General features: G+C 40.4%; 8 protein-coding genes across 26 annotated transcripts; 6 read left to right on the plus strand and 2 right to left on the minus strand.

The window, feature by feature from the left end:
- Nucleotides 1-24,635: 24,635 nt before the first annotated feature.
- On the plus strand, nt 24,636-149,781 carry gramd1bb (GRAM domain containing 1Bb). 18 transcript variants are annotated; one of them, XM_051957864.1, is made up of 24 exons: nt 24,636-25,023; nt 66,850-68,134; nt 78,380-78,469; nt 81,608-81,634; nt 122,220-122,430; nt 125,346-125,366; nt 126,858-126,881; nt 129,967-129,987; nt 130,640-130,663; nt 137,529-137,613; nt 138,195-138,298; nt 138,419-138,514; nt 138,906-138,986; nt 139,170-139,285; nt 140,154-140,316; nt 140,854-141,043; nt 141,170-141,313; nt 141,426-141,544; nt 141,641-141,783; nt 141,972-142,075; nt 143,094-143,397; nt 143,872-143,979; nt 144,368-144,488; nt 145,604-149,781. In XM_051957864.1, exons 2-24 carry the CDS (start codon nt 67,725-67,727, stop codon nt 145,691-145,693), a joined length of 2,796 nt encoding a protein of 931 aa, XP_051813824.1. In that variant the 5' UTR covers nt 24,636-25,023; nt 66,850-67,724; the 3' UTR covers nt 145,694-149,781. The 18 variants fall into 18 exon arrangements, with proteins under 18 accessions (XP_051813824.1, XP_051813823.1, XP_051813826.1 ...); XM_051957863.1 differs by having other exon boundaries at nt 66,939-68,134; XM_051957866.1 differs by lacking the exon at nt 130,640-130,663 and having other exon boundaries at nt 66,939-68,134.
- Nucleotides 149,782-149,906: 125 nt separating this feature from the next.
- LOC110948693 (dapper homolog 3) lies at nt 149,907-162,406 on the plus strand. Of its 2 annotated transcripts, none has more exons than XM_022190363.2 (4): nt 149,907-151,731; nt 157,563-157,695; nt 158,077-158,187; nt 159,551-162,406. In XM_022190363.2, exons 1-4 carry the CDS (start codon nt 151,501-151,503, stop codon nt 161,050-161,052), a joined length of 1,977 nt encoding a protein of 658 aa, XP_022046055.1. In that variant the 5' UTR covers nt 149,907-151,500; the 3' UTR covers nt 161,053-162,406. The 2 variants fall into 2 exon arrangements, with proteins under 2 accessions (XP_022046055.1, XP_051813844.1); XM_051957884.1 differs by lacking the exon at nt 149,907-151,731 and adding an exon at nt 154,244-157,254.
- A 122-nt stretch (nt 162,407-162,528) lies between these two features.
- c5ar1 (complement C5a receptor 1) lies at nt 162,529-166,024 on the minus strand. The gene is made up of 2 exons (XM_022190364.2): nt 165,994-166,024; nt 162,529-164,318 (listed from the first exon to the last, which is right to left on the minus strand). Exon 2 carries the CDS (start codon nt 164,305-164,307, stop codon nt 163,270-163,272), a length of 1,038 nt encoding a protein of 345 aa, XP_022046056.2. The 5' UTR covers nt 164,308-164,318; nt 165,994-166,024; the 3' UTR covers nt 162,529-163,269.
- Nucleotides 166,025-168,858: 2,834 nt separating this feature from the next.
- Nucleotides 168,859-178,329, minus strand: lbhl (LBH regulator of WNT signaling pathway, like). The gene is made up of 4 exons (XM_051958240.1): nt 177,883-178,329; nt 174,021-174,093; nt 173,403-173,703; nt 168,859-169,969 (listed from the first exon to the last, which is right to left on the minus strand). The coding sequence occupies exons 2-4, from the start codon at nt 174,087-174,089 to the stop codon at nt 169,899-169,901; spliced, it is 441 nt and encodes a 146-aa protein (XP_051814200.1). The 5' UTR covers nt 174,090-174,093; nt 177,883-178,329; the 3' UTR covers nt 168,859-169,898.
- A 12,525-nt stretch (nt 178,330-190,854) lies between these two features.
- Nucleotides 190,855-195,821, plus strand: polr2i (RNA polymerase II subunit I). Its single transcript, XM_022190366.2, has 6 exons — nt 190,855-191,030; nt 191,183-191,237; nt 193,554-193,627; nt 194,546-194,620; nt 194,796-194,847; nt 195,470-195,821. The coding sequence occupies exons 1-6, from the start codon at nt 190,969-190,971 to the stop codon at nt 195,530-195,532; spliced, it is 381 nt and encodes a 126-aa protein (XP_022046058.1). The 5' UTR covers nt 190,855-190,968; the 3' UTR covers nt 195,533-195,821.
- Nucleotides 195,822-195,937: 116 nt separating this feature from the next.
- Nucleotides 195,938-200,279, plus strand: pglyrp5 (peptidoglycan recognition protein 5). Its single transcript, XM_051958116.1, has 4 exons — nt 195,938-198,502; nt 198,598-198,793; nt 198,940-199,058; nt 199,650-200,279. The coding sequence occupies exons 1-4, from the start codon at nt 198,490-198,492 to the stop codon at nt 199,820-199,822; spliced, it is 501 nt and encodes a 166-aa protein (XP_051814076.1). The 5' UTR covers nt 195,938-198,489; the 3' UTR covers nt 199,823-200,279.
- A 3,545-nt stretch (nt 200,280-203,824) lies between these two features.
- Nucleotides 203,825-205,739, plus strand: foxg1c (forkhead box G1c). Its single transcript, XM_022190333.2, has one exon. The coding sequence runs from the start codon at nt 203,873-203,875 to the stop codon at nt 205,088-205,090; it is 1,218 nt and encodes a 405-aa protein (XP_022046025.2). The 5' UTR covers nt 203,825-203,872; the 3' UTR covers nt 205,091-205,739.
- Nucleotides 205,740-211,448: 5,709 nt separating this feature from the next.
- Nucleotides 211,449-214,759, plus strand: snrpd2 (small nuclear ribonucleoprotein D2 polypeptide). The gene is made up of 3 exons (XM_022190332.2): nt 211,449-211,583; nt 213,423-213,602; nt 214,312-214,759. Coding segments are annotated over exons 1-3 (357 nt in total). The 5' UTR covers nt 211,449-211,581; the 3' UTR covers nt 214,487-214,759.
- The last annotated feature ends 3,041 nt before the right edge of the window (nt 214,760-217,800 follow it).

The following is a 217,800-nucleotide window of genomic DNA, read 5'->3' on the forward strand; positions in this document are numbered from 1 at the left end:
TTGTTCCACATGATTAGCCATGTGTGATGACAATGTCATAAACCCATCTCACTGGCATGTCTATACACACACACACTTATCAATGTACAATATGCTATGTGGACATCATTTGGTTACACAGTGATTTCTATTAAATGTAAGTGGAAAGAAAAAGAATCCTTTGGTATTGTTTATGTATAAATTTGTCTTTAAAATTACGTCAGGTAATTAATCTAATCATGAACAAAACAATCTATTTAAAGTCATAAATCATTATAAGGCGTTTTTCAAACTGAATACATCATTCAAACATCCAGAGTGTAGATTGGAAAAAATAAGCAAACCCCAAGGCTAATGACATCAACAAAACTACCTGGAGTCAGCAGTCAGCAAGCCCGGAGTCTAATCGATGAAACAACATTGGAGGTATGAACCAGAGAAGTGTTTTTTAAAGTGGGGGTTGAGACCCTGAAGCAAGTCTGTGAGATCATTTCCAATAAATCAATGAATAAATACAGGACGTGGAGGATTATCTCTAAGTGGCCGTCTCCAAACTTAACCCCAGAAGGGACTCTCGAAGCATAATGTCCACACTTCTCATTAGGTGAGTTGAATGTAGGAATTCAAGTAATGAGTAAAAGCTCTAAAAATGTAAGTTTGCATCTGACAGTTGCAATATACCAGTCTGATGCCTATATTTTTTCTTATCAGGCCACTATTCTGCTACTTGCCTATAATTACTAGAAAAATATTATAATTGTTGTGAGGCAATCATGTCCTTTGGGCTGCAGTTGAGCTCATGTTCGGGTACCCTTATGGGTGCACGTGAACGGCAACATTGGTATGCTTCAACCACCTCCAGGGATAGAGGGGGTTATAAGTCTCTGGCAATTTATTCTTGGGGTCAGAGGCTGAAAAGTTTTGGAACCCTTGGGTCAGAGCTGACGTGAAACATGGGATGGATGGATGGATGGATGGATGGATGGATGGATGGATGGATGGATGGATGGATGGATGGATATATGGATGGATGGATGGATGGATGGATGGATGGGTCACAGTTATGAACTAACAGAGACAATCACACTAAATAGCTCAATTAGAAAAGTGATCAAGTTTGTCATCACACATAAAACATCTTTTGTCTTTGTAAGCATCAATATCAATTCGTATTTTGCTCTTTGTCTCTCTCCACAATCTGCAAAGTAAATAATTATTACACTTATTGGTGCATGTGCTTGCCAACATTGGTATGCTTCAGCCACCTCCAGGGATCGTGGAGGTTATGAGCATCTGGCACTTTTATGCTGGGGGTCAGAGGTCGAAAAGTGTGGAGCCCTTGGGTCCAAGCCTTATGACCTTGAAAAACAATATTTTCAAAAAGCATCGGCTGATTTGAAACATGGTTCACGAACGCGGATCAAGTTTATATGGATAGATAGATGGATAGATGGATGGATGGATGGATGGATGGATAGATAGATGTGACATCACACATAACACATCTTTTGGCTCTGCAAGCGTCGATACCAATTCATATTTTGCTCTTTGTTTCTCTCCATAATCTGCAAAGTAAATAATTGCAGACTGCCACACAAGTCCTTCACAATGGAAGTCAGTTATATAATTGCACCCCCTGGTGTTGATTGGGGAGAGCTCCATTGTAATCTGTGATGCTGATAGGCTCTTAATGAGATGAGTGAAATCCTAAATCGCACATCATGCATCATCAGTTGAGATTAGTTAGTCAGAAATCCAATGTGAAACCGATATAAACCAAAAGGGATGCTGTGGGCAACTTCTGGAATATGGCAATGACTAAATTTCAGAACTAGACATTTCATGACTGTGAGGACTGGATATGTTGTTCTTTCCTGTGCAGTGACCTTTTCCCACAGACACACACTGACACACACCACAGTTATATGTAATTTACTTCAACCATTAAGATTATTTGTAAAAAAAAAAAAAAAGAAAAAGAAAAAAAAAGAAAAAAATATGAAAGCAAAAAGTTCTCAATCTATGTAGCTAACAATGTACAATTGGCGGATACTTCTCAGTGAAAAAGCACAGGAGTAACACTGTTACTTGGTATTGCAGGATAAAGGTATTGTACAATCTTTGCTTAAAGCTCCCTCTGGTGGAACTAGATATCTGCACCAGGAGCAACACACCCTCATACAGCAATAAATAGAAGTGCAGAAGAAGTGCAGATTGTTGCCTGGCATTGTTTTGATGCATGCAACGTAGTATGCTATACTATCAATAAATATCCTCAACCATCCCAGAATGGACACACATTTAACTTCTATTCATCCAACAGCTAATCATTTATTATAAAGTTTAAACAGCTCAATGCAAAAACACACCGTCATAGGCCACAAAATGGGCTATAAATGGGCTTCACTTTTATCAGTCTCTAATTCTGTGGACTTGCAGCACTGCTTTGTGAGTCTTTGCACCAACTCTGGGTAATGAACGTCGCCCTGCGCCCCACATCTAAAGTATATTTCACTCTGACAACTACACTATTTATAGTACAGCTATAAATTCAGACAGATAGGTTAACAGCATACTATTTTTGACATTCATTCTATTTCGAAAAACCTGAGTTGACTTTGCATGTAGATCAACTCTGGAGAAGTCATCCCTATGTTGGCTGGAGCTGAACCGCACACTACTGGCAGCCCAGCTAACATTAATTATGACATCCCAAATAAATGCAAGTATCATCTTACATTGTGAGTCTCACTTCTGTATATGAGCAAAAACCAATTCAGATGCGTTGCAGATAGAGCTTTTAGCCAACCCTGTGCAGAATGTGTCATCTTTTATAGTGTTATGCCAAGAAAAAAAAGACTGTGCACTCACCTAGCTATTATCATTCAGCAATTAAAATATTGAATTGTTTTTGCGTGCAACGAAATGCAGTGAGCATGGATATCAATTTAGTAAACCAGAATCTTAATTCTGAAAGCTATTAGTCCATCTAATTGAAAAATGAAGCAATTAATGATACAGTATCTTTTAATGGAGCGCGGAAGTAAAATGAATCGTAGGCTAAATTAGATTAGAGATCCATAATTCTATACCCTGAAGAGGAGAATTGCTCAGCTGTGGATTTCACCAGCAGACTCTAATCTGTGGTATGAGACACAGTTTTCTGTTGAGTTACAGGGTGTTCGTGTAAAATGTTAATGCAGATACGCTGTACATTAAGCACATTACGACAGCTTTTATTGTTTCAGAATCCATTTTACGTCTCAGCTGCACCGCGGACACAGTGCACAGCAGCAGAGGTTCACTAGTTTGTGACTAAACACTGAGAGTTAATAACAAAACTCAGAAGGGTTCTCTGATGACCACGTTGGCTGTAAAAATTAAAGGTTGCAGCCTAATGTTGTGCAAACAGCAGGTACAGGCAAAGTTAAGGAGTAGCTTGATCTAGCTTTTAATTATGCAATCCACAGAAAGCACTGTTCTACAGCTGGTCATGACAGTTGGTTTAGTTTAATATAATAATCACACCCAGTGTTACAACAAAAAAACTGATTAGGTAAAATTAATTTTTAATGCAAATTTCTTAGAAGGAAACTTTAAAGATCCACCAGTGACAATAAAGTTTTACTTTGTTAATATCTATATGTATTATATGCTAGAAATCTATTATAAGTAAAATGAGCAGTCAGTGTCATGATCTGCCCTTGAATGCAGGAAGAGATCATTTTCAAAAAAACTTAAATATGTAACGTCGCTACAAAGGGATGAGTGCTTACAAGTTTAATCAGTAACCGAAGAGGTTCTTTAGCACATTTGTTGGGATAAACCTTGAAATGAATGGATGATCAAGGGACACTAACAACAATATCTAATATAACACTACCTGTAGCTATTTTTGCAAAAACATCCATCAATAAAAACATCAAATAATAACCCTTTCTGAAAAACCTTATTATTTTTTTTGATTTCCTGATGTGTTACAGGAAGTTTATTCTTTTTCAGTGACTCTCCTGAAGTTGTTTCTATGCGTTAAAAGTGGGTGAACTTTAAATCAATTTTGCCCCTCTGTAGACCTATAGTTTTTCTTTAAAAAGAAACTCAAGTCTTTGATAAAAGTAAGTCAGTTTTTGACATGAGTCAAAAACAACTCTCACCTGCCTGGGAACCCTCTTAAGACTGCACTTTGAAGCAGAACATGAAGTCAATTCATCTCACCGTGCAGCTTGCTATAACTTCAGGTTAATACTTTCGTCTACAGTAAGAGCAAGCAGCAACCTCCGGGGCTGAAAAATGAAGCCAACGCGTGAGTGCACAAATGGCCACTTGAGGCGGGTTCCAAAAGCCACTCAGTCCCAGTAGAACTCCATGTTAAAATGCCAAACTTTACAGCAGAAACAAACATGTTTCCTGCCTGCTACAAGAAGCAGTTTTGGTCTCTCCAGCTAATTTTCCTCTTCGTGGCACCTGTACACTAGCTGAACTATTATATAACTCACCCATTTAAATGACATTAAGGACTAAACTTATGTAAATTTAGGACTCCTGCTTTGAGTGAAAAGTGGGTACCATCACAGGATGTCCATGGCCTAGAGACTTTTGAATGATTCACCTCACTTCCACTTAGACTCCACCTCTGTGCTCATTTTTGAGTTAGCTGGAAGTTAAGAGGAATCAGGCACTGCCAAGATAAGGACTGCCAGAGTCACCATTGAGCTTCAAAACTGCTGTTAGGAAAAGAATAGGAGGAGTCACAGAGGATTCCTCTATCTTTATATACAACTGGGTAGGACAAACCTAACTAAGCTTTATAGACACCGATAATAGAATCACATTGTGCTTGAAAAATGTATGAATGTATCCACGTGTAATTTATATGATGCCTAGAGACCTTCTGAGCTTCTGAAAATACTCACTGAGATCAAAAAAACTAAATAAATGTTTAAAATGCCATTGATTAATGGATTAATGGATGAAGTCATTTTCGCTGAAGAAAATGTTTTAGGAGTGTAATTTAGGCCTGCTGATTCTGTGTGTTGGAAAAAATGGCAAAAAAAAAGAAAAAAGATTCCAGCATATAAATGATCATTATCTGCATCTTTTGCCTGGTGTTAATTGGTTGATGGCTCAGTAGAATTCCTCACAATGAAAGGAACAAAAGAATTTAGAAGCCAAACACAAAACTAATAATAAAAAAATGTGGTTTGTGTTTTGTTTTGTTTTTATTCCAAGAAAATCTACAGTATTCGTGTCGACATCGGTAGATATTCGCTCGCAGTGTACTGGACTATTGGAAGACTGTCTTTTTTTTTCTCCACAGTGAGTCCTGTATCATCAGTGCGATTCTACATCCAAGTGATTGAAAGTTACATGAATCCTGAGCTTTAGTTAAAGTTTAATAAACTTAGCTATTTCAAGCCGTTACAACACGATGGTGGTATGACATATTGCTGTGAAACCACTGACGTCCCTGCCTGTTGCTACGGGAGCTGTCACCTGGGATAATTAGGATCTAATTGGGGCTTTGTCTAATATGAAAACTGGCTGCTGGCTGCCACAGTGGTGCGGTGATTAGACATCCATCTCTTCCTCTGTTGAACAGTTATCAGCCTCTCCAATGTCACCAATCTATCTAGTGATTCTCTGGGTAGAAGTGATGTGTGCCAACTGTGTCAGAGCCAGATTACACAGCTCAGTGATAGTGTTGGAGCACTAAGGGCATCTGTCTAATGATGTGGCATCTAAAGAAAGCTTCTGAAAAAAAAAACTTTGTTCTTCACATGATGCGATGAGATTAAACCAAAAGTGTGAACTATGCCAAATTTCTAGTGACATACCCTCAGTGTGGGCTGGAATTCACAGGGGCGCTTTCTGGCCTAAGGAGCTGCTTTAGTGTTGTTGCTTTATTCGCATATGATCCATGTCACAGGGGAAAGAAAGTTAGTGTTTTATTTTGTGTGTGTCTCTTTTCAACCATCTGTTCTGGTGAAAACAATCACTGATCATCATCCAAAGTGCCCCATTAACCATCAGACTGCCGAACATAAAACAAAATGTTGCATTTGCTGGCAATTTCTACACATGGTGTGTTACAGATAGCATATAAATCTATAAATGGGTGTCAGTATCATGAAGTTTAACCTCCTCTTCTGGGAAAGAATGGGTGACAACAGTTAGCTGTGAAATTATGGGCTGAAGGACACTGTGAGCTCAGCTGAAAGGTGCACACTTTTCACTTGTCAGGTGCCCAAGCTCGTCTCAGGAGGATGTAATTTGAGGTTTTATATAATTGTGGTGCCAGCCCCTCTGGCTGTCTCTGTAGCAATATAACACTATAAAAATGTCACTGCTCTGCAGACGGTTACAGCTACACTGCTGCTGCAGTTTCTTGCTATGAGCAAGTTATAAATCTGTGACGTTCATCACTGAATCATTTTTTTTCCTTGCACTGCCTGCAAATAAGTTTGCCACCGTTGACCTAATGATGGGTTTCACATTCACTGTAACAAAACTCATGTCACAGAAGTTTGTGTGAATGCAACTTCTTTCTTGGATGATATTCAGAAAAGCTCGGTACTTCTGCTTTGTTCTTTTGGTGCATACTGTATAGCTTCGATCAGCGGAAATTTTACTGCCAGTTGATTAAATTGCTCTTAGGGAAGCACTAATAAAGAATTCATCTTGTCCGGCTCATAACACTTCTCCTAGACTGGCGCCACCTCAAAAGGATGCGCATGGGTGATTTCTTTACTTCACCTATTCTCAGCAGAATTAATAGCCACTGCAGCCAGACTTGATGTCATAGTGTGCCTGTTACATGTTATAAAATCTAAAACTCCTAAAAAGGGTTTTAGTCTGGAGTAATTGTAGTAATTGGAGGAATGTGAATCTGTCAGTATAAACCACCTACCAACCACAACACTGAAACCATTGACAGGTAAAGTGTATACTATCGATTATATTGTTACAGTGGCACCTGTCAAGGGAAGGGATACATTAGGCAGCAAGTGAACAGGCAGTTCTTGAAGTTAATGTGCTGAAAGTAAGGACTTGACCCTGACATGGGCCAAATTGTGATTGCTAGACGACTGGGTCAGAGCGTCTCTAAGATGACAGTTATTGTGGGATGTTCTCAGTACACAATGGTTAGCACCTACCAAAAGTTGACAGGGTCATGTGGGTGCTCAAGGCTCAGCGATGGATGTGGCTAGTGAAGGCTGGCCTGTCCATGTAGCTAAATCTTACTGCAAAGCTTCTGTAGCACAAATGCCTGAAAAGCTTACTGCTGGCTGTGATAGAAAGGTGCCAGAACACATAGTGTGTCTCAGTTTGATAAGCACGGGACTTTGTAGCCAAAGACTAGTCATAATGAGCATTGTGACCACTGTCCTTTGTCAGAAGCATCTACAATGGCCGCATGAGCATCAGAACTGGTGAGAGCGGGTCTGATGAGTCATGTATTTTAACATGATGTGGATGTGCGTCATTTACCTAAGGAAAAAATGACAGCAGGGTGGGAAGAAGACGAACCTGCGGAGGCAGTGTGATGCTCTGGGCGATGTTCTGCTCAGATACCTGGGGTCCTGACATTCGTGTGGATGTTACTTTGACACATACCACCCACCTAGATACCATGGCAGAGCACATACACCACTGAGGTTGAGAAATTTAGGGAAAACATCAAATTTTCCAGACAGATATTGCCATAGAGTTTGGATTTGCAATATAACTTTTTGAAAGTCAAGCTTCAGTTTAATGTTCACTTTGCAATAGTTTCAAAACAGGTGAAAGAGCAATAACTCATGAAAAGCACAGCTGTCACACGTGGATGAGAGCATGAATTTGGAAAACCATTTGCAGAACAGTTTAAATCCTGGATCAGACGTATTTTATAACATACTGCATATCCTAAATGGCAACTTTTGGAATTTGCAAACTGCATTGTTTCAAATAATGATTTTGATTTAAAAAATAATTTGTCAGTCCTAACATATGTGCCTTCAAGGAAGCAGTACTCAGGGTGATACACCTTGCCACTGTGAAATAAACAGTTCAGGAACAGTTTAAGGACCAGTTCAAGGTGTTGAATCTGCCTCCAATCACGCCTGCCTCCAAATTCCTTTAGAATTTTGGAGGCAGAATTTCCAGTTGAGCATCTGTAGGAAGTGTTGTAAAGACAAGTGAGATCCATGGAGACCCCTCTCTGCTGCTAACGTCTCGGTACCTGACACAGCACACCTTCAGAGGCCTTGTGGAGCTCATTTTTCAAAGAATCAGAGATGTTGCGGTCGTCAAGAGGGACCTAAACAAAATCAGGTGGGTGATTTCAGAGTTGTGGCTCATGGGTGCAAGTTTGCGTTGGATTCACATCCTAATCTGTCAATCAAAGCCGTGAAGCTTGTTAATCATGTTTCATTCATCCCATCTCAGCTTTCATTACCGTGATTAGAACCTTCGCTGTTGTCAGTAATGTCAGAACCCCAGCGACTGAGCTCATTACGTCACATTCAGAGCTTGCAGTGCTTTTGTTACTGGAAAATACAGTCAGTTCACAGGTAATTCATGGGCCACGCTCATGGCAGTGGAGCTGTCTGATGTGAGGTGTTGCATAGGCTGCATCAGACAGGGTCAGCGGCATCCCACAGTGTCAGCAGCCTAATGCCTCCATACTATAATGAGTGTGTTCAGTCTAGTGAGGCAAAAACAGCTGAAGATCCGCTGAGTCCCGGCGCAGCACCAGATGCTTTTGGTTATGGTAGGTGGGGAGCAGTGGCAGTGTCCACAGAAACACACAAACACAGTGAATGACTGCCGAAAAGCATGCAGTACAGATATGTAGTTCATGTGTTAAAGGAATTTTAAAACTTATATTTCTTCCTAGACTATATGTGACTGAGTGATTTAAATTATTGAACTGTGTGAGCTTGAGTTCTGCAGTTGATTCCTCTTTCTTCTCTGTCACAGTGCCCTACATGGATGCTGGTGTGTGTATAAGAGTACTAATGAGGACTCAGTCAAAGCTGTGACTGGTAAATGAGGCAGAGCCGAGCTTTGGTCCAGGAATTGATCTTTTCTTTTATCCCTGTGAAATCTTATGCAGCAGCTCCGTCTGATAATCCATAAACACAGCAAAGATCAAAGCCCCAAAATAGTGCATTTTAAATCTGGGTTTAAGAAAAAGGCTTCTCAGTCCCAGTCTTTTCTGGCAAGCAAAACTATTAAATGGGTGATTGTTGACAATACCACTGTTGGATTGCTCATATTCTCATTAAAGTGGTTTACTTGAGTGAAAATATGGAGGGAAGCAGAGTTTTTCCATCCACAAGAGTGCAGTTATTTTTACAGCATTTGGGCAAAACATGTGTATAATACAAACGTTCTGTGGTATTTTCTTTAACTAGTAATCATTTGCATGCTAGAGTGTTGTGTTAGACTTCAAGTCTTCTTTTACAGTGCCCTGAGATCTGAGACCCACATGGAAGATGAGAAAAGTACACAAATGTCAAGCATCACTTGCTGTGAGAAGGTAAGAGACTTTTTTCTTTTTAATCAATATTTCAGATCTGAATCCTGCATCACAAAGACTCTTCAAATGCTGCTCCATCTGATGACACATATGGATACAGATTTTGAGTCTCAGTAGTTGTGCTTGCTCATTTCAGACTCCCTCCTAATGGTGTGAACAGCCAATCTGTTCCATTATATTGGATTTCCTGAGCATTAAAAATATTAATGGTAGTAATAAATTGTATTGTATAGTAATTACTGTGAAGCGTGACTTTGCAGTTGTATTTTTTATAGAAACTGATGGAGACTGTTTTGATATGATTTAAAGTTTTTCACCCTGTGAACCCCAAAACCCAACAGAGGGTTTGAAAGTTATGCTATCATTTAAAAATCACCAAAATTACACTATTTGCCAGAGACAGAAACTGCAAAAACAGAAGAAATCTTAGGATCTTGGCATTCCTTGATCTGTGATGTGCCTTTCTGTTGGGAACTTTAATCACATGTAAGCTTAAGATCATGGTATGTTAACAAAAACACTTAAAATGTCTCGTGTAAAATTTCACCAAAAATAAACCACTTGCACTGACCAGATTCTGCAAAAAAAAAAAAAAAAAAAATCAAACTAAGAATTCTATTTACATCTGTAAAACCATGAAGCCATGAGTAACTCTGCTGCAGCTGTTACATAACAAAAAATAAATACATTTTAAAAAATCAGACTTTGTTTTAACTTAAATGGGTTGAACTGCAGGCGTTGCACATGCCAGATAGAAGAAGAAAATGGAATTAGCAAAATATCTATACTTCGTAGTACTGGTACCATATGTGACCATGTTGATTAGTTTATCGATTTTTCTGAAATGTATGATCAGAAAAACTCTTTCTGATTTTTGGCATTGTAACTTAGCTATACTGCATAAAATATATTTCCTAGTTCTCTTTCCTGCCATGGTTGTGTCATTTCCATAGAGTTACAGGGGTTCATATTGCAGTGAAAACTCACTCTAATTTGCATAAAAAATGTGACAGGAGCCAAAAAAAAAAACCACCCAGAAACTGCTTGGGGCTCAGAGGGTTAAGTATGCAGTGAATTCAGTATTGAACATGTAAAATAAGGGAGAGAAAGAGGGGCTGAGGAGGAGCATTAAACAGTGTCAATGCCAGAGCAGCATGTGTGTGTTCAGTGATAATCATTCTAGGCCCACAGCATAAATGAATTAAGCAGCAGGAGACATGTCTGCTAAAAATTAATCGTTCTCAGTCAGCTCAGTAAAGACTTGGTTTATCCTTGTTCCAGCAGGTGTATTATAGCCTTGCTGTTTTTGTATCCACAAAATTCCTCCATATGTTGTAACATTACCATGAGTTTTCCTTGAATGTCAGAGCATTAACCATTTAATGACATCAGATGTGAGCACGTCAGCAATCTTCTATCCTCTTCTGTGCTTTTATTTTCAGCTGCTGACCTTTTAACCTTTGCCTCTCAGCTCTCTGGATCTGTTTGCAGCTTTCATTGCCCTCAGATCACTACCTGTATACTCAGGTACCTAGTAAAAAACCTTTAACTGTCCTGAATGTGCCGCTTTCCACTGTGATTCTACACACATAAAAGCACAGACAAGTATTTTACACCAGATTGGTTTGAGAGATGTGGCTGTTTAATTCAAAATTTGACACGATAAATTAGTTTTCCTCATTCTGTTTCCTCACAAAAGGTAGTTACTGTAGCTTCTCAGCAGCAAGCCCTAACTCGTCCGTGGACTTCATTATTTATTAAAATAATAAATTTCCAGCTTGTCTGCCTGTTCCATAAATTATCTATTTCCTCAGCATTCAGTGGTAGCAAAGCAATCAGGCCAATGGGCTGCAGAGTCAGTTAATCTCCTCTGCAAGGTAATTAGATTCAGATAATCCACACAACAAAAGCCGTAATCCTGCTCAAATTCACTGCATTCTGTTGATGTTGAACTGGCAGACCTGTTAACAAACTGCAGCCAGAGAGATTATAAAACTGAGCTGTTTATTGGATCACAAGGCGCAAGTTTACCCACATTAATGTTATGCCATATGCCATGTTGAGAAGTTGATGAAAAAGCCTTGCTGTTACGGGGATATACTGTGGTTTTACATAGCGGCCTCAGTGGAACCCTGCAGTCCCACCAAATTTAGAAAAGACCAGATGGGCAAATGATCCCTTTTTTATGCAAGCTACTTTGCCAGTTTTGCGAAGTTAAAATAATTAGCATTTTTTGATGGTGGGTTAGTTTCCACATTTAGCCAAATAACTGTTATTTTGTCGCATCTCTGGGGAGATAATTAGGTGAAAATGTAAAGATCATGGCTGTAATCAATACTATACTAAACCTGCAGGTGCAGTTGTTGTGTTTGGTGCAGCCAGCAGTTAGTGGGTTTGAAGGAAGGCTCAGTGTTAAACAATCTTTCATGTTTTTCACACTTTTTCTCAAGGGATTGAGATTGTTACAAGTCAGCCAGCAGCTCATTGTGTTAGGACACTTATCCAATCTAGCTAATGTACCAGTAGATCTTTTTAAATTGTATTGTGAAATGCAAAAAAGGGCCAGTGATTAAAAAAAAAGACTTTAAAACCATATTCGTTCATTTTGTCTATTGCATTCCACTCTTGATGACAAATACTTACTACATAGATGACTAATAATAAGTACATAGACAGATAAAGAAAGGAAAACCGCTAATTGTTGTGTTTTTAGATTATGTATTCTGCACAGTTTTGTGCATCACCACGACTGTTGTATCAGCATCAGGTTTTGATGCATTTCCAGCCTCCAGCTTCATGGCTCCTGCAAGTGCCATGGCTCTGTTCCTCCAAGGGCATCACCATGGAGAGGGTCTCACCCAAGGGCCCCGGCTAATGAGACAATGCAGCGAAATTGATTTAGTCTCCACCTTCCTATCTCCATCCTGTGCAGGCCAAAGATAAAACAGGGTGAGTCCCCAGGGTCATGGCTCAGTAAAGTCCTCCAAAGTCATTTCCTTCTCTCTGACTGAAGAGCTGGATTCATTATAGACCAGTCGAAGCTATGATTAGGTCCAATTAGTGGGCATATTGAATCGATGCCATGCTGCGCTGTTAGCATGTAATTAAATAGCTGTAAAGATGCACCTGTGTTGTAAAGATATTCCATGCATTTTCTTTGAGCTAATGTAACTGGATTCTCATGTGTATATAATGAATTGAAAAAACAGCATCTCAATATGCAAGGTAGTTTTTCTGAGGGCATGCGCTGTAAGATCCAATACGGTCATGTGTTAATGCCATGATGCTAATTTTCACTGCCAGCTTCTTAGTCCTCTGAGAAATATTAGGGTGCCAACAATAACAGTATTAATGACACATTAATGCACAAAACACTATACAAAAGAACCAGATGTGTTTCAGGTTCCTGAAACTAAATTTAATATCTCAAAACTTTTGACGCAGCTGTGCATGATTTTCTCGTGTTCTACTCATGTTTAAGTTAAGCCTGTTATCTTTCTGGAACATGGATGTCTCCCAGCAATGAGTGACTCCTCACTATCACCCCCCCCCCCTTTAGCACAAAGAACTTCTTGTTTGCATAATTGCCCAGCAGTCAGTGAGATTTTGACCAATCTTTTATGTAAGATTTCTTCCACTGCGAGAGGCTTGAGGGTCCTCTCACAGTACAACCCATTTCAAATCCCTCCCAAACGATTTCAATGGGCTTCAAATCTCTGCTTTTTTTTCTTAACTGTAGGCCATTCCATCCCCATCCATTTCTTCTTTTCAAGACATTCCTCGGTGGAATTGCTGATGGTCATCATCCAGTTAAAAAGGTCTGTTTCCAGTTAAGCTTCAACTTTCAAAGATGACCTCACGTTGTCTTCAAGCACTCTTTGATATGAGGCAGAATTCATATTTGAATCAATGACTGCAAGCTGCCAAGTCCCTGAGATGGTGAACCAGATAACAAAAGCCCTTCTAGGATGCTGTAAATTAGAATTTCACTGTAAGCATTATGCTACTGTACTTGCATCTGAAGGCTGTTTTGAGTACATCTTCGCATCCCAATCAAAAAATCCACAAACAGATGGCCTCAAACGATAACATTTCTACCACCATACGTTAAATTTTTTACTAGTTGTTTGTGCTCACTCATTGGTCAGTTCACATGGTTCATACATATGTGATGTAGTTCAACTTACATGAGCCCAGTGGCATTACATCTAATAGCCACTTCAAATGCTTATTGGCAAACTGTAGTTGTTGTTCTTTTCGTTTTTTGTTCTATTTTCTTCCTTACATGCCTGCCATGCAAACTTGTGCAGTCTCTTTGATTTTAGACACGTACACTTCGGCACCAACAGATCCTGAAATGAACTTATGGGATTCTTGGAAAGTTCCTATTTGACCTTAAACGGTCTGCTCTTGGGCTGATTTTTTTTTTTAAATGATTTATTCAAAATCATTTAGAGATCTTTTTAAACCCCTTTGCTAGACGTAGAGACAGCCAAGACTTTCTTGCTGAAGGCCTTAGAGAACTCTTTAGATCTTGTCAAGATGACACTACATGCTTCAAAAGCACAGAGAACACCAGACCTGAGGTTTTAATAAGACAAGTTCCACCTGTAACTCCCAAAGGAGCTTCAGACACCTAATTTAAAACTCCTGAATCAAATTATATGGATTGGAAAGTCTGATAGATATAGCAGCATGCTCATGAATTCATTTTTTAATGAATGTCAACTTTAAAAATCACACTCACTGATAGGTACAGTTTCAGAGGGTCAAATATTTCCAAGGAGGTAAAAAGCAAACAGCTTCCATGGAATGTTTTTTTTACCACGACTGCATAGTAGACCCAAAAATACGGTGTATCTCTTAGGTAGAAGGCTACGACAGTAGAATAAAATCAAATGATTGATTCACATCAGGCTGCTCAGTGGTTAGCACTTTTGCTATGCAGCAAGAAGATCTCAGGTTTGAATCCCGGGGTGGGCCTGGGATCTAGCTGCATGGAGTTTGCATGTTCTCCCTGAGTACCCGGTTTTCTCCGGGTACTCCGGCTTCCTCCCACAGTCCAAAAATATGCTGAGGTTAATTGAGTACTCTAAATTTTCCGTAGGTATGAATGTGAGTGTGATTGTTTGTCTGTATATGTAGCCCTGCGACAGACTGGCGACCTGTCCAGGGTGTCCCCTGCCTTCGCCCGAGTCAGCTGAGATAGGCTCCAGCACCCCCGCAACCCCAGTGAGGATAAAGCGGTGTATAGAGGATGGATGGATAAAGAGTTGAAGTGAAGAGATTCATGGAAAATGTCAGACTGGATGTTCCTGAGCTTGACTATTCGACCTGGATAATGGATTTTTTGCATTCCTTGTGAACATAACACAGGAACTAAACATCCTGAAAGCTGCAGGGCCCTGGGCAGCTCATCACAACAGCTTATGAGAGTGTGAAAGCCTTCCCCACAAAACTGTACGGAAGAGTATTAGGGCCACCCGTGAGAAAAAAAATGAAAGGGGGTAGAATTTTTTTTTCAGCATGAATTTTGAGAGAAAAGTCGAAATGTCGAGAATAAAGTCAAAATATAATGTCGAGAATAAAGTTGAAATATATTGTCGAGAATAAAGTTGAAATGTCGAGAATAAAGTTGAAATATAATGTCGAGAATAAAGTTGAAATAGGATGTTGAGAATAAAGTGGAAATATAATGTCGAGAATAAAGTTGAAATAGGATGTCGAGAATAAAGTCAAAATGTCGAGAATAAAGTCAAAATATAATGTCGAGAATAAAGTTGAATTAGGATGTCGAGAATAAAGTCAACCTTTTGGAGGTCTGCAGCCAACTGCTCTCGCCTTTTGAGACTAACAACCAGCGCACTGCTTCTACAAAATGCCGTTCAGTCAGTTAGATGAACTAGTGAAATTATACTTCAGACTCGGCTTTAGTAATAAAGAAATACTTTCTCTTTTAGCCCACAGACATACTGTGGTGATAAGTGTTAGAACTTTTCCGAAAACTGCGACTGTTCCGAAGGATAAACCACACACGGTTGGAAGAGGTGGCCTCATTCGTGCAAGCTGAAATAGCGGGTAATGGACAAATGCAAGGCTACCGATGGCTGCATCTGCGCGCAGTTCAGAGGGGATATGTTGTATCACAAGATACAATAAGACAGCTAATCAAGTTTTTTGATCCTGAAGGTGTGGAGCTCAGGCGGGCGTGCCGTTTGATAGATAGATAGATAGATACTTTATTAATCTCCAAAGAGAAATTCACAAAATGTTACAACTGGGTTTCAAACCCGCACCACCCACACCACAAGTAACAGCTCAATGCACTGAGCGATGAGAGACACAGGCATTATTGCAACAAAGGCCCCAACGTGCTGTGGAACATGGACTCGTATGATAAATTGAAGCCATATGGAATTGCCATTAATGGCTGTATTGACGGTTTTAGTCGCTATGTCGTATGGATGGAGGCATACAGAACAAACAATGACCCCAAAGTGATAGCCAATTACTTCATCACATCAATTTCTTCAAAGTTCTAACACTTATCACTACAGTATGTCTGTGGGCTAAAAGAGAAAGTATTTCTTTATTACTAAAGCCGAGTCTGAAGTATAATTTCACTAGTTCATCTAACTGACTGAACGGCATTTTGTAGAAGCAGTGCGCTGGTTGTTAGTCTCAAAAGGCGAGAGCAGTTGGCTGCAGACCTCCAAAAGGTTGACTTTATTCTCGACATCCTATTTCAACTTTATTCTCGACATTATATTTCCACTTTATTCTCGACATTTCAACTTTATTCTCGACATTATATTTCAACTTTATTCTCGACATTATATTTTGACTTTATTCTCGACATTTTGACTTTTTCTCAAAATTCATGCTGAAAAAAAACATTCTACCCCCTCTCATTTTTTTTACTCTTCCGTAAAACTGAGATTGTGGAAATCTCAACTGTCTGCAGAAAACCTTTGTCATGTCGCAGCATGTAGATCTTTGGTGGAAGAGGGCACATCATTCAGTGGTGATGAATATGTCATTGCTATTGAAAACCTGCAGCAAGAGTTTGATTAACGATTTGCTGACTTTAAGGTAAGGACACCTTCCAGCTGTTTGCAGACCCCTTATAAGCTGATGTGGAGAGTGTCCCCATCTAGTTGCAAAATGAACTTATTGACCTGCAGTGCAACAGTGAACTGAAAGCTAAATTCACATCAAGTAGATTAAATAAATTAAACATATTTTTACTCTAAGAATATACCCTTAAAGCATTTTTTACAAGCTTCACAAATGGCTTGTAAAATTAATTTGCACTCATACATGCAAATTAATAAAATACTCACATTTCTCTTTCTTAAAGCAGTCGTATTCTATCTGTGCTATCATTGTTAGTCTCCTTATCACTACATGTGGTGTACATTATTGTCCACATGGTGGCACTATAGCATTACTCTTCCTTGCTAAGAAATACTGACAAATTATTTATGGAAAGCAGCATTAAAAGCTAAAAAAGCACATTTTTAAGTAAATGAGAAGATTTAAGTTATCCGGTCCCAGAACTAGGCCTTCGGGATCCCCTCTAAATGAATTCTGTCAGGACTGCCAAGACTGTCAGACAAGTTAAATGATGTTGCAGCTGCAGGCCAAAGAGTAATGCTCTTCCTCCTGTGTGAACCCAAACAAATCTCTGACATCTCTGATAGTGCATCACTGGAGCACGACCACAGTGATACATACACACACACACACACACACACACACACACACACACACACACACACACTATTTCATGGACCGCCTCCCAAGGTTAAGTAGAGTGTGTGAAATGAGCAAGAAAGTTGCCTTTTAACATCGCTCACAGGGGACAGACATACCAGGGACTGTAAGTGGAGAGACGTCCTCAGTCTGCTGCCTCGTTGTTATGGATAATTAATAAAATCAAGGACAGGATTTGAAACATTTAAAAGAACTGAGTCCCATTCAGTGACCTGACCAAAATTGCATTTGTAGACTTCAGCCTGTTTTTAGAGGCTATACACGCTCGGAGCAGACAGCGCCAAGCAATCTTGGCACTTAATGAGGCCATAGTCTCAGCAAAGGCTTAGGAAAATGCAGCTCCCATGCAGCCTCAAGTCATCTTCACATTGCAATCCAACTGAATCAACCGTGATAACAACACATCCCAGAAGCGTATGAAATATTGATGTACATGCTTTGTTCTCCTCGCAGCTGCATGTGTGGCTATTATAATACAAAAGCAACACTCAAAATACTGCTGCAGTTGCCAACTAATCTTGCAGCTCAAAATGTGTCTGCACATCCGCTCTTGGTGAGGTAAAAATATGCTGCTGGGCATTAAAATAATAAATGCAGGCCTGTTTATCACACAGCGGCTTCAATACAGTACAAGATGACTAAGCAATGCTGTCATTTCAGTGTATTTACTGCTTTGTTGTCCAGGCCTGCTGTGCTCCTCTGTTTCCTGTCTTTGTGCTAAGCTAAACTGTTGGCATATTTAAAGATTAAAGTGTGGTATTGATCATCTGAAAGAAGTCATTGTAGTTCTTGGTCTGATCTCGAGGTAGTTAAATGCAGGTCAGGTCCATTTATGTTGCGGGTGCAGTTTTGTCAGATGATTGATTGACAATTAAATGGCAGGGTGGCACAGAATCATAACAACAGTACATCATCATGAAGAACAGAAGCTATTTTAAAAAGGCCACGATGACCTACTCAGTATTCAGTACATGTGTAGCAAGGAAACGCATGCAAACAGGTCTTTTCTCTCTGTGCATCCTCCTCAACCTTCTCTCCAACATCACCTAGCATTTAACTCGCGTACTTAAACCGCCTAATGGCTCCTCTATAATCAACCCCATTCTTCCAGCACAAGAGTAGTTATCCTCCTTCTGTTGCTGATTATACCTGCATTGACACCGTATACCAGGTTGTGTCGTATAACCTCCACACAGCTGCCTCATCAAAATCAAGCATATAATTTTATCCTCAGTGCACAAGCAGGGTGCAGCGAAACCAATTTCACTAATCCTCCTCAAACGTATAATACTGTCTTTTTTTCATTTTACTGACAAAGAGTAGAAGAGAGAGTAGAATAAAGTGTCACTTTGCAACAACATCTTCCCCTGTGCCGTGACTCTTATCGTTCCCCGCTCTCTTCTGTAATTATGTTCTTACTATTGCTGCCATCTTTCATTGCTTTGGAAAATGAGCTTGTGTTGAGCGCTCTCTGCGGTGCTTGAGCCTTTCAATTATGGTGTTGTGGAAATGAGGGGATTCAAAGTAGAGACGGGTCACTCTCTTCTAAATTAGGGAAGATAAATATCGGCACGTTAACGTGAACTGCAAGGGGTACATCCTAACAAGACATTTGATGTAGTACCAGTCTTTGTTAGTACTGGTGACCCTTTGTACATTGCAAGTTCAAACCAAAGTGAACATTATCTAAAGTAATAAGTTCATTAATTACAGCTGCTTTAAAGATCCAAACTTTCACCAAACACAGGAGGGCATCATTAATAAAGACCAATGCACTAATCAGGTATCAGTAGGATATCTCCAATTTTAGATCAGCAAGAGAGAATCAGAATAACAAATGAGATGTCTATTGATTTATTCAGTCAGTTTACTGGATGGATGGCGTTACATACAGTACGGTGCATACGGGTAAGAAGGAGACAGCTCTACATACAAAGTTTGTTTTCTTGCACTATATAACCATATGAGGCACTAAAGAAAAGCAGAAAAGAAGCAATGACAAAGAGGAGCAGCAACAACACTGCCTGAAGGACACTTAGCAGGAAAAAAAATACTAAGGGTCAAATAACATAAGCTGTCGGGCTAAAATACACCATAGAGATGAATCACTTCTACTGTATGTAACATCAGGTTGGACATCTGGGACTAAATGCAACTTAAACCCAAAGGAAAGGGTGGCTCCTATCAGTTTAGAGTTTCTGAAAGAGATGGTACTTGGTGGTTCAAAATCTCAAGCACCAGTTCCTGATTATTATTTGACCAGGTGTTTGTTCTCAAAGTATGCAAAAAAAGTTACTACTATACTGCAATGACCAATATGTGTTTTTTGCCAATTGATTTAACAAAAGTTGTACTGCGCATCTTAAACTTAAACAACCCATATTATGGTTTCTTACAAAGCCACACTAAAAGGAATTTTTTCCTACCGCAGAAAATACTGTCACTTTCCCGCCTCAAAACACCTCATTTGAAGTCTCGGCTTCCCCTTGTTCACTTATCTACATCACTGTGTCCTACATTTGCATGACACCTGCCTCGTGACTAGTTTGGTGCATCTTCAAACAAAGAATGAGCAGCTTCCTCGCAATCCGCCATTATTTTCTCTGCCTCTCGACTCAGATCTGGGGTTGCATTACATAACCAGCGCTGCCTCATTTTCGTCAGGCCGGGTAACCAATCAGAGCAGACTGGGAATTTTCTGAAGATGAGCCAGAAATTAAAACAGAGCGTTTCAGACAGTGTGTGAGAAGAGGTGCAGCAGCAATGTACAGTGTGGGAAATGTTTTTTGAAATTCATAGCATGTAAGCATGTTCTGGCAGACCCATGAAAAATGAATGAGCCTGTAAATGCGCAGAATATGTGCGCCTTAACACATCATCCTTCTCCGTATCATATTTCCCTCTCATAGTTATGTTTAAGAAGTAGGTAGCCTGCATGTGCTGTTTACATTTTACAATACATTTTACACCTTCGTGTGGAGCCTCTTGTCTGCCTGGGCTGGGGTGGTCCTTGTGTCGGCGCCCCTGCAGTCATGGTCCATGACTCCACTCGGTGTGTGTGGCCCCCAAAGGTAGCTTCATCCTCACTTCGGATTTCGGTGCCCAGCCATATCTCTTTTATATCTCCTTACCGACAGATGGTGTATGTGGGTGTGTGTTTGTTAGTATGTTTGTGTGTGTGGGTATGTATGTCTGTTCGTATGTCTACGTCTGTGTGTGAATGTATATGTGATTGTGTATCTGTGTGCATATTTGTGGGGGGTGTAAGGTTTCGGGTTTTTCACAGTGTTTTGTATTGTGTTGTTTTTGTTTTTATCCTCTGTGAGGCACTTTGTGTTACTCTACTGTATGAAAAGTGCCATATAAATAAAGTTGATTTGATTTGATTTGAATAGTAAGTATGAAGTTGGCATTCCTGCTGACTGCATTGACAGCTGATGGGATTAATCCAAAAAGGTAGGAATACACCATTAACCCTCCTGTTGTCCTCATTTCCGGGCACCAAAAAACATTGTTTCCTTGTCTGATAAAAATATGCAAAAATTCAGCAAAAAATTCCCAAATTTCTGAAAATTTGCAAAACTTCCAGGAAGAAAATTTCAATAATTTCTTAAAAATTTCTCCTCAAAAGTTTTATTTTTTAAAAAAAAATTCCCCAAATTTGGCAAGAAAATTGTTGTAAATATTTTCAAAAAATGAGTAAAAATCTTCCAAAAAAAATCCTAAAAATATCTAAAGTGATTACACATATATCAGTAAAACTTCTAATAATTCTTTAAGAACATTCACAAAAAAAAAAAAATCCAGTGAAATTCACTGGATTTTGGTTGATTTTTTTGTGAATGTTCTTAAGTAACATTTTTAACATTTCTTTTTTCAACCAAAAATGTTCAAAGATTTCCCAAACATGTTGAAAATGTGGAGATCAGAAGCTTCATTGTGAATTATTTTTTTAATCCACATTTTCAAACTTTCAAATGGGTCAATTTTGACCTGCAGGATGACATGAAGGTTAAGCAAGCCAGCAATGCTCAAGTCATTGTAAACAATAATGCATGTTTCAAAACATTCACATATAGAGGAGGTTGGGTATAACAGATGGTGGAAGATCTGAAGTTGGAAGCGATCTATTGTAATCATACCCATGAGTCAGAGCAGCAATTATAAAAAAAACCTAGAGACAAACAAGAAGATGATGTGTGTCTCCATCATAAACTGTACCTCCATCATTCTGCCAGGCAAATGCATGGGTCAAACTGACATTTGTTCCTTGATCTAGTTGGTGTGGTACTTTTGAACAAAAGCCAGAGCCCAGAAGAAAGCTATTAAAGGGTCACCTGCTGGAAAAACTGAGAGAAAAAGTGGGCTCATTATTGAAGGTACACAGTGGGCAGTATCATCTTGTACTCTTGTAACTTGTGCTACAGCATGAGGAAAAGATTTGTACGTACCTGTCAGCCTGACCTTACAGCCAGCTGTTGCAAGATAATTTTTCATATGAATCCAAATTTGCATCAGCATCTTCGAACATCGCAACAAAAATCTAACTTGGAGCACATAGGTATTCAACAAGTATGGCCCCCAGAAATGGTAAGAAACTTCCATTTTGCTATGTGCACACTCTTATTACCAAGCAGGGGAATCATAAGGATTTGTGCTGTCAAATGGTGACTCTGAATGAGCCCATGGCATTAGAAATACAGCAGCAGAATGTCCACTTGATCTACGTATGAGCCACCGAGTGTTCCGATTTGAAAGTGTGAAGTAAAAAAGCAGCCTTGAGCATCATTTATGCACTACAATATCCACACTCACAAGACAGTTCTAATGTTAAAGGTCACATTAATACCTTCAAGTCAAATCACTCCTATTAATTTTAATGATATACAGTGTGTACAGTGCAGTGCAGCGAGCTTTTTTTTCCTCAGTAAGCCTTAGTTAACAGGCCCTCATCCCCTGACATTATTTCTCATTAGCTGTCTGGGTGAATCTGCCCTCACTTTAATAACATGAACTCACTTGTTAACACTCAAGACGTGAGAAAAACACATATTCAGTGAGACTCTATAGCAACTAAGTTATTACTGCCATGCTTGGTCTTTGCATTTCACACAGTGCAGCGTTTGCACATCTAATGACCACGCTATGCTGTGTGACTTACTGACTTTGCTGCAAAGTCTCTGGCAAGTAATATCACAAAAGCATTGTTATAATAACTCCACCAGTGAAACCTTAAAATAAAGAAACAAATGCTGCTGGTTAGAAAGTGTGTTGTACTTTTACCAACAAAATGAGCTTCCATTAAATAATTCAATATTTAATATCAACCAGTGAGATGTGGATTGATTTTGTTTTTGAGTTCCATTGTTCAGCTACTGCACCACATCACAAAACCATCTGAAAACTGGTATTCAAAGTATCCCTCAAAGTGAGAGAATGTCATGTGTGGGTTTTGATCTTCATTGGTCTCCAGTTCCCCGCTGCTAGTAGCACTGGTACTTCCGTCTTTGTGCACATTTTTTAAACCTTAAGCTACAGATTAAAGCTGCCATGCTTTACTTTTTAATCACAATGAATTCTTTGTGCCTTTTCAACTCCTGCGGAAAGCTTGAGGTTTATTTGACTGCAGCTTCATTGGGCTGGTTTTACACACAATGGAAATTTGTCATTCCATGCTTGCTTATTATATTTCATCATTTTTCCTATAAATGTATATATAGAAAGTGCATTGCTTAAATTTGACTTTTCCCTTGTTTGAATCTTCATAACACACAGCGTCAGGTCAACTGGACAAGGACAAGGATATTTCTGTATTTATTGATGTGCAGATTGTGTTTGCATGCAAATGTGGCAACAAATGCAAATTGTGTGAGCGTGTATATGTGTGTTTCTTTGTAGATAACACATGTGCCCTTCACATTCCCTTAATTACATTCATGGAGGAAGACAGGTGGTGAAATATGAATATGTTCAGGTCAAGAGTCATGCTCAGTGCAGGTCTTTTCTTATCTACCAACACATAGTCTGGGATCAAGCTTTAGTAAAAAACTATCAAATTCCATCAGAGAAACATCTACAGACCTAATTCGAAATAAAGTTTTTAAGTAAGATGTAAAAATGTCTTCTTACATCCACACGGCCTGTAGGTCCTCTTATCCTACTTGAACTTGTTTTATGGCACTCATCCAGGTTGTTTTCTCCTGACCAGGTCCTTGTTTGTGTTTTATCGACTCTCAGATGTATGCCCCTTTGGATAAAAGCTAAATGAAACTGTAGAATTGTAGAGTTTAGGTTTTCTCCAGAGTTTCAGAGCTGCCATAATAGCCCTTTGGCATCTGTCATACTTCTACACTTGGGAACTGTGCAAAAACACTTCCAATTCATTCACTGGATGGTATTTTTAAGCGCATATGCTAAAATATATCGCCGATTATTCCTGTCTTCAAGCCCGCTGGTGTCATACCTGTCATTATGTTAGCTGCTGGACCTCTCTCCAACAAGCGCTAATGGATTAGGGCCACTATTGCACTATTTATATCTCTTAGGCAACTATGTCCCTCCTTCCCTCCCGCTATCCCTGTTATCCCTTAAACCATGGAGATTTTCAGCATGGAGGGAGGAAGATGGGGACGTGATGGCGGTGGTGGCGGTGGGGGGAGGGTTGGTTTTAGGGGAGATTCTCATAATAGCGCCTTGCTGTCCTCTTTCTTCTGTTGTGCCTTACGACTGTGGGCTCAAAATAGAACATCGCTAGAGCGCACGCTGACACACCCACGTACAGTGAAGCACATTGATCATGGGGAAGTGGGGTTTCCAAATGAAATTTTACAGTACAATGACACATTCAGAAATTTTTTTTCATTCATCATGTCATTTTTTTTTATATCACAGCAGAGGCACCATCAGTTCTGAGCAGACTCCCTCACACACACACACACACACACACACACACACACACTGCTTCTAGTTACATATGTGAGTATTTTTCTGTGATCCACAAAGCAATGACTGAATATAATCCAGTCTATTTATAGCAGCAACCGCAACAAACTCTCATTGCCCAAAGCGCTTACATTTGTTAACTTCATACTGTGATATGTTTGAGAACATGTCAACAGCACAAATAGAACACTGGAGCATGTCTCCTTGCAAAACAGCTGGAAATAAGCACTCAGATTCTAGAGAAATATTAGTGTGAAGAGGCTACAGGAGGGTTTTTTTGTGAATGTGTTTGTTTGTCCATGTGATTTGCATATGTTTGTGTGAACACAGTACAGTGTGTGTGTGTGTGTGTGTGTGTGTGTCCGTGGGTGCCGGAGCTACAGTGGATAAGAAGGCACGCCAGAGTGAGTGAGCGAGCGAGTGCACAAGTGGAGCAGGATCAGGAGAGAAGGAGAGCAGAGAAGGAGACAGAAAGAAACACACAGAGAGAGGGGTTTTTTGTGCAGTGCAGGAGCAAGTCGCTATTTCCCAAGAAAAGGGAGGCGCAATCTTCCATCTTCTCATGGGGGATTTAAACTGCTCCAGATTGGCTTCAGTGTGACAGAGGATTCCCCGGCTTGTGGAGTACGGCTCTCTTCTCTAATGTAACACGGGACTTTGTTGTGAAGCGAGAGAGGCGCACAGGAAGGAGGGAGAGGGACACTTGCTCCTACTTCCTTTGTACCCAACCTGCTTGACAGATGGCACTGGCAGAATGATCTTTGACTCTCACCCAGGGACCAGTGCTCGCTTGACTCACTGAGGTAACGTATGTCAGCTCCTCTCTACAGCTCTTAGAGAAAAAGCTGCATGCTCTTACATGCATTCTGCAGCACTGTTTGCTTTGAATGTGCCTGAGTGAATGTGGGAAATGAATTAGACAGCTCAATGTGCATGCAAGTATGTCTGAAATGTTAGTTCACAGGCAGTGCCAAGGACTACACTTTGGCTCAATCACCACCACATCAGCACCCAGTCAGAGTGAAGTTGCTTAACTGTCTAGTTGGTGGAACTGTTTATTAGTTGTGTTTATCAGTGGTGTGTTTTTGCCTTATTTGCTGTATGTGAGGGCAACCTGAGGTCCACAATGAGGGTGGCCGTGGCAGAAGGGCAGCATCCTGCTGCCAGCACTTTTTCTCCCGAGTCTGCAACCACCTGCACTTTTATTTTTAACCAGTCACCCTTCGTAGATAAACCTGATGTTGCTGTTCTCTGTGCCTTACAAATTATGGTGGCACAGCAGCAGGTGTTGTGTTGGAAATAAAAGGCAGGGTAATATGTGAGGGATGAAGTGCCACGTGAACAGTTTGGAGCTTGGAGAGTTTGAGATCTCCGTATTTGTGATTATTGAATACAGTGAACATGGTGTCTTCCTTTAAATTGCAAAATATCTGAAATATGACCTGATAATTGTGTTGTAAAACTCTGAAATGACTTTCAACATTAATATTGTAAGAACTGAAAAAACAGACAATATTGAGATAAGAGATACAGCAACTGCACTGATTGCAGTTTTAGAAATTAGATCATAAAAATATAATTTCATACACTGTTACACATAAAAGAACAATCGTCACTTTACTGAAAATGACCAGGATGACTAAAAAAACATCCTCAAAGTACTTAAAAACGGAGGCATTTTGTTCTTATTCACATTTTTTGTTGGTTAATTGGAAGTCTCTGTAAGTCTGGATTAACATCAGACTGACTTACTTGTTGGCTGTTTGCCAGCCTTTCTTTTAAAACCAATAGTCTCAACACAATGTGCTAGCTTCTCCCAGGCAGCCGACACCGTTGGGGACGTATTGTTTAATTTCCTAAGAAAAATAGATGACAGTCTCTGTAATATCTAGTGAAACTCTGAGATTTTTGAATGTGGGGAAGTTTGCATCAGAAACAATAGTTGAGCAACAGAGCTTTGTAATAATTCACTCACATTCACTCTCAGCTGGCCTCGCTAACACACTGTCTTTTTCTCTCTCACACTCTCACAGTCTGTCTTCTGCCTTCACACGCCTGAAATCAGCGTGACGCTGATGTTCAGAAGAATCCTTCGAGCAGAACACTGTTTAATTGTACCAAATTGGTGAAATAGAATAAAATCCTGCCTGCACCTACCTGGACACTCACAGTAACGTCTGGGCTGTCAATTAAAAGTTTAAAGTGAAGATGCAAATTCCAAATTGGATCTATGACTGCAAACAGGTTTGTCTCAAGAGACGGAGGACTTAGAGGTAGCTAAAGGAGAATTTCAAACAAGGTGATACATACTGGCTTGATCCTACAGACAGCATCAAGGGCTAGAACAAAAACCCAACATGTCCTGTTTGATCTGTGCAATTAGATTAATCTTGCAAAAGGAAAATCAGGACAAAATCATTTGCATCTGTCAACAAAATCACAAAAGCATTTGAAACATCATGGTACTAAAATCAATGTCTGTATTTCATGTGCTAAAAATGCAGAACAGCATTGGTATCAAGGCGAATTCTACCAGCAGTCGCAGCGTGTACAATATATACGATCTATAATAAACAGAGGGAAGTCATGAAATGCTGCAGTCGAGGCTGTGCTTCATTATATTGAGGTTGGGTTCACTGATAGACACCAGATAATAATAGAGTCATCTGAGTCATACACCACTGGTATGCACGTGTACTCGAAATACTATACTTTCAGCTAATTAAATATTTAGTACACATGGCAACCCAGATGTCAGACCCTTTTCAGCTGTAAGGCTGCTCGGTGGGTAATGTTGTGTACTGTATATATAGTACAACTCTGTGTTTACAGGAGTCTCTATGGAGAAACACAAGTATTTTACCAGTTTATTAGTATTTTGCATATTCTGTTCTTCATTATTTTTTAGCATGTCACACTGTAAAGCAGTGGGGCAGGAAAATCTTTTCTTAGTTTTAACATCATTCCTGTTTGTGATGAGGTGTTTGCAGGTGCATAGTTCAAAGTGTAGTGTTGTATCCCTGTCAGTTTAATGTGCTTATTTTTAGCAGTCATTGACCCACTCAGAATGAAGATTGATGTCCCTCCCACTGCATTCCCAGGGTCACCCAGTCTCCAGTGGTCGCACTGAAACTCACACCATTAGCTATAGATTAAAGACACTGAGGCTTCCTGTCTCCCGGACAATGTCACAGAGCAGGTGATTTGCAGTCATGGATGGATGCAGACATTGCAGAGGGAAATCAGAGGTTTGAAGTCACACTTTATAGCTGACCTTTTGCTCTAGATTGAGGATCATTTGTCACACAAACTGGAGCCCCACTGAGCCCATTAGGAAATGACGCATGAATCCCTGTTCCTGTGGAGCAACAATGGCGGTTTTGTATTTTTTAAAATGAATATTACATTTTATTTTAAATATCAAAGCTCTTCCCTTCCTCTTGAAATGTCAATGCTAAATAAGACAAGAAAATATGTAGACAAGTGCAATACATTTCTATTCTAAACAAAAATCTAAGTGAGTAAATTATTAGATGAACATTTGCGTAAATCATCGGTGAAGTCTTAAGCCAAGTGCAGTTCATTGTGTGTGTTGCACTTTATCACAGCTCTGCTATTATACAGCAGTCGGCCACCAGCTTTGCCTCGGTGAACTTCTCTTGCATTCTGCTGTATTTCATCTCACAGAGGTTATTTGATCTTGAACTGAGATTGCCACATTTTTTATTCTGGACGCTAAATTATTGTTATCTCTTTTTGCCCTTCTCTGCTCACCGTCTTGCTGTGAGCAGCTACATAGTATTATCCTGTGCACCATCTGGATGGCATGCATTTTCTACCTTTTTATGTGCCATTTTCCTGAACAAATGTTTGCCTAAACTTTAAATGCAACGCTCCTGTCGGGTCAGCCCTTGCGGTCACATACTATAGGTGCTTAGCTCCAAAGCCTTTTCCCTCACAAGTCCCACAGTATACGCTTAATAAAATCCAACACTCAAGTGGTCTCTGTTGAAACTGTATCCCCATGTAAGCCCCGTGCTAATAAACACTCTTTATTAGCATTCCCTGACTAATCACCTGCTCATTCCCCAATAAAAATCAAACACTCAGAGGATTAGCATAGTTGGCATGTTTTACTGGTATTATCATAAGCCAGATTGACTTTAGTCATAGGGAGACACGCTGAGTTTTATATAGTCCACGATTTAATTAGTACCAGCTCTTTCAACAGCACGAACTGCCTATTAAATTCCTTGAATCCTGATTTATTTCACCCTTGCTTTACCTGTTTCAGGTTTCATGAATCATTTCATACAGTTTCATTTTCATACACCTAATTGATCATAATTTACATGAATAATTCCATTTCTATGGAAACCTTTTGATTATTCTGTGGGTAAAACTTGGTGTAGAAGTTGCTTTAATGTATCACAGACACATCTGAGCATCAGGCATATGTAAGAACTGTTTCGACTGTATCGACACTAAAAGAAACAAAAGCTCAAAGTCGTCTTTATTGTCTGAGTTGAGGCATCTGAAACAGGCTTCTGTGTCCTGTTTTTCTGTATTCTCTGTATCGTTTTGTAGACAGCGCTTTTTCTTGTGGTTGTACAATGACGTCGAATGAGTTCAGTGGAAAGCAGCCAAAATTGTTGTGGGTGAAGATAGATTGTTCCTTACCACCAGCGAAAGAGACAATTATATTTCACATTTCAGAGCAACTGCGATTGAAGAATTGGAACGATAGATTTTTATACATCACACGAAAACGAAAATGCATGAAATGCCAAGTAATTGTTTTTCCTTCATTTGTCTTCCATCATCCTGCTTGTTTAGTTTTATTATCACTATAGTGGGATATTATGCAGTGTAATAGTTGAGTGCTTTCTTCTTAGTGTTTTTCGTTTACTGGAGCAGAAATTATAACATTGAATGATAATTTAGCTAATGCAAGGAAATCATTTACTTTACCTCAGGGAAATTAACAAGCAACTAGCAAGCAAAACTAACTTCCCACATATCACACCAGAGAGAAGATGAGACAAAAACAAAAACCAGGGGGTGGGCACAGCGCATCCTATAATTAGCAGCTGTCATCATGATGGTTGTATGGAAGAGGGAAATCTTTATATTTTTGCATACTGCAAGCAGCAGTCGTTCCCAAGAGCTGCGATGGAGCCCATTTAACAACTGTAATTTGAAAGTATTCTGTGCATTCAGATTGCACATGTGGCCAAATTGCATTTCACAAATAACTGCCTCTCTCTCCTTTTGTGTAATTGTGTGCATTGGATGTTTATCATAATTCAGAATTAAACCCTTTTTCTACTTTGCAGTTAACCTTTGGACACTTGTTGTCTCATGGCAATGTTAGTACACAGTAAATCGGAAGCCGTAACCACAGCATGTCTGGGATAATGGAGCAGGTATTTGGTTTTCAATTTTAGATGCCCAGGAAGATTTATCTTCTTTACAGTCCCTAAAGTAAAATCATCATAATTACTGACAGGCTTGGTGTTACACAACATCTGTGTGATGTGCCAAATTTCAATGCCAGAAGAATAAGAATGGTGATGTGGAGGTGGAGGAAGAGAAGGCGGAAGATGAGGTCCAGGGACGCAATAAAAGGGCTGCAGATATTGTCCAGCTACAGACGGCATTTCAAGGATTCTTTGTACAGACATTACTACTCCTCAGAGAACTGTGACTTCAGTGGCACCCTGATGTTACTTCTGTTGCCACCTTGAGATTAGCATTTCTGGTCTTGAGCGAAATAACGGTTTTCATGAAAACATTTAAGTCCTGAAAAGTGCAGTTTACTCTAATAAGCTGCCAACAAGACAAAATGACGTGAGTGTGCAAAAAGGAAACTGAGAGAAAGCAAAGAGAACTTTAACTAAAAAATCAAAATCAGTTAAAAAATAAAAGAGTAGAAAGGTGGTTTTCACTCTTGATGCACTTGTACTATGTGTTTCCTTGACAATCACTAAGTTTTTGTCTTCTGTGAAGCGAAAAGCCTCATGTCTTCTCTGTGGTGCATTCTGATAGCCCTCCAAGGTTGATGTTCAACATTTTCATACTGTTTTTTGATGGCTGACCTTTAAAGCCATTGCTGTTATTGGCGGCTCACTAAAATATTATCTTGTCTTTGTTCACTTGCGCTTACAAAGAGATAATTAGAATATAATGAGAAACAAGGTGAAGTTGCCTAGTAATCTTGAATCAGGTGCTGTTTATGGACCTCACTGTCTGCTTTGCAGCCTAAAACAATCAGAAATACCTACTGAGCTTTGTTTATTTTCTGTCAGCTTACCCCGCTCCTCTTTTCTGCTTTTTTTTTTTGTTAGATGTTACTGGAAAAATCCATCAATCTCATCTTCCTCTCTGGCAATCTTTGATGACCCTGAGTGCTGGTTTCTGTGTTTGGTATATCCTGCTGGTTCTCTGATATTTACTTCAGGGTTGAGCTCGCCAGACTTGCCAGAAAAAGCAAGCTTATGTTCAGTCTTCTTTTGAAAAAAATCTGTTGAACTTGTTTGGGTGTTTCAGTGGACCGCAGGTAAAAAAATGAGCCTGCGGTCTATTAATTTCTTTTACCATGTAGTCACTCACTGACAACCACATCATGAATATGAGCAAAACAAAACAGGAAGAGGCTGATGACTATCAACAGACTATAGTAGTAATCTTCCATGATGTACATTTTTAACTTGGCATTAAAAAATGTTCAAAAAGCGAGCTCAGCTGAGTCATCAGACTTAAGGAAGTAATTAGAGAGGTGCAAAAAAAAAGCTGAATGTGAAATACTCTGGGATGTGGCAAACAGCAGATGTCAGATGCAGGTGAGAGGATGTGTGTGCTGGATGTTTGAGAGCACAGAAGAACACACAACATGTTCTGTATGCAGCAAACAGACAGAGTCAGGTGGAACATATGAGAGATTTCACTCAGCGCATCCCTGCAGAGCTCTATTAGCTGAATCAAACAGGACATGCAGTCAGATGCAAGAATTAAGAATCACATAACTTAATAGAACAAACTTTCATTTCTTCAGTTTTATAGTTAGTTTGATGCAAGTTAACAGAATCACTCGCATGTAGCCATCAACTGAAGATGACGTGTTTGCAGGTGTCTATTTTTTTGCATTCACTTCGCTGTCATATATAATTGCAGTTCTCCAAGCTTACACCAGACATGTTGACAATGTTGGCATCACGGGCTCAATTATCATGATAATAGTGCATTCTATGGTTTCCTCAGTCTGGGGTTGTGCACAATTACTGGAAAGCTGAAAACCATGCAGTATCACTCCTGAGACTTGTGTAGATCTGCATTCTTACAAGCAATAATAAAATGCTCAGTAACTGGAAAGCAAAGGGACCACAGTTTTGCATATTTTCTCAGCTTATATTTTTGCATATTAATGAATTTGATGTAAAAAAAAAAAAAAAAACGCATACTGTAAATTCTAAGTGTACCTGCAGGTTTCATTCCAGGCTGCTTACAAAGCAGTCGATGTCAGTGTGCAAGCGACACCGGATGGTAACTGTTAAATAAAGCAAAAGCAAACTCAACACAATCCATGTCTTTCAGTACTACACAGCATGTAATGCATCTTCTACGGCCTGTGCCCTTTAATTAAGTGATAGTATTTCACAAGAAAGCTATAAAAATAGTAAAAAAAAAAAAAAAAGGCATGTTGCTGTTGGCACTAATTTTGGTTCGCTACGGTTCAGATATGTTCGTATGTGTGATCAAAGCGAAGCAGTCATTTCTCATTTTGTTTCTGTCTCAAGGGGCATTTGTTTTGATGATTGCTGTGGATGGACAAATGAAGTTCATGCAGCAGGATGGAAGTTTCTAGCAGAAGGCTTTTGTATGGAAACTGTCAGACTAATTGAGCTGATAGACTTCTCCATTTTCTTCTTACTGGGAAGCAACGCAAATTAGATATTTTTTCCTTTTGATTTAGGGAGACACCCTCTCTTTGAAATTTGCAGTTGTGACCTCTTTAAAAAACGGATACTCCTCTCAATCATACTTGTCACAGAGAATGAAACTGAGCCATCTGTAGCCTTTCATTCTAACTCCCATTTAGTCATTTATCATTTTCTGTCAGCACGACAGGTCAAAAGAGTGACACACAATCTGAAATCAGTAGGTTTGATATTTTCATATTTTGGACAGAAAGGGTATTTTTTTATGCAATACAGAGGACGTGTCGAGTGCTCTGCCATTGTGTTTGGGGATTAGGGCGCAGGAATGAATTCTTTGGACATTGTGCTGATAAGCTTTGCACGATTTGTAAGTCTTGGCTCTACATGAAGGAGCACACAATTAGACTGACAGATTTGTACTGAAAACATGGATTTTTTGGAGACTTCAAAAACACAAAATCAAATTATACACGTTAATTAGTGTGTGTTGTATTTCCAGCAATTTACAGCAGTCTTTACTAGACCCTTGATTCTCATTCAGTATTCCTTGTTTTAAGACAGAGTGACCACAGGGCAGATTTATGTAGACGGAAAACTTGTTAAATGGGACTAATCTGAAGTGAAGTTGAAAATTGTCTTCTCATTGTCAGTCAGTTGATCATCTGGACATTGCACTGACACCAGGTCCCTTCTCCATCTGTCGAGCTGTCATCGATCGTTGCACTCTGTGATTCAGAATACTTTTTTGGATAATACATGATTATCTTAAAGCAGTATACACTTGCTGTATAAATATAAATTTAGGGTCTTTTCTTTGAAGGTTTCTACAAAAAGTTAGCCTAGCCGCGCTAGACCCATGTTCAGAAGGCACAAGGGTCTAGGGCCGCTCGACAGGGAGGGAGGCGGGCTAAAAGGTTGTCTTTCAAATCACTCTGCAGCAATTTTCTTCTCAATGAAACACTTCAGTGCTGTCCTTTGTTTATCTTTCAAGTTGAATTTTAGCTTCAAATCTTTAAGGGCTGTGGCCAAAGCCGAGTCGAAAGATAACTGTTTATTGTGTGCCAGTTGTTTCTGTCAGAATCGTCGCGCCTCTGTCGTCACTCAGTTACGCCCGCCTTCTGACTCTACACTTCATGGTAATTCGTCCGGCCAGTCTTAGGAGCATCCAGCCTCGAGCCTTATGGAGGGTAACTAGACCCACCCTGGCAGAGAATTAAATTCGTTGCCGTGGGTTGTCTAGCGCGGCAAGGCTAACAAAAAGTACCTTTATAGTTCAAATGAAAAAGATTATAAAGGGTATTTTAAATGCAATGTGGACCAACAGCGAGACACAAAATCCCCTGTTATCCCTGATACAAGGTGACATTTTGAACCATTTCTAAGATCATCATTATTCCTCTTACATCTCTGCCTGGTCTTTTCTGATATCTTCTAACAGCATTTGCGGTAGGTTGCCATTATCATTGTCATGACCAACATTGTTGCAATTTCATACTCAAAAGATTACAGTAGGTCCCAGTGGACACCCAGCAAGTAATTATGACAAAGCTGATTTCATATGATTGGGTTCTGGCTTGTAGATAATACACAGTGAGTGTATATGTGTGACATAAAGTGAGATCTGCTGAAGTGTTTTTATGACAAAGAAACTGCATGATTTCACAGTTTTTTGGTGTCTGGGTTATGACATTTGTTGCCTTATAATAAAATATATTCTTATATTGAATCCCAAGATACTAGACCTGCACAGCGCGAGTGTAATGCAAAGACTTTATTTTCTTTGTGTTGTTGTCTCATAAATCAAAATCTCATTAGAGTCTATATACTGTATGCGGTAAGTGTAGTTTGAGAGGTTTTTCATTTATCACATTAGGGTTGCATTGAGTGTGTTGATTCAAGACAAATTGGCCGAGATCCATTACTGTCAAAAGTTACAGCCTTCCATTTACTACCATCGATGCTTTGTTTCTTGGTGACACTGAATACACAGCTTGTGATTCAGCTGCAGCTGGAAAGGGTCCTATTTTTTTCAACACTAATTACCTGCTTGTAGCCGTTACCAGATGGCTCTTCACTCCTGATGGTGGCTGCTTAATCACACGTCACCTATTTTCCTTCACACGGAAACATCAAGGTAGATGGCACAAGATTGCTTATAAATAACAGCCTCTCGATGGATGTCAAACCTCAGATTAACTCCTGCATTCTCAAGTATCATTCAGAAAACGCATCATAGCATACAGAAAAACAGAGATTTTTTTGCTTTAGAAAGTGATTAGTGCGTCCATAGTGAGTTTAATTTAATTTCAAGTTTCTCAATGTAATATAAAGATCCACCAAGGAAATAACCTTAATTTGGTGGAAGTGAATTCTGCTGAAATTACACATCACATAATTAAATGATGCAAATTTTCCTTTGGAGCAGTCCCCAATTAAGAAGCAGGTTATATAAGATATAGATAATTGCATACGTTTATATTAAGAGTGAGCCAAGAGGCAGTGTCCCTGATGGTGTGTCAGACTGGCAATTTCCTCCCACTTGTAAGGCCTTCTATAAGAAGACTTGACCAATTTGTCAGTGGCCCTGAGATACTATCAAGTCATTATCACGCTCAACCTGCCCCATACTATACATCACACTGGTCACCTGTAGGCTATGCAGTACCAACCTTTATGTAGTTTGCACAGCCTGCCCAAGACCAAATCAGCAAACAGGAAACTGCCCCAGATGTCTGGAAAGTAGCTTAATTAAATTAGTTTGGTAATGCTGTCTCCCTCTCTAATGTACATCAAACTGAAATGATTCAACCTAAAGACAACATGTGCATTATGACTTAATACAAAGGCCTTCATTCGTGTAGTTTATAATGTGCCTCTATTGTGTATTTTTCTGTAAATTAGTTCACAATACACAGCTTGCATTACTTAACATAAGTCATTGTTTTCATACTTTGACATTTATTTTTGGAAAATAGTTTAGACACTTATGCCTGAATGATCATTTATGCCATTTTTTGTATAGTTTTGTAATAAGCCTCATTCTTTAACAACAAATCTAATTTGCAGATCCAGCTAAATGAATCACAAGTGATGAAGTCATGTGAAGTCATACCCACCCACCCAGTATCTATACACCGCTTAATGCTCATTAGGGTCGCGGGGGTGCTGGAGTCTATCCCAGCTGACTCGGGCGAAGGCAGGGGACACCCTGTACAGGTCGCCAGTCTGTCACAGGGCTACATATACAGACAAACAATCACACTCACATTCACACCTACGGTCAGTTTAGAGTAATCAATTAACCTCAGCATATTTTTTGGACTGTGGGAGGAAGCCGGAGTGCCCGAAGAAAGCCCACGCATGCACAGGGAGAACATGCAAACTCCATGCAGGAAGATCCTGGGAAAGCATTTTCCATAACTTAAATACATTTTGTAGCCCTACTCTTACATGAAATCATGTCATTTTAAAAAAAAATTTAAGGTTCTTGTACATTAGATGTAATATCATGTAAATCATTTTATTGATGCTTTTACATATTTTAAAAATCCTAAAAATATATATAATATAAAAAGGAGAAAATCTGCACATTGTAGTGAAGCATACTGTGTGTAATGAGTTTACAGTGTTTAATGTTAAACAAGGCTCGTTTGTGACTAGCCACTCTCAAAGTTTATGCCATCCATCATTTCAAGGAAAAAGTTCCAGAAGCCAGACGTAATTTTTTAAATTCCAGGCTGTAGTATCACTGCTGGTCGCCACATTGCACAGACACCGAGTCAGTCTCTAGTCCCCAACAATTACAAAATCTCTTTTATTGATGACACAAACAGTCCCCATCTCAGACTGCCAGGTCAGAGCCCTTCCTGTGATTCTATCCGTCCATAATAGTTTAGGTTGATGGATTTCTCAGAGTGACTGTGTTCAGATCTGTGGTGAAACTGAAATTACAGACCATTGATTTATTCTTGCTACCTGCTCTTCAATCAAATCCACATCTTCAATACCTTCGCTGCCAAAGAAAATGGTCTTGATCACAGTTATATACCAAGAATAAACCGAGTCATTTTTAATCAGAATCTACATATAAGCTCAGGGAACTTTCAGGAAATGTAAGAGCACAAAATGTACATAGAAACTGCCACAGTGACATTTTGAGCAGTTTCACATATGGGTGCGAGAATTTCACTTCCAGAGCATTGTGACAATAACAGCTCAGCTGCACATTCAGTTACAAAACTTTCGACATATTCAGTCCCTGAAAGCGATTGGAGTCTTGTTGCCAAAAGCTTTTTCAACAGAGACTGAAGAGATGAACTTCTCAAAAAGCCAAACAGTAAGCAATTGTCTGTCAGCTCCACTCAACAATACGCAGCCACACTCCCTGAGGTGCTTCACTCCACTGCTATAACCCAACACACTGAGAAGCATGCCGTATGGATATAAAGACCCTCCATGCTAACATCCCCTGTTTCACAGACCTGTCACTGAGCTGCGGTGGTCTGCAGTCAAGCCTCATCTGGGAATTACACTCAGTGACAGCATGAGGACACATTGACTTTGTCACTGAACAGAAAAAAAGCAGTACTGTGTCATTTATTTTTGTTATCCAGTGAGTCATAGCTTGCTCATCTATAACTGTGGCAGGCCATAGCATCCCAGTGTCATTTTGCTATAATCTTGTGGATTTATGTTCTGCATTGTGCTGCGTAAGAGAATGAAGGTGTGGATAGAGATGAGGATCAGCCTTTCTGGCAATACATAGCTCATTCTTTTAATCCAGCTTTATTGATTGTGACACCAACACAACAGGGTGGTATAAATTCAGTTTGTCCTTGCTTTGTTTGGATGCTCAATTGAGTTTGGTTTAGAGCCTTATTAAGTCAAGCAATTTGCATTAGTACTATTATACGTGCACTCTCACATCATGAAAATATGTTGATTAAGTGCTGATTTAAAACAGTCCGTTAAAGAAAAACAAACACCAGGCGTAAATTCCATATGTTTCATTCAGCATATAAGTACGTTACTTATAATGAATAATGAATTCATTACAACACCCGCATATTTGCAAACATTTCAAACGTTATATAAAAGTTACGATGTCACACATTTGGCATCATTTGTTTTACTTCCGATAATATTTTCCTTATTTAAAAATACAAAACACCTTCCATTATTCTTAACATTGTTCTGTAAAAACAAGAAATCTAATCTTTTTTTCATCAGTTCCTTCTTTTTTTTCTCCCTCTGGTGAAAATCAAGTTTTATTTTTTAACCTTGTTAACATATCCATATGGTGGTTATTTTCTTTTTGTTTATTTTTTGGTGTTTTGTTTTAGTTTTGTTTTTTGCTTGAGGGAACATCATGACTTTGTCGGCGCCATGGCTGAGTTCAAACTGCAGTGTACCAATGAGAGTCTCAAAACCTCAGACTTCTGGGGAACCTATTCTGTTGACTTACAGGCTGGGATTTTCTGTATTATTATTCTTCAGAATCAGCTTCCAGGTTCAACACATATGGCTGAATTACTCCAATTTTACAACTTTCCCATGTGTAGAGTAGCTTTATAGTGTTTGGGCTGAGTTGTAGGTGAGCTGGTGTGCTTGAGCTGCAGCAGGAAGGAGAGGGGTGGGCAGAGCTGCAAATTCTGAAGGAAGCACCAGTGTAGAGTTAAATGGAAGTCATTTTAAGGCAGGAAGAGATTATTTTCAAGGGGGAAAACTTCAAAATTTGCAATTTTGCTACACAGAGATGAGTTTTTATGGGGATAATCAAGGAGAGAAACTTGAGACCACAAAGCTTAATTTTCTTGCCATGCTCTGTGTACATCTGAAATTTTAATTATGTTTAGGGCTATATTAAAATCCCCCTCTTGCTGCTGATGTAACACTTAAAAATTCATCTTTGTTTATCAAAGCTACATATTTAGAAGTTTTTTTTCCCACAAAAATAATACCTTTCTGCCATAAAGTGGCTTAGATATGGATCAAATTGGTTCACCTATGACTGATCAGACAACGTAAAACTACCATTCATTACACAATGGCAAGGTAATAGAGTAATTCGTACATGTTCAAATTGTGTTCGATCGGTTGTTTTGTGGTTATAAAGAAGAATACAGACACAGAAAGTCTCAACTTGGAAACTGACAGGATCGGTTCTTTTATTTTCTTACATGTGAAAGTCTTAATCCGTGTTTTTAAGATGTGTCATTGGTACACTACAGTTTCAAGGGTGAAACAGTCAGCCATGGTCTCGACTGCTTATTTCGCTCACAGCTTGCCTTCCAGGATAAATAAACATCATATGGATATGCTAAGAAGGTTAAAAATGGGGAAAAAAACTTGACTCTCACCGGAGGGAGTTTTGAATAATTTATGTCCATGCAACCATGTGCCGAGGTGACGTCAGTATGTTATCTTATTTAATAAATCAACTCTTGTGCTCGAGTTGTCAGTGTTATGTCATACAATGCTGCATGAAAACACCGCCTAATTCACTTGTTAATCAAGAAAATGTCACCGAGACTGAACAATAATGCAACAAATAGTCTGAAAAAAGCAAAAATATGTTTCATGGCTTCTAACTCCAGATAAATGTTTACATTATTCTGAAATATTTCACTTAAAACCTCAAATTTAGCACCTGTGGTGGGCAACCTCTTTTACAGCAAGCCAGAACGCTTGACCAGTGACGCAATCCTAATGTCTCTCAAATACTTTTCGTTTTATTTTATTCTGAAGTGTTCCTGCAATTGAATTTACAGCAGCAGTTTTTTTAATATTAGTTTCTGGAATTGGAGATTGGATTTAAAGGGTCTTAATAAACAAAATGTTCCAACTTAGTCATGGACAAGACAGCAATGTCAATGATGCTTTTGTATCAGATTTTACTACTTTCCAGTCGCTTGAAGGTCCTGCGCGACAGTTTGGTTGCTTTCACACCTTCGGCATATTCTAGATGCAGCTTGGTATGATTTTTAGTATTTTTTTATTAGACAATCAAAAAGACCAAATAAAAACACAGACAGAGGTGACAAAATCTAGATTTCAATAGTACTTGGGCAAAATTTGCTCAGATACAGAAAAAAAACATCAGTTTAGAGTCACTTCTTTTTCTAAAAGCAACCAAGAAAAATAAGAGACAATTTGGAGACAATGATTCACATGTCAGGAATAAACTTCCTTTCAGCCCGTGCATATCAATAGACTGAGAGAGAGGCTTTTAAAGTTTGCCAGATAAAGACAGTTTGCAAGTTTATACTGAAATGCTGCAGATGACAAAGCACTAACATTATGAGCCTTAAACCCACGCTAAGATGTAGCTGCTTATGAGTTCCTGACTGCAATATCTAATTAGTCTTAATTACTTTATGAAATTTGATTGTCATCCATTTGCGTGTGTAGTTTATTTGTGCCTCTGTGTGTTTACGTACTTAGGGGAAAAGCAAAGTATAGTTCGACAGTTTGGAAGAGGACATCAATTTAATTTAAGGCGTAAAATTCAATATGTTAAATTATTCCTCAAGGATGATGTGCTAGAAATGATGACTGCTGATGTTGTTTGTTGCACTTCTATCCATTTAAACTCTTGCAAATATATAGAGTCATACCAGTGAACAAACTTTAATAATCAGAAGTCAGCGCTGTTAAATTTTGCCGTGAATGAGCATTCATCATCCTATTGTTGCCATGGAAACCGAGCAAAAGTGTACCCCACTCCTGTTCTGTATAATTATTACCTCATATCTTGTACACAAAATGTATGTGACAGTCTTTTCACCAATCCATGCTGAGGCAGAAGAGGGAGAAGAAAATAACAACTACGGATTCCTCCCTCTTCCTTCATCTGCAGCCGCCACATAGACAGCTCAAGATGAACGTGATGTTGGAACATGGAACATGCAATTACTTTACCAACACTAGTGTGAAACCTCCAGATTCTCTTACAACTATGACGTTGTGTCTTTCACTCTCTCTGTCTCATTGTTTTTTTTCTACCTCTTATCAGTTTCATTTATTACTTCTCTCAAGCAATCATGCTCTCAAATGCATTAAATTGTACAGGGCAGCAGACCGTGCAGCGCAGCTACTTGCAGCAATTTAGTGAAGCACACACAGAAAGTCTGCCATGTTTATCATATTGCTCACCACACCGGTGTTGTCACTCAGCTTGTGTGCCTCCCAGGTCCACAGTTTCTCAGGTGATTGATGGGCCAGTAATGGTGTCGGCTTGACAGCACTATAACCACCTCAGAAATTAAGTGATGAAACTGAGGCCAGTTCATATATCCAGCTTGTCTTTAAATAGATGTGATGCCACTGTGTGTTCTCTCGATGCTCATTGGGTGGCAGCATGGACAAGAGGTTCACACAATTGGCATACTAGAAAATGGCAAAATAACATAATTTATTGTTATTTGGTGTGATGTCATCCACCATAGTAAATGCTAAGAGGTCATTTTATACAAAGCAAAAAGAACTATATACCGAAAAGAAGAGTGTACATGCAGGGTTGTTCTTTGTTTAACTAACACTTTCTTCTGTTAAACTGCGACAAGACCGACCTTATCATTGTTGGACCCAAATCACTTACACCATTTCCCCACTCCCCCATCGCCATTGATCACACCACCCTGTCCCCTTCTGCTCACATCCGCAATTTTGGTGTGACATTTGACACCAACATCACTTTTGAACCCCACATTAAGCAGATCACCAAAACCGCTTTTTTCCACCTCCACAAAATCGCCCGTCTCCGCCCCTTCCTCTCCTTGTCAGCTGCCGAAACCCTCATTCATGTCTTCAGACAGACTATTTCAAAACTAGGACTTTAACAGAAATATGCAGATTGAGTTAACGGTGCAGACTGTATGATACGAAATCAAATCCGGAGTCAGATTGGGTCACTTAACAAAATCTGACTCCCCTACTATTTTGGGAATGCAAGAAGTGGCAACCTCCAAACTTTCTCAGCTACAACATCTGCACCTCTGCTGCTGCTGTGTGAAGTATCAAGTATGTAGTCCCGCTAGCTTCAGGATGGTGACATTGTTTTCTCCACCAGCACACCTCAAAGAGCAGTGTTCAATGCCGCTATTATTATACAATATAGCCATTTCAGTGAGAAGCTCGGACGCTGTTGCATATATTGAATGATATTTTATTCCAACAGTGGTCAAAAAAATAAAAGAAATCACATTTATTACAGCCCCGGAGGTAGGGAGTGGATGAAACCTGCTGAAAGAGTGCCTGCCCGTATGTGACGCTCCTCGGAAAAACAGCGAACGCACCTGTATACAAACAGGGATAATGTGATTGGTCAAAGCTAGCTGGCCTTCTATTGGTTGACAGCGTTGATACACAAAAAATCCGAGAGCAGAGCAGAGATCCGTGAACAGAAGTTCTGTGAGAGCAAGAGGAAGAGTTTGAGTTTGAGCGCAAGAAATCTGCGCGAGCAGCATCGTAACCGAGTGTGAGGACACAGTTTGAGCATGCGCAGAGCAAATTTGAGCGCGAGAGCAGAGTTCTGAGAGACAATATCACGAAATCTGAGAATGAAATCGATAAATGCTGACCTCAAATCAATTTAAAATGCTCTTGAATTATGATAGGAAATTTATTCCATATTTGCCTCCTCCCAAGAAAAACCCATCTCCTTTAGTTTACTCTCGATTGTCCTTCTCCAGGTGGTCTTCGGTCTGCCTGGCTTCCTTCGTCCTGTTGGTTTCCACCTAAGTGCTGTGTGAGGTATTCGTTTATTTGGCATTCTAAAAACATGTCCACACCAACTCAGCCTCCACTTCTGCATCTCCATTAGAACACTGCAGCATCCTGTTTTATCGTATAGCTCTTTGTTCGAGATTTTCTCCAGCCAGAAAATGTTACACATCCTCCTTAAGCATCCATTGTGAAAAACCTCCACTTTCGCCATATCTTGCTTTACAACTCTCCAGCATTCGGAGCCATACAGTAGCACCCCAGATAGCAAACTATGGGTGAATCAATATTGAATCTATGTTGAGACCTAACGTCGAAATTATACAGAAAGTGCAAGGTTGATAAAATGTTGAGTCAACGTTTGCTTTTTTTCAACCATAAATCACACTTTATCCAGATAGCAAAAGATGTTAAATCAATGTTGAATTAGGGTTAAGAAGGTTGAATTTTGGTTACGGTTGAAGACTGATGGTTGGATCAATGTTGATTCAACAACATTTTGTCAACATTGAAGTTTGTGTTTAAAAGATATCATTGAATCTACATTGTATTTTGGTTTAATTAAAATGTTTGACAGGTCAGTGTTTAATTAATGTTGAATCTATATTTGCAAACATGTAATCTATGTAAGCAAACGTTGACTCAACATTTTATCAACTTTGCACTTTCTGTATAATTTCGACGTTAGGTCTCAACATAGATTCAACATTGATTCACCCATAGTTTGCTATCTGGGACTGTTTTAACATTGCTATTATAAAGCTTGACTTTGGTATTTAGGCTGTACTGCTTCGACTTCCAGATTGGTGTTAGTCTGCTAAAAGCACTTCTGGCTTTTCCAAGTCTGGCTATAATGTCCTTCTGAGCACCACCATCTTTACTAACGCAACTTCCTTAGTATGTAAAATCATCTATGGTGTCTAGTTTCGCCGTCTATGGAAAGTGGGTTTTGTGGTGTTGAGTTGATGTGCATCCCCTTGGTCTTGATCTTATTAATATACAGTCCAATCTGTTTGGCATACGTCTGCAACCTTGTTGTTTTTTCCTGCAGATGCTTACCATTAGTTGACATCAGGACTATATCATCTGCGTAATTGAGATCCTCCAATTGGTTAAACAATGTCCACTGTATCCCTCTTGGCTTATCCGAGGTCGTGTTTCTCATGACCCAGTCGATGATGGTTACAAACAGTATCGGGGATAATATGCACCCTTGCCTTACTCCAGACTCCACAGAAAATGGTTCAGACATTGAGTTGTTAAGGATCGCTCTGCATTCAAAATGCTCGTAGAACTTTCGGATAATTGATATGATTTTAGGGGGAAGTCCATAGTGACTTAGAATCTTCCACAAGCCTTCCCTGTACACGCTGTCAAACGCTTTCTTGAAATCAATGAAGTTTAGGTGAAGTGGGGTGTTGCATTCCACACACTGCTCTATGATGTTACGAAGCGTAAAGATATGGTCTATACATCCCCTTCCCCTCCGAAATCCAGCTTGTTCGTCTCTCAGCTTAGCAGCGATAGCTTCTTCAATATGGCCCAGCAGCACTTTGCAGAAAACCTTGTTTGGAATAGATAATAGTGTTATACCCCTCCAATTATCGCAGTTGCTTAGATCTCCCTTCTTTGGAAGCTTCACTATTAAGCCTTTATGCCAGTCTCTAGGTATAACATCTTCTTCCCAGACACTTCCAAAGAGCTCTGTCAAAACCTGATTTTAGTCTGCATAATGGTAATCAGTCACTCTTTTGCTGAAGGATTTTTAAATTTGCTTAACTATATGATCTTTATTCAACATGGAATAATCACGCAAGGCCTGTCTGCTAAGGTTTTTACATGAAATGTAAAACTGCTTTTTAATAGATCGATGCTCATCAAAACATATACAGACTGTGGGGAAAAAAATCAGTGTTCCCTCGGTCATTCGTGAAATAAACACTCAGTATTTTCTTCATTTGGGACACTAAATGTGTTGATAAAATGTGAGATATTGCTGTAGACTTGTAGTAGTCTACTGTACACCCTGTGCATACCACTTTTAAAAATATATATTTGTAATTTTTAGAGCCCTATGCAGTGCACTTATGTCACCACACAGAATTCAGAGATGAAATGGCAGTGGGTAAATGGCAGTAAGCATGGACTACTTCAGACACAGCCGCTGACTTATTTGTCCAACTTATTTATATGCAAAGGCAGTGCAGCCACTCAGTGCATGTGGGCTTATGGGTAACTGAGCTGGGATTTTATGTATTCATCATTTGTCCAGTTGGCAGGAACGTCGTGTCTGTGAATGGCAGAGTAGTCACTGAGTGTGTGCCATGAATTACTCTCAGTGGCTGCACATTACAACAACAGCACCTAAGGCGATTTCTTCAGGGCACTCATTGTAACAGGACCCTTTCACTGTATATATATATATATGTAGTCTTATCAAACAGTAGCTATTTCAGGCCCCTACTTAAGAAAGGGGGCATTGTACCTTTCTCTCACACATGCATCCATTTACTCCCTTGCAGACAGACATGGACAATGGTTAGAGGAGAAGCAGGAAAGACATTTAGTTATAAATCTGAGCGGGAATAATTTTCTTTACATTTACATTGTTCCTCTAAGAATGATTGCTGCTCGCCCACTTATAAATCAAGCTGTTTACGCAGTCACTCAGAGCTGCTGTCATCACTCAGATGAGGTTAGTGGTTAATTATTTTTAATTTTGCAGATGGGCAGGTATTAATTTGTTGTTGTTAAAATGTATGTATCCCTGAAGAAATGCTAATCTGCCCTTTTAGCAGTTTATTAAGAGCCCGAAAGCTACAAATAACTTCATTTGCTGCATATAGCTGCGCAAAGTCAAATATCTGATACACTTTGTTGTACATGTCACATTTATCTCATCTTAATCTTAATCTCATTACCCTCAGGGGTCACTGCTAACTGTTGTAATTGCCTCCATGCAAGTGTGAAAATCCATTAGCTGCCAAAGCTTCATGCTTGTCAGACTCTAAATGTTAACTGGAGTCAGCTTTATCCAGTCTTATGTTGTATACAGAAAGCTGCATACATGAATGTCAGTTGTCGTGTTTTCCATAAATAGGAAGACTCGTTGCACATGTATGAGAAGATCTTGGAAATCCTAGGAATGCAAAATTATATATGATTGCAATGAATCCCTTTTTGTAGACTTGGGGGGGGGGGGGGGGGGCGGGTTTGCTTAATATATTAAATTCAGTCACATAAAATATCAGTGTCAATGAAATCCCATGTAGGCCGTTTGTGGCTTGATCAGAAAACTGACAGATTGGATGCTTCAGTCAGCTTTCCCAGAAGTCTTTTTTTCCCTCGTAAAAAGTCTTTTTTTGACAGTGAATGATGTTGATTGTAATCAGATAGTAACTGTAGATCTGCCTCTGTCTCATCTGTTGGACTGTCTGTCTCTTTTTTTCTCTCTGCCTTTGTCTTTGTCACTTTGCAATCAATAGAAACATTGTTCAGGCTCTCCATAGAATCCAAGAGGCAAGTTGTTTCTGCCAGACAACAGTCTTTTGCATGCTGCGTGCACAAGGCCTCAGAAAAAGTCACACTCCAAGAGGGATGCGTGGAACCACACAAATACATAAACACACATGCACACACTGGCAGACAAGCTGCCCACATTGTTTGTCTGTAACCTTTAATCCTTTGTTCCCAAAGAGGCAGAGAAGGTCAGACCTCATGATCTGAGCCATAAATCACCGTAATCGTCCGTCTTTGTGCTGTCTTTTGAAACTGGTCAGTCACTGATGAAGGGTTTCTTGACTGCTGGAAAGGATGAAATGAAACTTGGATTCATCCATTAGTGTGAAAATGACATCTTCAAGTCTCATACATTGTGTGTGAACATAAACCGGTAGAGCAATTACGGACTGTGGATGTTGTTGGATGAACTGGCCATTGGAAGGTTGTTATTGACAGAATGATGGAAGTAAATAAAAAAAAACGGCATATGTGAAAGTCAGCATTGTCTGTTCCATAATAAAAACACAGAGCGGTGTGTTGGAAAGTTTTAATGATGTCTGGAGAAAGTCTCAGTGAGTGTAGCTCCCTGCTGGTGGTCCCTTTAATTGTGCAGCCATAAAGATAAAAAGTGGAGATGTGGTGTTTACCTGTTTAATGTCTTTTTTGCTCTTCTTTTGTAAAAACTGAGCATGCCAAGTGTGCATTTTGTGATGTATGTTTTCCTGCTGGACTACATATAACTGCAAGTGCAAGAATTTAATTTGATGAGTAAAAATATTAAATACAATGACTTTGCATATACATCCGTTTATCATCTATGCACACACAGTAAGACTAAATTATGTTTATTTTTGATATACTACACATATGAACATGAACTATAATACATAGTGCTGTGTGATGCAGTTACTATCCAGCCTGAATGTGTTTCTTTGTTTACCATCCACTGTGAGATCACTTAAAGCGTTCACGCTTCTTGGACATGTATTATTGTGTAACCGCATTAGCCGAGATGCATCGAGTGCTCTTTTGTGTTGATGTTACATATGGATACTAGAAAAGCTGAACCCTGAACACACAGCACAAATATGTACAGCATATAGTGATAGAATCGATTCAAACTTTTTGATTCTCACAGAGTATTTATGTATCATTTGTGATTTGGATGTGTCTTAAAGACAGAAGTTAATCCTTATGCAATGTTTTGGGTTAGGAGATACTTTATCTGTTGATCGGAGTTGAACAAGCCACTTCAAATCTGAAATGATATGATCATAAAGGTAACACAATCCTCTAAACTAGTTATAAACTTGCACTACATAATGTAGTGACTATAAAGAGTGCTGCAAATGTTTGGATACAGTATATATCACTTAGAGATGCTGTATGTTGACCAAAAATATCTAATTAATGCTTTTAATTGTTGCTGGTTTTTGTGGTGAAACAGTTTGGAGGATATTTCTGTTGTGTATTTATTGCATAAATGGATGAACAACATCACAGATCGAGGGGAACAAAAACAGCAGGTCTGGAAGGAGCAGCTCTCGGACCACGAAGAGGTTAAAAGAAGGGAGGTCATTAGTGGTGTTTGGCCAGACACTGATAGGTCACCGCTTAGTGGTCTGCTCTCTGCGGCTCTCATCCGTGAAGTAACGGGTCTCCGCCTCCAAGATGCACTGATTTGAGTTTGTTGTTCGGCCGCGCAAACAAAGCGTCAGACCGGAGCGGATTTACCGGACCTGTCAGCATGGAGGAGTCCTGTCTGTGAAGCTTCTGCTCCTGAGTCCGCTGGAAGTTAGTGGAAGTTGTTCGACGGCGACTCGAAGGTATGAACCATGTCAGACTTTTATCGGTTTTTTTCCCCCGACGTTCACTGCTTTGATGAAGCTGCGCTGTCGGCTTTAACGTTTAGCTTTGAGTTTGAAATGCGCCACCTGCAACGACGTCAGTTTAGTCGGTAAGTTCAACTCAAGAACTTGTCGTGCGACGTTGATTTACAAGTTTCATGTCGACGTTTTTAAGAGCGTGTCAACAGTGTATTGATTTGTTCACAGTAAACAGATTGTTGCTGTAATTCGGAGTGAATGCAGCCTGTAATTTCCTGCATCGCTGTGAGCTAAGCGCTCCAGTAATGCACTTGCTGTGGCTTCAGTTCCTGCTGCCTGTCTCACACAGATGCTGCTGTGTGTGTGGGACACATTTTTATTAGGCTTTAGTGTGAAAGTAAACACATATAGACCACGACTGTTCAAACATCCACGTGCTGTGTTAACTTTCAACCAAACCTTTGTTAGTTGTCCCAATAATAAAATAACTTGTGTAAGGTTGTGAGCACGTTTGTGTATCAGTCGCAGGTTCGATCCCCGACTGTTCCTGTCTGTGTTTTTACTTTGTGAGATCATCTTCTCACGTTACCATGTGATAGTTGTGATGCTTCCGCTGTATGTAGCCTAATTCATAGAAGTGAAAATTGAAGACAGGGCCACATTATGCAAAATCCAGTTTTTCATCACTTTAGAACATACTTTTTGTGTCCCCTGGGAGCCTACAGTCCCACAAAAGAGGAGAAACTACCGTCCTAGTGTTTCTTTACTTCCCCTAAAGATATAGAAGTGCACCTCAGATTTGCAACCTGTTGCGATGTCACGGCTCCTCTTGGCCACTCACTTCAGGAACAATTCATGCTTTCCGTCTGCTGATCTGCAATGGTAAGTGTGACAGAAATGTTGTCGTCCACCCATGTCTGTAAAGATCCCTAAATGTCTTCTGGATGCAGATGATATTTGTAGACATGAATGTGCAAGCAAAATGTATGTATTGTCTGCACTGCAAGACTGCAACAGGAAAACAAGTGATACTTATCACTAATGGTGTCTCAAAAAGTTATTTTTACTTTTCCAGCTGATACAGTCTGAGTCATTTAATGTTTAGTATCTGCTAACACCTAATATTTACCTTGATATTTCAACCTTCAGTATTGTAAATTCTCTTACTTTTCAAAGTGATTGACCCAAGGAGGTGATCACTTCCATGTTGGCGAGCAGAGAGTATTGTGGGAGTGTAGCGAGGAAAGGAGCACCGTGATAAAGACTTTGATGAGGCCAAAGGACTTGAGGCCAGTGTACAAGTGCTCATAAAGGTTGTGATAAACTAGGACGCTATTTTTAAGTCTCAGTGTAACATCTGATTACAGCATTAGTAGCTTACCTCACTATTTCATGTAACAGCAAAGAGTCAGGCGCACATTATAGCTGAGACTAATTAGTCAAAAATCTGAACCTTTTTTTTTATTTCCGTGTAATATGAAGTGCAATGTAATTGTCCATGTAGGTAACCAATGTGTAACTGTTTTTGTATGAATGGAACCACATGTGGGTCCACTTTGAAGTCCACAGTGGTACGGTACAATTCTTCAATTGGTTGTCCTTTCCATGTGGCTTTCTCCTCTCCTTCCACTATCTACGTTACCCTTTTCTGAAAGCCCTTCAGTATGGGAAACTACGACACCCTCCACGCTAACGACTTGCTACACTAAAAATTAAGTCGTAAGACAGCCCTGTCATTTCTTCATGGTTAATCAGTCATTTTCATGACAGGGCTCAACTGCCTTCGTGTAAATGTTCCACCAAAGCAAATGCCCTGTCATTATTTATGAAGAACATTGTCACTGCATTCTTCCCTTAACTTCAGCCGGTATTTTTGTAATTGGTTTAAAAACAAATTTGTCCTGTAGCAAACCATGTCATCTGACTATGTGAAACTATCACCCACTAAACAAAGTACAGTGCCTTGTGAAAGTATTCGGCCTCCTTGAACTTTTCAAACTTTCGCCACATTTCAGGCTTCAAATATAAAGATATAAAATTTTAATTTTTTGTCAAGAATCAACAACAATTGGGACACAATCGTGAAGTGGAATGAAATTTATTGGATATTTTAAACTTTTTTAACAAATAAAAACCTGAAAAGTGGGGCGTGCAATATTATTCGGCCCCCTTGCATTAATACTTTGTAGCACCACCTTTTGCTGCAATTACAGCTGCAAGTCGCTTGGGGTATGTCTCTATCAGTTTTGCACATCGAGAGACTGAAATTCTTGCCCATTCTTCCTTGCAAAACAGCTCGAGCTCAGTGAAGTTGGATGGAGAGCGTTTGTGAACAGCAGTCTTCAGCTCTGCCCACAGATTCTCGATTGGATTCAGGTCTGGACTTTGACTTGGCCATTCTAACACCTGGATACGTTTATTTGTCAACCATTCCATTGTAGATTTGGCTTTATGTTTTGGATCATTGTCCTGTTGGAAGATAAATCTCCGTCCCAGTCTCAGGTCTTTTGCAGACTCCAACAGGTTTTCTTCCAGAATGCTCCTGTGTTTGGCTCCATTCATCTTCCCATTAATTTTAACCATCTTCCCTGTCCCTGCTGAAGAAAAGCAGGCCCAAACCATGAGGCTGCCACCACCATGTTTGACAGTGGGGATGGTGTGTTCAGGGTGATGAGCTGTGTTGCTTTTACGCCAAACATATCGTTTTGCATTGTAGCCAAAAAGTTCGATTTTGGTTTCGTCTGACCAGAGCACCTTCTTCCACATGTTTGGTGTGTCTCCCAGGTGGCTTGTGGCAAACTTCAAACCAGACTTTTTATGGATATCTTTGAGAAATGGCTTTCTTCTTGCCACTCTTCCATAAAGGTCAGATTTGTGCAGTGTATGACTGATTGTTGTCCTATGGACAGACTCTCCCACCTCAGCTGTAGATCTCTGCAGTTCATCCAGAGTGATCATGGGCCTCTTGGCTGCATCTCTGATCGGTCTTCTCCTTGTTCGAGGTGAAAGTTTAGAGGGACGGCCGGGTCTTGGTAGATTTGCAGTGGTCTGATACTCCTTCCATTTCAATATGATTGCTTGCACAGTGCTCCTTGAGATGTTTAAAGTTTGGGAAATCTTTTTGTATCCAAATCCGGCTTTAAACTTCTCCACAACAGTATCTCGGACCTGCCTGGTGTGTTCCTTGGTCTTCATGATGCTCTCTGCACTTTAAACAGAACCCTGAGACTATCACAGAGCAGGTGCATTTATACGGAGACTTGATTACACACAGGTGGATTCTATTTATCATCATCAGTCATTTAGGACAACATTGGATCATTCAGAGATCCTCACTGAACTTCTGGAGTGAGTTTGCTGCACTGAAAGTAAAGGGGCCGAATAATATTGCACACCCCACTTTTCAGTTTTTATTTGTTAAAAAAAGTTTAAAATATCCAATAAATTTCATTCCACTTCACAATTGTGTCCCAATTGTTGTTGATTCTTGACAAAAAATTAAAATTTCATATCTTTATGTTTGAAGCCTGAAATGTGGCGAAAGGTTGAAAAGTTCAAGGGGGCCGAATACTTTCACAAGGCACTGTACATGCAGTGTGTCTGTAGCCCTCTTCCTGAAGAAGTGTGGGCAGCTGTTCAGTTAGATATAAACCTACGAACACTGAAACGGCATGTTTGGAACAGGGCCAGAACCAGGTGTATTATTGACATGGTAGAATTAACAATCTGTGGAGCATTTTGAACTGAAACTTAAAATACACAATCTGGAGACATCTGCTATTGACATTATCTTTTTAAAAAGTTTAAATTTTCTGCGACTTTTTAGATTGTTTCATTCATAATTCATTTTGTTATTTAAGCTATAAACTTCTGTCTGTTGAATCAGGCTTAAAAAACGCGTGGTTGTACTGCTTTCACAAGGCCGTATCTTGATACATGCAGCCCACCTACACAATGGTTGCTGTTGTTCTGTGTTTTAACCTTGACATCGCCTTCAACAGTTACTTTGCTGAACAAGAAACAAAAGAAATACAAGAAACAAGAAGGGATAAGTAACCTTTTTATCAAATGCTTTTTCCTCAGCTCCATCCAGCAGTTTGTGACAACTTCTTTTTCACAATGTAGTTCTGAGTAATTTAGTCCACAGTAAACAGAAACTGTCCCTTTTTTCCCATGCATTTCCTTTGGACATCCCCAGCTTGTTTACTGCGGCCTGTTGTTGTGAGAGTTTGGTTGAGTGAAGCAAACACAAACTTTCTAGGAGCTGACAAAGCAGTGGCGTTACGAAGGAGATGTAGATGAAAAGGAGCTGAGTCACTTCACAGTGAAAACACAGGACGTGTTTCCAGTCGTTTCCTTTGTGTGCATTTGCAATAGTTTTAATTTACTGTCACCAAATCATTCTACCAAATAGCTCCGCTTATTTCTATTAAAGAAAAGTTCAGCCTGTTTTAGTCATTCATAGTCATCTTTATGCGCCAGAAATTAGTCTATGAGTGACATTTAAATAATTTCTTTATTTCTGGTGATGTACTGCTGCACCCCCTGGGGGCGCTAGTGCTGTTGAATGTACATTGGAAGCTGGTATATACATTTTAAGGTAATAACTTTCAGCAGTTAGCAGCTGTACAGTGTAGCATATATGCTGCACATAAAGTCATCTGAGCTATAGTAAGACTCAGGGAAGGAAATTGTTCAGACCTTGGTGTCTGCATTGAAGACAATGAAGCACGGTGACTTTAACAGACACAGATCCTTGGTTGGTTGGTTTTATAATGTGACCGTGACTGTCCAGCTGTTCGAGAGGACGTCTGCTGCGTTGTGCACATGCAGCACAGCATGCAGGGAGAAAAACTCTTCAGGGGGCCTAAAGCTGAATGTGCAGATTATCCCCAAGTGTCGCAGCAGGATCTTGTTCAGTGTATGTGTGCGTGTATGCACATTTTTGCATGTGCCTAATTCTTTGTTTTCTGAGGAATAATAACTTGAATTTATAGGTTGTGACATTTTAATTTCATAGTACAAATATTTGACTTTTGAAGCTATAAGAGAAACTGCAAACGCTGTTCATCAAAGGAATAGTTCAGACTGGCCTCTTAGTCAAACTCAAATGAGAATATTGTCTCAATTATCCTTTCAACCTCACCTCAAAGCCCTGTGATTTGTTTATCCTAGCTTAGCACAAACGGTGGAAACTTTTTAACAACTTATTTATTGCACGCTGAATTATTATGAACACATGTACTGCATAACACCTCAGAAAGTGAAAAACACTACAGTTGTTGTTATTTCTCAAAAGGCACAGTGACTGCGACATCTCAAAAACCTGTCCTGTCGCCTTTGCACATCCAACAAACAGATCTATTACTAATTAGTGTATTTTGCCAATAATGAAAAGATCTTTATCTCACTGACAGGAAAACAACAATATGCACCCAACAGGCGCAATTATAATGCTTAACTCTTGGCAAGCATTGCTTTAGCCAGCTCTTTCTGAATCAGAACACTTTAAATGCTTCTCACACTCTCATGTCTCCCAGTTTCCGACAGCGTCTCTTCTCTCAGCTGTTTTTGGTTGTCAGGCCTGGGAAAGTGCAGCTTAACCCCACAGGAAATGACAGTTGGTGAAGAGACAGTGCTGTTGCTCACAGTTGTGTTTTCCTCAGAAGTTTTAGAGTTATTTTTTTTGACATTGTTGATACTGTAAGTTATATTTTTTTGTAGCTTGACTTATCAAAGAGTGGCTTGTAAACCTATTGTCTCGGCTTACAACCTATAATCAATTTCATATACTCTGCCGCAGTTGTGTCTTCTATGTTTAAAATTACCTATTTCCCCTCGGGGATTAATAAAGTATTTCTATTCTAACAGATCATTCTGCTTATCTTAAATATGATCTTAAATATGATCTTTCAGTGTTGATGTTCAAGATGCAGAGGCACATTTTTTCCATTGTGGTTAACAAGTTCAGATATTTTGGGTGTGCACTGCACTGGTTAACCTATGCTGATATGACTGTTGTAGGTTATGGGATTATTGTGTCTGTGTAAGTGCCTTGCTTCTATAGAATATGTAGGTTTGTGATCTGGACTTCCCCGTTTGAACACTCTGTGTGGGTTTAGACATGGATTCCATAACGGATATCTGTTTAAAGGACTTTCTTTGTCAGAGTTTAAGAATAATCAGTTAAAAACAGATTGCGGTATTCTTGTCTTCTCGTCGAAAACTGAGGCTTTAAAGGGATTCAAACCATCAGCTGGAGTACCTGACTAGGAAAACAAAGCCAATCAATTCTTATAAAACATTAAAATATTAATAGCAATCTGCCTGCAGCCAAAGCAGTTTCAATGATTTGCTGTTAATGAGGAAGCTTTAATAAGTTTAAGTTGTTCAAATTATCTGTGGGCGAGGATCTAAAAAGTCTCAGATCTTCTCCTATTATGACTGCTTTAGCTCTAAAAGCAACACTACCTGCTGATTTTGATTTCATTTCAAATTTATAACGGTTTATTTAAAAGCGGATTTTCTAATGACATGGGCACAGGTACTTTACAGTGTTTTTCAAGATGTTATGTACCAGCAAGGACAGGTCTGATTTGTTCAGACCCTCCAGACTACACAATAATTTTAGCAGTTTTGGGGAGCATGAGTACAGTTTCAGCACAACCAGATGGAAATCTGGCTACACAGACACATCATTCTTACTAACAACACCAAATGTAAGAGGCAGTATAGCATGACCGATCCAAATGGAATGTCTCATCAGTGCTTCATTAGCTAGTGTCATTTAATGGCTTCTAATTCTTGTCCTAAAACTAAAACTTAACAGCCTGAATCTGATTTAATTAAGACAAATGTTGACATTATTTAGGTTGAAATGCTGTTAAGAAACAACTATTAGTATTTTTGGTGGCTTGAGAGAAAATTCCAAAACTTCTAGTTTGATTTCTCTTTATTTCATTGACTGTTTTCTGTGCTTGCACTAGGGAAAATTTGTCTCTAGCCACTGTGGCTAAAGTGCTAGAATTTTGTTTAGCCACATTTAGCCACACCTTTTCACTATCTGTACTGCGGCATGCGAAGTTGTGGACAAAAGACAAGACAGTTGAGGACATCATCTTGGGCTTTCGGAAATACTGATACAATATATGTTTTTCACCCTGTTCTGACTGTTTATAGAACAAATAATTAATCATTCAATTGAGAAAGTAATGGACAGATTCAAAAAGAATGAAATGATCAAGTAATTGCCAGCCAAGTAGCAGCTGAAGGCCTGAATAGCAATAATACAGGAAGAAAAAAACGCATGGGTTAACAAGTTGGGATGCACAAGGACCAGAGGATTGGGGATGAGGTGTGTGTGTGTGTGTGTGTGTGTGTGTGTGTGTGTGTGTGTGTGTGTGTGTGTGTGTGTGTGTGTGTGTGTGTGTGTGTGGCAAAGGGGGAGGGGTGTTGGTGGAAATGGAGTAAGCCAGGTGCAGAGAGCGAGAGCTGTAATCCGAATCCTTTTTTCTGATTGGCTGAGACGAGACACGTGACAGTGTGCATCGATTATGTAATGATCGGAAGCATTCGGGTTGTTCTGGTTATACTTGGTAGCGCTCTTCAGTAAAGGAGACGAGGTTTGTTATTTTCTTTGATTATCGCTAGGCAAATTACGAAAAAGTTGTAAGTTAACCCTTTTTTCACATTTATTTGGCAAAATTAGCTTTGCCACCGTGGCTAAACATGCTAAAAATGGCTTCGCCATACTGAGGAAGGCTTCGCCTATGGCGAAGTGGCGAATGGCTAGCGCAAGCACAGGTTTTTTTTTAATCTATTCATCGATCAATCCATTTTCCTCTGTAATCTGGGGTTGGGTCACAGTGGCAGCAAGCTAAGCAGGGCTTTCAGGGATCCATTTTCCAGTTCCTCCTGGGGGAACCCCTGGCACTCCTAGGACAGATAAGTTACGTAACGCCTTTAGCAAATTCTTGGTCTTCTCTGGTTTGTCTTTCCACTTTGGAGTATGTGGAAAACCCCCAAAGGAAGTCATACAGGAGGCATCCTAATCAGATACCTGAACCACCTCAGGTAGCTCCTTTAAGTTAGCATCAACTCCGCTCTGAGGTCCTTCCACATGCCATCACCTTATCTATAAGGCTGAGCCCAGGCACCCTACGTAGGAAACCCATTTCGAACACTTACATCGACAACCTCATTCTTTCAGTCACTACCCAGACCTCATGACCATGGACAGGGGTTGTAACTTGGATCAGCTGGTACATTGAGAGCTTTGCCTTCTCTCTTAGCTCCTTCACCACTATGATGGTCTGGTACAATGTCCTCATTACCGCTGATGATGCCCCAATCTGTCTGTCCATCTCACACTCAATGTCTCAAGGTACTCAAATGTCTTTATTTGGGGGCAGAAACTTACTTGAAATTGAGACAGAGCAATCTGTTAGTTTCTGCCATACAATCTTGGCCTCATACTCGAAGGTGTGGGTGCTCAGTGGCTCTCATCATGTCAAATTCACCCTTGGCTGCAAACTGCACCAGTACTCATTGATGGCCGTCATCTTTTGCAGTTTTCAGAATTATGTCATTTGCAAAACTCAGAGATGCAGAAAGTACATGTTTGTTTATAGTAATTTTGCATTTATTAGAGCTCCTTAAGCCTTACACTGATCACACTGTAAAAGCTGCTGCTTTCCCTTTTCCCTTTTCATTTTCTTCTGTTTATCCTAAAGAATATGCACTGAGAATTTATTGAGCATGGCATCAGTGCCAATTAGTGAACCAGTGTGTCTAATTTGGGGAGCTTCTGTTTCAGTAATGATGTGACCTGCTGCATGGAAATCCTGAGCCTAGAGTAGGTTAGAGATACAAAATTTAGTATGAGTCCTCAGCACTATGACCTAGTTTTTGCCACAAACTTGTTCAAAACAGATTTTGGTACGGTCTGATCAGCACTCATCAATCACAGAATACCTAGTATTACGCACCCTCAACTAAAATACGGTACTTTTGAAGCAATCTGAGGTTGTTTTAATTTGCCCAAATTTGTCTAAACTTCCCTTCATCTCCGTTTTGACTCGCAATTAGCTATGATGCATCTCTCCTGCAACCTCTCACAATACTACATACGATACTTCATCAAAGAGAGTGCCTGTTTCCATAGTGTGTCAAGGTTATTTTTAGAAGGCAGGGTGTCTAAATAAGAGATGAAAGCATGGGTTTTGATCAGTACAGAAAGTCTCTCAAGAGAAGGAGGAGGCAGCCCTCTTTTTTTGATGAGAACTGTGAGACATACGATTGCTTGCCAAGTCTGATTAAACAAGACGACATGGTCATCAATATCCCCTGCCACATGTGATGTCTATGAGTCTGTATCCAAAATAGTGATCAAGGGCCATAACTCTGTTAAATATTATCGCACAGGTCACATTTTCGAACTTGATCAAGGTGTCCATGGTGTGAAGCTACACTCTAAATTTCGTAATCCTAGCTGTAATAGTTTCCGAGAAAAGCTGTCCCCTTCATCTCGGACGGACGGACGGACGGACGGACGGACAGAGGCCTAACCTATATCCCCCTTTTTCACTTCGTGGAGGCGGGGGATAAAAAGTTCTGTATTGGTTAGCTGCATGGTAAAGTTTGCTGCGAGGAAGCCTTGAGATAGTCTTTCGGCTTTGAAGCTGTTACTATAACATTTAGGTTTGTAATGAATGACTCATGGCCAAAAATAATCCTCCCACTGCGTTTACATGAAGCCATTTTACAGTAAATGACTTCCCTTCCTAGTGAACGGTATAAAACCAGAGTTGGAGCTTTATTATGAGAGAGAGTGGTCTTATTTGAGCACGTGTTACAGTACAAAGTGTGCCTTCTTCTTTACAGTGAGTCAGTGTGCTGTACTGGAGCACCAACCGGATTTATACAGTAGATTAGTGCAGGAATGGGAAAAGGTAAGATGAGGTCCTTTGTGTTACATGAGCAGAGTTCATAATCTCATCATACCTTCACCGGGGATGTAGTATTTACCCCTCAACCAGCTAGTTCCAGTGTTCTAAAGTACTGTGACACTGTTCAGTTTTCTACCTGAGCGGGTAATAGTTCAATGAAGCATTTGGGGAGTCGATTGTTTTGTATGGGCATCATGTCTTATCACATCAAGAGCATCATGCCTGAGAAAGGCATTACGCAGAGGAAGAGTATAAATATTTTAAGTGAATACATTATTTTAGATTATTTGTTTGCCCTTTTTGTATAGTCCCTTAGAAAATAACACTTTTGCTCAATAGAATCTTTCCGCCTTACATTGTGCACATCAAATTCCACTGCTTCTTCTCTTCTTTCTTGTGTGGGTTGTACATTTACTGAAGTAATAAACTCGACAAAACACATCATGATGTGTACTTGATATTGTTAACATAAACCTACTGAGAGTAGTGCAACAAACATTTCAAAAACGAGTCTGATTAGGCGTTAAATTTGAATCTTGAGTTTGTTCAGGGACATACTGGCACCAAAGTACAGCAGAGAGTTGTGATGTTTATCTGTGCAGTGTGTTTTTCACTCTACTTAAATACTTCTTAGATATTTTTTTTCACTTCCTATGTGATAGCATTTAGGTGGAAACACTGGATTTGAAGCATGTCAAATGTGAATTTCATAATGTGTACTATCTGACTGAATGTACATGTAACTTCAAGAGCTGAATTTGATGAAAAAATAGTAAATACAGTCATTTCCTAAACCTTTTAATTCTTTATTCAATCACTGAAGGAACATAAACACGGTAAAACACATCAAAATGTGTACTTGACATAATTAATGCAAACTTGCTGTGAGCAGCACAACAGACTTCCAGAACCAGTCTGCTTGGCATTTAAAATTTGAATCTTGAGTTTGTTGAGGGGCATATGAAGCAGATCTTCTCTCAGAGTTGGATTGCCTGATTGGCACCTCCTGTCTTTTGCTGTCGCTTCAGTACTTTCTGCACAAGTTGTTTCTAAGCCTTCTGTCTGCCAAGGAGCAAGCGTACCAAATTTAAAAGAGCACGCTCTCCCTCCCATTTTGAAAAAATGATGTTTCAAATCTGTTATGGCCACATGCTTCTACTAACCGCGCTGATATCAGTGCTACAGCCACTGCCATAGCTGTGATTCACCAGTCACACAGTAGTCATTAGATTGGTTTCACAGTGCTGCTTAGTGAAGTATCAAAGGCCTGCTGCTTAATTTATGGTTCAGAATTCCATATAAGGACAAACGATGTGATTTTAAAATGCCAACTTTTGTACTCCAAGGGCAGCAGCCTAATCTTTTTAATAGCACTTTTCTTACTTTATCCACCATGACAAAGAGATTTCCCAGTCCCATATGCTGTAGATTTTGTGTCCTTGTAAAGAATTCATTTGACTAATCAGAGCACTGCTAATCAGAGCTGCATGTATTTCCATGAGTGTTTGTTAATCAGCATTAGCATGCCTCTATAATCTGCCCGCAGTCTTTGACATTGTGCTGACAGAGACAGTGCTAAGAATAGAGTGGCAGGGAACAATAGAGCTGAACTTTGATGGTCAGTAATGACGCGTGAAAGTCAAGCAAATCACACGGCTGCTCTGTGCTGTGCAGTCATCGCGGTGATGGAAAACTGTGATCTGTGTCTCAGCTGTAACAGCAAAGCTACTCTGTGGTAGGTCCATCTGTTGACTCCACTAATGTACGCATGGCAAAGTGCAAAAAGCCGCTGAGGCGAAAGGTGGATGGATCATTAGGGGTTTCCTGCTGTGCACTGTAGTTTTAATATTGTTACAGTATACAGGTGCATCAACATGCTCTCTGGCTATGGCAGTTGTTCATGGTATTTCTCTCATGGATAACTCTGTGGGAAAATCTATAATGCAGTCTATAGTCTGTTAAACAATTTCAATGAAATCTACACATAAAAGTCTTGGCAGGAAGAACTTTTTCACTCTCTTAGTCATGCCTCCTTGCTCAAAAATGACATCAAGTGCTCACCCAGATTGAGCCCAGCGATGTCAGAGTACGACCTGAGGCGACGAGAACGTGTGAAACTGTAACGAGAAACGATGTTTTACCATGATTAATGCATGATGTTTCCTCACGTCCACACTCAGCCTCCAGGTCGGTGTGTGTGTGTGTGTGTGTGTGTGTGTGTGTGTGTGTGTGTGTGTGTGTGTGTGTGTGTGTGTGTGTGTGTGTGTTGCAGCATTTACACCGTGTTGAATTACAGGTAGTATTTAATGACACAAGTTTCATCTTAGATAGCATGGAGGGCTATTCGCACCTCGGTGTGGAAATCTAAATACAAAAGATCAAATCAGTGTTGTCATGTTTAACTTCAAAATGAATGCTCTCAGAATGGGTTGAACAAACACAACAAATTTGTTGTGAATTAAGTTATTAGATGTAATCCACGTTATTATAAGATTCAAAGTTAATACCCCTTCACATCCTACAGCTCTTAATAATATTGTGCAAATAATAATGGACTATAAGATACATATGACCACAGTGACTTAATCCAGTGGTTTGTTGACCCAGTTTGAAGCCTAGTGTTAGAATTTTACCATCGCTATCTTGGTTTTATTGAATTGGAATTTTAAGAAGAGGGGTGTATTTGACCTAAAGACCTACAGCACACCCTGCTCTATTGTCTATTTTGCTCTAAATGGGAACAGATTTCCAAAATCAAGCCTTATTAAAGGAGACTTGAAACCAGTGATTGAGACCATAGAAATATTTGGAAAATGTTTACTAATGTAATAGATCGAATTGGAAGTCAGGTTATTTTCTCATGATTCTATACAATTGGATATCTTTTTGCAACCAGCGGAGTTGCCCTCTGCTGGCCATTAGAAAGAATATAAGTTTAAGCCACTTCCTTATTGGCCCATTTTTTTCTAGATCCAGAAGCTGCCTCTGTTTTCTATTGATATAGTAAAGTTAAATGTGAGTGTTGGAAAATAAAAACAAAATAAGGTAACTGATGTGATATAATTGTGAACACTGCTTTAAGATACTCTTAACATGATTAAAGCCCACATATATGTAATTAAGTATGCATAATTCTTGATACTGCAGCCTTTGATAAGTAGGTGGTATCCGTGCATGTACCTAAAAGTAGTATTAAAATAAAATATTTGATTGATGCTAACTGCAGACCTTCTCCTACAGTCTATGATCTATACCAATCAAAGTGGGCTGGGCTACAGAGCAGGTGGTCCACTTTTAACAATTTTTAAAAGAACTATTTTAAAAGCAGTTTTGCTTCTATATTACAGGGGGAAAAAAGGCTTTGTTTAGTTTGTATTTTCTTAAATAGCTAGCAGCTGAGGTCCACACTCAGTCAGTTTGACCTGACAGGCTGAAGTTGCATGTATGTGTGTGCATTTGTTAAGATCAACATTGTGCATGTTTATTGTTACATAAACCGCACCATTAGGGGACATTTATAAAGAATTTCAGTCTTTCAGCACTTGCTTCCTCTGTTTAAAACTTTTTTCTTTCCCAGAGTTTTAAAGGATAGAGTTGTTTCACTAATGCATTTGATAGCACAAATCATAATAAATATTAAATACTGAGGCTGTGATTATTTAGTAATGCAAGTAGAAAGAATGAGTAGTTCATTATTATCTGTGATTTATCTGTTCTTAATTATTTATAATATACAAGGACATAATTAGTCATGACAATGCACAAAAAGCCAAAGTTGCATAATAACGTCTACAGTAAGGTTTGGCTCTACTGTTGGCTTAATTAGCTTGGATTTTGACAACTTATTGAAACTTTAATGCCTTTTTTCTTCAGTTTTCACAAAAGCAGCACACAAAATATTAAGAGAGCCAATTACTGTCTCTGAACAGCTCTCATAGCACAATGGAATGCAATGCAGAATATGCACTTGTGTCAAGTCATGTCATAATGTGCTCAGTTTTGGTTTTTAAATAAAACTTTTGTGATTAAAAGTTAAGGGTTTTAATGCTATACTGAATAAAATGACACAATAGGTAGGATACATGACCAGCTTCAGTACTGCTGTCTTCTCGTATTATAATTTATGTTTTAACAGTGCAGTTCTTTTGCGGCAAACATTTGTGATCGAATCATTTCTGATGAAATCAAAGGAAACCCACGATATTTGACTGGCTGTCTCTTTGCTGCTGAGAGCAATGTTTGAATATACAGTTTTATTTAACCACCTAATGAGTGGTAGAAAAAGGAATCATCTGCCTCTAGCAATTGCAAGTCTGTCTTCAGCAAATAGAGCCTCTACTATTTTCAGAGTTATTGAAAAGGTTGTCTTATTGCACGTTAAAGTCACCAGGCAGCCTCAGTCATGCTGCTTTCAGCATAGTGGCTTTGATTCCTCAGTGTTTCATGTCTCTGACGGTGTTTTTGATGTACTGCATATGATGTTTAGGGCTCCAGGTTAGTGCTCCGAGGCCTAAGTGCTACCATTGATATGACTGATCCAGCCAGACTGATGCAATGATTCTGTCATGTTTCAGAGGTGCGAACCCAAGCAGCAGGCACAGACAGGTGGGTGATATTAAATAAGGATTTAATACAAAACCGAACAAAAAGACTGAATACAAAACTAAGAAACAATAATTAAGAATAACAAAAACTGGAGGGAAATACATGAGGAATAAGATCAAAAATACACCAGTCGGGTGGGTGGAGGGGGTCAGGCCGGAGGGCCAACACAAAATGTCCAGATCAGTCTGGAGCGGCTCTGAGGCACGCCAAAACACTACAAGTTCCAAAACCAAAACAATACAAATCAAATCCGAAGATGGGGGCCGGCAGCCGGATCGACGGGAACTCTCTGGGGGCCGGGCTGGGAACCGGCAGCTGGATCGACGGGGACCCTCCGGGGGCTGGGCTGGGAACCGGCAGCCGGATCGACGGGGACCCTCTGGGGGCCGGGCTGGGAACCGGCGACGAGGGAACCCCTCCGGGGGTCGGGCCGGTGGCCGGACTGGAAACCGACGACGAGGGAACCCCTCCGGGGGTCGGGCCAGTGGCCGGACTGGAAACCGGCGACAAGGGAACCCCTCCGGGGGTCGAACTGGAAGCAGGACAGGAGACCCCTCTGGGGGATGGACTGGAATTGGAGACCCCTCAACTGGTTGAGCTGAAACCGGGGCCGGAGACCCCTCCAGGGGCAGAGCTGGGGCCGGCGCCGGGGGCAGGACTGGAGTCGGAGGCCCCTCCAGGGGCAGGACTGGAGTGGACATTAACTGGACTGGTTTAGTACTGGACTGGACTAAAACTGAACTGGACTTACGTTGGACTGAGTGGACTGGAGGGTCAGAAGGGACAGGAGGGACTGACGGGACTGGAGGGACAGACTGAACTGGAGGGACAAAAAAGGACTGGAGGGACAGAACAGGGGAGACCACTCCTGCAGGGGAACCATTGGGTGTTGAAGTGGCCACTGCAGGAGGACCACTCGATATAAAGGTGGTACAAGGTCTCGGCAGATGTTGGAGAGAGGTACTACATCCCCTCGAGATTGTTGAGGAGGAGCTATGCCTCTTAAGGACTTGGGCGGAGGTGCTATGCCTCCTTAAGGATGCCGTGGGGGAGGCAGGACGCACTACCAAGGCCACGGGAGAGGCGGATCGCCTCGGCAAGGACACGGAGGAGGCGGGACGCCTTGGCAAGCACACAGAGGAGGCGGGACGCCTCGGCAAGGACATGGAGGAGGCGGGACGCCTCCTTAAAGCTACCGAGGGAGCCTGTTGCTCCTTCAGAGCCGCGGCGGGAGCCTGTTGCTCCTTCAGAACTGGCCTGTTGCTTCTTCAGAGCTGCAGCGAGAGCCTGTTGCTTCTTCAGAGCTGCAGCGAGAGCCTTTAGCCCCTCTAGCGCTACAGTGAAGGTAGTGTTGATCTCCTCCAAGGCTGCGGAAAAGGCTATAGGGCCCGTGAGGGCCGAAGGCGGGCCGATGGGCCCCACAGAGACGGAAGGCGGGCCGATGGGCCCCCCATGACCCGAAGACAAGGCGAAGATCCCTATATGGACAGGAGTTGGGGTGATGGCCCTCACAGGAATGGGAGAGAGGGAGGCGGCTTGGGGCCGCTCTTCAGCCAGGAGTGAGGCGGCACGGGGCCTCTCCACAACAGGGAGTAAAGTGGCTCGGGGCCTCTCCACAGCAGGGAGTAAAGTGGCTTGGGGCCTCTCCACAGCAGGGAGTAAAGTGGCTCGGGGCCTCTCCTTGGCAGGAAATGAAACGTGTCAACCTGCTCGGGGACAGTGACAGCATCGACCCGCTCAAAATGTGAGGCTGCATCAGGCCCCTCCGACACTGCGGGCGAGGTGGCACAGGGACCCTCCAGCGCCGCAGGTGAGGTGGCGCAGCACTCTTCAGGAACAGGAATTGGGGAGTTTCTTTGTCTTTTTGAGCCGTGCCCTTCGGCGACCAGCCTTTGTGGCGGCAGGCTCAACGGCTAACGGGGAGCCAGGAACTGGGGAACAGTCAGAGAAGCGTTTCGGGGAACCGGGCAGGTTAGTCAGGGGGGCGTTCAGGAACTTCTGAAGGTCGCAAGGAATGTGTGGAATTAACCCTGGTTTCCTTGCAGCCCATGTGCGTCCCTCCAATACTGCTGCATCCCGGTGTGCCTGCCCAGTGGCATTTTCCCATCTATCCACACGAGAATAGAGGCCCCTGAAATAACTAAATGCCTCCCTAGCTTAAAAAAAAATATCGACATGGGTCGAGGGGAAATCAGAATCAGAAATGCCTGCTGGGTTCTTGGGTGGCCGGCTCATTCTGTCACGTTTCAGAGGTGTGAACCCAAGCAGCAGGCACAGACAGGTGGGTGATATTAAATAAGGATTTAATACAAAACCGAACAAAAAGACTGAATACAAAACTAAGAAACAATAATTAAAAATAACAAAAACTGAAGGGAAATACAGGAGGAATAAGATCACTAACAGAACTAACTAAGGGCGGACCAGAAGGCCGATTTAACTAAACAGAAAAACAGAACTAAGTTACCGGGAAAGGGAGACTTACAAATTGTCCAGGGTGAAATGGCAGAAGCGGGCAAACAGATGGAGCAAATAGGGAGACATGACGAGGGCAGGGAAACAGATAAAAAGTCCAAAGGTGATTGAGTCCAGAAAGCCGAGTGAAGACAACGGGGAGCAATGTGCAGGGTCCAACGAAGTGCGTCGTGCGCTTGGAGGTGAGAGCGTGGAGCATGGAACAATGAGCCGGCAGTGAACTCTGTAGAAAGGCTGGCTTATATACTGCAATGATTGTCCATTCTTGCCAGCTGTGCTCTCTGCACAGCCGTTCCTCATTTGACTGATGAGCCAGAGCACCGGAGCAGGAGGATCATGACAGATTCGGTATTGTAGGGAGGTGCAGAGTTGGGGTGGTTTACATAGTGCTGTTTTATTAGGAACCTTTCTGTAGTGGTCCACCAATGTGGGTTTTTTGCCAGTTATTCAGAACTGGGCATCCAGTGACTGATAAATATTGCAGATAAGTTGTTGGCGTTTTACAGCAGCTATAGTATGTTTAGCTTAATATCAACAGATCCCCAGTCGTAGTAAGAGCAAAAATTAATGCTGCCAGGTATCAACAAGAAACTAAATCTCAATGCGAAGTTTTATGTTGTCTCTAATAGATATACTTGCTTTTCATCCCACAACCATTCAAAATGACAAATCTGATAAAAGCTTTATGACCACAGCTCCTCTGAAGTAGCAGTGGAGGCTGAGCATGCCCATATAATAGTTTTAAGCCCTGTTATGTAGTTCAGCTTGTTCAAGGCTTGTTACATTACATAAGGGCAGTCAGTGAAATATACTGAGCTTTAAAAGCTGTGAATTTTAGTCTTACCATTTCCCCTCAGGTAACATTTCACATCCGGCATTGGCAGACTTCCACTGTTCCACAGCACCCTCTGAGTATGACAGTGCTGCCTCCACTGCACACATTATTCATTTTTTGTTGTAAAATAATCATCGGCCAAAGCAGTGAATTAATCAGCTGATGCAGATTACCTATATAAACATTAGTTCTGTCAAAAATAGCGCAACTTCCCATTCCTATTTGTGACCTGCTCTGCATTTAAGCTCTAACTGTAGAACACTGTGATTATTGACATGCATTGCATTTTTCTGCAATGATGACAATTTCTGTTTGTTGACCACAATGATGAAAATACAATGTAATTTTAGATCATAACGTAACACATTCATAATTTGTTTCTACTGAACACAGATATGAGCAAAAGTTTTTTTCATCCTTTCTCATCAGTCCTTGAAGTCTGTTCAAATTTTAAGATACTAGATATGAATTTTATAATCATTTAAGCTGCTTGGCTGCTGCTTTAACACCCTCTGCCAGATTTCTTGGAGTATTGTCTTTGTCTTGGCCTTACGGTATGTTCTGTAGTGCAGTGAATGCAGTTGTGAGATCCCTCCTGCAGTCTCCTGGATTATTTTTTAGATGAGGCATTTTCTTAGTTAATTAAAAAATTTGTGTGCGCTTGCGTTCTTTAGATCTACTTACAGCATGGTTATATTCCTCTATTACTCAGCAGCTTCCATTTACAGTAGAGAATACATTTATTCAGGTTCAGAACCAGTGACACTGTTTGCACTATCAGCTCATCTTAATCCAGCTTCTACAGAAGAAAATGTTTCTTCTTGAAGAGATCTTAGACTCTGGAACATCCTGTCTCAGTGTTTTGGTTAAATGGCAAATTCAAAGAACTCTTTATCACTAGTTTTGAGTGATTAATTCAGTCAGGAGTTTATAATTTGATTTATTTTTGTGGTATTAGCAGTGGTACTATTAGATTGAATAATATTTCCGTGCAGACATGAAATACTCTCTCCTCTTTCTCAGTAGGCACGTACAGTTTATCTTACCCCCTGTATTTATTTCTCACCTCATAGAAGCAGAGCAGAGCAAGCCATATGTGGGGAACAATTACTCTGTTATTGCTAATGGCTTAGACTATGAGGACAGAACAGATGGTTGTGTTTACTATTGATATTGTGTCTGCTGTATTTTGATCCACCTTTCCCACTCAACTCTGTCTGTATCCTTTGTGATGGTTTACACCATGGCCAGTTTTCTTTTCTTTTTGTTTCAGTTTGCCTGACAGTTGCACCTCCAGAACTGACAGGTGTGGTCTTGGCCCACGTTCAGGAAAAACTCAAGGGTTTTCATTAAATTGGGCAGTCTGCACGCTGGCTCCTCAGGCAAGGTGAAACATATGGTGGCAGGGTTCTTTTGTTTGTTTTGTTTTCTTTTAGATTTGTGGAGATGTCTTCTTTGTTATATATACCCAGGTGCCATTAGTTAGCACAGGTAGCCACCACTCAGATATTCACTGTGTACAATGGCAGTGATCCATAGAGGTCATGTGGTATCTTTGATGCGTTTGTGAACATTGACAGAAATTTTAAAGGTCTATACACACACTTAACACTGTTTTAGGGGAAAAAGGCTTTAGGGATTGATAACCTTCGACTGGTGCTTGGTGGTGGATAGTCAGTGTATGTTTAGTAGATGAGAAGTGCTGCCTGTTAGCTGTGATTTGTTGTAATAGTATCTGCTTTGTGTGTATGTGTCCTTTACGTCATGTCCTGCTTTTTAGATTGTGTGCTTGTGGCTGCTTAACTTGGTCGTCATCACCCTCAGCCTTGCCTGTACCTTGCAGCCCTATCACCTCCCTCTAACCTATAGGCATTAACCACGTGGAGACAGCGACACACTGGGGTACAAGACAGACCTCAGCCTCCCAGCACAGGCACAAGCCAGACCAACAGTGTCTTCATCTGCTGCAGCACCGGCAAAATGAGCACAAAGTGAGAACAAACAACCCCCTAGCCTTATTCACAACATGAGCATCAATATTCAAGGGCTGACAGCTGGTGCCTTCCCCCTTAGCATTAGCAACAGCTAAGGTAACAGATCTGGAAACTCGGACAGTAGCACAGCCAATGTGTAAGTGAGTGTGTGTGTGTAACTTGGCCCGCCAGTCCCTGCGGGAGGACCAGCAAAGGAGTTGTGTTACACTCCCTGACAGGCCTTATACATGTTTCATCTGCTGCTCTCAGAACAGAAGCCCCCTTTGTTATCTAATCTAGCCCTCTTCTGCCCAGTCTAAGAGACTGACTTTACTGCCACAAGACTGCTCTTCACAGTCTGTCAGCCAGCCACTGAACTGATACATATCCACCAGCAGCTGAGGAGCAGCAGAAGGACTTCGTCAGGCCTAAGATAGCTGCTATCAGGACCTTTCAGGCAGTCTTATAATCCATTGTCTGGCACACAGAGAGGACTTTAAAATAAAGAAGAAGACCTGAAGGGGTTGTGTGAGGTCCAGCATTGATTGTCTAGGATCTAATTTGTGCCTGTTCCAAACTTTCCTGCAGCAGAATAACCTTAAAGCTGCAAAACTGCAATTCTTGCAACAACAGTTCTCACAAAAGAAGAGCTTCAGGCATTGTGTTCACACAGAGAGGAGTCATGAGCGACACCCTTAGACCTCCTTCGCTGCAGGTGAGCGTGCCAGAAGACGCTCCTGCATACTCGGATGGAGGATGCTACGCCGTGTCAGATGGCTCTGTGCAATCCAGCTCCTCAACTCCAACTCTCCGCCGCAAGCGCTTCAAGATGCGGCGCATGAGGAACGTGCCCAGTGAGAGGGACATCGAAAGAGGAAGACTGACCGCCGGTCGCCTCACAGTCAGATCTCGCTCCAGCTCCAAGGAGTACCTCCAGTTGCCTTCCATTGAGATCACGCCATCCAGTGATGAAGACGCCCCTTCCTCCTGGTCGAGCTGCTCCACGCCCAGCGCGTCGCCCCGCCGCAAGCGTTTCCTGTTGAGGAAGTGGCTGAAGGTCAGGGAGAAGAAGGAACAAGCCAGTGAGAGCAGGTTGGTATGGGCCCTCTCTACTCACCTCTCCCCAGTCCCCTCTTCTCCCCACATTTTTCCTAATACCTACATGCTGCTTTAAAGCTCTTGCTACCTGCACTAATGTGGTGTATCACTAACATGAAGAGAGTTAAGCTGCCGTCATAGTAAATTTAAGCATCTGTTTAGATTGAAACGGGAGTTTGATACTTGTTCAAGCAGTAAACAGTTTAGTCACCACGTGCATTTTAATACAATCTTGTGTTTCATTTTAAGTGTGAAAAGACTGACAAACGGTTGTGAGGTTTGTGATGCACTTTTCTGTATCTTTTTCTGTTCTTTGGCATGTAGGGCTGCTAATTGATTCCAGCATAAAAGAAGGTTTCCGTCTTGTGTATTGATTGCTGGCGGCTAGAACGTCTGTTTAACCCATATCATTATTGCATGCTGGAGGACACAGGTTAGGTTTAGGTAACACACAAAAGAAATGCATTGATCACACTGTGTAGCTGCTAAAATAATAATTAATTGCAGATACTGTTAAACCACAGTGTGGAGTCACCAGACTGCAGACTTCTGCCCACATGTCACTCTGATTAACAGGCAGCATCCTCTTGGGTGCATCTGTACACACAGTAGATACTGTATATCTGACTCAAAGGGCTCAAGAGATACTATAGGTTCATTTATTTCAGGTTGGTTTGACAGCAGTACTGAAGAAAGGTCAGGAGGTTTACAAAATGAATGGGTTTCTTCCTTCCGTGTGAATGACTGTGAGATGCACTGACATCTGAGAGACATTAGGTATCTATGATGGTGCGACTAGAGGGTCAATAAAGTACAGTGGTACTCATGCTTTAAAATGTAACTTTCTAAATGAGTCATTGAACACTTACGGATTCATGGGAAGTAGGGCTGCAGCTATCGATTATTTTCGTCATTGAGTATTCTATTGGTCATTCTGACGATTAATCGAGTAATAGGATTCCACGCTAGACATGCGCATTACAGCATCAAAAGCGGAAGTGAGCGTGCTGTGCAACTGAAGTAACCGTCCTGGCAGAACACTGGCAGACATCTGAGCTGTGCTGTACATTTATAGTACAGTACAGGGGTAGTTAACTAAAACTCAAAGACATAGGAGCCAGACATGACTTAGTTGTTGATGCAGAAATCACATAAATATAATTTTATATTTGGTCCATTTAAACTGCTGGTACTGCAGCTGATAGAACACAGATAAGAAAACTGATTAGTTTATTAGTATTTATCCTTTCAGTACTTCCTGAATGGTCTGCTACAAATTTGACATTGCATATTGAAATCAGAAAAGACATCGGAGCATGTTTTACAGTAAAACAAGAACATTTGATCATTTCTAGCTTCTGTTAGAAAACAGTGAACGCTATCATTCAACCAGCTCCAACATTATCTCTTTATAATGTTACATGGTACGATAGAAAAGATGTGCATTAGATCTAAAATACCCTGCTGTCTTTTCACACAAGTAAGAACATGTCACTTTATCAGATTATTTCAGAGGTTGAATAAAAAGACAGCAAGATAGCCAAGGTTACACTACAAGCTTGATTACATTCACGGCCTTTTTCCTTCGCAGGCTTCAATAAATGCGCCTTAGATGAGTCTTTATATCTAAGAATTATTGTATTTTCTCTTGTGTCACATAACACTATTAACTCTTGTGAATCTCAAGAAATCCTTTAAAATCTTGCAGATTAACCTAATTTAATGTTATTCATATTTACTTACAAGAAACATTATTAGGCAATGCGCATGCCAAAAGAATTCAGTTCTTTTATTCAGTTACACATTTGAAAAACAAACTGATCAGACGTTGCCTGCTTTTACATGGTTTCAGCAATGATTTCATCTCTTCACAAACTCAGAAAAGTTGAGGGCAGGACTTCTGGTGCTGACTTCTCCTTGTGTTGTGTCCTCTGTCTTTGCTGTAGTCTTAGAGGCCAGTTATCGCGGGTAACAGATGGCAGACAGGAACAGGCTCATTCTTCACTCCATCAATGTCTTATCTTTGCCTGAATTGAAGACAGCATCTCTCCAGAGGCATAAAAGCGTAACCGCAACAGCTTCCCTGAGTGTAAAATTTTGTCATTATCCAGCATATCTTGAGTGAATCTCTATCTCCCCCTCAAGGTGTAACATGAAGTTGGTTTAATACTGTACTGTTGTAACAAGCACATAAATACATCTGCTGGGTTTGTGAGATTGACATAGATACTCCAGATCTTAATTTTTGCTTAATTATTGCTGAAGCAGAACAAACAGTTGTGAGAACAGAATGTTTGCCGTCCATGTTTTCGATGAAGTCAGCCCTTCTGCTCACATCTACTGCTTCATGGGCATTTTGTGTTTGTGTGTTTGGTTTTTCCTGTGGTTTTTTTTGTCTTTGGGAATGTTGTTTTGTTTTTGACAACCTGGTGTTTTAATACAAGGATTGTGCAATAACAACACCGTTGTAAAGATAACAGCCTCTGGCTACCGTATTTAATTATGGATACACATTGACTTTGATGGTATAAACACGCTGACAACACAGTGTGAGCATGTACACAGAAAACCAGCATGCAGGATTGTCTTTACTGATGATGTTGGAAATGAGACAGTTTTGTCTTTGCCCTGTAGTAGCAACGATGCTGGACATTTCTCATACTCGCACCTTGTTCTGTAAAACATTCATCAATGTCAGTCTAATGTTTCAGCACTTCAGTCCAGACTGAAATATGCCAACAGCTAGGATGAGTTACCATGAAATTATTCGTGATGCATTGAAAATCAATCTTTTTGGCTTTTGTTACCTATTGACATTTCCTCTTGTGCCACCTTGAAATACTTTGACAATTATACTGGATAAGCTAAAAATAAATAAATAAATAAATAAATAATATAAATATATATATATATATATATATATATATATATATATATATATATATATATCACCTCAGATTGATACATATTCATCCTTTAAATGATAAGTCTGGTATTTCTAAACTTGGGCCCTGTTTTCCTCCATTTTTGAATGTAAATAGTCAATAAGGACCAAAACTTTTTAAGTTGGCCTAATTTTGAGCAAGACCTGCAACATGGCTGCAATGTAATCACATGGGGTATTTGAGTAATTGTTGTTGCTTATACCCTGCCATGCTTCTGTATGTACTTATTTCAATTCAACAAAATAACTCCAGCCAATAACATTACATCCACTCATGAAATAGTCTTTTTCTTTTAGGAAAAAGTCTTTTTGCAGCACTGGTCAGTGCGGTGGTCTGTAAAGCTCTTTCACCTCTCAGACAGAAGATCATGGGTTTCAATCTCCAGGTGGGCTGGGCACTTTCTGTATGGAGTTTGCGTGTCCACGTGCTTTGGCTTCCACCGCCAGTCCAAAGACATGTATGATAGGTTAATTAGTGATACTAAACTGGATATAGGAGTGAGTGTGAACATGGATGGTTTAATCTGCCCTTCGCCCACTCTCAGCTGCAGTTTGCAGTGTGCATCACTGATTGACAACTCCACTGTATCCCCAAAGGTAGTCCGTGAAAATGTGGTCGAAATTGTGCAACCAAACCATTATTTGTTCTTGTTTTGCTTTTGTGTTTCAGTCCTTTGGGAAAATGGAAAGACAAGCTTTCTGTATTCAAGCTGTATGGTTTTGCTCCACTCTTCCCTCTAACTTTTACTCACATTCAAACCATTGTCTGCCCATAACAACTCCTCCTCTCTGCGTGTTAGACACATCTTTGTAGGAATCCAATCCTCAGATAATCACAATTTGAGCCTGTCAGTGGCAAAAAAAACAAGCGCTTTGATTTTGGACTTCGCAAAGTGGGATTAGTATATAAATGACAGTTCACAGTTATCATTTGTAGCTTTCTTGCTCAATATTGGACCTATTCCAAGCATTTTTTTTTTCTTTTTGTCATTTACATCAATTTGGGAAAATAGTTTGGGGTTTACAATTGCTGGAATTATCCTTTAAATCCATGCAACACATTATCAGGTCAAAATTGTCCAAAACTGAGTAGAATTCCAGTCAGTCTCAGCTATGCCTTGTTTTTAACATTAAAGAAGACACCTGCTAAACATTAACATGGTATTATTGTTATTGTCAGCATGGTTTACAAGCCATTGTCAGCATTCAACTCAGACTAGAACTCTGACCTGTAATACTGGCTTCACTTCAGACTCTTGTTGCCCCCAATAGTCATGTGTTTAAATGTCAAGTCTGACTCTGCAAAGTGACTATCCTTTGTGGGTATTTAAATGTACACTATGAAACCACATTTAAAAAATAAAACCAGGGGTTAGAGTTTAAAAATAAAGAAAGAAGAAAGAACTGTACAAAAATTCTGACTATGCGACTGAGTCTGGACTTGTCACATTGTTCTAAGGTCACAGTGTGCTTCAGACATTGTAGTCCCTAAAACTGATCTAGTTGTAGCAGTTTTGTCCTCTCCTAAAGCCAGACACTGGACATTCATCCACCAAGAGTAACATCCATGGGTGTCCAGGACTTTGATCCTGTGAGTTTACGTTTTTATTAACCATGGATGTTCTTCTTGAAAAGTTATAATCCTAACCTTAACCCAAACTCTGCCATTTTGAGAGTCCTTAAAGCATGCCTAGTTACAAATTCACAATTACCTGACTAAGAAATGAGAAACCATTGATTATCCTATTTTCCTGGAGTATATCTTAAAAGTTACAATTACAACCTGCAGTTATATAAGATAAGACAAGATGAACTTTACCCACAGTAGGGAAAGTTCACCGTTACAGCAGCTCAAAGGAGAAAAAAGTCTAAAGTTCAGAATAAATTAGAAACATGGTCTGTGATTGAGAAGATACTCTGCACTGCAGTTAAAAAGAAAATTATTGACTACAGGGGCAGCAGATGGAAGTTAAAGGAAAAGACTCAACTCAGTAGTGTAGAAGTATCTGCTCGGTCTATATAATACACGAGGATATGCTTTTCAACGGCTCTCGCAGATCAGGCAGATATCGGATGATTGTGGTTCATGTAGTTAGTTCACACAGAAGCGGAACTAACTTATCTGGATGAAACTAACTGCTGAACAGCGGCTGACATCAGTTCCTGCGCAACTGACAAAGTGAGCTCAGATATATGACGTTTATGTAGAATTTATACAAGAGCTTAAACTAAAAGTGATATCTGTTGTATGAAAGAGGCATAAAGGGTTGAATAGGTACTAGAGATTTGCAACATTTTGTTTGACTGTGATGATTTAAGCATAATAAAATTGTTTGCCTGTGTTTAAATAATTATTATTATTTAATTTTTTTTCTCAAACACATAAGGCAAAAGTTAGCAAATTAGACCGTTGCCTATTTGAAGAATGTCCTTCTTTTGTTTAAGTAATATTCATTGTACTTTAGACACAACATATATTCTGTTTGTGCTCAAGTGTCACATAAATAAATCTGAAATTTGAGGCTTTATTATGCTGTGATAGAGCTAAGTTAGAGTAAAGCACAAGGAGTATAGCTCAAATCATATTATTAGTGCCGAGTGCTGAAAGACCACTATCTGTTATTACTTTTTTTGTGTCTGCAAACATTCGCACAAAAGGCAGTGGATTTGCTTTCTGGTCAATGCAGTGAACTTAGAAATGCTTACACAGGCTTTGTGGCTTGAAACTGGCTGTAAATACCTAGTTAATATACAAACATGGTCTAGTTATATAGTTAATTTAGCTACATAGTTAATCACAGGCTTGTTGTCTCACCAAGGGGTCTGGTGCTGTGTGAACAATGTTAACACGGTCTTCTCTTCAAGGAAGCATGTAGTAAGTATTCCAAGAGTTTTCATGAAGATTTAGCTGAGATTTCAAGCTTAATGCTGTACATTTGTGCTGCTCGGTTCCCTTTAAAAGATATGATTGTTAGTTAAAACTGAATTGATATCAAGTGCTCTTAGAGAGCTGTGTTTCAGAGATGATTTGAAATACTTTATGGAATGAATTTTCCTGATAGAGCTTCAGCTTTCGATCACTGACATGGAACTTGATTCAATTTTCCCCTCCGATTGCTTTCAATCCATAAAGCTTTTGTGATCAAGGATAGAATCATGGGAACATCTCATCGTTTCTGATTTTAATCTTTAATCTCACCTTAAAACGGAGCCTTGGTAACACAGTCTTTGTCCAACTCAAGTGTTTCTAATTATCACTGTTTTTTGCCAGTTCCTGTGTCATCTTAATCTTCTCATTCTAGCCTGGTTCCTGTGTTACCTTCTGTGGCAGAGAAATGTGTCAACTGTAGATGTGTACATGTACGCCTTTGTGTATCTGTGTTTGTGTGAGATTGTGCATCTGAGAACAGTCTAGCCTGAGGGCACGGTGGAATCTGTTGTTTTGCCGCTGATAAAAGCAGAGCTATTTTAAGGAAATGGTGAGGCATTTCTCCCCCAGCCTCGCTGCTTCCACTTTGTCCAAGCAGTTAAATATTTCACACAGCAAACCTCCCATGTAGACAGATATGAAAAACATAAAGAGAAGAAATTCTGCTGAATGGTTTCAGAGCAGAAGGAGAAAGATAATAATGGTTTTAGCAATTTTACACCTGCAGTGAATAACGGTTGTCTCCTCCTTCAGGCAGTGAGTGTGACTACAAAAACACTGTCAACTCCTGGCTTGAACTTAATCACTTCTCCTTTCAGAACGTAATCCTTCCCCTAATTGCTGACTTTACTTCGTATTTGGAGCATCAGAAAATTTTACAGGATGCTTTCTCGTTTTTTTTTTTGTTTTTTGTTTTTTTTCCACTATATCCTCCACCATAGGAGCCTTCTGCATGTCTGTCACCACAGTCTTCTTCTCTTCAGTTCAGGCAAATCAATCACCACTGGGTCACGTAAAATGCGTCACTATCAGGCGTAAACTAACCGTGACGTCACCCATTGGTTAAAATGAAGCCCAGATTTTGCTACTTCCTGGTCGCCGTTTTGGATTTTTTGGAGCCAGTGACGTAAAAAGCGTCATCAAACAGACTGGACCGGAGAGCAACTAGGAGCAGGATTGGCTGAGGACTCTCTTATCCCGCCCACATTTTACCGCAGAGGCTTCTGTTGCTGTCTATCAAGTATAGCCACGCCCCCTGGCTCCGCCAACTTTAACGATTTATTTAAAATTCAGTATTGATTTATTTTAAGATCGGCCACCTGATCTCTCATTTAGACCATGAAAACTAACGGGAAAAAATCGTGAGCTGTAGAAAATCAGTCTATCAAATTTTATTTTTTCCAAAATGAATTGGGGTCTATGGAGAAAAAGCTTTTTGGAGCCAACCCTAGTGGACGGTGTGATATTGCAAGTTTTTGACACTTCCGGGTTGGCTTCAATTCTGGAGCCAGATGCTACGTCCATCTATATATACAGTCTATGGTCACTACCAGTGCGCCAGTGCGGAAATGTCACCTCAGACACTAGATTTAATACTCCAGCATACTGGGAAATACAGAGCATACTCAGCATTGCGTGAACTAGCTAGCCAAGATCTTGAATATAACTGATGCTCATTTATAAATAAAAGTCCTGCTCTCTGGCTTTAACTTTTATGTTGATCATAAAATAATTATGATAAATATGCGCAAAGCTAACACAGCATGGATAAGAGCAGATGACACCATCCATCACATTGAAAGGGTTTTCCTCTGGTTGAGGTAACTCTTAATGTTAGTGCTTTTGATTACACTTCAAACCTAATAGTTTTTTATAGTGTACAATAAATTTGAAACCTATGACAGCCATGTATTTTAAGATCATGTGGATAAGATAATGAGATGCTTAAAATATGTAAACACAAACACGATTGGGATCATACTTGATCAAAGATAAGTAGGTTGGATTCAGAGTGCAGACTAGCTGTGTTCTCTTTGAGGTTGTTTTGCATTTTGTGACATGGAAAATATACAAATCATGCCTCATTTCACAACGTTTTTAAAGTTTGCATGCGTGCTGTAGGAGGTTGTCGTTGCAAACACTGTAAAAATTGCTTGTATTTAGTTACGCCCTTGCTATCATGTTCAAAGTGCATATTGCATCAATTGTGTATGAGTAATAAATAATTCAGTTGGGACCAATGCCATGTCAACTTGCTCTAAAGGATGAGGATACCAGTATAAACATTTGCAGAAACCAGAATAAATGCGTTTGACTTTACAGCTTGCAGACAGAGTGTAGCTACAGCAGAGCCGTGAGCAAAGATAAGAGGGAGCGCAGGGAAAGTGACGTTCTAAAAAATGATCTTTTGTGTGTCAAACAGTCTGTTAGCTAAAAGGTGCTGGTAAAAGCTGCCAGTTTCCTTCTTTACAGGAAACAACAGCTTTTTTTTATGTAATAGTGTTGCTTTTTGTAGTTTGTTCAGTGGTGTGGTGCATAGTGTGACGTGCCACGTAATGTTCAGGTTTTTGGTTCTCCAGATAACTCAAAGATATGTTAATGTTGAGTACAACAGTGCTCCTCAAAGTCTGGACCTCAGTCCACATTCAAACAGAAAGTTGATTTCGACCTAGCCCACACCTTGTTTTATGAATTTATGAATACAGTGTGTTATGAAGTGTAAGGTATTCTATTTCGAGACTGTAAGTGACACTGAATTTACAGTGTAGCTGGAGATTATTCACTGTGATGAATCTGGTTTTATTGTAGCTTATTTCCCTGTTTTGCTGACGTCATTGTCGAGCAGCATTAACTGCTGGGGAGGGCGTTGTGTGTTGCCGCTGCTGAGTTCACACGTTGATGTTTCACCTGGCTATCAGCTCCTGAATCCCAGATACAGAATGGCTCGCTTTCTCTAATGAGCCATTTTTACAGCTACTGTAGACGTAAGTGTAAGAATATGTCTCAGGTTGAAATAAATGGATGGACTATTTGAGCCGTCCTCACTTTGATTTCGTGCTGCTCCAATCCCAACAGATGTGACATTTATGGTGCATTCACATAGTTCAGAGGTCACACTGATGCAACGCTTCCATTCTCTCATTTCGCTCAAACATATTCTGACTTTCTTGGTGTCTTGAACTTGAACCTATGTTGCCTCAAAACTATAAGTGAATTGATTAAATGTTATTTTGTTATTTGCCAATCGTTTTGTACCTTTGACCTTAAATATAAATAATATGCAGCCTTTTCATCGTAAGTTCTAGTACACCTGGAGTCAAATATGCAACTTCGTTTCAGAGAAATTAAAATTTAAGACCTAACTGAGCACAGTGTCTAACTGCAGGAATAGCTAATTAACTGTGAAAACTATTTTCAGTGTGTCTACATTGTACCAAAATAATCTCCACCTCCCAAAATATGCATTTTTCATTCGTTCCGGCATCCCCTCCAGCCTTCTACACACCCCATAGCTGCAATAGGAAATGGATCAAGGCATCCTGCAGAGTGTGAATTAATGACGACCTTTCCCAACAGACTGGCTTTATTCTAAAATGTCAAACTGTGGACGGGAATAACAGCAGCATCTTAAAATAGGGAAATCACCACTGGAAAAAAAACGACAGCCATGCCTCTGTGATACCATCATTCAAATCATCAAAAACTATATTACAAATATCCAAACTTGAATTCTCCATTATTTTCTGGGTAACAGTGATAACCAGATGTCTTCAGATAATTTTGACTCCCAGTCTACTCAAGCCTGTCTCCATTTATATATTCAGTTACACATCTGTGTCCTTCCAGCCTATTATCAGAAGTCTTATCTAATTGACTATCTAGGCAATAGTCAATGTCATATAGCCCCCTCTAGTGTTATTACTGGATATATGCATGCACAGGACATGATTTAAACCACTATCAAAATGGAACAAGTTGATGTTTACTTGCCATGCTTAAAATTGCTGTAAATATTTGACCGTGAACACATATATTTGACACTTAATTTGCAGCATTTTAGACAGCTGGTGTCAGTCCCAGCAGCAGCAGACTCACAGCAGGGAGACAAGAACCGTGACGTTTTTGAGATAATGTACTGCAAATTAGCAGTTAATTAATTGCTAAGAATGAAACTATAATTGCCGTGTTGTGTATTTTTAGTGTATTTTTAGGGGCAAATCAAGAAATTTTATACAGTTAAATTTGAGAAAATGATGATTCTTGAGATTGTTCACGAAATTAACCTTATGTACATTTTTTTAAATTTACATTACAGTTTGTTAGGACACTCTGCTAATTGCTAACCTGATTTCTCTTCACCATGCAGCAGCCAGCAGAGCAGTCAGCAAAGCAGCCAGCAGAGCAGCCATGAAGATGATGGCACTCGCTTCTTGACTCCATTAATCCGAGAGGAGAGGTGAGCAACGTGTGTTCTGTGTGTTTTGCCGTGTGGCTCTTTTTTCAGTTATTCCAATAATGAAACTTGCTTAGAAACCAAAGCAAAGTTCTGGTCTGATTTAAAAAAAAAAAAAAAAAAAAAAAAAAAAAAAGAAAACACAAATGTGAATCAGAAGTTTAAATTCATTAAGTTATTTTATGTCTTGTCCTGTGAAGACAAGACAAGTTAAAGTCAGGACACACAGAGTACCTTGTGTGTTTTGTGTCTTGTCCACTTGGTCACATATATACTCATCCAAAGGCAAAGAAAAATAAAGCCAGTGTTTTTCACATAGTACAGCATGTCTGCTCTTTGCATGCATTGTCCACTAGAGGGCAGCTTCTCTTCTTTAAGGCATCCATGGTCACATGGACAAAGGGATTGCTATGCTACATTATGTATGTCCGTCTGTTTGATTGAAGCTTTTAAGTAAGATCATTCCTTGTTTTCATAATATGCTACTTGAGTCTACATACATGACTGGTCCTAGAATGCACACATATTGTGAAAATGGACCATTTCAAGCATCCACAAACTTGTCAGTGGTAATGTTTGTGATGTGACTTTAAGGACTACAGACGCGCACAGAGTGCTCTTTTGTAGAGAGTCAGCTATGCAAACCCATTTTTAATGTAACCAGTTCCTTTTCCTTGTGTCTTTCAATTTAGTAGTCATCTGAAAGTGGCCATATGTAGCAATGGCAGTGAGCAGTGTTTCTGCTCCTTCAGAGCTCAGTTTGAGTGGAGAGATGGGCAGCATCATTAGCACTTCATCACCTTGGGAGATGCTGCAGTTGTCACAGCAGCACCGCTGACAGGCCCAGACATTAAATCAGTTACTGAACCTGGTGTGTAGGTGTGTGAATGCGTTCTTATTGAGCATGTGTGCGCACGGCGGCCTGGAATGTGATTTCCCAGTTTTTACGACAAATTTTACAGTGAAGTTAAAGCAGCAGGATCAGTAGCTGTTACCTGCCAGGAGATTGGGAGGTATCAGAAAAGAAAAATGACCTGCATTACTGAAGTTTGCATGTGCGTCAGAAATACTATGAACAGCAAGTCCCTGAAAACAGATGCAAGTATAAATATAGCACTGATGCAAGTGCATCTTTTTGCTTGTGCTGCAGCCTTATTTTCAGAAAAATGGAAGATTGGGCACAGTCTTCGGTGTTATCTGTGTTTTGTTTTTGATTTCCGGCTACGTTTGGTGCTGTTTTAATAGCTGACTTGAAAGAAAGAGAAAGAAAGATGTTACTGAGATAAATGCACTCCACAAAGTATATGAAGTCAGATTCTTCTGGCTAATAAATATTTCAAATGACCTTGTTGGATCGCTGCAAAAGCAGTAACAGATTGTTGTGTTATGAAATCCCGCACACCAAATCTCAGCCAAATTAAACACTTTTTTTTTTTTACTTGACAGCTTACTTTGCAGGATTATGCCAAGGTTCTTTCTTCTACTGTGGCTGATCTCATGCTTTTTGTAATGCCGATGTAGCCCTTTATTGTATGACATAATGTAGTCCACACAGAAACAGAATACAATCTATTGATTATTCCTCTTCTTATTTTATCATTTCACAGAGGTTAAATATATCTAGAAGTGATGTAAGATAAAATTCAGAACAGAAAACTTGCAGGAATCCTCCTCGTCTAGCCTCATAATAGCCACCCACTTAGCTGTCTTTGCTTTTAGCTCTGTCTACCAGAGCTGTACACTACACCTCCACTCTTTCTCCCTACCCTGCACTCTTCTCCGTGTTTCTCTTTCTGGCTCTCCCTCCCGCACACTCTTCTCGCTCAGTGTCTTCACGTCATCGAATTAGGAACAGTACCTGTCAAATCTATGGGATTTTTTGCTGCTCTTCTCTTTGCTGCGTTGGTGATAGCTAGTGAGGGGCGTCTGCAGCAGCTGCAGGGAGAGCAGCGTTCTGTAGCCGGCTTTAGAGGGCACGGAATGTCATGTCTCCTCTGCAGGTAAAAAAAAAAAAAAAATCAGCTGCATTTCTGCCTGAAGGCTGCACTGCTTCCTCTCCCAAATTCCACCTGTGTCTCCGTCTCCATCAATCCGTCAGCCTTGTTTTACTCGCGCTGCATCTGTCTGTTTGTCCAGTGTGCTGCTTGTGCTGCGTGCAGCTGCATCTTGTTGATTTTTAGCTGCCTCTGCCAGATTATCAGAGCGTCCGTGGAGGTTCTGCGGACAGAAACTGATAAGATTCAGAGATGAAATGAGGACAAGTTTTTGCTCGTTTCCTGTCATTTTCATATTCGTGCATCTGATGCGTCTGCTGAGTTTGACTCCCCCACTTTAACTGCGGATGGCGTTATGTAATAGGTGACTTTGCTAAGTGAGTGTAATATGAGTCATCAGGGAAGATGACGCAGCACATGATTGTGAGTTGTGATCAAACACTCTGAGACGAGACGTCACAGGGTCAATTTATAGTATAGAGTATGTATTTATATAACAACTGTGAAATTGCAGTATTTCACACTAGGTTGGCTGTGAAAGTCATGTGACACTTTACCCCTCCATTAGAAAGTGATAGCGGTATATTAGAAGCTATAATAATAGTACAATGTACATGGATATCACATATACGGCCTCATATTAAGTATCTACAACAGGACTATGAACTGTGAATGAATGAAGTAATACTGTAGCTGCAATTTAACATATAAATATACACACGAACAAAACCTTATGGGGCATTATTAAAGATTGATCAGCTGTTCCAGTGCTTGTATAAATCATATACTGGTTGTGTTGGATATAAAACTCTTTATATTGTTCATAAATTAGTGCAATACAATTGATATATGCAATAATAATCGTAGCCATTTTTAGAACTAGTGCTTATATATTTTGGTGTGTTTTTATTTTTGCTGCTGTAACAAATTTCCCCACTATGAGATTAATACAGGGTTATCTTATCTTACAGTTAAAAGTATAATGTTATCAAACATTATTTAACTCTTTATATGCCAGAAATGGATGCTGGAAGGCAACAATATACTCTAAAAATGTGTTTATTGTCTCGGAACTCATGATATTATACTTTCTGTTAATAAACAAGCAGTGTATGACTGAATTCGATGTCGTCTCTTTTCTGTGCAGGTCTGACAGTGCAGCGGACAAAATCAGGTAAGTCTGCTTTCTGTCTTCTGCGTATTTTACCTGTATAAGTGCGGCCATGCATTACATGCTACTGAGCTCATGCATACAGTTAAGGGGACAGTGGAACTGGCCTTGCTGTCACCCCATTTGCCCCGGGCCCGCCCACCTCACATGTGACACAGATACACGGCTTTGTCCGCCAACCAAGGTGTCTGAATGCACTTTACATTTGAGAGAGGCCAGCTCTGAATACAGTTGCAAGCCATGGAATGCCATTGTTTGCTTTTATTGGACAAACAACATCAGACACAAACAGGGCTTTGTGAGTTGGACACCATTGTGGGGCTTTTAGTCTTTTAGCCAGCCAACCGGTGGCAGGTCAGCACTGTGAACACACACACACTGCGGACACACACACACACACACACACACACACATACACACACACACGCACACAGAGTTGTTCTTCAATGTGCGAAAGCTGTGCCGTCCCAGGAGACACGGTGCCAGTCCGAAAGCAAAAAGGTTCAAGGCATAAGCTGAAAAGGTGAGTGGGGATGAGCATTGTTGTGCTAACGTCTTTGAGGTGCTGCATGAGAGAAAAATGTTGGAATAAAGGATTGTGTGACTTGCTGGTTCTCCATGAATAACTTGAATAAATTACTTGACAATGCGTGGATTGAGTACATCAGTTTATACATAATTTACATAACATTTACAGCAATTTCCTAATGCTGGGGATCAGTCTATGCTGCATAATCTGCATCAAAATTGTATCCATTTGTAAAAGCTGCTCTGACTCTTGCTGTTGTGTTTTTTTTTTTTACATCTTGTCTGTTGTGACTGGTTCTGTAGACTTAATAATAGGATTGAATTAGGAATTACAGCTTTTGGAAATGAGGGTTGCATGTTTTCACTCCATGTGAAAAGTGATAATGACAGCTTGCTATGAGGCTGTAACAATGAAAGCGCTTTGCCTTTTGATGTGCGTGTGTGTTTGCGTGTACCATGCTTGCAGTGATCAGTCAGAAAAAGCAGTGTTTGTCCAGCACATTTTCTGAGCTGAGTGGACGCTGTTGTTTTGGTGCATTTGTGTGTGTGTGTGTGTGTGTGTGTGTGTGTGTGTGCGCTCTGGTATGTGTGTGTCTGGTTTGGTATGCTTTGAGTGGTCAGTCATGCAAGTCGGGTGACTAGCAGACCAGTCCGGGGTGAAACCACTAGGAGTCTCTGTGCTCCAGTATTTAGTGCAATGTCTTTCAAGCCAGTTGCCTTTGGAGGAATGGATTTTTTTTTTTTCATTTTCACTTGTATCAGTCTCTTATTGAATCTCAATTTGCAGCATGAAGACGCAGGAACACATACAGTCAGAAAAGGTGTTTTAATCCTGTCCTGACAAACACTGGGTCAGATCTGATATTTTGCATCATTTGTCAAAAAATCGGCCGTTAGACTAGGGCTGAACAATTTGGGGAAAAATGTCCTTTCGGCTTCCGTTAAATATTTCTGCATAATACATTTAAAACAAGCGATGGAGAATTGCCACGTGAGATGGAAGCATAACCCTGCTTGTCATTTAAGGAGAACTTTGTGCATTTGTTAAAGCATTGACACAACAATGTAAAATCTGCACCAGACGTGTTGATGTGTTCCATGAATTTTCTGCTGTCTCTGCAATTTGATAATTGCATTGTTTTAAATCACAGTTTTGATTAAAAAAAATCTATAATTGTTTTTCTAATGATTAGACTTGGTGATGCTGTTTTTAGTTTTTTTGAGAACCTACAGTGTTGTCTCCACTAACCTACTTGTGCATTTCAAAACAATGTGAAATAGCTCCTAAGCTGCATACATTTTGCTTTGAGTCATGCAAACAAAGGTTTCATCAGATTTGGGAAGTGTAAATAGAATAACACAGGGCATGAATGATGGCGAGTTTTATTTCCTTGCTATCAAACACTGATTTATTTAGTTAGCCACCTATAAATGGCGATTTGTAAAATGAACAGTTTTCTGCAGTTTTTACCAATCTGATAATACATCAGATCAAATTAGCGGGATATTATAGCACTGATAATATGTTAATCTTATCAAGATGATAGTCTACAAGCTAAATAGCATTAAATCATCTTTGCCTCACCTCTATCTAACCACATACCTTATGTAATGTTTTGCTTCTGTAGCCCCTGTAACCCCACTGCAGGGATTTCCTAAGTATTCTTGAGTCACACAGGCTGCACAATAATCAATGCCTACTTCTAAGAGCAACTGTAAATAATGCATGCAAAAAGCCCTCTGGCTGGATGAAATGGGCAGGATGCAAGTGCAACTGGAAACTGCAGTTTGCACGTTTGAAAGAAGAGTTTGTGTGAGTTGCCACTGTGTCTGCAAGTCCTGATGTCTTTATAAAACAACAGAGTGACTGCAGAGATGAATAATGTGACAGTAACTGATCGTGTCCTTGTAATGACTATCAGAATTCTGCCGCTGAGATTCTCCTGAACAGTCCCACGCTGTGCTTTTCCGCCTTTGTTCCAGCGTCCGCATTTCTCTTCTGCCTTCTCAATTTCTGGAATATCGATCGTTGTCTGTGGTTTTGAGACATTAGCTTCCAGTGATGGAGGTCAGCATAATCTGATCTCACTCTTTACTTTGTGCAGAAGCCTCAGAAAAGCAGCGATTCAACATATGAAGTAAATGATACTCTGAAGATAAACAAGTTGCCAGTTACTGGTACTGGATGACTTTCAAACAGGGGAAGGATAAGTCAGTACAGTCGAGTATATTTCACCCAGGACAAAATATCAGGAGACTTTTTGTTGTGGATTTGGTTTGTCCTAACAAACATCATTTTATTCTTGGTTTGTTTGTTATGCTTCTGTAATGATTCCAGTAATACATTAAATCCAGCTGAAGTTGTATGTAAGATAATATCATCCATCCATTCTCTATACACCGCTTTATCCTCACTAGGGTCACGGGGGTGCTGGAGCCTATCCCAGCTGACTCGGGCGAAGGCAGGGTAAGATAATATCAGTACATCCAAATGGTTGTGATAAGGAAGATGACTGTGAGCTAAGGGCTATTTGTTTTGTTTTTCGCTAAATTCAGGCCATTGACTATGCAGGTGTTGTTAAAATTCACAAGATGAGATGAATTCATGGCATAGCTGCTCTCTTTCCTCCATATTCATGTGTGCATTTGTGTGCATGCAGCCGCTGTGTCACCGATGTGGCTCTTTGGAAAGACGCTGTGATGCGGCGGCTGAGGACCGCGAATACATGTCTGCAGCTTGTAGACAGGAGGGAGGAGGGGAGACGGAGAAAGTGAAGGGGAGCCGAGCGGAGCGGGGAGGGAGGCTGATAAAGCAGGGAGTGGAGGAAACGAGGTGAAGGACCACCCTTGCCGAGCATAGCCGCTCGCAGGGAGCCTACCAAAGGGACCTTCCCACACACACACCATGGCCGGCCAGCCAATCAGAGCGCTCGCATCCTTGACCCATCCTCCCTCGTACAACTGCTCATCCATGGCTCAGCAAAGCAGATGTGAGGTGGTGCGGTAGGATGCGAGTCTTTGAAGCACTTGCACAGAAAATTCCAACTCATTGTGTTGTTTTTTATATGTAAAGAAAGATGGTGCTTTGACAATAGCAGCTGGGATTGTAGGCAAAGAGTAGCAGCATCCAGAGCAGCCTGGACCATCCTGCGTCTCCTGAACAGGCATTTCGGCTTAACAAGTGTTGTCTGTATCACCTCTGTAACTGCAACTGACCTTATTTTTTCCTCTGACTGATGCCGGATGTTCTGTGTAAGAGATTTCGGACAAGGGGGATTTTGAGGCTTGGCGATGATGACTGAGCTCACTGGACAAGTGACAATTTGACAACGAAACAGCGAGACAGTGATTGAAGAGAGGCCATGAGAGCCAGGAGAGAGGCCAGGATGGTGTCTGCCTGTTCACCATGCACAAACATAAGGTCAGGTCTCATTTCTGTTACCTGTCTTTAGCTGCAGCACATTGCTGTCCTGTAGGCAAACGGCAGGTTAGCTGGTGTTCTTATAAGATTAGGTGCATGAAATTAGTGTGAATATGTGTGTATGACATTGATAACCCAGATTTTTTACAGTTTGTGGCATTGGTACATTAGTGTTTGTAAATGTTTATATTTTTATGCAATAAGCAGAATGCAAGACAAATATGGAAAGATTATGTTACAGTAAAAATTAAATATTACATGGATGTATCACTAATGCTAGTTACTACTCTACTACTACTACTACTACTCTATATTCTGTGATATGCTACATCTCACATTCATCCTACGATTATCTATGGCATTAACCGATAGAATACTAGTGTAGCTTCCACTTACCAAATTGCATGACCTGGTCACTCGTATTGTTTCACAGTTGTAACCTTTCCTGTCTGACCTTTTAGAAAAAGATGCATCTTCTCTGTCTCTGTCCACAGTAGATTTTTAAATGGCAATCACAGTAATTTATTTCCCTCTTAAGCTGCATTAGCTTTTAAAGGCCGACCAACCTTTTGCAAGTTAAGGTTAATTTAAACTTGCTGTTTGATGCATTCAGTGTACTTCCACAGTGACTGCATTGTGTTTTCTACGTTTGTGTTCTCCCAGTTAGGGTGGGGCCACTATTAAAAAAATGTGATTAAAATAACTTTTTTATCAGCTTTTGTTTCCTTTGCCAGTTCATTTAATTGGTAAAATGTGTCAGAGTGATTAATCAACACATTCATTTTCCTTAACCTGATGAATGCAGGGGTGTGGCGGAATAAATCACAGTATGGAAGTACAGCCTACCTCTCCCACACATGCACGTACACATTTATGCAGGAGGGATTTTCCAGCTGGCTTCTAAATCTCTCCTGTGATCTCTGCTCCCCAGGTCCATTAAGGGCAATTGGGTTAGATTTACTGTGCCTGTCGACGGGGATACAGGGCAGTCCTAGGACTGCCTTAGGTTACCCTTCCGTGTAAAACACTCTTGGCAGGTGTTACCACGCTACCTTCACATTGCCATCTTTAACTCCTGTATGAATCACAAATGATAATGTAATCGTGATCAATAGAAGTGGTCGTAGCTGGAGAACACTGACTCATGAGACAATAGGGGGAAAAAGCTCATTTGCTTTAATGGAAAGAAGCGGTTGTTGGTTAAAGCATCTGTGTCAGAGTTCTTTCAGTCCTGCTGCTCCACTCCTTTCTAAATGCTCTATATGGTCAAATGGTAAATATTATATTCATTTCATTTTTACAGTCAGTTAAATTCACGAATAAATTACTATGTTAAAATGTATGCCTCTGCAATTTCTAAAAATATTAATTTTAACTAAAATAGAATAGTTGCCGTTAATTTTAGTTAATCATTGAACAGTTATTAAGACAGTACAAACATAGCTGCAAATGACACTTAATTCAACGGTACTGATAATAACAGGCTCTGAAAATGTGTTTATGAATATAAAGTCAGATTGGAAAGGTCTTAATGCACACCCGTCACTCATCTCATGTATATAAAGGGCACTGGCCTATCTTTTCTTCATGAAACACTAAAAAGTGATGAAAGACCATATACATTTTCCCAGAAAAATTATCAAATTGCTGCAAGCCACATAAAAATGTGTACAAAGAGTTGCATACAAATGCAAGGCAAAATACTTTAAATTCTTTAAGTTTTTTGTTGGATTATTATTGAACCACTTTTTTCTGTGAATCTATGGATTTTCACTTGATAGAGTGATGAGAGTTTAATGGATAACAAAGGAAAATATGCCAATTTAGCTGACCGTTCTTCCTTCAGCTTAACACATTTTTAGAAATGTAATATATACTGCAGCTTAATTAGACTTTCCTTTGTCTTTCTAGGTGATACCAAACTATTAATCAGTGGCAAAAAACCCCAAAACAGAATCTAGCAGCATCACTTGCTAAACCATAAGGCACCTGCTTCATTGACAACTATAAAAACCAACCTGAGAACAGGACATACGGTTCTTTTTCTGCAGGCTCGCGTTTTTGGATGAATCGATTGAAATTGCTTCAAAAGGTTTCTTTTAAAGCTTATACTCTATCCAATTTTGATCAAACACTAAAAAGCAAAACCCAAAGCTATTTTTAAGACTAATATTTTTTATTATATTTTATTTATATTACCAATCTGAAGCTGAGTAATTATTGTTATATCAGAGCTTATATTTTTAGCCAGCTGTTGATGTGGCACTCTGAAGGTGATTCATTAAGTGCTCCTGTCTGTCAGTGGCACACCCACTTACCATTTTTGTGAAATGTCTTGTTTTCATGCTGGGTGGACATCTGCCTCACTGTAGAGTTCCACAAGGAGATATGCCATGCACATATGCCATTTAATGGTATAAAATCTAAGTATAGACCTGGCTTTGTCTTGCAGTGATCAGTTTCAGAGACCGATCTGTCTGTTCACAATTGGAGCTCAAATTGATCCCAATCCATTTGTCCAAAGTTAAGCAAAGATAGAGGCTTATTAGTGGAGCGTTGGTTTGAGAAGGGATTTTGAGGTCTGTGAGATAATGAAGCTGGGGGTTAATTCTATTCATTGTGCAGGTGAAGTGGTAAGTTGAGGCATTTAAAGTGCTCTATGTGGGCATGAGTAAGGTAGAATATGCAAAACCAACCATAATTTACATCCAGGTTTTCACATCACCTTACAGAATGTAATGTGTCAGTCCGAGTGGACCATGTGTTTGCATTCAGCAGGCCTTCACTGCTGACTAATCATAGGGCCTCTGGTGATTCACGGTGTAACTCACATATGTTCATCCTCAAACCAATCCTGCTAATCATGCTAAATGACTATATCTCCATCCTAGTAAGTCGAAATTTAATCCATCTTTTCTGCAAATAAGCACTCTTTTCCTGATGCATATCCACCGGGATAAACCTTAAATATGTTGTCGGGGAAACCATCTGCCAAGTAAAACTGAATAGCACAATCGTTGCAAAAACTAAGAGTGTAACAAATGATTATTTAAATTATGATCTACCATTCGCTTAGATGGATGTATAAAGTCTCAGAAAATGGTGAAAAATGTGTATCTTCAGATTTTTATCTGTTTGACTTTTTTCCATATTAAAAAGATAATTAATAAAGGTGAACATGTCACACTACACTGCCTAGGGGTTTAGCTCTGCAGAGATGTTGACTCCAAAAACCTTATTTAAATGCAGTTCCCTGTGCCAGTTTGCCTTTCTTACATATCCGTCTTTACTGGAAGGTCTGTTTTCCAGGTTTTATAAATCAAGTGGTGTAATCTGTCTACTCTGGACTGCCTTCCTCCATCACAGATGTGATTGGTTTCCCCTCAAGCTGTTCCAAAGGCAACATGGATTATTCTTACTCAGGGCTTCCTCCATTTCTCGGCATCTGAGAAAGAAGTAAACACACATGGTCATTGTTACATATCCACTGCTTGCTCTTCTCATAATGAGTATTGATGCATTTTGGCACTGTGTATGTATTTTGACTCCATTAAGCAGCAGCATACAGAGGCATTAGCAAAAATAACCTTTAGTATCAGCGAGTAATACTTCAGTTAATCAATTTCTCTCAGTGCGGAAAAATTAAACTTGACTACTTCAGTGGCAGGCAAAGGTTCTGTAGAAGGTGGTGCAAATGAAACTCCTCAATAGCTGCTGGGAAGCTCACTCAGGGGTAAAGGAGTGGGAAGAAATTGCTCTGACTGGAGAGGCAAATGTATTATCAGGTGCCAGAGCAAAAATGAATTGATTGAATAAATGGAGGAGTGGTTGAGGGCCTCTGGTGATCACAGTGATTCATGGTACATGTGGGCACTCTGTATCGAATCACTGGCAGCAGCAGAGCGGAAGGACTGCACTCTGCAAGCGCAGTGATCTATTGCTCTATACATTTACAGACAAACACGTCAGTGCACATGTGCATGTCATTTTATGTGCAACGTGAGTCTTGGACAGTATTTGTTTCAAATTCTCAAGATTGTAATGAAACTAAAAGCAAACATGAGAACATGTTTACAGTCTTCTTAGGGCCTTTAGTTTGATTTGAATTCAGGTGATCACTAAGTAACCATACCGACTAAAAGAATATTTTTTTGGTCACTGTGAGAGCAAACGGTGCTTCCTTACCAGGAAAAAGGTTCAAGAAACACAAAACAAAAGATGTCTTGCCTTTTTATCAAGACCCGTGATAACTGATCAGAATTAAAAGTACCTTACATTTTAGCTTTGCGTTTGCTTGTTTTTAGTCGAGGTAATCTCAGTAGTTGTGAGACATCGTGCATTTCAGTTCAAAGTGTCATCAGGACAATCACAGAATGAATATCCAAAGAAGAGATTCTACCAAAACTTCTCATTTACTCTTCTCTACCTTCACTGATAGGCCAAGCAAAAGAAGTGGAAGAAACTGATATGGAAACCTCAAAGGTAGGATCTAACTCGACAAGCATAAGACACCCCACACAGCAGTGACATTATACAGCAGCTTAAATGTGCTTCATTTCATTAAAGCAAAAAGAAACAATAGGTTGTGGGCCACATATCTTCCTACATCCTCTGCATACAGTCATTCATACTGTAGCCCGAATAAAAGTAGCTTCTTAGTCATCAAAAAGCCCTGCAAGTGATTAATCACCTCTGAAAAGCCCGTGCTCAGGCCCTCCAAAAGAGGGAGCTGTTCTGGCATTGCACACTGAATACTGAATGCATCCTAAAAAGTGCTTCAAGCTCCCATCCGCTTCTTATATTCTCAGATTTCACAGTGAGTGAGACTCGGGAGCAAAACTGCTGTTGCATCATTTACTGAAACATTGTCAGCATTGTCCTTTGCAGCAGCACAACTGGGTTATGTGACACTATAGTTATTCTGGATTCAATACGTAGTCAAAAATATAGGTGCAGGTGAAACTCTTGCTGCAGAGAAAGACTGGAGACAAACTGGTCAAACACTCTGTTACCATGTGAGAGAGGGACACAGAACTGATTGTAGAATTTCAGTGGATCAACTATCAATAATCAGTTTACTATTGAAGAGGAATTTCCTTAATGCATAGCTGAACCTCTTTATATTGGAAAATGGGATATATATTCCCAAATTATATCTGATATTTTAAAAGTTTCATGCACATGCTTATTCACAAATATGCCTACTAATGTGTGTTTATGTGCTAAATGTACACCTAACAAATTTCATTTTGTGTATTGAAATAATTTGAATTTCTAATTTATCTCACACGTTGCACAAATGCTACCCTTGAAAACAAGTAGTTGCCATAGCCTTCTGCAAGAAATCTGTAATATCAACCAATTTCTTGCTCCAAAACATTTGGTGATATTGGGCATACCCAGCTTAGATGTTTGTGTACCCTCCTATATTGCAGTGAAGTTGTTCATAACCAGGGGGTCAGAACCCCAGAAGCAGTTGTGAGGAGGATGTGGGGCTTCAAAAAACACTCCTACTCTACTTGTAAGCATGACTGCTTACAAATGGCTTGCCCTCATAACCTAGCTAGCGGACATTTTCAGCAAACATAATAGCAAAATGCAGAATTAAAGTGTAAAAATGCCTCACTGTTTGCTCCCTAAATTGTAGTTTGGAAAAGTAAACTGCCACTGTGGTTCACTTGTCTGGACAATTTGATGCTTACCTATTATTGGATATTTTCAGAAAAGTATAATGTGTCCAAAGCATTCTTGTGAATGACTATCAGGGCTCATCTAAGTAATAAACTCATCTTGTACAGAAGAGTTCATTTGAAACACATTTGCATTTTATTTTGTGATGTTTTTCTAAACTTTTACATTCATGGATTAATTTTCAAATCTTCAAGTATGGGTTTCTACTATGGCACCCCTAGATTTAACTTCCTGTACAGGGTGGCAAAAATATTCTCAACCCCAAATGAGGGTCACATGTATGATTAAGAGCGCCAGCAATTCAGCAACTGGTGAGTTTGATAGCGTTTTGTAGGTATTAGTTGCTCTGCATTGGTTTAAAGATGAAGAATGTTGATTTTTGTGTCCTGTTGGTAAATATGGCAAACCTGAGTCTCTATTAGGCCACCTGAGGAGTTATATAAGATAAGTTGAAGGTTTGCTGTTATCTGGGGACATTCAAGGACTTTCTCTGTTGATTTTGACCTTATTGATGTAATTCAGGGTCCAAGCCATTCATCCACTGCGTAGGCTTGTTGTGGAGCAAAGCTCCAGCTTTGTAGACTTTCACCATTGGAAAATTGAGATGTTTGAAAGTCTGAGGCCTTGCTGTTGCTTTGTCACCATGTGTGACGATCATTTGTGGAGCTTAAAATAGCTCAAGTACTGTTCTTGAAGGACTTGTGGGCGGCAATGGCATAGCAACCAGGAATAAGCAAATATAAAGGTGGCGAATGTGTGTTTGTGTGAGACTGGGTGGGCCTTGTGTCTCCCTGGCTGTATCTATATGTCTACACACAAGGTCCTCGCGTGGCCTTGAAGCAGCAGGCTGGACTGCTCTCGACTTCGATGGCGGCAGGGTCATCTCTGTGGCAACAGCCCTGACTGACTGGATGGAAGGGGTCAGTCAATATCTCTCCACCCAATCCCTTATCTCGTCACTGCTCCACAGCCAGAGTCCTTTCATACAAAAATAGCTTTCCTCACTCAACCTTCAAGCTTTTACTTCAGAACACATAAGTGTTGTGCGAGTCAATGCCACTAAAATACCACTGATGAATGGACATGGACATAATTTATACAGCATTATTCATGCAGCTGCTTTGTTTTTAATAAGCTTGCCAGCTTAAATAAAGGTTTGGAATAAGTTTAACCTCAAGTTCCTCTAAGGGAAGAGCATGTGGACACAGATGGGGGTTATTTTTTCCCCCATGGATGTCTGTATTTGACTGTTCTCAGCGATGAAAAACCCCCTCGGCGACAGCGCATGTTGGCTTCAGCACCACGCTATATCTCGCGCTCGCTAATGGTGAGGTCATGTGGAACTATTTCATAATTGTGTGACGACTGAGCTGGCATTGTATAGTTATGTAATCTGGAACAATAAAAAAAGATATCAATGATGTTGAAAGGGTTTTTGGCAATGAAACAGAACAAGCAAAAACTTTAAATAAAAAAATGTAAGTGTAATTAGAAATACGTGACTAAAAGTACCGTCATGAAGCTTTGTGTTTCAAAATGGTTAAGAAGAGTCCCATGAGGTCTCTTTGACTTTCTGTCCTTAGACAGGAGTGTCAGCTGTGCAGTGTTACAGTAGCAGCTAAATTGTATATCATACAGCACTAGATGAACCAGATCCGGAGACATCAGCGAAACCTGATCTTGCTGTGTCGTGACATCATTTTCTGAACAGGGCAGCTGTGTATCTGAGCTCAGGGTCATGGATGTGATGACTCACTGATGTGCTGCATAATAGCTACAGCTCCAAGTTTAGACTGGTGACACACAAAGACTTCCTGCACCTTCCTTCTGGTGACCAATAGAGATACTCATGATTAGTTTGTTTATATTGATCAGTCAATATTAACTTTTTATGAATTAGTCGCCATTCTGTGAATGTCGCCATTCACAAAAAGGCGACACCAACATAGCCCTCCAGGGTGTCTTGTTCGTGTCGAATCTTTTATTTAAATGTTAAGAGACACTAAATCAGTCACGATCCCTGGAGTCAAATAAACATTTCAGAGCTCTCCTGTCAATTATCCCTTTAAAAGTCAATGGAGTCCATTAATAGCCTCTTCAAAGTCGCCTTCTAGCTCGAAGACACACAGCCACCACTGGCCAATTACCCTTTAGTGTAGCAGCAAAGGCATGTCACTGTTTATGTTAAATATAAATTTGCTGGCTGAAATGCTTAATCTGCTGTTACAAATGTTTATTTAGCAATAAATAAAGGCAGGTGTATAAATATATATGCATTTACCAACTGACTGGCCAAAGGAAAAGTGTAGTAGAAAACATTTTAGTTTGTTTTGCAGCTATATCTTTGACTTGTCTTGTAACCTACATTATTACAAACAAATATCAACTTATCTTAGGTAAACTCTATGATACAGATTCCACTACCTAAAGTTTAAAATTTGACTTTATTAGCGAACTCTCAAAGAGAATTGAAATTGTGAAGGGGTACGCAGCCGAGACAAAAGTTCTAGCAGTGCTTCAGTGTGATTTCAAATTGATCTGTAGCATTTCTAAGTAGCCTGTATTATAATAGATTGCATGCCAGTAAATGAAGTAGTCTTACATTTAATTTAAAAGGAAGTCACAAAGTGAATTAACAGCAGATCACCATCTTCTTATGTTGATAAACGAGGATGTCAGACAGGCTGAGCTTGTGAAGCAACTTTTAAATCATTTCATGTGTCATTGTTAGTTTACAGAGAAAGGAGATTTACAACAATATTTTATCATAATTACTGTATCATGTTATGCAATTTTAAGATGCTTTTATCACACACAATTTACCAGAGGATAAATTCAGAAAAAAGTGTTGATTGATTCAGCAATTTTACTGAAGGAAATAAACCTCCCAATAAATTAAATGACACCAATTAAGTTATTACTTAAAATTAACAGTCAGTCAGTTTATGATTGATATCCAATCCTAAGTTTTCTGTTTAAATGACTGGAGTTATCTGTTTTGTGTATCTACAGAGTGTGCATTTTAGGTCTCAATGAATAGCATTTCTCCATGCTTGAAACTTTCTGGACTAGCACTTCAGAAACCAATTCATTTTTATTCTGCAAATAAACAATAGAATAAAATTATTGTGAGTTTTTTTTTTAAATATATAAAACAGTGGTTCTTTCTTAGCTCAGGGACGAACGTAATACATTTGTCTTATGCTCAGTGTATCAGGAAAACCTATTAAACCGTGACAGAAATAATGAAATATTGAAAACTTCACACATGAATGACAGTATGCTGAGTGAAGAGGGCTGAAATATGCTGAGATCTCAGATTCTGCAGAGTTTTTAAATGCATTATTATTGGTAACCCTATGATTGGATGAACAGATTTGTATTTGTAGATTTACTTATTTGTGAAGGCGTAAAAATGGATGACATAAATAATGACTTTGACTTTTGTGCTCACTGATGCCAGCCAGTATCATGGTGTATCACACATCCCTATATGTACACTGTAAACAGTATTTTAACAGTTTTTATCTGTGATTATTTAAATACAGACAATATCTCGTAAAATCACAGGAAAATGTATTCATTACATTTTAACTGTAAAATAATATGTAGACATAAATAATGTCTACATCAAAAATATTTAAAATTAGACTATTTCCACTGTATTTAAATAAGTAAGAAAAAAAATTGTATTTAAAAATATTAGAAAGGAAAATGACTTTTATTAGGGTTTGAAAAATATTTTCACCTCTGGCCCTTGCATTTTTGATGTGTGACATTCTTTAAACGGTGTTTACATCTTACAAAAATCATTTCAATCTTGTTGCCCTTTTTTTTTTTTTACTTCAGCCTCTGTATTATCCATCAAAATGGAAACAGTGTGAAGCAAAAAGTGTCTCACCAGAGCTAACAAGCTATTTTTGCATCAATTAATAATAAAGCATTAGTACTGGGTATTTAACTCTAATCAGTCTGCACTGAAACTGAAGATAACATCCTGTACATATTATTTAAACACTGTAAACAACTAACACAAGTCATTAAGCTTTGACAGGTGTTTTTTATCCTGCTCTTCTGACCATTTACAAATATAATCTAGATTTGTATTATAATTCCAAACATATTACTTAAACAGCAGCAAACTACCATGTTACTGTATTCCATTGTCTATTATAGCTCAAACCTCCACCTGCAGTGTGGTTTAAATTAATGGGGATAATCCCGAACTCCATTTTTCCACCACCTCCCTCCTTCTCTCTTGTCCTCGTTCTTTCTCTGCTTTGTTTAGTAATTATGGATGTGTGCGTTAGAGGTTTATTGGGAGGGGGAAACCACATTGGTCTATTTTCATCCTGCTTGCTGCAGCAGAAACAGGAAGTGTAAGGCTTTTTTAAATGAGTGCTTTAATGTCAGCACGTGCTCTGCTTTGTTCTTTTATTCATAGCACACGTGACAGGCACGGAGAAGGCCATCTGTATCTCACTTTATCACTTTTTGGGTCAACCTAATATTGAACATGATATCCGTCCCTCACAGTGATGCTCGTTTTTTCCGCGGAACACATTACGTATTTTACCATCTCTGTCATCATTCTGTCTTTCACTCTCCCTCCCTGCACTGCTTTTATGTTGGTTTTTTTGTCAATGCTGACTGTCTGCAAAGTATCTCTTCTGTCCTCAGTGTGATGCCTGCTGCTCGTGGGTTTTAAGCATAATAGTAAATTTACTCAGGCCTCCTACCGAGTCGGTGTCGGTTGCATGTTGTTGTCCCGTGTTTGCATCTGTTTAGCCTTATTCTCACTGTGCAACGTTGTCTGTGTTCCTTACTTTTCTGTTGCCTCTGTTAATCGTTCATGTCAACCTGTTTCACTATGCCATCTGTCTTAAGTTCACACCTCTTTCCCATTCAAAAGCATCAAAAAATGTGTGCCCTGTAGTTGTTAATTCGCCTTTCTAGTTAAGCTAGATTCAAGTCAATTGGTGTCTGTTTTTTCTCATACTTGTCATGCACTCATTCTCTTCTAATAATAAGAACCAAGAGATGTGATCGCATCGCTCTTGTTTAAGCCTCTTGACACAGGTCATCATTATGTTTTAAATTGATTTACAGATCTTATTGTCAAGTCAAGTGAGTTTATCTACACTGATCATCCACAACATTGCAACCACTGACAGCTGAAGTAAACAACATTGATCTTGTAACAGTGTAATGTTCTGCTGGGAAACCTCTGGCCCTGGTCTTCCTGTTGAGTTTGAATTCCACCCATCTAAACACTGTTGCAGTGCAAGCACACCCCTATGGCAGCGGTACCCCAGATTCAGACCCAATCCATTATCCCTGTTATGTGCTGGAACAAGACAAATCCATGGAGGCCCCAACCTACAACCCACAGGATCCAAATGATTCACTACCAGCATATACCCATATACAGTGCTGTGACAAAGTATCTACCCCCCTACAGACATCTTCTATTTTTGCATATACTGTATATCACACTTCAATGTTTCAGACCAATATTAGGCAGATGGTTTTAACATTGTGGCTGAATAATGTTGATAACATACACTACCATTCAAAAGTTTGGAGTCACCCAGGCAATTTCGTGTTTTCCATAAAAAAATCACACTTTTATCCATGCGCTAACATAATTGCACGAGGATTTTCTAATCATCCATTAGTCTTTCAACACCATTAGCTAACACAATGTAGCATTAGAACACAGGAGTGATGGTTGCTGGAAATGTTCCTCTGTACCTCTATGGAGATATTCCATTAAAAATCTGCCGTTTCCAGCTAGAATAGTCATTTACCACATAGTAATGTCTAGACTGGATTTCTGATTAATTTAATGTTATCGTCATTGAAAAAAAAAAAGATTTTCTTTCAAAAAAATAAGGACATTTCTAACCGACCCTACAGGCTGCACAGTGGAGTAGTGGTTAGCACTTTCGCCTTGCAGCAAGAAGGTCCCCGGTTCGAGTCCCAGGATCTTTCTGCATGGAGTCAGCTGAGATAGGCTCCAACACCCCCCGCAACCCTAATGAGGATAAAGCAGTGTACAGAGAATGGATGGATGGATAACTGACCCTACAGTTTTGAACGGTAGTGTATTGAAACACAACAAAACATTGTCCAAAGTGCTGCATAATATCAGACACATGAAATCATTTACACCATCTAAAAAATTCATGTAAAATTAAGTAATGTAAAACCTCGTCATATGGTAAACTACAAGTTATTAGTATTATACACATAGATAACATTGGTAGCTTTTGCTCTGTGGCAGCTCTTCCCAATATAATTACGACCATTTAGTACTCACTGAGCTGTAGACTATTGAGAGTCACTCGCTTCTTTTATATCCATTCTCTTTTATTCTGGATTATGAGCTTTGAAGTGTGCTGATTGTGTGATTGGTCTGTTTTAATTTGCTGCTCTTTGTGCGGCACTTTGTAACATTCATTTTAAAAGTTGCACTAAAGAGGAAGGTCATTATTGTTTATGATTATTTAAGAGTTTGGCAGGCTGCGAGTGTATGCTCTCTCTTTCTCTCTCTGCACTGTGACCTTGACAACTCAGATTATCCAACATGGTAAATTCATCAATACACAATTTGCCGGGCAGTCACATGATCACCCATTTCCCTCTCTGATCAGATAGTAAATATAAATCAATGGGGGTTGTCCATGTTGAAGGAAAACAGTACCAACGTAATCCATGTTGTGTTACAAAGTAAGAAACACCCACTAGCAGAATGGGAGACTCAGGCTCACCACGCCATCCAATCACACAAAGCAGTGTAGAAGGATTAATCCCGATTATCTGCCAATGCTATTCTTAGAAATAAATGAAAAATCTCTGGGTCAGATTAGGGTTCAAGGAATGCTAAAAAAGAAGCTGATTAACAAATGACTACTGTCTGACATGGTATGACTCACACTGTGATGTATGAGCTCATATCTTTTTGTTTTTACCTTAAGCAAGCTTTAAAAGAAAGCTGTGCAGAAAACTGTGTGTTATTTGGCACATTGATCAGAGCATGAATTCAGGAAAAATGAGTCTATTCACTTTTACGTGTTAGTAAATCAATTCCCCTAGTGCCGGAGGGAAAACATTCAGAAGTGTTTGAACATAACAAATATTGTTGCCACAGTTGCACCTGCTGTGATGTGTCCAGCAGGTGGCGTCAGTGAGGAGAGAGTGCTCACTGACTATTTGACTCCTCTCTACAGGAGCTGTCCGTTCAGCACCACTTCTGAACCAAGAGCACTGACAAGAGTCAAACTATAGTCACACACTGCAAGACAGACCAAAACATAAGAAAACTCTGGTTTACAAAATGAAGCAGTCCAGGTTTCAAAGGCAACAAAATATCACATTTCAAATATAACCTGTTTCTGTTTTCCTGTATAAATTCAACTGATAAGTTGTCAAACATGGTATTAACTGTGTTGTGCTTAACTTTTCTATGGTTTTGTTCAGATTGACTGACTACAGTGCATTCAAAACCTAACCTCTGTGTGGTAAACCTGATGCAAACAACCCCTAGATTCTAATACACTAAAATTTGATCTAATTTGGCAGTATGAGAATGATTTTTTTCAGGTGATGCATGTCTTTAAATTTGCATTTTCATATACACTACTGTTCAAAGGTTTGGGGTCACTTAGGAGTGTCCTTATTTTTGAAAGAAAAGTAGTTTTTTTGCAATTAAGATGACATTAAGTTAGTCAGAAATACAGTTTAGATATTGTTAGTGTAGTAAATAACTATTCGAGCTGGAAACAGCTGATTTTTAATGAAATATCTACATAGGGGTACAGAGGTGTGCCATTATGTTAGCACATGAATGAAAGTACTAGTTTTCATGGAAAACATGGAATTGCCTGTGTGACACCAAACTTTTGAATGGTAGTGTAACTTATCTATTTTTCAATTGACCGGTACTGCTACAGCACAGTAGGTACTGGGCTGTACCTGTGGTTTTGGGTACACAGAAGTAAAGCAATGTCACAGTGACATCTCTTGCTGCTTTGATGATGTATTTATATACAGTAATATTGGCAGAAATTACAGTGTATGCTCCTTGATGCTCCAGTGTCCCGATTAAAGGCAGCTGAGTCAAGATGCTGTCCCTCTCTTAAAGACTTAAAATCCCAACAGTGGAGTAGTAGGTGACATTTTACTGCCTGATCTCTGTGGCCTTGCTGGATGTCCCCAGGAATTATGACTACCAATAACCTGACATGGTTTAAACAAGCATTATCAAGCTGCAGGTACTGTTTCTGCTGTTCTTTGCTGTGAAATTGTTGGTAAGCCGCCACTAGGTAGGCACCAGATGGACTCTGTGTGAGATGTCTTATTGTCTTCTTGCTCGACTGAAGCTCAGGGCGCACCACTCACTGCTTCTCCCTGGGAAAGGATTAGAGCGCTCTCACATCTTTGCCTTTATTTTTTTTTATTTTTCCTGACTTTTTCTCTCCCCGCAGTCCGACCACATTCACAGTAGCCTTTGAGGAGAGACTATGCTGGCTAACAATAAAGAGAAGACCGTGTCCTCCTGTCTGCTCCTGCCTGCCTCATGGTCTGGAGATGAAAGATCCGCTCACTGATCCTCATCCCTGTGAGAGTTTTTTGGTGATAAAAGTAATCACAGTATGGTCTGAGTTGCTTTCAAGAGTTAGCAGCTGCCAGCTATTGATTGCCACTTATGGATTGTTTCATGGAGACTGCTTCGTGATTCTCCGGGATGCACTTTCTCAAATGTGCAAGGTAGGAAGCAGGTGTGTGTGTGTGTGTGTGTGTGTGTGTGTGTGTGTGTGTGTGTGTGTGTGTGTGTGTGTGTGTGTGTGTGTGTGTGTGTGTGTGTGTGTGTGTGTGTGTGTGTGTGTGTGTGTGTGTTTTTGCGTAATTCATCAATATCTGTTCCAAGATGTGCTTTATGTAAAACTTAAGATCTTCAGTGCTCTTGATAGGCATGATTACCAGTCCAGTCAGCCTCTGTCATGCTTCAGCTGCCGTACATGTTTTCAAATTTACAATTAGAGCGAGAATACTTCGACTATTATTACCGAGAGACATGTTACACTTTCTCTGCTGTGCTTCAGTCTCTGGAAAGTAGATGGAACACAGATAATAATATGGCTGAACTGTTTTATGTCCAGACTGCACAGTGGTGGTTAGCACTTTGGCCTCGAAGCAAGAAGATCTCCGGTTCAAATCCCGCGGTCGACCTGGGATCTTTCTGCATGGAGTTTGCATGTTCTCCCTGTGCATGCGTGGGTTTTCTCCGGGCACTCCGGCTTCCTCCCACAGTCTAAAAATATGCTGAGGTTAATTGATTACTCTCAATTGCCCGTGGGTGTGAATGTGAGTGTGATTGTTTGTCTGTATATGTAGCCCTGTGACAGACTGGCGACCTGTCCAGGGTGTCCCCTGCCTTCGCCCGAGTCAGCTGGGATTGGCTCCAGCACCCCCCGCGACCCAAGTGAGGATAAAGCGGTGTATAGAGAATGGATGGATGTTTTATGTCCTGAACCTTGCATAGGGCCCTTCTGTCTGTGGCTGAAGCATGCGTCCTCCCAGATCAAAGAGCTCAAGTCTGACTGCATTATCTGCCGGCCATTATCTTTTTTGGTTGCGTGCCATTTCTCTATCAGTCAGTCATGCACTCACCCTCTCCTGGCAACAGTGGCATCTGAAAAAGCAAAGTGAGTGAATGAAGCTCAGTGACTCAGCACTCTAGGCTCAGTAACCGTAATAATGACAGCTTTATGCTGTGCTATATTAAAACTTATTTCTATTTGCTGTACTGTATATGGTCGACATGAAGCTGATTCAATCAAACAGCAAAATAATATCAGTTAAGTAAGTGTCAAACTGTACGTATGAATTCAATTTATCAGGCATTCTTGTAAATGCCATCTGTGCATCTATTTGTGTGTTTGCACCTGGACAGGCCAGCGATTGTGGGTTGTAATGGTGGAGAGTGATTTGCATTAGCTTTGGTATTAGTCACCCCTGATGAGGTGTAATTTGTGTGCAGTGCTTTAAGAAGATTAAACAGGAAGAATGTGCTACACGTTGACCCAGTGCCTGTGATCAAGTCTGCAATTGTTTATCATGACCGTGACTATTAAAGGGACAGTTTGAACATTTTGGGTGGTGTGAGGTACTAATCTATAGTCAGTGTGTTTCCTACAGTAAGTGGCAGTCGGTGCCTCCCCTTTCAAGAAAAGCAGATGTAAGTATTGGCACGGATGCTCAGCAGTGGAATGCTGTGGATAGAAATGCTCTATTTAGGATATTTTACTGCTTTATTGTGCCATTCTGAACCAGACTCCATCGACAAAAGCTGTAATTTTACATCACTGAACACAGGAGTTGCTGGTGTACTGTTGCATCGATTGGTTAGTCTGTTTGTATTGTGTCACTGTTGTGTTTTATAACGCTAGCTTTCATCCAAACGAGCAAGCTGTACATCAAACTGATATGGATTTATTTTTATTTTTTTTTTTTTTACTGGGATTTTTTTTTTCCAGTGGTTGAAATACATTTCGCTGCTGCCCAGTTCCACAACAGTTTACTGCTGAGCTTCCATGCCTGTACTCCTGTGTGCCTCTTCAAATTGGGGGCATGTCAACTGCCGTCTACTGTAGCTAACACACTGACTGTGGAAAAGTACCTCATGCAAACCTAGTTCATAAACTCCAAACTAACCTTTCAGAGTGAGTGATCCATTCCTATTTGATACCCGTGTCCTGAAGTGGTCAAGGGAGGAGATTGAGCAACTACTTCTGTTGTCAATGGACTGTGATGGTTTAAAGGTTAATCCGTTAAATACCTTCAAGATTAGTTTACATGGTGTTTAAGTCGGAGCCTGGCTTTCATTAGTTACTGTTGCTATGCCCGTCAAGCTTTCAATTTTTCCTCATAATGCAGCCTATAAAGATAAAGGTGACAGATTTAAAATTTAGAATTAAGAATAATTTAATATTATGGTTTTTAAGTTTCTTACACAAGTAAACGAAAGCAGCCTTCTCATCTCTTCTTAATTGAAACTGATTGGTCTGATTAATATAATGTAGAGGTACTGAGCTTAAAGACAATCAGTTTTACAAATGCAATGCAAGATTGTCCAGACTTATTGGAGTCAGAATCCATCAAACCAAAGAAACAGCAGGACAGAACTACGATTGCTGCTGTAAACTCTGTACTATGTTGGCTTTTTCTATCATAGCATGTAACCCCACAAGGCAATGTATTTGCTTGATAATAAAACAGGGCATGCAGTGCACATGTTGCAGCTTGCATTTGCTTCTATTAGAGAGCCGCGCACAAGGTTTCAGCATCAGGAGGAACCTAAAACTTGACCGGCTTGTTGTGCAAGTCAGTTAGTCAAATGAGAACAACTTACAAAAGACCCCTTTAAGATTTATACTCAGGTTATTGCAGTTATTAAACACTTGTTAGCCAGCTAAGCATGCTGAGTCACCGTCAAGTCTATCTGATTCATCATGTATGCAGAACACATAGACAGCACAGGGCTATAAACACAGGGAGTACCCCACTACACTCCATGCATTAGGAGATTAAGAGGGTTATCTGCTGACACTGATCACGGCTGGAGTCGAGTACAAGAGGAAAGAGTTGCAGCGGGTCCCCTCCCTTAATACTCTTCTCATACATGTCAGTAGAAGTGAGGGTGGGGGTCAGTGCACAGTGGACGTTATGACCGGAGGCTACCATCCTGCTCTAGTCCTCCGTGCTCGGTCGGTTGGGGCTTATCTTGGAGAGAAATAGAGAAAGAGAGCCATCTAGGGAAAAGGACAGAGCGAACAGGAGGGAGGGGGAGGAGGGTAGAGATCCTGCGCCTGCTCACTGTGAGCACAGCAAGTGCAGCTTTCATCCGCAGCGGAGGCTGAAGCTGAGACAGAGAGAGTTTGAGAGAGCAAACAGGAGCTGGAAGGGATAGTGCGAGAGCGCAATAGAAAGGAGAGCCGAGTCAGAAAGGAGCAGTCATCGGCCATGTTGGCATTTGTTTGCAATTGCTAGCCCTCCTGCCTCTGCTGCGTGCTGCAGTTTGCAACGTGAATGTTGCAGTGCACGTCACCTCCTTCTCTTTTGGGAAAACCGAAGAACCCCAGGGAGGTGTGAATTTCTGGCACAAGTGCTCAGCACTGCGGCACCTTGATCCAAGCGAAGGAATGTAGCAGAACGGTTGGACAAAGCATCCATCCATCCATCCAGACTTTGGTCCTCAACCATCCATCAGTCTCTGCATCCACTCCTCCCTTCTGTGCAGCTCTCCTGCTCTGTGTATGGGAGGTGAGGCACTGGCAGGCTGTCAGTCAGCATGCGGCGGTGTGAACGGGCAGCCCAGTGCCCACAACACGCTATGGATGTCAGACACTCCTCGCTGTACTAATGAAAGGCTTCAAGCTCGCCTGGTAAGGACAAACAAAAAGAGGAAACGGGCTGGTTGAGTGTGTTCTGTGGATGGTGTATTTCAAATGCTTTTGCTTGTAGCTTTAAGGCTGTCTTGTATGCAAAGCACAACCCAGTCAGGGGCTAGATGTCTGTGACTGGTTTCTGTTTTTTTTGTGGGCTGTGGCTTAACAGACACATATGTCATCCTGAACAACATGCTCTATTTGCAAGGCTGGATGGACTGTTAAATATCTGAGCTTTTTAGATGTCCACCTGTCCATCTTGACCTGTGTGTTTCTATATGGTTATGTAAATCTGCAGAGCAAGCACCAGCATGTAATGAGTGCTAGACCAGGACCAGTAGACTGTGACCAGAGTGTGAACATCCAGTGTGGGGCTTGCTTGCGTGTTTTCTCCACTGTGACTGTGGCGACCCTGCTCAGCTCCCCTCTGGCTGGCTCAGTGTGAGCAGAGCAGCTGAGGAGAAGCGCTCACGTGGCTGCCTGGAAAAGAGCAGGCACATGCTCCCTCCATCTCTCCTCGGCTTTCGCTCTCACTGTCTTCCTCGCTGTTCCCTCGTTATCTCACATGGACAAACAGACCCACGTCCAGGTGCCTCTACCCTCACTTTCTTTTTTCACCTGTTTTGCCACAGTGTGCGCTCCCGGTGCACTTTTCCATCGTTCCTCCTTTTATCCTCTCCTCTCTCTGTGTTTGTTTATGCTCCTCCTCCTCCTCTTGCTTGATATTTTTAGAGACGAATTACAGAGCACTGCAGGAAGAAAAAAAACTAGAGGGGGAGCAGTTTCAGCAACGTGCGTCCCGGTTCCTTCCTTCTCACTTTCATGAGGTCTTCTTCTTTTCCCTATGGGACCGCTTCTTTCCCAAATGTCTCTGTCTCTTTTTCATTATCTCTATATTTGTCTGTGTCATTTTCATCCTTCATTCATCTTCTCCTTATTTTTTTTACTCAAATTTATCACTTAATCCTCCAGGCGTCTCTTCTTCAGGCTATAGAGAGTAGCTTTCAAAATTTTCTTTTGGGTCTTCATAAGATTAATCAGACTGAGTGCATACAGTACGTATGTGTCAGCCAATGTGTGTCCATGTGTGTGTGCATGTGCCTCATGCATCCAGGGTCTCTTCATCATTCTGTAGTGTAGAAACACTGTCTGTCCTCAGTTAATCTGTTTGCAGCGCCCTGGCACACACAGGTTACTTTACACAGCACTGCCATCTGTTAGCATCCCATAGTCCTATGCAGACCTGTCTGGATGACTGGCCGTGTATAGTTTACGTGCTCTTCTGTTTCTGCCATTCAATCAGGAACATGTTTTTAAATGATGGTTTTAAATTTTAAAAAATGGCCCACGGAATTCCTGTTCAGCTGAGTTTTAGTCCTTGCTGAAAGAGAAAAAAAATCAAAGAACGAATGATAACAATCATGAGCTATCTGACTGATTCATCACTGAGAGGATCCAGCATAAATCTTATTCTTTTTACAGGGTTCTCACCAGGATTTTTTTACAGCATAACGGCAGGTCCTCCTGCACACGCATGCGCAATAGCCCTCATTAAATCTCGCGAGCGGCCCAGATGTCAGTCAATGAGCGTCACGCAGATGCTCCAAATGCTGGTGATTTAGGTCACTATTCACCATACATGGCATTACAGAAACAACCGAGACATGCTAAATGTAACCCCGAGATTGGAAGCGACTCTTAGTTTTAGACGGGAGCGGGTCAATCGACAGGAAAGTACAGCTGAGGTGGGGAGACATAAATTAACCTAGATAGGCACCCAGACTATAAAAACAAACGCACATGGCAATATCTATCAAAATAACAGCGTAGCGGCCCTAATCACAGCGTAAACTTTTAAACTGACAGCGTAACGGCCCGGTACAACAGCGTAACGGGCTGTTAAGACAGCGTAACGGGCCGTTACAACAGCGTGACGGCCCGTTTCGCTGAAATGCGCTGGCGAGAACCCAGTATTAGTGTTTATTAAGCTGCTCTGTCTTCAGGTAATTAAATCAATCAATACCTCAATCACTGCACTGGATTTTATAAACCAGTAGCTGACACTGGATATAGCAGCTTATTTATCTACATTAGCTGGTTTAGAAACACTGCAGGTTCTTCATCGAACTGACCAGAGAGTCTTTACTGTTTCTCCGAGCCATGCTGTTGTTTTCTAACACTTGGATGCCTCAGGCTGAAGGTTATGATATATATGTTTGTTAATATACATAGACTAAGCCCACATGAGCTGGTAAAATCCATAGATCATCCAGAATTCAACACATCTATTTTTGAAATATAATCCAATAAGTCCAATAGTGAAAACATATTTCTATTCAGTGATTTGCAGATTTCATATTATCTGCAAGTTATGATTACAGAATGTTTCACTGTAGCCTAGCAATAAAAATCTATGTGATGACTGATTAAATTCTACTATGACTAATAACTTTGCATACAGTGGGATGTCTGTCTAATGCTGATGACAAGCTAACTGAAATGTTCAAAACATGTGGACTTGAATCATATCGAGATTTTCAGATATGGTGTCTTTTAAGGTTTCCTTCTTTCATTGTTGTAATTATTGCCATGTAATTTTTGAGTATTCAGATTCTTCTGTTAGATGTACTAAAACTACATAATAAAAACCACTGTTAGAATAATGGAGATGATGCTTCAGATTCAAATATAATGAATTGAAAGAAAGAAATGTCGTAGTAGTAAAACGGATCTTATGTGTTGTACCGTATGTTCATGAGGCATGTTCGTGTCAAGACAAGCAATGTCGCAGAGCTCTCAGAGTGGAAACTTGACTTCACTGTTGAGCATATGTGTGTGTTTGAGAACCAGAGTGACTTTTACATCACCTACTTGTCAGAGGACACAGAAGAGAGAAGAAGTTAAAAAAAACGATGTGTGTGCACATGCGTCTGTGTGAGGGAGAGAAAAAGAGAAAGAGGGAGATTGCTCAGGATTTGGCAGTGGCCCCAGTGTATGGATGTTTGCTCTTGGTATGACATTTGGTGTGACTTAAATCTGCACACAAATACACGCACAAGAACACACTCACATACCCACTGCATGCAGACACAGATGTGCTCACACAGCCAACAGCAGCAGCTGTAGCAACAGCAAGGCTCTGACAGCAGGATAGAGCTGGAGCTTACTCACTGCACGTGGCACTGTGGACAAGCCGGTTGTCGCTGCAGGACAGCCGGACAGACTGTGAGCGCAGAGTTGCACAAATAAGAGCCTGTGTGTATTTTTAACTCAAATGTGTCTAGTTAGTCGCTCAGCTCCTCTATCTTTAATGTTATGGCCAATCAAAGCAGGTGACTGCAGCGTTTCATGTCATGGGTGAGAGAGCAGTGGAGCAAAGACACAGATAAGAAGTTTCCATCCATTACTTCTGCTTTAACATTTAAGTGTGTACATGCAGTTTATATGCACTGCATGTGTACACATCACTGTCATACACAGAAATAAAACATCAAAGGCATTAGGATGCTTGCAGCATCCAGCAAAAAAAGCTGTCCGGATGCTTCAGATCCCCACATACCAATCCCCCAGGCGTGTAATATCCAACACTGAGGCGCTAATGTCTCTCTGGGCTATTTTAGGCTGACATGAAAATTGTAGCTCCCAGGCCTCTGCACCGAGAAGATTCATTTTAATATATGCATGTTATTAGAGAGGGAGAAGCAAAAGACCTTAACTTTATGTGAACTGCTGGTTGTGGATATAATATGGCCATCAAATGTGACGATTCAGTCCCAACGCTCAGAAAACAAAATCATCTCATCGAGAGCCAAGTTTGTGAGGAAATGATATGTGAGTCTTGGGCCCAACTGCAGCCTTACAGATAGCACTGCAGCATCAGACTAGGCCACAGTGGACCTGCAAGTTCACAGCATGAGCTCTGCAGCCAAGAGAAACTGCAGAATTGTTTCCCTCCCAGTCTCAGCTTATTAACTCTCTCTTCCTCTCTCTCTCTCTCTCCTTTGTCCCCTGTTTCCTTTTTTTATTACTGTATCCTTCCCACAAGCCATTTGTCATCACTGATTATACTCTCTGCTGTTCCTCACCACACTTTTTTTGCTTGCTCCCAACATAACCTGCTTTTTTTTCTTAATCTGCAGTGGGAGTGAATATGATTAACGATGGCAGATGTGCATACATTGCATTGATTTGTAAAGTCAATGACAAGACGGAGACGTTCTTACAATAGCAGGGATATAAAAACTAGATGGGATCACAGCAGCCACAATGCCTGTTGACATTCTAACCCATAAGGAATCGGTGGCTTTTACCACATTATTGCATGATTTCAAATCTTTCGAGCTCCACCTTCATCTCATCTGCACACCTATAAGATCTCATGACTGCATCATACAAGGTTGTGATACTATCATAGACAAAGTAATTAAAACTGCCTTTGCAGTACAGTGGGTGTATCCCTGGCCAACATTTTTGCCATGATGTCATGCATATTCACGTATAGACATTCAAAACTATACAAACTTCGCTGCCTCAGTTAGCATTCATGCTACCTCAGAAGTAAAATAAATGCATCCATTAATCCTAAAGTATAATATTTACCAGCCATGATAGCATAGCTGGCATTGTTTTCACATAGTGTTTGTCTGTGTGTGTGTCATCACTGCAACATGTGGTCATGGACACACCTGCTGTAGAGGAAATTACTACAAAGGCTTTGGCAGGTGTTTATATATCTGTCTGTCTAAAAGTGTGCAGCTGAGATCAGTTTGATAATGGCTTTGGGGCAACCCATTCATACGGACTACTCATATTGTAGTAATGACTACTGAGTACTCATGGCTTGGAATGTGAACACATTTACAAGCATCACTTTTGGTGCATCGCATCAAAAGATGATGACAAGCTTTATAAAGGATACTATTTTAATTTTTTTTAATTTATGCTTTTATTTTGGTAACATAACGATGTATACTGTCTCCTATAAGGTTGTATCGTCACTACAGAATGAGCATAACAGTAATGCAATCAGTAGTAAAAGGATAATTTTATGTAACAGACAAAATGTATTTGCTGCTAACTAACTTTGAAACATCAGTCATGTCATGCTGTAGGATTGAATGTTTCTGCTTCCTTTGATCTCTATTAACCTCACTATTAATGGACTAGAAGCTGTGTTTGTGGACTGACTGTTATGTGTACCTGTCTGCCTCTGATGACTGTATGATAAAAAGACTTTACACTGGTGTTCCATAAGCTTGTTTCCCTCATGGTGCCTGGTCAGACAATAGGGCTATTTTGCCATTAAGCTTTTTAGATGCACAACCAAAACCTGCTGCCCTCCTTTCTTTCTTTAATCCTTACTGCAACTGTACACCAACAAAAATAGCTTTTTGTTTGCTGAATCCATTCACCTAATAACCTTTTGTTGTATCTGTGTATAGAAGTGTATTTGATGAATTTGATATGTCTTCTTAACAAAAAAAGAGTTATTTGTGTGTCACTGCTGTGGACATAAGCAGACAATCAAACCTGCTCCCTGCATTTTATATTATTCCTGATAATATGCATAGACAGATCGGTGTGAAAGATGACATAAAAGTGGAAAAGCTAGAATGACCCTTCCCAATTTGTTTCAAAACTTTATGTTTACTTTAAAAAGGAAAAAATATATATATTCAACTACTAAAAAGGAAAGTGAAATCACATGAAACATGAAAGATTGAATACCTGCATACTGTCAGGAGTGTCGCTATTAGAGACAAAGAATTATTTTGGTCAAGAAATGGACCTTTCTGTACGATATTGAAACATTAATCTCAAGTTCCTATCTGAATAATTTTGCATTGAAACACTGTATTTCCCATAATTATCAGAAAGAAGCATAATGCATTATTAGTGTAACAAAAATATATATTTTTAACCTAAAAAATGAATGCTAAAAATGTCCTATAAATAGATTTGTCCATTCTCGTACCATAAATCTGCACTTAAAAATTCTTATTAAGACAGAGTAGTGATATTTCAGTGCAAAAAAGAAGCAGACTGCAGTGAACAGTTTCAATAGTGAGGCATATTCATCTCTCTGAGACAGACAGAGCATGAGTGCATAAAGGGCTCCTGTGTTGGATATATTAATTTCATCCAGAGTGGCCAATAAAGTCTCACCTGAAAAGAGAAACAGCTGAAATTGTTATTTTTTTAAAGTCTGTCATGAGGCTGTCTGCATCAAATTCTTGATGAACAAGTCAATATTCACACATTGAAGATAACTTTATTTTGTGCCTCATCGACTCCAGGCCTAGTGGATCAGTTGTTCATTAATGCATTTATGCATGCCCCAGGAAAAATTCTAATTTGCATTTTCAGCAACTGCTGCATTTTTTTTTCAAATCCTAAATGGGTGTGATGACAGCTTGAGTTCAACAACAAAGTTCAAAATATAGCACAGAAAATGTCTGCTTCTTAGCCTCATGTAGAAATGAGGGTTAATATTATTAACTATTTATGTTGATCAAACTAGTCTGTTTACTAATCTCTAGATAGAATGAAACGTAGCACAACATTTGCAAGAAAACAGCAAACTGAGTTTCCCATTTTTCCTATCATTCTTTACGACAGTTTGGGGCTTTGTTCAAGGATTGTGGTGCTAAGCTTTTTAATAATTTTCTTCATTAACAGCAACATTATCAGTCATCAACCAATTGATTTATTATGCAAATTGAACACAGTGGACCTTTGTCCCCCACAAATATTGCCGTTGCAAAATTAGCTCTGTCAGATATGCCACTGGGATATGAAGTACTGCCCTGATCTTTCCCTATACTAACCCTAAACACATGAGCTCTGGCCAGAGCCCATTAAGCGTCACAGAAGTCTTTGTCATGGTGGCCTCTTGCTAGCTAAATACCCTCAGTGCTCTTGCTTTTTAACATGAAACACACAGTCCAAGTCACTGCCTCCTTGCCTCTCTACAGTGTTAAACATTAACAGGCTCCACCTGGTGGAACATCCAGGTACTACAGCTTATCTATAATGGCTTATCTGACATGCATGTAGAAACTACAGGTTTTTCCCAACTTTTTGATCTTGTGAAGCCGCTCTCTCAGTACTATATTTCAGACTGTGTCCTTTACAGTAAGGTTCATGGACACATCTATTTAGGAACAACTTGAATGCACAAGTATAGTTTTTTCTGAATGCATTGCAGAGCTATTCAGTGGTCAAGCGCAATAAACATTAAAGTACTTGAAATACGAATTAGATACTAAATATTTAATTTGTTTTAGGACATCACTGTCACCCATGTGTCTCCTCACTTCACTTTGTCTACCTTTGCACTAATGTCAGGTATCCATGCTTTCTTTTTCTCTACCCCTCACCATTTCTCTGCCCACCATGTTGTCACCCAGCCTACCTCCTTCCGTCTGCATATCCTTTGCAGATGGCAGTGGCTGTGTCCCGTCCTACTGGGACAAAGTGTCCCACCGGGGCTTAATCCGGTTGCCAGTTTCCTGTTCCCTCCTGCCCCTCTCTGACATCTCCACAAGGTCCTTAAATTACCTCACTAAGTTGTGCTTTTGAATTTAAATCAGTGCATTTAATTATATCTGCTTTTAAAACAGGTCCTTGTACCCTGAGGTACATACAGTAGGTCAGAGCTTCAATGAGAACCTAAGAATTGTTATAGGTCTGCCTATGTTAGGTTGCCACACAGCAAGATAATTAAGCATTTTAATTAAGCCGGGACTAAATCTTTAAGTTATGCTCCTGGGACTAGATTTAAATAGTTTTAGGAAAGCTGGTGACATTAATTGCAAACAGTATTTATAGTGTTTTCATTCTGTACTTGCTCGCTTTTTTCCTATGCTGAAGCATTCATGCAGAAGCTGTTGAGCCCTGATCTTTCAAACTATCTCCTTCTTCGGTATAAAATGGAGACATCAGCCGTCCGACCCCATTGATCGTTCCTGTCACTCTGAACATGTTGACAGCAAAGTGCACTTTAACTCTAGGGCTTTGTAGATAAGTAATCATGTGTGTTAAAGCTTTATACTGCAGCGTCACCCCCATATAAACACACCCTCCTCCAGCTCTCGCTTTCTTCCTCCAGTTGGGAACAGTTCAAGTGGCGGTGCACATGAATGGCTTGACAGGCTGCCATGGCAACTGCACGGCCGACACAGTCGGGCTGACAGACATTTCCGACCCAGCCAGGCGTCGCCACATTGGTGTTGCCATGACAACTGTGTAAACAGCACGCTTTCCTCCCCAAAAGATGGAGAAAATCATAGGAGTCTTAAACATTTGTGGTGTCTTTTGCTTACATCTACACCAGAGAAAATCGGACAAAATGAAATGGAAACTATTAAAATCTGTCAATCATCACTGGTTGGAACAGGGGAATGAACATCTACGCATCCATGGATGTTCACTACATACCGTTTGATTTGTCTGACCATCTGCGTGTCCTTTGGGTGCAACAACAATGAGAGCAGAGGTCCTCTAAGTAGGTCAGTTGTTGGTGTGAGGCTCGGCAGGCTTATCTGGGCACACAGTGGTCCAACTCAGTGGACCAGCTCCCTTTGTTCCACAGCACGGCTCTGCTCAGCGCTCCCACAGAGGCAGCCAGCACTGCTGCAGCCCCGGGGTCAAGTCTTTCCAGCAGCACCGCTAAGAGTTCAGTTTGCTTTTTTATAGAGATACAGAGGTGATTACTAACTGTGTAATGGATGTAAATGCAAGTGAATTACCCTAAAATGACCTTTCCTGCAATGTTCTCAAGACCAGTTAGCGTTTGCTCAGGGTTAATATGTAACGATGAACTGTGGAAGTACAGTAAATTATGTATTTGATGCTTTGTGTAATCATTGGATTATAACTATTAAATAGCAATAGCTGCCATTTTTGGAAGATTTTTTTCTAGGTCACATATGAAACATGCTTACCGAAGAGTTCATAAAGGCTATAAACACTACAGTAAGCGTGTAATCTGCTGTACAGTTGTACATGACATCCAGATCCAGCATTTTTTGCAACAGCTGTTTGACTTGTGTGGATGTTTGAAATCAGGCCTCTTCCAACAAAACCTTAGGTAACAAATTAATGTCACTCACTAGTAATTTTCCAAACGATTTTGTTAATGATATTTTTATAGATCATCATTCTTAACATGTAAATCAATATAATGGGCTTTTCACACTGTGGACATTTGGACTTGTTATTGTAGGTTCGGCACATGAACGATGCTTTTTGGTTTTTCCAGCAAGCCGCAACAACAATTGCATTTTCATCCACCTACTTTTATACACATTTTGGATTTGTGCATAAAATGTACAAGAAAATATCAAAAATATTTTATGCCACACAGACGCTGAAAAGCAAATACATTTGTCAAATCAATGCTTCAATACTGGGGTTGTGATGTGCATGAAGCATAGACTTACCTGTCACTCAAAATTCAGATCTTCTAAAGAGACTATTAGACATGAACATCTGGTTTGTGTGAAGAGAAGAGTTGGTTTTTCTGAGATGAATACATGAAACAAGCATAGACATAATGCACTGTAGTGGATGAACACACACATCTTCTTTCAGTATTTCTGAAAATTTGGCTTGAATGTAAAAAAATATGTGCAGCATATAAAATATCAGCACCCTAAACTGGAAACAGTGGGAATTAGCCATGATTCATTTTATTGTATTAACCTATACTTTGTAACAAATCCTGAAAAAATCATTTCAATCCACTGTCGCAACATAACATACCTGGGTTAGATAAATAAATGCACCTTTCCATTCCTTAAGCATACAGAAATGAGGCGTTATAATGATGTAACTCTGCCATAAGAAAGAACATGTTTTCACTGCTTCAAGGGAAATAACTGTAGGTTCATCTGAAGTTTAAATCTCCATTTTGTTTTATAGTCCAAGGCATATTTGTTTAGTGCAGTTGGTAGTTCAAATACAAAAAAACATCAGTGAAATTGACTTAAGGCGGCCCTTTAGACTGCGGCAGCAATGACTTAAAGTTGTTCTTCAGAAAGTATTTAAAGGCCATTTGATTACTTAAGGGTCTGGATGCAGTACTGTTTAAAACATATGGTAATGATGCACAGTGGATCATATTTTCATATTTTGTTTTATTTTACATACCACACAATAGGAACACAGTTGCCGTAAGGGACATTGAAGTTACAGACCATCTATGTTTATATTGGTTTCATAACACGGAAGTCATTTAAATTATTTATTTTTGCAGTAATTGAATTTTGCTACTTCTTGATCTACCTTTTCTGATTGTTGACTTCAAGTTAAATGTCTAGTTTCCAAAAAGTAACAAGTGGATTTGTGTGTGTGCATGTGTGTGTGCGTGTGTGTGTGTGAGAACAAATGAAAGGTGTTTACCACAAAGCCCGGCCTTGCTTATTATGTGATTTAGAAGGAGCTTCGAATGTAAAGTGACCTGAATCCCGGTGATGTCAGCCCCTCCATTCATGAAACACATGAATAATTGAGGAAGCAGCAGGCTCAGTGCACCAGCACCGAGTAGAGGTGGAATGCAAAGTGAAAGCCATCTCTTTCCTCATTTGCTCTGTCTCTGTCTCTCACCCCCTCTCTCTCTCTCTAGCCTGGCGTGCACATTCTCTCTCAATCTCTTTTCCATCTATTGTCAGTCTGCAGCCGTGAAATTCTGTGAACCAGGAGCAGAAATCGCGAGAGAAGAGCCTTGCTTGGATACTAGGGGGAAGCAGTAAGCAGGCAGATGATCCAACGGCTGGGAGAGCGGAGAAAGAAAAAGGGGGGATGGAAAAGTGCAGGTTGCTAAGAGAAACTGGGAGCTTATCAGCCTTCGTTAGACAAAGGAGAAGAGACTGAATGATAGAAGCGAAGTCTGATATCCAGCTTCAGTGGTTTCTCTCCATCTGTCGGAAAAATACGTTCTTTTTATCCCCCTCTGCTGCGTCCGCTTCCTTCTCCTCTCCCTCTCATCCTCCTGGCATGCTCCGGAACTCGTCCACCCTCCTCCCCTTTATCCCTCATCCCTCTCTCTCGTCTCTCCTCTCCCCCCTTCTCCTCATCCACCTCCTCTCCTTCCCCCTGTGCCTCATCCAAGGCTCCCGCTGCGTGAATGAAGCCGTTTGAAAGGGGGTGATCGCTGCGGAGCGGCTCTCTACATGGCTACAAGCAGGTTAGTGCTGGGAACAACTGCCTGCTTTACCTGCCTGTGTTCAGCCCTAAACTACACGGAGCCTGCATAATGATTGGTTTCCCTGCTCGACGAGATCTACTATTTAAGAGGAGAGTCCAAGCAGGAGGGGGCAGCTGCACCTCAGACCACCAGTGCTTCTTCTTTGGCAGGTGGTGTTAAGGGCAATGTAAGCTGGTTATTAGGAGATCAGAGCTGGCTGGGGAAGATCAGTGGCCCTAAGCCTGCTATAGAAAATCTCCCTGCCTGCTTCTTCCATCTTCTCTCTCTCTCTCTCTCTCTCTCTCTCTCTCTCTCTCTCTCTCTCTCTCTCCCTCTCCCTCTCTGTTTATCTGTCCAGTTACCTTTCTTCTTTTACACGGAGCGAGAAAAGAAAGTGCAGCGCGCAGTCCGTGGGATGATCCGCTGGGTGAACAGCTCATTACTGGGAGTTGCCTACGAGGACATGGTGGTGTTTGAGTGTGTGACGGTGGCCAACGAGGGCTGTCGCTGCCTTGAGGGCTGCTACGGCGAGGTGTTGAGGGATTGTGTCTTTCAGCAGGGGTATGGCGGACTCCGTGATGCATGTGTGAGGGTGTGCGTATGTGTTATGTGTCAGGGAGTGTGGATGGGTGGGGTGGGATGGGGTCGGTTATATAATCTGCACAGTGCATGGGTGCATCAGAATGCAGAGGTGTTTTAGTTTGTGTTGTTTTGAAGATGATGTGGTGCTAATTTTGTCTTTTCAGTAACACAGAATGGGCTGTTATGTATTTTGGCAATACGTGGGCGTACGTTCTCCGTGTTCATGCGCATGCCCATGTTTATGTCTGCTTCTGTGTACTGTATGCGCATTCCTGTGTGTGCATGCGCAGTAGCTGCCGGTGAGCGTGGTGCTCCTCATGGTCTTTTCAAACCAAGTAGAGCTGAAGAGTCACTGCCAGATGGGTATTTTCCAGGGTCAGCAAAACTGTGAAAACAAGTGGGGCCCTCCAAAAGGCCCGGAACTCTGTTCTATTGTGAAGCTGAGCGTTTGGACAGCTTGAGCCGGTTGGATTTAGAGCTTTAGAGCTTATTTAAAGAAAAGACTGTAACAAAGTGGTGCAAACAGCAGGCTTGTTTTTCTTTCATTTTTTTCCCTTTCAATGTGTTTATAAGAACCTGACCTATTCCGAGTGACTCTGACATGTCAGGATCCTCTCTGATCAGCACCTTGAAGTCAGCCGTCTCTGCGCAGAGCTCTGTAAAGTAGATGAGTTCCGTATTCAAACCTCCGGGACCAATCATTCTGGCATAGTATGAAAATTTTCCAGTGCTAGATGCAATGAGTTAAGATTGTAAATCAGCTGTGATTTATTGGCTTTAATGTTTTCTATTTTACGAGACCAAATGGGATAACAAAAATTTTGTGAGTCATATTGTTGATTTGTAATCTGTATTCTTCATGTGCTACCTTAGTACTTGCATTCAGCATTCATTCTTCATTTATCTTTTGTTTATCAATTAACATAATAAACTCATTGAAAGTTGCTGCTCTAAACAACATACTGTTGTTAAAAATATTCCATATTATGGAAGGTGTCTTCTTATTCTAGCCATTTCTGCTGCATGTATCTGATGAAATATTTTACCCATTTATTCAGAATGAACACCCCAAGTTATAATCAAATGCACGTTCATAACAGTGTATTGAGCGATAAACATTTGTATTGAGACATTAACATATCACCTCATCATTAAATGCGCACTAACTGAGCCCAGGTGAGGCATTGTCTGTCACATTACCTCCCTGCTGTATTTCCTGGTCAGACAGCATCTCTAACAGCAGAGCTGCTTGAGTATATTTAGTCGCACACATTGAATATTTAAAACACTCTCTCTGTTCACTGTTGCTATAGCGATATTCATTCTGGGCTGAGCTTTATTTGTGCTTCGTAGTCGGGTGGATGGTGCTCCGAGTGATATGGCTTTTTAATTGTTGAATTGTTTGTCAGCTCTGGGTAATATGTCACTTAAGTAGACGTAGACAGACACCAATCTTCAGGTCACTTAATTAATCTAACTGTAGCTCATGTGAGTCGTGCGGAAAACATTTACTATTGGAGCGAGCTGTTGGATTTTATTTGAAAAAGAGAATTTTGTGCATATAGTGTGTGTATTACTTTATGTTGTTAGACCCCATAGCATTTCTGGAGACCAGTCATATGTTTGTCATAGTAGACATGGTGCTGCAGTGTGTATTTTCTACAGCTGAAGTCTGAACTCATTGTTCGTCATTCATTAAATTCCCGAGGCACTACAGTTGAGAGATAATGCTCTGACAGGTACTCTGGCTTTATGTCTGTGTTGTGTTTCATGAAGCAGCTACTAACAAAGCACTTGTGATAGATGCTTTTGTCTGCTCTTCTGCTGGCGAGCATCAGCTGCATGTTCGCTCCATCCACACTTACCATGCTGGTTCAAAGAGCAAACTGTTGTGTGAACAACTGATCGGTTTTAGTCATTCATATGCTGATGATGGATCTGTGTTTGCATTGTTTACTGCCCTGTATCTGGAAAGGAGAGGTGATCCGTTAATTCCTCTTTGCCCAGAAACAAGAAGTGAGGCTTCCTGTAGCAGAGTTTTGTAGCAATTTGAGAATTTCTGCAAAGAGAGGAAGCAAGAGATGAGCCATGTTCTGTTCATTTCTCTTGTATTTGCTAGTTTGAGTTATGCATTGCTCTTCAGGTAATCTTTGCTTTTCTTGGCCACAGTTATTTTACTGTATCTAATATTTTTCTTTGGGCTCACTTCTTTTCACCAAAGCAGCTAATCCACTCGTTAGACCTGCATGAGCCTTGATTTCACACCATCCAGTCTTACACCTTTCAGCCCTAACCTGCTGAGAACTACTCATATGAAAATGCTGTGCTTGTCTGCATGGGCAGAGAAACTCAGTAAAATGTTTAAGGTTTTTAGGTGTTTAGGATACTGGACAGTGTGGATTGGTGCAGTTGCTTGACTTTGTGTTTGACTGAGCTAGAATTGGACTAGAAGACAGGTTGTGGAAACCTTCAGCATTTTCCATTAGATTCAGCAGTCTTAAATTCAAATCCAATCTCAGTAGGACATAGTGACATTTGTTATCTGTTATTATTTTCATAGATATATTGTTAATACAACCTTTATTTTTGTGGATAAAACAACATACACACTAGCAAATTTTTCATGAACTAAGACATTTTGTGCTACTGGGGGAAAAAATTATCTGGCCTAGCTGGCAATAATAATGCGATTTGTCAAGAAGATCCAGTTGTTATTATTAGTTTCAGAGGTCAACCATCAAATAACACATAGTCACTGATATCAGTCAAGTTCTGCATGCTGCACAAGCTCTTCATTTTAGATGGTGTTTTGTGCTTCAGTTGGTGTGGCTTTACCCTGTGTTTAATATGAGGGGGGATGCCTTCCCTCATGTTAGCAAAATGACCAAAATGCGTCTGCCTTATTAACCTGCCTTTCCCCTCTCTGTCTTCTTATCGTCGAGATACTGCAGGGGGCAGAGAGGTTGTTTGGTTGAATATGTCAGTCTAATCTAGTCTGCTAGACCCTTTGATGCTTTATCTGCCTGAGGTTTGTGCAAGTTAGAGTCTCTGGCTCCAACCATGCTTCTGAAATATCAGAAGTCTAAGATTTCATTCAGACTACCAGCCTAAAAAACCTTTTGGCATATCCAGCTTGTATCCAGATTGATTGCTACTAGCAGATTCTATGGAGGACAACATGGAGAACAACATTCTGTGGTGGACAAGTGCCAAAATATATAGACTTGGCAGTATGATTGTTTGCAGGGAAAGATGATGATGGATGTCCATTTCTAATGTTTCTACATTATAAAGCACCATCACTAATGTACTACTGTTGTTGCTGTTGCCAATGTCGTTACCAAGGCAGCAAGTTACAGACCCCCTGTCCCAAAGGTCTAATATAAGAATCTAATTTACCAGCAGTCTGAACAAAGTTTGACAGCTGTGGTGCTAAAGTCGTCGATTTGTAATTGCATGAATTTTTCTCGGTCCTTCCATTTTCAGTTTTGCCTGGTATCGATAATATTCTCTCATCTACGCACTATAAATACTCAGATTGATACTTTATTGTAGCCTGTATCCTCCTGTAGAGTACTGTAGCTGTCATGCTGAACATAAAGTCACAGAAGAGCAAGAGAATCATAGACATGAGTATTTTCATGAACATTCAGTAGTGTCTGTGCAGCTTATAATGCCCCCAAACCGCTCCATCTAAAACCAAATATGTTGGAGAAGACTTGACAACAGATATAGATTCTACTTTAGATGCTGAATGTAATGTGGGAGTGGCGCAGGTACTGTGACTGATGAAATGAATCTGATACGACTGCACCAAGTTCAGCTAAAAACTGAACTACTACTGTTTTGAAAATTAAGCGTCATTAAAATGCTTAATGCCCACATCTACTAAAAGAATAGACCCTCACAAGATATGTGCTTAGCTTAGTAACCGTTCTATTTAATCAATATTGGAATTGCAGTTGTAATATCAAAAACTACTGGGCCATCCCTACAATAAAAACAAATCAAATCACCGACTGATTATACCTGGTTTCAAGCTTGACTAACTAATAACTTTTTTATACCTGTTACCTTGTTGGGATGATAGATTTTGTAATCCAAAAATTCTTTGGCGTTTTTATTTTCAAAATAGATATAATTATGCACCCAAGTGATCAAATTGTACCTTAAAAATAATGGTGTAACTTTTGGGAGCTACTATAAAAGGAATTTTATTAGTGTTTAATTGCAGAATTTGAAACGCCTGCCTCTGGACTGCAGTCTTCATTAAGAATTCCTTTTGTAGTCTGAGAAGAGTCAAGACAGACAGACACACTACAGAAAGTCCAATGAGTACTATTAAGCACGTACCCGCTGTAGGGAAGAGGGGTCGCATCCCAGAGAGGGTCTAGGGGGGGCTAAGCCTGTTTCATCTGACACTGTACAGGTCTCCAGTCCATCAAAGGGCCAATACAAAGAGACACACAACAATGCTGCTCATGCCCTACAGACAATTTAGAATCACCAATTAACCTACCATGCAGTCGTAGGAGGGAACCAGAGCACAAAGTGTGAAAACCCAGGCGCTCAAACTCTTAATTGCCGACAGCTGATCAGCAGGTTCCACCCAAAAGTGGAAAGTAGAAAAAAACAACAACAAAGTTTTGAATGACAAGTCATGAAGTGCCTCCAAGAGCTTAAAAAAATGTCAAACTATTTTTTCCTCCTCCATATTCAGTGTTGAACTCCAAAAAGCACACAGAATGTTCAGTGAACTCTTCCTGCGTCATGTTGGTTTACACATCAACCAGGAACAGAGAACACAACAGCTGTGTGCTGCATTCGTGAGAACGTGCCATTCTGTATAATCCAGCGCCGTGCACATTTGCCCACAGGGCTTTCCACAGTGTTTTAATGTGCTGTGCCTGAAATAGAGACCACCTCTGCTTACGTCATAACAAATGTATGCACTTGTGAAACAAGAAAAAACACAGGTGCTGTTTCACACGACATCAAGTGCTTATATATTCAGTGATTAATGTAGATGTTGTTTTTAGACACCGCTCAGTGATGAGATTGATCATGAGGTGAAATGTAACAGGGTCTGGGCTTCTTAGCACCTCTGCTACACTGAAACCCTCACCTAGTTCTGCCAAATGGCCTGTGTACTGTATGTTCATGTAACATGGGCAGGTTTCCGGCTCAGACACTGATTATCCTGCATGATCAATATCAATGCAGTCAGCTTCCTACAGTCTTTCAGTACATGATATACCCTGAGAGATGGCATACGGCACTTTATGAACCAGACATGAATACAAAACACAGAAAAACGCAAAAAGTGGACCTAAAATGTTGTAATCAGCTCAATAGAACTGCAGAGATTTTAAACTTTTCTCATTTGGCATTCACCTGTTACTGACTGTAGATGTGTGCTCCAAATTGTTGCCGTTAAGAGAGTTTTTTTCCATAAATTTACTCTTAATCATGTCAGGAATGACTAATCAGTTGTCAGTGCAGAGTACACAATGTACACCACAGAAAGAATGATCATCCACAGACCAGCAGACCATTTGGCAATCCTATAAATTGATGTCAGAGGTACCATAATACACCAGACGTGCATTATTTATCCCACTGCATTAAACAGATGGGAAGGCTCTGTGATGTCCTTGCCTTTTAAAATCAACCAGCTATTGGTAGAGCAGACCCCGACAGTCGAACAGAAGCTGTCAACGCTGCTCCCTCTGATTCAGCTGCATCAAAGTCCTGCATGTAACAGTAGATCAGTAATTCATGGCCACTAACGGCGGACATTGGCTGGCAGTGACGTAATGGCTTGCATAACGCCATGTCAAGTAACCAGGCCTGGCAGGCGCACTGTCACACAGATCACTTACAGAGCCTTTTGTTAGCATCTGTCATTGTGAGGAGACGGCTTGTTGTTGAGCCACTGGTGTGTGTGCGCGCACTGAGAAGTGAGTGTCTAGAGTGTTCTGGAGGCTACCTGATAGGAATTTAATGTACAACTGACTGACTGGTATTGCCTGTCTTAAGATAGCAGTCCCTCCAGTTTGATGGAGATCTGTTCGGTTTTAAAGCAAATCTCCATGCAGAAGTCAACACAATGGGAGGAACCAGAATATTATTCTTCAACTTTAGTCTTTAGGACGAAGCTCTGAACTTGTAGCTTTAGCCAACCACGTACTCTTTGCTTGAGTGGAAAAGATCCTTAAATATCGTAAGGACTCATTTTACATGAGTTTATATAATTAGCTCAATAAATTTCACAGTGAAGATAATATAAACTGCATGTTTTCCCAGTGAATTTCTTAATCGAACTGACAAGGAGCTAAAAATACACACAGATTGATTTCCTTGTTGCTTTTAATACCCCACACTACTGAGAAAATCCCAAGGACCTTTGTGTGACAGCATCTTACAGCATTTGTTTTCTTCATTGTTGTCGTTGTTGTTGTTGACGTGGAGTTACCGTATCAGCTTAGCCGTCATTAGCCAGGTTAGCACATGGTGCTTCAAGCCTGTTAAGCCTCAAGTGATGTAAGTCTGAGAAAACGGTGTTTGTGTTGTGGTCCACACTGATCTGCACATGAATGGCACTGTCTTGTATAGTTGTTGATATCTTGCTTCTTAACTTGTGTTGTTGTAAAAGTATCAGACACTGGAATCAAATGTGGAAATCATCTTCTCATCTCTTTTTCTTTCTGTCTCTTTGTTTTTTAGCACTGCCAGTAACTCAAACAAGAGCACACCCGCCTGCTCACCAGTCCTGCGTAAACGCTCGCGCTCTCCCACACCACAGAGCCAGGAGGGTGAGAACATGGTGGAGAAGGGTTCAGACCACTCCTCTGATAAGTCCCCCTCCACGCCTGAGCAGGTTGTCCAGAGAACATATTCCCTGCAGTCAGCACGAAGCGGGGGAAAGAACTCCAAGGTGAGTGACCAGGAGAGGCTCCTGTTTACCTGTTGGAAGAATACTCTTGCCATCAGACAAAAGGGAAGGGGTAGCCTCACAGGGAGAGATTCACAGCACTTTGACCCACGTTTAGGACACATTCACAGTCTGAGGATTTTGGCCACTAAAACCGAAGGAGGCTCTGTCAAAAAATGGAGTCTGCACTGTGAAGAGAGATTCCCAGTAGTGCTGCCCTAATGTTGTCATTGAAGATCTTGTGAAAGGCTCTGAAACACAAGATACCAATTTCAGAGCCATAGATTAAGGTTAGTCAGGACAGCATAAAGCCAGAGATGCTTCGTTGAAGCTATGAGCAGTGTCTGACTCAAAATGTAAATACCATATGTTACAAATCCTTACACCTGAGTTGTTCTTGTAATTATTAAATCCGCTTTAACCCTCTGAACCCTGGGCAGTTTCTGGGTGTTTTTTTTTTTTTGCTTCTGTTGCATTTTTACATAATGGGGGCTCATTTTTTACTGCAGTATAGAGTCCTGCACCTCTATGAAAACACCATAACCAGGGCTAGAAGGAGAGAGACCTCACAGATGTATTTTATGCAGTATGATACAGTTTTAATGCCATGATTCATAAAAATTTACAAAAGTTGATTTTCTTGTATAATTTGTTTTATAAAATATGAAAAAAAAATCTACGTACACACAGCTGTTAGCAGTACTGAAAGGCACTATACACATCATAGATACTTTACTCTCTACATGCATTTTTAATTTATCTCCATAGTTGTCTCCTCTCTGTAGAAAAACAGCCTGCAGCTCAGCCAAAAACCCAGATTTTTTTTTTTCACATGACTACTGGTCGCAGCTGAGTCACTAATGGCTTCATGGTGTGTCAAAGAGTGCAGAATTTTTTGGTTTTTACAGAATCTGATGAGAGCAAATAGAGCATTTTTAATTTCTTTTTAAAATAAATGTATAGAATTAAATGATTTTGTTTAAATGCCCTGATATAGAGTTGGTTACGTTTCCTGATAAAACTGTATGCCACGAAAGAATAGTCTACGGACCGTGCAAAATTTGAAAATCTGACACATTTTTCTGTGTTTGCAGTTTCTGGCTGTAATACATGGTGTCATTTTGGCTTCTTTTTTTAATGAAAACATGCCTTTCAAACCCACAAGCAGATCTGGGGGGTTCAGAGGGTTGATACAAATACACTAAGGCAAATTTTAGTATACATGTGAGGATTTGGTTATGCCACCAAATATTTATGTAAGTAAGAATATAACACTCTTATAGAAGTAGAGACACTGAAATAAGACTAGCAGCTGCGTGCTTTTCTCTGTGATTTTATTCCTGCCATACTCCAGCATCGTCCCTCCATCTAGCATTACATTTTATATCGGCAGAGTAACTTCTCTTGACACTATCACAGTCCCTGTTACATGTAAACTCTTGTAAGCAGCCGGTTATTAACTGTGACTGCATAAATACGTCAGGGTTGATGCTGCTTTCTTTTTTTTCCACTGCAGTGACGTATGTGTTATGATTGGTTATTGACTTGGTGTAATGAGCTGTAACTATCACTCTCCCTCCTCTGGAGAGATCGCACTCTTCTCTCCATTCCAGCCTTTCATTTTTACATATCATTTGCTCCACAGTCTCTAAACTCATATTTCCCTTGTTAAAACCCACTATTAGGTGATAGAAAGGATGGTTGAGTATTGAAATGCTGCCCAGCAGTTTTCTCGTCAAACCTGCAATAAAGTAGGAAGAAGCTGTAGTTGTAGTTGACCTTCTGAACCCCAAACAGTTTTCTGTAGTTTTTGCATCCTTGGCTAGAAGCACAGAGGACTCACAATGTTGTCTCTGCGGTATGATAAAGTTATAATGGCATAAATAATCCAAAAAAATTAACTGAAGTTGAATGTTTTGGATTATTTAACAAAAAAATACAAGTGCCCAAAATGAGGCCTCCACCTACTAGAGAGATTTGTTGTAAAGTTACAACTTCTACAAATTTTAGTTTTAGAGTTTCTATTTGGGTGGTCATATTTTTAAATGGGAACGTAACATATATTCATTTGGATGAAGCATTATGATTTTCCATGTCCATTTTGTCAAATGTCCCCACCAAACGGCATGTCACTTTTTTTAAAGACCATCAGAATGCTGCTTTTAGAGTTTATCATTCTAATAAGATGTGTAATTTTAGCATTATTTTAAACATATCATGCCTTTCAAACATACCAGCTGGTTTTGGGTTCAGAGGGTTAACTAACTTTATTTTAAATGTCCCACACGTTGAGACTAGAATATCTGTCACACTGACAAAATAGGTGCTTACTCACCTAATCTTTTGAAGATTAGATGCTAGGCTTGGAGGAAATCTTACATATATCAAAGTTTAAAGGGCTTATTAAACAAATCTTAAAGAATGGCTTACAAAACAGTGAAAAATTCTATTATTTATTCTATTACTGAGTCGTCTCCCTTAGGTTTCAGGTGTAGTAGGTCTTTCTCTAACTTGTCCTTGTCTCATCTGCATTTCTCTTCACAAGAAAAATCACTGAAGGATGAAAAGTTTCACATTCAGGTGGTTTCCTTGAAGGAGCGTGTGGCTCCCATTTGGGCTCCCAAACTGTCAGGCAGAAGTCATACCACTCCCTCCTTTATCTCCCTTCTCATTCTGTCCTCATCTGTCTCTTCTGTTTTAAATCACTTTGTTTTTTTTGTCTCCACAACACAGTGTGCACGCCTTCTCTCTGCTGCTGCTGCTACATGCCATATGATAATGTGTGCCATCTTGACTGTTAATGACTGTGCGGCTCTTCTGTTCGTACTTTCAGCTGTTTCTTCTTGCAGTTTATTTCTTTTTCGTTTTCGTTTTTCGATCTGATTTTTTTCTTTGTTCTTCTCCTGATTGCATGCTAGTCTCACAAGCGACTTTCCAAAGTAAGCATTACTCTTTTTTTCTGTTCTTCAAATATTTCTGTGCCCACCCTTCCCCCTCTGCAACGCCTCGTGTCTTGTGAGCTGCTCTGTGGAAATGTCCGAGCCCTGTTTGGAATGCTTCAACCTGAACCCAGCCTGCCCCCTGTGCACACTGTAACCGTTGCAAGCCACACCTGCACCCACAATCATAGCAGATGAACATTTATGACTCCCAACAAACACCACACAACATCACTCACTTCCTCTCCTTCCTGTTCCTCTACTGTCCTCTCCTTTGTTTACCTTTCTGGTGATATGAAATGTAGCAGACTACTTATAATATTATGCAATATTTGTATTGAGCTTGTACACACTGATCAGGATTAAGATAAGCTCTTTTTTGCAATTCAGTTGTAGAGAAATAAAAGAAAACAGAAAGCAAATTTACACATACATCTGTCAAATATTACAGTGATAAAAGTATGTTTCTGGTGCAAATCCCTAATAAAATAAATATTGAAAATAAATGTCTAAATTCCTTTCTCTGGTCCTACATGTGTCCTGTATCTCTCTTTACAAACTTACCTCACTGTTACAATGTGGCAACGAGAGCTTTGTCTCTGTAATTGCCCTTCTGTAGACGGATAAACTCTAAAAAAAAAAAAAAAAAAAAAAAAAAAGAAGTTCTGCCTGCATCCTTGTCCAGAGCTCCAGGCCTACATCATTATTTAGGCAGCTTCTCTGTTGCCACATGAGAGAATCCCTCCTTCTTTTCTCGCAAAATCTCCCTCCCCAACGTCCAAACGTACCGCAGTCTGGTGTCACGTTTTACAGCATCGCCCCTGCTGTTGCTTCATCCATCTAATTTGCCACTTGCCACACTTCATCCCACTTTTTTTCGGTCATCCATTGAATATACAGGCTGAGTATATAAAGACTCAGTGTATAGGGTCTTCTGATAGAATGGTCTTTTGTGTCAATAAAACAGGAGTTTAGTGTGATGAGGATCCTTTATTTTGCTGCTATGCATTCGTACATACAGATAGTAATTGATTTCATTATTCCTCTGCTCTGTGCCACCATCCAAAACCTCCCCAACCCCCCCACATGAGTCTCCGTGGTCTATAGTGGTCACATGACCCCAGACATGGCGTGAGGTCATCCCAGCCACGTGAGCCTGATCGCCCAAACCCTAATGCGATCCAAATGAGTTCATTCGGCGAAAAAGAGCCACCGTGCCCCGTGCAAGAATGGATAAACGATGATAATGGCGACAATGATACGACAATATTAAGCAGAACATGAGATAGCGGGTCAGGTTTAGTAGCACAGTGACATTTTCAAAATAAGCCCTCTGACACCGGTGTATTATATTCGCATTATTGTACCTCAGAGTTGTGTTTAAGCCGCAAACTCTTTGGGACTCAGCATCTTCTCTCTCAGTTTCCATTTCTTGTTCATGTTGCTCACTGCTTTGGTTAACGTTTTGTTTTCTCTTTAATTTTCTTTCAGTATGACAGACTAAACCTGATTAAAGTAAGCATTTCTTCTTGTTTTCATTTGACCCATTGACAATCCCTGCTGGCCCCATTAAATCCCCCGGCCCTCCACTTCCCCCATAGCTGTGCGACTATAGGATCCCCAGTTTCAGTCCCTCTTGTCCTCTCCAGTGCTTCCCATCCCCTGAATTAATGTGAAAGGAGAATCATTTTTTGAATTTTGTGATATTATTCATTTTAAAATGTTACAGATTTTGCATTTAGTAGTGTTTCTCTGTAGTGACAACTGGCACATTTTAGAGTAAATTCTTTTAAAGCCTTGATTCCAACTAATAGTAAACATCCCCATATGTGGTTAAATTTAAACCAAATATCGGGTGAATCACAGAGAAGTCCTGGATTAAATCGCTTACGTTTATTACCCCGAGCAGTTCTGGGTGTTTATTGCTCCTGCCACATTTTGACTCACTGTGACCTCATTTTTCATTGTAAAATTAGTCCTGCACCTTGATGGAAAAAGCACAACTATAAAGCAGAGAGAGCTAAAAATATTTTCAGAAGTGTCTTAAAGGTAGTATAGCACCGTTATGTCATAATTTTAAAAAGAAATGTACACTTTGATTACCTATTTTACATAAATCCTGGACTGAACATGTCCAGCATTTATACAAGTGCCCCCATTATAATTTATACTGTTCCTGGAAAAAATTATCACTCTACTTACTATGCATACTTTATGCCTTACCTTTTTATTTTGTTTCCATGCTTGTCTCTTCTATGTTCTGTTTAAACACAGCCTGCAGTTCAGCCCAAAGAAGTCCCTGAATTTTTTAATATGACTTTTAGTTGCAGCTGAGTCACTAGTAGGTTCAAAGTTACAACAAGATGCACAGAATTTTTAGTTTTTTACTGAATCCGGTTAGCACAAACAGTCCATTTTTGCTAGCCTAGCCGCGCTAGACAACCCATGGCAACGAATTTAATTCTCTGCCAGGGTGGGTCTAGTTACCCTCCATAAGGTCGAGGCTGGATTCTCCTAAAACTGGCCGGACCAATCACCATGAAGTGTAGAGTCAGAAGGCGGGCATAACTAAGTGACGACAGAGGTGCGACGATTCTGACAGAAACAACCGGAAACAACTAGCCTAGCCGCGCTAGACAACCCACGGCAACGAATTTAATTCTCTGCCAGGGTCAACAACAAAAACGACAACAGTCGTTGAGCTCCATTAGCACCGACTCTGAATAATCTTTCTGTTAACATGTCTGTAATATACTTGAGCTTCACCCATTGACTGTATAAATAAGGCTTCACCGAACTACCGTATCCTCTGATTTCCGGCGCTCTAGGAGCCTATTCGTTGCGCTGATTGGTTGTATACCTACCCAATTGCTGCAGAGTGATTTGATAGACAACCTTTTAGCCCGCCTCCCTCCCTGTCGAGCGTGCCTAGACCCTTGCGTCTTCAGAGCATGGGTCTAGCACGGCTAGCCTACATTTTTGCCACATTTTTAAATAAAATAAAGTGATTTTGTTAAAGCAGCAAGATCTTAAGCTTAGATTTAAAACGACTCAACACCCCTGAGTTTTCAGTCCCTTCTCTCTGCTGCTGCTGCCATTTAAACACCCCATTTGTGTGCAGTCACAATATGTAGTTTATTTTTGTATAAACCATTCTGTCGCAAATATCACACCCTTGCTAGCTTGCAGTCACACAGAGTCAAACACAATGGCACACATGCACACCTTATCCAGACAGTGGCCTCAAAGTAATTCCTCTCTCGTGTCTCTGTCACCTTCAAATCAGATTAGCCCACATTAGCCCAGCCATCGTCACCGCCAGGCCTCGGGCCTCCTCCAGCAGCTCGTTGCTCGCTGACGCCACACACGGCAGATACCCACCGAACCAACAGGCCCAGACAGAACTCAGGATAGAAAGAAAATTTGTTTACGGTGTTTGAAACAATAAATTTACGATTAGCGAAGCTTCATTTAGCTTGTGATGAGTGTTTCTGGGGAAGGAGATTATGAAAATATGAAAACTTGTGTTAACATATAATATTTGTCTCAGTCTTTGGATATTTTATCATAATTAAAGGTAATTAAAGGTATCAAATTAGTAAAAATGTGCTAATGTTTAACTGTGGTCAAAACAATCTAAAACTAATCAAAACATCACTAAAGTACAAATTTTATCAGTAGTTCATTTTGTTATTGCTTCAGCTTAAAATGTAGTGCTTTTGTTTATTTTACATCTGTCGTCAGAAACATGCTGTGTGATATTTTAATTTACTCCTTTGTCCCCCTCCTTGTTTTCTCTTCCTTGTTTGACCCTTTGAATGATCACCTGCATGTTTCCTCTCTTGTAGTTTTGCTCTTAGACCATTAGACAGGAAAGTGTGTCTGTGTGGCTGGAAAATGCTGTAATGTTGTAGTCAAAATTAGGAAATATCTCTGCTGCCCTCTTCTGTTAACAATTATAAAAAAAAAAAACCTAATTAATTGGTTATTTATAAAGAGCACACGATATAAATGATAACAAATGACCACTGAAATATTTCACACATTAATTTGCTCACAAATGCTCTCACAAAGATGTTTCGCAAATCAGATAAATGTACAAGTTTGTTCCTCAAAACTCTTATTTCCAGAAAGGTAACTGAATGATTTTTAAAGACAGAGACGGACGTTTTGTGGTACATGTGTGTTTAATAAATAAAAAATACAGTAACACAGTTTGCTAACGCTCTTCATGACGTTTGGAGTGAAGTTACTTTCAGTTCCACCAAATCGAGGAGCAGATTTACTCGTGAAATCTTTTTATTTTTCATTTCTCTTGAGCGCATAAATAAGTGAACTGGAAGAGAATTTCACCCCACATTTCTCGCATCACTTTGAGGTTCAAAATGGCACACATGATCTAAATTATCTTGACATTTCACTGTAAATTCTATCTGGAAATTGTGTCAGACGCAGGAGGACTTTGACACCTGCTGTGACTTGTTATTAGTACGATGATCATGTTGGGAATATCTGTGTCTGAGCCTGCTGCCGTATTTTTACTAGCTTCACAGTATTGAACACATCCTCTCTCTTCCTTTCTCTCTTTTTCCTCCTACAGAAGAGCCAAAGCTGGTACAACGTAAGTCAAACCTTGTTTTTATTTCTACTGCGTGTGTTTTTAAGTCATTTAAGATGTGTGTGTGTGTGCTGCTGCTGTGTGCTCATGTCATGTGTGTGACTCCTGAAGTGTCCTGGACTTGTTTTCAATGACGAGCGCTCCTTAGAAGTTGAACAGTCGTCGCCCTTGACCCTGTTTACTGGAGCACCAAACCTCCAGTGTGGGTTATTGGTTCTCTAGGCTGAGATTAGGAGGGGCTTAGAAGAGCAACAGGTGGGCAGGTCTAATGAGGGAAAGCAGGGTAATGGAAAGACTACAGTAATTAGAGCTTTAAATTAGAGATAAATATTTTACCAAAGATTCTTCCTCATGACGCAGTATAGACTGAGCAGTCAGAATGCTGCAGTTTACTTTTGCACCACAAGATGGTGTCCTAACGCCGTCATATTTTTCTCAGATGGGGTTGGCCACTTGGCAATTACTTTCAACCTTTACACTTAGCGGGTGCCAGTAAATTTGATTAAGTCCACAGGCTACACAGGAATGAGTGTGTTGGACTTATGTTGGAAACCTACTTTCTCCAGAAGTGTCTCTATTGGATTTTTTTCCCATTCTATGTTGTTTTATTTCTTTTTTTATTTCCTGTGTGTACACTCTTCCCCTCTCTCCCCAGCATGAAAGACAACACATCCTGAGAGTAAGCATGACTTGTATTCTTGTGCAACCCCAGATATCTTTCTGTCTCTCTTGCTCCCAGACTGGTGGGATGTTAACATCCCTCCTGCCTGTTTCTCATTCCATTGACTTCACTCAGTGTTGTTACCACCTAATAGCAAAGCCACACTTTGTAGGAGTGAAGTTAAACTACACCTATCTTAAATATTTATCCAGCTAAAGCCATTTAGTTTCAAATACAGACTGGTTCTTAGTTAGTGGTCTTATTTATTCCTTTGAAATTAGCATTGACTGTAAGAACACTGGGGGTTTCTATTTTACAAGTCCCTTAGATGTAGTCAAAGGCCTGTCATCGCACAAATATCTATTTCTGGCTTGCAACAGGTGGTAACAAGCACACCGAGTTCCTCACTGTACTAAACAAATCAACAAACCATCACAAGGGCCTCTGGACGAGCCGTGGGAATGGAGCATGGTGCTTTAGGTTGTGGCATGTTTCCCTCCAGCCCGACTCTTTTTTTTCCCCTCATGTTGTGCTAAACATGGACACCAAGACCGTTTGGTTTCAGGGTCCGGGGTTTATGGAAGGAGGACAACGCAAAAACCTCCCTGCATGTAATGAGAACTGCTGTTGTGTTCAAAAGAGGCTTGGTCCAACAGTCCAGAAAGCTTCCTAAGTGCTTCTCTAACGTACTCACCTTTAATACATCCTTCCCATTCCCTCTGTTGACCTACTCTTATGAAAGAAGCATAGCAGATAATAATGTAGAATAATCTTGATGTTGCACTGACTAAAAAGATCATGTTTAACAGATGTGATTATATCATTTTCAAACGTTTCACAACCTTATAGTTCCTGCAACTTAGTCCCCGAGTCATGTTTTCTTAACCCTCTGAGCTCCAAGCAGTTTCTGGGCATTTATTTTCTCTTGGGCTCATTTTTCACTCCAGCGTAAACTCCTGCACGTCTGTGGAAGCAGCGCAACCATGGCTAGAAGTAAAGGAACTCATAACTGTCTTCTGTGTAGTTTGATACATTTAGAATGCCATGAATCAAAAACAAGAAAATGTTGTTGTTGTTTTTTTACATTAGCAGAATTTTTTTCCAAGTGTCCATAGATCTTACCAACATTTCTGGGAAAAATTGTGACTCTACATTAAATTTTGTCATGGAGTTCAGAGGGTTAAATGATAAAGCTGGATATATTCAATTTTTTATTGTCAATAAGTCCCAGTCAGCCCAAAACCAACAATGAACTGATCCAATTAATGAATATTTTCTGATATATCTCATGTGTTTGTGCGATAAAGTTGCATTGTTGTCCAAAAACTGTTAAAAAAAAACCCATCATTAATTAAAATTAAAAACATTGAGTGAAAATACAATATAAATCAACTGATGGTTTTTTTGGTCTAAATTCCACCATTCTGCTCCCTGAAATACTGACATAGTGAATCAATCAGCAGCTGAAAACAAAACATACACTTTTAACCCAATCCAGACTACAGTGTAGAAAATAACTCAGGCTTCTCTGTGAATGAGACTAGCAGTATGCAACTTTTACTGAAGAGTGACACAAATGGCAAGTTGAAGTGTAAGATAGTGGTAAATACTGACACACAATGAACAGTAGCACTAGTCAGTCAGCAACGGGACTCAAGTGAAAACACAGCTATATCTATCTACAGCTTGCTAGCTCATATTACCCACCATAAGCTACCAGTTACACCCAATCAAACAAGACTGTATAAGATGAAGGAAGTGTGCATTGTACTGTATGTGGCTTTTAAATTCATCTTTTTACCTTCAAGAACAATCTTGTTAGCATGTCCATATAGTGGTTTTTGTTTACTAGAAGCCACATATTGAATGAGATAAGCCGTCAACATCATTGCTGAGCATTTCCGCCTTGAAACTGCAGTGCACCGATGATGGTCTCAAAGACATGGGTTCAGATTTCGGTTTCATACAAAACAAATGCAAGGAATTAAGTCTTTTTGCTTGCAGGGTGGGACTTTCTGTAACGTTATTATTCTTCAGAATCGGTGTTCTGTTCAAATGTGTATGGCCGAATTAATCCAGTGTTGCAACTTGCCATTGCGTAGCATAAAGTAGTTTGAAAGCGTTTGAGCAGAGTCCAATGTGAGCTGGTGTGCTTGAGCTACAGCAGGTGCACCAAGGGTAGGTCAAAGTTAGAAATGGGGACTTCCTAGATTTGCAAATTCTGGAATAAATAATGTTGTAGAGTTACTCCTAAGTCATTTCAAGACCATATTTACACAGAATGGGCCTCTAAATATGTAGCTTTGATTCACAGAGATGAGTTTTTAGGTATTTAATCAGTTCCTGTCTGGTTATTTAATAATAACCAGAGAGGAACTTTAAAGCTTCAAATCCTCAGTTGGATCAAATGAGCTTGGGGCTGTGCAGCACGGACAGGGTGGAAGAGAGAGAAAATGGAAAACACACTAGTGTCTGTAAGATTGACAACACAGACAGCAAGTGTAGAATAACACCAGTCAGTATTTTACCTGCTTCCCATACAGTTGCTGCTGTGGGTTCTCCTGAGCATACACTCAGTCTGTTGCAGAGGACTAGTGCAGCAACCAGTTTAACTTACACCCAACCACACAAACATTTAGCAAAAATAAACACCATGTGTACAGCACCACTTACATTTCTCACAATGACAAAAGACTCTACTTTTCAAGAAGGATCGACACCCTATCGTATCTGTTTCTCACTCCTGTGATTAGCCTGTGTCTCTGGGTCCCAGTACATTACTGTACAAGCAAAGAGAGGCTGATCAGACATTTAACAGCTGTACCTGTCAACCCAGCCTGACACTGCCTCACCTCTCCCACCAAGCTGAGCAAGACCACACACCATGGCCACAAAGTCCTTTGAAAATCTTTAAAATCAATTATAATTTCTTGAATAATACATGTGTTTCTGAAGTGCACTGACAGCGAGCACAGTCTTCAAACCATGCTGACATAATCTTTTGTGGTTTTAAGAAAATTAGTCTTTTAAGACTAATGGCTTACAACACCCAATGATTCGTGAGAATAGAAGGTTTCCTAGCTTTTTTGTCTTTTTGCCAGTGTCAATCACGGGTTAATTTGCCATTACAACTTATTTGCCATGATGAATTTAAATTTAAAATATGTTAATCGGTATCAGGACTGCACTCCTGACATTGTGTCCACATACAGCCATTAACTAAAGCTCCGTCAACCAGTGTAACACATTCAACAGATTCTTTTAGTTCATTTGGCTCTGACTGACTGAATCTGAGTGTTGTTTCTTCATCCACCTGCATGTGAGACAGTATGTGTATGTGCACTTCTACATGGCAGTGATGATCTCCCATGGCACTGAAACCGCAGTGATTAAAAACCAACCCGTCCTGATGTGAGTTCTGAGCCTGTATGAGAAACACACAGCGCCTGTTCATCTTTGTTTCTGAGCAAGTTTGTCACAATGCTTGTGTGGTAATCATAGCCACAGGCTTCAGGAAGTAAGCCACGAGAGGAAAAACACCAACAAACAGTACAATAAGCAAGATCTGTACTTTAGACAGTATAAATTAGTAATGAATTTTTTTGATCTACTCAGATGGTGTGTACGTCAGTGCTTCCTCACCTCATACCTCACCTGGCTTTCTACCAAATGCAATGTAGCCGTGCTTAATGATGATGGGTTTATTGTTACTAGCATAAATACTCAGTTCCCCCAGTACACACTAAAACCCCACCCCGGTTTACAGTACCAGTCTCTTCCATCTCCTACTGTTTGTTCAGAAAGTTAATAGTTAACCAAATCAATGCACGTTGTTCGTCGGCAGCCCTGCCTCATCCCGAGTCACATACTGTCACCTGAACTCTGGATGCTGCATCAGTCACAATGGCCTCTTTCTTTGCTTGAGTTATCCAAGAAAATAAAATGATTGAGCAGAAATAAGGATGTCTTTCAGGAAGTCATTTTGAGGAATGACACCCCCCCCCCCCCCCCCCCATCCCCCCCAAAAAAATACTGTTAAGTTTCATTCACATCATATACAGACACCCACAGTCTATGTGAAGGCCTTTTTTTTTTTTTGTTAATAGCTGCGGTTACACTGTTTTTCCAAGAAGCCTTTGAATGAGGATTATTTTCCAAAGCTCATCTATTTTCCTGCTTCGGATTGTCTCCTCAGCGTCTGGTTTAAAGGGAATGCTGGGAAACAGCAGCAGAGGAAAGGTGGGACTCATGGATTCTGGATTCCAGTGTGCAAATGTGGGTCACACATTTGCTTCTTCTGGCAGGAGTCAATGAAATTCAAACTGCTGCCCACCTTCTTGACCGCTGAAGTAGTTTTGGCCAAGAATAGCAGCAGGACATGCACATCAATTGTTCTTCAAAGCGCTGCTAAAATAGGCGCTGTGAGCCCTGCACGTTTCTCGCCTGTTAACAGACGGTGATCAAGTATCAAGACTACATGAATGGCCTCCATACCAAGGCAGAGAGAGACACCTTCATACCTCCGGTGCCTTCTGTGTCTGGAAATCAACAGTAATCAGAGCTTTTGATACCTTTAATTTGGATTCCAGCTGGGTTTTTTATACTTAAAATAAGCAAAGAATTATTTACAGTTTATTTGTTCAACCACTTCGCTCTGCAATTTTAGCTCTGGCCTGCGACCCAGTGCAGACCCTGTCAAGATTGATGGTGTTGTTTTGCAGACGGAGGTAACTGGAGGTTATGCTCACATCTGTTCTCTGTAACTCAATCACTTGGTCAGAGAGCAAGACGGACTCAACGCATACCTCAACAGACTGAGAACATTATTTTTCTTTCCTTTTTGTTCGGACCTGTTCTTTTTCTCCTCGGCCTCTCACTTTGCAGCCGCAGCTTTGTTTGTATTAGTACTCCACTCCACAAAGTAAACTTACTTCATTCTTTGCTGGTCGTAAACAGGCCAATTACAAGGCACTCAGACCTGTACAGCAGGACACACACACTCTGCACACATACTTACTAGGAGGAGTAAGCAAGAAAAAAAAAAGGAAAACGCTACTGGCATGATAATAAAGGACTTGTTGGCCAGGGTTACTAGAGGGCAATGGCCGCAACTCCTCTCCCTGTGTGTGTGGAAGGAAGTGAGAGAGTCAGAGAACGACAGAGAGAGACAAGGATCATGTGGCTGGAGTGCGCCGCGTCCACTGTTCAACGCTGAAAGGGAGCAGCACCCAAAACAGGGGGCGGATACCACAGCTTCCAAACCACTGGACTCACCATCTGTCTGCTCTTATTTTCCAAACCTACTGAAACTGACAAGTCCTGCAACGTCAGAGGAGCCCACTTGGGCCACGCTTTTGGAAAATTCACTTCCATCCAGGCGCCAAAAAGGGGGATCTGGCGCGGCGAATATGGAAGTGGATGAGGATTGCTCGATGTCGGAGTGGGAGGCCGTGCTGGAGCTGGATGAGGCGTTGGCGGGGTGGCTTCTGCAGGGTCCAGCTAGAGGGGAGTGGGGTTGGGAGTGGGGATGGGCTGCCTCGGACCTTCAGGACCCCGAGTGGGACACTGAGGAGATTCCTGCTGTAAGTTGAGCTGTGCTTGAAGGAGAGCGATGGGGAGAAAACATGCAGCGAATTTAGAAGCATTTTGGTTTGGATTTATTTAGCTCCAACAGGACAAAGTCGCAAAGGAGAAGGTCGACAGAAAGACTTTGTAGCATGAATTGTCTTTACTGTATGTTGCTGTAAGCATAGGTCTGTGGTAATTCCCCTCCACTAAATAAAACAACTGGTTTGCTTATGAGTCATAGCTATTTGAACTCCTCTAAAGCTCACAGGGGACTGTTGTTTGGAGTAATCATCAGGTTACTAAGTGAGTAACTGAATTTATGAACAGCGTAGGTGTGTGTTTGGTTGTTCGTAGACTAGAGGATTCTTTTAAAAATCATGCTAGTGTGTGCAGTTAATTTCAGAGATGTCACCCACATGTTTCTCAAAGGCGACTACAAGCAGAAAGAGATACTCCCAAGCCGTATTTCAACTCCCTTTATTTTAAACACCTGACTTGGACGTGAAAGTGCAGTTCTTTTCCCACCAGCCGATCCAAAGGAATATGCTTTTTTCTTCTGTTGTAGTGTACCTCTTGTTACCGTATTGGCAGCTATTGTTTCCTGAAGCTTTCCTGTTGAAGGAAAGCATCTGGCACAGACAGTGAGAGCTCTCACTCTGGCACACATTTGAAGATTTTATACTTCACAGGCTCGCTCTGCAAATAATCAAGTCTGCCAAAGCCAAGCAAAAGAGAAAGTGTGATCATATCAAATGGGATGTTCTTCCCAGAGCTGCAAAGACTCTCTTTGTTAATCAATCCACTCTGTAGAGTTTTGTTTACACTTGAGGTTTCATCTGTTGTCCTACCCCTTGACAAAAGCCTCTTTGTTAGAAACATGTTGCTCTATAAAACAAATGTGACTCATGTTATTACATCTAAATTGTACTTCGGGCAGCATGTGTATTGTATGATCTGCACCAGGCTGACTTTGTATGGACTGCGCTTTAATTCACTCTTGTTACTGAGTATGAGTAGCGATGCGGCCTTACAGATATCTCAGGCTACATACCTCTGCTTGCCATTCATTCTACTTCCATTTCCAGCACTTGTTAAAATCCCCCACAGAATGAAAGTCGGGGTATGACTAAAGTAAACCAGACATCCTGATAAAACCTGTGGGGGGTTTTAACAAGGTCGTCTCACGTGCTCATGGAAAGAAATAACCCGCGACGACACTTGTGAGCGAGTGAGAGAGCATGAAGATGCAAGTGTGAGTTTTTAGCAGCATATATGTGAGTGTGCGTGGTGTTTCTGACTCTGCCTGTCACTGCAGGTGCTGAGCCCGACATACAAACAGCGCAATGAGGACTTTAGGAAACTCTTCAAGCAGCTCCCTGACACAGAGAGACTCATTGTGGGTGAGTGGATGCCATGGACACACTGGGGCCATCTGAGGACTGGCAGGGTGCAGACAGCCTGCTAGTAATTAGAAAATGATTAATCTTCATCGAACAGAGAGGACACAGACAAATATCGGCTGATCCAAGTGTCTTGCATCATGGTGTGGTTGTAATTCTCTAGAATTCACAAACAGTTTTTAGAGATCTTCTTCTGCTTATTTAGAGGAACCTCCAACCCAATAACGAACCTTTCTGGCACTAAGAGCTACAGTACATCCTGCACACCTTTGTAATGTCACAAGCTTTGTTGGTTTGTTGTTGCATGAGTTTCCCACTCTCTAATGAATACGGTCATTGTCTGAAATGCCTCGACTTGCAGTATGGTGATGAGGAGTTCACGTCTAATAAACAAGATGTGCACAGTGCTGAAATGCACAAGTGACCTACTTTTTTACATTACACAAGTAACACTTGTTTGTATGTTGCTGTTTCTGGGCCGAGTTATTTATATATTTCATGTCTTAATGATGTAGTTTGTAATTTTCCCATCATACTTAGTGTGTGGTAGTAATCCTTCGTTGATTCTGCGTGCCTTGCAGACTACTCCTGTGCTCTTCAGCGGGACATCCTCCTGCAGGGACGACTCTACCTCTCTGAGAACTGGATCTGTTTCTATAGCAACATCTTCCGCTGGGAAACACTGGTATGGTTGTTAACTCCCCGCACCTCTGCACTTTTATATTGGCAGTATTGGGTCATATATGTGTGTGCGTGTGTGTCCCTGAATGCATAATTGTGTGCATTTGCATGTGTTTGCATGTAGCTGACAGTGCGGCTAAAAGACATCTGCTCGATGACGAAAGAGAAGACCGCTCGCCTCATTCCCAATGCTATCCAGGTCTGCACAGACACTGAGAAGGTAAATGATAACGAATTAGGGAATCGAAGCATTTTCTCTTTTTTTTTTTCAATTGTAGAAAATTGACTGAATATGTTGTAAGATCTAATCATCTTCACCATAAGAGACACCAGGGAGGACTTGAGATATAAAATCTTTCTGATACAGGAAGATTAGTGATTTAATCTTTTCACATATTGGGGGAGGGGGATGTTTCTGTCACTGTCTGGGGAATGGTTGAAAAGATAATAATTCCCATCATCACTGCCAAAATAGACCACTAGGAATTAAGATAATCGCACACTGGAAGAGTTTAAACCATGCTCCACAAACTGTTCTTTAATTGTAATTTCATTTCTGTAGTTAGTGTTATTTAGTGTTCTGAAACATGGTTGCTTTTCACTCTTCACAGCACTTCTTCACCTCGTTCGGAGCACGGGACAGGACGTACATGATGATGTTCAGACTGTGGCAGAATGCGCTGCTTGACAAGGTAAGAAAATCTGCTCTGTGACTGTTGCATTTTGCTTATACCCATCTCAAACAGGGTTGTTGTACATTTGCGTCACATAGGTCGATTGCACGACGAGGAAATGTTGCATGGCGCTCTTTGTTTTCAGTGGTGTATTCTCAACTGTCTTCATTCCTTATTTGGGTTTGTTTGCGCCTTTTGCAGCCCTTGTGCCCCAAAGAACTGTGGCACTTTGTTCATCAGTGCTATGGCAACGAGCTCGGCCTAACCAGTGACGATGAGGACTATGTTCCCCCTGATGATGACTTCAACACCATGGGGTGAGTCTGATTATTCAGCAGCATTAGTTACTATGGCTACCACCATAAACATTTTCAGTTGATTACCTAATTACCCAAATTAGAAAATGATTACTGCTCCCAATATGAGCCATAACAAGCAACACTCACATCCTCTGTCACGTACCAGAATGTATGCTCACTCCAGCTCCCTCAGGTAATCCATTTAGATACGCAATTTCACACATAACATCCTTTTCTCCTCAGAAATTATCTCTATGCTAATTTGCTCTGCAAACTAAAGAGTTTGCGTTAAACTTCTTGGTTTATCAGCTGGGTGTGATGCTGCTGAGGAACTAGAGAATCTCAAAGTCTGCAAAAGATGCAAGAGAGTAAATACTGTACTTGTCTAAAGGCTTAAAAGATCATTCTGTGCTCTGTCTCTTTGTTCATGTCTGAAGCGGATTTACTAGAGGAAATCAATATAGAGTTATGGTTTGGTCCCCAGTGACAATGATAAAGGAAAGAAGTCACATCAAAGCCGGAATTGAGGTCAAATGTAAAGCTCCATAAAGATCCTGAAGTGATTATGGCTTAATAAGAGATTATCGTCGGCAAATCTGTTAGTAAATTAGAGATCATTTTCACTTCCCGGACGCTTAGACTTGTTTCAAAAATGCTAATGCGATCAGAAAACAGCCACTTTAAAATGGCTTTAAGGTTCTTGCGTCTGTGTTATACCACATGTCAAATGTTTGTTTTTTAATCTAATAGGACCCAATAAGCAAAATCATGCTATGAGAAACCAGCAAACACCGTTTCATGACATCTTTGTTACAAGACTCTGGTCAAGGAGATGAGACAGAGCTTAGTAAAATTCTTTAATGCCGTGGTTCTCTTGTGCCTTCAGGTTCAGTGAAGAGATTCCCAATGAGGAGAATGAGATTAACAATGACAACTTGTCAAAGAGCAGCGCAGAGGCCAAGCCTGAGGGGAGCCCTCCTCCGATACACAAGAAGGTCATCCCAAACAGCACCATCCCCAGCCCTGGCAACCATGACACACCCATCACAGTAAGTTACATACAACATCTACTGTGTTTTAACACCAACACACGTTTAAACGGCGATATGCAAAGGTGGATTCAAGTGCAACACATCTGCTGGTCAGAATACTTTAAGGTTAATTGTTGACAAGATTTAAATGTCAGCTGTGTGGGATTTAGAGGATCTATTAGCAGATATGGAACGTACTATTTATAATTATGTTTGCTTTAGAGCATAATCACCTGTAATCATAAATCATCGTGTGCTTTTGGCTTAAAGTGAGCCTTTCCTATCTATTTAGGGAGTGGACACTGAACTACAAAGCCTGTCATGTTTCACCACTACATTCCAGTAGCCCAAAACAGACAAATCAAACACTGGCTCTAAGGAGGACTTTTCAAGTTTTACACTGAAATGCAGCTTCTCCTGCATACTTAGGGAGTTAGGGATTTTTAGTTGGCTGTAATCTGCAGCCTCACCACTGGATGTCATTAAATCCTACACACTGGTCCTTCAGCATGACATATCTTTGCTAATCAATGCCTGTCTTGTTCCTTTCCTCAGTTTGAGCTCCCAGCGGAGGAATATGCCGACTGCCTTCCAGACGGCGAGCTGCTGGCTGTGCCTCTGTTGGTGGAGGACAAGAACGAGACCAGCGGGCCTGGTGGTCCTGTCCCCTCACCGTCACTGGACTTCAACGACAACGAAGACATCCCCACCGAGCTCAGTGACTCCTCAGAAACACACGATGAAGGTAACTGCAGGAAACATAATATACCTATCGATTTCAGGTGAAAATACATAATGTGGCGGACAGACGTATCCCTCGTTTTTTCGGTAATGCCGTGAAGAGATTTTAACAACTTTCTTTGCTGTGTAGGTGAGGTACAGGCCTTCCATGAGGATCTGAACGGCAGACAGTACATCAACGAGATCTACAAGTTCAGCGTAGACAAACTGTATGACATCCTCTTCACAGAGTCTCAGTTCATGAGTGATTTCATGGAACAGCGGCGATTCTCAGGTCAGTACCAGTGACCTAATGTCTTACCTCTGTGGAGACAGTTTGAGCCAAAAGAGCAGCCCCCTCCAGGCTTCATTTAATAGCAACTATCTTCCACCGTGTTGCTGTTCAGATGTGGTGTACCATCCCTGGAAGAAAGAGGAGGCTGGGAATCAGACCAGGGAGATCCTGTACACCATCTCTCTATCCAACCCCTTGGCCCCTAAAACAGCTACAGTCACTGAGACACAGGTAAATTCAGCACAGCCAGGTCAGAAACATTTGTTTTTGGTCGTGTTTGACTCCTCTAAATAACAGTCTTTTTATTCTTTGTCTTTTTTTAATCAGACTCTGTACAAAGCCAGTCAGGAGAGCGAGTGCTACATCATCGACGCTGAGGTCATCACACATGACGTGCCCTACCACGATTACTTCTACACGCTCAACCGTTACATGCTCACAAGGGTGGCCAAGAACAAGTGTCGGTTACGGTGAGAAAGACGTGATCGGATACTCAGAGAGCTGCATGCAATTATTAATATTTTCACTGTTTTCAATCATTTGTCTAATTTATTATCAATAGTTTTTTAAAAACAACTTTAGGTTTGAACTTGCTCTCCTTTTATATCATATTGAAAAAGACTATAATATGTGCAATGTGTATTTCTGTCTGTCTCAGAGTATCAACAGAGCTGCGTTACAGGAAGCAGCCATGGGGCCTGGTGAAAGGTTTCATAGAGAAGAACTTCTGGAGTGGACTAGAAGAGAACTTCCGTCATCTCGGTAATCTTCAGTGTTGTGGTTGATCACATTGTTTAAAAGTGGTCCAACCTGATGTCATGAACACTTAAAAACTTAGCTGAGAAAATCTGACATTCCCATGTGGTTTGAGCACATTAGTAGTGGAAATGTATTGTTACCTCCTTTCTGAAGACAAAATGTTGTTGCATTACTTTTTTCTAAATATGAATTTAACAGTAACACAGGATTTTGTGCTTGAATCATGTAAGTACTGTACTTATTGTCTATTATTAAACAGAAAAGACGTGAGAATGGAGAAGTGATTGGTCTGCACTATAGTTGCAACATGTGTGTAGCCAACAAGTCAAGCATCTTTAACTCTCAGAACCTTACATCCAAATTCACGTCCCTTTTTCTCATTTGAATTACTTCTGAAGTGTTCATTGCTGCAAGGTTTGAAGCATAGCAAATAAAACTGCATAACTTGACCCTTCCAACCACGCCAGATGCTTGTTTGTGCAAGAAAGTGTTGGACAGAAAAAGGATTTTGAATGTACATCAAATTTAATCATAGTTAAAAACACCATACGTCCCTGCGTCCATCTTCACATCTGTTACTCTCGATTGAATAACTCGTGAACTCATCATTGCACAGATAAGGATCACATGTCACAAGAGAGAGAGGAACCGCAGATTTGAAATGATGCTTGGAGCTCATTTGAACCCATAATGACATTTTGAGTACAGATCAACCTTGTGCTTAGTGATAGTTTTACTAATTTTCCCTTTTCACATCCCTGTTTCTCATTTGAAGAAGTCACAAAGTCTGCAACAATTTCATCATACAGAATGTTTTTTTTCCTTCACATGAAGACTAGCATATAAAGTCTGAAACGATAATCATACGACACGATGGAAGATCTGGATAATGAAGGCAAAAAAAAGCAAAATACAACATTTTTGGCTAACCCTTATAATGACCAAAATAACAGCTCAATTAAAGGTAGTGCCGTAGCGTTACAAGAACGTGTTGTAAATCAGATGTCTTCTTCTTTCTCAGAGCTGGAGTTGTCCAAGCTGGAGGAAATACTGACTGAGTCCCACCAGCTGTCTCCAAAGGCCAAGGTGGTGAAGAACTCCTCCGTGAGGCGAAAGAAGAGGCCGCTGCCCCACATGCGCAGCCAGCATCTGGACGAGGCCCTCAGCCCCGTTACCACGCCGACCGACGAGGAGGTGATTCAGAGGATCAAACAAGTGGCGGGCTCCACGCAGACCAGACACCAGAGTCCAGAACACCACCACCACCTGCCCGGAGGCATGGCTCTGTACAGCGTCTCCAAACTGCTGCTCATCATCAGCTTTGTGTACGCAACACACACACATACACACACACACAGTCATTCATGTAGGGGTGCCTGCATATGTGTCCATTTAGATACAAATACAAATTTGACCCACAAGTGGGCGCACATCCTCATGTCACATAGTGGAATTTCTCTGACTCACATGTTGCACATCTTCGTCCATTTTTCCAGTAGAATGTGGAGCCTTTGTCTGACCTACAGTTGAAAATTAGTGTTTTATTCTTTGTTTTTTGTTACAAATATCTCACTGTTGTTCTTTGAGTGTAACTCCTTTCTCCTCTCTTTTCATTGCCATCCATAGGATCTGTCTCAGGTATATCTGTTTTCTGACTAGCCAGTAGGCCCAGATGCATGTGTTTATACTATTTGAATGTATTTCCATTCCATTTGAATGTATTTCCATTCCCATGGCAGCTAATTATTGACAAAAATGCCTCACGTGCTGACTTTTGTTTGTTTCTTGCGCTTCTTTAGTCTCATCCTGCTGGTGTTCCTCAACATGATGCTTTTCTATAAGCTGTGGATGCTGGAGTACTCTGCACAGTCTTTAACAACCTGGCAAGGTCTGCGGCTTCATGAAAGGTACGCAGGCACATACGTACATTCTACACTTTTTTCTCATCTGTTTTTTATACAGAACTCCTTTATCATAGAGAGTCAATAAAGTTGATTTTAGAGGCATTTGAGGATACAAAAACCTAATCAGTGCAGACTGAAGGGAGTTCTGCTGGAGTTATTTGGTGTAACTCAGACGGACTCATGCACACACACACTCTAAACTATATCCATATGGCCCTTGACATGTGTGACAGGAAAACACTGAGCTTCTAAAATTACCCCTGAATAGCTCTGGGCTTACTGAAACAATTTAGCAAACTGTTTGTTGGCAGTCCCTCAAAATGGAAATCATGCTTCAGTGGCTGCACCCTGATGTAGCTAATGTATGTGTGTGTGTGTGTTTTTTTCCCAGTAAACTGCCTCAGACGCAGATGGAGTGGGCCCAGCTCCTGGAGGCGCAGCAGCGTTACCATGACGCCGAGCTGCAGAAGTGGAGGGAGATTATCAAGTCGTCGGTAGTGCTGCTAGACCAGGTACTGAGACACACAGAGAACATGGTGTTAGACAGTTTACCTACACTTCTACATCTGTTGGGTGCGTAAACAAAGCTTCAGTTTGTAACTACACTAAGTTCAGCCAGATGCCATGGAAGCTAGCTGGTTAAACAACCCCTGATCTGAGTGGAGCAATGACGGACAAGAGGCCATTTTTAAGAGATGACCTAAATACTGTCCTGTATTTAGCTCTGAACAAACATGCTGTAAAACATGGAGTTAATTTCTCTAAGCGGACAGCAAGCTTGTTTTGCAAGCACACTATTTCACAATATGTGACCAATTTAGCATTGTAAAACACATTGCATCCCCTGCTGTGAGCCAGTAAACCTCCACTGCTGCAGATACGGCAAGTCAAGCCATGTACTAGTTCAAACCCTGTGCAGACAAAATCTGAAAAAACCAGTTCCTTGTGGATTTCTCACAATATGAATTTCTTTACAAAACAGTGAATACTATAAAGAATCTAATGCCAAACCACAGAAACAAATGTCAGCTTGTTTGTACTTGTGACTATCTGCCAGAAAAATCTATTGTGGCTGCACATGAAGCATCTCACTTTAATGTAACACTGTCTACATTTATGCTCAGGAATCAAAAAAAAAAAAAGTGCATAAAAGAGTTCTTGAACTTCTTGAAGTGTTTTAGTTAGGCATCCAAGGCATGCAAGTGTAGGGGGAACCTCATACTATGCAGTAACAATAATAATAATTGGTGTTTTACGATATTCAGATTCAGATTTTCAGCCACTAAAACTTTGAAATAGTTATTTTTCAGTCATAATTAGATCACAAATGCACTAAAGTATTGTACCCTGGTGAAAAAAAAATGCATTTTGATTCCATGTGCCCAGTCAAAGCCTATTATGACTCAACCAAAACTACATTTTCATGATTAAATGATTCTAAGTAAATGATTAACTTTCCACTGTGCATTTGTAAGTTAATGACCACCACTTGCTACCAGTTATGATGAAATAGAAAATATGAGTCAGTTCTACTTGTTCTGTGCATTCATGTAGGTGTCAGTTATAATTTTCATCACTCTAATTGACTTTTTTAAAAGATTTTATTCCTGTTGTTTCTCCCCTTTAGATGAAAGACTCTTTATTGAACCTCCAGCGAGGCATTGGTTTAAGGGACTACAGCTCAGAGACTGAGGAGAAGAGAAGTCGCTATCACTGACACACCACCATAAGGCCATGAGGGCATGCTGTGCAATATAGGACCTGTTTTGTTTGTGAACCAGTTTGCAGGCAGCAGCAGGAAAGAGGGAGGACAGAGGGGGAGGTGGGGCCAGCGGTGAGCGGGTCCAAAGACTACAAAGAGAGGAACAGTCGTCTCCAGCGCACACAAGTTTTAAAAAACCCCCGGAGGAGGAAATCACGGATAGAAAAGTGCCCCAAACGCACACAGGAACTGACGCATCCCCAACATCACTGAGGCATTGTGGGAAGGTGTGAGGCTTGCCCCTTCTTTTCACCTGTGGGATAACTGTTTCCTTCTACTCTCTTTATTTCCAAGTGCATCCTACTGTAAGCCATGTCAACCAGGAGAGTGGCAGAGAGAAAGAAGGAAAACTACTGCATGCATTTAGACAACCTAGCTCCCCTCAGTCAGTGTTAGTGTGGTCCAGTTCCAGTCTATGTGTGTTAAAAAAAAGAAGAACAGAAGAAGAGGAGAGATTGAGTCAAACGCAGGGGGGGGGTTCCTTTCGAGTCTTACTGGCTTTTTACACTCTCTCGACTGTTCCAACCAATCATCCCCGAGAGGCCCTCGCTGCAGCGTCCCTTATAATGAACCTCCAGGTGATCAGAGGACAGTTTGGTTCCACAGAAGAAACATTGTAGCTGGGAGATCAGCTTCTCTGATCCGTCCCTCTTGCCTTGTTTCAGTCTGGCCTGTATTGTTCCTGTCAGGGCTGGTTCCCTGTCGGACCGTCGTGTTGAATGGTTTCAAAGTAGAATCTAAAGACTGATAAGACCTCAGCCCGTCTCTTTAACATTAGACACAGCTCCCATGACCACATGCTCCTGCCACAGTGTTCGCTACCTTACGTTGCATTATTTCTCATCCTTCTGATGAAGTCGAATGTATTAGTCTGGAAAAAAAGGCTGGACTTTGATCACAACTTATTAATCTTCGAAGCGGGGACGCTGCAGCCAGACCCGTTGGGAGACCTGTATTCTTACATGTTTTATTACTAAACTGTGATTATATCTCTTTAAAGATGTTTCAAATTGGAAAGAATTCTATGAATATATTTGAAATATATAAGAATATTTCATTATTTAATATATATATATTTCAAAATATATAAACATTACCTATATTTATTGTTAATTTATGTACATACAGAAATTATCAGAGCTCTAGACCAGTTAAAGAATTTCTAACAAAAAGTGTTTTCTTCTAAAAATGCATGCCAGATATGTCTGTGACATGTCCAGTGTGCAAGTATGATTCTGCATTCGCGCGATTATATTCGCGCATGTGTGTGTGAGTGTGTGTGTGTGTGTGTGTGTGTGTGAGAGTGAGAGTGAGTGAGTGTGTGCGTGTGAGCACACGTGTGTGCTGGAAAGTGACATTTTTACCATTCCACACATGTATGTTTCATATGTTTTTCTTTCTTTTCTGGCTTCTGCAGCCAGACTGCCTTTTTTAAAATGCTAATGCGTTTGGATGCCGCCTTGCATTAGTCCCACCAGGGTACAGTTTACAGTCGAAGAGTTTTGTTCCAAAATGATGTATCCAACATTTGAAAACAAAGTTCCAGCTTCTACTTTTACTCAGTAATTGATTGCTTAAATGAATGTCACACACTTGACTCATCCTTAGTAGATCCAATCCATGTGAGGAAGACGAGAGATCATCAGACTGCATACTGAACAGGGTGATGTTTCTCTTGTAAATGGATATATAACATTTTGGAGGTGAACCCTTCATCTGCCCTCTGTGAGCAAATCTTCTGTTCATGTCACCATTAGTGGCTTGACCGGTATTTGCTACAAAAGGAACAGATTGACCTTTTGAGAAATCCGCTTGTTTGCTTTCTTACTGAAAGTTAGGTGAGAAGATTGACACCACTTTTATGTTTTTACTTTAAACGCAAAGCTGCAGCCAACAAGCTGTTCTATGTGGTCTTAACGTTGAGCTCACATCTCCTGGCCAGCAGCCACTTAGCTTATCATAGCAGGAGGACAAGAAACTGAGGGCAACTTGTTTCCATATTTCTCTAAATTTAACTTTAGCTTCATGATTAGCATGCAGATATGAGAGTGATCTTTTCAGCTAGATCACAGCAAAAGCAAATGAGCTCATATCTCAAAACATCAATCACTTCCTTTAAAAACATCTACTTCAACCCAAATGATCATTTCCCTTTCCACATTTCAAGTGTCTGTCTTGGATGCAATGAAAGCATGAGAATTACCTTAACTAAATTGAACCAAAAGAAAGAAGTAGAAATGTACCTTCACAAATGATCATGTTGTTTTAAATGAAGTATTTATCATGTATGTCATGTATTATATATATACTGGATTAGGTGCAGTAAAGAGCATCTCTTAAGAGTTTGTCAGCTGAGGTCCCTTACAGCTGACAGACTTCAGCAACAGAAGCACTTCCAAAACAAGAAAAAAAAACTTCTTTGTGTAATAATAAAAGAAGAAAGTGAAGCACTTTAAAGCCTTTTGAGGTAACGAATGAAAGAAGGAAAGAAAGAAAAGTGGCAGCAGTTTAGTTTGGAGGTGAATGCAGGGCTGAGGAAATAGTTTTCATTTTTAGATATATTTTAGAATTGAACAGCCACATTGTTGATTTTTCTCAGTTGAATCTGGTTACTATTCAAAAAAAAACAAACTGCGTCACTTTTGCCCAAATACAACTGAGATAAATGTGAATCTTCCACAACACATCCCAAACAAAGCAGCTCTGAACTGAGACTGACACACTCTCTTGTCTGTTTTGTGGACGAGGCAGGAACGAGTGATTTTTATGAGGGAAAAGGTATCTTTACTGTGTGCCTGCATGGCGTGTTACTGACTGACATATTGTAAACAGCAGGAGAGCTTCCTGACTGGATCCCTGCTGTGTGTGCGCACATATACTACATTTGAAGAAGGCACTGAGTAACGATAGCACACGGAAACCTTAAGACCTGAATGTGAGTGGTTAGCAATGTTTTCTGAAGTTAGGCTTCATGTATACGACGATGCAGGAATGTCATCTGTATGAAAATGTGACTGAAATGCTTTAATGGTTTGATTTAAGTGGATTTTTTTTCTTTTTTTTCTTCAGAAATGACAAACATCCTCCAAGTGTTTTGAAGGAAATGTGGTAAATGCTTGATTGAGGCAGTTTTTCTGGCACTGACGTTATTATTTTCACTGTCAAGACTAAGGGAAGCAGTTAATGATGACCGGCTAATCTTTATCTTCTGTAAAAACACACTCCTTTCTCCAAATTAGATGCTCATTCAGGCTTAAAAGGATGCAGCACACCTGATTTTATTTTCACAAAGCTCCACAATTATACAAATTTGGTTTACGTTTTTAACCTTCAGTTCATGTTTCTCATTCTGGCCAACACATTTGACGTAAACAAACTGAACTCCTGTTGTTTTTTTTTCTTTTTGTTCCCTTTCAGTCTTTCTTTTCTAGCGTGCACTCACACAGTTAATCTGTGTCACATGAATGATTGTATGATTGCTATCGCTGCACAGCTGTAGAACCGAGGCCACCAGAGAGTTTAGGACGCCACCGTTCTTTGTCGCTCACAGCTGATGGGTTGCGTTGGCTGTGTCCATCGGTGTCACAGAGCAGCGCCGCCCATGCAGCCCCGTACTAACCAGCAGCCTTGGTTAACGCACGATAGGACTCACACACAACCTCCTGAAAACAACCGCTGATCAAACTCATAGCAAATGCTCTTCTTCAAGTGTGTCTTGATTAAACAAAATGTACTGCTGTAGTTCTGTTCAACAACAATTCTACTGTATGTTTTTTTTGTTGTTTTTTTTTTTAGAAAATGATTTGATCTCTAGACTTATAGTGAAATTTATACATGAGATAAATATACTGTAAGCATATGTTGTGTATATCTGCAGTGTGCACACACACACACACTGACAAAAGAACCCAGCCTGCGCTGCGCGTAGGTGTTGACTTGCCGATGACTTTGCCTCATAGAGACTGAAGATAAAAGTGGCTTTCTGGTTCATGTGAAGTAGAGATTGGAAGTATGAATAAAACAAAAAAATAATACTAAACAAATAGCGTCGCTGCATTTGGAGTGGTTTATTTCACAAATCGTCAGCTGGAAGAACACGTTTATATTTAAGGACATCACAGCTGAATCACAGGTTTTCCTAACAGGAAGTGCAGGTTTTACCCTTAAAGACTGGACATGTGTGACCTCAGGGGACTTCACAGAGAGAATAGTTCACAGAAAAGACTGCTTTAGGCACCAAGATGAAATAGTCATCTGTAGCTGCACTTTAAAAATAAAATACAATCAAAAAACTTTAACATATTGATGCCATGTATTGAAAGCTTTATTATTTTGAGAGCTGCAAGCTTCTCATAACCTTCTGCGTTCAGAGCGGTCTGCCCACAGGACTCCTATGGCTCCCTTTTTTCCCATTTTAATTACTGTTGCATAAATTACCTATTAATTAGCGTGCTGTGTAAACACAGACAGAGGGCAGGTGAAAGCTGCATTGCCAGTCTGCAGTAGAGGGAGTGAAGGATAACACAAACCCTGAAACAATGGACATGCACACAGACAAAATAATTCAGGCTGACACTGTGCATTTTCAATATTGCATTTTCCCCATTTTCTAATATGCAATGTTATTCTATCATATCTTGTTGCTTTTCTACTATGCACTGCATTTCTCATGTTCAGTACTTGTGTTTTCTCATCAGTATCTGGCAAAAGAATTTCCTCAAGAAAAAAAAATGTTTAATCCAATGTAGAAAATACCAAACTCTCCCTGTGCTTTGACCTAAATTTGACCTGTATGAAGCTTTTGCTGCTTTAATCCCCCTTCTTCACTATTAGTCATGTTAATTACTAGCAGAAACTAAATACACGGAAAGCATTTGCACTTCACAAGATATTTTTACACATTTTTGCACTGTTAATAAGGTAACATGAACATGCTCAACATTCCTTAGCATCCTGAAGGCATGCAGCCCAGCAGGCAGCAGGGAGGAGATGGAGAAGGAAATCAACTGCTGCAATAATGACTTAGTTCTAATTATTTCATGTGTCCTTTTGATAACCTTTTTTGGGAAAAATCTCTGTTCTCTGTTCTCTTATGTCTTCTACATAATCCAGTGTTCTGTAAGGTGTTCGTTGTATCTTGAAGTTGCAGCATTTTTACAATACTATCAAGTTTTTTGTATCCTTTCCAAGTGCTCTCCATTTTTTTCAGCTTTTTTTCACCACTATCGTTGTCTTGTTACTGTTTTAATCTTTCCTGTGGTGGCATTAAATCGTTCCAGGATAATAATAAAAAAACAGTGTTTTTACTATACGGCCAGAAATAACCTTCCACATAACCAGTCCGTTAGTCCCAGGGCCTGGATGGGAAGATGGGTGAGGTCTACGCGTCACTGTAATGAATCAAGGGGGAAGGGACGACGCTACGCGCAGCACCCCACCAGCCACTCATGTCCAATGAAGGCTGGGATTGGATTTCCAAAGGGGGAGGATGACTCCCCACTTTCTCGCCGTGCTCGGGCGCAGAGGGCGGAGCTGCTTGCTTGCGTTTGACAGCTGCGAAACAGAAAATGTATAGCGCATAGATGGTCCGGGAGCCCATGGCGCTCCGAGGCAACCGCGCTATCGCAAGGAATGGGACGCAGCATGGCCTTTTATAGTCTGAGAATGCCCTCGTAAATTTTGGGCCACTTGGAGGACACGGAAATACAATCTGAGGGAAATAATTAGCTTTTATTGCACATGATCCTGGGACTTTAGGGGGTATGCACCGCGCGTTCTCGTTCCCGGTGACTGTGGAGCGCAGTCGGACCAAGGAGCGCCTGGAGGCGAGTCTGGCGGGTCTGTGTGAGCTGGAGCTCCGCAGGCAGAGGCAGGAGTGTCTGGTGCTGGGAGCGCTGGCTCTGGGAGACCCTCTGGAGCAGGACGGCTCCAGAGAAGAGCTGGCGTGTTTCAGCAGCTGGGGACAAGAAAACTTAACGCTAAGGCGACAGCTGGTAAGAAGTTTACCTTGAGTGTTTTACTGCGTGTTTGGATTCCAGCTGCTCTGCCTTCAGTCACCCCACCCTGTGTTTAAACCTCCACTTTACCTCTGTCCTGTGCTACAGTCCTACATACTTTTGAATATCTAATAGCCTGCAGCGGATCCTCTTTGTGATCCGCTTGACCGTTGGATGGACTCCTGGTTGGCGCTGCGCCTTTTGTGTTGACGTGACCTCGAGCTGCAAAAAAAGTTACTCAACTTGATAAATAGGGCCTCTGTTTGAAAGGGTGTAATGCGTCTCTGTGCTCTGGGCTGAGATTTATGCCTGTGGGCAACGAAATCAGGGGGTGGAGCACCCGCCGTTTGTGGCACAGACCGACTATTTAATAGCCCATTGTTCCCTCGTCATAGACTTTTGTAGATTTTACTACTTAACAAGCTCTTATTTGCGCTTTCCACACATCATAAAAGAATGAATTATTCCTTCAGCTTGTATGTTGCCGTCGCTGCTAACGTTTTTATGCCATAATTATCTCCTATGTAATTAATGGGACGTCTTTTCTTAAGCGGAGGTCAGACAAAGTTGCGCAAAAATGCTCCGCAGCGATGCCAGGATTAGGAGGAGAATTAAAAAGTGGGTTAATCAAGACAAATAAAAGTTTCAGCATTCCTGCTACAGCGTCTCCATCAGGACGTTGTACGCACCGCTGAGTCTAACCACTAATCTGCAGATGATGATGTTGTCTGTGGGCTGTATTTTTTTTTTATTTTATTGTGGTCATGTTAAGTTTTTGTGTGCGTCTGGGAGTTCTTGTTTCTGTTTGGCCGCTGCTCTTGCGCAGCCCGCGAGCTGTTTCACATGGCCACAATAGGAAGCCATTATTAAAGAGGGTAAAAAAGAAATTAAATCAGCCGCCTCCTCTTCACACCTCCTTCCTCCCTCCCTCCCCTCCCTCTCTCTCTCTCTCTCCTCCGACGGGGTCCTAACAATAGGCGCATATGGAGCAGAATACTAATGATGCCTATCGAGGCCCTGGTGAGAGGATAGAGGCGCACATAGGTGGCGTTGTGCGTTGGCCCCAGTTGGGTATAGCACGATTTGGGCACTCTGCCTCATCTGGGTCCACATAGGATTTTGTGGATTCCAAATACATTTTGGAAAGATGTCTCCTGACGCATGACGCACCAGTATCCATAATCCTGTGGTGATGGAGGGGCTGTCAGCGCGTCTCCACATCCACACTCTGACGGGAAACAGCCATTTTCAAGACCAATGGAGGAGTGACACGCGTATTTTTCCCCCCTCAGTAGTGCATATTTTCCCCGTTTCCATTTTGGGCGCAAACGCGTCTGTGAATCGATGTTTATTAAGTGTTCTGCTTATCCAAGCGTGTGAGTAATTACACGGGAAATTCCTGGGAGAGTTATTTTTTTCTATCTTGCCCGACAGGACTCTAATTGAAGTCTCAAATTGAGTCTTCATGATATCAGGTCACCATCTGCGTCCGAGCCAAATCCCCAATCTCATCTCACATGTAGGTTAAAGTCTCCAAAATGTATGGTTCACAGTATGACACAGAAACATCTGCCCCATGAGACCTTTCATGTGTGTGTGTGTGTGTGCCTTGGACGTGAATGTGGCCCCCAGACAGGCTGAGAGGCCCCTTTTCTCCTGGATACAGTGTGTTGTGGCGCTGCTGAAGGTGTTGACAGCTGTGGGACGCCAGACAACAGCTGGAAAAGCATGAAGCCCTGACCTCCCTCTCTGCTTCCCTGCTGAGTGTGTTTGGAGAGAGGAGGAGAATATATGAATTGTGTATGAATGTGTGACATACATGCAAGCCTCCTGTTTGCTCTCAGAAAACTCTGAGTTGCATTTTATCTCCTCTGAAGGATATGAGCTGACTTTTAATATAGTTTCAAATCAGCTTGTCATGTGCACATGCAAATGCAGGATTTTAAGCATTAATTCTGTAGCATTGTGTGTCTGCTGTAGGTTTTTACTCTTGTTTTGTGCATGTGCAGAACTGGTGGTTTATAATCAATCAGTTTGTGCTTGTGTTAACCCTCGTATCGTTCTTTAGGTCAAACTGACGCGTTTTGAAATTTGAAAATGTGGGAAAAAATATATTTTCACAGTGAAACTTCTGATGTCCACATTTTCAATATTTGAGGAAAGTTTTGGAAGTTTTTTGATGGAAAAAAGAAATGTTGAAAAAAAATGTTTCTTTAAGAGCATTCACAAAAAAAATCAACCAAAATCAGCGAAATTCGCTGGATTTTGGTTGATTTTTTTTGTGAATGCTCTTAAAGAAAATATTAGCAATTTTACTGATATGTATGTAATCATTTTATATATTTTTTGGGGATGATTTTTACTTTTTTAAAATATTTGTAAGAATTTTCATGCCAACTTTGGGGGATTTTTTTAAAATATATCTTTTAAGGGAAACTTTTAAGGAATTATTGGAATTTTCTTCCTGAAGGTTTTGCAAATTTTCTGAAATTTGGGGGATTTTTTTTTCCCAACGAGGAAACTATTTTTTGGTGCCTGTAAATGAAAACAACAGGAGGGTTAAGACATCATTAGCAGTGACAGATCACTTCTATAGATCACAGAATGGATTCTCTGCTTTGTTCTGACCCACAAACACGAAACCTCATACAGTTTTCCTGTTCGTTGGCTTCTTTGTATAGGCATTAATGCAAATGAGGTTCTGAAAATATCCAAATCATATGCACACAGACCAATCTGCCCGTCTGATACACATTTGCAAACATTATGTCCACACCTTGAGATGGACTCTGAGCCGCAACTGTCAGTTTCACGAGCACAGCCTGATGCACGTTTCTCTTCAGGGATTTCTTTGGCGGCCAACACATGCTGCTGCTGGTGAGCCTACAAGCCGCCGCTCACGTAGAGTCAGAGCGCTAATGAATGCCATTCACTGTGTTAATGTAAACACAGTGTGTGTGCAAAAGTCCTCCCCCATCAGATTCATTTAATAGAAACTTTAAAAAACATATTTGCTTATTGAAATACAGCTTTAAAATGTGTCCGTGTGCTTGGAGAAATAAGAGCTCAGTAGTTGAGTCCAGCAGTGGAGCAGAGGGGGGGCAGGGTGTCTTGAGTGTGTGTGTGTTTCCGGCCTCCCACAGGCTGCTCTGTGTGGATCCAGTCACAACATCGCTTTAATTATAGAGGGTCCAGCAGTGCGGCTGCATGCCTTGTGTGCCCTGTTCCATAGATTTCTATATCCTGCCAATATTGTTTCAAAATCCAGCCAGCCGTTAACTGGTTTCAGGTCTATTCTACAGTCCTATTCAACACAGCCAAGGACTACACTTTGCCAGCTTCTTCTGCTCCTGCCGAAACCCTTTTTTGTGCCAGGATTACAATGTGTCTTTATATACTGCCAAGACATCCAGCTCTTATTTATCGCCACTATTTCCTCAAGTTCTTTATATTCGTTCTGAGGTGCATTTAAATGCTCTAACAGGTGAAATCAACCAGTCATAATGTTGTTCTGGCTTCCACTCGGATTCACCGGCTGCTCAGTCGATTTCATTTAAAGGGCAGCTAGCCCTGATGTGTTGTACCCTCAGTGTGAAACAGCTCAGTGTTTAAATGAGTCTGGCTGCACCGTGTCCTCTGTTTCCCCCCATCCCCCACCAGCCTTGGGCTTAGGATGCAGTAAAAAGCAATGATACAGTGTGAGGGAACCAGTGTGTGACCAGTAATAATGGAGTGCAGTCAAAGAGCAGCCTCTAAAATGAACCCTGCCACGGTCTGAACCCGTCGGTTTGTTTGTTTTCTGCAGAGGTGTAATTTAATAACCAGTGTCGTGGCTTTCGCTGCACACGCGTGGCCACAAAGAGGCGAGCAATCACTTGTGCGAAAAGGTATCACTGATTAATTGACTTCCTATAAGCTCCCCCTCCTCCTAGGCAGTTCTCTGTCCTACACCAGCAGCTGAAACAAAGCTCCCCACTCTTCGTTTCTGCCGTGCAAAACAATATTGATGCAGGGATGCTAATTCTTTGTTTATGACGAGACAATAAGTACACTTGTCGGGACAAAAGGAATGGCAGTGTTTGGGGTGAAGAGGTCGTGTGGGCAGCACAGCGCACAGCGTTTGCATTATGACCGCATTTAGTCTGCAGGACAAAGGAGTCACAGCTCGAGCACTGACTGGAGTAAACACACAAGCAGCAGAGAGCTATGTTCCACAGGCGTGTTTTCTTTTCAGCGTTGTGAGCTGATAAAGCACAAAATGTGATGAGAATGACGACTGGTGTTTAGTCATGAAGAAAAGTGTCTTAAAAATGACATTTTGTCGAAACATGTCACTAGAAACCAAATATATCGCCGTCATGCTGAGTCAAGAAGAAAGGTTGAAGGGGTCACCGAAGTCCGTAGGCGTTGTCCTCACCCTGTAAGCCTCTAAAAATTTCATGGAAAATCATGAAATATAACTTCAGATATTTCAGCCTGAACCAAAGCAGTAAATCATCCGACGCACACCGCTATGATAACCTGCTTTTGTGTGATTTTTCATCTGCTGTTTTGCACACTGTAGGGGCTGTGTGCATTTCTACAGGCAGTGTTTGATTGGCACGCACATGCAGATGTACAAAGACGGTGTTCAGGACGTGCAGGAGACTGTGACAGCTGTCTGACAGGTTCTCCATCACAGTGGGCCTGTAACGTAAAAAGTGTCACCTCAGCATGAGGACGTGCTCTGTCTTCGGGTAATGAAGCCTCTTAATGAGCCTCCAACAAACTGAAGGGCCTTTGTGTGTGTGTGTGTGTGTGTGTGTGTGTGTGTGTGTGTGTTAACCCATGAAGACAGGCCTGGATGCGAGTGTCTGCAGATGTTAGGGCATGTGTCGGATGATGTCGACATGAGACCGGTGAAAATTGTCACAGGATGGCTGAACAAGCATGTCCAATTTTACTGTCTTACTGGTGTGTGTGAGTGTCTGTGTGTGTGTGTGTGTGTGTGTGTGTGTGTGTGTGTCTGTGTGCCTGTGTGTCTGTGGTGTGTGTGTGAAAGATTAAGTGTTATGTTTCATCCGTACTCAAACTGCATTCTTGTGTGTTCCTATCTGAGTTGTATGAGCAAGCAGAAATTGTCTGCATATCTGAATAGCATGTGTCTGCATCTGTGTGTGTGTGTGTGTACTCCACCCACATGAAAGAACACCCCCACCCCCACCCCTCCAACCCTTCACAGAACCTTGAATTATTCATGTTCCAACTGACTGCCTCCCCTGTAAGCCCGCCTGCATACGAGAGCCCAGTGACAGATATGGATGCTGCACACGGATGCTTATCTTTGCTGCCGAGTGGTGACCGGTGATGGCCACGTTTGTGTTTTAGAAACTAGCCCAGTGCAAATTTACATCTAAGTTGTGGCTTTATCTGTTTCAACATTGCGTGTTCAGCCATTTCAGTCGTACTCGTCCCCGTTGTGAGGAAGAAAATGCGGCAGGAATTCAAAGAAAATAACAGCTCCTCTCCTAAAGTATTCGAGTAAACAATTTGTTCCCAACTAAAACAGAAATTTCGGAGCTTTCTCAGCGGGGGATTAATGAGTGTCTGAGCGTCAAACAAAATAAGAGCTGGTGTGCAGCTGTAGAAACAAGCGGCAAAGGATTCACAGATGTCCTTCTGCTGCTCGCGTTTGTGGAAATGAGTGATTTGATTGCCAGGAGTGTTTTCTTGTTGTTGAAATCACTAATTGTTGCCTCTTACCAGCCACTTAAAAATTAGTTCTCAACCGCACAATCAAATGCAGACAGCAAAGAAAGAGCCTGAGTGAGTGTGTGTTGGTTTTTCAGAGTGCTCTTCAGAGTTCCCCATGGGGCCTAATGCAGGCGCTGGAACAGCAGGTGGGAGAGCTGAGGATCGACACCGACGACGGCTGCTGTGATGGAGGTCTAGGAGACGCTGGCGACAGTCGGCCCAGCTCTGGTACTGACACTGTTTTAAATGTTTTTCTTCTTTACAGCTCTGTCAAACATGTAATTGAGAATTTTCTAAATGCGAACACATTCTTTCAGTGAATCCTTTAAAGCTCTTTTCTTTTTGCCTAAAATTGTTGCTCTATCTGCAAAAACTCATATTTTCTTTTTGCATTTCAAAATTTACATACAATGAACTTGTTATTTTACTTCTGCTCCTATTGTTCGTTCATGCTCTAGTTGCTTGTAATTTTGTTTGTGTCCTATTTGTGAAATGCGGTGAGAGACCTCCTGCATCAAGAGGCGCATTTTCAGAGAACTGGAACAATCAGTGAGCTGAATTAAACGAGACAGACATCTTCTCTGACTCTCTAATTGCACTTTGTCCTAGGTTTCTATGAGTCAAGTGAGGGACAGTCACCTAAAGGCAAATCTTGCTCCACTGAGCCTGCAGAGACCGTCTCCCCCTGGGCTCACACCAACGACAGGCCGAAGTCTGTGGGTAAGAAAATTAGCAGATGTGGAAAGGTTACGCATATGCAGAAATTACTGAAATGCACATGAAGTGGGACAAATTGTAGCATGTAACTGTAGCATTTTTGCATCATAAATAAGAGAAACAGGACATTCACTTCTTGTTTTCCTTTTGCAACTACAGGCAAAAACACAGATTATTTTCAGATGTCAACTTATTAGTTTGGTTGAATAAAATTCAGGAGATTCAGAAATGCAGAAGCGGTCCGGTGGAAAGAGAGAAAGGCAACTACCACATCTAAGAATCATACATTCCATAGGCTACCATTGAAGCTATAATTTTCCATTGACTGACTAACAGTCACATGGCTGACAATTCACAAATGAACCTAATGTCATTTCCAGATAAGTTGATTATGTTACCTAAAACCAAAATACATTTTAAAAAAGTGTGATTACTTACACATAGCCACTGTAAAAGCACTCTTAGTTGTGCCAGTGTTGAAAAATGAACAATGAAACATGAATATGGTTGTCTTGCCCATAATTAGATATGCTATAGATGTGGGTCTATTGCTACTGGGTGTCCTCCACTTTGCTTTTGAAATATCTCAACAACATCTGGTTGAATTATTGCTTTTCTTACCTTCATGGTTCCCACAAGATGAATCCGAGCTCTGATGAGCCCCTGTCCTTTCTTCTGTCAACACCTACTTTTATGACCATAGAAGTGCAACATGAATGACAATTCCACCATTTGGCAGGACTTTGAGTTCAGTGCTGAGTACTTAAAGTTAGCTAACTAATATTATAAACAAAGATGCTAAACATGGTAAAGAACTGGTCAGCATTGATGTGAGTGTGGTAGTAGACTGACTGTAACATTTGGCAGAAAGGACTTCTGCGACTAAGTACAGCATCACAGATCCACTGACATGGCCCCAAATTCTCAGCTCTAGCATCATTCATTACTGTTTACGTATTGTAACTATTAGTATTTACATCCTATTAACCCCTTGACACCTGAATTTGTTTACTTTTTTTTTTGCTTTCCAGTCGATGCTAAAATAAGTGGAGATTGTTTATTTGTCTATTACATATAGAACAGATATGTAATAATAATAACAGCTATATAATAATAAGATCACACTCCAACCGGTTCTACGAGAAATCAGTGCTTGCAAAAGGTTTCGAAGTACGTATTGAATATGCACAAACCAGCACTGGGGGAATGGATACACTATCTCTGCTACAGTCTGAATGAAAGTGGTATGTTGAGAATTCGCAACAGCAGATATCCAGGGGTTAATATTAATAGACTTGTCACTGTGTTTGATTTTTTTTATAATTACTGCATCATGGTTTACTACTGTATTGCTTTTTGTACTCAGGAGACCCCCTGATGCTGAATGGAGATTTTGATGTGCCAGCTCCACGCTCCACCCTGCCTCGCTCTTTCTCTGCCCCTTACCCACCTCTGGAGGGGATCGCTGAGGAGGTCACGGCAGCAGACTCCTGGGAGTGGGACCCCAGCGGAGCAAACCACGGCTGGCAGCAGCAGTCTGCACAGGACCAGGCCACAGAGGAGGGCTACCAGCAGGCTTTGAAGGTGGAGGGTTACATCCTAGGTCTCATCCAGCGCCACACCCTCTCTCCACGTCCATGTCAGCCTCGAACCACCCTGAGCCCTGACCCCTCATTCTGCAGTGCCTCAGGACACAGCTCCCTACACAGGAGAACTCCTTCTCTAACCTCTGAGCAGCGCCTTCCTGACCCCCATCTTCAGCCCCACGTTGACCTTTCGGCAAACCCGAAGAGCCAGGCATGGGGTTGTGACCCCCTAGAGGGGGAGGCCTGTGGTGGAGAGGCCCCTTCCTTGGAGGAGGACTGCTATTTGGCTCTGCCCTACCCCCAGTCCAGGCCACACTCCCTGGCTGGGAGACTACCATCACCTCTGCCCTCTCTGGACCCAAACTGTGGTGTTGGGGCTCTTGACCCCTGTTGTGAACCCCCTTCCCCCCAACATTATCTACATCCACAACCCCCTATTCATCGCATGCAAAATTTAGTAAGTGCTCAATATATCCCTGGACAGGCCTGTCATGCCCCTGTGCGCTCCCCCAGACACTACCACCCAGAGCAGCCTAAGCCCAGCCGAGTCACCACCTCTCCTGACCATCCCAACTCCAAGTCCAGAACATCTAAGAGAAGTCACAATGAGCGACAGAGGTCTAAGAAATCAAGCAGCAAAGCCGGTCGATCCCAGTCAGAAAACAGCCTCCTGGGTCAGCGAGTGCTCCCTGAGAGGAGGTACAGCACCACAGAGAGGCACCAAGGCAGAGGAGATCCTGCTCAGAACCAAAGCCAGGCCGCTGGACCACAGATGGGCAACAACAGCCACAATGGGAGCCGACGCTGGTGCTCCAACCTGGAGCTCAGCCAGGACGAGGGGGAGACCCACGCAGGCCAGGTTCACAGACGACCGCCTCGAAAATCTCGCCATGGTCATTCTTGTTCCCATTCCCAACCCCAGAGCTACCACCAACAGCAGCGCTGGCACCCAGACTTTCAGGAAAGAGCTCCCCTCTGTCAGGGAGAGGAGGGCTACGCCGCCGCCGCCCCAGCAGAGTCTGAGTCCAGCATGAGTGAGGTTTATTCTCCTGCCTCCAGCTCACTGTCCAGCGACTCAGATGAGAGCGGGGGGCTGGTTTGGCCCCAGCAGTTGCCACCACGTCTTGCTTCTACCTCCTCCTCGTCCTCTCCTTCATCGCAAGCTAATGCTAACACCCCATCCCAACCGAAAGCCTTCGTTAAGATCAAAGCCTCCCACGCTCTCAAGAAGAAGATTCTCAGATTCCGCTCAGGGTCCCTCAAAGTCATGACGACTGTGTGAGCAAAGGATCAAACCTGTTTCAAACTGAGAACTCGAACCATCGTCAGAGCAGCACGGCGACTTTTACTTTAGGCCACAAATCAAACTTCAAATAACAGATCCTGTCTTTATATTCAACCTACCTCTAACTGCAGTATGTTCTTCAGGAGATGCATTGATATTAATGAGCACGATTAAAGATCTAGTTAGAGATTCTTTATCTGACGTGTCTGGTTGACAAGTAGCTGACACTAGACTAATGGGTGTTATCTGGTTGTAATGGATGATAATTGATGCCAAGCTACACTGTGTTGACACGGATGGCATCGAGGCTAAGTGATTGAATACGCTGCCAGTTTTTTTCTTAATGTCTGTTGGCCTTGTAGTTAATTAATCAGAGACTTATGGTTAATTAATTCCTAGACTGAAGAGTTGGCAAAGTGCAAGTTCATGCCACTGTCGTTCAAACGATTTTAGATTGTTTTTGATTGACCAATACATCCCCAAAAGCTTCTTTTATTGCCACATATCAGTATTATAGAAATGAGATTAAAGCACAGACTTCTTTAAGAATTTTAGGTTCATTTGCTTTCTCTTTTACAAATACAACGTATCCTAATAAATTATACTATCTAATTTGACACTATCATAAGTAAAGCAGGATTTTTCTCTGAAGTAAAACCCAAGTCCACTTATTATTGGAAGATTTATTCCTAAAATGTCACATTTTGCATAATCAGGTGGCCTGTTTTGCTGACCAACAGTCTTGTCTACATCAATTAAATGAACTGAAAATGTAGCAAATGAATGTTTTTCCATTCACATGAGTCAGTACTAATCTAAATGGTTCTTTCCAAGAAACATCTTGGAAGCTATTCAGAAATTATTAAAATATTAGCCTGAAATTACCCCAAAATTAAAAGAGCACTAACTAAAATATTTTGTTGTGTGGCACCATCAGTGGTTCATCCTGTAGAAAAGTCTTCCCTTTGTGCTGGAGTTGACAAATGTGCGTTTACATTTGGTTACCTTACAGTGTCAAACTAATGGGCTGAGCAGGGAATCGGTGTTTATTTTTAGAAATGAACATGCTCGGATCTGCCTCTGAGCTGAACTGTCCACTACCTCTCTTCTGCAGCCAGCTGGTTTCGGGACCGATGAGCATAAATAACTCTGAGTCAGGGATGGGTTTAATGAGGCCATACTAAGGGATCAGTGTACATTCATGCATGCGTATACTTTATGTTTACAATTTTAATAAAACACAGTGACACAAACTAACACACTCTGTAAATAGATATGATTTTGTATATACCATCATGTGGCCTTGTTTTGGAATGAATGTAACTTGTAAATAAAGACAATTTTGTTTCAATTTTTGGCAGTTTAGCACATTTTTATTGCGTGTCTTAGCTCTCCGGGTACACTGACTAGTATAGCATAATGCATTAACACAAATTCATTCAGTAAGTAGCAATAAATGACTATGAGTTTACATTTTCTGGGCATGTTCAGTGGCATATTTGCCCAGGTTGCATGTATTTGACAAACCTACATGCATGAAATGTCTTCTTGGCTGTGTCTTCTGCTTTTCTGTGTCACATTCCATGAAACAAGGAGTCTTAGCCAAGTCGCCCACCATCTTTAGAGCCACTGAGCATCAGAGTTTCAAGGTGTGTCTCCCTCTTGTGGTGTATAGAAAGAACTGATACAGTTTTTCTGGTGTCCCTTTGGTGAAATGGCTGTTACATTAAATCATTAAATGCGAGTATATTACAAGAGCTAAATACTCTAAAACAGTAACTAAAAACATGTAATAATAAAAATCTTGATTTAAGACTGACAGAAAGTAAGACTTTTTCCTCTTGTGTAATAACAAAAACACTTAGAAACACCCTGAGGTTATGGAAAAACAGAAGTGCTGAGTCTTGCATGAAACATGAATATTCACAGAAACACTGAGCAACAGTTCCTGATTTGCAATCCTGTAGTTGCCCCGGTTACATGTCATCCAGCTACCACAGCAAAAATCCTTATAGCTCATGAATAGCTCAGATAACAGCAGTGCTGGTGTGTCCAGCCTAATACAGACTTTAATTTGGCCAACATCTGTGTCACATCATAAAGTCCAAACACGTATTTCATGGTGAAAGCACAGCCCAGTGCAATTACTCCTGAATCACAGTCTTTATTGCTAAATCTCATCCATAAATTTGAAAATGACGCATCTGATGACAGTCAGACTTTAGTCATCTCCTTCCCATTGCTGGTGCTTTTGGTGTCTGTGTTGGTGACGGTCATCCTGGTATTCGGGTCCTCGCTGATGAAGTGCAGGATGTTGCGCAGGGAGCGGTTCATGCTGTCCTTGAAGCCCTTTCCCAGACACACATACAGCAGGGGGTTGAGACAGCTGTTGAAATAGGCCAGGCACAGCGCTATGACGTGTGCCAGGTAAAGTTTAGGCCTGTGAGGGGAATGCCGAGGGGTGATCAGTATGAGGAAGTCCACGATGTGCAGAGGGAGCCAGCACAGGAAGAAGCTGAGCACCACAGCGATGATCACCCTCAGTGTGCGCTTGGACCGGGTGCGACCCCGAGTCAGCCCTTTCTCGGCCCTGCTGTACACCACCAAATGACACACCAAGATCACCAGGAAAGGGAAGATGAACCCCATGAGGAAGCGGAAGGAACTGACAGGCCAGACGCTCTGTATAGTGTAGGCCATCACACACTCTCGCTTGTCTATGCCTGCGTGGATCTCCGTGGCGTAAACAAACTGGGGGACGCTGCCAATCAGGGCCAGGATCCACACAGCGACGCATCCAAAGGCAGCCATGCGAGGTCGCCTGTGGTTCTGACACCAGACGGGTCTGTTGACCAGCATCAAGCGGTCTATGCTGATCAGAACCAGCTGCAGGATGCTGCAGTACATCACCAGGTAGAAGAGGCCTTTGACCAGCGTGCAGGCCAGCGGGCCAAAGTGCCAGTGGTCGTCATGGACCAGAGGGACCATGAGGAGGGGGATGGAAAGGCAGCACAGGAGGTCCGCCAGGGCCAGGTTCAGAAACCAGAGCGAGGTGACAGAGCGGGGCATGCAGAACCCCGTCACCCACACCACCAGGGCATTTCCTGGGACACCCAGCAGCACCACCAGGCCGTAGAAGACCAGAGCCGCTATCTGGATCGGTTGAATTTTGGGAATTGAAAAGTCTGGAATCCCAGTGAAGTTGAATTCATAGTCAGTGGAGTTAAAGTCCTCATAGTAGTAGTCTTCCATTGTTCCTTAAGCTGTAGATGTAAAACAGAGAGTTATTATAATGCCACCACCATGCTTAAATTAAAATTAAACAGCCCATAGAGGTACAACGTTATAGATCCAACAATAATGGTAAAAATTACTATAGTAATGCTTAACGACAAATGCATGATTCATGATGATTTAATACAGGAATGAGTTTACCCCAGTCACAAAGTTCTATAAGGTTTTCACCTCTTCATATAGGACTCCTGTAAACTTTCCGACATCCTGTACAACAAGGTTTGGTTTTTATTCTATTTGGATTTTCACAATCCTAAAAATAATCTTGGGGGTTAAAAAAAGAAACAAACAACAATTTGCATTAGTCTTTCTGAGTAATGAAAGCTTCCAATGAAATTATGTTCAGTCAAGAAACCACATGAAGTTATGGGAATTAAGTATTTTTTTCATTTTCAGCTCAACATGAAAAAAGTGATCAAGCAAATGTTATGAAGTTATCTCAGCTTCAGTAGAGTTTTTAATCAACTCATGCTGAAATTTGCACTGAAACTGCATACAAAATTAAATTTGTCTGTCATTATTGCGTCAACCCGACAAAACAACAATGTCTGAGCCTTAAAAGTTTTGTAAAAAAACAGTATGTTAGCTTTTTTTTATCTTACAACCATGTATGTAATAAAATCATGAAAATAGTTCACTTGAATTACTTGTCAGGGTGTTGAAAATATGTATTATTTTCTACTGAAGCTTCCATTTCTGTTAAAGTCCACAAAAAGAAATACTTTCATTTCTGAATATCGACCTTGTTTCTACTACAGCACCAAAGATTGTTAGTGTAGCTAAACTTAGTAGACGATTGCTTAAGGAGTGTTCATTCCTAGTTATTTCATATGGAAATTAATAAGTGATCAAGTGAGATGGATTCTATTTACATATTGTGAAAGTATATTTATGCAACTGTGTGTATGTATTAGTTTTATTACTTGAATGTTTGCATCTCAGATCAGTTCGATCTTTTTTATCATTACTAAATATTTCCATTAAACCAGGTTCAGTTGTGGAAATCTGGATGAGTCATAATAGAATCAAAGCATATTAGAAATGCAGAGTGAATATTTCAGCTAAAAGGGAAGAACTCATACACCAGGGCTCTGTTCAGAGGTCTGACCAAAAATCAAACAAGGCAAAACAGGCAAAGTTATCGTTGCATTTGTCCTTCTCGGCGTTCACATGAAGATAACAGGCATTCCTCAGCCGAGGAATGAAAGTAAAACAGAAAAGTAAAACAGAGTGCAGTCAAAATCAGATGATGAGATAGTTCTGGTGTAAATCCTGCACCCAGAAAGCTCAAGTAAATACATGGGTCTGTGTTGCTGAAATTCAGCTGATTTGATGAACATGCCCTAACTGATGATCTGTAAAGTGTGAGCTAATCACACAAAGTGATCATGATTTAGTCATTTTATAATCATCAGGAACAATTTAAATCCTCATTATTCACGTATTAGTTATGTGTTACTTTAGGCTTACGATTTGTAAAGTGTGACTGATCAAACATATGGGAGACAAATGTTTCAGGTAGAAGAGCTGCATTTTTATATTGTATTAGTAAAACAAAAAAAATGCAATTTAGCCAAGCATACCAAAGTTATCTTTCATAAAACGTACGACTTAAGATTAGATCTTCGTAATATTTGAACTTACCGTTATGTGGTTGATGTTGCACTCTCACTTGTAGAAGGAAGTTATACAGCTGGTCCGCTTTTTGGAGTGTTTTATACCCACATCCCACATGACACACACACACACGCACACACACACACACACACACACACACACACACACACACACACACACACACACACACACACACACACACACACACACACACACAAGTTCTCGACCACAAATTGTCTATGTATGAGTTTAAGCTGGAATTCAATGTGCTTACGAACGCAAAATTAGCAAAAGTATTTGACCACTTTCACAGTAAAATTTGCAGAGTTATATCTCATAAATGATAAAGACTATAACAGTTAACAATGTCATTTGCCTTGAGCATTTATTGTAACTTTAATAGTCACCAATACAGTGGCAACGGTGCAATACACCTCATGCCTTTAACCCTAGAACACTAACGTCGGGTGATTTTCACCCACACAATTCTTGTCATGTGATTTTCATTGTGTTGCCATTGTCTGAGTTTCATGGGTCCTTGGGTAGCTTCAGGCTGCTCACTGATGTTATTAATTGTATGTTTGTTTCCCTCCTCCCATCTATGTTTTTTTCAAGAGGCATGCGTTCGGGTGATTTTCACCCGACTTTAGTGATAGAGAGTAACATATTTTACGGGTGGAATTTACCCGACGTTAGTGTTTGTGTGTTTAAATCAGGCGCTCTTTGCACTTTTCAAGGGAAACCACATTCAGGCCAGCCACATTCTCTGCCCCATTTCATCCACAGCTGTCATCCTGTCACAGGCTTGGTTACTCTGGCATGCTAACAAGTGAGTGACATGTAGCTAATGTTAATTTATATCTATTTATTTATTTACATTTATATCTCGGGAAGCAGGTGACACAACCACAGTGTACTCAAAGTCTTGGCCATTATTTCACCAAGCAGCTGACCAAGCAATATCACCAGACAAACAGGAATGTGACCACTGATAATTGGTTCACATGTGCCACTGGCGATCGACCTGCTGGAGAACTGTGGCATGACCCTTGTGGGGACGATGAAAGCAAACAAAAGAGAGATCCCACATGTGATGAAAGATAAAGAAAATCGCATACCAGACTCCAGTACTTTTCTTTTCACCAAAGACCTAACTTTGGTGTCCTTCTTCCGTGACGACGCTTCAAAAAAGAAGCTTGTCCTACTCTTGTCATCCATGCACACACAACCAAGTATTGGACCCACTCACAAGCCTGAAGTGATGGAATTTTACAACCAAACGAAGGGAGGTGTTGATACTCTCGACCAGATGTGTGCTCAATACGGCTGTGGAAGAAAAACCAAGAGGTGGCCACTGTGTGTGCTATATGGCATGATGAATGCTGGTGTGATAAACTCATGGATCATTCACAAGGAGAATGCCATGAAGAGAGGTGACACACAAATGAAGAGGAGGCAGTATATGCAGGCTTTGGCAATGGCACTCATCAAGCCATGGGCAGAGCAGAGGCTCCCCACTTCAAGTCTGTCACGTCAGCTCAAAATCCTCATCTGCAGCGTGTGCGACATCCCTACACCTGGCACTCCTGCGGGTGAGGTTGGACCAGTGGCAGCAGAAAGCGGAGGTCCCTTAGTGAGGTGTGCTGACTGTCCCACAGGCTCGGACAGCAAGACACGACACAGGTGTCATGTCTGCCGTCGACCAGTGTGTCCTCGCCATTACTACCCTGCCTGTACCAACTGCATGTAAGGCATAAGGTAAGTTAAGAGTTATCCCAGAATTTGCATGTAATCCTTAATTAGTATAATGGCTATGAATAAACATCACTTAATGGTAATTTCTAAGGAAATTCATATAGTCAAAAAAATTTGGTCATTTTTTCCCTCTCAAAAAATGCCATTTTTTGTCTCTCTCTCCCACAGTTGTCAATGATGCAAGAAGACTGTGCCTTCACCAGACAAGGCTCACATGTCCTCGAAATGGGTGGACCGAAGAGCAAGTTTCCAGCTCCATTTTTTTTTTTGTTCTGAAATTTATCATTCAGGATTACCTGTTTTTTCAATAATTTTGCTGTCTTTTTAAAGGGTCCGCCATGGTACCTTTTTTTTTTTAATTTATGTGATATTGCATGTTTTGAAATTAAAGAAGAGTACTACAATTTGGCATACAGTGTTGTACTTTTACATAAATTGATGAAAGCTGTATTTTATCCAGGATATTATATCGGGTAAAATATACCCAACGTTAGTGATGGTGTTACTTATTTTAACGTTAGTGTTCTAGGGTTAATGAGAATTTGTATAAATACAGCAAACATATGGATACTACAAAAGGACAAAATAATGGCCACAAATGTCACATGCTATCTGATCATAAATCCTCATAAATATGTTATTGTTTATAACAAGCCGAGTCAAAATGTGCTTCTTTTTAGTGTATTTTATTACTCTCACTTCATGTAAAGGAAGCATTGGAATTTGGAAAATACCACCTTCCCTAAGTCCAGCTTTTTTTTAATTAAATGTACAATTTTAGTTTTAATTTATCATTTTATAGTATTCTAGCTGCATCTATTCGTCCATTATTGTATACATCCCTCTTTTCTTGTACTTCTCTCTGAGAAAGCGGTGATTCTGTGCTTTTTTTTGTTTCTTTCACTTCCACATAAAACATCAGAAAATACAGTAGCACCTTTTATGGTCAACTTTAAACTCAATGTCAGTTACACCTTCCCAAAGAACATTATAGGTATATGAAAGTATGAAAGAATGTATCGAGTAAAATACTGAACAAAAGGTTGTGGTTTAAAGCAAAAGCAATTCTTAAGGTGTATTTCCTAAATGATAATAAAATGACAAGAACTGTCAGCAACCAAAGAACAAAAAATGATGTATTCGGGGGACAAAATACTTTATTGTCAAGTTCATAATAATCCTTTTTGCTGTGACACAACAACTTTTCCGTATATACAAGTTATTCACAAGTGAGACTACACACACGACAGTACTATTAAACCGCTACAGTTCTCAGTGGCATCTACAGGTGCTGTAATGTAGACCAACAGGAGCTGCCTTCCCGTTTGTGTCGTCATGTATGACAAACTGAATGTCCAATCTTCTCCAAAAAAGAAAATAAATCTGCCTCTCGCCCATGATGTTTGCAATCCTGCGGTTAAAATGCTGATGTTAAAGATGCCAACATTAGTCATCATTTGTCAGTCTCTTACAGACATGTGATGTGTGACGCAGCTGCTTCACTGACGAATTTAGATCGAAAAATGTCAGCACTGACTTTGGCCAGAGAGGGAAGTTTCTCTTTTTTCTTCATTTTAAATCACAGCTTACTATGCTCAAGTGACGTCAGAGAAAAAACAGCATGTCGGTCCAGAAAACACATTTTACAGCAACGTAATAACTGCTACATACTGAAGGTAGAACCAGGTGAACGTCCTGAAAAGTCACCTGTGAGGTGAAAACGATGAGGAAGATGTTCTTTAAGGTACAGGCCGCTTTCTGTATTAGACACACAGATGAAGAACCAAAGAAAACAAAGTTATTGCTGTGGCAGGGATGTCCTGTTTTTAAACTCACTAAGATGTTCCAATTTAGGAAATAACAAGGGAAATGAAACACAAAGTCACAATGTCAGCGAAATGTTCTCTAAAAGGTTTTAAAAAAGCAAGATGTCGCTTAATTATTTCAACGTCAACAGGCTGGATTCTGTGTTTTCTGAGATTGTGTTTGTTCCCATGTATAACTCTATTCGTGCTCACAGATCTAAATCAGAACATAAATGTTCCTGTTGGCATTGAGCTGTGGATCATTTTAAACATATTTTGTTGCATTTCCCTCTGTGCAATGTTTTGTGGTTGTTGCTCTAGTTCACGTCAGGATGTTTCTTCACTGGGTCATCAGAGTTCTCAGAGGTAACATCAATTGAAGGCTGGAGCACTGCTTGGTGGAAGTGTAGGAGTGTCGTCTCTAAATGCGTCTGACTGGAGGTCTGCAGAAGGAAATGACACAGTGTTTATTCTGACATTAAATGCTGCACTGCTACTAGCCTAGCCGCGCTAGACTCATGCTCTAAAGACACAAGGGTCTAGGCACGCTCGACAGGGAGGGAAGCGGGTTAAAAGGTTGTCTATCAAATCACTCTGCAGCAATTGGGTAGGTATACAACCAATCAGCGAAACGAATAGGCTCCAAGAGCGCCGGAAATCAGAGGATGCGGTAGTTCGGTGAAGCCTTATTTATAGTCAATGGGTGAAGCTCAAGTATATTACAGACATGTTAACAGAAAGATTATTCAGAGTCGGTGCTAATGGAGCTCAACGACTGTTGTCGTTTTTGTTGTCGACCCTGGCAGAGAATTAAATTCATTGCCGTGGGTTGTCTAGCACGGCTAGGCTAGTTGTTTCCGGTTGTTTCTGTCAGAATCGCCGCGCCTCTGTCGTCACTTAGTTACGCCCGCCTTCTGGCTCTACACTTCATGGTGATTCGTCCGGCCAGTTTTAGGAGCATCCAACCTCGAGCCTTATGGAGGGTAACTAGACCCACCCTGGTAGAGAATTAAATTCGTTGCCGTGGGTTGTCTAGCGCGGCTAGGCTAGCACAATACAGCCTTCAGCTTGTATATTCAGTAAACTTTACATATAAATATAGCTCCAGAGTAGGTTTCTGGCACATGTAATATTGAACACATTAGATCAGAGAATCCTTTTTGATTCTTCTCTCTCTTGTTTTGTAAAATTACAAGAGAGTTTGTTATAAAGCCAAGACAGATTTGGGAATTCTGTAAGATATGTATTGATTATGTGTTTTCTCAGTTTGTTAGCTTTAGACGTATGTTTCCCAAGCAGCCTTGATAGAGGTAGCTGGTGTATTACTACTGCATGTGGTTAATAAATCCCATTTATCGTAACTCTGTGTGACTTTGCTGGTTGTTTGGTTTGTAGCAGCCATGTAAGAGCAGTTTCTCAGCAGCATGCAGTCTGAGCAAAGCTGGATTAGCAACTGGGATTAGCAACTGGGCAAAAAAGGCAACTGCCCAGGAACCACAGACCTTCAGCTTATCAAGACTGTCATATTCATTTTCTGTCAAGCAGATAGTCATTTCATCTCTGGAGTACTTGTCGGTTTCCAGAATCCTGCACAGTTATTGAACATTAGATGTATATAGCGCCTTAATGAGGGCCCAGAAACCAGGTTTGCTCCTTATGATTTACAATTTTACAATTCTACAGTTCCTTTTAGCAGACGCTTTTACCCAAAGCGACGTACATCTGAGAGCAGATACAACACAAGCAAGGATCTAGTCAGGAGAAAACAACCTGGATAAGAGCCACAGAACAAGTTCAAGAGTCAGAATAATACCGTGGCAGTAGACGTAATAGGATTTTTTTTTCTTGCAGTCTGTCAAGTGCAAATGTGTTCAGTGAAGAGCTGGGTTTTTAGTATTTTCTTAAAGACTGAGAGAGACCCTGCATATTGAATAGAGTCTGGTAACTCGTTTACGTCCACTCAGTTTGTTCATTTACAGTTTGTTTGTAATTTTGCACCACAAATTAACAACTAGCTGTAACAAGTTTTTAGTCCTCATATTCTGTCTTATAGACAGACTGTGTCAAAATTTCTGTTTTTATGTTTTTGTTTTTACTGAGCTAATTTCTTGGAATGCATCACTTTTGAGGAGTTTAATACAGCCTCAACATCTGCAACAAACATTAAATTTAACTACACTGAACTGTTGTCAGCTGGTGTCATTGTCAGTTTTGCTCTATTTCTGTCAGTGAATCATATTTTAGATGGGGCGGGACTCATCGCTATGGTAACAAAGAAAATATAGGAGAAGGTTCGTGCAGAAGACAGAAGTTGTCTTTCCAACCATAGGCTGCATATAAAAATAGAATTGTAGTCAAGATGTCACCCATCAGTTTGCGAACCACCTTTTTAAGTTTCAAGTTTGGAATATGCCTCACCCATCTTGGTATTTTAAAAGTGGACATGACAAGGATCACACTGAGAACCTGACACTATGCACAAAGTTAGATAGCAACTTATTCCCCTCTAAATGGACAAAATGAACATCTTGTTGTGCTGAAGTAACTTTATGGATTGAGACTATAAATATGTCAGGAAAATGTTTACTGAAGTAGTAAATCAGGGGAGAAGAAGGGTCCTTTTCTCAATGATTGCACTACCTTTTGCAACCAGAAGAGTCGCCTCCTACTGGTCCTCCTACCTCATTAGAAAGAGTGCAGGTTTAATCCATTTCTGCATTGGCTTCACATTTTAGAGGTACTTGGATACAATGCTTCTAACACGTTGTTAGTGTACTAAAAGGGTGCATTTTAACCCAAAACATCATCTTCTTTTAAACCAAGTAGTTTAATTTCCCAAACCTAATCCCAAAGACACTAAAAAAGCCAAAATAATGTTCCAGCAATGTCAAAATATAATGGTCTCACATGAGACAAAAAGCCCCAGCATCCTGCTTGAATGCCCCCCATTTTATTTATTGCACCAGCCTGCATGTCGAATTAAAAAGAGATTCCCAGTGTGTTTAATTAGGATGTGAACAAGTATCTAAATGTGAGGAGTTGGGGTGAGAATGTGTTGGTCGTTTCTATGGATAATTTGCACACATAAAGCCTCCGGCAAACTCATATTTTTACCATCACACAATCATCACGTAATCAATAATAAATCGTTCAGTGTCAAAATGAAATAAATTATTGAAATATATCCATCAACATTACCTTAACACCAAGGAAACACTCGACTTTATCTTTTGTTTATCAAGTTCCCAAAATGTTTGAGTTGTCGATAGAAAATTAGCAACAATTTTCCACATTTTTGTTATATCAAGGCTCTCATATTCATTTTCTGTCAATCAGGTAACTGATTAATCAACTAATCATTTTTCAGTGGAGCACCGGTTGGTTTCCAGACGCATGAGGAATTGATTACAATAAGATTTATATTTGGGGTTAATGAGGACTGCCAATATAAATTTTTGCCTTTGAGCCTTTTAAGAGGCTAATCTTGACATGAGTCTGTTGGTTGCTCACTCAGTCATCTTAACACACCCACACCCACACACCCCCCCCCCCCCCCCCACACACACACACACACACACACACACACACACACACACACACACACACACACACACACACACTTTCATAAGTAAAGAGAAGTGCCAACAAACAAACTGCTGATTCTGTGTGATAATTTACTGCAGCTGCTTCCCACAAACGACATTTTTTGATTCTCTGTAAGTGTTGCTTACATCCGCTTATCTGAGGTATTTTTAAACACATGACCTATTCTACTAAACGTATCCAAGCAGAGAAACAAGACGTTTAAAATGGGTTACTTTTTAAATCTCATAGAGAAAATATAACTTAGAGAGTGTGATAACATGTCCAACTCACCAATGAGTGTCAAGCCTTGCTGCGGGTTCAGTATAACTGACGTCTCCTCTTCCTCCTCCTCCTCCTCCTCTCCCCAATCTGCAATGTTGGCTGGGGGGATGCACTGCTCCAAGAACAGGTCCTCCTCGTCTTCGTCCATGTCCATGTTCTCTGGAGGCCAGCGCAGCTCTCCGCTCTCCACCTCGCTCACCTCGGTGGGTTCCACAACGATGGAGGGCAGGCGCTCCTTCTCGTGGTCGTGGTCCAGGCTGTTCAAAGAGGTCTCTGGGCCCAGGACCACCTCAACGGGGTCTGGGAAGATCTGGAGGGAGAAGAGGGTTGAGAACAGAGCAGATAATTCAAAATGAAATGAAAAAAGTTCAATTTAATAGAATCAATAAATCTACGTTTGTTTAAATCAAACTCTGAGTTAATTTTATCATATTAACCAGTAACCAGAAAAGTGTCTTTCTTTTAATCCATATTTTCATCAGTATTCATGTCTTTTCTGTTTAGCATTGTGTGACAAACCTGCTTTAACAGAACAAAGACAGAATAATATTGACATTTTATCTTAAACTTCACCAAATTCAGGTTGATATCAATTGAGAGAGTCTGGTTTGTGATGACTAAATCTACCTGGAATGGTAATCGTTGCTCCTTCCTTTGCATGTCTTCACAGTCTGGATCTTGGCCACTCATCTCCATACCTCTGCATATGAAACAGAGTCATTATAAGGCTAGAATAACTCTTTGAAATCTGAAGCCTGGAGGAAATCTTTAAATGAGTCTGTGCAGAAACCTTCTAAAAAAAATTTAAGAAAACAACCCAACACAGTAAAGCTCCAGGAATCTAAATGTTTGGCAGAACTCTGGTAGTATGACTTTAGAGCCCTTTTACTTTACATGAACCGTCTTTAGAACCCTCATTAAAATCCCTACAAATCCTATATGTCTGTCTGACTTGTTATACGTCTGCCACAGCTCTGAGGCCCATAGTTGGACATTCAGCCACACTGGATGAAATCACTTCATCCGGTTTTCTATGAAACATCATCATTGCCCCTGAATGCCACAGAGTCACAGCTGAATTACAGTAGGAGCACAATATCCAGCATGCCTGGCCTTTCATTGGTCAGAGATTTCCTGTCCTACATCTCGCTGGCCAAAGCTGGTCAATCCATGTGAATTATGAGACCATGTGCAAGAGTGTGCGTCTGCTAACACACACAAACACTACAGATTAGTGCACAGCTCAAACAGGGTTTGATACCAAAATGGATTATGTAGTTTGGCGCTCATCATATTTTATTTTCTGACAGAGAGCCTGGCTGAACAAATGCTCTGTTTTGGCTTGCTCATCTCTTACGCAGAGCAGCGAGCCTCAGCAGCCGCAGACTGCTGTGATGGGTGAGAAAAACACCAGTTACTGCTTTTCTCTGTTCACAAGAAACCATATTCTCATGACCTTTATCAGACTAGTGTATGTACATGCAGTTTGAAGTCCACTTGTTTCAGTTACATGCACGAATCTGTCTCTATATCCAACTTCAATCTGTTTATGGTCTCCAGAAAAGCCGACGAGGGGATTAAGAAGAACTGGGGATCCGAGCGAATCCTCTTTTTATCCCTCCCTCCTGCTCCTTCTCTCGCTTTCTCACTCTGTCTCAGTGTCTGTCCTCTCTGCATAAGTACCAATCAGGGTTTGTTGCCGGGTGTAATGACACAATCTGCTAAATCTTGCCTACTCTTTAATGAAATTTCAGCTGTAAGGCAGATCTAATCTCCCGTCTTTCTGTTTTTAGACCATGTTATTGGGGGCTTTTTGGTATTTGCTAAGAGCAGCACCAGTCCTATCTTACATCCTGTTTTGAAAAGAGAACACAAAAGGATGTCACCATGGAAAAGATGCAAATATACAGCTCATTCCTTCTAAATAATAATGGTGCTTAGCCTAGTACACATAGAGATATAAACACAGCATGATTTGATGTTAAGCTTATGTTGAATCCTAATATTTTTGGTGATTCGCTTACAGCAGCACTGTGCAAAAAATTCATCCTTACAATGAGTCGACAACATTTTTCTCCCAAGATACAGTCGTTGAGCCCTTTAAAAGATCATTCTTCATTTTAGTTTTAAGCCAGTGTGAATGTCTGCCACAATAGAGGTCATCTACCAGCCAATGTAAGGGTCTGAGTTTCAATGAACTGTAGATCAAGCTGAGTTCGTGGTGTGCTGGAGGTCACAGGTCAGATGGACTCTGGCTCTCAAGCATTCAGATCTGCAGCAGCAAGAGATGGTCGAAAAATATCTCCAAATCGTTTATAATACAAAACGGCTTGTGTCTGTGAACATGCTTCCCTCTGAATCCCTCTGAATATAAGAAGAATGTTTGGTTCAAGCGAGTTTCTCTCTGCCTCTTTGTCTTCTTCCTCCTGCTCCAATCCTCTCCCTCAAATCAAATTCATCTGAACTGATTTCAGCCGATTTTTGATCCAGATCGACGTCATGTGACAGATCTCAGACTTATCATTCCTAACGACATGCTTAAGTTCATTGTATAATATGACAAACGAAGAAACACTAAAGCCAGTTTGCACAACCGCCAAAATGAGGACGCCCTGTTCTCGTCCAAACAGGATCAGCTTTTTTTTTTTTTTTGGGGGGGTGCGCTATCATTTTTGACCCACTTGTGAGCGTCCACAGCCCTACAGTTCAATTTCTGATATTGTGCTGTTGACAACTGTGTTGTGCTAAGCTGTTTGTGCGCCACCTGGGATGGAAACTTTCAGCAGCTATTATGATGAAGAAGCTTAACCAGCGTGTAATCCCCTCATATACACTCGCTCTGAACACCTGCACGTTTCTGCTCAGTCAACAATCAGTCATTGTTTTCACAGCGTTCACTGCATTTGACTGGTGAAATAAACCGTGTTTCATCACTGCAGATTTCTGTAATGACGGAATTCTACATGTTCAGTGACAAATATCGCTACATTTAAGTGTGTCATCGTGTTGAAGTGTTGACACGAGTACACAAGAAGGTTAAGATTAGCGTCAGCAGGAAACCATAGTGATAAAGAACTATCATTTCTTAAATGGTACATTTGTGAAAAGACTTCCGTGCAAAATGAAGTAAGACATTTCTTTTCCTGTTTCCATCACAGAAAGTACTTGCTAATCACTGTCTCAAAATAGAATCTTCTTTTGTATTTTAATGGCCACTTTCTGGTCCATTCAGAAATGATTGGTGGGATAAATACCTGGTAAACTGATAAGACACACAAAGTTACTTTGCAACATGTTGGGGTTTTGCAATGCATGAAACCAGGGTGAAGAAACTCTGAGGACATGTTGCAGATGTCCTTAATGGTTTCACATTTCCTATTTTGCACCACCAGATTTGTGTTTTGGATTTGATACGTGACTTAAAGCAGTTTGTTCATCCTACCAAGGACCTGTGACCTCTCAACGCCTTCAGAACATCTAAAACAAAAAAAAAAAAAACATCACTTGTCACATCTTATAGTCTTATAGTCTTTGTTTTTGTCTCTCTTTCTCTAACCTTCACACATAGCTTTGTATACAGGAATCTTCATCTCAATCTTTTCAGTCTTACACTTAGGCTCATCATGCAAATACAACGCCTGATAACCTCTTTATAGGTAATGTGCTACTTTTTGCCTTTGGTGTCTTATTTCCTGCTTGCATTGACACTGAAGGTTTACTTGTTACTCAGTTGGCTTCAGTGCAAAATCTTAATGCTATGTTACTGTCATTACCTAAAAAGAAATTGCAAACCCAGAGAAAAAAAATCGACATAAATGCATGTACACACATCACATCATCAAATCACTGAATTCACTATGTCTGTAATAAATCACGTCTAAATAGTTTGCTTCTGTTTCATTCCATGCATACAGTCCTCTCAGAATTTATTAGATTTAGCACCTATAAAAACTTTTATAGGACACTCCACAAATCATTCTTCTTGTTAGGACTGTGGAAAACAAAACAAATTAAATCATTTTTTGTTCTTTTCACTCTTTTTCTATAATATACATGAAGAGAAATAACTACCAGCTGTGACCATGTAGTGAGGCGGATTGCCAGCTTCTGTTTCCATTGTGAAAAATGAACTTTCACTCACAACTTTGCAACATGGATGACAAGTTCTTAAACTTCTCTTGAGAAACAGACGTTTAGACATTACAGTTTTATCACTGTGTAAACTCCAGGATCGAAAACTTAAGAACAGCTACTTCAGGAAAAGGATGTGGTAAATATGAGCTGGTCAGCTACACCTACATCTTTCTATTTTGATGGAAACTCTTGCTTTCTCTGTCTGAAACCTGCTGTGCGACTTTGCGTGAGGTTATCTTCGTGACTCTTGTCTGTTGAGGTGAGCTCACAGAAAAAGTCATGAGGATCCTGAAGGAGAACGTAAGGATTCAGTCTGCTAAAGCCCACATTCACACACACAAACTTCATCTCTTACCCATCAGTGGCTGTCAAGCATATGTCCTCTCCATCTTGGCACAGTTCCACGGTGGTGAAGCTCGGCTCCTCCACAGCGAGTACAGGTGACACAAGCGGGGGTGCAGCAGGAGGTGAGCAGCTGCCACAGCATTCCCCCTCTGCAGGGCCTTCACTGAGGTTTGTGGCCTCCAGGGCGAAGCCTGGATGGGGGGAGGGTTAAACACCCTCAGAGATCTCAGGAGTTTTGCAGGTGATCAGGAGGTGGATGTGTGCCTGGCCTCCTTTATCAGCCAGGACAGCACTCGATGTCTCTCGTCCAAATCAGTGCCGAGTCCCTCTACTCAGCCACAGTCAGCATTTGCTCCTTCATCTCCCGTTTCCAACTTCCTTCCTCATGTCTCTCTCAATATCCCTCCCTGTCCCAGCCCACCCCACTGCCGGGCTTTGGAGAGGAGCAGGATTAGCGTCTCTTTCGATTACAGAGGCTAGATGGGTGACGTCAGCCGGGCTTGACAGTCCCCTCTGATGAGTTGGCACACTGGGTCGTTGGTGCATCTGTAAAGAAACACATAAAGGGCACACAGATGGCACATGGCTCCACTGTTGATGGATGCCAAATCAACTCAAGAGGAGCACAACTGCTTAAAAGATGAACATGGAGAAATTTTGCACTTTTTATTACTGTGGTTCATTCTATCTCGCTCATCCCATCTGTTTGCCTATCATTTCTCTCTCTCTCTGTTTCCAACTATGTGTGTGCTGTTGCTCCATCAGTGGATTTAGATTTGGACGATTCATGGAATTAGCCCAGGGATCAAGGGCTCAGGGGAGGGGAGGGGATATATATAACAGGCAGCAACTATTGCTAAACAGACAGTACTGCTAACAGCAGTGTGTAATCCCCTCTGTAGGCTAAGTCAGTAGTCTATATGTGGAACAAGGTAGGGAATGAGCCGGTGTAACATGAAAGGCATCTTTCCTCTGCAGAACCTGAATGAATTTTCAACTAATGAAAAACTACGAGGGAGGCTGACACGTAATCTGCTGTTTTCACAGAAGAGAACATCTGTCTGTAATCAGCCTGTTCTGCATGAGCAGGACAGTACTTCTCTTTCATAACTCAAGTGTTAGAAATATGTGACTTTTTCAGTTGCTCAGATTCAAAATCAGTTGCTTAATGGAGTTTCTGAGCTGCAGTCCATGTCAGTTGAGAAACTATTGCAATATTTAACCCCCTAACAGCCACCAGGTCACATAAGCACACAACTTTTAAAAATGTCTGTCAGTATAGATATACTATGCTATCTACATCTGTAAGATTCACCAGTTCTGCGCTGTTCCGCTCATTTTATGGAAAATCCCCAGAATGTATATGATTATTTCTAGAGATCTGAAATGTCATATAGTGAGCTGACGAGATGCAGAAGATATGCCGTGATTTCCAAAGTTTGGACATCAAACATACTGTAGTTAATATTATTTAATATGGCCAAAAAACAACATTTTCTGCACCGTTTGTTTTGAGTTTGAACTGATGTAGTTTAGGATGTATTTTAGCCACAAGCTAATGAAACACATTTTTAGAAAGTGGAAGATGTGGTCTGACATCACATGTGGATTTTGACCTTATTATTTTCAAGTAAACTTTTCCAATCAGGTAATCAAGTGATATTCACATCAATAGAAGTAAGAGGTTAACACAAAATATAAAATGTACATTAATATCAAGGCAGTAAGTTGTACAAATGGAATTTTTTCAAAAATATATATATTAAGACAGTATTTTATGCACATTACAGCTGGTTAAACAGATATTGCCATGATGTGTTCTAACAGAACTGGTAGGCTTAATCACATTAACAGTGGCTCCATTCAAGTCTTCCAGTCAAGCCTTAGTTGTACTCCGGACTATAAGGGGTCTCTGCAGACTCCTTTGCATATTACTGTTCTAACATTGGCCTAAATGTTAAACAGAAAATGTGATACCTGTTACCTTCTGAGGTGTGTCATAGTATCTGTGCAGGGATTGGTTTCATGGAAATAGAAAAGTTTGATACACAGACATAATTTTTAAGAGGTAAATCAATGCCCTGAGAGGGATTTTAAGAGAACAACAAGACAACAAAAGCAACAGTCAAACAATGTTCAAGCTCTTGCTAATAAGCCATCATGTTCAGTATTTGGGTATCATTGTTAACTGGTACAGCTAAATAGAATGCAATCATCACTTATGTTATTAGTTAAACCTGTGCTTTTTCTTCAATGAGATTAAAATAAGTCTTTTTTGTAGTGTCTGCACTGTTCCGTTTCTAGCATTCTATAATTTAATGACCACTATGCTCTACATGTGCAGCATGTAACACTATTGTGCATACATTCTGCATAGTCTACCTAAATATGGTCTGCAGAAATACATTTATATATTCTGCATCAGCACATCACAGTGTCCTTGTACAATTTGCTGCACAACTGTAATGTACAGAACTGTGCAAAAGGTTGGAGCACTTTAGATGTTAATGTGTGATGGATGTTCTTATCCATCCATTATGGAGGCATCTGATCAGTCCCAACGTCCTTCAGAAATCCAACATTTACAGCCACAGTCATAAAGAACCATGTTCAGCAAAAAGAGCAACCCTTGGAATCTATGAAGTCTTTTCTGATGCCACCTTGCACAGATAACTGTGAGCTGCTGCTGCCTGCAGCTGAGTTATTAGATGATGAAACAACAGCTAGCGGACAGACGGGTAAAGGCAGATCAACAAGACAGTCTAGTCTATGTATGCTGCATGTAGCTGCAGTGTGTTTTTCCTGTACAAAGGAGGGTGATGTTCCACATGGTGGCAGATGTATGGCAATGTGTCCTGCATATAGATATCCCACACACTTACTTTGGAGCTAGTCAAATTCTCAAAAACTCTTAGACTGTTTGATTGATTATATTAGTTATAGGACATTAAACACACAGATTTCTTTGGGGGGGGAAAGTTTTTCAAAGCATCCAAACCAGATAATTTGTCAGCTACTGCCAGGAACACTCGACCACTCAAAAGAATCAGCTACTAATCTCTGTTAGTAATATTCATAGTATTGTTATTCACTTTTGAATGATTTTCTATTCTATCTTTGTAATGGGATTTTACTTGACAGGCATTATATTATTTTGAAGTATCGGCATGCATGTATGCAATCTAACTGCATTGCACACTGTGTCCCAAGTTCTCCTAATATGTTTGAGAATATACTGTTTTTTCTGTATTACACCTAAAAAACATAAATCATATCACTATGCACAGTTTCTGTATCTTTGCACAGAAATGTTCTACTTTCTGTCTTTCTACCCTGATGAACTTTCAGCAGAAGTTCTTCAGCATATTATTTGATGACAAAATATGAGTGTGTGAGCTGCCATGGTGATAAAACTACTGAAGCTTATGGTGATATATTGAGAAATCGCACAGCATTAAAGTTCTCTTCCATGTAACTGTTATTCAAGGCCCATGAGTCAGCACATGTTTCAATGTCACGCCCTCCACCTCCAACACTGCTCAGTGGCAGGCTGAATCCCAAACCGCCCCCTACACACTATACCTACACACTACCCCTCTGTTTGCGTGTTCCCGCGGAGGGTCCTCCATATTAAGGGCCATCCCAAACCGCGTAGTGCGGAGGGAGAGTGGACTGTTCAGCCCTTAAATAGCGAGTCTGCATCAATGCTCACTCTCGACAACTTTTTCAGGAAGTGCAATGTCGAAATGGAGGAGGAAACAACATGCATTATTTCTCCCACGCCTTTTTCACACTAACAGAACATCACAAAAAGAGTGGTGAAAAAAGATAAAACAAAAGAAACAAATCTTCTTCTCTGCTGACGTTTGATTTAATTGTGCACCCCCTGACACCTTAAAATTTGAACACAACTGACAGAATTCATTTATTCATTCATTTGTTGGATTTGAAATGCCAGATAATAGGACTGGAAAACATGTGGGATGATTTCAAATTATTTGAAGCAGAATGTAGCCCCTACATCATTGCCTGCAACCTGTGCCACAGCGCTACAGCCATGCACAGTAGGCGTCTTTGTGTTACCATGGCGATGACGTCTTCCGTTTTCTGGTGAGGCGACAGGGTGTCCCATTCCTGACGATCGTATTTATACCCTCCCCCTTCAATTAAAGTGCCCTCCACAGCTGCGAGTGTGACTTCTTTTGGAGTGACACTCGGCAGTGTAGGGGGAGTGTGTAGGGGGCGGTTTGGGATTCAGCCGCAGAGTCTCTCCCTTTCCCCTCCTTTTCAATCATTTCCTTTTCCCCCAGGTGGGCGTAAGTGTAGAGTGCAGTCAGGTGCAGGCTATTGGATAATCACCTGCATGAGTCCACCTGTCGGAGGGAGTGGTCTACTTGCAACTTTACTACCTCTACTATATAAGCAGAACTCAGACCACTACTTCACAGGACTGTTGAACTACTCCAGGTAGTGTAATTCAGGTCATTGCTCTGCTCTTACTTCATGTGTTTATCCTGTGTGTTAACCCGTTGTCTCTTGTGCCTCAGTTCTCGACCAACTTCGCCTGCTCTCCCTGGATTTTGTCTGAACCTTCAGTCTGTCACCCACACTCCTGGCCTTTTCCAAATTCCATCCTGGATCATCACCACCTGGCCCCTCCACCTGCCTTAGATGCCATTCCACCATGCCGCATGCCTCCTCCACCCACATTCCCTCACCCCCTCTCCCTACACTTGACCCAGCCCAGGTCGAAAACTACAGACCAGTTTCACTCTTGTCCTTTCTGTCTAAATGAACTGCCATCAACCAAGTCTCTGATTTCCTCTCCAACACCAACTTGTATGACCCAAATCAGCCTGGTTTTAAACAGGGTCACTCTACCAAGGCTGCACCCCTATCTGTAACAGAATCCTTCCATCAGCAGCTCTTGATACGGTTAACCACCAAGTCCTTCTCTTTCCACTCACTGAGTTTGGCATCTCAGGATCTGCCCTAGTTTCACAATTCACACCTTTAGCCATGTGAGATGGATTGACTATAAATTCTGTAACTCCCCATTAGTCAGAACTGAAGAAGCCTCCTGGATGAGAGTGAAATGTCTTCAAGAACCGACAAGAGAAGTCCTACGGATTCCTACTGAAGCTCCTATGATTACCATGACTTGAGAACCTACACAAACACAGTGTTTGCGTATTTTGTTAGTGTTGCTCTTTGGGCATGTTGGCGTTTGTTCCTCCTATTGCTTCTGCCACACGGTGTGTAGTCTAGTCTTTATCACTTTCCTAGCTTGGTGTTACCAAGTCATTAGTTCCTGTCTGAATAAATAATAATTGCTTTGGTAAGCTGAAGTCTTTGGGTTTGTATTCAGTATGTCTTTGCTCATGTAATTTAGCCTCCAGTCCAGTAGGTGTCTCCCTCCAGAGTGCTAACTTCTGTTTTGCCTTTACGTCAGTTCCTGTAGAGCTATTAGTTCCTTTATATTTTTAGTAAATATTTATTGTAATTAAGTTTATTTCTTGTCCTGAACTCTGGTCCATTGTTTCTCCTCTCTGTGACATTTAAAGCTCTCACCTTTAGACAGTAAAGGTCAGTCAAATTTTACTTGAAGTTTATTGCAGCACTGCCTCTGTCCAGCTGCAGATCTGTTACTGAACAGAAGTGATGTGCTCTCAATAATGCCATAAATAACTCACAAAACACACGCAAAAAATCTGAAAAACCAAAAATGCATCATTTTGCACATCAAAATGGCTGGTTAAAGGCATTATTATAAAACTTATAAAAGAAACAATGGTGTGGAAACTGTCTGTAAAACATACTTTACTGTTAAAATAGTGTTTTCTGTTCCCATAAATCATCATAGAGCCTACCTTCAAACTAAAAAGCGGTGATGCTTTTGCTTCAATAACCTTAAGTTATTATAGTCCATACACTATAATATTTTCATATCAACAAATGTTTCTTGACTGATCCTGAATACCACAGTTTGATTACAAAACCGTGAAAACTAAGAATCTTGTTCCTGACATCCATCCACCAAGTGAGTTTTTTCTTTCATTTAAATTATTAATGGTCTAAATCTGCTCTGTTGTCACCACTACAGGAAGAATGATTGCTTTTACAGTCCAGCTGAATATCTCTGACAGCATAGACATTTCTAGTCCATTTTTGGGGGTGCTCAAACACCCCTAAATTAAATCCCAGCACCCCTGAATTTTGAGAGATTTTTTTTTGTATTGCATGTCCTTTTTTTTTTTTTTTTTAACAAATCATGTATATGTATGTTTGTGTGGATATATGTGTAGTGTGTTTCTATGAATGCATGTGTGTTGTGTATGTGTCAATCTATGCGTATGTATCTGTGTGTATTTAATGCAACTAGATATATCTAAACTAAATTCTAACTAAATGTATACTCTCCCTAACTTCTCTCAAAATGACAAATAGCAAATGCACTAGCGTAATCTCCTCCTCTCAAAAACCCACAATTTGAGGAGTGAATCAGACCCCTATGCCTTTTGAGACCTGGACAGATTGAAGTGTCCCACCCCTTCAAAGTTCGCGCGAAACACCGCGACACGCGATGTGACGTAACGAGGCCTCGCTCTCGATAGTCACGTGATTGTGGGCGTGCTGAAGCAGGGATCGAAACCATGATCGAAACATATCGAACACCATCTCGGAACACTTCCGCTTCAAAAGCTCGGAACTGTGTCGAGCAAACTGCCTCGAGCGTAACATCACTAGGTCTAAGTATCTGGTTTAAACCAGGATATATGGCACAATTCTTAACTTCTACCACTCAATATCAACACATTATTATCATTACAAGTCCTCATTTTTGCTGCAGTTAGTTGTAGGTTACTGTTTATGTTGTTAGGTAGGAGTTACTGTAGCTGACGATTTTTCTAGCTAGCAAACATTCCAGGTGGTCAGTGTCTGTTTGAACTGGACTGAGACAAGCTAGCTGTTGTGTCAGTGCATGTGTTAATATTAAAGCCAAGGTGCTACTGACTAGCTAATTAACATTATAACTCCTATTGTGTGTGTGTGTGTGTGTGTGTGTGTGTGTGTGTGTGTGTGTGTGTGTGTGTGTGTGTGTGTGTGTGTGTGTGTAGACAGACAGCCAGCCTCTTCATGGACATAAGATTGTATTTTCGAAAATAAGAGCCAGGTTCAGGTAAGAATGTAAGATCAAATGATCTATCATGAGTAATGTTGTAAGTTGGATCAATATATCAGTTTATATCTCTTATTAGATATGAAACACATTGTTTGGTTATTTGCCTTTCGGTTGACAGTACAAAGAGAGAGAGAGAGAGGACGGTGTTTATTCATATTGTTATTGTATTCATATTTATGCAATTTTTCGTCTAGTTGAATGCAATCTATTTGTGTATGATTTGTCAGTCCAAAGAGGGAAAGATGAAAAAGACGAAGGAGAGGAGAGTGCAAGGTCAGGAAGAACCAGGTAAGAAAACAAAGAGAATAGTGGCATGCAAAACAGCAACTGTTAAGACATCCTATTCACAATATAATTTTACATATATGTCATGGAGGTTATGTGTTCGCCCCACATTAAATGCTTTCCAGAAGCACACTTAACAGATATCATTGGACTTCATTCTAAACAGGACATCTTCATTACATTTTCCTAATTATCTATATGCTTTACTCTTTGCTTAATTTCACTATACAAGGAGAAAAAGAACAGTGAGAGACTCTGGGAGATGAGAGAGAGCAGACCAGGGAAAGAGATGCTGTGCATCGCATTTCAAATGAAAGTCAAAAAATAAGTCCAAGGTCCATTTTCAGTGTTTTTGGTACTCAGTATAGGGGGCTGGTTTACTCCAGAAACATACATGCTGTTTATGTGTATGTTGATGAGCTGCTGTATCTAAATGAGTCGTCTTTTCCCAGAAATTAGGTTTGCGATATGTTTCTTCTGTGATCCTTTGCTGTGACTCAGCATTTAAATAGCCTTTATCAGATTGGATGGTTTAGTCACAGACTTTTTCAAAAAGTGTTATGCTTTTCTTTCACAAATGTGGGAATGAAATTGCATTAAAATGTACAAAAAAGGGAAAATTATCTTTCCTGGCCAGGCACCTTTGGGTGCTCAGCAGCCCTAAACCTCTGATCCTAGAATCGCCACTGGCTGACAGCATCTCGTATCGCCCCAGGGTTCCTGGAACTTGTAGTCATGCTGCAGTTCAGCTGCCCTTTGGAAGAACTTTGCCTTGCCACTTTCAATCTGTCTTTACCGTATCGCACCAATGTTTAGAATAACTGCAGACAAGTGGTCTGTATAAGCAGCAGTATGCAGATGCTTTACAAGTTTTGTTTCTTTTTTGTCATGATTTAGTGTTGTGTAATGATGCAGCTTGTTTCAAATGATGCAGTGAAGGAGACAGGTTTTAGGTCAGGTTATGAGGTGATAGTCAACATGAGATCATCACAACAGAAGATAATGATAGGAGATTTGTTTGTTTTTATTTAGTATAGAGAGACATTGTCAACATGTTCTTTATACCATGTATGGTCATTATGATAAAGTAGGTGAGGTAGAGGAGTTTCATCTGAATTGTGTTTACAAAATGAAGTATAATATGTAACTGATCTGATAACAATAAGGTGAATATACAGAAGAATGCAACTGATGGTTTTTACATAGTAGCCTTGTTCTGGATTGTATGTTTTGCATGTTAATTTTTCTGCTTCCAATTCTGAAATCATGAGTTTATGAAGGTATGCCATGTTTACTAGTACAAACACAAAACCTACCACAAAGTTATTATCATGTATCTGTTTCTTCATGGTGTATGTTGTCAGTATAGACACAATACATGACTTATGTAAGCTGTTTTCCAGTAGACCTGGTTCTTATATGTGTTCTCTACCACAGTCCTGCTGTGTGCAACGATGCAAACCAAAGAGCTCATAACATTTATGGTTTTTACAAGAGGAAAGCAGCAAAACTTGTTTTTGAACATCTGTTTATTCTGGGTTAGTGTGGTCTGTTTAGAAATACAAAAAATAATACTGAAAAAAACATTTTAAAAAAGTGACTATATAGTGTTGCTGTCATTCTGCTAAGTTGTGAAACATCACAGATGAAACTTATTTTTGTGTTGTGTTGCCTAACATTTGTATAAAAACTATGTGGAAAGCAGTCAGTCAGGCTTGCTTGAGAAGTTGTGAAAGTCAAGTTTATTTTAAGAATCTGAATCTTTACACTATCTTTAGCATTTTGAATCATTACATGACTCTAAACACACAAACCGGATAAACACCTCGTGTCTTCCTTTTTTCAGCGGATGTTAAAGAAAGGAATAAAAAATGCACAGCACTTCTGCAGCAGCAAAGTGAGTAAATGAATCCACAATGTCTGGGTTAATTTATAGGAGGGATATTGACAATGATAAACTTCACTGTGCTTATTTAAGACAAAGCTCACATAATTTTATTTCCTTATACAATACTCTATTTTTTGCTACTAGTACATGAATTTCTTAGATTAAATTTTAACTGTCTGAAATTAAATAAAATTTCATACTTGGATATTAAACTGGTACAACAAAAATGTCTGCATTTTAGCATGATGTTGATGCATTACTTTACAAAACTAGAACATTGGACTTCTCTGACTGGTTCAAAAGGTGCAGTTTAATTTATGTTAGTGCACAAAATCTAGTATTATCAAAGGTGGTCTGCTGTGTTGTCCTGCTGTCATCTGTATGGATGTACAGTGCAGGTTATCAATATGAGTAGTTCTTATATTTTTTTAATTGCTGTTCAATTCCTGTTTTTATTATTATCCCCCGCCTCCACGAAGTGGAAAAGGGGGATATAGGTTTGGCCTCCGTCCGTCCGTACGTCCGTCCGTCCATCCGTGCGTCCTAGATGAAGGGGACAGCTTTTCTCGGAAACTATTACAGCTAGGATTACGAAATTTAGTGTGTAGCTTCACACCATGGACACCTTGATCGAGTTCGAAAATGAGACCTGTGCCATAATATTTAACACAGTTATGGCCCTTTATCACTATTTTGGATATAGACTCATAGACATCACATGTGGCGGGGGATGTTGATGACCATGTCATGCACTGTTTTCCAAACGCTACTGCTTCGCCATACTTTCACCTACAGACTTCATTTTAGTCTTTAAAAAAGCCCCAACTCTTTTCTTTTCAGGCATGTACATATTGTGACGGTGGGATTTATGGTTTTCCATACAGGAGCCTCCAAAAACCCCTAGGTTGAGCAAAAAAATCCCATGTTAGAGCATGTTCTCCTCTGGTGCTAGAGTGTGAAGAGGGACAAAATCTGTCCGTTTTTTTTTTTTTTTTACTTAAATCGCCATCCTGGCCAAACGGTACATACTACAAGGACAATCCTTTCACAGACTATAGTAAAGACTCTCTACATTCATATGAGTCCGACATTGTTCACTTGGCACATTGTTACGTCACGCGCCAGCCCTTAATTGACGTGGAAACCTGAATCGCCCTCCATAAGGCTCAATGCAAATTTATGCCTTGTGCTGCTTCACACACAGCGATTTTAAAACTGCCGTTTCTCGGTCATTTTTCACTCTACAGCAACATTAAATATACCGACCTCTTCCGTGACTCATCCTGCCACTCACCATCCGGTTACTTTTGAGCTCGCACTCACGGTTAGCCCGTAATTAGCGACAGAGCGCGACTGCAGCTGACAAGCTGTAAACTGCTGCAGGGGCGGCACTAGGTTTTCAGGACAGGGGGGCTTAGCCCCCAGGAGATGCACACAATATGAGTGAACATTTAATTTTACAGATAACAATTTAGTGTGTAGCTTCACACCATGGACACCTTGATCAAGTTCGAAAATGAGACCTGTGCGATAATATTTAACAGAGTTATGGCCCTTTATCACTATTTTGGATATAGACTCATAGACATCACATGTGGCGGGGGATATTGATGACCATGTCATCTTGTTTTACTTGAGATTTTAATTGTCTTTATACAACATTTTAGCCATGAATGATCTTTAATGCTAAAAACCAAATACAGATCTCACAGAAAGTAAAAATCTCACGTGTGTTTTTTGGAGGGGAAGCTTTCAAGTTGAACAAACAGGTTTTACATGCAAACCAGAAGGACAACTTCAGTCTGTGTCTCTGCTTGTCTTTGTGACATTTGTGGCATTCTGTTGCAGGAACAGGTAGGAAGTTCTTTGCTATAGTGTTAGATATATATTTTTCGTATCAAAATAACCACAAATAGTTGAATAAATGTGCAAGTGATTCTTAAAGTGTTTGCCTTAGATTTTAACTACGTACTTATTTTTGCACTGATTAGAATAATGTAGAGCAATCCAGGTAAAGGTACATTATGGTACTCAGTGTAAACATCTTTAAGGTGTACTCATAATGCATTTTTTGTATTATATCCATCATTGTTGTCTAGTCTGCCACATCACTGCTTACAGTCCTTGTACTGAAACCACCAAATCATTATTATGGATTTATTTTTTTACTTATTTAAAACAGACTTGCACAACAACATCACTAGCTTAAATCATGACTTACGTCCCCGGGCGTGGAGACAGCTCTTCTCCATCAGGTAATAAGCAAACTTCTTTAGATCCTCCATGACAATTTTTTGCCAGCATTTTACAGACATACGTTTTAAATAGGAAAGAGGCAGACAAACTGTATATAATAAATATAGTAAACAGGTTGGTACTGTACTGTAATCATGGTAAGAAGTAAAAATCATGTAATTGCTGAAGAGAGTCATATGTCACTGTCTTACATCAGCTCCCACCTCATTCTGGCTCTTAACAGGAAACATATACATAGAAATGTGTAAAAGATTAATAATTTTGTTACGTGTACAGAATTTGGGCTATCAGCATTTGTTCTAGAATTAATTGACCGGTGGTTGTTTGAATAATGTTCCATTAACAATACTGAGGCTTAAACAAGAGTAAAGCATCTTTTAAAAAACGTGCACGATTAGTCAGTAGTAGCAAAATTAATTTATGTTGGCAAGAACTGCAGTTTTTCTTGTAATGAAGGTGGGTGAAAAAAATTGTGCTGGAGGGTAATGTCCATGTGCGAGAAGTGAAATATACCATGTATCCCTGTGTCCATCTCAGTAATTTTCATAAAACCCATAACTGCACTAAAACATGACTGAGTGGAGCCATGGATGCATGATCAGAGACAAACACAACACAAGCTTCTTATTCTGATTATCACAATGTCTGTCACTCTAGGCACTGTGGCCTTCACAGCCAAGTTAAACGTTGAAGACAGCTACCCCTGTTACTCTGGAGTCCTCAAGTTTCGCAAAGTGCTGGTGAATGAGAGAGATGGCTACAATCCTGGAACAGGCATCTTCACCTGCCCCGTGGATGGCCTCTATTACTTCACTGTGCATGCGTCTGTGTACGGCCGTGGACAGTGTGCCATATACAAGAATGGGGAGGCAGTGGCTTCTCTGTATCACACCTCTTTGCCTAACAAATGTAGCCAAGTGGCCAGTACCAGCAGCGTGGTCAAACTGTTGAAATATGATGCTGTGTGGGTGAACCTTTGGGGTCCTGGTAGAAATGATATATTTGCAACCGAAGACAACAACACTGTGTTTACTGGGTTTCGTTTGAGTTAATGACATTTAAGATCCGGCACTGTAGATTGGTGTCATTAATCCATCGGTGCATATCAAGCCAGCACTACATGATAACTGTTTTTATGCTAGTTACATTCATGCAAGATGAATGTGAAAATTGTGCTGGTTGTTTTCTTACAGAATAAAGCATAAACAATTAAAACCTTGTAATTTTGCATCAATAAATGATAAAATTTGCCTAAATGTAATTTTAATCTGCTACATACCAAATATAGCAGACTTCTGTCAATGTTCGTTTTATCCTCCGACAGCTGTGGGGCGCTGCGTCACAAATCTTCACTTCCGTTGTCGTTCACGCAGCCGCAGTAGATCTGTTTTCAAACAGACAGGGACTTTAGCGCCGGTAGAAAGTAACAGACAGCAACGTTGGCTGTATTTGTCAGGTTTGTCTTCAACAAATAGCTCCTTCCAATGGATTTGGACGGTGGAAACTACGAGCCAGGGTTTGTTGGGATACGATTTTGTCAAGAATGGTGAGTCTTTGGAAGTATATAGGTTAGATAAGTTAACCTAGCTTGCTAGCAGCGTGTTAAAGTTACACACGTTAACGTAGCTGTCCTATCAAATAGGTACGTCCGCTTTAAAGAAATGAGAACCCATTAAACATGTTGTCTTTGTTTTCCAGTAATAACATGTTATACCCTAAAGAAGACAAGGAGAATCGCATCCTGCTGTATGCGGTAAGTATCTGGTTGCAAGTTAGCTTCAGTTTGTGTCCATGTTGTGTCAGTGAGCGTATATTTACAGTCAGGTCCGTAAATATCTGGACATTGACACAATTTTCAGCCTTTTGGCTCTGTACATCGCCACAGTAGATTTGAAATGAAAGAATCCACATGTGCTTTGAGTGCAGACTTTCACCTTTAATTTGAGGGTATTTGCATCAAAATCAGGTTAACGGTGTAGTAAATTACAGTCTAGCTGGGTTCTATCTTATGAAGACGTAAAGGAAACTGCCTACCTTTGAGTAACTGCACTTGAAATTGCTCATGAAACGCTTCTATATTTAGGCTAATAGAGATGTTAAGTTTATTTTATGTGCCCTCCACCGTTTTAATTTATAGACCTGACTATATGTCACACCAGGGAACTGAGGAGTGCACTATCACGCCAGGTTAGTCTGTTCGTTACAGGTGGGTTGGAAGTCCAGCTCTGTTAACTGATTAAGCCCTTAAAAAACATCTTTGCGTATTACAGTTATATTTTCTACATATTTTTGCATGAAAATAATCCCTTTCTGACTTAAAACGGTTGAACGCAACTCTACACTGTTGCTTCCTATAGAGAGTGGAGATCTAAGAAGTCTCCTCTTTGCTCACTGTAGCTCGACCACACCAGCTTACTTATAGTTCTGCTCATATACTGTAAAACTAATCTTCAAGTAATTCAGCCAAACCTTTTCAAATCGGAAACCAGTTCTAAAGAATGATATTGATACAGAAAGCCAAACCCTTCCATTGGTTTACCAACATATAAAACCTCAGAGTCCTGAATCCATGTGTTTGAGACAGACTTTATGAGGCAGTTTGAAAAAAAAAATGCTCAGGTATGGTGGTGGCTGCTAAGACTGCTTGTGATGGGTCTCCTAGCATTTATAAAACACCATGTGAATGTATTTACAAAGTAAAATGAAAACTTAAAATACTTGAACTGTCTTTAAGAGTTACAAACATGTTTTCAGGTTTGCAAATAGCAGGTCTTTAACCTCACTAGATAATCATAGTAGTTTATGCTGCACATGCAACCTGCTCAGGAGGAGGTTATATTTGAAGTTTCCAATTAAATTGACTGTAACAAGCACCGTCTGCCACTACTCTATGCAGCAAACAGAACATAAATTAGGAGTTCGAGTAGTCTTTTGGTATTTATAAAAGAGGCTATTCAATCATTAAACGCAATTTTATTCTGATCTTAACTTTATTATTTGTTCCGTTGAAGGGCGATTTGTTATGCAGCAGCTTGCACAAGCATTCACAATAAAAAACAAATGAAAGAAAATGTTTTTGTTTTATTTTGAAAAAGTAAAATCAAAATAAAACCGTAAAAGTGCAATAAAACAGTAACAACAAAATAAAATGACAACAATAAATATCACACTAAACATACATTGTGGCCAAAACTATAGTGATTGCCGCCATGCTGTCATTATGGGACATTGTCTTCTTGCGTGTCCTGTTTAAATATATAAAATTAAAAGTTTTCAGCTCTTATCTTTGAAATCCGTTTCAAACATTGACGGTGCCCTGAGTAGTAAAATGTGTATTCACATACACACAGTTTTCTACCAACATTCCACTGTGGCCTTATTTGAAATAACAGCGCTTTTTGCCAAAAATACATTTTTCTTAGTAGCTCGCCATTATAACAGCCTGTTTCTCTGGGCTGAATTAGGCATCTGTTCATTTTGTGCATTAGAACAGTCAAATGCATCGAACACCTTATCTTGTAAGGACACCGCGCTGAGCCTGATAAAGAAAATCTGGGTTTACAAAAGCAAAGAAAGGTTTGTTGAGCAAGCTAAATGCCAAAAAAAATAGTTATGTCAAACTTCCCTCATTTTGCACTCATTTCACATAAGTTAACTTGCTGATAATGTCTGAAAATAGAAAAGAATTTATTTTTTTAAGCATCTTCGGTATATGAAGAATCATTCAATCCTCTGAATGATAAAAATGATCATAAATATATTTCCAAAATTGCAAGGTTGAACACAGTATTACAAAGGAGTTTTGAAATTATAAAGAGCAATGTAACCCATGTACCAATTTCAGTCCATTAGAAGGATGAGTTTGTCGCTTTCATGGAGTGCAGACTTTCTGATTGGTACATTGATGTAACATATTTCCATGGACAAAGTTAGACCTCATGTGATACTCAGTTTTTGCTTCATCTTTTAGCCTTGGTTAAAGAAATTGTCTGTTATCATTTTCATTGTATTCCTGTAATAATTTTGCTGAATACTTTAAAATTATCTTTAACTATTTTCCAATCTACAGTGCAGGAACTGTGACTACCAACAAGAAGCAGACAACAGCTGCATCTATGTCAACAAGATCACCCACGAGGTTGAGTAAGTAACCACAGAGCCACCTTAACTGTCAACATGTTGCCTCATAAATTCCTCTGTTTTTGAGAGATACTGAGATTGAAAATGGCCAGTGGTATGCCTCTTCTGGTATAGTGGTATATGACAGTTTTACAGTGATGTATTTGGTATCTTATAGATAATAATATAGATTAGATTTTTAAATTTGTATTATTTACCAGACATGCTGTCACTTAGCCTGCAACCATTTACATCCCATTTTTTTACTGACATACAACTCTAGATCCTGCAGCAGACTTTTTATCAATGCTATTACACACTGATATGTGCCATTTTTCTGTTACAGTTTATAGGGGCACTCTAACTCAGATATAAGCACCTCCTGCATTGACAAGTATATATACACTGTCTTTACAGTCAAATGTTCCAAAAACCATGTATCCAACAGCTTGATACAGTTATTGTTGCTCATTTTTATGCATCACATTTTCAATAACGGTAGAAATATAAATGTAAAGTGTAGCCAGTCAATATCAAACCGGTTCCGCCAGTGGAAATTCTTGTAGGTCATTAAATTTCAAGCAGTATACTACTGCAGGATGGGCATATAACCACTGCACCAGGAGTAGCATAACACTGGTTACTTTTTGATCTCAGCAGTGTTGTTGTTTTGGCTCACATTCATCCCCACTTCAACATGTGACCAGCTCACAATTCGACCCCTACAGCACTTTTGATAGCAACCAAATGATCATTGACACAGACTCTTTTGGTACATTGGCACGTTCAGACCGCACAAAGTTGCTACAATTTGTGGAAAACATTTGCAATATTGCACTGTTTGTGTTGCCCACAGTCCTAGAGTATTACAGTAAAGTTGTATGTAATATCAGTCATTTGAGGCCTAAATTTCAGGACCGTTTTACTTCCGTTTCTCTCCAGTGAACTGACACAAATCATCGCCGATGTGTCTCAGGATCCAACACTGCCAAGAACAGAGGACCACCCCTGTCCCAAGTAAGTTTCACCACATCGTGTTGACCTCACTCATTCTCTATGGACACCTCTTGATTGTTGTCTGTGTTTAAGAACTCCTTTTTTGTGTCTATGTATTTTTGTGACACCTTTGTTGAGTGACTGTGATTGTAGCAGGTATTTTCTAACCTTGTGCTTGCACCGTGTCTCTTCTCAGATGTGGTCACAAGGAGGCAGTGTTCTTCCAGTCTCACAGCATGAAGGCTGAGGTAAGGATTGTTGTTAATGAAATACTGCATACACGGCCTTCAGTCTTAAAATTATTTTCCAGTGAATATTTTTTACCAGTTACTATTTACAATCTTCTGTGGTCAGCAGGAAGTCATAACGGAACAGTAACAGTAGTGTGCAATATTGTGCATGATTGTGAATTAAAGCCATTTTTCAGCCAAGAGACAGACCTAAAAACCACAGCTGAATACTGTCCCTCAAACACAGCATTCAAAATCAGTGTAGAAGTATCCTCTTGTCCAAAATAGAGCTCAGATAGTTGATTTCACAGGCAAAAAAAATATCTGCAATTATTTGAAAGTTAATTCTTTGTTGCTTTTTTTTTTTTTGCCATTTTAAAGCCAAAAATCCTTCACATGTCCTGAGGTTCCAGCTTTTCAAAAGGCAGGATTTACTGTTCAGTCATGTTTGATATTAAACCAACCGCATTGGAATTTTAGACTGTTAGTCATCAACTGACTAATTAAGAAATGACTCATGACTGCAAATACATTTTAGTTGCATCTCTAGTACAGAAATGTTTGGATTGAGGAATTACTCAATTAAGGAAAGCTAAAAATCCAACACACCTTGTCACATGTTGTGTTCTGTTGTACCCAGGATGCTATGCGACTGTACTACGTGTGCACGGCTCCCCACTGTGGACACCGGTGGACAGAGTAGAAGCTGGTGATGATAAAGAAGAGGTCCAGCATTTGCATCTACAGTGTTGCTGTTCACAAAAAATATTGCTAGCTGCAGCTCAACTAGAGTCATGGAAGTAAGAATCCCATACAAACACACAGAGAACTGTGAGTAGAGTGACAGCAGCACTGCCGACCCATTTATCATCTTTGTATGGTGGCTCGTACCTGTCATTATTTGTGAATATGGTTTTTTTGTTTGTTTTTTTTAGAAATTTTCATTTTCAAATGTGTATTGTTAGATTAAAGGAATCAAGTTTTTTGTAACATCTCTTGAGTCTTTACTAAGATGTTTTATTCAACATATAATTACTAAAACTGTTCTCATGAATTTACATATTACTGATGATGTCTGCCAAAAGACAAAGAAAGAAGATAGCCTCACTGTCCACCCCACAGATATATCTGTCACCTGCAAATGATTTAGTAATGCTCCAGAATGATGTGGAATTTACACAAGAGGGAAAAAAATGACTAAGAGAAACATCTGACTGGAATATCCACATTGCTTGGGTATATTTTCAGAAGGATGTTTGTCACAGCAACAGCCAATGACAAGGCAGTGTTGTCTGATAGTGAAATCAGAGAGCTACTGGAAGTTGCACATACATGAGAATTTTTTTTTTTATCGTAAAGCTAACATTTGGGCTGAGTAATGCATAAATATAGCATCAGAATACAATCCTAATATGAAGAGAAATGGTTATGTAAGAGTTATATGCACTTAAATCAACTCGAGAAGTTTCCTGAATATATTTGTATTTTGCCTAATAACTGTTATATCACTAAATCTGCACAGGGCTTTATGTTGCAGTCTGAAAGCTCTTCTTTTCCTTACTACCATGGATATTTTAGTGAAGAAACAGGGAAGAAATCCATCTCCCTTAAGGTCACTGGTTAAACCCCTACACATTTGTCTTGTACATATTCAGTCCATGAACATAGTCCCTGCTTTAAAATGGCACAGCTGTAACTCAGCATTGTTGCCTCCTCCAGATCCAGAATGCATAGATCTATGAGGACCCTGCCTATGTTTCCGCTCAACCCTCCTGACTCACTGCAACTTAACCACTCCAGCTCACCTGTGACTCTGCTCAAACACTGTAAAACTACTCTGTGCTCTACAATGGCAAGTTATAATATTGTAGTTACACCTGAAGTCTGAATCTGTGTTTCTGAGGCTGACTTTAGTACGCTGCCGTTTGAAGGCAGAAATGCCCTGCCATGGTGCTGTTAGCTTATTGCACTCATAATGTTTACTAGCACTCAGAGAACATCATATGGACGTGTTAACAGGGTGAAAAACATGATTTTCATCAGTGGGAGTCTTTATTCTAAATTAAACATTCCTCAATACTCCTTGCTTTCACAATAACTGACACAAGACTACACAAGCAGAAATAATCCTCTAGTTTCACAAAAACACGTGACCCTAGTAACCAAGCAATGGTGATAAGCAGAACCCACCCTCTGGACACAATATTCTTCCTTCTTTGTGCATTTTTTTCCGCATTTATAGTAGAACTCCCCAAAACCAGCCAACAGACTTTGATGTGTAAAATCAGTGAATCACTGTATTGGGAAACTGATGATGACTCAGTCAGATGATTCATTCGACTGTAAATAAGTTAACTAAGAAGGACATGATGATATCTTTTGTGGCTAAACCGCTGTACCCAGATTATCATCACATCTCACTCTAAAATGCAATTTTGCACAGTTATTTGTCTTTCTTGAAAGACAAATAAATGAAAGACACTTGTTAGTGTGTCAAACTGACTGCTTTTGTGGGTAAAAAAAAAAAAGTAAGTTTGTTGATGACACAGATACTGTATCTGTGTAAGTCAAATATATACAGAAAAATCTATCTTTATGTTACGTTTAAAGCACTCTACAGTCCTTCTGGAATGCAACTTATTGTGAAATGAGTTATTTGCAGTTTGGTGTAGTTTCTAAACTGTTGTTTCCAGCATTTTACTTCCTAGCTGTGGCCACACTGATGCCATGGTTTTCCAGTCCCACACTATGAATGCTGACGTCACGATATAGGTCATGTAACTTTATATATTTTATCTAAGATGCTCTCTCTGTTCTGCTTCTTGTCTTTTTACTCATTATTGAACATTAACAGACCTGTGTAACTTTTTACTTTTACCCAGTCTCATTCTACCACAGCAGTAGCACTTTGGCAAACTCTCTATGAGGCCCAAGCACAAAATACAGGCACAAAATCACAACTATCATCTCTGCACAACAGATAATATCAAATCTCTTTGTCTCATTGCAGACACAGATGGACACATAGTCTTCTGATAATGATTTAAAGGCTTTATATTTGCATTTACAGTTTTTCTGTTAGAAGAATGTATGCTGCAGCTTTTTAATTCTGCTATTCCGATCAGAAAAACAAATTAGTAGATGGTAGTAGATGTGCTGAAACGAGCAGACATTATTCACTTGGCCCCTCAGTTTTCAGACAGTTTATTCATATGAAGGTGATACCGCTTGTTGCCTAGTTTCCTCCTACTGGAAAAGTATCCGCTTGATATCACAAAACGGGCACTACTGATTTCCTCTTTGACCTCCCGCAACTTTAACATCATTTTGAAGTAGTCATGCCTGATCTGTGTGAAAGAAACTGCCACTGCTTTCCTGTACGCAATTTTCTGGCAATATTTGTATCCACTTCCTCCTTTTTCAGACATGTATATTCCAAACTGTGGGTTGGGCAATTTTATACAGTTACATAGCAAACAAGTAGAGCTGGAAATTGCTTGTGTGGTAATTGGGGTGACATCCCATCACATGCGAACAACAAAGAACGAGGAAGGTGTTCTTCCCGTGACCACACCTCCCAAAGCGGGCCGCTGATAAAGGACCTGCACAGTCTGCTGCAGGTCAGTCATCACAGCCAGCAACCTGTGTGAGAGTGGAGTTATGGACTTGAAAGGTATGAAAACAAACAGCTTTACACATACTAGTCATCACTGCTTACTCTTTCGAATGTGACTTAAGCCAGCTTATAATACTGAATATTCTTTACAGTGAAGGTTGTTTCAAGGCAGCAGTGGGGAGCAGCTGAACCCAAAGACAAGGAGAATTTAACAAGTCCAGCTGGGAAAATTGTGATTCACCACACTGCCCTGCCGAGCTGCACAGGCCTGGACGAGTGTAAGGCCCGCGTCGCCAGCATTCAGAGAGAGCATATGAGCAAAAAAGGCTTCGATGATATTGGATATAAGTAAGTACCTCTGTTACTGCATGATTGCAAACAAATGCCACTTTGGAGTTTGCTGTTTTAGGTGTGCAAAGTTGACATATTCCTTCTGCTGCCGTTTATCAAAGCTGTATTATACTCAAACAAACGTGGCATCTGTGTGTTTTGAGTTTTCTGGTCGGAGGAGATGGCACTGTGTATGAAGGCCGTGGCTGGGGCGTGGTAGGAGCACACGCCAGAGGCCACAACCATGACTCACTGGGGATCGCCTTCATGGGCAATTTCAACAGTAAGCATTTTTTTTGTGTGTGTTGTGGAACAATAGGAGCATATTGGTAGGAGTATCAAAACAGGGCTGAAGGCTGCAGTTGTGAAGTCTGTGATAAACACAACCGTTTAAAATGGCTTGCCCAGGCCATTCCATGTTTTCCATGAAAACTCGCACTTTTCTTCACGTGCTATCATAACTGCACAAGGGTTTTTCTAATCAACAATCAGCCTTTCAACACCATTAGCTAGCACAATGTAGCATTAGAACACAGGAGTGATGGTTGCTGGAAATGTTCCTCTGTACCTCTATGTAGATATTTCATTAACCCTTTGATGCACAGCATGGGTCAAAAGAGACACAAATCCAGTGGAAAATGGGGACCCACACTGCACATCAAAGGGTTAAAAATCAGCCGTTTCCAGCTAGAATAGTCAATTACCACGTTAATAATGTCTATACTGTATTTCTGATTGTTATCTTCATCAAAAGAACTGCTTTCTTTCAAAAATAAGGACATTTCTAAGTGACCCCAAACTTTTAAATGGTAGTGTGCATATTGGAAATACATCATACAGCATATAATGATAATGCTACCTCTTTTGATTTCAGATGAGGCTCCAAGCAAAGAGGCAATAAAGTCTGTCAAAGAGCTGCTGCAGGCTGGGGTTTCTGAGGCCTTCATAGCACCAGGCTTTGGCCTGTTTGGGCACAGAGATCTCGGATCGACAGAATGTCCAGGAGAAAAGCTTTACGCTGCGATTCCACAACTAAAGGGAACATGACACTCATAGCAGATTTCTCAGAATAGTGTAAAAGGGAAATTCTTTCTCTGCTTTCATTTGTGCACAAATCTTCACCAGCACCTTCTTCGTCCTAGGTATGGAATAAACAGGGTGATAGGGTATAGAAGCTTTATAGATTAAACACTAACTGTCCAATTTCTTTTTTGTATATATATTTTTAGCGTGTATTTCTTCTTTTGTGCTCGCAGCCTGTCAGAAGTTTCTCTTACAGCAGAGGGAGCCATCAGATGGAATGAGGTCGATAGATTCAGCAATCTGTTAGTGCAAAATGCAAAGTTTACACACTGACACTGTAACACTAAAACCCATAGGTTGTGTTAAAGTATCTGTTACTTATTATTTGACTGAATTTAAAAGTGAAATATTATAAGAGTGAATTACATTTTACTGAACAAAACTTGGTTTGTGGTGAAAATAAACACTCCCATGAATTTAACCTGTTTAAATGCGGTATTTCTGGTCATTTGGGGGAAAAATACCACATATCAATAATAACGTGATTATTGGTTCATTTTTTGTTTGTTTGTCACGTGTGCAAGGAATGCTCTTTTTTGCTTGCCCTCTGCTGCAGAAGCCACAAGGAAAGGCTATCTGACTGCTGTTTGAAGATGCCAGTAACTTCAAGTTAACTTCAAGCCAAATTTAAAAAGCTATTTCCAATTTTAATATAATATAAATGTGCTTAAGACTGATGTAAATTTGAATAGTTTTGAACTTAAATAGTGTTTGTGCATTTGTTGTTGCTGTGTCGTTGTTGCCCAAGTTTCAAGCACAACAGGATTAGTTCTAATATCAAGTAAATATATGCCGTCTTTTCAAGAGCTCTGTTCTCGTGTAAATGTCTTCAGGATGCCAGTGCAAAACCACTGCAAGCCAAGCAAGACATGGAATTGAATATTGAACTGAGAAAAAGATCCAAAGGGATTTCAAGTGTTGAGACAACAATGCATGCTTTCTGCTGTGCCAGAAACATTCCCAACAAGTGCTCACTTGTGCAGCACAAGGATTATGGAGACAGGCCCCTATCCAATCCACTAAGAGAAGGTATAAAGGTGTAACAGATTAGATTTGTAGTTCCGGTCGATATATCTGAAATCTGGTGCGTGAACAGGGAAACGATAAGTGTTGATTTGATTAATAACAAGTAATGACGACAAGAAGTTACTGCACTATTAATGGAATGAATGTGTCTACATTTTCTTCAGTGAAACATGCACAAAACTGAGGTAGTCGTCTTTGGACCAAAAGAGGAGTGATTAAATGTCAGCAACCAGCTTCTTTTATTACATTTAAAAAGCACAGATCAGGCCAGAAATCTGGGTGTAGTCCTGGACTCAGACCTGACTTTTCAAAACCACATTAAGACCACTACAAAGTCAGCTTGCTATCACCTGAAGAACATTTCCAAGACTAAAGGACTTATGTCTCAGCAGGACCTTGAAGAACTGGTCCATGCATGTACCTTCGGTTTATTAGATTACTGTAGCAGTGTCTTTACAGGTCTAACTAAAAAAAAATCCATAAAACAAGTGCAGGTGATCCAGAATGCTCCTGCTAGATCCTCACCACGACTGTAAAAAAAAGTTGATCATATCACTCTAGTTTTGAGGTCTTTACACTGGCTTCCAGTCTCTCAGAAGATGGACTTTCAAAATACTTTTGTTAGCTTATAAAGCTCTGAATGGTTTAGGGCCCATTGACCTCCGTTTACCATATGAACCGTCCAAATCGCTGAGGTCCTCTGGTACAGGTCTGCTCTCTGTCCCCAGAGTCAGAACCAAAAATAGACAAGCAGCTTTCACTTTTTATGCTCCACATATTTGGAAGAAACTTCCAGAAAACTGCAGGTCTGCTGGTTATAGGATTAACTCTCAGATCCTTTAAATCAATGTTAAAGACCTATTTATTTACTATTGCCTTTGACTGACTTAATACCAGCACTGCACTGTCACTCATACTGCATCATAACTTTAAACATGATTTTATTTAATCTCTCTTTTTATCTGAATTGGAATTTCTTTGTTTTATTGTCATAAAATTTCATGGTGACTTTATTGCTTAAATTACAAATTATTTCTATGATTTTAATGCATGCTTTTAATGTCTACCTCTAAATCATCTTTGAAATTAATTTCTTTGCCATTGTAAAGCACTTTGAATTGCCTTGTGCCTGAATTGTGCTATATAAATAAGCTTGCCTTGCCTAGCGCAAAGTAATGTACAGTTGAACTGTGGCTGGTAAAGCAGGACCTCTTGTTCGTGCACCTCTAACAGCTATGTTAGATTAACTTCTTTCTTGTGTGTGCAGCTAGAAATGAAACCGATCTGTATTTTTACAATAAAAAAGAAGATTTTTTTTTAATTATCCGCTTGTCGATTTCAGAATCAGAACAGATATCACCACACTGATGTTCACTTTCCTTTGTTCTTGTCAGGTGTTTATCTGAGTAATAGGGTAGTCAACAAAAGCTGAACATGGAAATAAACACTCAAAACTTCAAGTAGAGTTAATGGAAGAAAGTGATATGATTCTTATGTCAGCAAACATAACACAAATGCAAAATAACCATGTTTGGTAACCTTTGAAACAATGCTGTCAAATACAATACAACACAAGATCCTGACTTTACACTCCTCTAGTTCATGTTTCACTTTCCTCTGGCTGGACTCTTTATGGGGAAAAGCTTGGCAGGACTTCAGGAGCGCCCACATCACTCAGTAGCACCACGTGAATGTGCTATTTGTACAGTACTGGCAATAAATGTGCCTTGCAAAGTTGAAGATTTTCTTTGTATTTGTATTTGCTGTATCTTTAGAAAGACAATAAGGCATTATACAGCTTTTTTATGTGATGAAAAGTTGCCTTTTTCTGCTTTTCTCAGTCTCATTTATTATGATCCATTCTGGCTATATTCTTCTAAAAGCTGAAGAAGTAATTTTAGAAGTGTATAAACTCTTTTGCTGTTATATTGGATAATAGTAACACACGTTTATTCAAAGGCGCATATAAAGTCAGAAAAAGCTCTTTGACTGCTGTTTCAAGATGATGATGTCAGTAATTTTTTAAAGCCAAGATAATGAGTTTATTGCCAGTTTTGATAAAAATACAAATTTGCTCAAGATTGATGTCAGCTGGAATAGCTTTGAACTAAATGTTTCTAAATAAACGTGATTTGGATCACTTTTACGCATGACGCACGAACACACAGAGCAGGCCTGTTGTCTGTCTGGTCAGTAACGCACCATAAAATGCGCAATATTGGAACTTGCATAAAAAACTTAAAACAGCCTAACTGGTTTAACTGTAAGTATTGTCGTGTCTGTTATCATTCGCGCTTTACTTTGTGTTTGTTTGAGCCCATTGCAGACAAGATCATTCAGGCTTGATCGGCGTTTTGCCAAATTGATGTCGAATAAGGTGCGCAGAGAGAATCAGAGGGAAATGGAGAGAAAGATGAGGCCAACCCAGAGGGCAAGGCGCGTGTGAGAGGGTTGAGTTTCATGAGTCACGGAAGTGTTATAATTCCAAGAGTTCAGCGATCAGTCACTCAGATTGACAGCACATTCATTTTATCCCAGGTTATTTCCGAATAATTATTAAGTTCGCTGCGGATATATATTTTTTTCAATTATTGACCTAAAAGTGCCAATAAAACACTTTCATCAGTCCCATGAGGTTATTGTGGTTTAGTTTGATCCAAAAAACAATTAAATTGGCTGCATTTGTTGGAATAAATTAATAATTCTTTCCAAAATAGTTTCTATCAGCACAAAATACTGGAACATGCGCATAATTACGCCCCAGATATTTCACTCCTGGATCCAGTGACTAATGCTCTGACCTCCGTTTCGTAGGTAACGGATCCCGAGCTGCTGTGATCATGCGCATTTGTTGTCACGCTGTCTGGCCAGTGAGTCTTTGGCTCCTCACCACTTTGAATCAGCGCATCTTTGCTCTCTGTGGGTTCAGTGACGCGCTCTCCTGCGATCTCCGGGCAGCTTTGAGAATTGTAGGAGTGACTTTTGGAGATGGAGATGGAGGATTTGAAAACTTCGAACCGATTGTTCCGCAAGTCTTCATTCAGCATCAGCAGCCTGCTGTGGAGACGAGAGGAGGTGATGGGTGAACAGGAATCTGCGTCTCCGTCCCAGAAACTGCGCTCCGCTCTCCCCGAGAAACCCGGTCAAGAGGAAAACTTTGACAAAGAGAAGAACTGCGAAAATTCAAAACAGTGCACCAAAGTAGACGCTAAACCGATGGCTGCGAATGGAAAACGAGAAGGAAATAAAGGGGATTCAAAGAAAACCGGAGGAGCAGAAGAAAGCGTTAAACCCGAGAAACCTCCTTTTAGTTACAACGCGCTCATCATGATGGCGATCCGCCAGAGCCCGGAACGACGGCTCACACTCAACGGCATCTATGAGTTTATCATGGACAACTTTCCGTACTACCGACAGAACAGGCAAGGCTGGCAAAACTCCATCAGGCACAATCTGAGTCTGAACAAGTGTTTTGTGAAAGTGCCGCGCCACTATGATGACCCGGGAAAAGGCAACTACTGGATGCTGGACCCCTGCAGTGAGGATGTCTTCATAGGCGGCACGTCTGGGAAACTCCGGCGCAGAGCAGCAGCTGGATCCAGGAACAAACTCGGTCTCAAGAGGGGAGGAGGTCGCCTGATGTCCTCCGGCACTGCGACCAGTGTTACTTTGGCTGCAGCGAGTTCGTTTTACTGGCCGGTGCCGCCGTTCCTACCTCTCCAAACACCGGTGCGCACCCACCTGGGCGCAGGGACTTATCTGAACGGTCACCCCCGCTTCCCCAACCACTCCTTGGTTTCACAACGGGCCCGGCTGAGCGCGAGTGCCGCAGAGGCCGACCGGTTCGTGCAGACGCACCAGGAGATGTCTTACATTGGAGTGAGTTGCGCACAATCCCGTCGCCACCAGATTGGCACAGCCTGCACCGCCTTCTCCACATCCATCCCTGCGTGCACGCTGCCGCTGTCGGACCCATGCTCTTTTAACATGATCTCCGGACAAGCCAGCTACTTTTACTCCCACCAGATACCATGTGCCGCCACGTTTAGTCCGTGCCAAGAGGAGTGCGCCGCTTCCAAGACGTCTCCAGGACAGTTTTTATCCAAGAACGCTCACTCAGACCTCGGTGGTTGCTGTAGTGACTTTGCAAATTATTGCCCTCAAGTCAGTTCAAGCCCTCCTTCGTCTTGGAATATAGAAAAATAGAGTCATAATACCAACATTGCTGTAGAATTTAGATGGAAAATAAGGCCAAAGGCCAAAGCGTCCTGCTCACCCACAAAATGGACTTTCTGGTAGATGAAAAATGCAACAGCCTACTGGTCAACGATTTCTTTGCTTTTACCATGGAAGATATCTGAATTAAAATGGGCATTGTTACCAGATTTGTATTATTTCATCAAAACACCTGATGTCCAGTTGGTGTTAAATCAGTTTAAAAATAACTGACGGATAAACTAAACGTGCCTCATACACTAAGAAAGTGTTAACCTGCTACACATTTCCAAAATTGTGCAAAAAAACTGCACATTTTAAAATCACACCCAGTGTAACCAGGGTTTTAAAAATTGTAATATTGGCCTTATGGTTTGTATCTGCTAGTTGAAACTATATTCTTCTTTTTAGAACAATGTTCATGTTACATTTTCTCATTATTTTCCAAATATGCACTCATTAGTATCGAAAAATGAAGTGATGTTTGCGCGCATGTCACCATTTTAGGCCTACTGCCAGGGACTGAAATTAAAATGCAAAATGCAAAAGAGAGAAACTTTAAAAATGAAATAAAATAAAAATGAAATTATGACCTAACTGCCTGAAGTCATTCATTTTAGCCAGCATGTGAACTAACACCTTTAAACGCTAACTGTTGTTTTTAGAGCTACTTACTTCTTGGGGAAAACTGTCCTAATTTAAAAAACTAAAAACTGAAATTATTTTTCGCCTGAAGATCGTTTTAAATTATGAGTTTACAGTGTGAGCAAAAAAATATATACGATGTTAAATGAGACTTAAGCTGCTCATTTGCTGCACTTATTGTCTTCGATTTTGTTAATGTTGCAACTAAAAAAATATCACATTCCCTTTTTAATTACCTTACATGTAATTAAACGATAAATAATGCATTTTTAATTGTGTTTTTTTCTTTTCACCTCATTAAAACCTACTGTTGTTGATTGTTCTTATTTGGCTGTGTTATTAAATCTTCCACTCCGGAGAGTTGAGCCCGCACAAGGAGGACTGTAGATAGACTGGATTTGATGTTTAAAGTGCATTTTATTACATTTTTCAAAGTAAAAGTGGGAAGTTGAGGCCTTTTGATGGGCGTGTCGTGATTCATTGGCTTTTTTTTTTTTTGGTAATATCAACAGTTTAAATGTGCACAGAAGGTTTCTTGAGGAAACATCAGTGGGCAAACCGTGATGTAACCCCAACAGGTAGACCTGACATTTCCAGCCCGGCTCATCTTATTGATCTGTCTTTGGTTTCACTCTGCGCTGACTTCACTGCCTGTTAAACTTTCCCTCACCTCTCCTCTCTCCGCCTGCTTCCCCCTCTGGGATACAAATTAATAAAAATAGACGTATGGGTGCTGCAGATTAGAGCAGCTCTCTGCCTCCTGAAAACAAAAGCATCCTTTATATCAAAGGGACCCCAGCACGTCACCGCTCCAAACCCAGTCCCGTCCACAGTCGCCTGTGGTTAAGGCAGACTGGGCTGGATCAGGTAACTTCACTGTTGGCAAACTCCAGGTCTAGATAGATGCGAAGATAATAATATTTTCATTACTGGCATGAGTAATTGCGGTCGCAGCGTGGAGAGCAGAGGGACAGAGCTGTGAACCAACATGTTTATGGTGCAGAGTAGAGTTTTATACCCTGAGGCAGGTGTAAGAAGATACTGTTTGCTGTTAGTGTAATAAAGCTTCACTTCGACAGTTCGACTAATAACCACAGCTATAAATCTCCCTTCTAACATTTTACTTTACCTGCTGGGGCTGTTGATGACCATGTGCAGAGAGTTGCATAAATATAGAAAGATGATATTCTTAAAAATGTAATGAGTTCAGTTAAATAGCAGGGAAATTAATTGTAAAAGGATGGAGAGGTGTGGGCTATGATAAGGATAGTAAATGAGGCTATTCATGTTTTTTTGCAACCATACTTGTATTTTAGTAAATATGCCCCTTAACCCTGTAAAACCGCTGTTGCAAAAAAATACATCAGTTTTCTTTTTTCTTCTATAATATGTTTTTTTTTTTTGCATTTCTTGATAATTGGGTTATATATTTTTTAATTTATTTTTTTGCTAATTTTTTTTCTATATTTGGGTCTTACAGGGTTCAAATTAAATGTCAAATTATAGGATAAAAGGTGGCAGACTTGTTATGCTATTACTGCAGTGGACCATAAAGTTGTGTTTGAGGACACTAGGACTTGCCTATAAGAGTTTTGTTTCCCCAACGAAATGTGTTTTTTTTATGCCTGTCTGTCAGTTTAGAGAATACGAATAGATCAGGATCCTAAAGGTGATTCAACATCATACTTGCAAGCAGCTTTTCCATTTTGCACTATATCAGTAAAATGTATCAAAGCTGGTCTAAACCCCATCATCAAAAATTTGCCAACTTGTTCCTGCATCTACAAAGAGTTTTTTTTTTTCTCACTGTCTGCAGTCTACAAAGAAAGCAGTTCACTGTACGGGCCTTAATGACATGAGAAAAGGCCACTTTAAAACCAACTTTACACATTATTCAGTAGTTTTACACAGCCTACTTTTTCTTGCCTATCCAATTTAATGGTAGCTGAGTTAATCTCTGCTCCTGCTAAGTGTTTCCAGATTACTGCAGTCCCATCGCATGTGCTGCTGAGCTCATTTTACTCCACAGTTTAAGATGCAGGTCTTTTGGCCGGAGTAGGTGTTCGCTTCATAAAGATCTACTGCTCTGGAAATCAATCCCACACACTCGCCTCTCTCAACAGCACACAGGCTGCCATTATCTGCAGCAAGTGGTTTCCACAGGTAGATCTGCCACCCTTTGAAATAAGGTGGGTGGGTTGTACACCCATAGGCGTCTGTCTGTCTCTTGCCAGAAAGCCAATCTCTCAGTGTCTCCTTGCTGCAGTGTAGATAATGTAGCATACATCCCTGACTTTTCTCTCTCTCTCTCTCTCTCTCTCTCTCTCTCTCTCTCTCTCTCTCTCTCTCTCTCTCTCTCTCTCTCTCTCTCTCTCTCTCTCTCTCTCACACACACACACACACACACACACACACACACACACACACACACACACACACACACACACAGACATCCCCTCGTTCTTGTTGTGTTAAAGAGCAAAACAAAGACTTAACTGTTTGGGTCTGTGGTATCAGTTTGGTCCGCTGCTGACTTGTGTTTTTCCTGTGACAATTTCTCAAGCAGAAAGAGTTGATCTACAGTTCATTTTCAAGCTGTTATAAATGAATTAATCATGTTTAGCCTCATCCTGACCAACAACTGTGAAGAGTAGTCCTTCAATTACCACTCTGTGGTTGTGGAATAAGTATTTATATTCTTTTAAGTAAAATAAAATGGCCAAAAAAGAGTAAAGAAAATTGCTTTTGTAGACCATAAGTTGGCAAAGATTCTTTTATTCAAATCTGAGTGAAAATATCAGCCACAGTGGTAGATCTTGGGGGAAATGCAGAAGATACATCCATCCATTATCTATATACCGCTTAATCCTCATTAGGATCACGGAGGGGCTGGAGTCTATCCTGGCTGACTTAGAGTGAAGGTAGGGAACACCTTGGACAGGTCACCAGTCTATCAAAGGGCTACACATAGAGACAAACAAGCACACTCACGTCCATGCCTATGGCCAATTTAGAGTTACCACTTAACCTCAGCATGTTTTTGGACTCTGGGAGGAAGCTGTAGTACTCAGAGAAAAACCAAGCATGCACAGGGAGAACATGTAAACTCCATGCAGAAAGATCCCCAGCCGGGACGTGAACCGGGGATCTTCTAGCTGTGAGGCGACAGGAAATACATGCCCTTTAATATTTAGAGCATCTGTGTTTGTCCACCTTAGTAAAACATGAAAGAAGCATTGGAAAACTACTGTGATGTTACTCAACAATTCCACAATACCACCGATGGAGGCAAGTGTGTTAGATCTGATAGATGTCTCAAGCAGTTATTTCCAAAATGTGTTGTATTCTTGTTTTCATTCAGCTTCAGAGTATGGGCGCTGTGTGATATGTTCTAAAAGTGTAGAAAGTCTTGTACATGAGCAGCAAATCTGATGAAGCACATACTGCACGAGCTGTTCAAGTCCAGGGGTTATAAATGAATTAAAATGAATGTAAGACTGGCATTGCAATTTAACTCTTATGTTAAGAGACAAAGATTTTACAGTGTCATTTATGGTGTAAATTTATTTCAGCATAATAAATATTACAGCACATTCTACAAAAGTATATAAAATATTCAAATTTATCTGATTAAATATAATTGTAAGGTGGCGACCCTACGATAAAACATTTATGATGATTTATCTTACTTATCTAAAATGAAACCATAAAAAATTCTACATGGAAAACCTCTAAAAAAAAGTCCAAGGTTTCCATGAAAGCATGTCAAATGATGACAGTACAGACAAAGAACTCTCTTTTAACAGGAAGAAACTTCCAGCAGAACCAGGTCCTGCCTCAACTGGTTGGGGTGAGAGTAAAAGTGACAGAGAGACCCAGAGTGGAGACAAACAGAACAACCAAAGCAAGAGACCAAACAACCAAGAGAACATAAACAGTAAACAGGTTGGTTGGACCAGTAACCACAGATCAAACTCATGCAGCTCCAGAGCCAGAAATACCTGCAGAGAGAAACAGAGAGAGGGGATAAAACACAACGTAAAGGAGAAAGGAGATGACGTTCATACCATGCAATAGTTTATACAATTACACAGAGGGAAGAAAATGGATATGTTTGTACTATGAATTGATACAAAAATGAACACATTGGTGGATAAAAACTGATCAGAATGCAAGAAATTAAATGTTTGTCATTCAGAATTTCCCGAGGGATAAGCTGTCACACCTCTGAAATGTTTAGATAGTAAATGCAAGAGTGAATATGAATGAATGATGGACAAAACAAGGATTATCACATGTTAAAATAGCCATATAAACCGGATAGCTATGGTGAAGCGATGGATACATTTTGAAGAACATGTCGAACAGGACAGATGAACAACAAGAAAGAGTTTGAACTCCAATAGTGAAATACAACTTATATGGAAACTGTGTGCCTTTGCTTTCTTGTAGGTTGTCTATCCCCTCTCTCTCTGTACCTCTTTGTATTTGTGTCTCTGGAGCTGCATGATTTGATCTGTGATCGGTCATGCAACCAACCGGTCCACTTGTCTTGTTTGTTGTCTGATTGTTTTTATTATCTGGTTGCCCTCCCTGAGTTTGGCTTTGATAGAGGCCTCCTCCAGTTAAAAGGGACTCATTCCGCTCCAGCATTGCTAATATCGAGAGGAAAAATGTAATTAAGTGTAATTAAATATAACAAAAAAGATATAAAAGATAAAATGATACACAAAAGCAATACTTAAAGGAAATCTTGCTCATAAGGAATCCAAGGAATCCTTGGATTTATTGGGTTATCATTTATATTTTTGTAGAATCATAATTGTTACCCTAAATTAGTCATTCCAATCTTCATAACTGACAGTACCATAGGACCTTAGCCTTGATATTTATCATAGTCATTTCTTTGTACATTTTTAATCCAACTGTTGAAATTGCTCAGGTAAATTCCTACCATAAAAGACACTGTAGAGTCTTAATCCTAATATTTAAACTTGCTAGGATAATTGGATTACATTAAACTTTATTGCCATTGCACAAAGCACAAGTAGAGTGACAACAAAATGCAATTTAGCATTTAATTAGATGTGCAAAAGAAGCAATAAAAGTGCATTAAAAGTGTATTATATGTAGTACAAGTGTTTGTGTGTGTATATAGTATTACACAGTAAAAACTGAATGAAAAGTAGGAAACCGCTAACTATTTAGATAAAATAGTTGTGGATAATACAAAGATAGATACATGTACAAATAAAGGTGGGAATAAATGGTGTTATAAGCAATATGGACAGTATGAGATATAAGCAGTATATACTCAGTATGAAGTCCAGAGTGATTGTGTTTGGGGGTTGAGGAAGGGATTAATGTTAAGATTAGGATTCTTATTTTTCTACTAACAAATCTCTGGAAATCATTTTCATATATAAATAATGCAACTTACATTCACGGTATCAGCAATGTGTACATACACAGCCTTTATATACAGAGTACTTAGTTACTATCTACCACTGACAGCCTGTAGTACCAGTCTGTCGTACAACATGTACTAAAATACACTTACACACTCTTTATGGGACTGCTGCAGAGAATAAACAAATGTTTGTAGAGTTGTATGAGATGGTACTGATCTTTTACTTCACTTTAAAGGCATGCACTTTCATATAAACAGTGTGTCGGTAACCCGGTAGTTATAGTAATCCTGTGAAGCGCGCAGCGGCTGACCCGGAAGTAGCTCAGTCCACGCGAGTCAGGCAGAATCGTTGAGGATACGAAGGCTGCGGTGTACAGAAGTGGAGAGAAATATCACCTGAGAAAACTGTTTTTAGCCGTCTGCAACCATGTAAGTATCTACAAACATCAGCCAGCCTGTGGGAAATGTGTATTTTTTTGTATCTGAGTCTGAACTCAGAATTGCAGCAGCTAGCAGTTACAATGCTAACATCGTTAGCCTTTGAGGAGCCGAGGCCGGTTAGCTTGAGGCGGTCAGTCTTTGTATGTCCTGTTGCGGTTGTGTATTTTTAGATTGGGCTGTATTACAAATACATAGCTGTTACAAAATAAAACAAATCCATATATTTGAACTTCCATGGTGCAAAGTTTTATAAAGTTAGAAGGCAGTAGCGTCGCTGTTGTATTGATACATGCTACTATGCTAAATGCTAACACGTAAAAAAAGTGTGTGAGCGTGTTTTCTTGCCTGTGATCAGTTGGCCGTTCACTTCCTGTAGTACACATTCTGCTGGGATATAAACTTCCCAGGTAATCTCCAAACGATGAAGGGAATTGTCTTGCTTTTCCAGCTAGAGACACAACCGTGTAACAGTAGACTAAATGTGTTAAATTAAAAGACAAGCACCGTCCTACTAAAAGCTGTAGCGAACTCAATTTACAGTTTAGGTTGTGATGGTGCAAATATTTTCTTTGTATCTTCTGAGTTCTGGGACTAACCATTGATAAATTATGTTAAAGTTTATATATTAATGCGTTTTATCGTTATAGTAAGTCGGGTTACTTGTGTACAGTGTTCATTTTAAAAAATATCTTATAATTTTTGGCCTACATCTGTAAATATGTTTAGACAGCTGGTTTCTTGTGGTATCATTGCTGTTATTTATGCAAACGTTTACAAGTTAATTCTCGCGCGTAAGGAACAGACACTTTAAGATTTAAGAACTTTATTGTCATGTACACAGAAGAGAAACAGTGGTTGCTCTGAGAAATGAGATTCTTATTTATTCTTCAATAAGAATGTTCTCAAAATCACAACAAGGCCAAATGCACACTGCAGGAGATGGTACGTGTGAAATATGTCACAACCTACCATTATAAAAGAGGCACCGTGGTGCTAAACTGACGTACTGTCCCTCAAACTGTAGTCTTCAGAGATTAGGGAATATGCTTCTTTGAAACAGACAGGAGCAAAAGCTACATCATCATCAGTTTTATATTTTTATCAGTGGACAAAATGAAAATTTCTACTAAAATCATGATTAATACCAAAATCTAATTAACTGTCAAAATAACAAAAGTCAAAAAATCTGAAGTGGTTTTTTTTTTGCTTGTTTTTAATTGTATATTGTAGCTGCAATAGAAATTGTGAGATATTTGAACACAGTGGAAAACAATGGAAAATCACAACAACAAAATTACACTATAGAAGATGCTTTAGGTACATGTACATTTGTATGCAAATTTGTTCAACTCCCCTGACATTTTGGACATTCTGGCAAAATGAGCAACATTACAACTGCAGTCGATTACTAAATCATGTAAAAGGTGAACAATTAGTTTATGGAAATACAATACCAAAGCACAAATCAAGATTTCATTTGTAATCCAGCTAAAATTTTAACTTTTTTTTACAAAAAGCAGGTTGCAAAATTATTCAACTCCCTATAAACAATGCTGGGTAAATTCAGATAATTGCAGTACAACTCAAATGCCATACACCTGTACCTATACATTATAAGGTGAATTCAATAGTGGCACATGTCGGAGGCATTAAATAGTTTTGCATGCAACTGTATGAATATGAAGGCTGAAGCAGTCCTACACCCGTTTAATGTAGTATTACACAGATGTACACTATTCCTAATATATCATTGCCAGTATTCTGTTGTGATCACTCCTATTTATTAATTGTAATAACTTATTTGATGTCGTTCCATTTCATTTCCAGGAGTCTGTTGACAAAGCCCAAGTCTGAGATGACTCCGGAGGAGCTCCAGAAACGAGAGGAGGAGGAGTTCAACACTGGCCCCCTCTCGGTTCTCACCCAGTCAGTGAAGAACAACACTCAGGTCCTCATTAACTGCCGCAACAACAAGAAGCTGCTCGGAAGAGTCAAGGCTTTTGACAGGTACTGATCCAGGGACTTGCATTAGAGGTGTGAGGGTAAAATAAGAGATTAAAATTTGTTTATCACAAAAAATTATGTAATTTAAATGATGGCATTCCCCTTTAAATTTAGTTATTACTTTTGGGATTTTGTGTTTTTTGTTAGTATTTGCTGGTTTCTTATTTCCACCAGTAGATTTTACCTGCTCTGGTTTTGTATTCACAGTTCAGTATCTGTTCTGATTTACTGCTAAATATTACGCTGTTTCAAGTGTAAAATCAATGACCACAAAATCAAATATTTATTAAACAATACCTTACTTTTTAAATACCACTTTTCACACATATTAGTTCCATTCGGAGGAGGAAGCGTTTCTTGAATGATGCACACTGAAGCATTGTTCCCTCAAAGAAAAACAGAAATGTTTGTTTAAACATAAAAAAACAAGAAAATAATTATTTTTAAAGGTGTGAGAAGCTGCTAGAATTGTCCTGTAATTTACATATAGCATTTATCTCATGAAAACTAAAATATTTTTTTATTATTGCTTTTGTAAGATCGCAAAAACTTATTTTGATTAAATACAGACTTCACCCTAATTCTTCAAGCAATATATGAATGTTTGGGAAACATCACGTGATCATTGTAAAGTTTTTATAGTATTTACTATTTTTCCAAGGATTTTTTCTAAATTAGATTTTAACTTGCCGCATCTTCACCATCATTGCAGACATTGCAACATGGTCTTGGAGAACGTGAAGGAAATGTGGACGGAGGTTCCTAAGAGCGGGAAGGGAAAGAAGAAATCTAAACCGGTGAATAAGGACCGCTACATTTCTAAAATGTTCCTCAGGGGGGACTCGGTCATCGTCGTGCTGAGAAATCCTCTGATCACAGGAAAATGAACTCTTTAAAGTCATCCAGCTGAACCGGTCACGGAGCCTTTTTTCTTTCTTTTTTTGGAAGATTTAAAGGCCGTGGATTCCCATTAATGTTAACTTTTTTGTTTAGATTTTTGTTGTTGGATCACTGCATTCACTGTTGAGATAGAAATATTAACAAAATGTTTCTACTATTTTGAGAGTCATGGGGGCACAGTGGTGCCTGATTTTGCTTTGTCTACAGAGGTCTTCTGTCTTTTTCATTTTAATAATAAAAGTGATGAACAGATTCAGAAATTGTGTATTTGCCTGGTTTTAGCTTCTGTGCTTCATTATTAGTGATCTGTAGATTACTTTGTTCCACTGCTGATCCATTCTACTAACTTATGTTTTGTTCTCTTGTCTCATTCATTCAGCGTACTCTACAACACATGCAGTGCAAAGCCTCTATGAAAGATACTTTTTCTTGAGTCTTCTTGCCATTCTCCTCCTCCTCCTTCCACTGTCACCCTTTCACTCTCCCCTGACAGCATCTTAGGTGTCGGGCTTGATTTCACTCAGCAGCGCATCAATATGCGACAAACTGCCGTTTAAAGGCCCACTGCATTATTGATGAGACCAGATGTGCTGACTGTCACTTCACACCCTCATCTCCCTCCATTTCAGGCTGTTCCTCTCTGCCGCTCGGCCCCTCCTGACCACTTTGTTAATTGTCTTAATAGCTCGACAGCTAGTGTCGCCTTACTTCTCTCTAGCAGCCGGCATCTAACCTCTGCTCTTCACTGCTCTCAGATTTAGTGGTCAAATGTGAGCGAGTAAATAAAAATGCTCGTCTGTGTTTTTCATAGTGTTTGGAGAATTTAATTGATTTTTCAATCAGGGTTTAAATCCCTTTTTCTAGGCTATTTATTTAGGATTTAACACTCCTAAACTTTTCCCGTGTTCAAAAACGTATAATCACTTGTAAAAATTGCTTAATCGCTATGGATCAGCCTAAACTTTTCTTCTTACTGCAATATTCTGCTGTGTTAACATTTTGATATGTGATGTTGTGCCCATAAGGCCAGCACCTGTGGAGCATCTGTGTGGGCAACAAGTCCTCACTGATTTATAGCTTTCAGGTGAAGCCTGCTGGGTCAGAAGGACAAATGAGAATCAGTCTGAGTGCTAAATTTGAAATGCAGTGAACTTTTATGACTGTTCTGACTAATGCTTACTGCGCTTTTGCTTCAGGCAAATCTTGACTTCTACTAAAAATTTGACAGGATCGTGTTGCAGGGGCCGGAAAATGGACAAGTTGTTGCACAGGCAGCCCAAGGACACAGCAGCTGCCACCAGGAGGCCCCAGATGAATCATCTACTTGCATGTCTTGTAGTTAAATATCAAACTATAACTACAGCAGCTTTTAACATTGGAGCACTGAAGCTCCTTCTTTACCCTGGAAACAGACAATCTGATGGAGTAGGTCACCAAACTCTATCATTTGATGTTCAGTTACATTAAACTACATAGAAAACATGAAAAGTAAACACAGTTAAATGTTAATATTTTGCAATTTACTCCTTTTTTGTACTAGCATTTTAATCCTGTAAAAAAAAAAAAAAACTTTCGGTAGAGAAAAAAAAAACCCTGATTTAAGGTCATTTAGCTTTACTTTTTTGTCACATCTGATTTCAGTCAACCAAAAAAGAGCTGCTGAAAACTGACTGATACCTTACACATTCTGTAACAGAGTATTCTAAATACAGCATTATAATAACAAGAATGAGATTTAGATGGAACACTAACTGTGCTTCTGATGTGCATCTGATCATTTAAAGTGAAAAAACTGGAAAATCACACAAACCTGTGGGAAAAATCTTATTCATACTGATAATTGCGCTGTTTGTTGAATATCTGAGAGGAGACTGATGTGTGCTTAAGTATGTGTGTGTGTTTTTTTAACAATAGCAAAAGGAAGAGGAATAAAAAATGGCAGCATTACCCAAGGGTGTCTAGCTCTAGCATTCATCCCGAAGAATTAAATTGAAACAAGACAAACACCAATTCAGCCAAAATAAAGTGAAAATATAATATTCTCAGTCCATTGATGATAGATTATTTGAATATTGTTACAACAAATAGGGTTTGTAATGCATCTGAAAATGTGTGGTCTGTCACCACAGTAACAAAAACTGATTGATTACTGTAGTGGTGTGATCCAAAGAGCTGTTTCTTCTCATTATAGTAACATAATGGTAACAGAATCCTGTGCAAGTCTACTAAAAGCAATTATCAATGGGGATATTTGTGCTGTCACATGTATAAATATAACTTCAAGAACATGTGCTTCACACTGTCTCTGTGCATACATGTCAGTGGAACACAGCCATGTTGTTTGAACTTGGAATGTGGTACGTTTTACAGTATTAATATTTTCCTGCCAAAAATGTCACAGTTTTTCAGTTCAGAGTGTGGGGTGCTGGGATATGTAGTGTTTGTCTACGTTCAGTCAGAAATAGGTACATTTAGGCAGCTTAAATAAATATTGCAATTTTGCAACTGTGGGTCTCAGAGGGTTAATCACTCAATGAATTTTCAACATTTCTTTTCTGACTGCACCCATTTCCCACCAGAGCTGCCTCAGATCTTTTCCTATTACTGCTGTTGCATGGATACATGTTTTTTCATGCTAATTTTACAATTTTAGACTACTACACAGGAAAAAAAGTATGTCATAATGCTGTTGGGTGCTAAAGTTGCATTTGAACCATCGTCCGTGGTTTTACGTCCGTTGCGACGGGCAACTTAGGCAAAATTTCACTTGCCGTATTCATGAAATCAGTTGGGCAAACCATAAATTTCCAAAAAATGCAATATGTCATAAGCTGAAGAGAAATGCCTTGGGATGTCTACTTTCTAGAAAATAGAACCAGTTATGCGTGACAGGTGAAGTCTGAAATTCAACTAAAGGGGTAAAGACAAATATTCAAAAAGACAATTGATGTTGTGATGATGGTGGAAAAGACTGTTGACCCAATAGTTGGCCCAAAATGTCCTTAACCCTTTGATGCACAACAGGGGTCAAGAGATACCCATTTTCCAATAAATATGGGTCCCTTTTTACCCATGTTGTGCGTCAAAGTGTTAAATTGGTTGAGATCTGCAATGATTCAGTGAGCAGATGTGAATGAAAACATCAGATTCACTTTTTAAAACATTCCTCATCTTCCTTGTTTAGGGTTTTACTCTTATCCATCACTTTGTATTTGGCATTTAAGACAGATGGTGACACCAAATCGTCAACAGACTCCTCCATCACCTCCTGCTGCAGCTGCTTTGGGGCCTGGTGGTCTCC

Source organism: Acanthochromis polyacanthus, chromosome 13, assembly GCF_021347895.1.
Source record: "Acanthochromis polyacanthus isolate Apoly-LR-REF ecotype Palm Island chromosome 13, KAUST_Apoly_ChrSc, whole genome shotgun sequence".
NCBI lineage: Eukaryota > Metazoa > Chordata > Actinopteri > Pomacentridae > Acanthochromis > Acanthochromis polyacanthus.

What these genes read in the sequence shown, in the direction of transcription:
- polr2i (XM_022190366.2), top strand. Translation starts at nt 190,969, where the DNA reads ATGGATTTGGACGGTGGAAACTACGAGCCAGGGTTTGTTGGGATACGA. An exon ending in ATACGATTTTGTCAAGAATG is followed by an intron (nt 191,031 to 191,182) that starts GTGAGTCTTTGG and finishes TTTGTTTTCCAG; the next exon opens with TAATAACATGTTATACCCTA. An exon ending in CTCACAGCATGAAGGCTGAG is followed by an intron (nt 194,848 to 195,469) that starts GTAAGGATTGTT and finishes TGTTGTACCCAG; the next exon opens with GATGCTATGCGACTGTACTA.
- snrpd2 (XM_022190332.2), top strand. An exon ending in AGAGTCAAGGCTTTTGACAG is followed by an intron (nt 213,603 to 214,311) that starts GTACTGATCCAG and finishes CCATCATTGCAG; the next exon opens with ACATTGCAACATGGTCTTGG.
- gramd1bb (XM_051957864.1), top strand. Translation starts at nt 67,725, where the DNA reads ATGAGCGACACCCTTAGACCTCCTTCGCTGCAGGTGAGCGTGCCAGAA. An exon ending in CACAGAGAGACTCATTGTGG is followed by an intron (nt 137,614 to 138,194) that starts GTGAGTGGATGC and finishes CGTGCCTTGCAG; the next exon opens with ACTACTCCTGTGCTCTTCAG. An exon ending in CGGTAGTGCTGCTAGACCAG is followed by an intron (nt 144,489 to 145,603) that starts GTACTGAGACAC and finishes TCTCCCCTTTAG; the next exon opens with ATGAAAGACTCTTTATTGAA.
- foxg1c (XM_022190333.2), top strand. Translation starts at nt 203,873, where the DNA reads ATGGAGATGGAGGATTTGAAAACTTCGAACCGATTGTTCCGCAAGTCT.
- LOC110948693 (XM_022190363.2), top strand. Translation starts at nt 151,501, where the DNA reads ATGCACCGCGCGTTCTCGTTCCCGGTGACTGTGGAGCGCAGTCGGACC. An exon ending in TAACGCTAAGGCGACAGCTG is followed by an intron (nt 151,732 to 157,562) that starts GTAAGAAGTTTA and finishes TTGGTTTTTCAG; the next exon opens with AGTGCTCTTCAGAGTTCCCC. An exon ending in CGACAGTCGGCCCAGCTCTG is followed by an intron (nt 157,696 to 158,076) that starts GTACTGACACTG and finishes ACTTTGTCCTAG; the next exon opens with GTTTCTATGAGTCAAGTGAG.
- lbhl (XM_051958240.1), bottom strand. Translation starts at nt 174,089, where the DNA reads ATGGAGATGAGTGGCCAAGATCCAGACTGTGAAGACATGCAAAGGAAG. An exon ending in AGCAACGATTACCATTCCAG is followed by an intron (nt 173,704 to 174,020) that starts GTAGATTTAGTC and finishes TTCTCCCTCCAG; the next exon opens with ATCTTCCCAGACCCCGTTGA. An exon ending in GCAAGGCTTGACACTCATTG is followed by an intron (nt 169,970 to 173,402) that starts GTGAGTTGGACA and finishes TTCCTTCTGCAG; the next exon opens with ACCTCCAGTCAGACGCATTT.
- pglyrp5 (XM_051958116.1), top strand. An exon ending in TTCGATGATATTGGATATAA is followed by an intron (nt 198,794 to 198,939) that starts GTAAGTACCTCT and finishes GTGTGTTTTGAG; the next exon opens with TTTTCTGGTCGGAGGAGATG. An exon ending in CTTCATGGGCAATTTCAACA is followed by an intron (nt 199,059 to 199,649) that starts GTAAGCATTTTT and finishes TTTTGATTTCAG; the next exon opens with ATGAGGCTCCAAGCAAAGAG.
- c5ar1 (XM_022190364.2), bottom strand. Translation starts at nt 164,307, where the DNA reads ATGGAAGACTACTACTATGAGGACTTTAACTCCACTGACTATGAATTC.